General features: G+C 48.0%; 14 protein-coding genes, 1 long non-coding RNA gene and 1 other non-coding gene across 32 annotated transcripts; 7 read left to right on the top strand and 9 right to left on the bottom strand.

The window, feature by feature from the left end:
* Positions 1-19419: 19419 nt before the first annotated feature.
* LOC114798423 (uncharacterized) lies at positions 19420-22134 on the bottom strand. Its single transcript, XR_003751063.1, has 3 exons — positions 22070-22134; positions 20663-20772; positions 19420-20082 (listed from the first exon to the last, which is right to left on the bottom strand). It is a non-coding gene; the product is annotated as an uncharacterized LOC114798423 (long non-coding RNA).
* A 5468-nt stretch (positions 22135-27602) lies between these two features.
* fignl2 (fidgetin like 2) lies at positions 27603-40990 on the top strand. Of its 2 annotated transcripts, none has more exons than XM_028993971.1 (3): positions 27603-27727; positions 29199-29340; positions 36404-40990. In XM_028993971.1, the coding sequence occupies exons 2-3, from the start codon at positions 29316-29318 to the stop codon at positions 38527-38529; spliced, it is 2151 nt and encodes a 716-aa protein (XP_028849804.1). In that variant the 5' UTR covers positions 27603-27727; positions 29199-29315; the 3' UTR covers positions 38530-40990. The 2 variants fall into 2 exon arrangements, with proteins under 2 accessions (XP_028849804.1, XP_028849805.1); XM_028993972.1 differs by lacking the exon at positions 27603-27727 and adding an exon at positions 27765-27879.
* Positions 40991-47557: 6567 nt separating this feature from the next.
* stat6 (signal transducer and activator of transcription 6, interleukin-4 induced) lies at positions 47558-71684 on the top strand. 11 transcript variants are annotated; one of them, XM_028993499.1, is made up of 25 exons: positions 47558-48064; positions 50420-50530; positions 50795-50933; positions 54517-54597; positions 54681-54815; positions 54896-55045; positions 55126-55263; positions 55357-55506; positions 55601-55798; positions 55877-56025; positions 56622-56756; positions 56840-57016; positions 57456-57543; positions 58430-58552; positions 58694-58786; positions 59404-59607; positions 59728-59822; positions 60132-60265; positions 61583-61732; positions 61842-61911; positions 64442-64528; positions 66347-66433; positions 67964-68050; positions 69532-69621; positions 69895-71684. In XM_028993499.1, the coding sequence occupies exons 2-25, from the start codon at positions 50427-50429 to the stop codon at positions 69974-69976; spliced, it is 2946 nt and encodes a 981-aa protein (XP_028849332.1). In that variant the 5' UTR covers positions 47558-48064; positions 50420-50426; the 3' UTR covers positions 69977-71684. The 11 variants fall into 11 exon arrangements, with proteins under 11 accessions (XP_028849332.1, XP_028849336.1, XP_028849333.1 ...); XM_028993503.1 differs by having other exon boundaries at positions 50415-50530; positions 54899-55045; XM_028993500.1 differs by having other exon boundaries at positions 50415-50530; positions 55129-55263.
* A 771-nt stretch (positions 71685-72455) lies between these two features.
* On the bottom strand, positions 72456-75765 carry mipa (major intrinsic protein of lens fiber a). The gene is made up of 4 exons (XM_028994279.1): positions 75001-75765; positions 74766-74930; positions 74598-74678; positions 72456-74514 (listed from the first exon to the last, which is right to left on the bottom strand). Exons 1-4 carry the CDS (start codon positions 75358-75360, stop codon positions 74329-74331), a joined length of 792 nt encoding a protein of 263 aa, XP_028850112.1. The 5' UTR covers positions 75361-75765; the 3' UTR covers positions 72456-74328.
* Positions 75766-78244: 2479 nt separating this feature from the next.
* Positions 78245-81283, bottom strand: ptges3a (prostaglandin E synthase 3a (cytosolic)). Of its 2 annotated transcripts, XM_028993796.1 has the most exons (8): positions 80970-81283; positions 80177-80290; positions 80016-80085; positions 79654-79752; positions 79462-79551; positions 79330-79386; positions 79191-79218; positions 78245-79083 (listed from the first exon to the last, which is right to left on the bottom strand). In XM_028993796.1, coding segments are annotated over exons 1-8 (480 nt in total). In that variant the 5' UTR covers positions 80972-81283; the 3' UTR covers positions 78245-79063. The 2 variants fall into 2 exon arrangements, with proteins under 2 accessions (XP_028849629.1, XP_028849628.1); XM_028993795.1 differs by having other exon boundaries at positions 79330-79551.
* A 2123-nt stretch (positions 81284-83406) lies between these two features.
* On the top strand, positions 83407-88953 carry dtx3 (deltex E3 ubiquitin ligase 3). 3 transcript variants are annotated; one of them, XM_028993792.1, is made up of 4 exons: positions 83407-83616; positions 85699-86549; positions 86811-87028; positions 87540-88953. In XM_028993792.1, exons 1-4 carry the CDS (start codon positions 83604-83606, stop codon positions 87613-87615), a joined length of 1158 nt encoding a protein of 385 aa, XP_028849625.1. In that variant the 5' UTR covers positions 83407-83603; the 3' UTR covers positions 87616-88953. The 3 variants fall into 3 exon arrangements, with proteins under 3 accessions (XP_028849625.1, XP_028849627.1, XP_028849626.1); XM_028993794.1 differs by lacking the exon at positions 83407-83616 and adding an exon at positions 83623-84051; XM_028993793.1 differs by lacking the exon at positions 83407-83616 and adding an exon at positions 83748-83860.
* Positions 88954-101512: 12559 nt separating this feature from the next.
* On the bottom strand, positions 101513-101584 carry trnaa-cgc (transfer RNA alanine (anticodon CGC)). Its single transcript has one exon. It is a non-coding gene; the product is annotated as a tRNA-Ala (tRNA).
* A 176-nt stretch (positions 101585-101760) lies between these two features.
* On the bottom strand, positions 101761-110378 carry rnd1b (Rho family GTPase 1b). The gene is made up of 5 exons (XM_028994802.1): positions 110105-110378; positions 109917-110004; positions 105338-105447; positions 104513-104647; positions 101761-103707 (listed from the first exon to the last, which is right to left on the bottom strand). Exons 1-5 carry the CDS (start codon positions 110222-110224, stop codon positions 103459-103461), a joined length of 702 nt encoding a protein of 233 aa, XP_028850635.1. The 5' UTR covers positions 110225-110378; the 3' UTR covers positions 101761-103458.
* Positions 110379-114657: 4279 nt separating this feature from the next.
* Positions 114658-129424, bottom strand: cacnb3b (calcium channel, voltage-dependent, beta 3b). Of its 2 annotated transcripts, none has more exons than XM_028992848.1 (13): positions 129160-129424; positions 121347-121466; positions 120294-120416; positions 120096-120228; positions 119985-120004; positions 119793-119873; positions 118385-118443; positions 118203-118303; positions 117122-117273; positions 116946-117041; positions 116629-116799; positions 115962-116009; positions 114658-115759 (listed from the first exon to the last, which is right to left on the bottom strand). In XM_028992848.1, exons 1-12 carry the CDS (start codon positions 129196-129198, stop codon positions 115980-115982), a joined length of 1125 nt encoding a protein of 374 aa, XP_028848681.1. In that variant the 5' UTR covers positions 129199-129424; the 3' UTR covers positions 114658-115759; positions 115962-115979. The 2 variants fall into 2 exon arrangements, with proteins under 2 accessions (XP_028848681.1, XP_028848680.1); XM_028992847.1 differs by lacking the exon at positions 129160-129424 and adding an exon at positions 123086-123375.
* Positions 129425-132142: 2718 nt separating this feature from the next.
* adcy6b (adenylate cyclase 6b) lies at positions 132143-164956 on the top strand. The gene is made up of 23 exons (XM_028994722.1): positions 132143-132515; positions 133400-133546; positions 134267-135155; positions 151540-151689; positions 151855-151976; positions 152642-152753; positions 153008-153135; positions 153222-153380; positions 154306-154447; positions 154542-154670; positions 156094-156122; positions 156215-156362; positions 156454-156551; positions 156691-156778; positions 157280-157396; positions 158193-158351; positions 160033-160208; positions 160311-160343; positions 160702-160834; positions 161541-161804; positions 161926-162130; positions 162808-162932; positions 163759-164956. The coding sequence occupies exons 3-23, from the start codon at positions 134268-134270 to the stop codon at positions 163885-163887; spliced, it is 3534 nt and encodes a 1177-aa protein (XP_028850555.1). The 5' UTR covers positions 132143-132515; positions 133400-133546; position 134267; the 3' UTR covers positions 163888-164956.
* Positions 164957-167582: 2626 nt separating this feature from the next.
* On the top strand, positions 167583-176436 carry galnt6 (UDP-N-acetyl-alpha-D-galactosamine:polypeptide N-acetylgalactosaminyltransferase 6 (GalNAc-T6)). Its single transcript, XM_028994723.1, has 11 exons — positions 167583-167741; positions 168674-169180; positions 169399-169571; positions 171425-171574; positions 172865-173099; positions 173706-173823; positions 173919-174119; positions 174204-174335; positions 175228-175329; positions 175429-175587; positions 175960-176436. Exons 2-11 carry the CDS (start codon positions 168690-168692, stop codon positions 176071-176073), a joined length of 1875 nt encoding a protein of 624 aa, XP_028850556.1. The 5' UTR covers positions 167583-167741; positions 168674-168689; the 3' UTR covers positions 176074-176436.
* A 4800-nt stretch (positions 176437-181236) lies between these two features.
* LOC114798205 (ceramide kinase) lies at positions 181237-189224 on the bottom strand. The gene is given in 15 exon segments (XM_074933649.1): positions 181237-181390; positions 182734-182954; positions 182956-183024; positions 183731-183927; positions 184008-184108; positions 185200-185305; positions 186242-186394; positions 186534-186608; positions 186695-186840; positions 186915-186978; positions 187704-187773; positions 187775-187833; positions 188027-188164; positions 188261-188356; positions 188456-189224. Coding segments are annotated over 15 exon segments (1740 nt in total). The 5' UTR covers positions 188583-189224; the 3' UTR covers positions 181237-181272.
* A 3518-nt stretch (positions 189225-192742) lies between these two features.
* LOC114798635 (rho GTPase-activating protein 4-like) lies at positions 192743-204427 on the top strand. The gene is made up of 23 exons (XM_028994501.1): positions 192743-192851; positions 193859-193948; positions 194972-195143; positions 195221-195383; positions 196069-196131; positions 196210-196326; positions 196419-196547; positions 197943-198164; positions 198256-198357; positions 198610-198768; positions 198910-198994; positions 199066-199093; positions 199222-199315; positions 200498-200558; positions 200643-200720; positions 200797-200925; positions 201006-201111; positions 201936-202160; positions 202593-202748; positions 203017-203109; positions 203203-203331; positions 203772-203844; positions 203939-204427. The coding sequence occupies exons 2-23, from the start codon at positions 193882-193884 to the stop codon at positions 204098-204100; spliced, it is 2613 nt and encodes an 870-aa protein (XP_028850334.1). The 5' UTR covers positions 192743-192851; positions 193859-193881; the 3' UTR covers positions 204101-204427.
* Positions 204428-205377: 950 nt separating this feature from the next.
* Positions 205378-208423, top strand: LOC114798827 (translocon-associated protein subunit delta-like). The gene is made up of 6 exons (XM_028994829.1): positions 205378-205551; positions 205997-206115; positions 207382-207456; positions 207541-207630; positions 207935-208000; positions 208094-208423. The coding sequence occupies exons 1-6, from the start codon at positions 205500-205502 to the stop codon at positions 208196-208198; spliced, it is 507 nt and encodes a 168-aa protein (XP_028850662.1). The 5' UTR covers positions 205378-205499; the 3' UTR covers positions 208199-208423.
* A 3015-nt stretch (positions 208424-211438) lies between these two features.
* avpr2aa (arginine vasopressin receptor 2a, duplicate a) lies at positions 211439-227522 on the bottom strand. 2 transcript variants are annotated; one of them, XM_028994828.1, is made up of 8 exons: positions 226685-226775; positions 226046-226092; positions 218399-218463; positions 217916-218260; positions 217595-217840; positions 215504-215650; positions 214070-214601; positions 211439-212981 (listed from the first exon to the last, which is right to left on the bottom strand). In XM_028994828.1, exons 4-8 carry the CDS (start codon positions 218255-218257, stop codon positions 212782-212784), a joined length of 1467 nt encoding a protein of 488 aa, XP_028850661.1. In that variant the 5' UTR covers positions 218258-218260; positions 218399-218463; positions 226046-226092; positions 226685-226775; the 3' UTR covers positions 211439-212781. The 2 variants fall into 2 exon arrangements, with proteins under 2 accessions (XP_028850661.1, XP_028850659.1); XM_028994826.1 differs by lacking the exon at positions 218399-218463 and having other exon boundaries at positions 226685-227522.
* An 11034-nt stretch (positions 227523-238556) lies between these two features.
* idh3g (isocitrate dehydrogenase (NAD(+)) 3 non-catalytic subunit gamma) lies at positions 238557-245854 on the bottom strand. The gene is made up of 13 exons (XM_028994653.1): positions 245747-245854; positions 245521-245568; positions 245021-245032; positions 244852-244949; positions 241576-241691; positions 241414-241474; positions 241118-241250; positions 240908-241041; positions 240010-240112; positions 239769-239915; positions 239592-239686; positions 239445-239505; positions 238557-239367 (listed from the first exon to the last, which is right to left on the bottom strand). Exons 1-13 carry the CDS (start codon positions 245828-245830, stop codon positions 239263-239265), a joined length of 1197 nt encoding a protein of 398 aa, XP_028850486.1. The 5' UTR covers positions 245831-245854; the 3' UTR covers positions 238557-239262.
* Positions 245855-246609: the final 755 nt, after the last annotated feature.

Below are 246609 nucleotides of genomic sequence, written 5' to 3'. Positions count from 1 at the left end.
AGTTCCTTTCACCAGAAAGATGAACAGCATCGAAAAGCGTACCTGGACCATGTAGTGTGGTCTTCCAGCAGCATTCATCTTCTCCATGCTCCCTGAACCCGGTAACATGAGGAACATGGCCAGCATCACACAGTATACCCGAGAAGACCCAGGACCCACATCAGATGTAATAGCATATATTATCTATACTTTAAAAACCTGCTAGGCAGAATCCACCACAGTGCTGGACCAGACAACTGCAGGAGAGCGATGGTGAGATCCCTCTGATTGCAAGCCCACCTCCATGGTCACTTGAACTTTTTGGCTTCCCTTCATCACCATATTTTATTCTGTTCAATTTAAACCTGACCCCTCTAGTGGTCGGAGCAGCACTACACACCAAACATGAAGAAAACATGATGGCAGTCATATCAGCAGCAATCGAAAGTGAAGCGAATGTCACTGTGATGCACTTCAGCACAGCCCACACAATGAAACATGTCCTCTGTGGGCAGGCGTCCTGGGTAAGGAATCAGATTTGCGGCAAAACTTTCCCAATATGACGTTGGAACGTAAAACAAGAGGTTGGAATTTGGACAACATGTGTTTTCGCTTACATCTCGCTCTTTTTCACCTCAGTGGCACCTTGGCGGTGTGGGATTTGAACCCACAACCTTCCGATTGTGAGTCTGTTTCCTGACTCTTGTCTGTAGTTTTATAATGTAGTTTTAAAATAATTCAGCCCATTTTAGTAATGTTTAGTCCCAATGTCCTTAGATAGATAGTTCAGGGTGTGTCCCACCTCTGATGAGGTTCTTCAAACAAGTCTTCAAGCAAGGTAGTTGAGCCTTCTTCAGTGTCCTCAGGAAACAGAGCCTCTGAAGGCCCTTCTTGACAACTGTAGCTGAATTGATGGTCTGTGTCAGATCCTGGCTAATGTGGACACCTATGAGATTTTGAAGCTCTAACTCTACCATCCCCCTCTAATTCTGATGGGTCGGTGGCCACCATGACTCTTCCTAAAATCTAGGATTAGTTCCTTAGAGTTCAGGATGAAGTTGTCGTCATGGCTCCAGCACTCCAGGTTCCCCACCTCGCCCCTCTTAGTCGTCTCTTTGTTGTTGGAGAGGAGGCTGATCACAGTTGTATCATCTGCAAACTTAAGAATGATGTTGGAATCATACATGGGTTTGCAGTCATGTGTGAAGAGGGAGTCGAGGAAAGGGCTGAGCACGCATCCCTGCGGCACACCAGAGCTGAGGGTTATGGGTTTAGAGGAGTGGTCACCCATGCACCGTCTGTGGTCTGCTGCTGAGGAAGTCATTTGCATAGGTGAGTGTCCAGTCCCAGGTTGTTCTACAGCCAGTTTGAGTAGGGTGGTGGTGTTAAAGGCGGAACTCTAACCAATGAAGACCGTCCACTCATTGGGGACCGTGACCTGTTCCAGAGAGATGTTAAACAGGCCGGTGAAGACTGCAGTCAGTTTCCCCGTACAGTGGTTCAGAACACGTCCAGGAATACTGTCCGGTCCAGGTGCCTTGTGGGGATTGATGTAGCTGAGAACTTTCCTCACCTCATGTGCACTAAAAACTAGCAGTGTGATCATGATGGAGAGTAGCGTCTGCTAAGCTGGACAGACAGTTGTGGTTGCTTTTTGTAGGCCATGGTTGATTTAAGGCCTTGCCACATGTGTCCAGGGTCAGAGTTATCCAAGTGCACCTCGATCTTTACCTTGTAGGAGCGCCTTGCTTCTCTGATGGCTCTTTTCAGGTTAGCCCTGGCTGTTGTCCACCGAATAGCATAGTCATGCAGGTCTGTCAGATCGTCCTGAGTGGAGTTCCTTTTAACCAGATCCCAGTCTGTGTTCTTAAACCAGTCCTGAAGACCAGACCCACGAACGGGATCCAGTGTGTTATTTCCTCTGGTTGAGAAGCCTTTACACACCTAAGTCCCGATGTCCTTATTAAAGGACATAATTTTTTGAGAATACTACAAATACTTTAATTTTTTGTTTAACTGTTTGGGATTTATGAATCCGAGCCAGCTAAGGGAAATTAAAACTACACTCGGAACGAGAGCTCGGGTCTGCGGAGGTTAACCAGGATCTTGTTTTCTCATTAGGGTCTTCGCGAGCCGGAGCGGAATGCAGACGGAAGCCGTGCGGAGCTGCCGCGGCGGAGCCACTCACCGGCAGGGTTTTAATGCTGGTGCCATCTGTGGGTGACAAAGCAGCTGTCTGTGAGCGAGGGGCCGAACCAACAAACATTTGGCCACTAAAAATGGAATTCCAAGGACCGTTTTAACAGGGTTGCGGCGTTTTAAACTGTGCATATCTGCATTTTCATAAAGTATCTGCATTTCATAAAGACTCAAGCTCTGGCTTTTGGAGTAGATATAAGGAGAATTCCCTGAGATACGCTCTTCCCAGAGTTTTTACTTCCTGACCAGGCATGGCTGTGTTATGCCATGTGATGCAGCCTCAAAAACTGCATGCTAATAATCGACATTTCGCTTGTTCATGTCGCCTCTAGTTGTTAGATTTGCTGTTGGGTTTACGTGTGGCGGCTATGACGTGTCCCGTGTCCTTGTCCCTCATTATCTGTCTCGTGCCAGGTGGGCGCAAGGCCAGAAGGCACCAAGGTGGTTTCAGATGGACTTTTCTTCACCAGGTGCAGGCTGTGGGCCTGTTCTTCATATGATGTCACAAAGCTAGAAAAGGGAAGTGAGCTGCACCATTACCTCTCACAGTGTCAACTGGCTTTTATGTAGAGAGTGTGTGTGTGTGTGTGAGCGAGTCCCAGGATTTCTGCCATTAGCAAAGACACAAAGACGCATTCCATGGCAGAAGGAATGGGATGTCCAGAGTGAGTAGTGTTTCTGTTTCTGAGATATGGTTGACTTGGTTGGCTTAATCTAGAAATGCACATCCAATGCACATTCAGTACTTTTGTGTGCTTAATTCTCACATTTTGCGAATAATAAATGTGCCTAATTGTATTTATTAAAACCAATGGGCCTTGACCGAAAATAGTTTCAGTTGCACATTGTGCAAGACAACAAATGTTTAGGCTTAATGAAGGAAAGTCTAACCAATCCTTCACCCTACTGAAAATATTTAGTACCGTAGCAGCCAGATATTCCTCTGGTGAGCATGTCAGGTCTCCACTAGAGGGCAGACGTTTGGTGTTTATTGGACAGAGTCCCTTTCCCCCTGACCACCGAGTGTCAGTACTGTTCTTCTCTCCACCCGCTCAACGCTGCCTTACACAACAGACAACAAAGTTTTGGTTATACGAAACAGGAAAAAAGGTTGCACTATTGCACCGCCTTTCAGGTTTTAATGCACAAAATGAACCTCCCGCTTAGCACTATTATTGATAGTGTTTTGGGGTTTAATCATCGCTCCCATGTCCACTTGTAATGCGAGAAGTGTGCATGCATGTGGCAGTGTGGCCCTCACTGTGTGTGCGGTGGCTCGTCCTCGGCTGGACTGTAATATGTACGCGACGTGTATTATTCAGGCCGCTTGGACGGGTTTCTCTTCCCCGTGTGCTCTCACCTCCCGGCCACACGCTCCCCCTGTCGCGCTCGGGACCTCAGAACCCACCACTTGGGAGTGAAGGATGCCGCGCCCCCCCCCCCTTTGTTTGGGGGCCATCTGCACGTTTGCTCGAGGTCCGTGTGTGGGCGTGGCTGCAGGTCCCCGCCCAGTTGTCATTTCTGTCCTTGAGAATGAAACTGAAACACGACTTTCTGGCTGGGAGCCTTTTCCACTCGTTTCCAGACGCGCTTACACCTCCGCTGCTTACACCTCCGCTGCTAACGCTCTCCGCTAGTAAACCTCGTAACTGAGGTCAATAGTTTAGCCGGCCGCTTTTTTCCCCGCATTTATTTGGCCTGTTAATGATGGGCTATCAGATTCCTATCTCCCTTTCCTGTGGTGGCCCCGCCCCTCGCCTGGAGGACCGAGGCTCACCGGGCAGCATCTGGAGGCAGGCTGCTGAAAGGAGGCCATTCTTCGCGCGGCCTGCGCTCCAGCGAGCGCCCTCGGACCCAAACGCCAGGCGACGGCCCTCCCGGCTCTCCCCTCCTCCGCTCTTCCTCTTCTTTCTTCTTCCCCCCTCCCCACACACACCCTGCCGTCTCCTGTTCCTCTCCTCCCTCCTCTCCCAACCTGAAACCGTGGGCACGGGTCACGTCGTGAAAAGGAGACGGGGCAGATGCTCGAATTGCACCGGGGTCCGGGGTCCTGAGGGCCAGCCAGAGAATGAGAAAATGTCCGAGGCGCCTTGTTACGAGATCGTAAAGTGGGAACAAACATCGGGGCCTTTAGCTGAGGGTGTTGGGCTGGAGATGGGGGTCAGGTCGTACAAGTCGTGATGATGGAGCGGCTTAACTTGGACTGAGGAGCCCGGGTCCACTCAAAACCGTGTCCTTTTCCACGCAGGAGACAATTTACTAAATCGTTTACATTTTTTTAAAATGATGTAAAATGTGTTGATGACAGTAAAAATATGAACATCATTTCTATTCATTTCCCTCAAAAAAAAAATCCAGGAGGTGCCTCATGGTTAGTAATTGCCTCTGCCTATGCTCACATGAGCCCGGCCTGCGAGGGTGCACCCTCCCAAAGCAGAAATCCTGTTAACCCAGTGACCTATCACTTGACCCAGTGAAGTGTTGGTGGGGACTGGAATAAAAAGCCACAATAAAACGCGGAGCGTCTGAAAAGCCGCGCGGAGCGGAGATGCAGCAGCCCCTCTTTGAGGGCCAAGTCGCGGAGTTAAACAAATCTGGGAGACCGAGAGCGGCATGTTACTGAGCCGGGGCTTCTCAAAGCGCCTCAAAAGGGCAACTTAACACAAATACACAATTTTCCAGACATTTTGTAAATTTCAGACATTCAAACTGCTTATTAAATAATTTTGCATCAAGTATGACCCTTTTGTTGGTGTGTAACTACTTCTGACACCCAGAAGATGAACTTTAAAGATGTTTAAAAAAGGGGGAGGAGACAGCTGGACAATTCTAGACGATTTCCAGTCCTAATACCCATAGTCTTTTTTTAAAAAACATTTTTGAACATCTTTAGATTCTAAACTGTCCCTCTGAGCCCAAAGGAAATACACCCGGAGATTCAAATGCGACCAAAGAACTACCAAGGAACATCTCCGGACTCCAGCATTGAGACACCAAAATATTCTATGGACAAAGAAAAAGTGAAAGTGTAGTTATTGTCATTGTGATGCACAGCAAGCACAGCACATGGTGACACACATTAAAATGTGTCCTCTGTATTTAACCCATCACTTTGGTGAGCAGTGGGCAGCCATGACAGTGTGTGGGGACGGTGCTTTCATCAAGGGGACCCCAGTGGCACCTTGGCAGTTCGGGACTTAAACCCACAACCCTTCCTTACCCGCTAGGCCCCCACTGCCCCAAAGGTCAGATAATGGAGGAGCATTATGGTCAGATGAGACATGGAGAGAAGTGCTTGGGCTCAGTGACCGAAGGAGGATGGAACACCAAGAATTCTTCAAAACCTCAAGCCATCCGGCACAACCGCTTCACATCATATCTGATTTGTCAGTGGCTTTATCAGGCTCATGTTCACGGTATTTGGAAGTTCTGACCTCCACCCTACTTAAACCACGTGGGCGGACCTTAAAGGTCAGGTCCATGCCAGGAAACCAGCAAATTAGCAACCGATTCTAATGTTGAGATTGAGGTGGAATGTGACTAATTTTAATTGTGTCACCCCAACTGGTGGTCCCTCGGACTTAAAAAACACAAACACACACACACACACACACACACACACACACACACAGAGTCCTCAGGCAGAGCACATATGCACCCCATGCATAGTGATTTGATTTTAGAGATCACAGATTAGGGCTAAATCCTTCCAAGTAGATTATCCGCACATGTCAGGAGCTCCTGCATTGAAGAGCCCCCCCCCCCGCCTCATAATTGCGTCCGAGCGGTGGAAGCCGCAGCGGAGAGAAAAAGGCCGACTCTGCCGTAACAATGCAGGACAGGCTGTGTATTAAACGCGCCGCTGGCCGTGGCTTTTCCCCCGTGCGCCTCATCCCATTGTACGCCGCTGATTGAAGTTGACTTGGGGGGGTCACCTAAGCCCATGCAGGCGGGCATTGTGCAGCACGCGCGGCGGCATAAACGCTACCATGCATTTCATTTCACATGCACACGCACACGTCCTGCATGGTACGCTGCAAACAATATATCTGCCTGGATGGTTATAGCCCGTCCATCTGGGCTAAACACATGCACGGCGCGCACTAATATTGCACGAGCGTTTGCTAATCGTGCGCGGCCCATAATCCTGTGCAGCCTCGCTGCTCTGCTGGCTGCGGCAAGTGAGCACCGGCCTCTTCCGGACAATTAGAGATGCGCGTGGTCCGACGATGGCTCCTTCTTATTGATCTATTGAGCTGGAATCTATAAACGAGGAAATAGCTGGAAAGTCAGATGCTTCACAGTCAGAGCCAAGTGTGTAACGAAAGGAAATGTGTCGTTCTGTCCATCTCGGGCCATGCTTTACTGTGTAAGACATGGAGCGTAGGACATCTTCACACAGGCTCCTCCCCTTTTAAACTTTGTCCGTAAAACCCTCATTAAAGTTCATCTTGTGTGTGTCAGAAATAATTACACACCAACAAAAAGGTAGTTCGTCCTCTACAACAGACACACTTCATTTAATTACATTTACGGCATTTACCAGACAGCCTTATCCAGAGCGACTTGTAGTAACAGGGACAGTCCCCCCCTGGAGACACTCAGGGTTAAGTGTCCTGCTCAGGGACACGATAGTAGTAAGTGGGGTCTTCTGGTTCGTTGGTGAGTGTGTTACCCCACTAGGCTACTACAAACCTACTTTCAGTACCCTCCCACCCCTACAGTCTGTAGTGACAGGGACTGTCCCCCCTGGAGACACTCAGGGTTAAGTGTCTTGCTCAGGGACATGATGGTAGTAAGTGGGGTTCGAACCTGGGTCTTCTGGTTCGTAGGCGAGTGTGTTACCTGCTAGGCTACTACCACTCACACTTCCTTCTATCTTGTTATTTATGTTAAATCCAGTAGAAATAAATGAGCTTAGTGACCACTCCCCACGTGCCATTAAGAGGGACAAAGCTGTAGGTGTCCCCTCCATTAGTCTCTGCAGCAGCCAATCAGAGCCTGGCCCCTGTGAGGCCCGTAGCACCCCGGCAGTGTCAGTGCACCCGTGTTCTGCTGAGCGGAGCTCTTGTCCACCTCTGCCACACATCCCCACTGGCAGTCGGCCCCGGTGACTGACAGCCTGCCACATGGTGAGCGGCCAGCAGGGGAACGCGCCGGCTGGCTGCCTCGGCTGATGGATCTGGAACCATCCCGGCATGTTCTGTTTCCAGGTCCGTTATTAGATCTAACAGGGAAAGGTTCTTCGTGGTTCCATGCGGGCTGTACACTTGGTTTTTTTCCGGCATTATTGCAACACTATTGCATTTTTGCCCTCATTTCAGCCAATAAAAATGGTCAAAATCTTGATACAAATTAATTCGCGTATTGAAAAATGAGTTCTGTTGGTGTTGAACATCTGAACATCTGAGAGCTGCTCCTTTTTTTATTTTTTTTTAGACGAGCTTATGTATAATATGCACGGGTCAGTCGTTGGCCCGGCAACAAACAGTCCCGGTGGGTCTGGAACTGTTTAGTTCCTCGAGCACCCCCTCTTTTTGTGCATTCTTCCTACGGTATAGAATTTAAGTGACGCTGGTTGAATGCTTAGTTCCAAGGTTCCAAGGTAGAGGTACGGCAAAAGAAAGAACCTTTTACCAAACATTCCAGCCCATAATTATCACATTGCATGCCTTAATTAAATATGATGTGGATTTTCTATATATATATATATATGTAGGTTCTCATGATGAAGTGGTTGGATGAGATGTGTAGAGCTGATGTGGATGAACACAGATAACAGATGGTGGTTGTTATCTGCGTGTGTGTGTGTGTGTTTGTGTGTGTGTTTATTTTCAGTACGTGTGTGTGCATTCGCACACTCATGTGTGGATAAGAGTGTGCGCGCGTGTTCCTGCATTTGAGTGACGGGCCAGAGGGAGCGGCGCAGCTTTGGTAACTTTTGCCCCCCCCCCCCACTCTTAAAAGAAAAACAAAAACCCCGCTTCATTCACACCGCGCCGGGCCCTTCCCCCGCCGCACCGCTGGGAGCGTGGCGGCCGGCCGGCAGGGCGCTGCCTCTCACGCGGCGACGGCGTCTCGCGGCATTCCAGTGGAGTGGGAGGCCGGCGGGGAACAATGGAGCGGGAACATCTGTCATGCGTGGCCGCACCGCGCTCGCCGCACAATAGGGCCGAGGGGTCCGGCGAGTGGGCCCTTCTTTTTTTCTTGTTCTCCGCGGAGACTCCTGCGCCGGCCACAATGGCCCCTTTGTCCCCCTCGCCGCTTTGCCAACGTTTAACCCTTCTAGCCGGCTCCTGTCTCAAACTTATTTTCTCCTTGGTCCTTCAATGCTGACGTGTTGCGCGCTTCCGTTTTCTGGCCGGAAGTGATTGCCGACTCGGCATTAAAAAACAAGAATAAAATGCAGCGTGTGGGTTGTGTGTTCACTACTGTCACACCGGTTCCCCCATCAGAAGCCCTGAACTAAAGCGCCTGATAACCTGCACGTTGGTGTTGTGATACACAGCAGCACAGCACACGGTGACACAGTGAAATTTGTCCTCTGTATTTAACCGTCACCCTTGGTGAGCAGTGGGCAGCCATGACAGGCGCCCGGGGAGCAGCGTGTGGGGACGGTACCTTCATCGAGGGGACCTCAGTGGCACCTTGGCGGCTCGGGATTCGAACCGGTAACCTTCGGATTCTACGGGGCCGCTTCCTTAACCGCTCAGCCACCACTGCCCCTAGTGTAGGGAACGGAGGGAAGCGGAGGAGAAAGAGAGGAGATGGTCGCTGCGCTACATCTGGGCGTGTCACGAATTGACAGGAGGGGGAGTAAATCGTCCGGGATGTGGGAGCTGTCAGTCATTCTCACATGCTCCTCCCCCTTTTTTCTTCTTCAGCACCTCCTTACATTTTCATTTACAGCATTTACCAGACGCCCTTATCCAGAGCGACTTACAGTCAGTAGTTACAGGGACAGTCCCCCCCCTGGAGACACTCAGGGTTAAGTGTCCTGCTCAGGGACACGATGGTAGTAAGTGGGGTTTGAACCTGGGTCTTCTGGTTCACAGGCGAGTGTGTTACCCGCTAGGCTACTACCACCCTTCATTCCGTCCCTCACGCCGCCAATGGCCGCCTGCCACCATCCAACTCCTCCTCGCCGTGACGGCCTGTCAGTGTATTGACCGGTGTGTGTCTGTGAACGACATGCTGGCGGATTGCGTGGGGGGAGGGGGGGGGGGGGGGTCCTGAGCGCCATTGATCGCTCCATCCGGTGATGTTTACAGTTGACGTGGTCGTCAGGCCGCGGCGGACCGCGCTCCTTCCTCCCTCTCTCGCCCGCTCTGGTTTTACCTTGTGCGCCTTTTCCAGCTGCCGCTGCCGATGTAAATTGCGAATTGATTTTTTTTTTTGCTTCTCGTTCTTAAGGACTTACGGGGTTTGAGCTGACGGGCGATTGACTGAAGTCTGATTGCAAATTATTTTTCCTGTCAGCAAATACACTTTTCACGAGGAGAGAAGTCTTGTTTTTCTATCTAATTTACAGTGTTAACACACACAAACTCACACGCTCACACACACACACACTCACTCACACACTCACATGAACTCACACACTCACACACTCACACACGCTCACACAAACTCACACACACTCACACACTCTCACACACGCTCACACACACTCACACACGCTCACACGAACTCACACACACTCACACACTCTCACACACGCTCACACGCTCACACGAACTCACACACACTCTCACACGAACTCACACACACTCTCACACACTCTCACACACTCACGCGAACTCACACACACACACTCTCACACGCTCTCACACACACACACTCACATGCTCACACGCACTCACACAAACTCCCACACACCCTCACACAAACTTACACGCACTCACACACACTCACACGCTCACACACACTCACACAAACTCACACACACTCACACGCTCACACACACTCACACGAACTCACACGCTCTCACACACACTCACCGTCAAACGCCAAAGACAGGAAAACTGCAGTCAATGCTTTGATCGTAGCTGAAGCAAGATCTATGTGTGTCTGTGTGTGTTTTTGTTAAAGTGTGTGTGTGATCTCCACTGGGTGTCAGGTCGTGAGACGTCGTCCAGGCCAGAACGGCGGAGCCGTGGCCGCGCGGAGCTGGCGTAATTTACGACTCCCGCGGTGGAAGCCCGCGCTCCCGCGCGCGGCCAGGCACCGCGACGCCGCGGACGGCGGCTAATTGTTCCCAGCTGCCCCGGGTCGGGGAACAAAGGCACTTTTGAAAAGGTGATCGGCTGATTGGGGCAGCAGGCTGCAGGCCTGTAATGGGATGTGGGTCACAGGAGAGGTTATGTCTCCTCACGGTGCTCACATGCACTGTAAAAACCAACCTGTGTGTGTGTGTGTGTGTGTGTGTGTGTGTGTACTTGAGTGTAATGTAGAGCTAGGTGGTGCAATGGGATCTCTTTTACAGTGGTCTTAATTAGGGCCGCACAGGTAATTGATCGCAATTACACCCGTCTAACCGGCACGTAGAACTAGGCAGCACCCCGTTGCTCCCCGCTTGATCCAACCAATCGTCACCGCAGTGGGCGTGTCTTTCCTGCACCGTTGTGAAATAACCACGTTGGTGGGGTGACCAGCCCCTTCTAACCGCCCACATTTCTTCTCTGCCTGCCAATACGGTGAATAATGTGCGAACACAAATCTTGGAAACGTACATTTGAAACTTGTTTGTCCTTCAATTATGGCCATAAGGAGTAAAATGTGTCCTTTTAAACCATCGTGGCTCAGGGGTGTGAATTAGTGGGTCCGTTGGGATGACGATGGTAGATGCCAAATGGTCAATAATGAAAAAATTCATTAAAAGTGAAATAATTGTCCGAGCGAATGTAAGATCTGCACGAAAGCTTCGCAGTAGCTTACCATAATTACACCGTATAATATAGAGCAGGGCGTCTCTGAACATTGATTTTGTCAAATAATTGATGGATTATTGAAAGGTTTGATGAAACATTATGAATGACAGAATAAGTAATCGTGTGCGAACTAACAGCGGAGAAGAAGATGGCGAACATCGATTATTACTGATATCGAGCCATCCCAGCTATCGCCTCGGAAAAGGGCCGAGCCGCGATCTGGAATATAAAATATGAAGTAATCCCGGTTCGTCCCGGCACATGTTCGGCAGATTTACGCGCCGCCTCTCGCGTTACGCCTCCGAGACGCCGCGGCCTTTAATGGATCCGCCAGGTTCCTGGGCCGGAGGGGGGAGGGCCCGCTCGTGCCACGCCGCGAGCGTCGGGTGACTCAGCTCCGGGCCGGGGGACGCTGAGCGGCGCGCAGACAGCGATACGGCAACGTGCTCGCGCACAGATAACATTCCTCCCCTCTCCTTGTCGGCATAAATATTTAAGCGAAGCTGCCAGCGGGGCCGCACTCTGCCTTATCTCTCCGAGGGACGGGGGGGGCGGGAGGCGCCTTCTCCGCCCAAACCCCCCCACTCCCCAGACGGCCCGGCGCGGCCCGGCGCGGTCCCGCCGGTGCACCGTGTGAATGGTAAACACCGGTTGGAAACAGTGCGTGTGTGCGACGCTCGTTTAAACACGGCGAGCAGGCCGCAGGGACACCGGACACCGAAATCAGAGAAAGTAAGGCAACACCGGCAGCCCTGGCCAGGCTTGGGTGTCCCCCGTCCTGTATAATGTTTGTGTAACTAGGAACCAGATCCCGGCCGAGGGCGGCGAGCGAAACTGAAGAGCCCGGGCTAACTTTCGTCCGCTTCGGCGGCGGCGGCGCGCGGGCCCGTCCTTGGCGGTGGCCGTTACCGCCGCATGCGCCCCCATCTGCCACAGGCCCCCGGATAGCAATTATCCGCCATAACATTGACACCGCGGGCCGGTAATAAAACCCGCCCTCGGCACCTGAGATTAACCCCGGCAACGGACCTCTACTTCCCATAATCCCCTGTTTCCCCCGCGCGGCCGCAGCGGGGATCTTTTTATTTTGTACACGGCCTCAGTAGGGGCGGGGCAACAAATTGATGATAAATTGATTGATCTTTGCGTTTACAGTACAGACCGTTTTACATAAATCACTACGACCTTTTTTTTTTTAAAAATTCTGATGAAATTATGATTATGATTAATAACCTAAATGAACATTACTGAATTAATGCTATTGTTGTGGGGCAGTGGCGGCCTAGCGGTTAAGGACGCGACCCCGTAATCAGAAGGTTGCCGGTTCGAATCCCGATCCGCCACGGATCTACTGAGGTCCCCTTGATGAAGGTCCCGTCCCCACACACTGCTCCCCGGGTGCCTGTCATGGCTGCCCACTGTGATGGTTAAATACAGAGGACACATTTCACCGTGTGCACCGTGTGGTAGTAGCCTAGTGGGTAACACACTCGCCTATGAACCAGAAGACCCGGGTTCGAATCCCACTTAATACCATTGTGTCCCTGAGCAAGACACTTAACCCTGAGTGTCTCCAGGGGGGGACTGTCCCTGTAACTACTGACTGTAAGTCGCTCTGGATAAGGGCGTCTGGTAAATGCTGTAAATGTAAATGTAAATGTGTGCTGTGCTGCAGTGTATCACAAGTGACAATCACTTCACTTTATTTATTTTATCCCTGGCTCACCACGTTCACCATGACGGTTGTGTAAGTGCTGTGAACCTTTTCAAACCCTCGCGCGCCATTTGCATATTCACAACAATCTCCGTATTTTCCGCCGCCACCGGACCCGGTGTTCCGTCTGCAGTTGTTTAGGGAGAGAGAACATCGGGTCGGAGTGCCGACACTCCCCAGACGCGGCGGTGGAGCCTGCTTTCTCTCTCCGGCCTTTCGCGCCACGTGCAGTAAACAGAGCGAGGGAGCCGGCGCCACTTCGTCTCTCTTTCTCTCGCCTTTCGCTTCTGTTCCGTGCGCGTCCCACTTTTTAAAACTGGGGACGGGGACGCTTGGACCGCTGTCGTTTCGCCTGACGCTGTCCTCCGCGGAGTATAACTTCGTCGGACTCCCCGCCCCCTGTCCCGTTCCCCGGCGTGTCTCCTCATGCCGAGGGCCATTAAGCTATCATGGAACACTGTCCAGAGCCCGCGGATTCCTGCAGGCTGTAGGAGGAACGGGCTGGACGAGGTTGGGGGTGGGTGGGGGAACCCGTGATGAGGGACAGACGTGTGGTGGGGTTGGGGGATTGGTGGTGGTCTCACTTTCAAAGCTGCAGGAATGTGGAGGTGGCGACCAGCACCGGGGTCTGGAGTGGCGTGGCGTCGTCTGAAATCACCTAATTACGGCCCGTCCGTCCCCGATGGGGGACAGGCGGGGAGAGCGACGCCGCTGTTAACTGCTACGATTCAGCTGTGGAGTAGAGGAATAGAGCTGCACTTATACACGACCACAAGCATGCATCTTCTCTCTACAGGAATTGCAACGTAGGCCTGCAGTTCCCCACTGCTACATGAGACACAGCGTGTGGGGCATTTTTTATAATGTCAGAACGCTTGAATTTGTGTATGAGGGGTTTTAGGAGTGTAGGGAAGGCAGGGAAACGGAGGAGACGGACGCCGCGCCGCACCTGGGTGTGTCATGTAGTGACAGGAGGGGGGTTAAATCATCCAGAACGAGGAAGTCATGCATACAGGCTTCTCCCCCTTTTAAACATTAAAGTTCACCTGCTGGTTGTCAGAAATCATCACACCAACACTACGGGCTCCAAGAAGCACTTTTTTGATTCGGCCTCTTTTTTTGGGGTAAATCCTATAAATAATGTGATATAAGTGAACATGCCCCAAATACAACCATCCAAGCATCTGATGTACGGAATAGACATGGAAATTTTCTATTGGACACATGATTGCACTACAGACGCTACAGACTCATGTCATTTCCCAGGCTTGCTTGCACCCATCGACAGCCCTGTCCTGAGTCGGGTGGGGCTCGGCCAGCGGCCCCGCTGCTTAATATGTATGCGGCAATAAGACGGCGCTGCGGCGTGATTACCCGGGGCCGTGCTCCCTCACTGCCAGGCTCTCCAGCTTCAATAGGCCCCATTGGGCTGGAGACACGTTCCTCTCCTCCATGTTAACACCCTCTCAGGGCCGACCTGCTCTCCGTCACCGGGGAGTGACCTCTCGTTCACCCTGCGACCCGGACAGGCGCTTGCCATACAGCGATTCATCCTCACCACAGTTTATCAGTTTCTTCTGGACGTGCCATTTTTTTTTTTCACGCCAAGGTTTCTCTTTCGCTCCGCGAACGCAGGCATTCCCGCGCGCAATTATTACCCTGCCGGAAATTTCAGCTTTGTTATCCTTTTTCTTTTTCTCCCGGCAATAGAGAGAGGAGATTCAATAATTATTGATCAGCGGACATACAACTTTTACTGGAGCCCCCATTTAATCACAAAAGCTGATTTATTGTTGCCTGGCTGACAATCCCATTAAATTGCTGTCCGGCTAATCAAGTCTATTCACTCTCGCGGCAAGCTAATCTTTTACAGGGCCGGCAGAACAAATCCCTCCGGTAACAGGATTGCGAGAGAGGCGCCGGGTATCATTCCGCTGCTTTTGCCACAACAAGAGCGAGAGAAAAAAAAAAAAAACTTTACAAGAGTTGGTGATCCATAAGGCAATTTATCTCAACAGCATGCATTTAATAACGTTACATCATTGCTCTTGGCCGGGAGCGGCTTTTTTTTGTTTTCTTGCTTCCATTTCCAAGTCAGCGGAACAAAATTCCACATTTTTAGGCCTAGAATAGGCATACGCAGCTGGATTGTGAATAATAATACCCTCAAACCCTCAACCACGCATGAAACTAGGGGGAAGTCAACGGGAACTGTAAAGTAATGATGTTTATTCCAAAATTCCTGTTTGAAAAACATTTTATTTGCATATTTCTCCCGTCTTTTATCACATTGCCCACAGTTCTGATATCCCCATTGCCGTTATGTACCCATATCTGATTGTTGTACATTCTTACATTTATTCATACAGCACATACTGGACAGAGGAATAAAGGATGACGTTTTAGTTAAATGATTTAAGAGATAAAGGAGGTCCACAATCCCCTTTCATGCGGATTTTTCTTCCATTACCGATACGTTGCTGCTCGATGACCTGAGCAATCGGACTGAATGGGCTTAGGTGAGAGATCACGGAGGACTTTGTAGATCCATAATAAAATATGACACGATTGCCACTCATTTGTAAACAGATGTGTCCTCTGCAGCCGGAACTGAAAGGCATCTTTATTTAAGGCTTCGGCCTTGGTCCGTTATGCAGTGGAGATGTCGCCGACGCTCTGTTCTGAAGGCATTCTTGGCTTTGTTCCGTCTCTGACCTCCGATATAGTGCATTTACCCTCTGATAAGGAGGCACGTGAGGGGATTGTGTGAGGAATGGCAAACATGCATGTAGTGGGGTCGCATCCATACATAAATTCCCTCACTGCGACATTTAACTAAAGCAGCCTGACGTGGTCCGTCTTCCCCATTCTCCAGCATCCACATGTCCGGTTCGAGAAATGTGTGTGTGAAGGTGTATTCTGGAGCGAACCATTGGGTAATGGAATTGTACTATTAACCGTGTGTGTGTCTGTGTGTGTGTGTGTTTTAAACAACTCTGTGGGCTCATGCCAGCAGAATCCTGAGGTTTATGACTCTTTTATTGTCCGTGACTCCATCCACTAAATGGAAGTGGAAGCCCAATAGCCCCGATAAGAGAATCCTGGTAGTGCTTCATTGAGTTTATGACTCCCGACCCACAATGCACTTCTTCACACTCTTCATGGAGAATAAATACATTTTTTTTGTCATAAAACAGAAACATGATGTTTAGCATGTTGGTGTCAGAGGAAGGGAATGTGAGGAATTGTTGGTGAAGGAGTCTGCAGCCTCATAAATGCCAGAGGATTATAGTCGCCATAGATCTCAGCCCAGGCTTGTTCATGCAGAGCCCCTGTCCATGACCCATTACAGCGTCCATCCATGGTCCTCCTCAGCTTCTCACATCCTGTTGGAGACCTCTGCGTGTGTCTGTTTTCCTGTAAGATTTCCTTTAACCCACAGGCTGCGATGAGGTGCAAGGGGTGGTGCCAGTGCAATGAGATCAATGCTTATTATAGGGAGAGCTATTGAGTTCCTGCCCATTGGCATCAGATAGGGAAGTGATCGTTCTAATTCTCCACCCTGATGTAAAAGCCATCTCAGGTTAAAGCCTCAGAGAAGCGTGATGGAGCGAGCAAACGGCCACAGCCTTCACCAAATTCTTATTTTCCTATATTTCGTCACATTAAAATGAAAGGGGCTGCTTTGCGATTGCCGGTCAGACCAACAACTGGATGAATCATCATCCTTTAAAACCTTAATGACTGGCTGCCAGATTCCTGGCCTGTTGGAGGCCTTAACTAGCCAGATGCAGATCCCCGTGCTTGGAAATGTTTAGTTACGCTTGGTTTACGGCTTGGGGCCCACAAGTCGCTTGATGGTACCCGGCGGATGCGTGATGCAGGGAATGCAGGCCGGTTCGAGTGGGTAAAACAAAGGTAGATTCTATCTGCATTGTTAAATCCCTTGAATTGACTAGAATAATGTGTTGGTAACAGTGTTTATGTGTCAAGCGATTATTTACGTACATCCAACAATGCCATTTACAAATTATTTTATACAAATGTACACTTACTGGTTCGACAGAGCATTTGGAATTGCAGTAGTTCAGAATGAAGGCTTGTTACAGTAAGTGCTCAGTTCTGTTCAACGTCACATGGCGATAAAGAGCATTAATGCACAGTATGCAACACGGTAACTGCTGGTAAAATGCATTAAGTGCGGCAGCAATGTACACTTAAAAACAAACCAAAAAAAAAACACATGAGCTTGGTCTCCCATGTTGCTTTGTGAGCTTGGAGACCAGCCTGCAAATCTTCTATCGATCCAGGTGCCAGGTAGTCGGCATTGGAGCGCATCTCAGCTCCCCTCTCGCTCCATTAGGCGTCCGGAGTCTCGTCTTCATTAAGGCGTATCATCCCCACTGTGTAATAGGGTTCCCACAGACAGCCGGCCGGGGTCTGACCGGGACACTGAGCCTGGCGCGGCTCTCCTTCAGGGTGCAATTAGAGTAGGCCGCTGTCTTCAGTGCTCCTTTCAGCCCTGCATTGATTAGGCGTCGCTGCTTTTAGGTCGACTACCTGTAGCGATGCCTCGCTGAAAACCTTCAGAGCCGTGGGGAGTTTCAGACAGACGCTCCGCAAGGAGATCCCTCGTTGATGTGTTCCACAGTTGAGCGTGCAGTTCAGTGCATGTGATAACCTCACAGAGTGAGAAGAACAATGAGGAACCCTTCACTGGACATGTTACTGCAAAGCACTTCTCTCTTAAATGCCTTGCACTAAAAAGATTGTCAATCTGGGAATGGCAGGAGTTGTGTTGCCGGTAAGGTCCCGTCGATTCCATTAAAAGTGGGGACAGATGTTTGTCATTACCTTTATTGATAACTGCCTGGTCAATACTGTGATTTATTCAAGAGGGACAAGCTAGGCTTGAGCACAAGTTTTGTCGGGATGAAATCAATAGCACACAATGGACAAGTACAGCAGCAGCACACATATGAGGCGAGTTCATGGCCCCGTACGGTGCTAGAAGATCTTCTCTCAGGCTGGACACATCACCTCAGCTATTGTTTTAATATCAGCATGGTGTATGTGGTTGAAACAAAGTCACATCACCACCAACCTAAGTGAAAGTGAAACACACGAGTCCCCTGCATTTAACCATCACCCTTGGTGAGCAGTGGGCAGCCATGACAGGCGCCCGGGGAGCAGTGTGTGGGGACGGTGTTTTGCTCACTGTATTATAAGTGTTGTGTGATAATTGCTACAAATAATTTCAAATATTTAAATGACATTTTGAAAGTACCACCAATATTTTTTTTTTCAGGTTATGTGAATTGATCAAACAAATGATGTGCTGAAAATTATGTACCTGGCATGCATGTTTGGTATGATTTGTTTTGAAGTTTTTGATTAGCATGCACCACACGTTTGATTTGATCAGTTTTGATGTTTTTGTCTTGCATGTCCCATGCAAGTTTTGTATGATTTCTTTTTAATGTTTTAATTGGAATTCACTTTGCATATTTGATTTGATTAGTTTTTAAGTCTTTGATTGGCATGAACCACACATGTTTGATTTGATCAGTTTTGATGTTTTTTATTGGCATGCCCCATGCAAGGTTTGTATGATTTCTTTTTGATGTTGTAATTGGAATGCACCATGCATATTTGATTTGATTCGTTTCTATGTTTTTGATTGGCATGCACCATACGTGTTTGATTTGATCTGTTTTGATGTTTTTGATTGGCATGCACCATGCAGGTTTGTTATGATCTGTTTTGATGTTGTGATTGAGATGCGCAATGCATGTTCAGGGTACATAACACCTGGTTCGATTTCTCCACAAGAGCAATAATGCATCAGCACATGACACAACTGTGGATCATTTACACCAAAAATAAACAAACTTGAGTTACAGGGACGTCACACTGCTGCAGAGGACTGATCTGATACACTACACTGGTGACAGTGTTAATTGCACTGTTACCCCATTGCCTGTCAGGGCCTGTAGAACCACTAAAAATAGATAACATCTGACCAACAATCTAGGCCATATTTTCAGGTCACACTCTATTTTAATAATTTGATTTATATTTAGCCTATTGCTGTGGCACGTGTTAAATCGTAAAGATTTTCCAACTTTTCATTAAAACGTATAACACAGGTCCTTCACATTAAATGATTCACATTTACATGTTTCATTGAAATGTTGAGTTGATTGATAAAAATCACCAACAGTTTCAAATGTGCAATTTCGCTAGTGTTTCAAGTTTCTGAGAAAACAGGTCATTTCACAAGCTGTCACCGTGTCACTTTGTCCTTGTTTACGTTATCCGAAACCAATGGAGGAGCTCAGCTCAGAGTGCCAGAACAGGTCTTCTCTCGCGCCTGTAGACCAGTTTGACCAGTGGAGGACATTCTTCTTCTTAATGTACGGCTCTGCCCACTCACGCATTCTCTCTGTCAGAACACGCGGTGAGATGGCCCAAACAAATGCGTTCACCTCACGCCAGATGGGGAATTGACAGCACCTACGTGACACAGTGGCATGGAGACCGAATTAGCCTGCGGCCTGGAGGGCGTGGCCGCATCATTCCACTGTGGCTGCCGTTTTTAAGACGATAACGTGCTGTCAGGCCATTTCAGATAATGCAGAGTTTACTTTTAAACGCAGTTCGGCGTCCCTCAATCTGAATGCAGCCTTAACATGTCTTTTTTTCAGTTTAATGTTAGTTATACGTGCAGAAAGAGACGTGAATGGTGATGTGCAAGTCTTAGAAGAAAAAGTCGCTTAACCCTGATTCTTTAACAATTGTGCCGAGTCACCTTTTGACAGGAGCGAGCCATTTAACCTGTCATGTAATGGAGGTCTCCAATGGGCTGTTAATTCAACTCGTCCAAGGACAAAAGGGACAGTGTGAAATGACTGGGCTGGTGTCACGTGACCTGAGCAGTGAGGACAAGGCGAGGCTCAGATGGGAGCCAGCTCCTGAATGGAGGAGTGTGCAGTAAAGTGCACTCTTATTGATGGTGAAGAAAGTCACCTTTAAGAGGTGGCCTGACTTAATAGGAATCTTTTGAAGCATGGCTACTGTGACATATGTATGAAGGCAACTTTTTTATTCTACAGAAAAGCGAAGACCTCTTATTTCACCTGATGGTTTGTATAGAATCAATATTGTGATCCACCCTGTATACAGCATGCGTGACACTGACCTGTGGAAGGCGCTGATGGTGGTGGAATTCAAGGGGAGACTGTTGTTCAGATGGACGCACTGTGATTTAGCAGAAAAAGAGATGACACTACAATTTAACCTTGGAACAGTGCGAGGAACCTGGGGTTGAGGGAAGAATGTAGATTGTGGGAGTGTGTCTGTGTGTGTGTTTTTGTGTGTGTTGTGGTTGCCACAAGAATTTGCAAAAATTCTAAATATATTAAGAAGGTTAAACGGTAAAAATTTGAATAACAATATTAAACAGTATGAGCAAAACAATATTCAAAAGGGTTCGAACAATACTACCAATAAGAAAACAGAATGGCAAAAAGAACAGTGCAAACTTTGAAGTGAAGATATTTAAATATTTTAACATTACTATATGCAGTGCAAAAGACACAAACAAGTGAGAAGTTTGCTGCCGGGCTCCCACGTTAATGTTAACCACTTTAAGATTAGCCAGAGCCACTAAAATAACGGCTATCGGCTGATTAGCGATCATCTGTGTTGGCCTAATAGGAAAGTGTGAGAACACTAGTTCAAGATGCCAAACAAACATCCTTTTGGTGAGTTGTGTGTACGCTGTAATGTGTGTATTTGTATTGGGGATTACACAACGGGTTCCGGCGACAGTCCTTACCTCCTTTCTTTCTCGTCCCTACTTCCCCCTGTAGCTTTTCATTAGGAACAAGGTGAGCTTTTTGCCATTGTGTGCTTCTGTCCAAGGCCTCCCACTTGCTCCAGAAGCGCCTTTGAAAATAGCAACCTTAAGCCTCTCAGAGCATAGCCTTGTGCTTTCCATTAGTCATAAGCTTCCACAGAGTCATATTTTAGCCATTCTCCTCCTCAGCCATTGTACATTCAGTCATTCAGGGTGGAGAACGAATCAAAAGGCTAAAGGTAAAGGGGGTGTGGGGGAGCGAGGCTCTCGAGGCCGCCGTGGTCGGAGAGGAAGTGAATGGGAGCGGCTGCTGTGGCGTTTGAAAGGGACGAGTACCCGGACGGTCTGTTTGTTTTTTAGTAAAATGAATGGGAGTGACACAAAGGAGCACAACCCACGGCGATAAGATTTGTGTGTGTGTGTGTGGGAGGAGGAGCAGAACGGATCCAGAATATCGCCAAAATGGATCCCCTCTGCAGGGCTCAGACTGACATGTTGTCATTTTATTGGTGCGCGGGCCGAGTAATTGACGGATGGCTGATTGAGAACTCAATTACGGGGAGATTAGTGCGAGCTGCAGGCTCTGGCCGATTGAATTAAGCGAGGAAGTGGACCCTCGCCGCCCTAATCTTTCCCCCCTGTCCAGGACCACCTGAGGATCCCCGAACACTGCGAACACTGTAGCCCCGCCGACGTCTCATTAAAAGCCGGCTGCCTGCAGAGGAGCCTTCATGGCTCCCGGTGAACAGGAAATGCTCTTTTGTAAGGGGACCACGTCCAGATCATGTTTTTAAGGATGCACCATGTCCACCATATCCTCCCATCCCCTCCAACTGATATAGGTGGAGTACTGACAAAAAGGGGGTTACAGGCTGGAAATATATGCACATAACTATTGGCATTTAGAGAAATGTAATTCATATCATGAGTCTGGCGGAATCAGATCTGTGCCTTGCAGCGAGGGAAGCTACTACAGCTTTAATATGGGATTTTTTTTGCCGAGGATGGAAGCGCAGAGAACTAATCAGATGAATTGGAGGCATTCATCTTTTTCCCCGGGTGGTCAGCAACTTGCAGCCTCCAAAAAAAAGCAGATGGAAAAGAAAGGTTGCTGCACTGGAGCAACACCATTTTCGAACAAATCCGTTTCAGGCAATCAGAAGACCCATCACCCTCGCCTCGTCATCTCCCAAAAAAGGTCCTTACTCATTATTAAGTAAACAGCAGTGGTTCTCAATCCTTTTCTTGTTTGGTGAGATTTGGTTGATGCGATCGTCTAATCAGCAGATCCTGGTTTTGGTGTGTTGGTGATGATGATACGGAATGACGGCTATTATCATTATTAATTCTGAGGTGCATCTTTCCTTTTTTCTTGCAGTAAATTACCTGGTGACTCACTGCGGTGCTTTCCTCGCTTCGTAGGGCTGTGTTCGTGCCTTGTGGAACATGCCGGAGGCTCCCAGTGCCCTATAATGGAGAATTAAAGATTGTATAATAGACAGAAAAAAACAAAGCAAAACTTCATAGATGCCATGGAGGGAAATGGGCTGATGTCAGCTGAACCCAGACGCCTCAGGCACCAGTCAGATGGACGCCCGTGCTGCGGATGTGTTGGTTTTTTCTGGCTCTGTATTGCCATTGTGTTTCAGACTGGAGTTTGGTGCTACTCTGCCTTGCATATTTATTACAGCTTCTGGCATTTTTCTTTATTTTATCACCCGGCACCTGCACTGGACATTATTATAGCCCGTTGTTCCGTCTCAAACCTAATAACCATTCCCCTGCATATTCAAAAGAAGCCCCCAAAAGGCATTGATTTCCCCTCAGCCCACTGTTATTTATCTGATAGACTCCTGATGCATGAGTTCTCTTTTTGAAAATAAAATCAATGGGATCAATATCTCCACTCGGCAAATATCAATCAGCCATACCTGTTATGATTCTCCATTTCACCTTGGACCTGTCCTTTAAAGTTATTGAGCGAAAAACAAATAAAAACATATGAGCTTCTATCAGAGTAGCAGTGGGACTATGATGAGCTCTAGAACGGGGTGGTCAACCCCATTCACCCCAAAATGTCCGCAGAAGTCAGGTCTCAGTGAGTGACATCATGGGTGCTGTTCCACTATGGAAATGGTGGAATGCGGAGTGCATTGTGTCACTATAGAACATTACATTACATAGCATGTAATTACATTTCGTCTAATTGTTTTTATTGAAAGACCAGTAAGAAAAAAAAAAACAGTTCTTGTTCTACTGACTTGGATAGTTTCTCCTCATAACCTGGACCAGAGAGCAGGCTCCACCACCACCTGTTCCTGGCTGTTCCTGACTAGGATGGGGGTCCAAAATGTACATTCTGTACGCTTCACTGTTATTATTAGGTGGAATGGTGAAGGACTTCTATTCCCTCGACTGGAAAACGATCAGGTTTACAAGGTAGACCATCAATAGATTGTCCCTAAACCTAGCAGAACGGATTCGGTCACGTGAGTGCCTTGTGCTTCATACTTTACATTGGATCATCACAACAGAGCCCCATGTGAGTTCTGCAATGGCTGAGCCCAAAACCTGCAGAACCTCGAGCGCTTCTCTCTATTGCACCATTGTTTGCTTATCTGATGAAAAACGGCCAGCGTTCCACACCACAACCCCCCACCCCCCCTCTCACCACGCTCGTGTTCATGGCAGCTGCTATTTTTAGAACTCCTGACATCAGCGGCCACGGGGATGGGCAGAGCAACGCTGTCTACAATTACAGCCTTGGAAAAGTCATTGTTACCACCTTTAAACCATGAGGCTGCATTTTAGCCTCAGCACGATTATTAATAAATGACCATAATTAAGGTGAAAGGAGCCTCGGCCTGAAAGGGGGCTGTTTTTAACAATTACTGTCAATGACTTAACAACTTAATGCTCTAGAAATGGACTGTTGCAATTGGGCCATGCAATTAAAAAAGCAAAGTAGCTGGTTTAAGGTCATCGTGGCCATGTTTCGCCCCTGCGTCCGGCGGATTGACTCTCCTCTGCGTTTAATTAGGGCTTTAGCCCTCGCCCATCTGATCCCCCTTTCAGTTTCTGCACTCGCCCTAATTAGAGTGCATTAGTGGCCACACCAACCGCTGGGCTTTCGCATTCTTGTGCCGTCTGCTGCGCGCAACTTATGCTCAGTATAGCACAGTTCCTCGCCAGTGTCCAGGTTTGCGTTCTAGGCCATTTTGGGAGACGGAGGACCAGATGGAACGCACTCCGCCTGTCACACGCTCTCGGAAAGGGTTTGTTTTTGGAAGGACGCTAAGCCCCAAACTCACCACCCGTGTCTTGTGTGGGTTCTCCTGCCTTGAATGACATGCTAGCATGACACAGAGAGGTCATGTTTCACAGCTGGGTGTGTCACGTCCCAGGCCAGATTAGCGGCTCTCATGGACGTGACTGGATGGGCCTCTAAGCGGTGGGTGTGGATGATGGGTTGAGCAGCGCCACTCACAACCCGCCGGATCAATTCCAACTTCGCTGACGACAGTCTGTCTCAGGTGCTAGAACTGCTGAGAAAAAAGGTGGCAAAATCACCAGGCTCCATTAATGCTGTACTAAACCAGGGTGGCCACAGGGTCCACAAGTTACTGTGAACTTGCTCCTGTAGCTTCGGAGCCCAGTTTAACCTTCCCCGGCCGGCTCCTTAATTCTCCAATTTTCAGCTGTTAGAGATAGAATTGGAATAATAAACAGCTGAACCTCCCGGTAATAATCCCTGTGACCCCTCCGAACACCCCCATTCCAGCCACCCAGTCTTCTCCAGGGCAACTGGGGCTCAGGGGTTGGGTTTCTGCCCTCCCTAATCTCCCCCAAAGCCTGAGCATTCGGCCCAGCACTTTAATGAAATCATATCAGCCAAAAACCTGGAGAGCCTGGAACTGATTAACAGCACGCACACACAAATACACAGCCTGCAGGCAGTCTTAGATCACCCTGGATGCATTTTACACGTTTATCATTTTAGATTGCATTGTGCAGTTGGGCAAGGATTGATTTATAGGTTGCTGAGATTTTTAATGTTTCACTAATGTGAAATTTCCCATGAAATTCCATTTACTGGCATAAATTAGGAGAATTGCATTAGGAATCAAGGGCTGGTGAATTTACAGATTTTTTGTACTGTTATTTTCCATCAGTTTTCATATGCCAGTGTTTAAGATCAATTCCAATTCGTGCAGCCTCTTTTTCAAAATGCTTTAATAAATACCAAGCACAAGTACAATCTTGGGGGTTATACTACTACTATACTACTATAAAGAATAGGTTCAGTTTTGCAGTCCTAGTTACATGCTACAAGGCTGTAATCAAAATAAATATGAGAATAAAAATGAAATGCATGTGGATGACAATCAATAAAAAAATGCACGTTTTTCAATTTAGCATTCAGACATATATTTTGTTTAAAATTGAAAAATGAAGTTTCAAAGACTTTTGCCCAACCTAGATGCATCATGCGGGTGTACAAATAGCATACTCGAAGTTGCATATATGTATGCATTTTCAGACTCTCTAGGCACTTGGACGCATGCTGGAGGGACATTTGCTGCACAATGCTGCGGTGGGGGCCTAATAATAGGCAGGAGGCTTTAATTTTAGGATGGTGTTGGCAGGGGGAAAAAGTACTTTTTTCTTCCGGGAGGCCTACAGCTGTCATGTGCCGGACCCTCTCACTCCATTAAATAGCCAAGCGGCGTGCTGTAGATCAAGAGAAAGACTCTCGGCGAATGCCAGATATGTGGCGTGGCCCGTGTCTGTGTGTGTGGCTAATCAGTCACTGTATCTGCGAGCTGCGGTGCTGGCAGGCTTTCATTCATCAAGTTACTTATTAGCCTGATTCATCCGAAATCTCCAGCTGAAGCGCCGTTCTGACGCGGTGCGAGGAGAACCGGGGGAACCTGCAGAACAACAGTGGGGTGATGAGGTCAGACGGTTCCACTGTGTCGGTTCAGCGATCTCGCGCTAACGGCTAATGGCAGCGAATGTTAGAATTATGAGGTTATATAGCTGCATGCGTTGAAGTGGCTGTCAGACTCACATTGTCTCTCTCTCTCTCTCTCTCTCTCCGGGAAGTGAGGGACTTCATTGTGCGCCGGGAGTGCTGTCCTCAGCATGCTGCATGTGTCCAGACTGCTTGGCTCAGCACTAATAACTGATGTGCCCGGTGAGGCTGTGGAGTGATGGGCCAACAGGCCTCCATATAACTACACACACACACACACACACACACACACACACACACACACACACACCAGGCAGGCATTTAAAACCCAGCCCAAGCCCTGACACTCCTTATCATCCACAGCGCCTGCGTTACCGGGGTTAATTAAGAGACGCATGATCAGATGAATTTAAATATGAGGAGCTGAGTGACGTTCAGAAATACCTGTGATGGGTATCTTTCTGTTGCTGAATGGAGGTAGTGTTCAGCAGCACGGCGAGAATAAAGGGGGTTTGTTGGACAAAAGGAGACTTTTATAGATGCTGATGGAGCAGGTTGCAGCGCAGAATCCTCCTGGCAACGCGCGGCCCTGACGATTGTGGCCGGCGGGGGTCCCAATCCCGACCCGGACATTGATCATGCACAGATATATACAAAACAACACCATGGGTGATGCTGTGTGTGTGTGTGTGTGTGTGTGTGTGTGTGGGAGAATGTTTGGCATTGCTCAGTTGGGGGCAGATGCCGGCAGGGCTGCGTGGAGAGTCCGGGAAGTGGTGTAACGGGAGCAGCCTGAAGAGGTGTTTGGTGCTAGTGCTCTAAAAACAGACTCACAGCTGTGCTTTACACACACACACACACACACACACACACACACGGCACAGTGTCATCATGCATCCCTGAAGTGTTTTAAAAATACCACTCACCACACCTGTGCAGATGGACAGGAAGTGGCGGTAATCAGACACTGGGAGAGAAACCTGCTGAAAAACGCTGACGCGCTGAAGCGCTGCCATGTTTCAGAATTCAATGCTGGAGCAGGAACACTGATACTGCAAAGGAAAGTCTTCAGGATGTTTTATGTCATTCTCAGCCATAAAACACCCTAAATCCATTATATGCCATCAGTAGCGCATCTCAAACAATAGGAATATGGGGAGAAAGCACATTTGCATTCCAAAAGGTGAACCTTCAAACCTTCCACTTCAACCAAGTACTGACGTTATAAAAGAAGTTGGGCATTTCTATATTGTAAACCCTTTTTTTGACTGATCGTAAGTAATATTCTATTTATTCCAGATACAATTCCAGATATTAGCTATGTGCCACTGCCATCAACATTTAGAGCCACGGATATTTAAATTTAGACCATTTTCTATTTGTAATGAATATACCATGTATGAAAGTTTTCATTTTTGAATGAAATTATAAGAACGATAGGTTTGAGATGCACTAGTAGATGTTTAGAACAAGATCTTGTCATTGCTAATTGCACCCACCAGACCGGTCATAAATAAGACAGAAATTTCTCTGTGCCCTTATTGATTGAGCGCAATTGCATTCTCTCCTGCTGTAAAAATGTTCGTAAGTGGTGTGGAATTCGGACCGAATTGCCAAAGCGAGGACAGAAACATCAGGTCCCCCCCCCTCAGCGTCCGTCCAGGTTCCCCCGAGGCCGGACTCCACCGGCGCATTTCTCTCTCTCTCCCTCGCTCTCTCTGGATGTGACCAGGCAAGAGAATTCCAGCCTCGCCAGGTTTGATTGGTCAGCTTCCCCCACCCCTCCTGCCCTCCTCTCATTCTCTCTCTTTCCCTGCTTAAATAGTTTCAACAACAAAAAAAAAAAAAAGGGAGGGAGAGGGGGATGGGAGTGCTGGGGGAGGGGAGCTGCTGTGTTGTCACTGGTAGAGAGAGAGAGAGAGAGAGAGAGGGAGGGAGGGAGCAGTGGGAGAGTTGAGTCCAGTCCCATATGTGGAAAAAAAAAGCCTGGCGCTGCACACGCGAGCCGGACTGCTGCAGGGATTATCCAACTGCTGGAGGAGCAGACGAAGAAATGCAGGCATGAGAGGGTAAGCAGCTCCTCTTCCTCTCTCCTCTCTCCTCGCTGGAGTTGCAGGGGCGACCGGGGAGTCGTAGAGCCGGACCCTGCGCCCCGGACTCATCTCCGGATCCATCCCCCCTCTTAACAGGATCCAGGCTGCACGGCTCTCCTTTCATGCAGGTGTCTCTTTTCGAACCTTCAACTCGGCAAAGGCTGAAGTTGTGGCCGATGTCAGAGAAAGTGTGTGGTTTTGCGTTCTGACTGGACGCTGGAGTCCTGATGGGCTCCTGTGGCTTGTGAACTGCTGTAATTAGGAAAGCCACATAACCAGGGTCAATTTTGGACACCAGCTATAGTCATGTGATCATGGTTGTGTTGGTCAGTTAGAATGTCCTTACAGGCTGAAATGTCTTTACTTTTTATGTAATAATTCTAATAAATATTAAATTATTATTTAGTTTTGGCTTTGACATTAGAAGGTGACAAGGGGATAATTTTATATTTGTGTGTGTGTGTATATATATACATTTTGTTAACATTTATTTATTGTATATTTATAAATTGAATAAAAAGTGGCAATGCATTTTAAAATGACTGCAAAAAGAGACTGAACGGAAACACACTGCAGAAATTACCCAAGAATTTACAACAAAACTAGTTTTTGTGCAGCAGTAATGAATTCAAGCTGGGGTTCTTTTTCTGGTAATCACCCTGCAGGGATTTTTTTTTCTTTGCCGCTGCTGCTGCTTTGAAAAATGCCCCCCCTTTCCTCTCCGTCTCTTTCTGTGTGTTTTTGATCATATAAGTCGGTTGGAAGTATAATATAAGTAACCAATTTTGGCTTCTGGGTTAAATATTATCAATTTTGTGCCGAACGTGGGTGAGTTTAAAAGCCCCGTGTTTGAGCAGCAGGATTATGTAAGGTTTTCCAGTCACCTTACGGGCCAATTTCAGGCGCCCCAAAACGTGGTCCAGTTTTAAAGGGAAAAACACCGTTTTTTATCATCTGATGAACTTTTGTAAAATGCTTGACACTTTATGCATGTCGTTGTATAGGCGAAGTGCATCGTGCGCTGCAGCGTACGCATGTTGGGGAGCTTCTCCGGATCGGCGCTGCGAGACCGTGCGGCTTTTTATTGCCGCTGCGAGCGGTGCGCTGGTATGCGTGAGGCTTTTTGTGTGGCAGGCAGATTTAGAAAGCCCTCTTTAGAGCCGGGGGGACGCACGCAGCCTCACAATCAGCTTAAGGCCTGTGTGTGCACGCCGGCCGGTGCTGAATACCCCAGTGTGTGTCGGGTCCAGAGAATGCCCCTGTTTATGTTTCACCACTGCACTGGGCCGCCATTGTCAGGGCCTTTTTTTTAAAAAATTATTTATTGCAGCGTTTAGGGGCTTAAAGGTGACGCTTGATGAACAATTTAATGGAAGCTTGTGACCGTGCATGTGGTGCATTTACTTATAAGTTTTTTTTTGTTTCTTTCTTTCTTTTTCTCTCCTAGTTTTGGGTTCTGTAGAGTCCCAGTACAAGCACAGGCCAGCTATGGACTATATCCGGACAGACGCTAACCTGGGTTTCTGTGCACGGCTGTCAACTTAAACAAGACCCAGTCCGCAGAATGCTGAGTCCCATTGTCCCATATAGTAAGTAAAATCTCTTTTTCTCTCGCATGACGTCTCCCACAAAGTTGGACTTAACATGTGCCAGGCATGGTGTGTGTGTGTGTGTGTTACAGTCAACACGACTGCAGACCCCTTGCATGGTGTGTGTTTGGTTTATGTCATGCCTGATACCGGCATGGTTCTGGCTGTCATTTCCCAGTTCTTCTCTCAGTAACCACTTTTACCATCTTTACTTCTCTCTTTCCTTCTCCTCCTCCCGCTTAATTCTGACCTAATAACTGACGTGTCCAGTTTTAGGCCCCCCTGATTCCAGACCCCCCTGCCAAGTCTCATTTAAGCCCAGCGTTCAGCGGCTCCACAGCTGCATTGTTTTCCCGGCCAGCATGGGGCTTCAGCCGCTGCCTATTCTCCACTCTTCTTTACCTCCCTTCAACACAGCTCTGTGGGCATGACAGTCACAAGAAAGGAGGGAGGATCCCGCCGGGCGACCACATCAGATCCATTTAAAGTGTAGTTCCCAAAAGAGTCCTTTCCTCGTCCCCAGAAAATTCACTTTGACTGGTTTTGTGTTCATCACTTCCCTTTCCCCGGTTGTGGGGTATTGGTGAGCTCCTGCGCGATAGCTGATGATCTCTCTCTTTTTTTTTTCCTCTCCAATTTCCTTGATGTCGTCATACAGGTCTTCAGATATTTGTAGATGAATGTAGTCTTAATTTAAATCTGACCTGACTTAGGGTTAGGGTTAGCTGTTAGCTGTCCTTTGCTGCGCTGGACCATTTTGAAGAAGGTCACACGGCCCAGATGGAATATGTGACATTTCTTGAAACTGTGCACCAGAGCCTGATTTTCAGGTATTTCGGAAAAACTGGTCCTTCTCTCTCTCTTTTTTTTTCCTTTTTTAAACCTGTGCTGGTCAGGCGATGAGCATGGACGGCTTTCTGAATATTTTCGTTTACCCAAACTGATCTCGGAGCCTGCAGGTATTTCAACAGGAGAGAAACGGACTAATGTTTCCCTCCTCTATTTAATTCTGTTTATGGGGTTATTGTTTAAATAATTAATTTGTACTATAGTGGGTTATTATGATTAATTGTGATTTTAATGCCGATTGGAGGAGGTCAGGGCAGGGAGGGGATAAATGTGTGTGTGTGTAGGCATGCCGTATGAGATGAGTAAGACTGCACACATGGGTGTTAGATATCTGCCATGTTTGCTCTCAGCCCAGTCAGACGCTGGAGAACTAAACTGGTTCTTTCTCTGCTTTCCGACCCGCTCTGAGGTCTGCATGTGAATAACGCCAAGTCCATGTCAGAATTCTGCCTCTCCACGGCACGTCTTAAAACAGACAACAGGCGTCCACTGTCCGGCAAGCCCTGCGGACGTCCACCCCGCTGTCCGCTCCCCGGGTTCTGTCCCTGTGTGGTGGGACCTCACGCTGGGCCGCGGACAGAGCTGGACCTGAAGGAAATCCGAGAGAGGTTCCTGGAGCCATGGATACTCCGGGAGGGATTTGGCGCAAAGAGTCTGTAATCTGCACTTCAAACGTTGCCCCTAAATCAGTCCCAGGCCGCGAGCGCCCTAACTCCTCTTTCTGGAGGAGGGTACGCCCCTTCACTCCCTTTTCGGAAGAGGACCGAAGCGCACGCACTCGAGCCAGAACGAGCGGCCGTGCTGCGAGAATGGCCGCTGGTTTCCCCCTGTTGGGTCATTAAGGAGTTTGAATGAAGAACGCTGAGGGCCTGGCAGGGGTGGGGGGGGGGTTTCAGCGGGGAGGTGCCCACAAGTGCGAGTTAAGCGCCGCTAGGATGCCCCCTTCCAACACGTACGCTCTAATGAGAGCGGCCGTATGAATGCTGTGGCGGAGAGGCTGAGGGAGGCCGTTGAGTAAACAGTGATCACGCTGAAGGGCCTGTGAATGAGGGGGCTAGGGTCATTAGTCCTGCGTGTGAATGGGCTTTAATTAGCCCGCAGCATGCTGTGTGAGTGAGCGAGTGTGTGTGTTCGTGTGCGTTATTAGCGTAGCGAGGGGAGCGGCCAACTTCAGTTCGGAACCTGTTCCTTGAGGTCCTTAGAGCTCAGGATGTCACTCACACTTTCCCATCAGCTCATCCTCATGGAGGACAGCTCATTAAGCCCAGGCCTCCATGCAATTAAGCTTCCAGTTAAAGCAAAGGGGGAGGTGAGCCTAATCAGGGTGCAAACTCCCAGCAGCTCCTCGGTGCGTAAAAGCGCCACATTCTCACACATGGACTCTAAAGGGGAGAGACGGAAAACAGAATAAGAAATAAGCAATGTAGAAGTGTACGGGGAGGGCGGGAGAGATTGGAAAAATGGAGGAAGAGAGGGGGAGAGGAAGGAGAGATTGGGCGAGGGAGACAGATGGGTGGTGGTGATTGGTCATCACAGAGCCTAGGGACAGCTGTTCTTTGATATATTAGTGGACACAATGACCTAAAGCCAGCCTGCAGCCACACAAAATAGGGTCCCTGTTTTTCTTGAAGGGAGGGGACGGGGGGATTGCAGGCCTTTTGGCCATTTGTGGGCATGAATTAGCAGGCAGAGGGGGGAGGTGGGCCAGCTTGTTTCTAAAATTATGAAAGTGACACATCTAGCCATTCTTTGTGCTGGGTTTAGGTTCGGCTTCATTACAAAACAGCCATGAATCAAGCGCGGTAACACACAGGCCGGTTATCGATAGAGGAGTTACAGATGAGGCATTAACCAACGAGCGAGGTGATTTGCGCCGTCGTTCATTTTATTTATCTGTCCGCATGCGCGGCCTGTAATGTGGTGATTTTTGCATCGATCGTGTAAGGATACAGTGGAGAGACTAGGAGGCCGTTATAAGATCAGCGATTAGACAGATGGAGACGCTCAGGAGGGTGAAGAGGGGAAGACGCAGGGAGTAGAGCGGGACAGGGCTCTCTCTGGGGAGGGCCGCGGTGGACATTTAAAAAGAGCCGCAGTGTCTGGAAGTGCCCAGGGCAGCAGGTGTGAAAACTCGTAAGAGCCCCACCAGACTCCTCAGTTATTACATCGTTTTAGGGCCATGAAAGAGGGAGCAGATGAGTGCCAGGGAGAGGGAGACTGAGAGACGGATTGGGTTACCTTTGATTGATCACGTCCCTGTGACTAATGCACAGATTTATAATAACTTTCTCAGCAATGGCCAATTCTGCATGGCATATAAACTGGTTTTCTGATGTTGTCCAGCTCTACTGGCAGTATTGGGCATTTTATATTCTGCGCTGCTTTTTGTGTTCCGTCTGTTTATTAGAAAAGTACCGTGTTGAACAGACCACCGCACGGACAACCAGGCCACTTTCATGTCAAGATAAGATACTGGGTGGGCTTTTTATGACCAAAACCGCAGATATCGGCCGCAGCGGACTGAAGACAGGTTTGATATTGCCGCAGTAAATCAGGTGGCCGTCGATGCAGCGCCACATGCACGGGATGAGGCGCAGAGGACACCTGCCTCTGTCACGTATATGAGGTATCAGCGTCCAGAGATGCGTTTTGAATTATTCCTTCATTCATGCATCGCCAGATGTCCTTGTAGACCCTGTTTAGCTGTGTGTTTATACCAGATACCAAAGTCAGAGGAGGAGCCCCTCCCCTCCTCACACACACGTCCTTGTCTGTTTGGATGAGACGGACTGAGCTGAAGGAAAGGACATAACTCGTATTCCCTTCTAGGCCTCCTGCCAGATCCCACCTCTCAGCAGCACAGATTATCCAATGCTTGGGTTGAATACAAATGAGCAACTTCATTTGAACACGGCTCCTTATCTATGGGAGGCGGAGGTGGAGCAATCTGAGCAAGCATGTGCACTCTGGCCAGAGCGTGTGTTCTGTGTCACTCGACACACGCCTAAAATTCTCTAAACACACTGGCAGACGTAGCTGCTCCCAGCATTCTCAAATAACACAACTGGACATACATGCATGAAATGGAGACCTTTATCCTGCAGCTTGAATGTTTAACACAACTGGTTTGGGTTCTTTGCACGGTGAAATGTATTCTCGAGGCTACTCGATTCATCCATGTGTGTGGACGGGGGATCTGGTCAATATGGTGCTGGACTGACGCTTGTTTACAAGCGGCCTGCCTCTCTTCCTCCAGCAATCCCTCCCTTTTAATAGGTGCTCGTTCCAGTTGGCTTGTTGGATTTATGTAGGTTTTGTTCTTGTGGCTGGGGGAAACAAAAGTGTGGGCAGCAGGGGCATGGTGGACAACCCCAGGGAGCGTTGAGCCACTTCCTGCAGCTCTAATGTTACAGCAGTCCCAGTTGTCTCTAAACCTGCCTCGTGATGGAGGCCGGCTCTGGAACCGGGCCCCGTATTGCCAACTCAGCATCTTCTCATCCCTATCGTGCCAGATGATGGTCCCTGTTGTCAGAGCCAGAAGGACAGGAAGACGCCCACAGGCAACACTTGTCTTAATCACACACTCTTCTGAAACACACAAGCAAGATCTCCTCCATAAATCCCAGGGCCACACAAAAGCTGTCAGTGGACGGCTGCTGAATAGATTAATACGATTTCCATAATTAGGCAGCCCTGTTGACAATAGGATCCCACTGCCTTTGTCTCACGGACCAACAGGATTGTCAAGGAGAAAGGGGTGCGTCTGCTGGACGAGGGGCCGTCCAACAATGGTCCCAGAGACAGTAAGGCTGGTCAGTGGGAAACATCTGTCCCCCTACAGAGCTGGGGACTCATGCCCTCACTCTGAACGCATGCACTCAGCTGCCCACCCGCTACGCAAAAATGCACACAAAAAAGTGAGGGCCACATGATCGTCCGTGCAAACAAAGGACGAAGCAAGGGAGCCCTCACTTTCGTAATTGAAAAAGGTCCCGCCTCCTTTTCTCTTAACAAGGCTCACATGTTGATCACATTGGCAGCTGAATGTGAGGGCGACTGGTCACATGGCTGTCTCTGGAGCCCAGGCCAGCATATGTCACTTCTTGATGTCGCAGATCAAACAGCATGGTTAGTCTGGATATCTGCTTCCTAATCTACTCACTGTTCCCCGAGCTTCACGATTAATCCATCAAGAAGTGAGGAGCTGATTAAAATCAGCTCAGATTACTCAGTGTCTTCCTCTGGTGTTCTCCAAAGATCCCTCTTAAGAAGATATCCTGATCAGGGGTCTGTGTGTCATGGCATTGCGTCACACACCACAGCAGTCTGGCAGTCATCTGATGAGGGGGTCTGTGTCCAGGTACACTTATCCTTTCTAGACAGGGGGCTCTGTGAATTGCATAACCGATTTATGCCCTTGTTTTAGCAAACGGCGGAAAGCACACCTAGCCATTTTCAAGGTCCCCTGAATGCAAACGGCTTTCTGCATAACCGTGGAAGTTTGCTGTTCATCTGCCGTGTGTTTTGATCGAGTGGACAGCAGTTTGCTTGGTCCAACTGTGCTCCCAAATGTCCCTTCTGTGCAGAAAAAAAGGGAGAAATGGAGTACGCACTGTCCACTCCCTCTCTCCTCCTCCTCCTCTGCTCTCTCCATTGCAGGTTTTATGAGTTCCCCTGGGCTGCCATCCATCTCTGTCACACACTGGCCCCATTATTGGACTTCGGACAAACCCTTGCAAACCAGAAGCACAGATGGGAATGTCCTGCAGGACATATACTGTTTCTGCAGCTTGGACAATGACCTCCAAGTCAAAAGCACAAAAAAAATGCCCCTACACTATACGCTGCTGATTTTAAAGAATATTTGAGGATATATGCGGTATTGAAAATTGTCTGGAGCATAAACTGCGGAAACCAATTTTTGCACATCAGAGATCCAGAGAGCCCTGGATTTGAATATGAAGGACATGGTAATCCAATGACCATCTGCTGGTCTGATTTTATTGAATAAATAGCAGGCGTAATCTGAAGACACACATGGGAAGGGGTTTTGCCCAAGAGAGAAAGAGAGAGAGAATGAGAGAGGGAGAAGTGGGGGGAGGTGGAACAGAATATTAGGTTCAGATGGAGCACGGCACAGGTTATGAAGGTTTGATTTAAATGGCAATAGAGCCCAAGCGCTATCCCTGCAGACGGAGAAGGGATGATGAATTATGAATCGTTCTTTACTGAGGGAAGGTGAGGGCCGTGGAAGCTGAAGTTCCAATTAGGCTTCTTTTGGTCATAATCTTCTACCGCTCCCCTTTTGCAGTTGCAGCCCTCACCCCAGGCTGAATCGTGACAGTCCAATAATGCCAAGCTATGCATGGAATGTCAGTCTGAAGCCTCTGCAAGGAATAGTCAGAGGGCCTTCATAAAATGGATGAGTTCAAAATGAGATATATAACATAAAATCGCCCTCTCACAGATTCTAATCTGGGCTGCAGGCAAAAGCCCAAAAAGGGTTTGGTTTGTTTGAGTAACCTGTAAACTAATACGTGAGTGAAGAGGAACAAATTTATAGGACAGGAGATTATAGAACGTTGCATTTATTTATTTTCAGCGTTGTGCTTTTTTTTTTTTTTTTTTTGCTTTCGCTCCTTTCTCTGCCTTGAGCATGGAGCCAACATGAATCACAGGATTTGCAGGGCTGAAGATAGCCAGAGGAAAAGGCATTCCACTCTCCCAGTGTTCCATGGGAATCTGACCAATGAATAGCACACTATTCTGTTCCTGAGCTTCCAGACCCCAACCCCCTTCTCCACACCACTGTCCCTCTCTTTCCCTCCACCTTCCTTCCCCCATCCAGCCGGCCACACAGGGCTTTTGGGGAATTGCTTTGCGGATGGTGGGTTGGGGGAGTGGACAGGGGAGGGAGAGGCATTCAGTGAAATGCACGGGGTGATAACAATAGCTCCTCAGGGAGAGCTGCAGATGTAGCACAGCGACGGCTATATGGGCCTTATCATCAACAAATGCACCGGCTGGCCTCTTTCCCTCTCTGGTTGGGGTTATGGCCACTAAAACTGACAGAACTCAACAATGTTCAAGGATTCTGTCTATTTTCCTTCACTGTAAGCTGGAAAAAAATGGAACCGTACCTGAGTGATTTGGTTAAAGACAATATCCATTGTCCAGTATAATGACCTGAGTGTTCTGTCTGTTTTGTCCACAGGTCTGTTGAAGATGCACTGGAATCCGGAGCATGCCCAGCCCCTTAGCCAGTGGCCTGAGCAGCATTTGGATGTGTCCTCCACTACCTCTTCCCCAGCACACAAATCAGAGCTCTATCCAAGTCGCAACCACGGGCGCAGCTCCTACAGCTATGCCTGGGCCAACGACGACATCTCTGCCCTCACTGCCTCCAACCTGCTGAAGCGTTATGCTGAGAAGTACTCTGGCGTTTTGGACTCTCCTTATGACCGGCCCACTGTGGGCACTTACGTCGAGCCTCCTGCTGCATCGGCATTTGGGAGCATAAATGGCCAGAAGAGTGATTTGGAGCCTTGGCCACTCACACATGGCTCTGAGGGCTCGTACCCTCTGGTACCGCCTTCCTCCCACGAGGGCCTTACAGCACCCAAGGTGGTCACAGCTTCCACAACAGGGCCACCTGGAGGCTCGGCAGTCAACAGCAGCCTGTCAGACTCGGCCTACAGTGGCAGCAGCTCCTGCAGCGGCCCACACTCAAGCGACTACCCCCCGACCTACAATGGCACATATCTTTCATCTAGCTACTGCCCCCAGCCCAGCGCAGCACTTCCCCCACCCACCTCCCTACATGCTCTGCAACCCACACCCACCCTGGTGCCCAGCTACACACCCTCCACCACTGTCTACAACTACCCACCCACCACATACCCTCACCAAACTGGCCTGGCACCCAGCTATACCCACCCTACCACCCCCTACCTCCCCTCTGGTCTGGCTGCTCCCACACCTCTCCCTTCACGCCCTACTGTGGTCGGAGGAAGTTATGGCTACCAGAACCCTGGCCTTGGTGGCCCAGAACCTGCAGGGAGCTCTCTGAAGAGGAAGGCTTTTGAGATGAGTCTGAATGAAGAAGATGGGGGGGACACAGCGTCCCGGTACAGGAAATACAGTTATGAGTCCATGAAGTCTGGCACTGATCCACCATATGGAATTGGTGACAAAACTGAGTGCCACAGTAATGGTTTTGGTACATCTGCTGACCAACAGCAGGCGTTTAAGCCCAGCAAGCAGTCGTCGCAGGGTGGCCTGGGCCCAGCTGGGGACGAAGTGGCAAAGTACAGTGGACTGAAACCCCTGGTGTCACCTCCATATGGAGCTGCTGGGGGTGACTACAGCCCACCAGCAGCCATGACTGGCGAGAATGGCAATGGTGATCAGGGCTTCTCCCACCACCGATCAGGCTCCATGAAACGGCCAGTCCCCTGCCCTCAGTCTGGGGATCTCTTGAAGAGCGTGGACCCCAGGCTACTGGAGCTGGTCACGGGCGAGCTGCAGGACTGTGGCCCTGTGCTGCTGTGGGGTGAGCTTACAGGACACATGCACCTCAAGGCTACCCTGGAGGAGGAGGTGCTTTGGCCTGTGCTGCGGCCCAACCCGGCTGTCCGGCTCCCCCGGACCATGCTGCTCTTTGGGCCACAGGGGGGCGGGAAGACCACCCTGGCCCGTTCACTAGCCTCACAGTTGGGCGCCACCTTGTATCGTCTGAGTGGTGCAGCACTGGTGTCCAAGTGGAAGACCGAGGCAGAGCAGATCCTGGCCACCCTTGTGGCCGTGGCGGCAGCAAGAGCACCATCGCTTGTGTTCATCAGTGAGGCAGAGGCTTTGGAGGAGGTGGACGGCGGCCTGCGGCAGCACCTTTTCTCGGCACTAGAGAATGTCCAGAATGGTTTGCAGCAGCTCCTACTGGTGGTGTGTGCCACCCGTCGGCCCGACCTGCTTAAAGAGTCCGTGCTGCGCTGCTTCTCCAAGCGCTACCACGTGGGGCTGCCCGATACCAGCATACGCAGAGAGGTACTGCTGCAGGCGTTGGCAGCGCAGGGCTGCAGCCTGAGTGAGCGCGAGCTGGGCGCCATCCTCCAGCGCTCAGAGGGCTTCACCGTCTGGGAGCTCCTGCAGCTGTGCCAAAAGGCCATGGCCTCTGCCGCTTCGTCCTCCGGTGGCTCCGCAGGGACCCTGCACAGCCTTGCCCCGCCCATTAGCACTCTCACCTTCAAAGACTTTGAGAACGCCTTCTGCAAGGTACGCCCTCATAGCACCCCCAAAGAACTGGACACTTGTATGGAGTGGAGCAAAATGTATAGCCACTGAGAAAGAGAGGCCGGTTGTCTGCTGTTAAGACTGCTTCAGAGGACTGCTAATCCGATCTTCTTTATTCTTTTTCCACATGCAAAAGCCTTGCAGATTTTTTTGTAACTACTTATTTGCAGCCAAAAGAACGGGGTTATATTGGAAGACCATGTTGGGTGAGGAGCCATATAGATCGAAAGCATTTGGTAACATGCCACAGTGTGTGTTTCCCCCTATAAATATACATATACTTTATTTTTTTCCCAAAGAAAGATTAGCCCTTTTCTTGTATGGGGCAGTTTTATTAGTCTATAGGAGCTCTTGATTTATATTTGGGGCATTACCCTAGATTCCGATTAGCCTTGATCCTGGACTAAACCTGGAGATTTAGCCTTGAGATTATGGATAATCAAATTTCGAAGAAGAAAAATCTGATTACGACTCTCAGGATTATATTTATTGCCACCCTCTGCTCCAGTGGCACTGTATTTTTTATTTCATTGTTTTACTTTAATCGATCATTTGGTATTAAAGGGCTTAGGATATATTAGAGCAACTATATTGTTTTTGACCAAAAAGCTTCTAAAGTACATCAGTTTTACAACCTGGCCTTGCCGCAGCAAAATGGCACCATTTTTTTTTTTTTTAACAATGATCAGATATAAACACTGTAAACACAAATGACTGCGGTCTGGATTTGTGCACTTTTGTTTTAAAGCACGGACGGCCTCAACGCATAATTTGCTTAACTGTCCAGGGATCAGCATATGCTCAGTCATCACGTATGAACAAGGGGAGAGCGAGCTCACATTCCGCACCCTCAGTGCAGATTGGCTGAGACCACCGGTCATGGCTCCGCACCTCACACTCGTCGAGGTCTGCTTTTTTTTTTTTTTTTTTTTGCTTTTACTTTTCCCTTTTTTTATTTTCTCTTAGTATGTGTAGACTTGTTTGAAATACTCAGGAAGAATTTCTTTACCTCAGATTTTATGAACAAAGAAGAATGTATGTAACCATAGGGTCTTAGTAGTACGGCGAAGGAGGGACAGGCCTGGCGCAGTGCTGCGCACACACAAAAATACACAGTGGCGCTGTGCTTTTACCTCGGAGGAGAAACTTGAAAATGCTACAAAGACTAACAATGAATGTAATTCAGGTATTTCAGAAGATATCTGATGCCATAAAAAAAAAAAAGACTTTTTGAGTTCTAAATAAATACCTTGTTTCTTCATACTTTATTTCTGATGTAGATTTTGATGGAGTGATGATTGTCTTCATAAAAGTGTTAAGTAGATGGCAGACCCAGTGCCATTTTTTTGTTGGACAAACTGTGTTTTTTTTTGGTTTTGTTTTTTTGGACCACTTTGTCTGAATCACCCACACCAGTCATAATATAAAGAGCACCCAAAGATTAATCAGAAGGAAACTAGTATGCAATTGGCAGCTAATCATGTCTAATCAATGATTGTACATACAACGTGTACGCAGTGTGGATACACTCAACACGCAGACAATCCAGAAAGCGCAGCATCTACCAATGTGTAAAAAAAATCTACTCTGTTTGACTTTGTATGAAATGAAGATCAGATGAGGCTTCGAATGTCTATTTTTGTCATTATTCTGGAGAGCTCCATTCTCTCTACTGACATAACGTTGTGTCCCTCCCCCACCTCCGAGAGAGAGCAGAGCTTTTAGCCGGGCTGCAGACCCCCGTGACCATGTGGGTGGGGACGGGGGGACTGACCACTGCCCCACCCGCCCGTCCCCATCCTAACGCGCAGCCTTTTGGAGTGGCCATGTTCTGATTGATGTCCAGTAACCTTAGATCACCCGCCCGACCCTTACAAGTACAGCTGGTGGCTTCAGTCATGCCGTAGAGCCAGGTCAGTCGGAATGACCCCCGCAGTGTGCATATTGATCTCTGTCTAAGGAACAGCGAATGCATCCCTACACCACGTAGTCCAGAAGAGGCCAACAATCACCAGCCGTGCACAGACAAGCCTCGGATTGATCCAAAATTCTGATGCATTTTAATTCGATCGTTTTTTTTCCCATGGTAAAAATCCAGATATGAGAAATCATGCTGCTACATACAAACACTTTTTCATTCATTCTTTGTGAAGGGATTCTCTTTTGGCGAATGGCCATCGGAGATGTCCTTGTTTTCAGGAAAGAGCTTGCAGTATTAACAAAATGAATGTAGCGTTATCGTGAACCCAAAGGGAGGCTTGAGAGCTTCGTTTTCATCTTCGCAATTCTGACATTCACATTCCTGACTGCTCAGACTACTGACTACTATATTTATGCACCTCGAAATATCTCCTCAAAAAAAAAGGTACAAAAAAGAACAAAAAAAAAAAAACAGTTTGTCCGACAAAACTGGCATGTATTAGCTATTTTAATCTTAGTCCAGTAACTTTGTTCTCAGATCTTGTACATTTTCTGTAACCATTTCTACCTCATTTTTGCGACATATTGTACATGAAAGTATTTATTTCATGTCATTTTTTTGATGTCTGTTTTAAAAATGATATTGTTCTTGAACTGTAATGGTCTACCTCAGAAAGACTGTATTTTAAGAGAAAAGTATCACAATATTAAAGAGAATATGTCAACTTTGGACTCTTTTTCATTGAATGATTTTTGCCATCCATCCCTTCAGCCCTGATTAGTGTCATGGTGGCCACACCCCTCACAAGTCATAACCACAGGTGACCCCAGGACTGACCTTAAAAGATGCCAACACTGTCCAGCAACACAGAATTTACAATTCCTGCTCCATGACTGTCATGCCACGGAGGGGAGAAGACATGCACGCTTCTCAAAAGGACAGAATCCAGGGTGCACCAAGAATGCAAAGAACACGCTGGTGACCTTGGCAAGAATGTTCTTGCAACGTTACTTCACAAGAGCGAACTTGCAAAGACGGGCGGCGCATCGAGTGTTCGACACCTGCACACGGTCAGGTCGTTTGGACCGGGAACCGGCAAAGATCTGAGCTGACTGAAGGGATCTGGTCCTCCCGTTTACATTTACAGCGTTTACCAGACGCCCTTATCCAGAGCGACTTACAACAAGTAGTTACAGGGACAGTCCCCCCCCGGAGACACTCGGGGTTAAGTGTCTTGCTCGGGGACACGATGGTAGTAAGTGGGGTCTGAACCTGGGTGTTCTGGTTCATAGTGTGTTAGGCTACTACCACATTAAGCTGAATAATTTTTTAGCAGCAAACAGACAAAAAAAGAAAACGATGACGGACTTAATGAGCGGTTATGGGCCTGAATTGGTGCATTAAGTGTCTCCGAGAACCACGAACGTCCAAGTGTCTTTTGCCATCCTTTGTGTTTCTGTCCAGTTTTTACTGGGGGACAAGAATATGTATTAATAGACGCCCAGTCGTAAGTCTTTGAAGGCCACAAAATGAGAGAATGCACAGTCTTGTCCCTCAAAGCAGAATGTACGTGACGGTGTTGCGGTGTTAGCAATGTTAGCACTGGTACGTTTTCACGGGAAGCGAAGCACTTTAATGAGGCGCTTTTAAACGTGAAAAAGGCGTGTTTGTGCTCGAACTAGAGCAGCTATTTTGTACGAGAGCCTGTTCGAAGCGCGGCGCCATATTTTCGCCGATCGTGAGGAAATTCCGGTCATTTTTCCACAGGGCTTTGACCCGAGCGAACCGGGCGCTACCGCCGATTTAATTACGTCGGCGAGACGACGTCACGTCGAGAGATAAAATTTTTATGCACAGATGTGTTTCGCGATGAAGGACATGAAAGGGCTTTTTCTTAAAAAAAAAAAAAAAAACTATTTCAAGTATTTAAAGTGAGGGGAAAGTTGCGCTCACCGGTCACTCTGAACGCGATGACGTCACGCCGAAGCGCCAGTGCGTCGCTTCGCGCTAGAAAGTTTATCCGAACATTTACATTTAGAGCATTTATCAGACGCCCTTATCCAGAGCGACGTACAATCAGTATTTACAGGGACAGTCCCCCCGTGGAGCAACTTAGTGTCTTGCTCAAGGACACAATGGTAGTAAGTGGGATTAGAACCTGGGTCTTCTGGTTCATAGGCAAGTGTGTTACCCACTAGGCTACTACCACCCACACTGGTATACAGTGTTTAACGTATAATATCGTAACAATACTATGTCTCCATTTCAACCCCTACTTTTGGTATAGTAATGAGAAAAATATATTCCAAATATACCCGGTCAATAAAGTAATAAAGTGATAAAGTGAAGTGATTGTCACTTGTGATACACAGCAGCACAGCACACGGTGCACACAGTGAAATTTGTCCTCTGCACTTAACCATCACCCTGAGTGAGCAGTGTGCAGCCATGACAGGCGCCCGGGGAGCAGTGTGTGGGGACGGTGCTCAGTGGCACTTTGGCCGATCGGGATTCGAACTGGCAACCTTCTGATTACAAGGGCCGCTTCCTTAACCACCTGGATAAGAGCCCAGGAACTGTAGGAATGTCCAGACGATTGTGCATACTGGTGCACATTTCACCTTCCCACACTGTTCTCTCGAAAAAACGACTAAATGCTGAGTGTCAGCAGACTGGAAGGATACACAAGGTGAAAAGCCTCGCCTCATTCTGTGCCCAGTGCCTTTATTGACCCAGGTCAATAGCCTATTTGAAAATTAACTAATTCATCTTGTTATATTATTAATCCTGTATTTGCGCTGGGTCTGTGCAGATCAAATTCTAATTCAAATTTTTTATTTGTCACATACATAGTCATACACGGTATGATATGTTGTGAAATGCTTCTTGCGACTGCTACAGACCACAGTATTCACAAAAAGCATTTCACTGCATGTCATACCACGTATCATTGATATCCTGTATCATTGATACGTGTATCATTGATACCCTTAAGGAAGTGGCCCCGTAATCAGAAGGTTGCCGGTTCGAATCCCGATCCGCCAAGGTGCCACTGAGGTGCCACTGAGCAAAGCAACGTCCCCACACACTGCTCCCTGGGCGCCTGTCATGGCTGCCCACTGCTCACCAAGGGTGATGGGTTAAATGCAGAGGACAAATTTCACTGTGTGCAGTGTGTGCTGTGCTGCTGTGTATCACATGTGACAATCACTTCACTTTTTTTTTTTTTTTTACAGAACGTGCCACAGAAACTACTGTGTGTTTTCAAGGCAGTAAAAGTTTAGCCTCTCCCTGTAAATTAGAAAGGTTTCTAATTGACTAACGACGGAGGCTAATGAGCGCATCGCGTCTGATCATTTGCCTACAGGCGAATGTGGAAGGAGTTAAGGATTTACCAGAGGCGGTAAAATCTAAAACCCAGATGTCCCCTCCACTGTGCTTGCTGCTGCAGTTAGAATGTGAATGAGCCTGGAAAGCATGTTTCATGTTCTTGTTGCACACCATTCTATTGTGAAGGATTCCGTGAATTCATTTGAAGACTCGGTACTAGTTACATGATTTATGAGTGATTGTGCGTGATTGTTTTTGATGTTGTGCCACACTGTGGGCTTTATTTTTGTTCTGTGACAAGCATGTGAAATAGATATAGGAACTATTTTTCATCAAATCAACAGGAGTGTGTTATTCTATCCTCCAGTGATTAACGTGTATTAGAACCAAACATTACTATCGATGATAACGCATATTCTACCGTTGCATCTTCCTTCATGGACGCCAGCCCCTCATACGTAGCCGCTGAGTAGGTCTCAGCGAATGTGAAGGTCATTGCGAATGCATAACAACCGGCGTAAATATGAAGGTGCGAATATCTGTCGGCCTTCGTGGAAGTGGACGCGGCAGGGCCTCGTGGGATTGTTGATTGCGGCGGACTGTCACTAATGGCGTGATGACATTGTCCGCCTACCTATGCCTTTCTCCCAACCTTTCCATTGTCCGGTCCAGCCTTGAAGCTGACAAGGCTGACATCAGAGGGGAGGCCTGACACTGGGTGAGTTAGGGCTGCCAGCTGTTAGCAATCAAGTCTATTTTGAAGTCAGGGACACACGGACCCCCGGGGCCAGAGCAGTAACTTGCACAGCCCTTTCAGCCCCCGCTGCCCCCGGCCCCAGCGCCATCCAGCACAACTGTATTGATTCCATATGTTGGGCCCCCACAGTGAAGGGGCTTTTTACCTAAGAGGACCCCGAAATAATTACAACCTCACACACGTCCGCGTAAAGCCACAAACCCTAGATTACTACATTCCCCTTCTGATGAAAAATGTAATTCTGCTGTTTTTTTCAAATCAAAGAACCATCAGAAATCCACAATCAGCTATTTATCAGTATGTGCATAAGTAGTATTTTTTGTATTATTGCAAACAACAGATTTCATAATTTTTGGGGGGTTTGTAACAAATGAATACTGTATAAATGTGTTAATTAAATGTGTTACCTTTTTTTATATAAACTATTTAAAGTAGTCCATCGGCGAGGTGCGAACACCGTGCGCCTGGTACCTCGCCGGCTGCAGGCTTTCGGGGCGGCCTGCTGTTTCGCATCACGGGAAATGAATTTTGATTTGAGGAATGCCTTTTACGCTGACTCCTCGACCTCCTGTGGCTGTGTGTTTATTTAATTTGCTGTGGGAGAGAAGAAATGACTCCTGTAACCTGGTTTGATTCGACCAGGCATTGGAATGAGTTGCAAATGCTTTAACGATTTGTGACAATTCTGTCATTCCATCACAGTTCCAAGGAATCACAAAAATTGGCTTTAGTAAAAACACTAGTCTTTGCCTCAGTGTAATTGCACATTAATTTACCTTTAAATATATATTGAACCCAGAAAGCGAGGTTGATGAGAGTGCAGAAGATGAGGAGCCGGTTCCTCTGTCCAATCCTGCGCAGCTCGTTGGCTCCCCCCCGCGGTGAGGTCAGGTATGAACTAGAATAATAATATTCGTCTCATTTTTTATTGTGCGTGCGGAGACACTGTATTTCATGTGTTTATTTACCATTTGAACAATTCTTTGAGTAACAAACACAAGTTTAAAAATGAATAGTAACACATTTAAAGAGTGAAAGTGAAGTGTGATCGTGCAATAGCCTGTAGGTTACAGGCCTCTTCCCCAGATTAATATCTGTCCGAACTATTAGCTTAGTATGAAGGTGAAGGGTCTTTTTAAAAACCTTGCGAGGGAACCGCTTCTGTCTGTCAGGAAGTTCCAGGCTCTGAAAGCAGCAACTTCCCATGAGGGCAAAAGAGAAGTGAAAGTGGGTGGACAAAAAAAAAAAAGGTCCAAATTGCCCTTTGGGTGATCAGTTAGACATAGTGTCAAACAAATATTTTCATTGTATTTCATTGTTTACCTGTCTTGTCAGACATGACTGGCATTTTCACTACGTTACATAATAAGATAAACCATGCTACATTTTTTTAAATTGTGTGTATGCATGAGAGAGAGTCGGGAGCTGTATGTGTGTAGGAAGGAGTAAACAAAAAAAACTCGTTCATTTGCATCTGGCATTTACGATGCGCACTAGTGAAAAGAACGGTAGAGTGCAGTTATTTCACTAAATAAAAGCGACGCAATTTGCGTCGTTTTTTTCAGCCTCCGAGATCAAGCATCAGTGCGACGGTGGAAGTGCCGCGTAAATGTCGTATACCGGGAATAAAAAAACGTGTTAAAGTACAAAGAAAAAAAGGTTTCGAAACGCTTTACTGGAAATGACACACACAAACAATCCGAAATGACGTCAGACTGGCCACGCCCACTTTTAAAAGTCGGTCGGCACGTTCAACAAGTCTCGCCGACGCGCCGGTTGCCAGGTTCGCTTTTTATAAGCCACGCAGGCACGACGCCTGTCAACATTTGACGCATTGCAACTTTTTTCCTGCTTTCCTGTAAACGTTTATGTCTGTAAATACTGAACTACTGGACCCAAAGCATGATGAAGAGATCCTTCATCATTAAAGGTTCAGTTTAAAGACTTCGTTGTCATTGCACAATCATACTTAGTACAACAGCACGACGAAAATTGTGTCACGCCCCAGTGCAAAATGCCATAAAAGTATAGTAACATAACGCAAAATAAATACAAATCTGTACAGGAGTGTGCAAAACAAGTGGAATTAGTGTGGTAGCGTACTGGAATGAATCGTAGTATGATGTCATGTAGTAGCAGAGGAGCAGATGCAGCGTGTAATGTCGCAGGTTATGTGTTTGAGTTGCCAGGTACTAAAAGCTCTCCTTCATTCTATTCGTTCTTGACCTCAGCGCCCCCCGGATCTCTTGCCGGAGGGCAGCGTCTGAAACACCCCACGTCCCGGGTGTGTGCAGTCTCACCAAAAACAACATTTATTTCTTATTTAGCCCATAATCACCTACAGTGTGTCTCAGTGGGCTTTGACGGGCCCTGCAGTTCACACCCTCCACACTTGACCCATCTGCACAGGAGGAAAAACTCCACTAACTCCTGGAGAGAGAAAAAAGAAAGGAAGAACCCTTGGGAAGGAGTGAGACAGAGAGGGACGCCCTTCCAGGGTAGGGTGGGCAGGGTCGGTGATGGTTTTAATGGCACTGGTCCATATGAAGATCCCAGGGGTTGGTGGCTGTTGTGACTCTCTGGTACATCGCATGCTGGGTGGTCTTGTTCAGAAGCTCGTTACCAAAAAACAGGATCACGTCGAGGGCAACTATCTAGGACAGACTAGACGTGAGATGAGCGTCGTATCGTTGCTGACTTTTAACTGTTATGGAACGCATTTGGCCTTCTTATTCGCATTTCCGGTCCACCTTCAAAAAAAAAAAAAAAAAAAAACTACTGCGCCGCTTCTCTCTCCGTTGCGCGTATTTTAAAACGGAACAGTGAAATATTCAATTTCATCTCGTACGTTCTGACCAGATGCAAAAAAAAAAAGTTTATTATTTTTATGCCCAAACTGTGAATCGAGGTTTCTAGAGAAACTGACAGTAAAACGGGTTGCCAGAATTATTAGGAGCCCTGGAATATGCGCAAAGAGTAAATAAATGCGCGTTTCCTCCATGTTTCCTTACGGTCCAGACTGTTTATTTCATAACGTCTAGAGAATCTGAAAGCAGGAGCTGAGTTTGATTTAGACAACGCGCCAGAGTACCGATTTTTGGTGGAATATTACTGCGGCATTATTTTTATTATGAGCCCTGGAATATGGCCTGACAATAAATTTTAAAAAAAAATTCCTGCCTTTCATCACCGCAAATGCATAATAATAACAATAATCAGTTTTCAGAATAGGCCCCTGTTGTTGTAAATGCGTAATAAAGGAGTAATGGAGGAAACGAGCCTTTTACCCACTGCTGCCATCATTTAAAAACGCCACTACAATGTCCCACCAAACCCCCTTTTGGAAATAAAACGTCCGTCGCGGGTATTTGAATCCACAGCAGCCTCTACTGGCAGTTTCTCTCTGTCTCTCTCTCTCGCTTTCTCTCTTTTTTTAAAGGTGGACCGGAAAAAAGACGCGGGTCCGTTTCACCGCGACCTGGCAACGCGCTGGCGTCGACCGGAGCCGCGCTGCGCGCCACTCGGACCGCGCACCGTGGGCTGTCGGGTGGAGTCGGGTCGCCTTCTCGGACACGCGGGTACGTGTTTTGGCGGCACGTTTCCTCCTCGGTCACCGGGCCTGTAATTATTGTTACGTGAACCCCGTTGCGTGACTTTTCTCCGCTGATAACTGAGCGGTAAAAACATCTGCCAGAAGCGCAGGGAGGGTCGCCGCCGGGTGCGAGAGCGACGTTTTCACACCGACTTCCTCCTCCCGTGGACAAGAACGGACTAGGAATAAAAAAAAAATGCTCAGTTTGTCGCCAGGACGCGCAGGAAAGTGAAAGCGGCGCAGAGCGGGGGCGCGCACACGGGGACGCGCACACGGAAGCGCGTCTCGGAACTTCTGCGGGCGTGGACGCCGCGACGCGGGCCGACGCGGGCTTATCTGCAGCTCCTGGGCCTCGGCCCCGCGGACGCAGGTATTTATAGGGAGGTGATATAAGGAAAGTAATAAAAGGGAAGTGAAGAGGACGGAGGGACAGAGAATTGTCGGTAATTCCAACGCGTCCCCATGTGCGTGTCGAAACCTCGTGACAGTGACCTGGAACCCCGTGGGTGTCAGTATTCGGCAGGTTTAGAATTTTTTGGGGGGACAGGACGTGCGTGATGAGGATGGCGAGTCGACGGCACCCCGGGTTCCTCCGGAAGCTGTGCAGGTGGAAGTGTAGTGGCGTTGGGGGGTCATGTGACCTTCCGGCCTTGAACGGCGTTACATGGTGGAATGACGTTGATGTTGAGTGATGTTTTAAAAAGTATTTATTATGAAAGGTGAACATCCATTTGCTTATTTGGAAAAAAATAACTATAGACATGGCTGGTCTGTATACAGAGGCATTTTGTATGACAATGTAGACAAAGAAGTGCAATATAAAGAGGCGTCGGTACAGTAACCCACCAACAACCTGCTTGTTGTATAACTTCAGAAAAAAGGTCTATGGACAAGGAACCAACGATTCGATGTATACAGGGGATGGGAGAGAAGTGAAAGTGAAAGTGGAGCGATAGTGGCGAACAGCAGTGGGCAGCCACGATAGGCACCCGGGCAGCAGTGTGTGGCACCATGGCGGTCCGGGATCCGAACCGGCAGCCTTCCGACGATTACGGGTCCGCTTCCTTACCCGCCAGGCCACCACTGACCGATGCTCCGGTCTGTAACATGGTGCAAATTTCATAACATACAAGACGATAAATTAAAATCGTACTTGGAAACGTGTGGCATCTTCGCTTGTGCCGCCAGAGAAGCGTGGTTGAATCAGACTTGGGCCTACGGTGCGTCAGGTGAAACGTTTGGGACAATGGTCAGTGGCTGAACTTTGGTGACATTGCGGACATTGTAACGCTAAACGTAAACAGTGGTCACGGGACGGGGCTTCAATGCACCGGGCGAAATTTGCCGCTGTTTGAGGCGCGTTGATGTCAGAACCGTGCGAATCGACCCCATTTACTCATTCAGGGTGTGTCCGACCCATCATCCAAAATTTGGCAGGTTTTGGTTGAACCGTGCGCAAGCAGGACGAAGGACCAGGATCAGTCGCGAAAAAGAGGGATGACAGGAGAGTGGAAAAATGAACATGGCAGGTCCCAAACAGAAGTCTGAACAGGTCTGGGGTGTCCCCCGGCGGCAAGATCCGGCGAGCGGGGGGGTGGGGGTGCATTCCATAGGCACGATTGCATAATGAAATTGGCTCAGTAAAGCGAACGAAACGGATGGCAGGGGGCCGAAACATAAACAGAACTCTAGCGTGGTCTCTATACTGTACGAAAAGCAGGAAGAGGAGAGGAAAGAGTGCAGGAGGTCATGACAGGCACAGACAGGACCAGAATAACCGGGCCCAGAAAAAGATGAGGTATTTGGGGGTATTTATTTGGCGGTACGGATAGAATGTGCCCTCGCGTGCACGTCGGCTCTGCATCTGGCCGAGGCGGGAAATAAAAGACCACGTGATGCGCCGGTGACAGTCGGCCTGGCCAAGGGTCGCCTGGCACGCCCACATGTCCCCGAGGACCTGTAGACTGTGGGAAGTTGGCTGCTGTTGACTGACTCTGCAGATTGTTGGCAGCGCATGCCGTGTTTTGCGGATGTTGACCTGCTTGTGTTGCTTCATTTGCAGCTGCTAAACATAAATATGTCACCAAATCTGCCGTTACAAAAAAATATGGTCTTTAATGTCGTTTATTTTATGGATCCTCCAATTCTATATTAATATCATTATATCTTCTAGTGAAGATCACAAAGGTCACGGATATTTCAGATTGGGTTTGGTCTTACATGTACGTGTATAATAATGAAATGACAGCATCGATCACAATCTGTTTTTCACATATTGCAGCCAGTGGGTGGCAGATGATGATGATGATGATGATGATGTATATTTCATCTTTCAGCGCAGCCTCGCCATGGCACAGTGGGAACAGATGCAGCCTCAGCTCTCGTTGATGCACCCCAAGGACATCAATGAAATCAGACTTTACCTGGCCGACTGGATAGAACGGCAAAACTGGTGCGCTTCTTGTTTTTTAAAGTGATTGTCAATGTGAAACAATCAAAGCACAACACGGTGACACGGTGAAATGTGTCCTCTGTATATAACTTGGTGAGCAGTGGGGACGGTGCTTTGCTCAGTGGCACCTTGGCGGACCGGGATTCGAACCGGCAACCTTCCGATAACCTTACGGCCACCACTGCCCCAGCCCCCCGTCTGCTGATGAAGCTTCCGCCGCCGTTTTATTTCTCCTGACTCCTGCCTGTGTGGTCTGTTCTTCAGGGAGGACGTGGAAAGTCTGGAGCAGGAAGGTCAGGCGCAGATGCTAGTGGACCAGATGGCGTCGCTTCTCCTACAGCAGTCCGAGCTCGTCTCTGACGGGGTGATAAAGACGAGACTTCAGCAGTACAGCATGAACATGGTACACGCCCACCTACTCACATCTACAACGTCTACATCTACTGCAGAGAGTTCGATTTCAGCCACGTTTGATTTACGTACATACGGTGACACAGTGAAATTTGTCCTCTGCATTTAACCCATCACCCTGAGTGAGTAGTGGGCAGCCATGACAGGCACCTGGGGAGCAGTGTGTGGGGACGGTGCTTTGCTCAGTGGCACCTCAGTGGCACCTTGGCGTATCGGGATTCGAACCAGCAAACTTCTGATTACGGGGCCGCTTCCTTAACTGCTAGGCCACCGCTGCCCCAAACAATTGTGGCCTGTACGGGGGTCGAACCCACGACCTTGGCGTTATTAGCAAGTGTTCAGCATAAATATTCAGGACTGAGGGAAGACCTTTTATCCTTGTTTGGTTGGATATCCTTGTTTGGTTTATTACATAACCTGACATGTTATTACATAGTCCCGTGTCTTCAGTTTTGTTGTATAATGCAAGAAATACAATAACCATAAATTAATAAGTGTGTCCAAACATTTGACTTGTAGTTTACATATATACACGTACTGAACATGTGTATTTTTCTGGACGTGCAGCTTCCATATGTGCTCTCTGTCTGTCTGTTTTCTTTGGAAAGCCGAATTGACTGACAATGTGTGTGCGTCTGTGTGCGTACGTGCGTGTGTGCACACACCCATGCAGCCTGTCCATTTTTCTCTTTTAGTCCAACTTTGCATGTTTGTTTAGATCAGTTAGTTAATTACACATTGAAGTGGAATTAAAATTGGGCCTTTTTCAGCATTAAGAAAGACTCACGACTGCGTTGTCAGTACACATTTGGGGATCCTTGTTGTAAAGTTGTGCTTCCCAATCCTAGTAACATTCCAGTCCAGGGAGGACACCAGGATGATTATCATGACGAAGATGCCACTACTGTCATGATCCGGTCCGAAAGGGGTTACTCACGTTTGTCCTGTGTAATGTTCCCTAATCGTTTTCACCTGTGTCGAATGTATAAAGCCGCCCTGCTCGTTTCTGTTCACCGTCGGGTCTTTGTTGTGATACACGTTCACATGTTGTCCCGTTCTTCACCCATTAAAACTTGTGACGTCACAAGTGACGTCATGCAAATGCGTCCTTCTTCCTCGTCATCTATTCTCATCGTCTCCGTTCACCTGCATCGTCATGCCATCAAGGTTATGGCAACTACAGGATTCACGTTGTAAGTTGCTCTGTAAGTCGCTCTGCCAAATGCCATACATGTAAATTCAAAGTTCCCATGTGTCAGGGAATTTCTGGAATATCAGGGAATTTCAGTAAAGGCATTTCCAGACAGGGAAAATCAAGGAATGATCAGGGAATTTTGTTAATACCATAACCTGGTGTGACAAGGCTTTGTTCCCATTTTTAGAGTCAAAACTCTAAAAATGTGCAATGTTGTAGAATGCAAAATCTGTATCGACATAGAGGGTTTCATCAATCTATCAATCAATCAATCAATCAATCAATCAATCAATCAATATGTCCTTACACTTGCTAACTCATTTGTTAATGCCCTTTTCTGCTCAACACCCAAACATCATATTGGACATTTCTTTCTACGGGAGGGCATTGAAATTCTGCTTTTCGGTGAGGCAAAGTCATGGAAAAGTCAGAATTTGAGTATTTTGTCAGATTTTTCACTGCTGAAGCATGAAAACACAAGGTCCCATGACATGATTTTTTTTTTTGGCTTTTATATACAGTCATGGCCGAAAAATATTGGCACAAAAAATGTTAAATTGTTGCAATTACAAATGTTTGTTTCCTTTATACGCACTGGAACAACACAAAGAACAGAGAAAGAAAGCCATATCTGACATGATGTCATGATCACGGGATGAACAGGAAAGGAAGAGCAGGAAAAGGACATTGTGGCACAAAAAATGGATTCATTGAACAGGAACAAAGGAAACAGCACAAGGGCCAAGAAAAGTGAAAGTGAAGTGATTGTGAAACACTGCAGCACAGCACACGGTGCACATAACCAAATGTGTCCTCTGCTTTTAGCCCATGTAACCAAGTGGGCAGCCATGACAGACGCCCGGGGAGCAATGTGTGGGGACGGTGCTTTGCTCAGTGGCACCCCAGTGGCACCTTGGCAGACCGGGATTCGAACCTTGTGATTATGAGGCCGCTTCCCTTTGGAGAAAGCAACGGAAATCAAGTGCTTCCTGTATCCATCAACAAGCATGTTGCACCTGTCACTTGGAATTTCCGACCACTCTTCATTTGCAAACTGCTCAAGGAGTGTCAGATTTGAAGGGCGCCTTCTCCCACCAACAATTTTGAAATCTCTCCATAAGTGTTCAGTTGGATTTAGATCCAGGTTCATTGCTGGCCACTTCTGGACCCTCCAGCGCTTTGTCCTCAACCATTTCTGAGTGCTTTTAGAGGTATGTTCTGCTGGAACACCCATGACCTCTGACACTGCTTTCTGACACTGGGCCCTACATTGTGCCCCAATATCTTTTAGTTCTCCCCAAAACGTATTAGAACCTCCACCATGCTTGACTGCATGTTAGCGATTAAGCGCGGCGACACCATCGCCAACGCAACAATGTACGCAATTGCAACAATTTTCTGGGAGAATTGATGCATTTTCTGGGAATATTCCAGTGGTGCTGAATTCTCAAGGGAGGGGAAATCGTGAGAAAGGGGAGGTAACCTTTCCCCTTATGATGTCGTATTAATGTTAAATAAGCTCACAAACTGAAACTCTCATGTCAGGTGACCTTTCAAGTATTTCATGTTGATGATTCCGTAAATCAGAAATCTAGTATCTCAATTCATACCACCAGTATTTGGCTGGGCCACTTGTATGAAGATCACGAAACCAAGGACCCGGGTGCAGGTGCTTGAACAGAAATTCAATTTGCAGGACAAACCAACATATAGGGCTCTACTTTGGGGTGGGAAGTGGAAACAGGGAGAGGAACGGATCACTCTCACAGGGACACTCCACACTTGCACCACATCTGAAAAATACAATACAGCAACACCATTTACACACACCAAAACCCAGACTGGACCAGTTGGACCGGATCGCACTGAGTCTGACAAACTCACACCTTACACACACTCAATGGCAAAACCCAGAACACTGGTGCAATGGTGGTGGGGTGCAGGGTGGTAGTAGCCTACATTTACATTTACGGCATTTATCAGACGCCCTTATCCAGAGCGACTTACAGTCAGAAATTACAGGGACAGTCCCCCCCTGGAGCAACTTAGGGTTAAGTGTCTTGCTCAGGGACACAATGGTAGTAGCCTAGTGGGTAACACACTCGCCTATGAACCAGAAGACCCAGGTTCAAACCCCACTTACTACCATTGTGTCCCTGAGCAGGACACTTAACCCTGAGTGTCTCCAGGGGGGACTGTCCCTGTAAATGTAAATGTTAATGCAAGTGTAGGGAATCGGGATGGGGCGGGGCCTGCACTCACTGGCCCGAGACCGGCAATCTCGCCAATCTGACGGTGGTAAAAAGTAAATAATTTTTTCATTTATTTGTTCAGCATCAGAATTTCTTAGGTGTACACCACCCCTCTGTGTCTTCTCCAGAACAGCTACCAGTCGCAGCCTATGGAGCTGGTGCGGACTGTGAGGGATATACTGCGGTCGGAGAAACAGTGGATCAGCCAGGTGAGCGGGATCAGCCCCCAACACACTGCTCCACAAGGCGTGGTCTGTCTGATGGCGGCTCTCTTGTTCCTCCATCTCCCCAGAATCGTGCTCCACTCATGACTCTGCCTGCAACGGTGGCCCAATTAAACTCAATGCCGCAGCCCATCCCTGCTGACAACCACATTCAAGACGTGGACCACCTGGTCCAGTGGACGGAGAAGCGGTGGATCAGCCAGGTGAGCGGGATCAGCACCCAACACACTGCTCTGCAAGGTGTGGTCTGTCTGATGGCGGCTCTCTTGCTCTCCACCTCCAGCAGAATCCTGCTCCCCTCCTGCCTCTGCCTGCAACGGTGGGACAATTCATCTCATTGCCATCCAACGGGATGCAGCCCAACCCTGCTGACGACCACATTCAAGACATGGACCACCTGGTCCAGCGGACGGAGACGCGGTGGATCAGCCAGGTGAGCGGGATCAGCACCCAACACACTGCTCTGCAAGGCGTGGTCTGTCTGATGGCGGCTCTCTTGCTCTCCACCTCCAGCAGAATCCTGCTCCCCTCCTGCCTCCGCCTCCAATGGTGGCCCAATTAAACTCAATGCCGCAGCCCATCCCTGCTGACAACCACATTCAAGACATGGACCACCTGGTCCAGCGGACAGAGACGCGGTGGATCAGCCAGGTAAGCAGGATCGGCCGCTCTGCCCCGCCCCCAGCACACTGCCCCGCAAGGTGTGGTCTGTCTGATGGCGGCTCTCTTGCTCTCCACCTCCAGCAGAATCCTGCTCCCCTCCTGCCTCCGCCTCCAACGGTGGGACAATTCATCTCAATGCCGTCCAACGGGATGCAGCCCAACCCTGCTGACGACCACATTCAAGACATGGACCACCTGGTCCAGCAGACGGAGACGCGGTGGATCAGCCAGGTAGGCATGGTTAAGCCGTTCTGCCCCGCCCCCAGCACACTGTTCCTCAAGGCGTGGTCTGTCTGATGGCGGCTCCCTTGTTCTCCATCTCCAGCAGAATCCTGCTCCCCTCCTGCCTCCGCCTGCTACCCTGCCTTCAGCAACGGCCCAATTCAACAAGCCGCCGCCCACCTCTGCTGACGACCACATTCAAGACGTGGACAACCTGGTCCTGAAGGTCCTGGATATCCGGCAGTACCAGAATACCATATGTCAGGGGCTCAGCTGGGAGGCACAAAAGGATTGTGCTCAGGTAACCCGGCACGTGTTCACTGTGTCATCGTCTGAGTGACGGGGACCCGTAAGCCACGTTCTGGTCCTGTGGTTGCAGAAGTGCATGCAGCTGCTGAATGGCGCCGTGCTCAGCCTGGAGAGCTGCCAAGCCAAACTCATCGAGCGCATTGACACCTGGAGGTGGGAGCAGCACCAGGCCACCATTGGCGGCCCTTTCGATGACAACCTGGGCCCCCTGCAGACGCGGTAACTTGCGGTGGTCATATCTGGCGTATCTGACTCAGCCCATGCAACACAGGCCTGCATGCAAATGAGCTGCTGACAGTTTAGCTCCATTGAGGAGAAATAAGATATTCTTTATGCATCAGGAATAGATCAGATAAGGAAATTTTTACTGGGTCCAAAACTTAAATTGGGAGGGAGGGTGTCATTCTTGACGTGCTTTTCAAGATTCACTGCCTATAGAAAGTTTAAAATATCAAATTGTGACTATTTAAAATAAATGTGAGCCTGTTAGAAATGTTAGAAAACCACCTGGAGGAATGCGGCCACTGGAATGGATGTATTCTTGAGACTATTAGGTTACAATAATAGGGTTAGGGTTATGGACTGTGTTAAATAGAATTACATTACAAAAAAAGACTTTCATTGACTAAAACTAGACTAAAATAGCCATGGATAATTTTGACTGTTACTCATTTGAAACTTGACTAGACTAAAATGAGTCTGGACATGACTAATAAAAACTAAAATGACAGTTTGACGCAACGACTAGACTGAAACTAAAATTAAGACAGGCCGCAAAAACAGCTTTATTGAGTAATTTGTGATATTTTTGATAGCTGCGAGCAGCTGCTTGGGGTGAACGAGCAGCTCACACAGGAATTAGATTTGCTGAAGAAGTACCTCGGCACCTCCACGTCCTTCACAAAGATGCAGGGGCAGCTTGTCAAGTTGCTGAAGGCCCTTATCCAAAGGTTCCCCGCCCCATCCATTCACCCATTTTAGCTTGTGTGTGGATATTCGAGACCAGTGAGCTTCATTCTTTATCTGCACACAGCTCCCTGGTGGTGGAGAAGCAGCCTCCGCAGGTCATCAAGACCCAGTCCAAGTTCTCCACCACGGTGTGCTACCTGCTGGGCGAGAAGGTGGCTCCAGGGAAGCCCATTGTGCTAAAGGCCCAGATCATTACAGAAAACCAGGCCAGGAACCTGGTCCAGACAGGGACCATGGGCTTGTAAGTATTTTCCAAACACAGAGAACTCAACATGCCTGGAGCCAGCTCTCCACCTTCTTCTGACTTATTAATATGCAGATATTAGTACTGATGTAGGTAAAGCAGAGCAACACAGTCCCTAATTATGCTGTTACCATGGCGATATAAGTGTTGGTTTACAAGCTGACTTTACTGGAATAAACTCTTCCCATTTTTAATTGGCAGAAGAGCTTGCACCGCAGGTGAATTTTTATTCTACTGATGCCTTGTAATATCATTTCCTGGCTTTGTGTTTATCATGTCTTTGTGTGTTGGGCAATGTGATGACAAATTTACAGCAAATACAATGTGAAATTGAAGTAAAGTAAAATGTTTGTTTTTTGGCGAAGCGAAATCATTGCATATAATAACAGTGTCGAAGTCATCTTTACCAGTTCGATCTGTTTGTGTGCCTGTGCAGTGACAGTGTTGGTGAGCTGATCAACAGCACGGCCGTATTGGAGCATAATTTATCAAGCAAGACCATGTGTGCCAACTTCAGGAACATGGTGAGGCCGCAGTCCTTTTATACAGACCATGTCATCCACAGAGACCTCATGGGACCAGACATCCTGCTGGAAGTTTAATGCCATCTGATATCTAGTATCCACACACACAGCCACCAGATTGGTCACGTTCTGCAATGTTTTATGCAGTAAATCTGTAGAAAAACCACGAGCTCATTTATGACCTGGACTCTTGTTGTATTTCTATAAAAATGTAACTCTGGAACTGGGGTAAAAATATTTCAGATATTTCAGATGGACACCGTGGCTCTGTGCCGTAGAAATTAAACAGAAACAGGCCCACTGCTTGGGTAAAATTCTTATTAAATGATCTCACAATCCAAGAGTGTTGCTCCTTTATCAGCTTTGCAAGGGTGGCGGGGTCGGAGGAACCAAGCAGAGTACAAAAATGCCTCCACGCTGTTTCCAGTACAATTCTCTTCCACTCCCCACCTGCGCAGCTTCTCTTTGTTTGCCTCAGTGCATGTTGCGCAATACAATTTATGACCCATCCAAGAGAGGGAAATATACATAAAAGGAATAGTATTGGTATGAAGAGGGAACCGGAGAGGGTCAAGTACTGAGCCGTGAGGGACACCAGTTGGAGCAGAAGAGCAGATGTGGTCCCATTTCATGTCACCTAATAAGATTGGTCTTCCAGATACGGCACTGTCTATTGCCACGTCGAGCCACTTATTCCAAAGCTCATAACACACCTTCCTTTGATATAGTAGAATGACATTTCACATCATTGTATTGAAGAATTGTTTGAATTCGACAGTGTAGATTAAATGAAAAAGGATGAAAAGGAATCTTGAACATCATTTTTGCAAGATGTGGTGTTATGTTTTGTTCAAAAGTATCAGGACCTTCTCTTTCTTTCCCTCAGTCCATCAAGAAAATCAAGAGAGCTGACCGGAAAGGCTCTGAGTCGGTGACCGAGGAGAAGTTTGCCATCCTGTTCTCTGCAGACATCGCCATGTGTGGCTGTAAGGCGGTGTGCAGCATACAGGTCTGCGTTCTACACTGTGGAAGACCTATGAAATTAAATACATGCTTGCCTGGAACTGTGATTTATGTCTGTTTATGAATTAAAGTTACAATCCAGTTTTAGAAGGAGGAAGTAACGTTTTGTCTTTCTGCCCACTCTTAGATGATTTCTTTTCCTGTAGTTGTGATTGTGCATGGCAGTCAGGACAACAATGCCATGGCAACCATCATCTGGGACTGTGCCTTCTCCGAGCCGGTAAATTTCACACACATAGACGTGAATCGCTCAGATAAACATCGCATCCTGTTCTCTGTTTGTTCTGTGTAGCACCTCCTGGTGTGTCATGGACCAGAGACACACTCACTGCAGCAACGCATTCCTTCCATGCCTAGGCCTTCAATCTGTTTATTAAGCTATTATTATCCAAACAAAGATTTTTTTTTGCTCTCAAAAGTAAATGTTTTCATGAAGTCCTGATATTCATGCTCAGCCTGTACCGCCTGTACTGTTTGATCGGATAATCATCATGTTAATCATGACTCCAGATGTCAGTGTTTCAGTTCACGGCACAAAAGTAAATTGCATAGTTTATGTTTGATGTACAATTATACGAAAGGCACGTAATCTGATCATAATGTTGGCGACATTCTGTTTACTCTTCAGTTTAAAGCCGTCTGCAGTAATCGCTGTCTGAGTTTACTAGGGGGCGAAAGTCTTTATATGATGCTGAACACCGATAAACCATGTCAATTTAGAATTGTATTAATTGTGTAAATGTGCGTGTTGGTGTTTATTAGGATGCACGAGACCCAGACTGCATGTTCTACAGACAATTTTCAGTTTTATTGGTTTTACTGTGTATGTGCCTCCAGAACAGAATCCCGTTCGTGGTGCCCGAGCGGGTCCCTTGGATGCAGATGTGCATGACCCTGAGCAGGAAGTTCATGTTTGAGGTTGGGACACAGCGTTGCCTGGACAATTACAACCAGCACTTCCTTGCACAAAAGATCTTTGACAAGCATGATATCACTGAGGACTTCTCCAACATGAAGGTGTCCTGGTCGCAGTTTAATAAGGTAGCCTTCCATTCAATTCTTTATTCTGCCATTATTAACTGGAGGGAATTAAACTGGGATTTGCAGTGCAGTATGCGAGTCCAGCACCACTCCCTCACACTCTCATCTCGGTTGTTTCAGGAGGTGCTGCCTGGACGGACGTTCACTTTCTGGCAGTGGTTTGATGGTGTGATGGAGCTCACCAAGAAGCACCTGAAGAAATACTGGAGCGACCAGTACGTTGGCCTTCATCTCAGCACACCAAACATAAAACAGATTTTATTTCCTAGTAAATTCCATGCCTGTAAAATGCAAAAGTGCATTTCACTTGGTTGAGAGAAAATGCAGCAGAATGTTCACCAAATATGAAACGTCAAAAAAGGAATCCATATAAGTGAAAGTGGTTGGTTTGTTTTTGACATTGTGAAACACTGCAGCACAGCACACGGTCACACAGTGAAATGTATTAAACCGTCACCCTTAGTGAGCAGTGGGCAGCCATGACAGGTGCACGGGATATGAAAACTTTTTTTTTTTGCCTCCAGACTCATATTTGGCTTCATTGGGAAGCAGCATATCCACGTCATCCTGCAGAACAAGCCCAACGGCACATTCCTCCTGCGCTTCAGCGACTCCGAGATGGGTGGCATCACCATCGCCTATATAGCACCCAATGAAAGTGAGTATGCGTGAGTAAGATAAGCTACTGACGTGTGTACTTTCAGGGGCATATTCATTTAGAAAGTTCGCCACTCTTAAATTCATGAAATCCTCTGTCAGTGCGTTCAGACTAAACACCCTGCGGGCTCCCGCTTTGCCTACTGCTTCTAACAAAAGAAGAACTGTTTGCTTTTCCAAATGATTCTATATAATGATTCATTACCATTTTTATTATTCATATTGGCATCTGAATACATTTAAAATTTCCATTAACATATATGTGTGAGTTAGTATGTGTGTATACTAGGGCTGGCTGATTGTATGATCTCGATTGATGATTAAAATTCAACTCGGTCTCTTTTTTTATGATCACTATTAAAATGACAGAAATTTGATTATTTTGTGTATTCGTATTAGTGTGTATTAGTATCCCAGGAGTTCTGGAAGTCTCACGCATATTGATAGAGGCTCCCTGATGCCTGCAAATTAAATCAAATTTCCTGGAAACCCACGGAGAGCAAGAGAGTTCCATGTACATTGTTCACTTGAGAGAAGGGATGGGATGAGAGAGAGAGAATGTGTGTATTAAAGTGAAGTTATTGTCACTTGTGATGTGTCCTCTGCATTTAACCCATCACCCTGATTGAGCAGTGGGCAGCCATGACAGGCTCCCGGGTAGCAGTGTGTGGGGACGGTGCTTTGCTCAGTGGCACCTCAGTGGTACCTTGGCAGATCGGGATTCGAACCGGCAACCTTCTGATTACGGGGCCGCTTCCTTAACCGCTAGGCCACCATCATCATAACTTTGGTCCTGAAGAAGCCTGCTGCACTGGAACCTGTTGTTCCTCCAGCTTTAGTCTGTATGTGTGGGTTACTCCGTGTGTACATAGGAAAACAAGCCAATCAGGTTCCAGTGCAGCTGGCAAAGTTATGATGATTTTGAAAACTGATAACTGTGATCGGTTCAGTGGAGCATCATGGCAGAGGGGGTGTGGCCCAAAAAAGGAAAATATAAAATGCAGAGACACTCGAATATGCAACCAGCACCACGTGGCATGGTTCATTGAGCGAAAGTGAAGTGATTGTCATTGTGAAACACGTAAGTGTTACAGCTAGCCAAACCAAACCTAAATCACTAGCCACCTCCTTTTTTTTGTTTTGCATTTTATTTGTGTAAAATTAATTGTATATCGTTTTGTATGCATATATCTTTTTTTTGGTCTGTGGAAGAATGAAAATAAAAATAAAATATATAAAAAAAATATTTGTTCAATATGGGAATGTATCCATTTTTTTTTGCAATATCGCCTAGCCCTAGTGCTTCATTTTGTTCCAGATGGACATCGAAAAATCCACAACATTCAGCCCTTCAGCAAAAAGGACTTGGAGATTCGTTGCCTTGGCGACCGCATCAGGGACATTGAGTCACTCATTTACTTGTATCCTGAAATACCGAAGAAAAAGGCATTTGGTCAGTACTACACAGGTAGGAAGTTGTCCCGAGTGGTCAGTACTCCCAACGTTTAGTCCCTGTCAAGATATTACTTGAATTGAACCAAAAATAAACTTTCTGTGCTTCTGTTTTCTCGTTTTAGAACACCAGTCAACACCCACCTTGCCCCAAACTGCCGGCTACATTAAAGCATCTCTAAAAACAGTGACAGGGTACGTCCCCCCTGACACTAAGTGTGCAAGACACTTAACCCTGAGTGTCACAATGGTAGTAAGTGGGGTTTAAAGTTAATCGTATAATCGATGCATTGCAATGCAGATGTGGACGATATTGCATTGATGCAGTGCAGAACATAATCGATATCATCATAATGACGTTGCTTGGTGTACTGCAGGTGGTGGCTGTGGCGGCCTGATCTGAGTACAGTGCCACTCCAGGTCAGAGTTTCACGCTGAGTTGCGCGCAGAGGTGGACAGAGTTTACTGAAAAAATTGAATTAAGTAAAAGTATCTACTCAAGTAAAAGTACCCATCTAAATATCTACTTGAGTAAAAGTTAAAATTTGCTTAATTAAAAATTTACTTTGAGAAAAAGTTACTTAGTTACTGTCAATTACTTGATGTAAAAAGAGGTCTAGTCATAAATCCAATACAGCACTAGTTGTATTTGTTCAATTTTTAGGCGGTATAATGTACAAACTATGTTCAGACCACCCCATAAAACCTTTTTAAACATAAGCACAGTTGGCCACAAAAGTAATGCACTCATTTGCATTATCCAACTCAAACATTACAATAAAAAAGGGAAAATAACGCCAAAATCAAATTATCCAAAACTGTGAAAATATTCAACAATTCCTTATTAACAAATAAATTTTAAAATTGTAATTAACAAATTTGTTCTTTCTATAGCAAAAAAAACCTGATATATATATATACACACACACACACACACACACACACACACACACCTGTATCTCAGTTGCATTTACTGCAAGACCAGCTCACTGACTGCAGATATAAGAAATAAAGCGTCCTGCCCTACAGAATACTACAGTATTTGTACACTTTCATATGAAATTTTCAGATACAAGAGTTAAGGTCTTGTACACCTGTGTGGACACTTTGATTTACTACAATAAGCTGAAAAACTTTAGTCCGTTTAGTCCGTGCTCACCTTGTAACAGTTGTATATACTGCTAGTTCTCCTTTAAATGAACATCTTTCTCTCCATGCTTCACCAGAGTTTCCTCCAGTACATGAATCAAACCCATTACAACCTGAAGCCACAAACGGCAGAAAAACGTCAGACGTCTGTGGCATCAGGTGAGCGCGGACTGAACACAACCGTTTTTCTGAAATCTAAAGCCGCTTTCAGACCGAATGCAGCTCTGCACCAAAAATATGCGTGGTTTTCTAAATATGCGTGGTTTTCTAAGACAATAACATCTTACAATAATGTTGTAGATCTCTGGACACTCAGGGACTGTTAGGATCAGCTTTTCCTCCATTTCTGCTTCGTGTGTGTGTGTTTTGAAGTGGCAGAAAGAACACTAGCACACTTTAATTCTATTGGTCGTGCAAGAAAACATCATGGCAACATCAGTGGTCAAAGATCAACACATTTCAATGTGAGAACAAGGTCGCTGAAGAGCCGTGCAGCATGAAACTCCTACCCGGAGTGGTGCTGCACTCAGGTCCAGAGCCAGAATCACTACCAGCATTTTTATGCCACTCCTAGAAACTCGTCAAGCAACATCATTATGATGTAATCGATGAGGCAGTGGCAGCCTAGCGGTTAAGGAAGCAGCCCCGTAATCAGAAGGTCGCCGGTACAAATCCCGATCCGCCAAGGTGCCACTGAGGTGTCACTGAGCAAAGCACCATCCCCACACACTGCCCACTGCTCACTCGGGGTGATGGGTTAAATGCAGAGGACAAATTTAGATGTGCACCGTGTGCTATCGCAAGTGACAATCACTTCACTTCACTTTGATAATGTTCTGCATTGAATTGTCCACATCTGCCTCGCAATGCATGGATTATACAATTAATTTCTACACCCCTATTGCTGTCATTTTAGTTGTTAGTAATTTAAGTCTCATTCATACTCATTTTAGTTTCAGTCAATTAAAACGCTGAGCATTTTACTCTTATTTTAGTCAGAATTATCCATGACCTTTTAGTCTAGTTTTAGTCAACGAAAATAGAGGCTATTTCAGTCTAATTTTAGTCTTAATTTTAGTCAATAGAAATTTAATTTTTAATCTTTTTTTTAAATTAATTTAAATCTCTTTTTTTACCCATTTTCTAACAGCAGTCAAGATGTCATTGTTTGTTTCAAACAAGTTGTGAATATGTTGTAATATTGAAGATGACTTCTAAAAAAAAAATAAAAGCAGTGGTGGCCTAGCGGTTAAGGAAGCGGCTCCATAATCAGAAGGTTGCTGGTTCGAATCCCGATCTGCCAAGGTGCCACTGAGGTACCCCTGAGCAAAGCAATGTCCCCACACACTGCTCCCCGGGTGCCTGTCATGGCTGCCCACTCAGGGTGATGGGTTAAATGCAGAGGACACATTTCACTGTGTGCACTTCATATTCTTTATTAAGAATTTTATACATTTAATGTTTACAAATATAGTTCTGGTAACCTCAATGCATACACAATCTCTAGTGCCCGTAGGTTGCGAACCAGGCCACTACTGTCCCCAAATGAACTATGAGCCCTTTTTTGTGTGTGTAGGGATCAGAGGGACACAGCTCCAAGTTTACCGCCTCCCAGTGATATTAATTCTGCCTTCAATGCAGGGAACCAGTTCCCACCGATGATGTGAGTTCTGGCTTCTTTCTCTCACACACACATGTACATATGCAGTGCCAAAGCATTTACAGCCTTTGCCCAAAATTGAGCTCAGGTGCATCCTGATCACCCTCGAGATGTTTCTGCAGCTTAGTTGTAGTCCACCAGTGGAAAAAACAGTTGATTGGACGTGATTTGGAAAGACACACACTTGTCTATATAAGGTCCCACAGTTCACAGTTGATGTCAAAGCACAAACCAAGCATGAAGTCAAAGGACTTGCCTGTAGACCTCTCAGACATGTTTGTCTCCAGGCACAAATCTGGGGAAGGTTACAGAAAAATGTCTGCTGCTTTAAAGGTCCTAATGAGCACAGTGGCCTCCATCATCTGTAAGTGGAAGAAGGTCAAAACCACAATGACTCTTCCTAGAGCTGGCCGGCCACCTAAACTGAGCGATCTAAGGAGAAGGACCTTAGTCAGAGAGGTGACCAAGAACCCAATGGTCAGAGGAGAACCTTCTAGAAGCACAACCATCTCTGCAGCAATCCATCTATCAGGCCTGTGTGGTAAAGTGGCCAGTCTCTTTTCGAAATTCAGCCTTGTGCAGAATTACAGCCATTTTTATCCAGTTACACGATCAGATTTCCCAGAATGCGCCATGTCGGTGTGTGTGTGTGCATAAAATGCAAATGAGGAGGAGAGAGGCAGGACGAGGATGAGAGCAGCCAATCGAAGTGATCAGGACCAGGTGCAACCAGGAAGTAGTGTTTTTCCAGAAAAAAATATTAATTAAGGCACTGGTTCTTTATAGTCTTGCATGATGGAACATTTGTACTAATTTTTACACCCAATCACTGAGCAACTGCAATGCAACTTTGCACGTTTGGAAGCCATGACAGTGGGTGGAGATAATGCTCTAGGGGAGTGTTGGGAAATTCTCTGGGTGGACAAAGCATGAGAAAGGGGAGGTAACCTTAACCCTTATGATGTCATAAGGTGACAAATTCCAGATCCAAGGATTGTTGTGCCAAGCTTGTTGAATCATATTCAAAAAGACTTGAGTCTGTAATTGCTGCCAAAGGTACATCAACAAAGTATTGAGCAAAGGCTGTGAATATTTATATACATGTTATTTCTCTCTTTTTCAAATTTACCAAAACCTCAAGTAAATGTTTTTCATGTTGTCATTATGGGGTGTTGTGGGTAGAATTCTGAGAAAAAAATGTTTTTAATCCATTTTGGAATAAAGCTGTAACATAACAAAATGTGGAAAAAGTGGTTCACTGTGAATAGTTTTTGGATGCACTGTATAGGCTGTTGACCACATGCTTTCATGCTGCAGGCTGTTTACAGAAACTCACCATTGGAAAACTTTTATTTAAATTTTTTTATCTAAATCTCTTTTAAATCTCTTTTAACAGCAGTCAATATGTCATTATTTGTTTCAAACAAGTTGTGAATATGTTGTAATATTGAAGATGACTTCTAAAAAAAAGCACCTATGTCAACTAAATTTTCAGAAGATTTCGTTACAAGTAGCAGAATAACGTGAATAATTCCAGGGTGCTTTTTCATTGGTGGTTGTGTTGCATTTTACCCAGATACAGTATAGCAATTTTCTGATTGTCCCCACACGCTGCTCACCGGGCACCTGTCATGGCTGCCCACTGCTTGTGCTGTGCTGCTCTGTATCACAATGACAATCACTTCAAGAATTTTACAAATATAATTCTGGTAACCTCAATGTATACACAATCTCTGGCGCCCCTCCCCCAGGTTGGGAACCAGTGCACTCGGCCACTACTGTCCCCAAATGAACTATGAGCCCTTTTTTGTGTGTGTGTAGGGATCAGAGGGACACAGCTCCAAGTTTACCACCTCCCAGTGATATTAATTCTGCCTTCAATGCGGGGAACCAATTTCCACAGATGATGTGAGTTCTGGCTTCTCTCTCACACACACACAAGTACATATGCTGTGCCAAAGCATTTAAAAAATAATGAATGAGTGGTAGTAGCCTAGTGGGTAACACACTTGCCTATAAACCTATAGACCCAGGTTCAAATCCCCCTTACTACCATTGATTCCCTGAGCAAAAAACTTAACGCTAAGTTGCAGATTGTAACTACTGATTGTAAGTCACTCTGGATGAGGGCGTCTGATAAATGTTGTAAATGTAATGAAGTAAACGTTACCTCAGATCTCAGGTGTATCAGGGTGTCTATGCTTTGGTAGGGTGTCCCTTCCCTTTTTTGAGGGCCTAATTTAATTTTTAGTCTAGTCTTTGCTTCAAGCTGACATTTTAGTCTTTATTAGTCTTAGTCACGTCCAGACTAATTTTAGTCAAGTAAAGTTTCAGTCGACAAAAAGTCTGAGCGTTTTTGTCTTGCTTTAGTCAGAACTATCCATGGAACAATTTGAGTCTAGTTTAAGTCAGCAAAAACTGATGGCCTTTTAGTGTTGGTAGTAGCCTAGTTTTAGTCAACAAAAACTGATTACATTTTAGTCTAATTTTAGTCAATAAAAATTTGTATTTTAATCTCTTTTTTTCTAACCCAGTCAATATAGTACAAAGACAAAAACAACATTTTCTTTTAGTCAATCCATTTCATAATTGAAACAGGATATCTTTTTATTATATTATTCATGGCTGGAGCCCTAGGCAAGATTTGAAGTGGCACTCCCTTCTATTAGAGTAAATTCCTCTGCTTGTGTAGATTTACTCCCAAGCAACTGAACAGCTTCGTCTCAGGCACCCTTTTGTTTAAATAAACCAATTGCAAATGTAAAATACTTAGAAAGAAATACAACAAAATCTGAACTTGAGCTTGTTGACACATCAAAATATTACCATCCCCCAAGTAGCAGGTGAAGGATAATTAACCGGAGGGCTCTCAAGTCAGAACCCTACCACCACCATCGCAACCCTGCCGCTTTCCACACCCCCTTTGACCCCCTTGACAATGGACCTCAGGAATGGGGGTGGTTCATTAATAATTTTATTAGTGTTGTTGTTGTTGTTTATTAATTGCTCAGACTTGTGGAAGAAAATATTTGATACATGATGCAGACAATTCAATAAAATCATTATAGTATGAGAATTTGTCAGTCATTCTGTGATAACAAAATATGACTGAGACTACTTTTTTTGAGCAGGTGTTGTCAATGTACAGACACTCAACATTGAAAAACTGATGCTTATTATCTTACGAACTAGCAGAATAACGTGAATCATTCCACGGTGCTTTTTCATTGGTGGTTGTGTTGCATTTTACCCAGATACAGTACAGCTATTTTCTGATTGGATATTGTCTAGGCCCTTTCGTTTTTGATTGGCTGGTAAGTAACGGGCAATAGGCACGGAACCCAGGTTGGGAACCAGTACACTAGGCTACTACTGCCACCAAATGAACTATGAGCCCTTTTTGTGTGTGTGTGTGTGTGTGTGTGTGTGTGTGTGTAGGGACCAGAGGGACCCACCTCCAAGTGCACCGTCTCCCAGAGATATTATCCCAGCCTTCAACCCAGTGAACCAGTTCCCACCGATGATGTGAGTGCTGGTTTCTCTCTCTCTCACACACACATGTACATACGCAGTGCCATAGGAACGTAGATCTCTGGTGTATCGGGGCGTCCATGCTCTGGCAGGGTGTACCAAACAAAAGCAACAAAGAAATCACACACTCACTATCCACAACTGCCCAATTCCTAAGTGGATTTGCCCAGGGCGCACACACCACTCACACACCATCCTATCTGAGGTTCAGGTGAAGACAGTCAGAGATGAGGCTGGGTCAATCTTTACCCAAGCAGTGTTTGTTGAGACAAGTGAAGTTGTTTGGCCGGTCAGTGTCTCTCTCACACTCCTCACTAAGCAGCACCACACACACATATATACCTTCATATATACTGTGTGGGTCTGAAGGCCAAAAGGCTGGAGCAGCACTTCGTTTTTTTGGAATCATATTTGTGCCAAAAAGGTGAAACAAATCTTTCCTAATATCAAGCAAAAACAAGACGTTGAAATGTAATGTACGAGGTTGGAATTTTAAAAACCTGTGTTTTTGTTTAATCTTGCTTTCTTTTCACTTTTGTCTATAGAACTTTCAATTTCAATTTCATTTGTTATCAGAATCAGAAAACTTTATTGATCCCGAAGGAAATTGCTTATGCTACAGCAACACATACAATAAGAGCACAGAGAGACCGAGAGAAAGACATACATTTATGAGTATAAATAAAATTTAAATAAAAATTAGTATGCAGTAATGGCTAAAGCAGCATTGCACATTATGTTAAAAGATAAGAGTCAATAAGTGAGTTATTGCACAGTAAAAAAACGCAATAGGAGACAGTTGCACAGAAGAACAGCAGCAGAAGGATCATGTTGCACAGGTAGAGAGAGAGAGAGAGAGAGAGGGCCACTTATTGTGTGAGTGTGTGGCAGAGGGGCGAGTTAAAAAGTCTGATAGCTGTGGGAAGGAAGGATTTCCTGTGGCGTTCAGTGGAGCATTTCAAACTTGTTAGTCTATTGCTGAAAAGAACTCCTCTGCCCCTCCACAGCACTGGGCAGTGGGCGATCAGCATTTTCAATAATAGACTGCAGCTTTCCCAGCATCCTCTGCAGCAGGTATTTGAGTGACAGCTCTGTTCCCTGGAACTCTACCAGTGATCTCGCAGTGATGGGGGAATGGAGCTCTCACTCAGATCTATGTTTTTTTTTTCTGTTTTTTTACTGTCTTTGTACATTTTATGCGATGATGCATTGCTTGGAACAGGTGAAATTTGGTGCTGGCATATGTATTTCCAGGCACAATTTGTACTAGTTTGTGTGGATGTGCAAAAAAAAAAAAAGTGTTGAAGCCGTCAGAAGTGCAAATCTGTGTCCTGCAGCACTGGCACGCAGTGAGGACCAAATGCAAATCCACTGTCTTCTGCCTTCAGACCAGCTGATATTCCAACTGTTTGAAATTGAATTGAATGATGAATTGATCATTTTGTGACTGCTGTGTATGTGTTTGATTAAATCAGGCCTCCGTATCCATCCTACAGTCCCGGCCCTTCAGGCCACGTTTCCATCCCTCCATTCAGCAACGCTCCCAACTTGCAGACTCTTTCCCCGTGAGTTGTTTCAAAGCCATGTCTAGAAAACCTGCATCCATGAGCTGTAATATGTCCTTGCTTTACATTTAATGGCCTTATCCAGAGCACCTTGAAAGGAGTGGTGTCTATAGAAATCGAACGAGAATTGCTGGTGTTTTCCTCCTGTAAGTCGCTTTGGATAAAAGCATCTGCTAAATAAAGTAAAGTAAAGTAAAGTAAAGTAAAGTAGAACGTAGCACGTCTTCCGGACTGGATTGTCTCTGAACGTTTTTCTTGATCTGCTTTTTTCAGGCTGCCTGAGTCAGTGCAGTCTGACATGGAGCTGGGCGAACTGATCAATGACCCCATATACAGCAGCATGGACTGCCTGTAAATACGCGATGCGGACGAGACAGATTATGGACTACGAGGGCATGCGGACCCTTCCTCTTTTCCCCCACGCAGGGATCACGCGTGGACAGACCGCGCCGTCCATGCAGCTCCTGGCGTGATTTGCGGCCGGCGCGCTGCCTGCCGGAGCTGCTCCGCCCGTTAAGTGTCTCCAGCGTGGCCACGCCTCTCGCCGGCCGCCTTGTTAATATTCCATCGTAATTACATTGCAGACGCAGACACAACAGCCTGGCAAACCCAGACGCAACGTTTGTGCAGCTTTCAGGTATTCTTCTCCTCCTCTTCCTGTGCTGTGTTTGTTTTCGGCGCGTCGTAGTCATGCACAGTCATGTCCCCTGTCACACCATATCAGACTTTTTTTGTTACCAAGGAGATTTTGGTGTGGGCGTGGCCACAGTTCCAGCTTGCAAAGTTTAACCAGGTGTCGATGTGCAAGGTGCACTTTCATGCAACCCAGTTGTTCAGAAGTGGTTGTGACCCAAGACACTCCAGAACCAGCATGACCTGTTTTTATATGTTTAGAGTAGATGACAGTGGCCATGACAGTTGTACACCTTTCATCTTTTCATGAAGTGTTGAAAGTAATTATATTTTATTCCTAAATGAAAATGTACTTGGTGGCTTGAGAAGCAGTTCATTGCCTGGTCATCTGTCAGATTATTGATATATTGAACTTATTGATATAACAAATAGCAATACTAGTGTGCTTTCCTACACACTTATATGGCTATCTAATGATGACTCTAATATATATATATATATATATATATATAGTCATCATTAGATAGCCATGTAAGTGTGTAGGAAAGCACTCTAGTATTGCTATATATATATATATATATATATATAAATGAGCATCTCCATGTTTCATATATCATGTCTCTTGGCCGTGATTTGTCTGTAATTGTAATTTTGTGTGTTAAATATATAAAGTGCAGGTTTTTTCAGCCTCTCCAGGATTTTGCGATAAACGTTTTCAAGTTAAGACTTTCGTTTGTGTTACACCACAACGTTGCATGCAGTACAAAATCGGAAGGGAAGAGCGAGAGTGACGTTGGCGAACATTAAGTATAGTACCGTGTAGTACAGCATGGCCTAGTGGTTAAGGAAACTGACCCGTAATCGGAAGGTTGCCGGTTCGAATCCCACAGAGCAAAGCACACACTGCACCCCCCGCTCACCAAGGGTGATGGTTGAAAGCACTTTCAGTACAGTACAGAAAAGTATTAGTATAAATAGTTCCTGAGAAGAAACTTGAGTTCAGAAGCTGCAGCCAGACCATCCATGTTCTGCACCATGCGATTTGCCAGTAAAGCCTAATTCCTGTCGTGTGGTCCCTTCCACTTTTGTGGAGAACACTTGGAGACTGTTGTGCACGATCCTTTGGCAGAAATCTTTGAGGGTAAATGGGCAGCATCGCATCGCACATGTCTGCATGTTTGGTAACACGACACAAAATGTGAGAAGTTCTGCAATAGGTCAAAATTGCAAAAAAAAAGTTGTGGTGATTCGAAAAAGGTGCAGCACGCAAATAATTTGCACTGGTTGCCTGAATTTGCATTAAACATCGCAAATTCCTGGAGGGACCTTTTTGTTGTTAATCTGCTTGTAAATGCCTGACTCTCCCTTCCCTACATCTGCCTATCCTTCATACAAATCAATGTGTACACATTAAAAGGATTTCATTAATAGAACGTTGTGAAAGTCTTTCATGTGCTGCTCCCGTTCGAGTGTTCTCTACAAAAACAAATTGCAGCAAGTCTTTGTCTGAATGAAATCCCTGTGTTGGTGGAATTCAAAGCCACAAAAGACTAAGGTTTATTCCACAACCATTGCCCCGCCCAATATTGCCACAATCTGGGGGGGGGGTGCCGGATCATTTGGCTCCTCCCCTAACAACTTCTATCGGGGCAGAAACAGTTCCATTGGATGCTGAAATTAGAATTTTCTTTTTCTGTATTGAATAACCTGCACAGTGAATCATGGGATACAACGGAGCATCTGAATCATTCGGCTCCTCCCCTAACGACGTCTATTGGGGCAGTCTCATTGGATGCTGAAATTAGAATGTTTTTTTTTCTTTATTGAAAAACCTGCACAGTGAATCATGGGATACAACGGAGCATCTGAATGGCGCGGCTGTGTTTTTACACCTTTATGTCTGCATTTTCCCCCAATGTGTGGCAATAGGTTCCTCAGAACTGGCCAATCCGGTCAGCCGATTCCCTGGAAGCATGAGGTGTACTGAAGGTGAGGCGGTTTCATGCAGTCGTGTCTTTCGTTTGTGAGAGAAGGAAAGACCCTGAAATGATGCCCAGTGTGGCTGGATTTTAATGTAAAAATATTCATTTATAATGTTATTCCTCCGGAGAAGTTCAAGCAGGTGAAGCAATTTAGACAAAAACTATATATTAGCAAATATGAATTCACCGAATGTTAAGCAGATGAACTATAAACTTGAGTTTAGTACCAGCAGCAAGGCTGTAGAGTGGTTTAATCAGATTAGAGACACCGGCATCAAAAGCACACAAAAATGGAAACCCTCCAGTGTTAAAATTGCCCCGTACATTTATGGCAAATGACCAAATAACACACACATATCTGGAACGTGATACAACATGCCGTAAAAGCGGAGTAGCACATTTGTTCACCCTCTCCGTGAAGAAAGGGAACGTGACAGGAAGTGAGACGTGAAGAGAAAGCTATAGTTAGATAATGGCTGAAAATTAAATTTGGGTCAAAGAAGAGAAAAGGGAAAAATTTCCATGTTCAAAACCTTTAAAAAGAACAAAAAAATGGATATAATTTTACACTGTACATAGTAGATCCCTTTACTGTCACCTCCACGTTTAACGGGGTGCAGGAAGGAATGGCAGCATCTCCACCCAGTGATGCAGGGACTGTAATGTGGAGGAGGTGAGGAAAGGGGTGGAGCCGAGAGGAGAACCAAAGCAGAGCCACTCCTTCAAGTTTCCTTTCTTCAAGTTGGATAAAATGCTTTGGAGAAGAGGACACGGCGGCATCCCCCAGAACAGGACCACGGGTCAGAAGAGCTGGCCGACGCCCAGTGTGGTCTGTATGGAGCCTCAGGCTGATCTTTGGGTTTTTTTTTTTTTTTTTTTTTTGGGAAGCTGAGGCAAGAAGACCTTCACAATGGAGGAGATAAAAAACCCCAAAAAACAATAAATGCATTAATGAATAATAACCCCAAACCCACCTGCCTCCAGCGACACTAGAAAAAATCCATCACAGCACCAGGTAAAAAATTTTTGAACTTTTTTTTGTGGCATTAACAGTATAAACAAATCTGACTACTGCACCGTGTGTACAGCTTCCATTCAAAAATAGAATTAATAAAAAACAGCAGCTTTGTACATCCTAGAAACCTAAAGTTCAAATAAAAACAACACTTTGAAAGGAAGGTGACAATAAAAAAAAAGTTGTAAAGCAAAGACCAGTTTTTTTCTGGTTATTTTATTGGCTTTATATACTTTTTTGTTTTATTTCATGTAGTCGTGAAGGAACACGGACCGGGCTTGGCGCCTTGAAACGGAACAATTCCCAAAACAGACTTAACCAGGATGCGTCATGTTAAATGCAGTCGCCAAAATAGTGAAACAACTTTTTCAAAGAAGGAAATAAAAAAAATAAAAACCACAGAGCAATGATACAAACGTTTGTTGGCGATGGAGAAAAAAAAAGAGTGATCCAAACAAATTAGCAGAAAACACACACACACACACACACACCCATGCACACATCTGGAAAAAAGAAATGAAACCGAAGTGGAATCGTCCAAAACAAATTCTATGGGTATAATACACGAAGGTGAAGGGGGCGAGGGGGGTGAAAAAATGGTGAAAAAGCGTGTTAAGGCGTGCAGAAGTCCGCTGCTCTACAGTAGCTCACTCAAAGCCGTCTACATCTGAGGAAGATGCCCCCGTCCTGAGCGTGTAGCATCGCCCCGTCAGCCGGACTGCCCCGCCCCCCCCGCGCCAGCTGCCACTGAGCTCCGCCTCCAGGGGCGGGTCCTCCACCGGCCCTCCACCTCGGCCCTGCGGTCCACGGGGAGGATGTGGGTGTGGTGGCTCGTGGTGGTGGAGGCAGGAAGTGATGGGTGAGTTGTGAGGGGCGGGGGGGATCATGCCTGGTTCAGGACGTCCAGTGGAGTGGTGAGGTGGTTGTGAAGATGTGTGTGTGTGTGTGTGTGTGTGTGTGTCTGTGTTGTGACTCTGGGGAAGTTTCTGGGTGAGGTTACGTGGGCTGATGTTTGGTCGAGGTGCAAGGTGTGTGTCTTGAGTGCGTGTCGAGGGTCAGGACTCCAACCTTCTCCTTTTAAAGGGCCTGCGTCTTGAGCTCGATAGGCTCGCCCCGGGTGTCCTGCTGACCTTCGACCTCAGCCGGCCGGTTGCCCTTGAGCACTGCCAGCCGCTCGTTCAGGCCGCGCATGCGGGGAAACAGAATGAAGTCGTACAGCAGAGCACCCATTGCCCCGCCGATCATGGGACCCACCCAGTACACCTGGAGAAGAAAGACCACGGCAGACACTTCAGATCTACTGGCGTTCCTCTGCAGCTTCTCCACAATGCCTGTCGGCTTCTTACCCAGTGGTTGATAAAGTTCCTGAACAGCACGGCTGGTGCAAAGGACCTGGCAGGGTTCATCCCGGCACCGGTGTAGTACATCTGCAACACGGAGCGCCGTCCACAGACATTTTACCACAGTTCAGACCACACCCGGAGCGCGTGAGAGGAGGAGGAGGAGTCTCTTACCCCCAGCAGGTGACCCACGAGCACGGAGAAGCCGATGGCCAGTGCAGCCGAGCCCAGGTGGCCGTTGCGCCTCTCGTCGGTCACGGCGAAGACGCAGACCACCAGCTGCAGCGTGAGGAACACCTCCATGGTGGTGGCCATGCCCAGGCTGATGCCGGGCTGCAGCTGGAACGGACAGTCAGGGCGGAGTCAGCGCGTGCGAGGTAGCTCGGCAAACCCAGCAGGCGGGACTTACCGTGTTGAGGGCCAGGTTCCCCCTCATGTTACTCGGGGTGACCCCGTACAGCACGGCAGCACCGGCCAGCGCCCCCAGGCATTGGGCACAGATGTAGAAGAAAGCGCGGAAGAGGGACATCTGCGAGCCAATCAGGTAGGCGAAGGTGACGGCGGGGTTGATGTGGCCGCCGCTGATGTGGCCGATAGACTGGATGAGCGTGGCGGCGGCCAGGCCGAAGCAGAAGGCGATGTGGAGAACGTTGTAGGGCCCGGTGGTCCAGCGCAGGGCCGCCCCCAGGCCGAAGAACACAAAGAACATGGTACCGTAGAACTCGGCGAACACCGCCCGCCAGAACGACATGGACCGGAACTCCCACATGGTTGCGGCGATTCAAAAAGCGCTACGATGCTCAGTCAAGAGGGGCGACGGCGTATAAAAGCAGGATGGGGGGGGGGCGGGACTCTTCTGGATGCAGCGTCCAATAAGAAAGGAGGGGCAAAAAAAGTCAGCTAAGAAAGATGGAGGCAGGCGGGGCAGAGGCGGAACCTCTCTACTGGTCCCGGGTCAGCCGCGGCGCGCTGGATCTGTGCCGGTGGCCCCAGGAGCTGTGGCGTTGCTCATAGAGCCTCAGGGTCTGCGCGGGGCCGCCCGTCCGTCTCTGGCCATCTACGGGGGGGACGCGAGCCGCTGCAGGTCCCGGTTCAGGATGAGAACGACGACAGACCAGGGTCGAGCATGTCCCGCAGACGTTCAGCCTCTGTGAGCGAGCTGGGGGAGGACCAGGGGGTATTTATAACGGCCCTCGGGCCACGCTGACGCCACCGTCCCCACCGCCGGCGGGGTGGGGCCGGGGCACGGGGACAAAAAAACCCCAATCAAAACAAAAATACTTAACCCCTCCACCACCTCCACCGAGCCCAGGGGCCGACCATCTAAAGCCCTCCAACGTTGACATGGTGAAGGTTGGGCTTGGTTGGCCAATGAGACCAATCAGAACTCAAACCTTAAATGATCACCTCCTCAACCGAGAGGCTCATTCTTTCGAAATTGTACGAGAGCAGGGAGGACGCCGGTAGATTATGGATCTGGAGACGCGCTGGCTGGGACTGATGCAGACCTTCTCGTGAGGGCCGGTGTAGAGGAGCCGTGCTTTTACGGCAGCTCCACACCATGAAACGACAAGCACTTTGAAGCTGTTCTCAAAGATTGCGATTAAGGAGGTGGTGGGTGGGTGGTGGTTCACTGGCGGTTCGTGCACCGGCCTTTGGGGGGGGGGGGTCACGCACGTCCTTAGCGCGCGACTGTCACCAGTTCCACTCAGGGCAGGGCGAGTTGTTTCTGCGTACGACTGATTAGGCACTTTTTTGCATTGTGTGCGCCGTCGGCGCAGGCCGGCAGTGGCCAGATAAGCTCTGGAAAATCCACCATTTGGACGCGAGTGTCGCACGGGGCCGGCGGCGCCCTGAAAAGATAGTGCTGCGCCCACGCTTTTTTTTGCCCGATGGGACGTCAGAATGCTGCCAGCGACACTTTCCACTTGTGTGAGAGGAGGCTGCTGCCGCGCACATTAACCGGGATCGATGATCAATAATATCCAATATCACACCTGGGTGGTAGTAGCCTAGCGGGCTAACACACTCGCCTACGAACCAGAAGAACCAGGTTCAAATCCCACTTATTACCATCATGTCCCTGAGCAGGACACTTAACCCCGAGTGTCTCCAGGGGGGGACTGTCCCTGTAACTACTGACTGTAAGACGCTCTGGATAAGGGCGTCTGGTAAATGCTGTAAATGTAAATGCAATATCTACGTAGACGAGAGTTACCACGGAGAAACACATGGTCATGTTGCTTCCACCTACACTGAGCCAAGAGAACGTCCTCTAGTTCACAGTCATGGACCAAATAAGTACCTCTAACATTGACATTGTGAAAGGTTTGGGTTGGACAGTCAATGGGGCCTTAATCAACCAATCAGAACTCCCATTTTACTCATATGAAGACGAATAAAAACATCACTTCTACAACCAAGGGGCTCATTCCAGCCTTTATTGGCTTTGGATTCATTTCTCCATCTGGTTACATTAAAAAAATATATCAATTGCTTGTCAAACTTCTCATTCTTGGTTCATCCTTGTTGCTGGAACAGTCTAATGAAAAAAAATCTGCATTTGATGATTAGACAAACAGTCCTGCAAATAAAAAAAAAGTTCTGAACCCCCATGAGATGAGAACCCCAATTTCTTTTCTCGATCTGTGGTGCAGAACATCGGCAACCGCGGTTCACCAGGCCCAGAACGGACTAGTCGGGCGGTTTTTGCATGGAGGGCCCATTGTTGTGTGGATTACAACCCACTCCTGGCCACCCCGGGGCTGGTAAGCCCCCTTTTGTGGCGAAAGCCCAGCACACAGCGGTGGCTCTGCAAACCCGCTTGCGTGTGGACTTTTTCCCATGACTTCCACCAGAGACTGCTGACACCAACAGCACCATCCACCACCCAGAGCCTAAACAGCCCTTCCAAGGGCCACGCCGGAGCCCAGCCTGGCAGCGCTGTCAAGAACCAGGAATAGGTGAGCAATTCCATTTTCCCCCTCCCATCATAAAGGCCCTTATCACAACCAGACGAAGAAACATGGCAGAAGGTTTGTTTCCTGGAAGCCACGTTAACAGACCAGTTGATTAAGCTTCTTTAGTGGAGCTCAAGAGGTCATCTGGGAGAGAAGGCTGAAGATAAAGGAACTTGTGCCATGTCAGCCAGTCAAAAACCCTTCAAACCCACGCTGCTCTATGATGGCCAACCTACATTATTACGTCATGAAGAAGCTCCTCAGCTTAATGAGGTCAGACGGGACTGAAAACGTTCTGGTCGTTACCTCTCTGGAGGTCTGTGGTGCCCCCTGGTGGTGGCTGCAATTAAAATAGCACTAAAATGTTCAAAAACGTGGACACTTCATAATATCTTATTTTAATTATTTTACAAACAGGTAGACACAAAAAAACACTTGTACGATACGAGCTTAGTCCAAACCAGTTTATTAGAAATACGTAGACAAAAAAAAAAAAAAACTGCCTCAACATACAACTAAAATCGCTTAACCTGCCTTTCCCACAGGTCATCACAAGATACAGTAATAAGTGTACTCATACTTTACTCAAACTTGCAAATGATAGAGTGCAAATACGATTTGGTCATCTATTAGTAGCTTTTCTTTTTTCTTTTTTCCTCTTCCATCCCTCCTTTTGTTCAGTTTTTTTTTTTAAAACACATTTTTCATTATTTCCATCTCTGTTGAATAATGGAAGCAGCTTGAGTTTGAATACCCGCTGTGCTGTTTTAAGTGCGTAGATAATTATTGAACCACTTCAACAAAATTCACTCGAAGACACGAACATGTGTCACGTGGGCGGGAAGAGCAGTCTCTCTGACCCACGATTGCGGAGGTAAACAGAACCGGACCGGCAAACAAGATCAGTGTCCTTAATTTCAGATTAAACCCTGAATGTTATTGGGTAATATTTCAATATTCTGAGAACCTTAGACAGAAAAAAAGAAAGTCAGCTAACACTCAAAAAGTCCGTTTCATAAATTAACAACATCTAAAAGAAAATGTACACTCCTAAACAAAAACGGGGGGAAAAGCATTTTCCAAACGTGTATTTTCTGTAATTAAAAATGTCAACGGCAAGCGCACTGAATACGTAACCCCTCCTGATGTTCGGTGGCGGGGGAAGGAAAGAGGTGGACATCCGCACGTGTCCCCAACTGCAGCCGCCGTCGCGTTAAATGGACATGAACAGTCGGCCTACGACACACCATGAGAACTAAACTGTCCATGCAGAACTGAGCACGTAAGCGCCAGGGAGTGCCAATGCCGAGCGACAAAATGTCACCTCCTGTTAAGAGCACGAGGGAGAGAGAGAGAGGAGTCTGGAAAACTGATTTTTCTTTTATAAAAAAAAAAAAAAAAAAGAAAAAGAAAAGATTTTAAATGGCTGCCATCGGATACCCTAGCCTTTTTGCCTTCCCCATGTAGTCATGTGACAGTCCTTGCTTCAGGCGTTGAACATTCCAACTTGTTTCACTCAAGGTCAGGCATTTCTGAGGGTTTTAAGGAAAGAAAGAAAAAACATTATTAAGCGAGCTTCCACACTGTTGTTCACTGGTTTCATCGTTTCTGTAAAGCTAAACCTCTACGAGGCACTTACTCTCATCGTCGCTATCTGCAGACTCGTCCTGCGAAGGTGGATTCAGAAAAGATCACACGGGCGATATTCACAACGCGCTTCGCACCGCTGAATTATTCAGGGCCGAACGCGTGAATCATTTAGAGGAAACAAAACTTACGTCGTCTGCACCGTCGACATCTGGTAGGTCGTCTTCGCCGCCCATGTTGTTCATCATCTGCAGAGAGCACGTCGGCGTTAACAGTGCGTCCGTTTTCTGGGAACCACTGGACGGGCATTTATGGCTTTTTACCTCTGAGAAGCGGTCAAAACTGGACAAGTCCTCGTCGGAATCATCTTCCCAGTCTTTCCAATTATTGAAGTCCACACTTAGCCAGTTGAGCTGAACAAATAAAAAGTTATCTGATTAATGTAGTAGGAGCGATTGTCTGGACTGATAAGTGGAGGAGGAACAGTTTTGTCGGGAAATATCAACAGTGCCGACCTTTGTCTTTTCTTTCGTCAGCCTTGGCCACGACTTCCCAGCTTCCGCTTTTCTTAAACAACAAAACACAGACCTGTCTGTGCGTTTGTGCTTGGACTCCTACACACACACACACACACAAACACACAGATTATTCCAAAAATTCTCACAAAAGATAACACACCAATTTGAAAAACTACAGCCTGATATAAGGGCAAATTATACGTATTCATCACAATGATTCGTGTATTTCCCGGCATGACATCTACAGCGAAGAAACACCAACGTGACTTTAGAAACCCTCAACCGAAGGCCGTCGAATGTAATAACAACTAAATATTCTTTTTAAGCACAATTTCGTGTTTAGAAAACTGCATACTTACGTTTGGGTCGATAGCATCAAAGAGGTCGACTTCATTTTGGTGTTTAGCGTTATCAGTCCCACCAACACAACTGGAGAAGAAAAGGAGGGTGGAAAAGGTTCTACATACATATACACACGAGGTTATTGTAAATAATACAGAACACGCTTACGAATTTATACCTGAAATTAAGCTTCAACTTTTCAAATTTCACTTGGACCTCTTTGCTGTCTTCTACACAGAACTCAACAAAGACGGCGTCCCGCCGGTCGTACCATTTAGTCGCTGCGGACTGCCTGATGGGAGGACAGTGGGAAGGTGGGAAATAATCAGGGAATCAGACATCACACCCCGCACACGTGGAGAACAGAGGATGCTTCTGGGGCCTAAACGTTGTGTCTGGTGGTTGGGGGGGGGTTTCGTATGGCTCTCGGTTACGATACCGGTGCGTCCTATGCTTAAAAGGGCCGTTTTCCAATCTGCGGAGCACGGAAATTCAACTTTTCCCGACAACGTTATCTAACCCGTCGTGCTGAGCCCGGCCGGGCATTAAATTAATACATCAATATTCATTAATATCACAAAACCACCCCGACACGCGTGCCGGAAGTGCCCACGCTTCAAGGTCGAACGTGGTCCGGCGGCTAGCGCCGCGAATCGGCTAAGATCGGAGCAATTAGTAGCCGCCGTTTCTTAAATAATCCCGCTAGCCGGCTCGGAGGTGCTCGGCCGGCAGAAGGGAAACGGGCGGCCCGGCCGTGCTCCACGGAACCTCCGGGGACGGAACACCTGCGAGCCGCTGCCCGAGTGAGAATGAAAGAGAAGAGGAGGAGGAGGAGCGCGGCGGGCAGCCCGGACCGCACACCGCGGCTAAGCTCACGCTAGCCGCCCGCCGCGCTCCCGGAGCCCCGAGGAGCGGACAGGCCCGAAGGCCCGGCGACGGAGAGCCGCGCTCCTGCCGACGTCCCGACTTACATCTCCGTGTCTACTCTCGGCGCGCCCGGCTCTCCCTCTTAACGTCGTCGTCGTCGCGGCACTTTAACCAATATTGCAAAATAAAACGAAAGCGTAACTGCGCTTATATAGATATTAAAAATAGTACATATATCATAGATATATATGTAGCTGCCGCTTGCTTGCTTGCTTTCTTTTCTTTCTTTCTTTCTTTCTTTCTTTCTTTCTTTCTTTCTTTCTTTCTTTCTTTTTGAACACAGTGACGCAGCTAATCCTGCCCGCCGCCGGTCTCGCGCTCGACGTTTCTAGAACTTTTGGTCCCGCCGTCGCCAGATCTCGCGAGAAGCGAGTCGCCGGTGACGGGACTTCCGGCTCCTTCAAGAGAGCCGGCTCGCTTAAAAAAGGAGCCGACTCTTTCGGCTCCCAAGTGGCCGTTCAGATTGAAAATAATAAGTGACATCACTGAGGGGTTCCCTTAAGACACTTAAAAAAGATTTGGGGTCCTTGTCTCGATCTGGTCAAGAATTTCCCTTCTGTTCCTGGGTGATATAGTTCATGTCTGGGTGGAGCGCTGCAGTGATGGTTTTCATTTTTATTTATTTTTTATATAGGTTGATTGTGGGGGCGATTGTAGGCAGTTTTTAAGTGTATGTATATGTATGTATATATATTTTTCTTTTCCTTTTGTTTTGTTTGTTTATTGGAGTCTAGATTGGTGGATTGTTTGGGGTGGTAGTAGCCTAGTGGGTAACACACTTGCCTATGAACCAGAAGACCCAGGTTCAAATCCTGCTTACTACCATCCCTGAGCAAGACACTTAACCCTAAATTGCAGAGATTGTGTGTCGTCGGCATAGGCAAATTCCAAGTCTCTTCAAGATGGACAGGAGAGTGGTTAACTGTATCAAATGCTGCAGAGAGGTCGAGGAGAATAAGAACAGATGAGAGTTTCGCTGATCTGTCTGCATATAGGTCCGTGGCAGTGGTGGCCTAGCGGTTAAGAAAGCGGCCCCGTAATCAGAAGGTTGCCGGTTCAAATCCTGATCCGCCAAGGTGCCACTGAGGTGCCACTGCTCCAAGGGCGCCTGTCATGGCCGCCCACTGCTCACTCAGGGTGATGGATTAAATGCAGAGGACAAATTTCACTGTGTTCACCGTGTGCTGTGCTGCTGTGTATCAGTGGTAGTAGCCTAGGGGTAACTCGCCTATGAACCAGAGGACCTGGGTTCAAGTCCCGCTTACTACCATTGTGTCCCTGAGCAAGACACTTAACCCTAAATTGCTCCAGGGCAAGGACTGGCAGGACTGTCCCTGTAACTACTGATTGTAAGTTGCTCTGGATAAATGCTGTAAATGTTAATGTAAATGTATCACATGTGACAATCACTTCACACTGTCTTAGACTGGTTGGGATCTTGAAGCGATAGATGATTGTAGACACAGCGCTCAAGGACTTTAGAAAGAAATGAGAGAAGAGACACTGGTCAGTAGTTGTTGATGTCTGCCGGTTGAGCGGTGGGTTTCTCGCGCATTGGAAGAACCTGTTTTGCACAGATGACCAGATGTAATTGAACCATTTATGATGAGAGAAATGAAGGGGATAAGGTCAGGAGAGACTGTTTGGAGCATTGTGGAGGGGATTGGATCCAATGGTCAGGTGGGTGGATTGTCTGTAGGTATGATCTGGATTATTTCATCTGATGTGAAAATAGTTCTAGGGCAGTGTGTGAGTATTCAGAGGGTAGAATAGGGATGAATGTCTGGCAGATTTGCTCAGTCTTCCCTGTGAAGAAGTTGGTGAAATCTTCAGCTGTTATGGAGATGAGAAGCTGTTGTGAGGAGTTTTTGAGGGTTGTGGGCAGAGGTTTCCAGAAACCTTTCTAGAAAAATCGATTCAGCAGAGGTGAGGTTAGTAGGAGTTTCTGATAATGCAGCAGGTCAGAGTCAAGTTGTGATTTCTTATATTTCCTCTCCGCTGCTTTGAAAATCATTCTATTTGATGTACTACTATTTTACAGTTATTATTATTGGTGGTAAATAAAATATTGTTCATGTATTTGCCCAGTAATCGCCACTTTCTTGTCCCCCCTGGAGACACAGAAGGGCGGAGTTGCGTTTGTTGTTACATTTACAGCATTTACCAGACGCCCTTATCCAGAGCGACTTACAATCAGTAGTGACAGGGACAGTCCCCCCTGGAGACACTCAGGGTTAAGTGTCCTGCTAAGGGACACGATGGTAGTAAGTGGGATTTGAACCTGGGTCTTCTGGTTCACAGGCGAGTGTGTTACCCGCTAGGCTACTACCACCCATATATACCGCAGCAACAGCAACAAAGACATTAATTCCTCCACATTAATTCATGTATTTGTCCAGTAACCGCCACAGAAAGACGAATCGGGCGAGGGGTTGCGTTTGTTGTGATCACGTGGCGGAAGTTCCCGCTCACGCCTGCGCCGATTGGACGTCTGACGTCACCGCGTTGCCAGCCTCGGATACATTGTAACGCGGCGCTGGCGCCAAACAGGGGCGTCGCGGAGATGAGCAGAAGGCGGACGCGGCTGTGACCCCCCCCCCCTTATCTCTATCTCTCTCTCTCTCTCTCTCTCTCTCTCTCTCTCTCTCCCCCTCCGAACTCGAGCGAAGGGGGAATTTATGGGCTCGCAAGGTAACTTTTTCCCGGGGCCCGAAGTTGCGGCCGCGGAGCGCGCGCTCCCGGGCGCGCTCCCGCCAGCCGGATCGCGCGCGCGCGCCGCCTTTTGTGCTCAGCGGGGTCGCGCGCGCGCCGCGTCTCCGCCGAACGACCAGAAGCAGAAACTCGATGCGAGAAATTCGAGACGAGAATACCGATCGTCTCTCGCCGATGAGATCCGGCTGACGGTCCGGGGCCCAGCGCGGCGCGCAACAGGAAGGTTGTTCAGCAAACGTCCCCAGCAGCGTCGTGTTGTCCGGGCTGCGCGTCATATTTCACCCATTTCGGAGTTATTGTCGTCGTCATCATCATCATCATCGTCGTCGTCAATCTGTACAGTACCTGCTTCCTGCCTTCTCACGGTCGCAGGCCAACCAGCTGCATGTCCTAACTGTCTGTACTGCACAACAAGTAGGCCTGTTAAAGTGTTCCTGGCATGTGCATGTCTGGTGAAATTATTAACAGATACGCCCGATAAAATTATTATAAGTGTTTAAAAAAAAAGCAAACAAAAGATATTTATAATATTTGCAGATCGGAACTTGCACCACCGCGTTTGTAGGGCTTGCTGACAGGTGGTTCGCTGTGCAAGACTGTTTAATGGACTCGAAATATACATTCAAATATACATCTAAAAGTAAATATTTTGTCATTCCGTTGATGCTACAAATACTGCAAGTACTTTTAGACCTCAGTATGGTGTTTTTTTTTTGTTTTGGTTAATTCATTAATCCAAGTGAAGTGATCGTCATTGTGATACACAGCAGCACAACACACGGTGACACATCGAAATGTGTCCTCTGTATGTAACCATCACCCTTGGTGAGCAATGGGCAGCCATGGGTGCTTTGCTCAGTGGCACCTTGGCGGGTTGGGATTCGAACCGGCAGCCTTCTGATTACGGGGCCTTTTCCATAACCGCTAGGCTGTACACTTGTAATATTTAAATATATATACACACGCAAAAAAAAATGTAATGCTGAAAATGTGTGTATGACTATCGTTTTTTAATGAATAGGTATCTGCATGGATTTCCCACCATTGAGGACCATTAATCGTGATCAAATCTCTGGCTCCATTTGCAGAAATGCCACCTTGAACTTGCATGGAACCTCCAGCATGCTTCACTGTAGCCTGCAGACACTGGACAGGCCTTTGGCGAACAATCCTTGGCCTTCAGCTAAAGTCTAATGTCTCCGATTTTGAGCACCTGCTGCGATTTGAAGGCGAAGGCTAGTAATACCAAATAATGGTTTGATTTAGAGCACGTGTCAAACTCGGCCACATCCCGTGAGAACGCTTTATATAGATCAGTTATTATGACCCAGCAATATGAAGCGCTGATAACACACAAACTACAGATCCCATAATGCAGTGTGCTTTGGTGACTGAAAAAATGTCGTCAATGTGGGAACTGCTCCTGTGCAGGTTCATCTGTGGTTTAAAGATCATGTTTGGCAAGGAAACTGAAGCACTGCATTGTGGGATCTGTAGTTTGTCTGTCATCAGCACTTCATAGGGCCCTAGCGGTTAAGGAAGGGGACTCGTAGTCAGAAGGTTGCCAAGCCACTGAGGTGCCCCCACACGCTGCTCCCTGGGCGCCTGTCATGGCCGCCCACTGCTCACCAAGGGTGATGGTTAAATAAAGTGAAGTGATTGTCACATGTGATACACAGCAGCATAGCACACGATGCACACAGTGAAATTTGCCCTCTGCATTTAACCATCACCCTGAGTGAGCAGTGGGCAGCCATGACAGGTGCCCGGGGAGCAGTGTGTGGGGACGGTGCTTTGCTCAGTGGCACCTCAGTGGTACCTCAGTGGCACCTTGGCGGATCGGGATTCGAACCGGCAACCGTCTGATTATGGGGCCGCTTCCTTAACCGCTAGGCCACCGCTGCCCCAGAGGACACGTGTCACTGTGCTGCAGCATTTCGCAATAACATTCACTTCAATTTCGAAAGTTTCGAAAGCTGGATGTTATAAGTGTGGCCCCGAGTGGGGCCCCGGGTTTCTCTGCGCGTGCATGTGGTAACGTTGTGCCGCTTGTCCCCGCAGCTTCTTCAGACAAAATGAGCGTGTGTGCCGGGCAGGGTGGGGACGAGGTGCTGGTGTCGCAGGCCGTGTGGGACTACCTGGCCACCGCCGGGCGTCCCTGGCTGCTGGACTTTGAGGAGAGGCAGGAGCTGAGCGTGGGCATCGCGCGGCGCGGCGAGCGCGGAGGCTGCTGCACCGTCCGGCTGCAGCCGGTCGAGGGGCGCAGCGGAGCCGGAGGCGAGCTCATGGGGCAGCTGGTGTCCCCCGCCACGCGGAGAGCTTTCATGGACCTGTGCCGCTGCGCTCGCAAGGAAATGTCCAAGCAGGACGGCGCCCCCAAGCGCAAGCGGTCGCTGCTGCCCTGTGTTGGGGGCATGGAGGCTGACGGGGAGGGCAGCCTTTTACCCCCGGCCCCGCCCCAGCCACGCCGCTCCCAGAGGCAGCAGCAGCAGCAGCAGCGGCATCGGCACGGGAGTGACGTGGTGACCTGCGTGGTGCTGCCCATGGCCCTGACGCAGCCCAGGGGCGGTCTGGAGGTCGGGGGGCCCGCCGTGGCCACCAGCGGCGCCGCAGCGACGGCGGCCGCCCCGAGCGAGGAGGAGAACAGAAGCTGCTCCATCTGCATGGGAGAGATGGTGGAGAAGACGATGCTGGACAAGTGTGGCCACGCCTTCTGTCGGTCCTGCCTGGATCAGGCCTTCCGGGTGAAGCGGGCGTGCCCTGTGTGCCGCCGGGTGTACGGCCAGCTCATCGGCAATCAGCCCGCCAACGGGACCATGATGGTGGAGAGGGACCTGGACCTGGAGCTCCAGGGGCACGAGGGCTATGGGTGCATATGCATCATCTATAGCTTCCCTCCTGGTCTGCAAGCGGTTAGTAGCTCACAAAAACCCAGAAGAAGCTCCAGAGGAGCTACATGCTGCCAATTATAGTTCAGGTTCTTCGGCTGTTCAACACCAGTTTCTACCCAGTCTGGAACACAGAAAAGCTTTAGATGTTACATCTAGATGTTTCTCCCAGTTAGCTGATGTCACAACAAGTTGCTGTCAGGATGGTGGCTGATCATGTGAAGCACCTATTTTCATAAAAAACATAAAGCTTGTAATTTTTACGTGTATGTCCCATCCTCACAGCAGGAGCACCCCAACCCGGGGGTGAGGTACCCTGGGACGAACCGCATCGCCTACCTTCCAGACAGCCCCGAGGGAAACCGAGTCCTGGGTCTGTTGAGGCGGGCCTTCGAGCAGCGCCTCACCTTCACCATCGGCACCTCCATGACCACAGGCATGCAGAATGTCATTACCTGGAATGACATCCACCACAAAACCTCCATATGGGGGGGGCCGCGCTGGTGAGCTGCACTTTCTTTCTTTTTAATGGGACCGCACTAGAAATATTGTTGTATCCAAATGCTTATTTGTAGGAACTGAATGAGGAAATAGGGGGTGTGAAGGCTGTCAATCATGCCTATAAGCTCCTTTTTACAAAAAAAGCCATGACAGGTACCCAGGGGCAGTGGTGACCTAGCGGTTAAGGAAGCGGGCCCGTAATCAGAAGGTCAGAAGGTTGCCGGTTCGAATCCCGATCCACCAAGGTGCCACTGAGCAAAGCACCGTCCCCACACACTGCTCCCCGGACGCCTGTCATGGCTGCCCACTGCTCACTCAGGGTGATGGTTAAATGCAGAGGACAAATTTCACTGTGTGCACCGTGTGCTGTGCTGCTGTGTATCACAAGTGACAAATCACTTCACTCTTTCTTCGTTTTCCTCCCCTTTTAATGCGTATGAAAACATTATTAAAGTTCACCTTCTGGATGAAATAATTTCACTTATTTTTGTAAAATGTTAATATCACTTGCAGCTTCGGGTATCCCGACCCAACGTATCTGGTACGGGTGACGGAGGAGCTCCGAGAGAAAGGGATAACGGCCGACTGACCGCCCGGGAGTGGCCGCGCCGCTCCTCCAAGGCCTCCCGGCCGCCAGCGACGTGACGGGAGGGGGGATCGGCCTCAGTCGGTGGGCGCCACGCGTTTCTGTTATCGGCTTCGTATGATTACCCTGTGCAATCCGCACGCATCGTTCACTTTCTTCTGCAAAACGACGAGCACTTTCACGGGCGCGGTATCTCACGCCTGATGCACTGGCAGGCTCTTCATGGACGTTCATACCCAGTGTGTCTACGATGTTACAGTAATACTGTTCTTTTGTGCTTATGAATGGGTTTGCTTCGTTTTGAGCACAGTTTTCTATTCTGAATCAATTTAATGGTTTGATTAAAGTTATTGGCCAGGGGACAAAAAAATAAAAATATGAAGGGAAAAGTCAAATCTGCTCGAGAAGTATTGCAATCAGCACTACTTTGGCCTTGTAGAATTGGGGGTGGGGGTGGGGGGTGGACTGGTGCAGCATCAGTTCTTCCAGCCCTCCCGCTTTCTGACCGTCCTCCTCACGTTCCGAAAGAATGTTCTCAGTGTGCTACCACTGCGCCGCATTCGTACTGTAATTCTTACGGCGGGCCTGTCCCAGACACGTTCCTCGGTCGTTCTCCCCGTCGTTTCACTCTTCTCTGGAGATTTCAGTCTCAGATTTATATAATGATGTCAATGTCTAAAGAAACAACAAGGAGAGGGATGGCACTGAATAGGAAATTTATGGACATTTAGCGTTTTTTTTTATTTTATTTTTTAATGCCTCTGTCAGGCTGGTTTAATTAAAATGGGGGGGAAACAGCTTCCATCTAAAAATTGAATTGTGCCTTCAATTTGGAGCATGAAACTCATTTTCTCTGTAGATGGTACCATTCAGCAGTTTAAAACATGTCCACGTAACACTGAAATTGAGGTTATTAACTAATACGAGCCATGTCATTGAGTGAAAGGACACGCGGAGTCGGGACGTTCCTTTGTCTGCTTGTTTAATTTATTTCTGTATTAATGTCCATGCGGAGATCATGAGTGCACTTTCTGTCAATACTGAAATCTTCCTACGTTAAATGTCACATTTTCCTTTTTTCCCCTTTGTGTTTAGGGACCAATTCTTTGTTGTGGGTGGTCGCTGGGTCTCACAGTACACCTGTGCAAAAAAAACATAATTCTATGCAGTACGATTGTGGTGGATGAGCCCAAAATGTCAGAATGATTGTTAGTTTAAACAGCTAAGAAGAATTTGCTTTTCTAGTTATTACTGTTTGAATTTCACAATTGAATTGTCTTAATATTAAAAATATGTGCTTTACATTTTCATACTTGAATAAAGAGAAGTTCTGTTCTGCGCCTCCTTGGTGGTGTGTGCACTTTTTTTAACGGACTAAAGCAAGAGAGAACCAGCACCGAGCCATTCTGAAGTTCTCCCATCTGATTGGCTGAGACCTTGAAAATCCACGCACCATTGACACAAAACCAATTAAATCCTATTTTAATGAGCCCAGAGGCACTTTATGTTGCTCGGAAACTTTGACTGTTAATGAACCATGGTGGTGTTTGGGTGTTTAATGGTGTCGCTATAACAACTGGTTTATAAAAGGTAAAAATAACCAGAGGCTGAATTGTATGGTTTCAAATTGTTGAAATTTTACTCTGTACTCCCTGTACTTCATCCGTCCACCAGGTGTCGCCACCTCCTTCCAAATGACAGGAGCTCGACAGCGCCGCCGTGTCCCGCTGGCTGTGGACGGTGATGCATGATGCCATCTGGCCAGTTCTGATGGTGCCGTCAACATGTTGGTCTGGTTACTGGTTTCACCACCTACCAACCGATAAGGAGGCTTGGGAAATGGTGGTGAACGGTGCGTGTGTAAATGCTGCAGATTTCAAGTACATCAGTGCCTGAAAGAACAGAAATGAATAAATCAAGGTTTTCTGATGGCCCTGGTACCAATATACAACATGCATGGTTGTGTTCAAGTCTCCCCGTCATTCACTGAGCTTTCCCTCGACTAATGAGAGCTTCTGGTACGTTACTAGAAGTAATAAAATCGTGAGGATGCGTCCCCTGCATACTCCGAGCCCAGAAGTAACCACCCAACGGCGTGTTCCTGTGGCGGTGCAGCCTTCTCTCCTCGTTCCCGACTCCACCGCGGCGCGGCTGACAGCCTGTCGGAAGGCATCATGACTTCCCGGCAGTGCGTGCGCGGCTCGGCCACGCATGTGTGAATCTGCAGGCTACGCTGCTCATCTTCCAACCCGTCTCAGTTTTGAGTTCTAATGCAAATCTACTGCGTCCTCTGCAGGGCTGTTAAACTGATCACGTTCAACAACTCTTAACAAACAAACGGGGACTCGGGGGGCCTGTGGGGACATCTGCTGATCCCTCTCTGAGAAAGCGGCTCGGCGTCTGGTCCTCCCTCCCGCCCTTTACCAGGCGAGTGCATCGTCCTGACCCATGCGTCCATGTCCAACCTTAAAACAATATTAAAAGTGACGATAAAAACCTGACGACAGGACAAAAATAAGCTGATTATCAAGAAGTGGTGGCCTAGTGGTTAAGGAAGCGGCCCCGTAATCAGAAGGCTGCCGGTTCGAATAGGGATCCGCCGAGGTGCCACAGAGCAAAAAAAAACGTCCCCACACACTGCTCCCCGGGCACCTGTCCTGGCTGCCCACTGCTCACTCAGGGTGATGGTTAAATGCAGAGGACACATTTCACTGTGTGCACCGTGTGCTGTGCTGCTATGTATCACAATGACGATCACTTCACTTTACTTTAAGCAGAAATGGATTTGTCACTGTAGCGCCATTCATGTTAATACCAAAGTGACATTAACAAACATGCATGTCAACAATGCAACCGCCATCGCCCTTCATTTGCAAAAAAGAGGCTCGGCGAGCTGTTCAGATCTCAGAGTTCTAAGATGGGATCTGTGCTTTATTCGTCATATATTGATACAGGTTGCTAATCACCAAATTGGTCAAATGGGACAAAACAAAGTTTTCGCTGCTAAACTGCTGCAACAGCGCAATTGAACACATTGTCTTAAAAAGGCTTCTCCTCCTTTGGCGTTAAGTCCACGCAGGAATTGCTCCACTGTCTGTAACATCTGTAATCCGTATGACTGTAGAGACCGTATTACTGTAAAATCATTCTGAGGTGACGGTGGCCGGTTCATCAGCTGAGCGTCAGCTGAGCGTCTCTCTCTCCCCTGTGAAATTGCCCTGTGTGTTTTTTTTACGAGACAGGGACAGTGACATTTGTCCTCCTTGTTTTGCACAGAGGGCGGGATCCCTCAGGAGGAGGAGGCGACGGCACTTGCCCGAGGTGCAAAAGTGAATCCCCTGCCGCGTCACCGGAAAAAAAAACCCACGAAAACGTGTCCCCTCCGAGACTCTGTCCCCCGAGGACGGGTTGACAGCAGTGCCAACAGACCCTGTCAGCTACAGACAGACCTCGCGGGATCCTTGCCGGCGGCCCCCACCACACAGACTGAAAGGGCCCGACTCAAGCTGCTCTAAGGCCCCGCCGGGGTGCTGAAGTCCATGGGATGGTGACAATGACCGCGACCGTACGTACGGCGGCATCCCATCACACTTGTGCACACGGCCCAGAAACAACATGAATTTCGGCCATTAGCCGTGACCCCAGAAGCAGAGCGCCGCGACCCAGGAGGGGTGAATACAGTCGGCTGGAAGAGCTGCAAATGCCTGTGACCTTTAGAACCCCCTTTTATCCACGGGGGGGGACCTTGGCACCCAGTGGGCTAATTGTTATCGTTCTACTGTTGGCCGTTTCTCTTTACAACACGATTTTGGCAAAATTAATTTGTTTCACCAATAGAAAACCTTGTTATTGAATGAGCACATTTTGTCATGTATCCCATATCTTCTGTTTTATTCTCAGTTGAATCCTGGGTTTTAAATACATTTTCACGAATCCGAATGAAATTTCTCTGGAGCGTCATATGCTGAAATGAAATGATTTCCTTTTCGTGTTTTTGCAGATATTTGATTACATGCAAAGGAAATGCAAATGTGACCATAAAAAAAACGAGAAAAAAAAAAAAAACCCATCAAACCGTTGTCCTTCCCCCTAGCAGCGGTGTTGCATGGTAACCGGGGCTTTATTGCCACAGGGCCGGCTCTGCCGCTGATTAAAAAAGCTCTTTTTATCGGCAGGTGCCGTGCCATTTGCTGGGAGGAGATTCTGGGCTGGATGAGTCTCCCTTATTTATGACTCCAATTATCGAGCGTCCGCTCGGCCGGGTCTCCGTTCTAATGAGCGGTAGAGGGCGGCCGGAGGATAAACGCCCGAGCAACGAGAAATACGGCTAACAGCGATCCCACGAAGCGTTCCCATTGGATGGATTTTCACACGATAGCTGAGGTGTTATGGGCACGGTTTTATGAGCAGCCCAGCTCTCCAGCCTCCGTGCCTTGTGTGTCTGGGTCACGCCACATGGTGGGCTTGTCCAGAAGGGACACAGGTTGGTCATGTTGAGCTTCAAATGCCACGACCTATGCACCGAGCGCCAGGGAGAGGGGCTGTATAAATGTCACCCACTTGTGTGTCCGCTGGAAAGGGCCAGACCGGAGGTCATCTGGATCTGGTTCACGGGCACCATTCCCCTGAAAGCAGGTGCCTGCTCTTCTCACCCAGTCCTGAGAAGTTGCTCCTCTGGAGGACTGTGGATGAAGATGTTCCTCCTGGGTGTTTGGGGAGCTTGTTATGAACAATGCCACCAGTCCCCTCTTACTCACTCCTCTCTTGTCTGTGTCTGTGCAAATGGACGTAATTTAACGTAACGCAAAGTTGGAAATTTAAACGAGACGTAGCTCAAAAACGCTAAACGTCAGTTCACGTGGTCTTTCTGCAGCAGTTCCTCATGTCTTCAAGGTATAAGGATCTTCAGAGGCTGCAGATCGTGGTCCTTCCAGCTCATTCTAAATAACAGCGGTGGGTCCTGTGTGATATCGAGATATAATAATGATGTTGTTCTTTTAAATAATTTAAAAAAAAAAATCTGGATGTGTGGACCACGTTGCCATGACAACTGGCTCACCGCAGTAAAACAAATGTACAAGTCCTTTACCGTGCTAAAGCAGCCAGTGTCAGGACGTGTTCCTTGGCCCTGTTTTTGTGCAGAAACGTGGTAGATGGCGCACGGCAGCCGGGCACGTCCGGCAGCTGCGACGCTGGCCAGGAAAAGGACAGCGTGTTCCAGAGCCGCCATGCTTACGTAACATTGTCCCTCTCAGACCGCTGTGTCCGTGGCGTCTTGTGGAGCCTTGCGGAGATGCTCCACGGGCAGCTGCCGTCCCAAACGGGCGCCCTGTCACCGGGTGTCAATGTCAGAGATGGCTGTCGCGCTGCAGGTCACTAGTCCCACCGCGCAGAATGACGAGTTAATAAGGCATCTCAACAAATTCAAGGATTCAAAGCATTTTGTGCCACATGTACAGAAGAAATGACATTTTCCTTTCTTTCCTGTCCACATACAAATGCTGAGTTAGGCTAGGAATAGTATAATATAAATGTATAATATGAATTTGAACAAATTATGGAGACTATAATTACAGTCAGGTCCATAAATATTGGGACATCGACACAATGTTAACATTTTTGGCTCTATACACCACCACAATGGATATCAAATGAAATGATGTGCTTTAACTGCAGACTGTCAGCTTTTATTTGAGGGTATTTACATCCAAATCAGGTGAACGGTGTAGGAATTACAACCGTTTGTATATGTGCCTCCCACTTGTTAAGGGACCAAAAGTAATGGGTGGTAGTAGCCTAGTGGGTGGTAGTAACCTAGCGGGTAACACACACGCCTATGAACCAGAAGACCCGGGTTCGAATCCCTCTTACTACCATTGTGTCCCTGAGCAAGACACTTAACCCTAAGTTGCTCCAGGGAGACTGTCCCTGTAACTACTGATTGTAAGTCGCTCTGGATGAGGGCGTCTGATAAATGCTGTAAATGTAAATGTAAATGTAATGGGACAATTGGCTTCTCAGCTGTTCCATGGCCAGGTGTGTGTTATTCCCTCATTATCCCAATTACAATGAGCAGATAAAAGGTCCAGAGTTCATTTCAAGTGTGCTATTTGCATTCGGAATCTGTTGCTGTCAACTGTCAAGATGAGATCCAAAGATCTGTCACTATCAGTGAAGCAAGCCATCATTAGGCTGAAAAAACAAAAGAAACATATCAGAGAGAGATTTCAAAAACGTTAGGCGTGGCCAAAACAACAGTTTGGAACATTCTCAAAAAGAAGGAAAGCACCGGTGAGCTCAGCAACACTAAAAGACCACGGAAAACAACTGTGGTGGATGACCGAAGAATCCTTTCCTTGGTGAAGAAAACACCCTTCACAACAGTTGGACAGATCAAGAACACTCTCCAGGAGGTAGGCGTATCTGGGTCAAAGTCAACAATCAAGAGAAGACTCCACCAGTGTGAATACAGGGGGTTCACCACAAGATGTAAACCGTTGGTGAGCCCCAAAAACAGGAAGGCCAGATTAGAGTTCTTCACAGTTCTGGAACAACATCCTATGGACAGATGAGACCAAGATCAGCTTGTACCAGAGTGATGGGAAGAGAAGAGTATGGAGACGGAAAGGAACTGCTCATGATCCTAAGCATACCACCTCATCAGTGAAGCACGGTGCTGGAAGTGTCATGGCGTGGGCATGTATGGCTGCCAGAGGAACTAGTTCTCTTGTATTTATTGATGATGTGACTTGACAAAAGCAGCACGATGAATTCTGAAGTGTTTCGGGCAATGTTATCTGCTCACATTCAGCCAAATGCCTCAGAAATCATTGGACGGCGCTTCACAGATTGACATCGACCCAAAGCATACTGCAAAAGCAACCAAAGAGTTTTTGAAGGGAAAGAAGTGGACTGTTTTGCAATGGTCAAGTCAATCACCTGACCTGAATCCGATTGAGCATGCATTTCACTTGCTGAAGACAAAACTGAAGGGGAAATGCCCCAGGAACAAGCAGGAACTGAAGACTGTTGCAGTAGAGGCGTGGCAGAGCATCACCAGGGATGAAACCCAACGTCTGGTGATGTCTATGTGTTCCAGACTTCAGGCTGTTATTGACTGCAAAGGATTTGCAACCAAGTATTGAAATGTATAAGTTTGACTTATGGTTCTTATTCTGTCCCATTACTTTTGGTCCCTTAACAAGTGGGAGGCACATATGCAAACTGTTGTAATTCCTGCACCGTTCACCTGGTTTGGATGTAAATACCCTCAGATAAAATCTGACAGTCTGCAGTTAAAGCACATCTTGTTCGTTTCATTTGATATCCATTGTGGTGGTGTATAGAGCCAAAAATGTTAACATTGTGTCGATGTCCCAATTTTTATGGACCTGACTGTAGAAGAGGTAAACCTTCACAGAACACATGTAAAGGTGATTCAGGACACAAACATGTTAAAAGTGAGTGTTTAGGTTACAGTTACTACGAGGAGAATACCTCTTAAAAAATGAAATATGTTCAGATGCAGCTTCCCACCCAAAACTACTAGACAAATAATTATGGCAACGCATCCACTATTCAGTCGCCACAGCCCTGCATGGAAGATAGATTCATTACATGTAAAGTGCAATAGATTTACTGTCACGTGGCTGTTGAAAATCCAGTATCTCAAATGATTAAAATGGCTCCTGTCACCGTGCAGGTGTCTGCACTACGTTGGACGTCCTGAGGCGGGACTCGCCCGGCCTCTGAACAACGTCTTTATTCACACAGTCAGTACTTGGTTGAAGTAAATCTCAGAAAGAAAAAAAAACGTTTCTGGTCCTCAGTAAGATTGGAGAGAAGATACAGAAGAGATAAGAATTCAGTTGACACGAGAAAGATCTACTTTTGCTTACTGTGGATTGGGGTTTCTGGGTACAGGTGTATGCTGTTTATTAGTGTATTTGACACTCTGTGTGTGTGTGTGTGTGTTGTGTGTGTTTTGTCCTCCACTGCTCACTTAACAGTGCATGGCTGCACCCCAGGCCCAGATAAACGGAGCGGAGGGCGGATCTCACGCTCTCCTTCACCACAAAGGCCCAGCGTTCTCCACGGGCCACACGCGACCTGGCAGAGAGTGGCCCTCGTGGCGTCCTGTCCCCTTTTCGTGTCCCTCCTCCCCTCGCTGTGCCCTTAGGCCGTGTGCAGCGCGTTGCTGGTTTGGGGGCTTTGAACTCGCATGAAGCTGATTGCCGGGCCTGACATGCGCGCTCCAGTATCGTCAGCGGGCCGCGGCGCTGGAGGGAAGGCGACACCTCGCCGAAAAGGCGGAGTTTCCCTTCGCGACGCGTGACTCACCCGTCACGCAGCCACGCGCGACACTTCGCGCTGGCCGCCGCGCGGTAATGAGCAGGGGGGCCGAGGCGAATGGGCTTTAATAAGCGCCGAGTGTGTGTGGGTGTGTGTGGAGACGAGGCCGAGGACCCCGGGACCCCGGGACCCCGGGACCCCTGTGAGGTTTGGCAGCTTGCAGGTACACAGGACGTGGATTACGGCCAAAGTGCAGCACAGTGTGCTCGTCACCTTCATGCTGACAACATATCGGTGTGTTAGTGTGTGTGTGTGTAGCTCTCAGACACTGTCACACTCCAGGCACATCACACTGCGCCGCGGCCCTTTGTGTGCCGTTGCCTGGTGATAGGAAAGCCGGAGGGAGGGCGGGGGCGTCTGAGCGAGAGAGGCGTCTGTCAGAGTGAATGTATGTGTGTGTGTGTGTGTGTGTTTGTGTGTGCGTGTGTGTGTAAACAGACTGGAACATGCCGGCTCAGAAGTGCATAGGTTGCATGTGTGTGTGTGTTGTTTGCACACAGCCCCCCTGTGCACGTAGATAGCGGGGACCTTACAATTCACCATAAATACGAACGCACGCACAAACACACACATTCAGCAAAACAGACCCTAACACACACACACACACCATCAGCAGTAAGAGGCTTTGCCTGAAAGCCATGATTACTCATCCAGGTCATCCATGACCCAGGAACGCTGCATTTGCCTCCTTTTTGTTCCATACGCGTCCTAGAAACACAGAAGTGATTTTTCCCCCGTGTCATCCTCTCGTCTAAAACCACTCGGATTGTGGACCGGCGGAGGGACGGGGCAGATTAAACAGTTGCTCACGTCTCCGCTGGGTGCGGGCTGGGTCACCAACTCAAGGGGTCGAAATCCGACCGGGAGAGGAGAGATCAGGCCGCTGGCTCTGGGATTTAATAAACCCCGCTCACTGTTTACTCCCTATTTCAAATGTGATTTATATGGCGTGTGGAATGTTAATATAAAAATGTATACATTACACAGAGAAATACACTGGACCATCAAACACACACACACACATATATACACACACACTGCGATGATCTGTATGAGCTGAAACTCCAAACCCAGTTATGATGTCATTCCACCGCAAAATACCCTAATATCAGGTCATCCCAACATCACCTGCTCATCAAATACTGTTTCTTGTCACGTCCGTTTCACGCACACATCAACATTTTAGACAGTTTTTTTGGTCAAGTGAAATTGAAGTGATTGTCATTGTGAAACACACAGTGACACAACGAAATGTGTCCTGTGTATTTGACCATGACCATTGGTGAGCAGTGGGGACGTGCGTGTGGGGACGGTGCCTTCATCAAGGGGACCTCAGTTGCACCTTGGCTGTTCGGGATTTGAACCGGCAACCTTCCGATTATGAGTCCGCTTCCTTACATTTTCTCTATCACCGGAAATTCATTCTATTAGCAGGCAATTGTGGACGAAAAAAGAGTTCGTATTAGCTCTCTGGATGCTGCAAAATGCAATTTTCTCATTAACCAGCTTTCAAAGAACAAGCAACTGTTAAAATAAGATGCTAGTAGCCCAGGTTCCCACATCTGGCAAGACTAGAGTGTTGTCAGCGTGTTGTTACTCCACTACTATTACTAGAGGAAAGTCATAGCACGAATGTTCAGCCAGCAGGTCTGCATGCTTCATTAGTCTGCCCTCAGCTCGGCCCTACACGCACGGGCAGGAATGGACACATAGGCGCCCTGAGGTGTGTCACGCTCAGAACTGGGACAGGCGTGAATACAGATCTAAAAAAAAAAAGTACTGATAATAATCGTAAACTCTTTCACTAAAGAGGAAGTTTCCACTCCCACGTTTCCCGTGCTGCCCACACACACGTGCACACAAATGCACCTGAGCCCGAGCAGTCACCCTGTCACACGGACCCTGTCTGAGAGAGTCTGGGCCAGGAGGATGCACTGCAGCGAAGCGTGTGTGTGTGTGTGTGTGTGTGTGTGTAGAGCCAGACGGCTCATCAGTAATCAAAGAGCGCTGCTCACTCTGTCTCCACAGGCTGAAACACACACAAACACACCTGACCAGCATCTCAACAGCTTTCCAGGGGGGCTTTTCATTGAAATGTTCCGTTGTGACAGAAGTGGGTCAAAACCGCAACGTTTCAGCCAATTAGACCCGAAATTACTTCACGTGTGAGCACCTCACACGTCATCATATACGGTTCAGAAACTGACAGTTTCATGGATGTGCGGGGTTTTTTTTCTTTTTTACATTGATGCAATAGGAGAAATTATTCATTTTCAATTATGCTGTATACCTAGAGTGCATATGAATGGGATCGTGTCCCCATGTGCCAAGATACTTTGCATATTCTGCTATTGTCGTTAGATGCACTGATATATCAGCTGTAAATCATTCATCTCTAATTTAACATACACATTTTGTCTCCTTTTGTCGAATTTCCTAATCAGAATCTCTATTTATGTTTGTGCGCTTGAAAACTTGACTGAATTATTGTTCACATTGTTAAAGAATTTTGTAGGTTAAGTTCGAGCGATTGAACTCTTTATTGTGAGAGTGTGAACAGATGAATGAAGCTCGTATCAGTACTGGTCTGTATCTGTACCGGTCCAACATTTCCCAATGGGTGCATCCCACTAATGAAGGCGTGTCGTTAATACACTGACTCATCACATCAGATGCATCCCAGAATTTTTAACACAGTACTACCGTATTTTCATTTAACGCTGTGTCTATCATATTTCAGACATGCATTTGAAAGTGAAAGTGAAAGTGAAGTGATTGTCACACGTGATACATAGCAGCACAGCACACAGTGCACACAGTGAAATTTGTCCTCTGCATTTAACCATCACCCTGAGTGAGCAGTGGGCAGCCATGACAGGCGCCCGGGGGGCAGTGTGTGGGGACGGTGCTTTGCTCAGTGGCAGATCGGGATTCGAACCAGCAACCTTCTGATTACGGGGCCGCTTCCTTAACCACTAGGCCCCGACAGCCTGAGACCCATTGCATTACCATGACACAGAAACTCTGCATAAAACCCTTTTGTATGCTATCTTATGCTTGTCTTCTGTCCCCTGTTGAATACCTTCTGCACTACAACAATTCTCACAAAGAGAGAATCCCTCAATCAGTCATCTGGATGTGACTTATACCTGTCTTCCATAGTCCACAATACAGTGCTTTGATGAATCAATTACACAATTCACAGATTGAACTGTGATATTTACAACAAATAATTAGTTTTCTTTACTTTCATGACCATTTATGTTGGTAGATTCTCACTGAAGGCATCAAAACTATGAATGAACACATGTGGAGTTCTGTACTTAACAAAAAAAGGTGAAATAAGTGAAAACATGTTTTTATTCTAGTTTCTTTGCTCTGGTTACTGCTTTACACACTCTTTGCATTCTCTCGATGAGCTTCAAGAGGTCGTCACCTGAAATGCTTCTCCAACAGTCTTGAAGGAGTTCCCAGAGGTGTTTAGCACTTGTTGGTCCAGCTCACCCCAAACCATCTGGATTGGGTTCAGGTCCGGTGACTGTGGAGGCCAGGTCTCCACTTTTTGTTAAGTACAGAACTCCACATGTGTTCATTCATAGTTTTGATGCCTTCAGTGAGAATCTACCAACGTAAATGGTCATGAAAATAAAGAAAACACGTTGAATGAGAAGGTGTCCAAACTTTTGGCCTGTACTGTATGATGCCCAAAGTATCAAATACAATGCAAAAAAAAAACAATACTTTCAAATTATTTTTGATATTTCTTTCTTTACGTTTTGTTAAAGGGTTCATGCATTTAAGAGTTAATTCAGGTACAATTGATAGAAACATACAATTCATGTTATGAACAGTCTATATGCTGGTGAGTTTGTGAGCTTGGTTTCTTCTCCTACACCTAATTCAAGGTTAAAGACCTCGACCTCATGGAGGGGTGAACAAAGCAGGGAAAAGTGATTTATGGGTCAGCCGGCACAGGAACGCTCACCCCGCCCCCACCCCGCCGCAATCCCCGGGCGCCGGAGCCGATCCTGAATGTTCGCTGGACTGTGCCGTGATGCCCATTCCCCCCAACTCCCCCCTCACCGTACCCCGGAGGTGTCGTCCACGGCTGGCTGGGCAATCCCGCGCCCTGTGCCCGGACAGATGTTGGCCTAATTTGCGGCGACGGGCGGCATATGGGCTCCGCTGGCGAGTCCCTCTCGCGGCGTGAAGCTCGTTTACGTCGAGGGACGCCAGGGGAGGGGCCATGAGATTTGCTGATGAGTCGGGTTTCTTTATTCAGCGCCAGCACCGTGTTTTGAAGCTGGGCAGGATGATCTTCCTGGCACCTGCTAAGCGGAGAGGAGGAAGCAACTTGTCACTGCTGCCACCTGTCCCCCTGGCACCAAGGATTTCTTAGCAGCCTAGAACATCTGGAGACATGCATCACACCAGATGTTGGGTCTTGATGCAGGTCTGGTGTCACCGATAAGCACCATTAAGAGTGTGTGAACCTGAGAAATGACACTTTGGCTGGACGCAGGCCTTGGGTACAGGTGTATGCTATCTGGGCCTGGGGTGCAGCCATGCACTGTTAAGTGAGCAGTGGAGGACAAAACACACACAACACACACACACACACACAGAGTGTCAAATACACTAATAAACACGCATTATTGCCTCAGCGGCAAACATAACTGATGGCCGGCACCGGTCCCCAGGCCTAATGCTGGACAATCTTTCTGACGGCTCTAATTCAATCGATGGGCCATAATAAAAACGTCTTGGTGGGAACAGCAATTTGGCTGAGGAGAACTCACTCAACGGATCGACAACACATGGTGGTCAGAGTGCTGGAGAGGGTGAGAGGTCATCCCGTACCGCCTGCAGCATCTTCAAGAGGGACAAAGGAAGTCCCGTGGGAGACTTGGCTAGTTTAACAGGGATTTTTAACATTTTATGGATTTCAACAAACAAACGGGAACCTGAACTTTTACCGCATTTCTTTTAATTAAACGGGAGGAAAATACAGAAAACCTTTGAACTTTCACATACACCTGGTATTGGCCTAGCGGGTAAGGAAGTGGACCCGTTATCAGAAGGTTGCCACTGAGGTCCCCTTGATGAAGGTCCCGTCCCCACACACTGCTCCCCAGGCCCCTGTCAGGGTGCCCACTGCTCACCAAGGGTGATGGTTAAATACAGAGGACACATTTCACTGCGTAACTGTGTCACTGTGCTGCAGTGTTTCACAATGACAATCACTTCACTTTCACTTTCACACACTAAAGCTCCTTCAGTCTTGCTGATTATGATCACATAAATCAACTCAACAAAAAACATCTAAATATGTTTCCAGAATAGCCTCTATAGGGTGTCCAGGGTGTGTAAAGGGAAGTGATTGTCTCTTGTGATACACAGCAGCACAGCACATGGTGGGGAGCAGTGTGTGGGGACGGTGCTTTGCTCAGTGGCACCTTGGCGGATCGGGATTCGAACCAGCAACCTTCTGATTACGGGGCCGCTTCCTTAACCGCTAGGAGAAAACTGCATTAAAGGGAAGTCACCATGGAGATGATGGGGATTGAACCCAGGACCTGATACATGCGAAGCATGCGCTCTCCCACTGAGCTACATCCCCACATAGTGTTCTAGCCATGTCCTGTCCTCATTTGGCCTTTTGTCTTTTTTCATCTTTGTTCACGTGTAGCATCTGTGTGAAGGTCCTGGTACCCTGTTTGTGTTATTACATCCCAGTGTTAGTGAGTTGTGTGTTTGCGTCCTTCCTACTTTCATCCCGGATTAAAAAGACTCACATTCATTATAACGCGTGCCATACAAGGCCAGGTTTATTAACTGGGCAAAAGACAAAGGAAGAGCGTCCAAACGAAAGCATATCAAAATAACAAAAACACAAGAAAACACATTATACTGATATCATTACATCACTCACAATATCTGGACAAATATTTTCACCCAACATTCTTTTCCAACGTCTTACAAATATTATACAAAACAGCGATAAAAGATAGAAGACATGCTCGAGTGTGTGTGTGTGTGTGTGTGTGTTTTCAAGGCCAGCTTCATATCAGAAAAGGAACATCTCTGCTTCCCTAAACTTCTCCAGACATGAGATCCAGAACGCGCCCCTCCCCTCCAGAGCCCCTCCCCCCAACCGGAATGCCGACCTCACTTCCTCCACTTGAACTGTTGCTAGGCAATGCGGAGGAATTTCAGCGTATGACCAAACAAATAGAATCGGTGAAGCCCCACCTCAATCAGCACAGCGCGGGGTGGAGTCGGATCCACACACACGTTCCGAAAATCAGAACCTCACAAAAATAGCTTTATTTATGCAGGACCAGCCTGGTACTTTAAACCCTTGTAGTTTTTCCCCTTCACACACACACATATACACCCCCTCACCAGCCTCAAATGAAAACGAAATAAATCTTTTTGGTGCATTCACATTCCCGTCCAGGTTCGTCCTCCTCCCCACGACACAGAAACGTGGGCTCCGCCCTGACCTTCCCGCCCCCTGCTCGGAGGTCGGCACACGACAGCGAGAGCAAATGATGGAGATGTCGCCCTACAGCAGGCCACAAAGCCGTGGAATTGGGATCCTTTTTTCATAATTTTTGTTTTTTTATTGCAACTCCATAACTGTTCCACAAGCACTGAAGAATGTTATTGCCTCGTGGTTACGAGCAAAGAGGTTGACCTTTTCAAAGTTAAGTACGAAGCTACGGACTTCACATCATGGATCAGCCACCACAATGAACGGGTGCAGAGCAGAAGATAAAAAACACCGTCCTGCACGCTACATCAGATCAGTATGAAATGATCGAATAAATAAGGATAAATCGATCCTCGGTGTATGGGTTCGAGGTATATACATGTTTGGAACTGCATTGATCTCTCATCAACACAACACAGTGCTACAACCGCTCATCGAGGCCCAATAAATATAATAGAATTCCCCTCTGCTGGGAGCCACGATCGTCGCCACCGCGATGGAGGAGAGGCCTCCTCCCGCAAGAACCTTCGGACAACGCGGAACCTGCAGAAGGGGGCGGGGCAGATGAGCGTTGGCGTTGGCCGCGCCTCCAGCACGTCACTCGTGCGGTGCTGCTTCCTGCGAGAGGGCGCGAGCGCGTTCGCGTCTCCTCTCCGCCACAAGCCAACAACGCCCGGTCTATGATGCCACCTCCAAATCAAATTCCGTACAACGCCCCAAATACGCGTGCCCACTCGTTCTGACATCCCCCACCGCCCCCCATTTTGTAAAATCTTTTTTTTTTGGGGTGGGGGGTGAGGAAGGAGTCAACAGGGTTCCCTCCGTGTGCTTTTGGAAGGTCCCATCATAAACCACCCACCTCCCCCTTCCCCGGACCCAATTAGCGAGGGGAGGCCGGTACTTTGCGGGGTCTTTTTCTGACTTTTTTTTTTTTGGTGTGCGTTTTTTTTTTTTTTTTTTGGTTTGACGATGAAGACTCCGCGCTGCTTTCCTCCTCATCACATGACGGAGCAGCTCTTGGCCTTCTCCTTCTTGAACGTGCTGGTGGTGAGAAGCTCGGACTTGCTGGGCAGGTGGAGGAGGCGTTTGGAGAGGCGGCGGGTGGGGCTGGGCTTGGGCAGCGGCTGCAGCTTGTTGATGCAGGCCAGCGCGGCGGTGCGGAACACGCTGTGGATGCTCTTCTCTGAGGTGAAGGCCGAGCACTCCAGGTACGTCTCCGCCCCCAGCTGCTTGGCCAACGCCGATCCCTGGTGAGGGAGATCAGACAAGCGGTTGGCATTCATAGTACATTTCCTGCCAATAGAATTCCTATTCTGATATTAATATTTAAGCCACTTATCAGATGCCTTTATTCAGGGACAGTTCCCCCCTGGAGACACTCAGGGTTAAGTGTCCTGCTCAGGGACACGATGGTATTAAATGGGGTTTGAACCTGGGACTTGTCCAGAAAGGGCATTATGTAACATTATAAACATTTACGGCATTTACCAGACGCCCTTGTCCAGAGCGACTTACAGTCAGTAGTTACAGGGACAGTCCCCCCCTGGAGACACTCAGGGTTAAGTGTCTTGCTCAGGGACACAATGGTAGTAAGTGGGGTTTGAATTTGTGTTTTATTTCTCCCAGCATCCTCCATCTGAAATAATTATGTGTATCATCTGCACTAATCATTGCCTGAAGTCTACAGTCATCCCCCCAGTTGGACCCACTTCCTTGTTTAAGTGAAGCTCTGATCCTCCAATTAAAGCAGGGGTGGTGGCCTAGTGGGTAAGGAAGTGGACCCATAATTGGAAGGTCGTGGTTTCGAATCCCGACCCGCCAAGGTGCCACTGAGGTGCCACTGAGCAAAGTACCGTCCCCACACACTGCCAACACTGTGCGCCGCAGTGTTTCACAATTACTTCACTTTTAAAATAAACTTGCTATAACCCTTCGTACATATTCTCTGAAAATGTATAGGGAGCCTCACGCACATAAGAACATCTATCACGAAATTATTCCCGTTCTTGAACCAGAACACTGCACCTCATTAGCCAATGCGTCCGACTGTACCTGTTCATACGTGATGGGCGTCTGCTTCTGATTGGAAAGCTCCATCAGCGTACACACATCCGTGCGTAGGTCTGTCTTGCAACCAACCAGGAGGATGCGTGGGCTGGGGCAGAAGTCCAGGATCTCGGTTCTCCACTAAACAGGTTAAAAAGAACAGGTGCAGTCAGGACCATTTCCATTTCAGCCGAACACTTGCTGGCTTCTGTACTGGCATAACCAGAACACAGAAAACACTGGAAATATGGTGAGTTTCATATTAAATTCGTACGGAGATACTTTTATGTCAAAATTAATCATGGATATTAAATGTCTATAAAAAGAAGTCTAGAACTTGCTTGTAGATTGTAGGTTTAGGGCTTTTAAACTGATATGTGTAATTTTTAGACAGTTCGTATTCAGGAAAAGTTGGGACTGTTATTTTGTATTTTGATTAAAGGTTCTTTCTGTTTCTAGACCCTCCTTAACTGTTGTGATCTATCCAATACCTTAACTTGACTTTATGCATAACCGTAAAACATAATCATAATCTGGAAACCATGAAGGAATTTGTATTTCCAAGACAAAGGCCCAAGCACATAAAATGAAAATGCCATTGTGATTTGAGTATGATTAATTTTCGACATAAATGTCTCTCCACAATGTAGATGCAATGTTTTTTTTTTTAAATATAAATTCTTAATGGTCAAAGCAGTGTTTGCTCTTCTCTTGCACCAAATGTGGGGAAATTAGGCCTGGGTTGGCGCAAGTTAAACGTCAGAGGAGAAGAACTCCAGGGCAAGGACATGGCTGCCAGGAATGTATGAAGAGGATTTATTTGATCCCTACCTTCTTCAGTCCGCTGTCGAATGTGTCTGGGCGGGCGATGTCAAAGCACAGAAGCACTGCGTCCGAATCGCTGTAGCAGAGCGGCCTAACGTTGTCGTAATATGGTGATCCTGCAATGCATATTACACATCATTACCTTAGAGCAAAATGGCCATGCTGTCACAGGGCTATATATAAGACATAATTCACCAATGTCACAGCAGTGAAAAGTACACAAGGGCTGTTGATCAATTTGAACAAATGAATATCACATTTTGACAAAAACTAATCATGATTGATTGCTTACTATAATATCTAAAACTATTATAAAGAAATATCATTCCAGCCGATTAAATTAATTGGTGCTATCTTTCCAAGTGCACTGGCCAGTTAATCGGGTTTATTGTGGGCTAGGCGGCCATGATTGGTTGCCGCACGTGAGCTCCCAGCAGAGCCGAACGCTGATGTGAAGTTTTTTTTACGTGTGGACAGCACCATAAACAGCAGTGAACCGCAGCAATTAACACTTTGGTCTTGTCAGGTCTAAAATAAACCAATCAGAACAAGAAGTGTCTGCTGCCTAGTTCTCTGGAGGAGGAACTAACTCCCCACCCTTTTCTTGGTGTGTAATTATTTCTGACACCCAGAAGATGAACTTTAATGACGAGGTTAAAAAGGGGAGGAGCCTGTATGCATGATGCACAGCTCTCACAACGCCCGCTTCCTAATTCTGTCAACAGGTCGCACGCCCATGTGTGGCACAGCATCCATATCCTCCCTTTCCCCTCCGTTCTGCACGCTCATAATACCCCCTGTACACCAACATGACCACGCCCACTACCAACACCAACATGCAGGTTGTCAGAATGTGGGAAAGCGTGGCCCACAGAAGCCATTAAGGGGTCTGCACTGCAGTGGTCTTGACGTGACGTCTTTTCGGTGGACTGAGACGTAATGGCTGCAGTGAGTCAACTATCCTAAGTGGCCTTTTGATGGGCGAGTGAGGGAGAGAGTGAGCGAGATGGCATTATCTCCCCCAAGGGACGTCTGTCCTCTCGCTGAAGAGCTCCACCGCCACAAACGCATCCACGGGGGCGGGACGTTCTGCGCTCTGTTGGCATTTTGAAAGGAGCCGAGGACGACAATCCGGCCCTCAACCGGCATTGATCGCTCCTCTTCTCCCCGGCGGCAAATTACACAACCGACGGGGCCAGAGAACCCCCACTGCCGTCCTCCGAATCTTTAAGCAAACCAACCACCACCTCGGCGAAGCAATACCTCCGGTCCCCGGCACAGTTACCACAGCAACGGCCTTGGAATCCGCCGCCTGCAAGTGCAAGTTCCTCCACCACCCACCCCTGCACACCGAGGCTCTTCCTTCACATGCCAATCAATCGCGCTCCCCTCCCCACACGCCCGCCCACTTGCCGCAACAGGAGAGAAGTCTGCGGCGCGAGATAGCGAGCGGGAGTGCTCGGGTTAAAGGGAATCGCCGCCATCGCCCCCGGGAAGGCCCCAGATACACCTGCGGTTGCTCAGTCCTGGCGAGGGGCTTTCGTCATCCTGAAAAGCCACCGCCGCTCCTCCTCCTCCAAAAAAGAAAGGAGCAGAAGGCAGCAGACCGCGGCGAGGTTTAATGCGATTAAGGGCCGAGGAGTGAGCGGAGACTCGTATCTCGTCCACGGTGTGACTGTGCATTAAACGCCGACTTTATCGAGGCGCGGCGATCAATGGCCAATCAGCGTGGTGAACTAGCCAGGAGAGGAGGGCTGTGAGCTGGAGAGGGAAGCGATGGCGGGGAGGGAGGGGCTCTCTCCCATCACTAATCCCCCGGGAGAAGTGCGGGATCAGAGAGCGGTGGCATCAAAAGCTTCCCGGGGCGACACAGACGCACCTCGCCAGGGCGCGTGCCACATGTTCCCGTGCCCCTCCTCGGCAGATGGAGGGTCTTGCCGTGCATATAAAAAAGTCGGGAGGGAACGCTGAGAAGCTGGACAGAGTCGCTGGTGTGATTGACATTAGAGACTCGGCATGTCGGGGACGGGAAGGGTCCTGCGCTGGGAAGCAGATGGGGGTGTGGGCCGGTCCGCCTCCTAGAAATGAGCCCCTCCCCCTTGTATGTTAATGCTGCTTTAAAAAGTTCATTTTCTATTAACTATAAATGAACTAATACATATTTGTGCCACTCATGCCAGAGCTGCATTTATTCTGAACACAGTGAAACAGTGAAGTATTGGAATAATTACAATATATGAAATGCGAAACAGGACTCCGTCTTACTTATGAACTGAAATGCATTTTCAGAATATACTGGCGCATTGAAAATGTATTATTATTCATTTCTTTTTTATTTAATTCAAAAAGGTAAACCTTCATATATGATACATTCATTGCATTTTGCAATTGGAATAGTATGTTCGTAAGTCGTTATTATTAAGGCCTTTTATTATTTATACATTTTCCTCAGCCTCTTTCCACGTGGTCACATGTTCAAAGTTCAGCTGCAGGTATCACTTGTGACATGACCTACAATTCATGCATTTTGCTGCACAGGCTCCTCGAACGCCACCCTCGACCTCACAGAAAGGTGACATCTCTATGGCAATGAATCACGGCCGCCTGAATGCCAGCTCAAAAGCTGGGAGGGGTCAGAGGTCGGCGAGGAGGCGGATTGTCCGGGGAGGGGGAGCAGCAGGCGGAGATGGGCCGCACCCCTCCCCTCCCCGCCGGGGGTCTCTGGGAACGGGTTCCGCCGCATTCTCCCCGCGCGCCCGGCGTGCACGGTGCGGCGGGGTTCCCATCACGCACCCCTGCTGGAGCGGAACAAAGGGCTGAGCGCTGTGATCCCTGTCCGGGGGAAGCCTGCTCCGGCGGGGCTTTAGATCCCCCCCTCCACATGAACACAATTATTCAGAAGTGTCCCATTCTCTCTCGACGGGCGATCGATTTTCGAGTGGCCAGCTCGAGCGGCCTTTTGACGGAAGCTTAGGTCGGATTTTCGCTGTGCCAGAGCAGGAAATCCTCCGCCGGGCTCTGGACTGTCCGGTGGGCCGCCCTGATTAAAAGTCCAAATTGATTTCGGCTCGTAAATCCAAAGCAAAACCCTTGTCAGGAGCCAGATCCCCCGCCCGTGATGAGGCTTGTCCCAATCGATGAAGGGAAGTCGCTTGGGGGTGAAGACAAAGGGACAGAGGGGGAATTTATAGCCTCGGTGGCAGGAGCAGCCCTGTCCCCGTGTCACATAGCCAGCACGGGAGGGGGGTGGAGCTAAACGAGCTCGACAGGCGAGTGCATCCAGGCTCATTTCTCCCTTTCACTGTCTCTTCAACAAGTGTTAACACTGGCCCCAGCTTAATGTGCATTAAAACGAATTCATTTATTTACGCTAGAAAAATACACTTTCCCATATCGAACGATTAGATTAACCGAACGATTTTTATCAGGAAAAAAAAATTCATGACTATCGCTGCTCTTTGTCTGTTAAATCAAATTTGTGGCAAAATTATTGAACAAAAAAATTAACCTCTCATGTGGGCGGGGCTTCCCGTCATTGGCCAGAAAGCATCTGACATTATGAACCAAAGAGTTCAAACCCATTTCAGATGCCTTCACAGCATACAACTGTGGAGACCCGAAATACCATTACAGGAATCAGCGTGACATTGTACCCAGATTCGCAGAGTCAGACTACTTTCGTTAATCCGAGGAGGGAATCTGTGGAACCGTTTGTCTTGCAACGATCAAGGGGGACCGCCAAGGTGCCACTGAGGTCCCCTTGATGAAGGTACCGTCCCCACACACTGCTCCCCGGGCGCCTGTCATGGCCGCCCACTGCTCACTTCACTTCGCATATTCAAAAGTGAAGTGATTGTCACATATTGCATAGATCGGGATTGAATAAACCTAAAGGATAAATTGTGGCCCCATCATCTGCTGTGGCCACAGCCAGGATGCCCATGTGCTCCCTGCCAACATGACTGGACGTTAAAAAAAGGCACTGACATCCATACTAGGAGGCGCCTGGTCTCCCGACAGTGACCGAAAAAGTAACTTTCCTCATGCAGCATGCAAAAACCCCACAAATGTGTGTTATTCTAAATTTTACTTTTACCGCAAGTGTGCCTGAAAATCCTGAAACCCCATAAATGAATAAACAGCATGCGTTATCAGAGAAAAAATCCTGCTTTCATCCGCATCCATAGCAAAATAATATAATAAGAAGAATAATAATTTACATTTTCATTTACATGCTTTCATGTTACCATGGATTAAGTGATCAGTTCTAGTTCACTAGGACCCCCAAACTATGAATACAATCTTTTTATTCACTCTGTTGTAGTTTCTATACAGAAGTCAGACAAGAAGAAGGTTACAAGATCATCTAAATATTCTCTAAAGAGGAAGGTCTTGAGTGCTCAGTAATAATAATAGTAATAATAATAATAATAATAGCATACATAAAATACTAATGCTAGTTGATTGTGCATTTGTCTGCAGGGGTCTGCATCTCACAAGGGGTCACTCGGGGCCACAGGCAGCTCGGTGCACCTTCCACGCCTGCTGACTGGGTGCAGAACAAGGCACCAGGCGGCCGCCCTACCTGACGTGTCCCACAGGCTGAGCTCCACACGCTGCTCCTCCAGCTCCAGACAGGCGGTGTAGTTCTCGAACACGGTCGGCACGTAGGTCTGCATGGAGACAGGACCGAGAATCATCATCATCATCATCATCATCTACCTCACCGTCGTCACCGCCACCCGCGGCAGAATTAGAGAGTAACGGTCCCACCTCCGGGTAACAGTCCTTGGCCAGGACCTGCAGCATCGCCGTCTTGCCGCACTGCACGTCCCCGACCAGCACCAGCTTGCACCGGACCACCGCCGGCTGCGCGGCGCGCCGCTCCTTCATCGCGGTGCAGGAGGAGGAGGAGGAGGAGGAGAGCCGGGTCGCTGCGCCGGTGGCCGCGGCCGATGTGACCGCGTTACTGCCGCAGCGTCCGACGCGCTGCCGCGGCAGCCAATCAGCGGGCGGCTCCGCGCCGCCCTGTTCCGCCTGGCAGAAGGACGAGTTCCACAAATGCCAGAGGACGGTTGCATTTTCAGACGTGACGCCACGTGGTCCAATAAGTAGACCCCACTGAAATATTACAATTTAATCAAATTGAATTTTACAGACCGTGAATGTGTTAATTAGCCACTCTGCATTTTATTGTCTTCAAATTCAACTACGCCTCATGCGTGTAATTGGTGTACCAGGGGCTGCTTTAAGTTGCAGTGGCTTTCATTAGTAGTAGCCTAGCGGGTAACACACTCGTCTGTGAACCAGAAGACCCGGGTTCAAATCCCACTTATTACCATTGTGTCCCTGAGCAAGACACTTAACCCTGATTGTCTCCAGGGGGACTGTCCCTGTAACTACTGATTGTAAGTTGCTCTGGATAAGGGCGTCTGGTTAATGCTGTAAATGTAGATGTAAATTACGGCCTTTAATGTTCAGGGAGCTGTGGAGTAGGGTGTGAGAGACAGTTCAGACATTCCGCTCGACCCGGACGTCATTCCTGTAAATTCCCACATTGCAGCGCCCAACGCTGAACACCACGCATGGTTCGAAGTGCCCTCCCCGTCGCATCCCAGGCGAAAGTGGAAGTGCTGCTGTGCTCCAGTGGGTTTTTCCCAAACTCACCGTCGGGACGTTCCGGCCCAGGGGGTTTCTGATGATGCGTGATTGGCCCCTGTGGCCCTACTCCATATGCTAAACATCTCCCCCACCCCTGTCCCACACATCGAGGTGCCTGGAGACAGATGCAGCTTTCAGGGCTGCCTTTGTGTGTGAGGGACCTTCAACCATTCCCTCCTCGTCCAGAGTCCCACGGAAAGGTCTAATGCGGCTATCTGGCCATCGTCCTGTCATGTGCACCATGTCACAGCAGCGCCTTCTGCCGCAGCACAGATATTTGTGACTCTGCGGGTGACCTGTGTCATGGCCGGCAAATGAAATGAAGTGACACCGGGTCCTGGTGTCATTCCATCCTTCCCACATCCTGCTTCCCTTTATCTCGCGAGTAAACAGGCATGTAATCCAGCGGCAGATTGAAGTCCCCCGAGAGGCAAAAAATCTGATTGCAGAGCCTCGGCCGAATTTGTCATCTAATCCCCGCTTGACAGCTGTCTGTAGGCTGCTGGATTGTTTAATGCCAGGCGGAGATCAGAATCGTGGTCATCTGTAAGCGGTACGAACACGCAGGAGGCAGGTGGCTCTGAATAAACAGCAGGGACCAGGTGACACTTCCCAATCTGGCCTGGAGAAGGACACTAGGGGACTCACTGTGAACGTGATCCCTGTAGGACGATCCGGTTTTTCCTTCACTTAGAATGACAAGGCACGCCCACACGCTACACGCAACAACAAAAGACGTGTTACACGAGGGGGTCGAATTTACTCCGTGTCCGTACCGCAGGAGAGTTGCCAAACTGCGGGAATTCTGCTGGCCGAGGAAATTCCATCACAAATCCGCCATGCCGGGAACAGACGATCACATGGGAACCACCTCCGTGCCGTCAGAGCTGAGCTCCTAGGTTCTAGTGGGTGTGTGTGTGGGTACTAACCCAGTGTCTGGAGGCATGTGTTCGAGATAAAGAAGCTACAGTGACCGTGTCACTGGGGAAATGCTGCAGGGCCTGCTCTCGGCACGTGACAGATGGCATGGTGTCATTTGGAAAACGAAGGGGACACCTTGCGATCGGCAAAGGGGGGAAATGGGGCAGCACATGTAAACGCAGTCTGGACAGGAAAAGGCAACATTCCTCACATCCTCCCTGGTTCTCTCATCTCATTCCATCCTTCCAATCCGTTCAGGTCCAACCACCAACTTGTAATCATGAGGGCCCAGTGGTGATGGCGTAGTGGTGAGGATCCACATTATATGTCTGTTTTTGTCTGATAAAATGCCTAGGGTTAGGGTTAAAAAGTCCAAAAACTTTGGACACCCCTACTCATTCATGGGCCTTGCATTTTTTTACACAATATAATGAAGACATGGGACTATGAAATATCAACCATGAAATATCAACATTCTTCACTTTCTCCCGATACAACAAACACTGAATATGTTTCTTGCGCTGGAGTCTTCAAAATGGCCTCCGCACCTCCAAGAGTTGAGAGTTCGAATCCCAGCCTGGATCTTGCGTTTGCATGCTCTCCTCGTGTTGGCTCCAGGCTGTCAGGTTTCCACCAGGTGGACTGGCGACTCTGAGATGTCTGTAGGTGTGAGTGAGTGTGTGTGTGTGTGTGTGTGTGTGTGTGCGCTCCCTGCACATGACCCTGAGTTGAACTAAGTGGTTATGAAAAGCGAGTCAGTGAGTGAGTTTCTTGACAAGTTGGGCCTTATCCAGGCTCTTAGTTTTTTTACTCACAATCTATGAAAACCGAATGAGAATGGCTGGTGTCTTCTCCTTGTAAGTCGCTTTGGATAAAAGCGTCTGCCAAGTAAAGTAAAGTAAAGTAAAGTAAAGTAAAGTAAAGTGAGTTAGCCCGGTCAGCCAACACCAACTTCCACTCTGTAGTAACGTTCCTTTCCGTTTGAATCGCTGCTTGTAAATTTGATTGCTAAGTGTTCCGCATGTTGTAAACTAGTTTTATTAGATGTTAATTTTTAAATGAAATGCTAATTTGATTTACAATTCTCGTCCACCGTTTATTCATCGCGAGAGCGATGCGGAAGTGGATGCTGAGCAGGAGAAACGGAGGTTAGCCTCTGACGATTATGTTTTAAACCAGATCAGTACTCCGCACATATTAACAAAAATAAACGAGGATTGCAACATTATGATCTCATGACATTGTCCCCGACATCCAGCCCACAGCCTACTCATCCCCTTAAGATGTTGGCCCACATGGGTGGGGCGGGCGGGGCTAAAGCTCTGACCACCCTCTGACCCCACTTTATCCCTGGAGCTTTACAGATGTGCCCAGATCTTATTCGCGTTTATACCCAATAAAATGATCCATTCAGACTATAAAGAAAACATCCAACAATCAAACGTTACATGAAACGTTACATGGAGCACTTGTGCTAAAATTAGCCTGTAACTGCAGCATGCTTGCCATAAGAATATTTGATATAGTGAATAATAAGATTTACTATAAATATATAGAAGCAGCGAGACACTGGAGACACAGTTGAGAGGATTTGAATCTTTGTCTGGTGCTGTGCAATATGAAAGTTCGGGCAACACCGCCCCCTGTCGGCGGCTTTCTGCTCCTACTGGTGCATCGTGAAAAGGGAAATCATTTGTCTGGATAACATTTGAACGGATTGAACTTTATTTGTTTCTTTTAAAGCCGAACAGAGAGGCATTCTCCAAGGAATCGAATATAACATTTCTGTTGTTCACATTTTATTGACCTGGCAGTTGGGAGTACTGTCAGAACACCATGTTAGGTTCCAGAAGTGGCCGCATTGTGCATTTACTGCGTTATAAAGCAGAAATAGAAATAAAAATAGTGCAACTGTATTGAGATGACCCTCCTTCGCGATGGACGGGGCCACCTTGATAGTCTAAGCTACGGTCTTTCGCTTCGTATTGCATACAGAATTTAGGTACAGTACATCCAGCAACAAAGACACAACCGCGGTTCCACACTGTGCTTGGGCTTCCCGAAGTATGCCTTGGATGGAAATAACCTGAAAAGTCTTGATTATGCTGAGTATGGGTTACTGTAGGCTGCACTGCAAAGCAAATCCTACGCTCCATCTTAATTCCTACATGGATAAGCATGTCATCCACTTCTTCTTCACTTGCTTCTTGCTTCTGCAGCGTACGCTTTCTGGGCAGCGAATGCAACATGGTGCAAATGCAGCGTGCTGGACTTTGTCAGGTTTCTGGAGAGGCACAGGGACTCTTCAGGAATGTAGGACTGCACTCTCTTTACATCTGTTCATTATCGTTTTCTCCCGTCTCGTAAATCCTGCTTTCAGTGGGGAGATATTTTTACAGCAGTCTTCTCAGAGATATTACATAATCTGACATCGGCTCAAAATGATACAACTGAGCAAAAAGTGAGACGGTCGGTTCGAGTTCCCTTTTTGCAGGAAAAACGCAGGCTTTGGTGGTCAATTCCCAAGTAGCTTTGATGATTAAAATGTAGCATGATTACACAATTGCATATAAAATATGATGTAAATATGGCGTCCATGATGATTGTTTTATGTAAATGGACTCGATGCAAAACGATTCTACATATCTCGCTAAATATCTCGGTCCATAATGCTCTAGGCAGTCTATTTTTTGGTCACAATTTTGGTAAATGTTCTCATTTGCGGTTTATAATGCGGCATGTCGTTGCTGTGGAACATGTTCTAACTGATAATTCCTTTTTTTTTTTTAAAGAGCTAGAACTGTTGATCCACTAGATGGGGCTAAGATCACATATTGCCATTAAATTAATCGAGCCATGTAGAGTTAAACTCTGAAGATGGGGTTCATTCAGAAATACTCATTCGGAAATAAGGGTTACACCTCCTAACATAAGAGCCATAAATAAACGAACGGACAAAATTGAATGGTGCTACAACACATGCAAATATATTTTCTGGAGCAAACATTTGGTTTGTGGGTGTGTCTGGGTGTGTGCGTCTGTCCAACATGTCCAAACCAAAAAACGAAATGGCGTAAACCCCCCCCCCCCCGTCTATCATTTAAACACAGGAACACGTGGCTGTGCAGCACGACTCGCCTGCATGCATCACGAGAAACGCTGAGTCTCGGGTCACGACTGACTACATTTCTAATTGAAAGTAGTGGGAATAACGCTGGCAGCATTTCTAAGGTTGTTTTTTTTTTAACGTGCTGGGGCTTGGGGACTATTTACACTCGGAAAAGAGGTCTTGTGCATCTTTTTTGGAGCAGCATAGAGCGTTGCGCAGAGTGTTCACTGATTCCTTTTGTCTGTGAAATCAAGCTTTTAAAAAAATTGAAAATATTAAAGGGCTCTCATAATGAAGACCAAAGCCTTTGGTTATTGCTGATTTAAATTCCTGCTTTCATGCTGATTCCTAATAAATCTCACTGCCGGAAATGCAAATGACACCATTAACCCTGCGAGGGAGAAGGTACTGGGTGGAAAAAACGAAGTGGTAAAGTGGTAAAGCATTCAGATTGTAGGTTCTAGAGACTGGACCTCTGTCTGGTGGGGAGGAGGCTGCAGTGAGCTTCTAGCCGGGTGTGTGTGGAAATCTTAGTGGTGTGTTTATCCGCCAGTCCTGAGAAGTGTGGTGTAGGGGTCGGGTCGGACCGGGCGGTTGCTCGGCCGCCGATGTGCTCTCAACTCTCAGCCCCCAGCTCTCCATCCGGTTCCTCCGGAGGGACCCACGCTGACCTCCCCCAGGGCCTGGAGAACCAGAGGCTCTAGTGAGCGAGGGTCTCCCTGACCCACCGACAGCAGCTACACAGAGAGAGAGAATCTTAACGGCCACGCCTTTTTACTACATTCTGGTTGCAGGCTGTGACAGCGGGGAAAAAATCATTAAAAAATCGTTTTGAATGGTTAAAAATTGCCTCAGATCACAAAAAAAGGCAAGCAGACTGTGGTGGTATTTTATGTAGTTGAGTTTACTCGATGAAAGGGACTTTCTGGAAACACTTACCCAGATCCGCCGAGGTGCTCATTCAATTAACTCTTGTGTTTCTGAAAACTGAATGAGAAAAAAACAAAGATAAGACATTGCTAGATGGTACGGAGGGTGTTTTTCTACAGGACGTCTAATGTAATGCAGGAAGTCTAATGCTGCTAATGGACATCACAACATCCATTAGTAAAATGTTAACACTATTTATAGCTGGTCAGAGTAGCAAATTTCAGAATTACTGCCCACAACCCTTAAGTGCATGGCAGGGGTATTAGGAGTGTGGAGAACGGAGAGAAAAGCTGCGCTACACCTGCGATGATCAGTGAGGAAGAGCTGTCAATCATGCCTACAGGCTCCTCCCCCTTTAAAAGCTTGTGCATACAAGCATAATTTAACCTCTTCAAGGTATCAAGAATATTTTTTTTTAAGCTGGTGCTGAACGTCCATGTGGACACTATAATTTCCCCCAAACAGCAGAAAAAAACGTTTGGCTTTCAGTCCGGCTCGCCTGACGGCACGAACGAAATTGTGGCCTAACACATTCGCCTATGAAAATAGTCCAGGTTCGAACCCCACCTACTACCATTGTGTCCCTAGGTAAGACACTTAACCCTGATTGTCTCCAAGGGGACTGCCCCTGTCACTGCTGAGAGTACATTGCTCTGGATAAGGGCGTATCAGGAACCTGTTGGCTGGAGTTAGCTGAGGGCGGGGTGGCAGCATTTTGGTCCAACAGGGGGTTTACAGGGGCGGAGACCGGGAGGTGAGTGGCGCGCCAGTAGTAATCCAGATATTCCGCCAAGTGCTCGCAGGCGTCTTCTAGCTGGTTCTCATCCAGGATGACATCAAACATTTCCTGCCAGGGAGGTTACGGCAGAGTTTAAAAAATAAAACACACACTTTATATATATCTCACTAACGTGTTATTACAGTGATTTAGACCGAACTTGACCCAAAAGCAGGCCGTGTGCAGGACGGTCCAGGGCAGGAGACGTTGCTCACCGGTGGACACTGGGCCAGTTTATCTCCGGCCATCATCTGCACGTTCAGGTGTTTGGTTTGAGATTTCCCCCGAGACTTAATCAGCCGCTGCAGGACCTGGCAAAAAACAGCAAGAGACGTGAAGAAGACGGCAGCATAAATCTGGTGGCACTGGCCTGGTTGCTCCACCACATCACCTTTGGGGAGGACACCTTGACGTAGACTATGATGGGGGCCAGAGACGTCTTGAGGAGCTGAGCGGGGTGGTTAATGGTGTCAGCGTCCAGCACCACCAGCTGCAGACTCTTCGCCAGTTCGAAAATTCTCTCGATCTCGCTCTGGACCTCCGCTGGGGTAACACACATTCAGAGGAACATGATGAGACAAGAATATATTCTTCCACCATATATTTTCGACAGATCATCAATTTTCTGCAATAGCATAGGAACAGATAGTAAAGTGGACAATGTGCTGAATCCCAGGTGAGACAGTGTAGGGCAGTGGTAGCCTATCGGAAAGGAAATGGACATGTAACTAAAGGGTTGCTGGTTCAAATCGTGAACCGCCAAGGTCCTCCTGAGGTCCCCTTGATCAAGGTACCGTCCCCACACACTGCTCCCTGGATGCCTTACATGGCTGCTCACTGTTCACTAAGGGTGATGGTTAAATGCAGAGGAAAAAAACTATCTTCCGGTTGGTTGAATGCCTTCTGCACATAGAAATACTAACATCTGTCGCTGTAAGGTAAAAAAAGCAATGACCTGACACATTTATACTCAACATGACAGGTGCACATAGTCGGGGAATCAGGAACTCACACAATAAACATGAAACTCTGAACTGGAATGTGGAGCCGGAGCACCCAGATGAGTCAGGAGTTCACACTGATCTCTCATCATAGCTTCCACCCCAACATCCATGAAGGACTATGAACATCTTGATGAGTCCACATGGGGGCAGTGGAGGCCTAGCAGTTAAGGAAGCGGCCCCGTAATAAGAAGGTTCGAATCCCGATCCGCCAAGGTGCCACTGAGGTGCCACTGAGCAAAGCACCGTCCCCACACGCTGTTCCCCGGGCGCCTGTCATGGTGCCCACTGCTCACCAAAGGTGATGGTTAAAAGCAGAGGACACATTTCACCGTGTGCTGTGCTGCTGTGTATCACAATGACAATCACTTCACTTTATCTTTACATCATGGGATTGAATTGCTTAAAAAAATAAAATAAAGGTAAAAAAATTGCAATGATTTAAATAAGATGCTCTGATTTTCCACTCACCCAGACTGGAACGTGTGTTTGAACGTTCCATGATGGCTTTTTTGTTGAGAACCGACCTCTTGGCCAGTGACAGATCAGCGGTCACCCTCGTGATGGAGATCCTGACAAAGACGAGAAGGAATAAGGAAACACTTGGGAGAATTTGAAGGACCAAATAGCCAAACATGTGTGACATTACTTACCTTCCATCAAATCTGTGCTTCAGGAAGTCGAAAAGTGCTTTTTGCATCATGTCTGTCACCTTGGAGTAAAAACTCAAGGTCAAGTTTGACATTTTGTCATATGTACAAATGTTCAGAAACAACTGAACTTGAGTAACATTCAAAATAGAGATGTAAATCTTGGCCAATTTCTATCCATTTCTATCATTTCAGTCGAGTCGGGTCGAGCTTGCACGCTAAATGATCGTTCAGCAAACACAAACTTCCGGTCTATTGTACCTATCCTTTGAGTATGATTTGTATCCGGCCATAGGTAAAAGTGTTTTGCATGTTGTAAATTTGTTTTATTAAACGGTAATTTTTTTATAAAATGTTAAGTTGATTAGCGATTCTCGGCCGCCGTTGTCAGTTGATGTGTTTTCAGAGGAACACATTCAGAGGAACATGATGAGACAAGAATATATTCTTACACCATATATTTTCGACAGATCATCAATTTTCTGCAATAGCATAGGAACAGATAGTAAAGTGGACAATGCGCTGAATCCCAGGTGAGACAGTGGTAGCCTATCGGAAAGGAAATGGACATGTAACAAAAGGGTTGCTGGTTCAAATCGTGAACCGCCAAGGTCCTCCTGAGGTCCCCCTGATCAAGGTACCGTCCCCACACACTGCTCCCTGGATGCCTTTCATGGCTGCCCACTGTTCACTAAGGGTGATGGTTAAATGCAGGGGAAAAAAACTAGAAACACATAGAAACGTAGTAATTTTTTAATAAAATGTTAAGTTGATTAGCGATTCTCGGCCGCCGTCGTCAGTCGTTTTAATCATCGCGGGAGAGAAGCGAAAATGGACGCTGAGGCTAGCCTCTGGCGGTTATTTTAGAACCGTGCATTGCCCCACACATTTCCTTTCCGTCTAGTGTTCGTAGCATTGAAAGCCAGGCTTTTAAATTACTGTACTTGTCAGGTTGGGCACCAAACAAAATATACCCTATAAGTCATGACATATGCAAATAAAGAGAGGAAAAATATGTAAAATATGTATATCATCTATGATGTGCCATTGTCAAATGTGACAGGCAATTTCAAGCCAAAACCAGTACCTTCAAATATAACTAAAAATGGATTGAACAATGACATGCAGTGGAGTCGAACATCTGACACTCGTGACGTGATGCAGCATGGCCCGCCGGGCGCTCGGCGGGGACATCTGTGAAAGTTTAATGCGGCCTGCATGAGGTGATGTGGTGTAATTTTAGATTGCCGGCTGAAAAATGGATGTCTCCCGAAATAGGGTGGAGAATTCAGCAGACCCTCTGCAGCGTTCCCAGAGCATGAATTTTTCACGCCGGTGCCCACCCCGAACGGCAAGTTTGCACGCGGGCGTGTCACGGCACTAAAAACAAGACGGGCTCTTATATAATCACCTCATAGCCTTTAAGGGAGGGGCCAACCAACACCACAGGTCTCATCGATGGTACCACATCATAGGGAGGAAGGTTCTCTGTCTGTACACACAAACACACATTTATGTGTGTGTGTGTGTGTGTGTGTGTGTGTCTATATATATATATCTATATATAAAACATAAAAAAGAAGAAACCACAACAGAATCCTACCTGCTTTGGCTTCGGTTTAGCTTTTAAAAAAAAGAGAATATACAACGTGAACGGAACATTCGCTGGATCAAGTTCTATACGTTCTCTAATAAGCAGCGGGCCACAACTTACAAGTGTTCCCACCAGGCACGGGTCTGGGCTTCTGCTTCAGCTTCATGGCCTCCAGTTTGACCGGACTGGGGATGAAGGTGATGTCCGCCCCCTCCTTCACTAGCCGGCCGATCCACCAGTCATTGTTGTATTTCTGGAAAATGCCACAGATTCCGTTCAAAGGATTGTGATGAAAAGAATGGGTGATCAGTTCCTCACCTCTATGATATGCAGGAAGTCTTTGGTCTCAAAGTTGATGGCGGCACCTTGCACTGGACAGGTGTCATCTAGGGCGCCACAGTAGCTCACGTTCGTTTTCACAGCGAAAGCCACTGGTTTCGTCTGCGCAGGACAAAAAGAGAGTGAATCTCGTCCTAGAGAACTGGCCATAGGCAACCTAGAGATCGATGAGTAGAGGTCAACAGTAATATGAGCTCCAAAGTGCATCACAGTCACAGTTGGCCATTCTACACATCTCAATAACAGATGTACTCTCAGCACTAATACCCTGAAAAACCAAGCGGCATTTCTCCAGGTATCAAAGAATCGGAGCTTACGCACTAAAACTGTCCAGCTCAAACCAAAATGAACGTAAGAGCACAGGAGACATTCCATGACCTTTACATGACCTTGAACTGTTTGCAATAGGGACACTGCAGTCTGGGTGAAAATGAAGCACATATATACATATGTGTGTGTGTATATATATCTCACTGTTGTAATAGATGTGCTTCATTTAAATTAAATTTAATTAATTATTTATTTTTATATACAAGACAGGCCACAACACCACAAGTGTTCATTCATAGTTTTGATGCCTTCAGTGAGAATCTACCAACGTAAATGGTCATGAAAATAAAGAAAACACATTGAATGAGAAGGTGTGTCCAAATCGTTTGGCCTGTAGTGTGTGTGTGTGTGTGTGTGTGTGTATATATAAATATATGAAAATTAAATATATTACATATATGTATGTGTATATATATTATATATATATATACACATACATACATACATACATATACATATACACACACACACACACACACACACATATATATATATATATACATATACATATACATATACATATATACACACACACACACACACACACACACATATATATATATTGACCGGTGAGAAGAATCCAAAGAGTGACCACTTCTCTTTGACATGGTCACATGACCAGCCGCTGCATGATGAATGCTTTCATTCTGGAAGATAAAGTGAACATTTTGTGATTTGCTTCTCGGCTGGGCCGACACTCACCTTGGCCCTCTCCAGCTGCAGCTGCGCCTGGCGCTCGGCTTCGCGCCGAGGCGCGTCCTGGTCCTCCTCCAGGGACAGGTCGGAATCCGAGGGTCTACTCGTGTAGGAATCGGCCGAGCCCTGTTTAGACCAGAGAGGGGGAGACATGCACGAATCAGAGACCTTCAGTCCAGGACAACCAGAAGGACAGACCTGGAAACCCCCACGCAAGCATTTCAAAAAGTGCCTTAACCTGCAGCCAGAAGTGCTTACTGCACAACAGCGGGCACGTTCTGACCCGCCTGTAACAGATGGCCGGCACCACACACACCACACTGCATCATCCGCACTACAGGCGAATGCAGAAAAGGGAAGTTACCTTGATAAGTTCAATTCATCATAATAATTTGAAATAGTTATCATATTGATTACAGCCACCTTAATACTGCTCTCAATGTCATGACACAGAAGGGGGAGGAGGAGGACCCCGGCGCGTATTTTTTCCAACTTTTATTTCAAATCAAAACACACACCAACACACAGGAATCAGGTTTTGGAAACGGATAAAGGGAAGGTCATCACTCGCATACTCCACGTACCACCAAATCTGAAAAACAAAAACCAAGATCGTAAACCAAAACCTCCAGAATGATTGCACTCTGAGCAAGACCATGAACACAATTCGGAGACCAAGACAGGGTGCATCTCACTTCGTCCTGGAAAACCCAGACCAATGATGCAGGCAAGCCTGCAAGCCTGCATCAGGACAGGCGGGGGCTGACATCAGCACTACGGCAACTCTCTTCAGGTCAAACACCCAAGGTCAAGGTCAGAGTTAAAACTGCATCAGTATCATTGTGGGCTGCAGTGATTCCCACCCGTACTACAGCGCCGGTGACATATGATTGTAAAGCTGAGATGAGCCTCCTGCTTTTTATCCAGAGTTGCTGCCAGCCACAGAGCGGCAGCCGCGAGAACCCTGGGCTGGGAGAAGAACCGCCCGTTTACATCTATTACTGATGGTACACATGATGCAGCAGATTTTCAGCATGCTAGGTGCATGCAGGTGCGAAAAATGCACAGGCACATTAAACACCAACTTTCATGTTGAGCTCATCAAGGAAGAAGTGGTACGTTTCCAAACCAAAAAATTTAATCAAAATACATCTTAAAAAGAGCATGCATAAAAAAGGGGGAGTGGTCCCTTTTTAAATTAACTTGGATTCAACTTAATTGAATAGTTTCCAACAAAACACATCAAGGTTAAAAGAAATGTATTCGATCCAGTAAGAAAAACTTAATTAATCTGGATTCAATGGCAAATTACATTTGATCAACTTAATAAAATCATGACTTAAAATCAAGCTGAAGTAACTTAACATGTAGGGTTTAAAATAATGCAAAGGAATTAGAACAGTGTGAATCAAATTAATCATCTGGAACCAATGTCCATTATTCAATTAAGTAAATCCAAAGAATCCAGTGTGAAATAAGTTTTTTTTTGCTTTAACAATTTAATAGCAATAGCGTGTTCTTTACAGGTAAAGTGAAATATTACTGAAATATTACTTAAAAATGACCTATTATTGATTAATCAAAAAATTAATTAATAATAATGCTTTGTCCAACTTATGAAATATTTAAAGAGTCAGTACTCACATCAGATAGATTAGGCTTAAAACAGTAGCTGTAATAAAACCGAATCTGGCAGCCGTGCTCGATATAAAAAAAAAAAAAGAAAGACCGGGCGCTAAACTCACCAGGAGCTCGTGCGAAAGTAAAACCAGTGCCCAGATGTGGACACGGGAAGGTTCCTCGTTCTCCTGACCGGAACGCCCACGCGCAGCCCCAAAAATAGCAGCGCCGCTTCTTCTCCACCTGCCTCCACCCCCTCGCTCTTCCTGTCCCAAAAAAATCCAGCGCATCGGTGTGGATTTCATTTGAATATCAAAAGCTGGCCTGGGGGGGGAGGGGCTCTGAAGATACCACCACGGCGGGAGACTGGAGCATAATTAACAAGACGCGGCCTTGACTAAGAGCACCATGCGAGGCCGCTGCGAATAATTAAAGGCGTCCTCGCTGATGCCGGATACGTTCGTGCACGAGGCCCGGGACGCCACGTCTGTTGGTGCCAGAGCCGCGGCTGATGGAGCCCATGTATCTGCTCCAAACGCCGGCTGACAGGTGAAGAGTCAAGTCCTGATTCTGTCATGGAGGCTTTGCTCACCGGCATGGAGGTACGTGAGGACAACGTATTCATGACAATGACCTTCAGGTTCATTGTAGATCCTAATTTTGAGCCCTGAGTGCCGTGGCTTTTGGCATGATGTAAAACCGTTATAAATCTCGGGGAAAATAAAGTCAGGTAAACAATTCGTCGTACCTCTCAGGAGATCATTGGAAACAGGAACAGTCCAGAGACGGAGACACAGTGTGATTGGACCACCACCGCCGGCCAGCGTCCGCCATTGTCCACATGATACCGAGTTCAATACAGTAATGCAAGGCTGCAAGAGGCACCCTATCCAGTAGCTGCCGGGGGGGTTAATGTGTTTTCGGCCACGCCCCCTGCCCCTCCCTGTAATATTCCCGTTGGAGATCCCGCATTGTCCTCCTACTGAACCCCCTCCCAGCATGAAGCCTTCCCGGGTTTTATATTTCAGCATGCAGAGTTCCCTCTGCATTTAATCATGTGTAATGTGGTAAAAATCCATCGCGGATCACCGCGGCAACGCTCTGCAGCCTCTGGGTCTCGGATGTGTTAGATAACAGGCGTCCTCGGGCCTCCAAAGTGTTTCAAACCGTCCCCTGGCCTGGTTACGACTTGAGACGTGTACATCGCATATTCCAGTGTATTTCAGCCCCTGCAGACTGGTTTATTTTTCACCATGATCATTACGAGCTTCCATGTCGGACGACTGGTGGCACAACCATCAGAACGGTCACAGCAGATGAAGAGGAGAATTCCAGACCTCCACAGCTACGCGGCAAAAGTGGGACTGCGCAGATAAAGTGGTGGAGAGATGAGCGGATTGAGCCTCGAGGGGCAGATGGGAAGCCAGACGGGGCCGACGGGACCCGAGCTCCCGCAAAAGGCCGCCGCGGGCCCGGGGGGGACGCCGGGCGGAGTCGCACGGGTCTGGGATCAGCCGCTCGGTGACAGCCGGGGTGGGACAGCGAGTCGCGGGACCCCTGCACATCAGAGTCGCCTGTTTGGCAGCGGAACAAGAGCGCCTATACAATATTGATGCTCTGGCTTCAGCAGCAGCTGTGTGTGTGCATGTGTGTGTGTGTGTGTGCTTGTTAGACCTGCCTCTGGATCCATCCGGCACGAGAGCGAGAACCATTTTCTCACGATATTTTACAAAGCGTGCGCGTCCATTAGGGAGAGAGAGAGAGAGAGAAAGAGAGTTATTTTCTGCAGAATTCAATTTGATGAGGAAATTAGAGACGGGGGAGGGGCATGATAATGTGGATGATTTCGGACCCGCGACCATCCCGCCGCTCGATCGTTGTTCCGTGCCCTGGTGCACCTATCAGGGCCCTACTTTGGAATCCATTATCCCGGCAGCACGCGCTTCTGCCCCCGGCCTGCGGCGGCTGGAGAATTAAGTGCACTTCGCCGCAGCTTTTAGCACGAATGTCTTACGGCAGCGGGACAAAGTTTCAAAAGACGGAATGCCCTGCTGGGTCTAAATATGAATTTCATACACGGCTGGGTGATCAGGCGACCCACAGTAACCATGAGGTCTGCCAATACCGGCCAGAGGAGCACCAAAGAGAACAGAGAGGACGGGGTGGACAGAAAGAGGAAGGAAAAAAGGGCGAAGGGGCTCCTCTCCGTCCCCGAGGTGCCACTCGCATCGGTCGCCGGCGAGTGAACACGAGACGCCTGGAGACAGGAGTCACCGTTCAAGGACGGGGGGGGGGGGGGGGACTGAAGAAGCATCATCTGCTCGACCCCCAGCCGATCGATGTGCCCGGCGCACAGATTGATACCCTGTCCGCATCAGCTCGTCTAAAGTTACCTCTCCGGCCTTAAAATAATCCACCGCGTTCCTCCACTGCAAGGACGATGGCAGCGGTGACCATGCGGTGCAAGTACCTCATAGATCTGCTCACTCTGGACGTCTCTGAAGCTCTTCTTCTACGACTGTGCCTTGAAGAAGAGGATTTAGGTTTGGATTTTGTGTGTTCATCTGAACAGCGCTAAATAATGAAGACTTCTTACGGTCCCCTGTACTCAACACAGGGCCAAGGCGGATAAATTAAACATCCGAGGGGAAGGGCGAGGTGGGGAAACGAATACTTCACCATCTGCGACCTCGCGCTTGAGCGAGACGCCGAGATCCACGCGGTCCAAGACAGGCCATCTTATTAACAGCCACTCTACTGAACAAAACGAATCTGAATCTGGAATTTACACGTCCTTGAATTAGTGAACATTACAAAATGTGAAATTTAACCAGTGCAACTGTATCCGGCTCTACGCACTTCCGTCGTTCCACTGGAGCTGAAGAGCGATTGTTGCTGATAATGGACCTTTCCACATTTATCCAAATATTCCGTTCATTAACATTAACATAGAAAAAATGCTTTCTATCAATAACTAGGACATTTCTAAATGGCCCTAAAACATTGGGTTTTTTTTCCTGCTGTGCTGCAATTTCATGTATTCTCACTGATCATATCGGTTCCTACAAAAAAGGCCAAAACTAAGACTCAACTAACGAAATAAGAGTTTTGAGGCAAGATGGAAAGATGAAGAGAGAGACGAGAATCAAGTGCCTCCACGTCTCTGTATTCTGCTGGTTCATCAAATTTAATCAAAGCATTACACAGTGATGCTCACACACACACACACACACACACACACACAGAGAGAGAGAAGCTTTTAGTGCTCTGTCTCATGCAGTATTTAACTGACCCTACTCAGGAAGCCCTGTGGTTCCAAATGCACTTCTCCCTCCACGCAGAGGAAAAGCCACGAGTGCCTGCAATACGCGGCCGCTGCAGCCCAGGCGCCCTCGTCGGCACGGCGACACGGGGACTCACCAAAGTTCCCGAACCCAGAGATGCTCAAATGGCAGAGAAAAAGTTCCAGAGCACGTGCATGCGTAGGAACATGCGCGGGAGTGCAGGGTGCGAGTACTTACTCGGCTCGAGGTCGGAGAGGCGGACACTTCCTCACCGCATCAGCTACTCTCTCATGGCTGCACTCTTCCTGCTGGGCGGCAGCGGAGTGAACTGTGGCGTGTTTGTGGGCTTCGTCTTTCTCTTTCCCGTCCCACCCTCCCACCTCTCTCTCTCTCTCTCTCTCTCTCGCTCTCTCTCCCTCGCTCTCCACCCAGAGGTACTTCATTAAAGCTCCTGCTCCATCTGACTGACAAGTCCAACCATATATGTGTGTGTGTGTGTGTGTGTATATATAAAATATAACATGCAACATAATTTGCTGTTAAATGTACGTAAATACACCAGAATGATAACCAGTCAATATCTGTCCAGCAGATCAACACACTTTTACACACACACCTTTTCTCACACCTTTTCTTCCAGATTAAATATGATTATTACTGTTATGCACACTGTATGAATTTCAGAAAGTATGGAGAATAAATCTGGGAACAGACAAGCCATAACTAAGTTGCCCTGGCACGACCAGGTGAACGATATACACATATATACATATATACACACACACACACACACACACACACACACATATATATATATATATATATTTCTCAAAGGATTAATCATGATTATTAGCAATTCATTCTTAAGCCTAAAGCTTTCTGTAATGTTAAAAGTGTTAACCATTTAAATGTGGGAAAGAGGCATGAAGATGTCAGCAGAGGGTCCGTGGCATCGTGCCGCTTGTGGCGGAAAGTTTAAATGTGTTAAGCTTTGGCTGCCGCTCCTGTCCCTGTAGTGCAGACTCCTGTGTTGATACGACGCATACCCGCTGCATTAACGGCTGTTTTATTAATATTTAAATTTTATCGCAGACAATTACATGTTAATTTTGCAGGCCTACTTAATACACACATACACTAAGAGTCAAATGTTTGGACACACCTACTCATTTAAGGATCTTGTATTTTTATGTAATAGAACCAATCTGATGAGACAAGACTATGAAATACATTTACATTTACGGCATTTACCAGATGCCACTTATCCAGAGCGACTTACAGTCAGTAGTTACAGGGGACGGTCCCCCCCTGGAGACACTCAGGGTTAAGTGTCTTGCTCAGGGACACGATGGTAGTAAGTGGGGTTTGAACCTGGGTCTTCTGGTTCATTGCCGAGTGTCTTACTCACTAGGCTACTAGCACCCTACCACTATCATGTGAGGTTATGTAATTAACAAACAAAAATAGCAAATAAGGCAAAAAATGTAAGATTTGTGATATACAGAATTTCACACTCTTGTCTTCTCTCCACCACCTTAAACCATCCTGAATCTTTTTGCTGAACACTTTCTTATCAGTGGACAAGCGTTGAAGCCGGAGCCATAGAGGTGCGGGCTGTCTCCCTTTTGCCCTGTTCGTCAGATATGTGGATGCGTCCCCAGTGAGGACACGTTGGCCTGGCTGCCCGACACGCCTGAGTTTACACACTGACAGGCCGTACGATGCATGCTGGAGAGCGTACGTGCGCACACACACAACTTTTAACACAAACTGCCCTAAGTAATGCCGTTATGACCTGCTGCGGGTGGGTCCGGGTCAGGGTTCAAACAAAAGAACTTCTTACTTCCCTCCAATTCCTCCAGTATTCAAAGTATTAATGCCAGTTTACACATCTTTGAACAGATTATGGGCGAGGTAACGCACACCTTCCGGATTGTTGAGGTCACTGGGGAGTCACTAGTAACCCCACTTAGTGTCTCCAGGACAACTGTCCCTGTCACTACTGATTGTAAGCGTGTCTGATAAATGGTGTAAACGTATCTAAACCACGCCTCATTTCGATTAATATAAACTGACACATCATAGGGGTGGTAGTAGCCTGGTGGGTAACACCCTCGTCTATGAGTGTGTTACCTTAGCAAGACACTTAACCCTGAGTGTCTCCAGGGGGGGACTGTCCCTGTAACTACTGACTGTAAGTCGCTCTGGATAAGGGCGTCTGGTAAATGCCGTAAATGTAAATGTAAATGTAGTGTTCTGTCCCACGTCGCTGACCGGCGAGATGGAGAGTGGAGGAGGAGTGGTGGTTGGGGGGGGGGGCGTCTACTCGAAATTCTCGGCGAGTTCACTATTTCAGGAGCGCGGCGAAGGCCGGTGACACCTGGACACTTTTGCCCACCAGTGGGCCAGAACGTGGACAAGCTGTCTGTCTGAACGTGGCACATGCTGATACTGGAGGGGGCGTGTGGGGGGGGGGGGGGTTTCCAGAGCAGAACTTCTATTCAGGTCACGGCGAAAGATTGAGTCAACTCCAGTGTAACGTGTGTCTTTTTCAATTACCTCTCAGGGACACACACACACTCTTCATCTGCAAGAAAAACACACGTCAGCCTGCCCTGGTTCTCGCCGCAGTCACCGGGAACAGTGGGCAAGAGCTTCTGACAGCAGGACATGGGGAATCATCAGTCCCCTGTCCCAGGTCTGAGCAACAGATGAAAGATCTCAGGGTCACGAAACATCAAGCGTCCCTGGAGACATGATTCTTTCCTGATTTCTGTAGATAACGTCGTCAGGACAGATAAATAGAATCCGATCAAGCCTTGATCAAGCACCGCCACCGATGCAGCAAACCCACCCACAAAATAAAATGTAAAAAAAAAAAACATAAAGACAAACACGTGCGAACACAAACTGACCTCTTTAAGCAGGAAGACGCCTGAGTTGGACAGGGACATCCGCAGTTCACGGCAACTTCGCGACGCGGGCTCCCCTCGGTGCGAGGTGCGAGCGCGGCCGGATCGATCCCGCTGCTAATAAACGACGCGTCCGCACTTTTCACACCGTCCCTAAGGGCCCGGCTTCGGACACGACGGACTAGGGACCGTCTACAAAGAGCCGCGCTCCGCCAGCAGCGGACGGAGCGGCGGTGGCCGTTCGAATGGAGCGTTGTTCTCCTTTCGTTCTTTTTTTATTATTTTCGTCCTCTGTGCGACTGTCTGCGGCGGTGAGTCACGGGAACCCCTCCCACGGAGCAAACGACCCACGACGCGCCGCAGCGCAACAGCTGTCCACGGAGCCACGGAGCCCGGGTCATGTAGCTCCATTCTGGGGGGCTTCATTCATAAAACGACACGCTTGCCATCCACGAATCACGTGAACACAGAAGAACTAACCAGTGTGTGTGTGTGTGTGTGGACCCATATTCCAAGAATGTCTATATTCTAGTGCCATAACAAGCATACTGAATTATATCCATAAAATGCCTAGATATTAATATATTTACCACTGTTTTCCTTTGGCTCACATATATGTGTGAACGGTGTGTTTTTTTCCGCTGATTTGCCTTTTTTGACTGAATCCTGCTGCGGGATCAGTTTATACATGGACTGCCACACCAGCCTCTCTCTCTCTCTCTCTCTCTCTCTCTCTGTCCTTCAGTCTTCAATGTCATCAGCAATCGCAACAGTGGAACATTACACAGTTTATTAGGCTATGTAGAAAATATGCAGAACATCGATATTCGCCCATCGAACCTTGCACAACATTTACATTTATGGCACTTATCCAGAGCGACTTGTAAGTAGTTACGGGGACAGTCCCCCTTCTCACTCACGTGTCTCAATGACTACTGTCCCGTTGCACTTACACCCGTCATGATAAAGTGCTTTGAGATTATCGCCCAGCCGCTCCACAGACGATGTCGTGAACCTCACCCACCTTGACAAGATCAGCATTCAACTGTATGTATTCAGACTACTTAAGAAATGCACTTCATGGAGCCATTATGTAACTTTGTCTAAATGTACATTTACATTGGTGCCATTTGGCCGACGGCCTTGTCCAGAGCGACTTATACCATGCTTTCCTGCTGCCATCATTGAAGTAATCAGTTCATCTATGAATACAAATCATTTTGTTCGCTCTGTTGCAGTTTTTCTTGCATAATTCAGACTATAAGAAAGTTACAAGTTAGTCTAAGTATTCTCTGAAGAGGAAGGTGTTAAGATGCCGTTTGAAAATACTCAGTGACTGAGCTGTTCTGACCTCAAGGGGAAGTTCATTCCACCACCGAGGGGCCAAGACAGAGAAGAGTCTAGACTAACATTTTCCTGGTCACAGGTTACATGCAGCACCCGGATCACTATGTACCGTGTAACAGTCTCCAAATTATAATAAAGCTAAACTTGAACTTGAACTTGAGACTTGAGACAATCAGGGTTAAGTGTCTTGGTCAGGGACACACAGTGTTGGGAAGGTTACTTTTAAAATGTATTCCATTACAGATTACAGAATACATGCCCCAAAATGTAGTTTGTAACATATTCCGTTAAGTTACTCAATGTGAGTAACGTATTCTGAATACTTTGGATTACTTAATATATTGTCATGCTTTTTACAACTACATGAAAGTAGCAATCACAGATAATTAAAAAAACTTGTTTATCGATAACCATTTCTTTATTTATAAAGCTGAAAAGTGGAAGAGTATTAGACAAACAGAAAATATGCCATTGAAAAGTATTTACTGTTATGGTCATTAACATATTCCATCCATCAGAGAAAAAAATCTGCATTTTCAATGACCCTCTTCCTGATTAGGACAAAAAACAATAAATAAAACAATTCTCAAAAATTAAAAATATACTTTTTTGGCATTTACTGTCAATATTATTCTTGATGTGACAATGACAAAATGCACTTTAAACCTTGCCACCAGATATAAACACAAGACAATATATGTTTTAATGCAACCCAGCAACATTACTTCATGGCCATTTAACAAAGGCAACAAGAAAAGGTGCCAGTGCTGAACTGTTTGGTTGAAAAACTTAAATCCCCCCCCAAAATCCAATAATTGGCTAACAATTTCCATAAACATATGAGGTGCTACTTTTCTAATGCTTGCAAAAAATCAAACACTAAGTTTACAAAAGATTGAGATTACAAGCCTTATCAGAGATTATAAAAATGCATGAATTAATTATTCCTCGCATTCATACCGTGTGTACTTGGAGAAAATTGAACATTTTGCGGAAATGTTTGGCACTATTACGCGCAGTATTACGCGCACTATTACGCGCACTATTACGCACACTATTACGCGCACTTGTGCTTGCTCTGGAACGGGCAGGTCGTCCTGGTGGCAGCGATTTATTTCAACAAACTAATTTCCATTTATTTCAACAAACTAACTGTATTCTGATTATCACACATATAAACGGTAACTGTAACGAAATACAGTTACTCATATTTTGTATTCTAAATACGTAACGTCTGTACATGTATTCCGTTACTCCCCAACACTGGGGACACAATGGTAGTAAGTGGGGTTTGAACCTGGGACCACTACAACCCCACCCCACCCCACCAAATCTCAATAGTTCCCATATTTTCACGTCTAAAACCCAAATAGAACTCACTTCTATATTCGACAAAGGAAAAACAAGCAAAGACAAAATATGACAAAAGCTCATGTGGAATATTATAATCAATATGGAATAAATCAAGTGCGTTGTTTTTTTTTAAACCGGGGCGTGGCGCCCCCTGCTGGTCATCAGCCACGTGTGCCGGTTGCAGGACGACGCTAGGTGGCGCTGGCTCACCTCTCCAGAGTGAAAGTGACCCCCACGACATAAAAGTCATTCCCTTGCGATCACGGCTTCAGATCATCTCGTTCGGGGACACAGTGGAAGCGAGGCAGGTTCGAACCCTGCGGGGGGAATAAAAGAAGACGTTACGTCCCTGATCATAATACTGATTATTGTTATTATTATAATGATTTTTATGCGGCGGAGAGGGGAATTGCACCGCGGGTGAATGCTGGGAGGGAATATTCCGAGGGTCGAGGACCGGGCCGCCTGTAGGGGGACTCTCGGCTCCACCAGACGCGCGGAATGCGGCGGTGGAGGGGGGTCGGGCTGGAGGCATCACCGCACAACGCAGGACGGAGCCGGACGGAGCGGAAGCCGTCGTCTCGCTCCTCGATGCGCACCAGCCGGAACCGGACCCGGTACCCGCGGCGGCTCTGGGGGATGAAGTAGCCCGACCCCTGGTGAGTGACCCGGGGACAGGAGCGGAAAGTTTATTTAATTATTCCCCCCCCCCCCCCCCCCCTCTCGATGTCGCGGTCGAAGCGGCGGGAAGTTGGGGGTCCCCGGGAGGGTCGCGTGCGCGCGACGTGCCCCGTTACGTAACCCGGGTGTCCCCTCGGCGTGACACCTCGCGGCGGCGCGACCTGGCACCACGTGTCCCCGGGTGTGGGGTGGAATGAAGTGAACGCGGGACGTTCAACCTGCTCTGCTCGGACCTTTATTGGACCTTTAACGGTGCGCGTCCATTTACATTTACAGCATTTACCAGACGCCCTTATCCAGAGCGACTTACAGTCAGTAGTTACAGGGACAGTCCCCCCCCTGGAGACACTCAGGGTTAAGTGTCCTGCTCAGTGACAGGATGGTAGTAAGTGGGATTTGAACCTGGGTCTTCTGGTCCATAGGCGAGTGTGTTACCCACTAGGCCACCGCCACCCCGTCCCCCTCCGCGGATGTTGACCGCTGGCCGCGTGTTGACTGTCGCCGGAGGTTAATGGCCTCGCCAATCTGCAGATCAGTGACTCATTGCGGCCAATCGCGGGAAACGTGGACCGTTTCTGTTTCGTGGGCTCGTTTTTGGCCTTGTGTTTGTGTACCTTTTGTGTCCGGGTGCAATAAGAAGTTTAACGAAGACTTGTAAATTATGAATGATGAATTATCGTGTTTTTATTCCTCTGCGGTTCCGTTACTCTGCCTTGATCGGAATAAAACTGAAGGCAGAGAGAGAGAGACGCGTCCAGGTTCCGTTTCCGCTTCTGGCCTCGGTTTAGGAATGTTCTGTGTTCATGGGAGCAAAGTGTGCAGTTGTCTGTCAGCACAGTGACTTCTCCTGCCACGCCGACAGATACAGGTGGCCGAGCCGAGGGTGGCCGTCCGGAGGACCCGGTGGGCTGTAAGTGGGCGGCCCCGTGTTCCCGTCAAGCCCAGCGGCGCTCCCTCAGCCTTCCGGGATAAATGAGGTGCCAGGCGGAGACATACAGAAGCCACACAGGTGAGGGCCGTCTTCGTCGCCGCTCCCACGATCTTGTATATGGAAAGGTCCTGATGTGACCTTGGAATGTTTTGGCCACATTTTGAGAAATTAGGTGCAAATTTGGAAACGTATATGAGAAATATGAGAGGGAATTCCTGACGTGACCTTGGAAGGATGACGCTGCATTTTAGAAACTAAATTTCAGAGACAGTACAGGCCAAAAGTTTGGACACCTTCTCATTCAACATATTTTCTTTATTTTCATGAGCATTTACGTTGGTAGATTCTCACTGAAGGCATCAAAACTATGAATGAACACATGTGGAGTTCTGTACTTAACAAAAAAAGGTGAAATAAGTGAAAACATGTTTTATATTCTAGTTTCTTTGCTCTGATTACTGCTTTACACACTCCTGGCATTCTCTCGATGAGCTTCAAGAGGTCGTCACCTGAAATGCTTCTCCAACAGTCTTGAAGGAGTTCCCAGCGGTGTTTAGCACTTGTTGGGGTCCAGCTCACCCCAAACCATCTGGACTGGGTTCAGGTCCGGTGACTGTGGAGGTCAGGTCTCCACTTTTTGTTAAGTACAGAACTCCACATGTGTTCATTCATAGTTCTGATGCCTTCAGTGAGAATCTACCAGCGTAAATGGTCATGAAAATAAAGAAAACGCGTTGAATGAGACGGTGTCCAGACTTTTAAGAATTCTGATGAATAGTCTCGTTTCTTTTACTCCAGGATGTCTTGGTTCAGCGGCTTCCTAGTCGCCAGGGTGGACGATCGCAAGGCGGCGTGGGGCGAGCGCAATGGCAACAAGAAGGCCCGGCGTAAGGGCGGCTCCTCCCTGTGCGGCCCGCGCTACATGAGCTGCCTGCGGGACGCCGAGGCGCCGGAGGCCACGCCCTCCGCCCAGCCCCTGCAGCCGCCGGCGGGGGGCAGCAACTTCAGCACGCGCTGCGTCTGGCAGGAGGACCACTACAGCCGGAAGGGCGGAGTCAAGCTGCAGGGGGTGGACCTCGGCTTTGACGGCTCCAAGCGAGGCCGGGCGGGGGAGGGGGCGGAGGGGGACGAAGAGGACGGCGGGCGCCGGCGCTCGGCGGGCGCGCTGGCGTGCTGGCTGGGCGTGGCCAGCGTCTTCCGGTCCAAGCAGTTCCGCTCGGCCAAGCTGGAGCGGCTGTACCAGCGGTACTTCTTCCGGCTCAACCAGAGCTCGCTCACCATGCTGATGGGCGTGTTGGTGCTGGCGTGCGCCGTGATGCTGACCTTCCACTGCGTCCAGACCCGCCCGCCGGACCCGGGCTACGTCTCCGCCCACTGCCTGGCCGTGGGCCTCTTCCTGTCCATGATGGTGGTGTGCAACCGCAACGGCTTCCACCAGGACTACATGTGGATGGCCAGCTACCTGGTGATCGCGGCGCTGGTGGGGCTGCAGGCGTTCAGCGTGCACGCCATCGGCGCCGGCGCCGCCTCCGAGGGGGTGTGGTGGTCGGTCTTCTTCATCCACATCATCTACACGCTGCTGCCGGTGCGCATGCGGGCGGCCGTGGTCAGCGGGGCCCTGCTGTCCGCCGCGCACCTCGCCGCCACGTCCCGCAGCAGCCTGAAGGAGCGGCTCCTCTGGAAGCAGGTGAAGGGCGGAGGGCGGCGGCGCGGGTTCCGCGCTCGTTCCGCTCCGGGGGAGGCGGGATTTAGCGGGAATTTGCCTCACGAGGAGGAATGAAGTAATACCGGCGCCGCCGTTTTTCTTACCTCCATCGAGGGGAACGTGACGTTCTGCTGACAGATCCCGGGCTGATACAGTGATAAAGTGAAGTGATTGTATGTGATACACAGCAGCACAGCACACGGTGCACACAGTGAAATTTGTCCTCTGCATTTAACCCACCACCCTGAGTGAGCAGTGGGCAGCCAGGCGCCCGGGGAGCAGTGTGTGGGGACGGTGCTTTTGCTCAGTGGCACCTTGGCAGATCGGGATTTGAACCGGCGACCTTCTGATTACCGCTAGGCCACCACTGACTAGATTAGTGCATATCGTTTCTTATAATTATTATACAATAATAAAATAGGCCAAAAAAAGAGACCCTTGACCTCTATAGGAGGCAGCTAGAACACATACGCTCTCTTTAAATGAAGATACTTGCGAACCATTTCTCAGTTTTTTGATATTCTTATATCACTTTTTGTGATCCATCAGCCTCAAATATGGGGCCTTAACACGTTCCTGCGTATGGCGTTACAGTCTGATTTTATGACGTGAAGGCAGGTGTCCCCCACTGGTCGCCGGTCACACTGGCACCGTACAAAACGAAGGCCCAAGTTGTGTGGAACTGGGGAGAAGAACAACTGAAGAACCGTGGCCGCAGAACGTTATGCAGCCCCAAACATGCATCCATTCTTCCAGACAAGGGCCGCATTGTGGAAGATGCCGAGAGGAACGCGCCCGAATGACCGGCCCTCGGGTCAGCCCCGCCGCGGCCACGATCGCCGCCGCGTAGGCGTCTCGTTAAGTCCCGTCGGGGGTCCTCAATCGACCCTCAGTCTTCCCGGCGGAGCACAGAGGGCCGATTTGATGCGAGGCGGCGTTGACTCTGCGTGGGTTCTGCATTGAGCGGGGATCCTGCTGCGTTCCCTCGTTAGACCGGGCCGTGGGCAGCGTTGCCGGAGCGGACCGTGGTAATAGCCCCGCGATTGGCTGTTGCCGCGCCCTCGGGGCACGTAATTGGCAGCTCTCCGCTGCTGAGTCAATGGTTGAATGTTAAAGTCTTGACGTTCTTTGTCATTGTCAGATATGTTCACAATGATCAATGCGCCTCAGCATTATAATCACGGAGCGGATCATTAAGACCTCATCCAGATTCGCTGGAGACGCGAACAGCGTCGGCATCTGGGTGAGAGGTTCTCGACTGACATCAGGCCTGAAATGGGTTGGAACTCAGACATAAGTCCGATACAGGCTTTCAAAGACGCCATTTTAACACATGACCAGCTGTAATCATCATGTAATGAATATAGCATACATTACTGGATGTATATTTAGTATATCTTTCTGTCTTTGGGGTGTTTTAGGCCTATGGACCAGAAGACCCAGGTTCAAACCCCACTTACTACCATCGTGTCCCTGAGCAGGACACTTAACCCTCCAGGGGGGGACAGTCCCTGTAACTACTGATTATAAGTCGCTGTGGATAACGGCGTCTGGTGAATGCCGTAAATGCTGTAAATGTCTTTCCCCCGGAACCACCCAACCTGGCAACACTGCTCCAATAGGACCGCAACGTACCGCGGTGGGCCTGGCGAGAGACCGTTTACGGTCGGGGCGCCTTCCCCGTCCTCTTCAAACACTGCGAGTGAGCGGATTAAAATAGTTTTGGCGTGAAATGTGTTCCGTGAGTGTGAGATTGATGAGATTGAAGTCTAGGTCATGTCTCGTGGAAATAAATGCCGTATAAGGAGTCAGATCGTGTGTGCTTTGGGATCATGTGGGTTTTGATGACGTGGAAAAGATTTGTGTTCAACCAAACTAACGTTTTTTGGTAACGTAATTGTGTTTGGTAACATAGTTTGTGTGGAAATTCATGTGAAATTCTGGGTTCTTCTGATTTTTATTTATTTATTTATTTATTTTTATGGAGACGTGTTACCGCTCTTCAGTTACCGCTCAGTTTTAATGAGATGTGGTCCATGATGCATCAGTCTCTGCCTGGTTCAAACCACCGGGCTCATTGTGTTCATGTCACCAGAAGGGACAATGATTTGTTTTAATTGATCCCGCCAGGTCCCGTGATGCTCATATTTTGTGACGTCTGCGCTTGAAGGATCAATCCATGATGTGAATCTGCATAATTGAAATGATTGGCAGCCCTCGCGCGGGCCACGGTCGATGGGCGGCCCATTTTGCGCCGTTTTGTTCCACCATCTGCTGGTGGAACAGCGACCCTTTCCACTCCCAGGTCATGTAATGCCGGTATGTGGAGCCAAAAAAAATGAGCAGCCGATGAAAGCGGACCGTTCCTGCCTCCTCAGCCTGCTCCAGAGAAGTTACTGCGCTCACCGACCTTTTTACCCACAATGCAGTTCATCACAGGCTTACTTTCAGCACTTGCTCGTTATTCAGGTGCCGGATGTGGATGGAGGAGCTATGCATGTAGCTAAAGGTGTGAGTGTGTGTGATAAATCTTCTACAGGATGCTCTGGAAAGTCTCCATTGTTGTTCTCGATGGCCCATTCAGTTGAGGTGAATATCAAGTAAGCCGTGTGTGTGTGTGTCTCCATTTCTTCCTCCCACCCTTTCAGTTGTTCTGCGCCGCGTTTTCCCGCCCGAGAGTGCCGGGCGGCCGGAGGGGACAATAGTTGCCTTTGTGCGTTAAGGTGGCCATGGGGACGGTGCTGGTGGCAGAAACCAGGGACAGGGAGGGTCTGATGTCTGCTGCTGAGAAAGGGCCACGTCCCACTTGCTGTGAGTCACAAGTCCCCCCCCTTCTGGCTCCTTTTATATACAATACAACAGCATGTGCTCGGCCTTTAACAGCGTTCGCTCGCTTCTCCCCTCTCAACCTTTGGCATTTCAAGTAGCAGAGCCTGAACAGAACTGATTAAAATGAAAATAAGTTACTTTTTATGAACTTATAGACTACATAAGATGTATTAAATCTGATTATACGGGCTCAATTATACAGTTTACACTTCAGAGTGATTTATAAGTATACAAATATAAGCTATAAATCCATGGCCGAAACATGGCCGATACGCGGCCGGTACGCCGTCACCTGGAACCAGCCTGGTGCAGCCCGTCAGTCGGTCACCAAGCGGCAGAAACGTGGCTGATACGCGGCCGGTACACCGTCACCTTGAACCAGCCTGGTGCAGCCCGTCAGTCGGTCACCAAGCGGTGGAGACGTGGCCGATACGCGGCCGGTACACCGTCACCTTGAACCAGCCTGGTGCAGCCCGTCAGTCGGTCACCAAGCGGTGGAGATGTGGCCGGTACACCGTCACCTTGAACCAGCCTGGTGCAGCCCGTCAGTCGGTCACCAAGCGGCGGAGACGTGGCCGATACGCGGCCGGTACGGTGTCACCTTGAAACAGCCTGGTGCAGCCCGTCAGTCGGTCACCAAGCGGTGGAGATGTGGCCGGTACGCCGTCACCTTGAACCAGCCTGGTGCAGCCCGTCAGTCGGTCACCAAGCGGCGGAGACGTGGCCGATACGCGGCCGGTACGGCGTCACCTTGAAACAGCCTGGTGCAGCCCGTCAGTCGGTCACCAAGCAGCAGAAACGTGGCCGATACGCGGCCGGTACGCCGTCACCTGGAAACAGCCTGGTGCAGCCCGTCAGTCGGTCACCAAGCGGCGGAGACGTGGCCGATACGCGGCCGGTACACCGTCACCTGGAACCAGCCTGGTGCAGCCCGTCAGTCGGTCACCAAGCGGCGGAGACGTGGCCGATACGCGGCCGGTACACCGTCACCTGGAACCAGCCTGGTGCAGCCCGTCAGTCGGTCACCAAGCGGCAGAAACGTGGCCGATATGCGGCCGGTACGGCGTCACCTTGAAACAGCCTGGTGCAGCCCGTCAGTCGGTCACCAAGCGGTGGAGACGTGGCCGATACGCGGCCGGTACACCGTCACCTTGAAACAGCCTGGTGCAGCCCGTCAGTCGGTCACCAAGCGGTGGAGACGTGGCCGGTACGCCGTCACCTTGAACCAGCCTGGTGCAGCCCGTCAGTCGGTCACCAAGCGGCAGAAACGTGGCCGATACGCGGCCGGTACGCCGTCACCTTGAACCAGACTGGTGCAGCCCGTCAGTCGGTCACCAAGCGGCAGAAACGTGGCCGATATGCGGCCGGTACACCGTCACCTTGAACCAGCCTGGTGCAGCCCGTCAGTTGGTCACCAAGCGGCGGAGACGTGGCCGATATGCGGCCGGTACACCGTCACCTTGAACCAGCCTGGTGCAGCCCGTCAGTCGGTCACCAAGCGGTGGAGACGTGGCCGGTACACCGTCACCTTGAACCAGCCTGGTGCAGCCCGTCAGTTGGTCACCAAGCGGCGGAGACGTGGCCGATACGCAGCCGGTACACCGTCACCTTGAACCAGCCTGGTGCAGCCCGTCAGTCGGTCACCAAGCGGCGGAGACGTGGTCCGATACGCGGCCGGTACACCATCACCTTGAATTAGCCTGGTGCAGCCCGTCAGTCGGTCACCAAGCGGCAGAAACGTGGCCGATATGCGGCCGGTACGGCGTCACCTTGAACCAGCCTGGTGCAGCCCGTCAGTCGGTCACCAGTACGCCGTCACCTGGAACCAGTGAAGGCCCCGTCCTACGTGGCCATTTTTAGACTTTTGATGTGTTGTTGTGACGTTTTTGAGGCTTTTTTTGTCCAGGCTCTCATGTTTTCTGGCGCCGACGACTCAGCCCGGCGATCTGTGGCGTCTTTTATGTGGTGCAGCAGGAGTCGTTCAGGAAAACGTGTAACAGTGGGCACATAACCTTTGACCTCTGACCCAAGCTGCAAAGCTATGAAGTGTGTGCACAGCTTATTTTTGCTCTCCGCAGGCATCAGATGTTAGGGACAATTTTAAAATGCGGTAAGATGAGCAGAAGTACGCGGTTTGAGTTGTAATTAAAGCTAAAAATAAAAGTGTGTGGCGGCCCGTGTTTGGGAGCGGCAGAACCGGTTCCTGGAGTTTGTTTTGACCCCGCGTGATCCGGGTCAGCGGCGGCGTGTACATCTGACGCCTGCGGACGCAGATCAAATCTAAAACTCGGTGGTGGAGCCGGTGACGGGACACATGATGTCTGCGGCAAGGGGCACGCCGGCGGACGCTCACACGCGCGTTTTGCACGCTCACATGACACAGGGAGCGGAATTACTATCCTTGCCAATCGATACGACTCTCCGTCCCTCACAAGCGCAGGGCCGAGCGGAATGGGGCTGGACAGGCGTGTGAAGGAGAACGGTCTGATGTCGGCCAATTAACGCCCCCGTCCCGTCCCGGGACTTCCAACGCGATTTCACGGCCAGTGGACACGAGACGGAGGAGTGAGGACCTCCCGCGCTCCTCTCACCGGGGCTCTTTTCTGGATTAACGATGGGCGAGATGTTCCGCTTAAAATAACCCCGCTGGTGATAAAGAGTGAAAAATGGCCGGGATAATAATAGTAAATCAGCGAGTCCGGCGCTGAAGCCTCTAATAACAGTGGGGTTACAGCGGGGTCTGCTAATGACCAGGGTTCCTCTCTTTCCCTCCCCGCTGCCGGCCCAGCGCCCCAGGGAACTGTGGGGAGTCTCTCGTCTCGCCATCAGCACCTCCATAAAAGCTGGGTTCTGCGTGGGAGCGTGGGGTTGGGGGGGCGGGGCCAGAATTTGCCTGGCGGCCCATGCCGGGGCAGGGGTGTGTTCAAAACCTCACTTTATCATTTTCTGTCATACATCTAAAGCATACGGGAAAAACGTGTAAAATGTACAGAATGCAGTGCATTTAAAACCATTTTTTTAAATAATTCTACATGATTGCGTGGAAGAGAATTACAGTAATGAGGTTGCATGGCAAGCTTAGTAATAAAAATAGAGATTTTATGCAAGTTTGTCATCATGAAGGTGGGACATGAGGACAGTGACAGTTTAGGTTGTCCTCTAGAGCTTGGTATTTTAAATTATGTTCTGGAACAACTTATTTTTCAAGAATTAAATTTAGAGTTTGTTTTGGAATTCTGAGCATAGAAAATTCTGGACCGTGACACGATGAGTCGGAAAACTGTCATTTTTATTTGTCACCTTCAATCACAAAAATGAATGGTCACGTGCCAGATCAGGTGACAAGGCTGTCACAAATTCTTTGCTCATCTGGGAGGAAATTGTAATTCATAGTCAACGAGGAACATGTCATGATGGGTTGATGCCACGTTGCTTATCTCCAACAAAACCCAACACTCGTTCCAGTTTGAACCAATGTAGACCATGACAAATTGGGTGAAAATAGGACATTAATGCTGTGCTGTAGCGAACACAGTCATGTCTTCAGAAGACCAGCTCAACAGGTCTTTCGTCCTGTTATCAGCTCACTGACAACATCTGGTCCGGCATTCCGCCGCAGATCTGATGTAAAAAAAAAAAAAAAAAAAAACACTCCAACGGAGCAGAATGTGAAGAACCAAAATAGATAAAGAGGAAGAACACGAGGCGGGGCAGAGGACGGGCTGGAGGCACGAAGCCTCGGAAGACCTCGGCGAGATGGTGTTGTGCTGGGGTAATTAGAGCCTTTTGTAAAAGGCCGGGAAACGAGTTAGTTCTCCCCCCATCGCGCGGTGCCTCGGACTCTTTTATAGGCTGGAATCAGATGACTTGTCTCCGCCGCCGATTTATTCATTTCCCGCTTTGCTCTCATGACACGGCCATTCATCACGAAGCCTCGGGAACTTGTTTTGCCTGCATGTTTTTTGCCTGCATGTTTTTTTTTTTGCTTCAGGGCCCAAAAACTTGTCGTGAATCATAGAAGAAATGAAAATGGCGATATTAATGAAAACGTTACGGAGATGAAATGAGCCGGGAAAGCGGGCTGCCGGGAGATTGTTCTTCAGCGGGGCCTGCGCTGAGCTCTTATTGAGTGTAAATATTCCGCCAGTCCTGTCGGCATTCCTGCGTTGCCAGGGATTAGCGCTGGTCGGTGACCTCGTCACGGCGGAGTTGAGGATCGAAGCGCAAGTTCTTCCAGAACAGACCTGAGGGGGACAGTGATGAAAGTGAGACTTTGGGCGAATCTGACGGATTCATCTGATGAATCCTGTGATTTCTATCGCCCGAAACCCTCCGTCAGACCCACATCCAAACAAAACCGCACCATTAACTCCCGCTTGACACGACTCGGCGTCCCGGTGCAGATGTCATGGCGCGTGACCTGCCCTTCCCACGATGAAGGTTGCTAAGGATGCCACCAATTTAATTACGCCGAGACTAAAGTCACTTTTAAATAAGTAAGAAATAATCATTGTTATCATTGTGATATCTGGCCTTTAATCCACGGTGACCTCTTTGCCACCATGAGGAAATTGTAAAACACTTGGCATTGCGTACCAGACCTCGATGAAGCCCAATTTAATCCAGTTTGAGGCTTTCGGGGCGAACTCTAGGCATCCATGTGACGAGTGCTTTATAATATTATTTTCATCATTATGGGAAAACCCCGCCCTGTGTTTTAGTAGCTTGTCTGGGGCTTCTGACACGTCTGATGACGGTGACCGGCTGGATGTGGATGTAAGCGCTTGAGGTGAGGAAGGTGGGTTATGTAAGATGGCCGTGTAACCGGACCTCTCTCCCTCCGCCCGCCTCTTCCCAGAACCTGCCGCTCTGCCCTACTTATCTATCGATCTGCTTCAGACGCCTCCTCTCGCCCGTTCCACCTTTCCTCTTGCTCGCGTCGTTCGCCCGGCGCTCGGGGGGAAAAGGGACGCCCATTTACACTCATCAGACTGAAAAGGGTCCCGAACAAAAGCTCTGATGAGCGCGCTGGAGGGACCGAGCAGGCCACGGATAAATGAATTTGTCTGTTCTGAATTTGTAGGGACATAAAAACACGGCAAAACAGACCACCGTGACATTCTATTAAAGCATCTCTAGTTGTTCAGTGGCCGTAGTGTCGCCGAGTGCGTAAGTAGTTTATAACGACACGTTAGTCGATATCTAGCAGTTAGTTAACTGTTAGTTACAGTTAAAATGAAGTCCTATGGGAAAAGGGAACTGGATATTAGTAAATTGGTTTTTAGAAGTGACACATTATCCCCAGATTGTGACATTCTGTGATCCAGAAAACATACGAATTCAGTGACTCGCCACAAACCCCAAGCCATGAAGCTCCTGCTGGCTCTGCAGCCAGTTCAAACCACCACATTTCTAAAATCCCACTCACGTTTCCTATAGACTTTTTGTTCATGAGAGAACCAGAGGTATAAAAAAAAAAAATGCTAACAAAGTGCTTGCTCCTTGGTCAAGGCACAACATTTCCTTTTATGGCTATAAAAAGAAACTGTAGAACTGTAGAACAAGGGTTTTCGGCCCGTGCTGCCAGATAAAGCTGAATTGAGGTTCAAAGGTCACCAACTGAACTGTTTAATTTAAGCGGTAAAATCATTTGTGCATTTCAAAATGAATGGCAGCCAATCAGATCAGATTTTCCTGATGTAATAAATAATATAATAAAGTGAAGTGATTGTCACTTGTGATACACAGCAGCACAGCACACGGTGCACACAGTGAAATTTGTCCTCTGCTTTTAACCATCACCCTGAGTGTACAGTGGGCAGCCATGACAGGCGCCCGGGGAGCAGTGTGTGGGGACGGTGACTTTGCTCGGTGGCACCTCGGTGGCCGATTCCTTAACCGCTAGGCCACCACTGTACATTTTCCTTGCCCTGGTCCTGGATGGAAGGCAGGGGACACCGATGATCTTTTCATTGGTTGCCACTCCTGTGCTCCCTGCCATAATTAGCTTATATTCCTGCAGTAGGCAACGTGGTATTCAAATCAAATCAGTTTAAGAAAGTGGGTGGAATTAAAGGAGGTGCTTTACTAATGATGCCGGCAGTTAATAGTTGTTGTGGGAGGGGCGAAGGAGGCAATGGGCAGCCAATCAGAGCCGACGACATGGGCGATTCGTGTCTACACTGGAGAGGATGAGCCCTGACCTCATAAAGCTTTTGATTTGGTGTTGTTTAGTAATTGGATTTGTGACAAGTTTGAGCCTTTGTCCAGTAGACCTCGGAAAGCGGCCCATTCCCTGTTATCCGTGACAAATCGGAGCTTCTCCGGCCAAACGTCTTCCAGGGAAGAAGTGATTGCATCTCTATGAAGTCCCCTGCACCTCCAGGCCAGGCTCTGGCGGAGGCATGTAGCGAAGAGAAGAAAGGCGGTGTTGTCTTGGACGCATCCGTCCACCCCTGGGAGTTGGCCTGGGATTACAGGGAAATAAAAGGCCCCGTCGGGGCCGGGATGAGCGCTCGATGGGATGTCTGCGCCTCTCGGACCACATGCCTTTCTCCCTCTGCGCCCCGAGGAGAGCAGCTCTGGCGCAGCAGGGAACGCTGGGAATTGGCCGCAATAAAAAAAAAACCCGGAGCAGGGGGCATTTTGTAATCCCCGGTGATTCTAAAGAAATTTCTGAGATCATTTCAGCGTGAGATGGGAGATCGGCCATGTGTTTTCCATTCGCCTATTTGCCTTCGCCGTACGAGCATTCGCGAGTATTCTTTTGCGTCTCCGGCAACAGATGCGAGGCCATTGTCCAAGTTTATTGAGACCACGGAATCTGCTTCAATTTTTCCCAAAGCCTTGCTTCACGGCCTCACAGGTCGACTGAGACCAATTTGGGGTTTGGCCCAAGCAATAACAGAGTCTTACTTCCAGATGGACTCAGCCCAAAATGTCCCCGTCTCTCCCGTCTCTTCCCTCTTGCCTGGTCCTGCGTGTTGGGAATGTGCGAACAGCGCTCTGTTTCCTCCTCTCCCCGTTGAACCCCCTTCACTTCTTTATTTTTAAACTTCACAACAACTTTAAATCACTCGCAGGCACCTTCGAGGCGCAACGCGCCGCTGGAACGGAGACGCTGGTTCCTTAGAAAGGCCTCTTTGTTTGAGTGTCTGGTCCACACAATGCTGTCCAACTTCAATTACGTTAAGGAAATGCTCTCCCCCCAAAACAAGCTGAAGTCACGGGGGGACAAGGGAACGGGCAAGCGCCTTGAGAGCGGGCCAGCCCTCCACTGGCCGCGCCTCCTCGGGCAGAGTTTAGAAGTGACACTGATCGTCCCTTGATTCATCGCGTGGGTCGTAAACGAAAGCATGTGTCTTCTCTCCTTTCCAGTTGTCCCCGGGGCGAGGGCAATGCTTTCAATAAAAAAGAAATAATATCAATAACAAACTGCTCTTGGGACCAGCGTGCCCTATTTTGCAATATTGCATGCAAATGAGATGAAAATATGGGTTTGCAACAAAACACCGTGATTCGTGATTTTAACAGAATGCGCTTTATTTAAATGCACATGTGTGTGTGTGTGTGTGTGTGTGTGTATATATATGGTTTTAACCAGATCATGATGCCTCATTCATCCCTATAAAGCAGAATTACTTGCTTCTGTGTCTGAACATTATGGTTATTATCATTACCATAGTAACGTTACAACACCTGTTCGTAGAGACAGGCCCCGCCCCCCCTCTCGTATGAACTGAAATGAAGAGTTCTTGTGATGGTCAGTTACAGGAAGGTCAAGCTTGCTTTCTTTTCCCGGCTGCTTGTTACCGGAGTGAGAAGCTCAGGAAATTGTCGTCCATCTTGGATTTGTTATGCCGGTGTTGGGGGGGGGGTCATGGGTGAGGTATATGAGTCTTGAAGCCCCCCTCCCACAGTGTGAGAAGCACCAGGAATGCGGGGCCATGCTGCGCAGCGTCCGTGGAGGTGACCCGAGGCGCTCGGATAAGCGTCCTTACGGCCGCACACAATATGGCGCCCTAAAAAGTTCCAGATGCCGCACGCAGACGCCCCAACGTGTAACGTATCGCGTTGCGCGGCGAGGGGCTGCGTGGCGTCGACGGTTCTGAAGAACCCTGCACGACAGGCCTCGGGCTCGGCGCTCGCTTCCGGAGGAATTTCGGTTCTCCGGTCCCCACATGAACGCGCGGCCGGGGCCCCCCGAGAAAAGGGGCCGCACTCCGACCCCGAACTTTAATAAGAGCGCGTAATTCCTCTTCCTGGAGCGCCGCTATCGCAGAAAGATTGTAATCCCGAGCTTAACCACTCCGGCTTTGTTTACTCTTCCTTGGAAAAATCTCCCATCACCACCCCCCTCCCCCACCCCCCCGCCCTTTTCCTTCTGTTTTCAGTCTCACTTGACTGTCTCACTTCACCTTATAAGACGATGTTTAGGTCGCATGGTCGCCTCGGCGCTCGACCTATAGGGTTATTCTTTTACCGGCTGGGGGTGTAGTAGCCAAGTGTGTAACACACTCGCCTGTGAACCAGAAGACCCAGGTTCAAACCCCACTTACTACCATCGTGTCCCTGAGCCGGACACTTAACCCTGAGTGTCTCCAGGGGGGGACTGTCCCTGTCACTACTGATTTTAAGTCGCTCTGGATAAGGGCGTCTGATAAATCCTGTAAATGTAAATGTCTTCCACCTCAAGCCTCACACTGTAGTGTGTGTGTGTGTGTGTGTGTGTGTGTGTGTCTGTGGTCATCTCGCGACTTCAGAACCTCCGAGAACCGAGGCCAGGGCCCCAGAACTATTTATATCGAGGCGGCCGGGTGCCAGCGGAGGTGTGGTCTGAGTCGCCGTTTCCACGGCGATGCCCCGGCGAAGCGGCCCAGAGGCAAAATCTTGCCTGGGGTCAGGACGCCCGCAGGCGGGGTGGTGCGAGCTCGGGCACGTTGGCCGGGCCTGAGATCAGATAACGGCTCGAGACGCCGCGACAGCATTGGGGTCCGGCGACGAGACGCCCCCGTCCGGCGGCTGCCGGTGCTGCGCGCGTGACACGACACGGATGTCCAGCAGCTGGACCATGATGGATCGGCCCCGCCCAGGTGTGTGTTCACTCCGGCTTTAAGTATCCCTTCTTGCCGCAGAAGAACCCGCCACTTGTAATGGCACCGGCCTCCCCGCCGCGTTCCTCGGATGGAACACAGGAACCGAGCCGGCAGATCCGGCCCCATGGTGGAATGCCTCCTGTTATGGAAACACTCTCTCTCTCTCCCTTCAAAGGGCCGAGCGCGTCGGCCCCCGCCACAGCGACACGGGGCTCGGCGGATTCCCGTAAACGGCCTTTATTGTCCCCGTGGCCACAGTCCACCGGCTCGGACGCACGCCACCCTTGCGCCTGACGCCGCTGCCGCGGCTGAGATAAGGTTGGAGGGGGGGGGGGGGGGGGGCGAGAAAGGCCAAATTCAAATTCCCCATCTGCCCGCGGCAGCCGCAGGGGTCGGCCGCCCCAAGGTCTCCGTGCAGGGACGAGTGGACTGACCTCAGCAAGCTGCTATGCTCTTCAGTGCCAGGCCGGGTGTTTCTGCCCCCCCGCCCTCATTCTGGACCGGCTGCACTTAACACTGACGTGGGAGAAGCCTGCAAAGCGAAGTAAACAGGTGATACATTCAGGCCGCCACACTCTCACCTACCTGCTGATGTACTAATACATCTGGAAATATTTTATTCTGAGAGGTAGCACCCTTCAGCCCAAACTTATCAGGGTGGTAGTAGCCTAGAGGGTAACACACTCGCCTATGAACCAGAGCAGGACACTTAACCCTGAGTGTCTCCAGGGGGGGGACTGTCCCTGTAACTACTGACTGTATGTCGCTCTGGATAAGGGCGTCTGGTAAATTCTGTAAATGTTAATGTAAATGTTATCATTGAATTCCACTAGACGCTAGATATCAGCCATAATCACCCACATGCAATAATTGTAGAAAACAATTCAGGATGCAAATGCACCACTCACAAACACAGGGAATTAATAATGAAGCGATCTTGGGGACTTGCACACAGGAAAAAAACTAAAAGAGGCCAGGACATGGCTAGGGACATTTATACATGTGACAAATACATATACAAGACAGGCCAAAAGTTTGGACACCTTCTCATTCAATGTGTTTTCTTTATTTTCACGACCATTTACGTTGGTAGATTCTCACTGAAGGCATCAAAACTATGAATGAACACATATGGAGTTCTGTACTTAACAAAAAGTGGAGACCTGACCTCCACAGTCACCGGACCTGAACCCAATCCAGATGGTTTGGGGTGAGCTGGACCCCAACAAGTGCTAAACACCTCTGGGAACTCCTTCAAGACTGTTGGAGAAGCATTTCAGGTGACGACCTCTTGAAGCTAATCGAGAGAATGCCAAGAGTGTGCAAAGCAGTAATCAGAGCAAAGAAACTAGAATATAAAACATATATTCATATGTCATTCATATGATACATATATCACTTATTTCACCTTTTTTTGTTAAGTACGAAACACGTTGAATGAGAAGGTGTCCAAAAGTGATTGTGATTGTCACATGTGATACACAGCAGCACACGGTGCACACAGTGAAATTTGTCCTCTGCATTTAACCATCACCCTGAGTGAGCAGTGGGCACCATGACAGGCGCCCGGGTAGCAGTGTGTGGGGACGGTGCTTTGCTCAGTGGTTCCTCAGTGGTACCTTCCGGATCGGGATTCTAACTGGCAACTTTCTGATTACGGGGCCGCTTCCTTAACCGCTAGGCCACCACTGCCCCACTGCTGTATATTTACCTTTGAAATAAATTATGAAAAAAAATGACATTAAGACCTTCCTCTTTAGACAATACTTTAAGACTAACTTAAAAAACTACAACAGAATGAACAAATGGATTGTGTTCATAGTTGGGGTCCTAGTGAACCAGGACAGACTATTTCACTGGTGGAAATCTGAAATCATGTTCATGGCACCTCTTCACAGCATGTTTCAATGCTTTCAAGTGTTCACTTGCACTCAAAGTTGAGCAGATTACAACTGAGGTCAAAGGTCAAGATCTCCAGCAACCTCACGGTCACATCTGACGCTTAGGTCAACTTGGTCTAATGAAAGATCTGAGGTTGGTGCTCAAAGGTCATGGTCACCGATGGTTGTCAACAGTAATGGGGAGGTAGGGTGGCTTTTCCCAGAAGTTTTACAACGCATTTAAAAATAATCAGGGTGCTTCTAACATCCCAAAAAAGCACAATATTTCACCACGGGTAGTTTAATGTGTCTGACATTTAAACACTCTCCTTCTCCTTCATATCACACCTCCCCATCCATGGCTCTCCACCAAACTGGCGTCTGAATCCGTTCCAGGGTTCATTCAGGCGTCATCATATATCACAGATTTATCAGCGTAAACAAAGAACAAATTCCACATCTTCTCTGTGTGTGAAGCCGTGATTTTTGTTGAACATTTGTTATCTGTAGCAGTTCGCGTGTTTTCCAGAACTTACGTTTCTAGGTTATGAAAACGTTTTTCGAAGCCGCAGCCGCTGTCGGGAAGTGCGCTCCCGTGGGAACTTGTACGGAACGTTATACGCTGTCCTGAAGTTTATACAGCGTGTCTGCGATGCTGGAATAACGGGCGGAGGCCACGGGCCCCTGTACGTTTCTGTAAATTTACATGTACCAGCACGTACCAGACGCCCTTATCCAGAGTAGTGACAGGGACAGTCCCCCCCCCCACTGGAGACACTCAGGGTTAAGTGTCTTGCTCAGGGACACGATGGTAGTAAGCGGGATTTGAACCTGGGTCTTCTGGTTCACAGGCGAGTGTGTTACCCGCTAGGCCACTAGAGAGGAAAAGGCACTTTTTATTAAAGGCCCACGCCTGCGTTCACCGCTGGAATATTTGGACGGTTTTATATTCGCGTCAGGGCTCCCTTTGATCACAACTATTTCCATTCCTTCGCCTTGTCCCCCCTCCCTCCACTTCGCGGGTTTTCATCGCCTCCACCCGCCACGCGCGGTTAATTCCGGCCCCGGTTATTTATCGCCGCCGAGGAACGCCACGCCAGCGTGGCTGGCCGCGTCCTCACAGGAAATGGCTGTGGGTCTGCGCGGGTCGGGGGTCAAGAGACTTTCCCAGGCTGTGGTGAGAGTGGGGACAGGGGACGGGAGAAGCTGCTGTTTATAGGGCAGACGTTTCCAAGTTGATGTGGAACATGAACGCCGGGCGGGAAAATGCTTCCACGATGTCCGCTCAGGCCCGAGAGTTAATGGCGTTTGCACTAGATAGTCCTGAAAATAGAAGTGTGAGAACAAAAAAACAACGCTGACCCCGTTTTATTAATACCTGGGCAACTATCAGCCACTCGAACGTGTTGATGGGCGTGTCACTGCTTTCAAAGACGAAACTGAATCAACATGGGACCGCGAAGTGCCGCAATTCAAGCTGGCACAGTGGCAGAATTAGTCTGAACTCCCAGTTTTATATTGACATGCTGTGAAATGCTTGGCCCGCCCCCAAAGCCCTCTGATTGGCCCATTCTTTTATAACTTTTAAACAGAACATCCAGTTCTGCCCACAGCCGCCATTAAATTACGAATCGCTACACAACTTCGACCAAATAAAACTTTTATATAAATGTTAAGGTGGTTTTTATGGTGATTTGTACATTTTCCACTTGTGGGACTAATAACGGATCATCTTATTTGTATCACAATGTCCAGCTAATGTCCAGTCGTAAAAAAGCATTTATTAAAATCACAGTTATTATGCTTAATGGGTTTTGCTCTCGCCAAGCGAATCCACAGCTAATTGTTTGATTGATTTAATTGACGCACTGGACAATCGAAGCCGAGAAAATGACGAGGTGTAATGTAGCGAGAGAGAGAAAAAAATCAAAGCATTTTACCTGCATGACCAGTGACAAGCAGATTAAAAATTACAGGCAGAACGTTGGACTCGGTGAAATTGATTTCTGGATTCTGGCTTTTCTTTGAAATTCTTTACGTGAACTGTGCCCCTCCGCAAAAGGCCCCTCGCCTGTGTGTTTAATTGATCGGATCCCATGTATTATGGATGCCTTTCGGCCCGGACTTTCACGTTCATAACACCATCGTAGGCAAAGAAAACTGGAGAAACTGGACAACTAGAAGCCGCTATGAAGTGTGTTGCGCAGTTCCCGCATTTTTCAGTATCTAGTGACGTATATAATACGTCATAATGTATAATGTATATATTACAACTGAATGAGCTGCAGACAAATTATGAATTTAAAAATGTCTAAACACAATTTGTTTGCACCAAAAGTGCAACAAAAAAAAATTACGTTTAAAAAAATTTATTGGCTAATAAAATAAAAGTTGCCCGATGCCATTTTTTCCTGCGAGAGGTCAGTTTTTTTTACTGATGGTAGATTCAATGTAAAAAAAAAAAAAGATGTTAAGGAATTCAGGTCAGATTATTAGGCAATTTGCTCTCCGTGTCCCTTATCGTCCCTTATTGTCCTTGTTAAATGTCCACGTGTGTCTCAGTTAAGTGCCAACGCCCTGATCTTCCTCTGCACCAACATCATCGGCATCTGCACTCACTACCCGGCGGAGGTGTCCCAGAGGCAGGCCTTCAAAGAGACGCGGGGGTACATCCAGGCCCGGCTTCACCTGCAGAGAGAGAACCAGCAGCAGGTATCGAAACACACACACACACACACACACTTAAAGTCGGTATGGCAATGCGTGTTGACGGGTTGTCTGGATGTGAACGAGTTCTTCATTTGGCCCGAAACAACAGGAAATTGATCCTGGTCTATCAATCTCTCTCTCTCTCTCTCTCACACACACACTTTTCAGGAACGCCTGCTGCTGTCGGTGTTGCCAAGGCACGTTGCCATGGAGATGAAGGCAGATATCAATGTCAAGAAAGAGGACATGATGTTTCACAAGATCTACATCCAGAAGCATGACAACGTCAGGTAAACACACACACACACACACACACACACACTCGTGGCCAGGCCCGTTTTGGGGTTGCCAGGTCCCGGAGCTAAAAATGTCCACCGGGTCTGGGTCAGCGCGATGTTTACCGCTGTCCTCGAACACGGGAGCGTGCGTAAACAGAAGGCGAGGAGCGGAGGGTCACGCACTGGAATCCATCCCGCGGGAGCGGGCTTCCTGTCCCGTCAACGTCCCTCTCCGCCCGGACACGGGTGACGTGTGGCAGCTGCGAGCATCAGGCGACCGCTGTCCCTCCCGGACCGTTTTACATCAACGCCCGCGACGCTCCGACCAATCGGCGCGCAGCGTTTCGCTTGTAAACACGCTTCGCATGGAGCAAGAAGCGCCACCTGCTGTCCCTCAGTAGCCAGTTCATCCTCAACCCGGCCCGACAGCCGTACAGATTGCCCGCGAATCTGGGGCACTTTTAATCAATACAGGTGCGGTGATCATTAACGGGCGCCGCGCCTTTAATGGCGGTCCGGCCAGATGCCGTTCCTCCTAATCTACCAGGGCCCGCCCGCAGTCAATCACCGCGGACAGAATCAGGGCCGCGCCGTTATGTTTGCAGGATATATTGATCTCCCTTTTTCTTTCTTTTTTTTTTTATCTCCCTCCCTCCCTCCCTCCCTCCCCGCTCCAGTATCCTGTTCGCCGACATCGAGGGCTTCACCAGCCTGGCGTCGCAGTGCACCGCGCAGGAGCTGGTCATGACCCTCAACGAGCTCTTCGCGCGCTTCGACAAGCTGGCCTGGGTAAGGCGGAACGCCCGGGTCCGGTAGCCAGCACGGAGCTTATGGGACCGGGTCGTCCACCGGCAGACCGTTGCCATGCGTGGCGAGGCTGCATGCAGCAGGGAACAATTTACAACACGCCAGGGCTCCTAAAAGAGTGACAGATACTGTTTCTCTTTAACCTCATGGATCCGTGGCCATGTTTTAACCAGGTTGACCTTCTAACGTCCCTGCTGCCCGAGCCTCATTGTGTGTGTGTGTGTGTTTCTGTTCAGGAGAACCACTGCCTGAGGATCAAGATCCTCGGCGACTGTTATTACTGTGTGTCCGGGCTTCCAGAGCCCCGGGCCGACCACGCCCACTGCTGCGTGGAGATGGGCGTGGACATGATTGAGGCCATTTCGTGAGTCCCGCGCTGCTCGTTCATTTTCAAAGTGAGCTCCGCCCCTTCGGATGGACAGAACGGTCCACTGCTGTGTGTGTCTGCAGGCTGGTGAGAGAGGTGACGGGGGTCAACGTCAACATGCGGGTGGGCATCCACAGTGGCCGCGTGCACTGTGGCGTGCTGGGCCTGCGCAAGTGGCAGTTTGATGTCTGGTCCAACGATGTCACGCTGGCCAACCAAATGGAGGCGGGAGGAAAGGCGGGGTGAGGGGACGTCCTGCTTCTGTAATTGTGTTCACGGTAAACACACCATGTTGCTGCAGGGTGATCTGCCCTGCGACTCGTCGCTAGTAATGAAGAAGCTGGAGAACCCGTCAGCTCAGGTCTGATGCTCACATAGGAGACTGAGTTACAGCGGTAATAAGGATATAATAAGGTCCCCTATCACGAAAGATGATTTAACACTAATAAGAGTTCCCAGAGTCTTTCTATGGTCCTGCCGTGGCTAGAAATGGCGATCGGTGAAAAGAGGGCTTTGGCCGTTCTGCTTCACCGTTCAGAGAGCAGCAGCTCAGACAGTCGGATCTGGAATTTATCCCCTTATGACACCGAAACGGCGCATCCTGGGGAAATCTCATTTCTGCACCAAGGCTGAATTTTGAGATTTTAGTTTTAGGGGGATCACTAAGGCCTTCATAAAAGCAAAACAATCCACGTCAGGGGATCCTTAAGAAATATTGTCCGAGTTCCATGAGGCCTGGTAGATATATGTAGCAAGGATCACACGAGAGTCCATAACATTTTACCCATGATCCTCGGCACGGTGCAGATCCATGAATTTAGTTTCACCTCTGTTAGCCGCGAACTGGCCGGAGAGTTTCGTTATCACAGCCACTGCCACTCGCCAGCAACACGTGTCACATGATCAAGAGGCGCGTTTCTGTCGCTGCGTTTTTAGAATCCTTCGAATTTTAATCGCACCGGTGCTTAATGGGGCAGATTTTTTAAGGTTATGTGTGAATATCCCTCCTGCGAGTGTAGAATTTGACAGTTAAACGCTACTGGCGGACGACTTCTGGATTTGCCATCGTTAAAAAGCGTCATAATGATTCTGTCCCTTCAAATTAATGCTGCCGAGAGGGATGTTTACGCACATGAAGTATGACTTTATTCTCATAAATCCCTATAGACGCATTCACATCACTAAAGCGACCCTCCAGTACCTGAACGGAGACTACGAGGTGGAACCAGGATTCGGAGGGGAGAGGAACGCGTACCTCAAAGAGAACAACATTGAAACCTTCCTGGTCCTGGGCTGCAGCCAGAAAAGGGTTGGCCACACGAGCACCTCGGCCGTTCACATCCACCCCGGCGGCGGGGGGGCGCCGCAGATCTCATCTCCGTGTGTCTGCTCGTGCCCTGCAGAAAGAAGAGAAGGCCATAATGCAGAAGATGCAGAGGGCCAGAGCCAACTCGGGCGAGGGGCTGATGCCGCGGTGGGTCCCTGACCGCTCCTTCTCCAGACCCAAGGAATCCAAAGTCTACAGGCAGATGGTGAGACGCTCGAAGTATCTCTAAATCAACCGAGATTTTGATTTGCATGGCGATTAGTTATAGCAGTACAACACTGCCCTGTGTTGGCGCCGCATATTTAAAGAGTAAAATTCTAAGAATAAATAAAAATAGAATAAACGGGGAAAAATAAAATGTTCGGGGAGAACACAAGACACAGACATGACTTGCCGGAGGTTAGGAAGTGCATACTACTGTGCATAATTACTGCTAATAATGTTAGATCATGGGCAGATGGTATGAAACAGAACCTCGAAGAGAGACTGAATTCATTTCGCCCAAAACATGTTAAACCGACCTCTTTTTAACGCCAGCGATAGTCGACCCTTCAGTAATAACGGTCATTTCCAAAGTTCACCTTACAGGTTGATGTCTGAGACCTCAGATCTGCTCAAAGAACAGAATTGGTGCAGTAAAAGCGTGTCGTGGAGCATTTCTGTGGAAAACGAGGAAGTGAATCTCGATTCTGGAAAATTTGGCCTTGCAGTCATGTGTAATAATGAAATGCACGGATTGCATAATCGGACACATTTTCCTTAATCAGTTTTACCGACAGGCCGAGTAAGACCTGGTTGCGCAACAGGCCCGCTGCAGATGAAGTCATTCTAACGGCATTTCTAACGGCCACTGCTGTCCTTGCGCGCGCCAAGTCTGCTTATTAGAAGCGAGTTTTTGTCTGTGTAAAGTTGCCTGGAAATATTTTTAGTTGCGGGTCCCCAGAATATTCTAGTTTGCTCCGTTCCCACCACCCCTCCCTCTGCCCAAAACTCAAACCATGGTTGGCATATCTGCTTCTAATTTGCTACTCCCAACTGCGTTTTCTCATAATCTCCCTCGTAAAGACTGGCCGTAAAGACGTTTCTTGGCCGGCAGATCAGATTTTGAGTGTGTAAACAATCACTTTTTATGTCAGAATATTATGCGTGGACATTTGTGTAAAGTCCAACTTAAGCGACTCATAATGATTTTCCTCAACCGTTATATGTGAGTCCTGCCAAACAGGGAAAATTGCCTTATGACTTGCTTATTTTGGCAGAAGAGTACAGCGGTGACGGCATCTACACCGTGTCAGCAAACTTTACAAATGCAATATGGTGGAATGCCATGGGACATAATCAAGGACCAACATATATAATATTAATTATTGTGTAAGAAGAGGACTTTCTGAAAGCTTTGCTGATATTGATGTTACCGCTGTCAATGACTTGCTTATTGGGGGGTCATATGGCTTATTCTGGTAAACTATTAAACTATTATCAGATTCTCATCCTTTCATCGTAGGGGTTTACTGCCAGTTTGGGACAATGGAATGTAAAAATCAGTTTATCTCTGGGGGGCTTAGAGTTCACCTGGTCCCCCTTCTCGACCACCAATCTCATCCCATCCTGTGGCCTTTCTTTCCCAGGGCATCGATGAAGCCTCCAGCAAGGACAGGTGAGAGTTGGTACCGCCCGCCGCGTCTCGGATCCAGGCCTCCGCCGTCGCCTGGAAATAACGCTCTGTCCTGCCCCCATCCCGCCCGCCAGCCGCGGCGCCCAGGAGGCCTTGAACCCCGACGACGAGGTGGACGAGTTTCTGGGCCGCGCGATCGACGCCCGCTCCATCGACCAGCTGCGCAGGGACCACGTCAAGAAGTTCGTCCTGACTTTTCAGACGCCTGCCCTGGAGAAGAAGGTATTGTGGGGGTCCTGTGTGTGTGTGTGTGTATGTGTGTGTGTGTTGGTGTTGGTGTGTGACATCCGTGTGTCTTCTCTCCCGTTGCCAGTATGCCAAAAAAGTGGACGATCGATTTGGAGGGTACGTGGCCTGCACCCTACTGGTCTTCTGTTTCATCTGCACCATCCAGATCATCATCTTTCCTCAGTGAGTATCTGATACCACACAAACACACACTCAGACCTCCTAGTAGTGGATATGAATAATTCACATGCTGACTTCCTTTTATTCAAGTTTTATATTGAAAATATCCACCAAAAGATATAAACTGTTTTTTTTTTTTTAGCACATGGCTCATGTTGGGATTCTTCATCAGTATCTTCATCATCCTCACCCCGATCCTCTTCATCTGTGCCATCTACTCCTGTGTTAAGGTAATACTGTCGCCGTTCAGTGTGGCCTGGCAAAGATGAGATTAGCGGGTGAACAAGGGAAAGCAGGCCGAGAGACGGGGGACATCTGCCGCCGCTAAGCCCTCAGAGCTACACTGGTTGTTTTAATTAAGGCTCTGAAGCTTCAAATTACACCCCCGCCCCGCCCGACTGAGAGAGCTGGGGGCAGATTAAAGGCTAATGCATGCCTATTAAGGCTAATAGCATACACTGTTGCATGTCATTTGTAGCATGTGACTCAGTTGTGTGACTGAAGGGTCATACGAATGCACGTTTCTCCACGAATCAGCTCAGCTCTTCTGTATTTCCATATTTTTATATATATGCACAGTAAAACTATACAATAACACATGCAACATGCAATAAGTAGTGAAGACACAGAGCAAAAGGAGCAACAAATATGGCTGCCTTATCGCTGTTTCCCAGGCGGTTCTGCATGGATCTGGGTCTCATCTCTCATCTGTCTTCCGCTTCATGCTGCAGCTCTTCCCGGGTGCCTTGCAGACTTTCTCCACGAAGATTGTCCAGTCTCGCACCAACAGCACGCTGGTGGGGGTCGTCACCGTTGTCCTGGTGTTCAACGCTGCCTTTGTGAACATGGTGGGAGGATCTTTCTGTCTCGTTCAACCTGTAGTCTGTAGTCAAGGTTCAGTCGACTAAAAGTCTGAGCTTTTTAGTCTTATTTTAGTCAGATTTATCCATGAATATTTTAGACTCGTTGTAGTCAATGAAAATTATATCGTAGTCTCTTTATTTTTTGCAATGCAATTCTATTTAACCCAGTCCATATAGTACACTATATCTGCTAAATAAAGTAAAGTAAAGTAAAGTACACGTACCTGGTAGAACAGACACATTCCAAACATATTTCACAATTAAAACAAGGTTATCTTATTATTACATTATTATTACACTCTACATTTATTCCAGCGGACGCATTTCTCCCTGTGCTTTTTTGACATACGGTCTTTTTTTTTTTCCACTTCATTGTAAAGAAAGTGTCCAAAGCGGCCGCGCTGTTTTATTCTAAAATAATAATAATAATAATAATAATAGTCTGATTAAACGAGAGAAAATAACGTCTTGGCTGGTTACCATCAGCAAAAGTCTAGTTTCTGTTTTGTGAGAAACATGACATGATATATTTCATCACATTCGTCAAAAATGAAATTGATGAGAACGACCTCTGTGTACGAGGATGAATGAATCCTTTTTGGAATCTTCATATTTATATGTATTGATGGGAGACAGTGGTCATGTTCAGTTCCCCCCAAAATGTGTGGATTTTGTCACACTTGATCTGAAATGACACGAGCACAGTGCGGGTGACATTGCTCTGTTTCTGGACTCTGCTGGGCGTGGCGGGCGTGGTGATTATTTCTCCCGGGTTTTGCAGTTCACCTGCGCCAGAGAGAGCGTGGCCGGCTGCTTCGGCGATCGGCTCAATGTGTCCGGTGGCGAGGTGACACCGTGCCTGCTGTACAACCTCTCCCTGGCGGCGAAGGATGAGCTGAGTCTGTGTCTCGAGCGGGGCTACCACTGCCCCTTCCCCGAGGTGAGCTGTGTACCTTTGTGTGTGTGCTCCTGATGCTGGCGGATGGTCCCCTGAGGGATCTCCTCCCAGACCTGGACTGTCTGTGGTGCAACGTGCCGTTGGTGGATGGAGCATCAATACCTTTGTCACATGAGGTCTAGAAATGTCTTGCTTAGGAGGAACCCAGGGTCAACCACACCAGCATATAGACCATACGCTGGTGTGGTTGACCCTGGGTTCCACAAGGTGTCTGAGGATCTCATCTTGATCTGAGGATCTCATCTTGGTAACTAATGGCAGTCAGGCTGCCTCTGACGGGCACATGGAGGGCTGTGCGGCCCACTAAAAAGAAATGACACCCGGCACCATTACTGACCCTCTGACAAACCGGTCATGCTGGAGGATGTTGCAGGCAGCAGAACGTTCTCCAGACCCTGTCACACCTATTTCACATGTGCTCAGTGTGAATCTGCTTTCATCTGTGTAGAGCACAGGACGCCAGTGGCGAATTTGCCAATCTTGGTGTTCTCTGGCAAATGACAAACATGCTCTACGGTGTTGGGTTGTAAGCACAACCCCCACCTGTGGATGTCGGACCTTCACACCACCATCATGGAGTCTGTTTCTGACCGTTTCAGTAGACACATGCATACTTGTGGCCTGCTGGAGGTAATTTTTCAGTGCTCATCCTGTTCTTACTCGCCCAAAGGCGGGTTTTTGCCCTCCTACGACCTCCTCCACATCTCCTGATCTACTGGCCTGTCTCCTGGTGGCGCCTCCATGCTCTGGACACTATGCTGACAGACACAGCAAACCATCTTGCCCCAGCTCGCATTGATGTGCCATCCTGGATCAGCTGCACTACCCGAACCACTTGTGTGGTTTGTGAAAGTGAAGTGATTGTCATTGTGAGACACCGCAGCACAGCACATGGTGACACAATGAAATGTCTCCTCTGTATTTAACCATCACCCTTGGTGAGCAGTGGGCAGCCATGACAGGCGCCCGGGGAGCAGTGTGTGGGGACGACGCTTTGCTCGGTGCCACCTCAGTGCCTCCTTTGCAGTTTGGGATTCGAACCGGCAACCTTCTGAACCGCTAGGCATGTAGACTCTGTCCCATGCTACCACATTTGCACAGCAGCATGTGAAATTGAAGTGGACAGTTTGATTTCACAGAAGTGTGACTGACTGGGAGTTGCATTGTGATTTTTTGAGCAGTGTGTGTGTGTGTGTGTGTGTGTGTGTGTGTAAATCAGTAGTCAGACGAGGGCTGTACATGCAGGGCTATGCTTACTATGCCGTTTGACCTCCATCACAGTCTCTTGTGGTATTAATATTGTCCGTGCTCATACTCCTCAGCACTGTGTGTGTGTGTGTGTGCGCGTGTGTGCATACATTGTTAAGTAAGGGAATTTGACGGAATGTTCTGAAGTGCTCGCTGTAGGCAGCTGTAAATATTTAACAACCCCAACGTTTGTGTGTGTGTGTGTGTGTGTCAGAGTCTAGTATCTGAATTAATATCTCCCTCGCTCAGTTAGGCTGAATGTTGATGTAAATCATGCTTTAAATGCGTTTTTTGTTCTTGCATGTCTTTGGCCGTGTGAAGACAATATGAACTGACTGCACGCTGTGATGCAACACAGAGCAAAGTGTGGATTTGTGGAATCGTCACTCTCTCCTCCCGCCCTTGTCTTCTGCAGTACTTCACCTACAGCGTGCTGCTGACGCTCCTTGTCTGCTCCGTGTTCCTGCACGTCAGCAGCATCGGGAAGCTGGCCCTCATGCTCTTCATCCAGCTCGTCTTCCTGCTGGTGGTGGAGTGGCCACAGGTGGCGCTGTTCGACAACGCCGACCTCCTGCTCTCCGCCAACATCCTGTGAGTGGCCGCTTATCTTCCCTGGCACGCAGCCACATCACCAGACCCCGAGTCTTTTAGAGGAGCTGGAACCGATTTTGTCTGCTTTTCCCCCTTCTTTAGTTCGCTGGGACCCCTGAACAACACCGACGTGTGGTGAGCTATTACATAACATGGAGCTCTGGGCCTGGTTCACGTTCAGGAGCCCAGAGGCGAAATGAAACAAAGACCTGGAGGAAAGCAACAGACAAACCCACATTCTATGCGTCTATATTTTGTGCTCGACCATCATCATTTTACCTGAACTTGAACTATTCTAGAGCCAGATCTTTCATTTAGTTTCATTTTATGTACCTCTGTCAGGGCCTGGTCGGCATCTTATCTAACCGTTTATCGGAATGTAGCTTAAAGATGAAGTGGTTCACAGTCAGGGATGTGCCGATGGTTTCTGGTAATGACTCGCCGAGGACAGCAACACCCCCTCACTAAGCGGCTCGTCCTGTTTTTATCGCAGCGATAAGACCATGACCAAGGTGTCCCTGAAGGTGATGACCCCGGTCATCATGACCGTCTTCGTCCTGGCGCTGTATCTACACGCGCAGCAGGTGGAGTCCACCGCGCGCCTCGACTTCCTGTGGAAGCTTCAGGTACTTCCTGTCTCAGCCTCCTCTCGGTGATCCACCGTCCCAGGCGGCATCGGTGGGGTCACGTGTTGCTACTCACCACCATGGTGTTCGAACCGTTGGTTCGGGCCGGTTGCGTTTTAGAGAAAGGGGCTGGGAGGGTAAAATAAAAAAAAAAAAAGAGAAAGAATCCAAGTGAGATGTGGCCGTCTGCCCAGAAGCAGCATTCCACTGCGGTCAGAGCGTGATGGATGGTTGTCCGTACGGCCGTCGGCCAAGAGCTATCACCCCGAACAGATCGGGCTGGAAGACCAACAGTTCCACGTTTCATCAGCTTCGCTGGTGGGGATATAAACACTGTAGATCTCCAAGGGCCGTTTATGTTACCGACCATCAAGTAAGAGGGCTTTGAATAGACGTCCTCGTGGCTTTGGAGGTGCGCTACATGCACTGCTGGAGAATTAGAGGGAGCAGAACTTGTACATTAGCATGATGTGACCTACAAACATGAGAAAGTCCATATTTGGTTGACGGCAGAAAAAAGGGCCATCAACACTGCCCCCTGCAGTTCGCATTCATGCTGCATGGCCATTTCCGGCATTTATCAGATGCCTACCCACTAGGCTGGGGAGGAGTCATAGCTCCTTACAATAAATGTCTAAAGAAACGTAAGATTAAAGCACAAAGGGGCGGTTTCAGCTGCGGCGTCTGCTATTTGCCTCACCTCCAGGCTACCGAGGAGAAGGAAGAGATGGAGGAGCTCCAGGCCTACAACCGCGGCCTGCTGCACAACATCCTGCCCAAGGACGTGGCCGCCCACTTCCTGGCCCGGGAGCGGCGCAACGACGAGCTCTACTACCAGTCCTGCGAGTGCGTGGCCGTCATGTTTGCCTCCATCAGCAACTTCTCCGAGTTCTACGTGGAGCTGGAGGCGAACAATGAGGGCGTGGAGTGCCTGAGGCTGTTGAATGAGATTATCGCCGACTTTGACGAGGTGAGAACCTCCGGGATGGAGATTTCCTTCAGGCTGATCCGGGGCTCATCCTGGATTGGTGCCGCCGTGGCTACGCGTTGATCCTGTTAACCCTGACTGCGTCCTCGCTGTCCTGTCGCAGATCATCAGCGAGACGAAGTTCAGGCAGCTGGAGAAGATCAAGACCATCGGCAGCACGTACATGGCGGCGTCTGGGCTGAACGACTCCACCTACGACCGGGAAGGCCGCTCGCACATCCTGGCCCTGGCCGACTATGCCATGCGGCTCCGGGAGCAGATGAAGTACATCAACGAGCACTCGTTCAACAACTTCCAGATGAAGATAGGTCCGCGCGATTTCCCGTCTCAATCTTCTCCCGTTTTAAACGCCATTAAAGATCGTGTTCTGACCGACGGAAATGATTCGTATTCTTGTTTCGGTTAGTGATGAACGCCTCTCACCTTATCCTGCTGAACAGTAGGGGTGTTGAAATGAAGTTCATAATCGATTCTGCATCGGTGCAGTGCAGAAGATAATCGATTATGGGGCAGTGGCGGTTCAGGAAGCTCCCTGTAATCAGAAGGTTGCCGGTTCGAATCCCGATCTGCCAAGGTGCCACTGAACAAAGCACCGTCCCCACACACTGCTCCCCGGGCGCCTGTCATGGCCGCCCAACTGCTCACCAAGGGTGACGGGTTAAATACAGAGGACAAATTTCACTGTGTGCACCGTGTGCTGTGCCGCTGTGTATCACATGTGACAATCACTTCACTTTATTACTTTATATTCGAATCGAACGGCCTCTGAACGGCGTTCACGTTGGTCGGCATTCAGTCTGCAAATTGATAATCGAGGCAATGATAATTGTAAAGGAATCTAATTGTGAGTAGAGTGACGGTTCCGCGATGGTGCACGTTTTTTTTCCTGTTCGATCCCACCACGACCTCCACGTCAGCACCAGGCGTTGGTGGGTTTAAACCAGCTGAGATGGTCACTGCTGACTCTCCCTGCCCACCCGCCCAGGTCTGAACATCGGGCCGGTGGTGGCTGGAGTGATCGGCGCCCGCAAGCCTCAGTACGACATCTGGGGAAACACGGTGAACGTGGCCAGTCGCATGGACAGCACCGGGGTCCCGGACCACATCCAGGTACGAAGGACACTGTCTCAATCACAATAATAATTAAAACCATGAAGTTGAATTAAGTTGAATGAAGGGATTTGTATTATGCCCCCCTGTCCTCAGATAATAGAGATTTTTTTAGCATTTACCAGACGCCCTTATCCAGAGCGACTTAAAATCAGTAGTTACAGGGACAGTCCCCCCCGGAGACACTCAGGGACACGATGGTAGTAAGTGGGGTTTGAACCTGGGTCTTCTGGTTCACAGGCAAGTGTGTTACCCGCTATGCTACTACCAGCCTTTTTGTATTCTCAAAAATCAAAGAGGGGCGTGTCCACCCCACCTGGCCACCCCCACCAGAGCCATTAATTAATTTGTTCAATAATCAGTCGCCTCTTGGGCAATATTTCGCGCTTAATGGTTTTCATACGTGGGTTGTAAGTTGTGCGGCCAGGTTTTTTACACTTGTCCGGGTGATTAAACATTTGTCACGTCATCAGCTTCTACGCGCATATTCGTGCGCTGTAAAACACCTCTGTGCCCTTGGCCGCAAAAGTCTAGACACGCCCCCTGAAATCAACAGAGTTTCTGAGTAAACGATTGGCACTGAGAAATACTGGCGGTAGTTTGAAACCATTAAACTTTCCTTCACGACCCCACGTTCGCCATGAAAGTAGAAATGATCACGGGTGCACGGTGAAGGCTGGTTGAGAATTAAAATATCTCGGCCTGGGGGGGGGGGGTTGATTTCTGGAAAACTCAGAGCAGTTCTGCCACCTGCTGGTGCAGGCTGGCCACTGCAGGTTCCTTCCTTCAGAAATTTCAGAAAAAGTCACCCGCCGTCTTTCCACAGGTGACCACGGACATGCACAACGTCCTGGTGAGCAAAGGCTACCAGCTGGAGTGCCGCGGCCTGGTCAAAGTGAAGGGCAAGGGGGAGATGACCACCTACTTCCTGAACAGCAGCCCACCTGACAGTTAGCGGCTCTGGGAACAGACGGAACCGGCTGGGCTGAAAGTCTCGCGCGTGTGTGTGTGTGTGTGTGTGTGTGTGTGTGTGTGTTGACCACAGAGGCCACAGAGTTCGTCTACCATTGGGGCCAATTGAAGGATTAACGGCTCAGTGACCAGTTGCCTTAGAGAGAAAAGACTTTTCAACATTTCCGTGGTGTTTCTTTTCCTCCTCCTTCTCCTTCCGCCGCCGCCGCTCTGGATCCATGTTTTAAATTATTTATTTTCTTCATGAACACAACAATTAATATTAATATATGCAAGGACTGCGAGGGCGAAAAATCGACCAAAGAAGATTAGAAACACAACACTTAAAAAAAACGCCAGGCACGTCAGAGCAGCTCAGAACAAACGTCGCACTTTCCTCTTTATCTCGCCAACAAAGGCCACGTTCTCCGATAGGCACTAAAAACGTTCCTTTGTTTTGTTCCTTACCAGCTATGAAGGCAAACAAAGAACCAGTATTTGGTTTTTACACACTTGAGGCGAGTGGGCCGCCCCGGAGACGAGTTTTTCTTATTTCAATTCGAACACCTTGACTCCGCCGGGGAGGCTTTTTCATTTTCAATCGTTTTTTTCAGTGAAGAAAGTCAGATGAAGGACACGTTCCACGGGACTGAGCTGAATTATGTTATTAAAACTGTTTTTATAACTGTGTGTGTGTGTGTGTGTGTGTGTGTGTGCGAGGAGGATATATAGTGAATAACTTCGCGGTAAACGGTTGAACTTTTCCACTGTGAGGTTTGTACCTTCCTGCCAAACGAAGCGCTGCGCTGTTCTACTGCGACCTGGGCCGCGCCGCGCCACACAAGTCGGAACAGGGACTGGAGCGATTGTCCCCCAGCTGAAAAACTACTGGCACGCGCGGGGTCACCGCGTCCCCATGCACCGGACGAGGCGTCAAGCGTCTCCTCTTTGTCAATCACGTGAATGTACAAACGTTGGTGTCCGAGTTCTTTTGCTACAGGTGATGCCACTACACGTTTTTTTCTAGAGTCCAGCCCTTGCTTTAATAGAATAAAGTCTCATTTAGAACCATTTACAGTTTGTGCTTTTTTTTTTTTTAAAACATATGTTTACAGAGAAAGATACAAGACACAAGGAAAATAAATCCTGGTATAAGAAATATTAAAGACATTTTTTTGCAGCTCAGCTTTCGTGGAATTTTTGAGGGGATCGGTGTTCACCAGAGGTTGGGCTCCAGGGGGCGCCTCAAGAATTCCAGAAATCTCTGGCGGCAAAAATCCATGAGTTTAAACGTTGATGTTGTCATCTTGGAATATTCCCGTCATGGAATGATGGAATATTCTGCTCATTCAGTAGATTCAGGTAGTCAGCTGACCTCTGATCTTTGGGGACGCAACGCTGCTGAACCCCCAGCTCATAGCGCCGCCCCCACAGGCTTGTACAGTAGGAACTGGGCGTGACCACTTCTTACCCTGATGCACCATCACTCTGGAACAGGTTCAATCTGGACTTATCACACCACATGACCTTCAGAATGACTTTCGTACAGTGTGATGTTGCAGGTAGCAGAACGTTCTCCACGGTGTCTCCAGACTCTGTCACGTGTGCTCAGTTTGAACCTGTTTTCATCCATGAACAGGGCGCCAGTGGCGAATTTGCTGGTCTCTGTTTTCTCCGGCAAACGTGCTGCACGGTGTTGGGCTGCAAGCACAACCTCCACCTGTGGACGTCGGAGCCTCACATACCCTCATGAGCAGAAACATGCACATTTGTGGCCTGCTGGAGGTCATTTTACAGGGCTCTGGCAGTGCTCCTCCTGTTCTTACTCGCACAGAGGCGGGTTTTTGCCCTCCTACGGCCTCCTCCACGTCTCCTGATCTACTGGCCTGTCTCCTGGTGGCGCCTCCATGCTCTGGACACTACGCTGACAGACACAGCAAACCTTCTGGCCACAGCTCACGTTGATGTGCCATCCTGGATGAGCTGCACTACCTGAGCCCACCAGAGTGAAAGCACCACCAGCATTCGAAAGTGACCAAAACATCAGTCAGAAAGCATAGGACCTGAGAAGAGGTCTGTGGTCACCACCTGCAGGACCACGCCTTTCAAATGGCCTATAATTTCCACCTGTTGTCTATTCCATTTGCACAACAGCATGTGGAATTGTTTGTCAATCAGTGTTATGGACAGTTTGGTTGATTTGGAGTTACATTGTGTTGTTTCCCTTTATTTTTTTAGCAGTATTAAAAATGCCAACATCATTCACTGGCAGTGGTGGCCCTAAAGAAGCGACCCCATAATCAGAAGTTTGCCGGTTCGAATCCCGATTGGCCAAGGTGCCACTGAGCAAAGCGCCGTCCCCACACACTGTCATGGTGCCCACTGCTCACCAAGGGTGATGGTTAAATGCAGAGGACACATTTCACCGTGTCACTGTGTGCTGTGCTGCAGTGTCTCACAATGACAATCACTTCACTTTCACCCTGTACAGCACTTAAGCTGCGATCCTGGGGTGGGAAGGTTTAGTTAGTCAGCGCAAACCAAAAATAAAACTTAAAATAAAATCAAATAAAATTGTTCCTCCAATTGTTCCTGAAAAGGAAAAAAAAAAACGAGTAAACCAACAACCAGTTCCGAAAAAGACACCAACGATGATTATAAATGACCAAACTAGGTGGTAGCCTAGCGGGTAACACACTCGCCTATGGACCAGAAGACCCTGGTTCAAATCTCACTTACTACCATTGTGCCCCTGAGCAGGACACTTAACCCTGAGTGTCTCCAGGGGTGGGACTGTCCCTGTAACTACTGATTGTAAGTCGCTCTGGACAAGGGTGTGAATAAAAGATGTGAATAAAAGTATATAAATAACCCGTATGTCCATTTAGGATCAAGAAAGTTGCAAATTATCGTGAGGCTTTAAAAGTCATCTACTGTACTGCCATCTGTGGGGGGGATTCGTGATGGAAAAGCTTGTTATCTGCTGGCGTAACATGCGTTACACATCCTGCATGTATTAATCAGTCTGAATGGGAGATTATTAATTATGAATTCAATAATTTTCCCCCGTGGGCCTCGTCCTCCACTGTTCTGGAAGGAAGGAGGCCCCAGAAGCGCAGGGCCACACGGCCTTCCAGTAGTGTAATCTTGCAAGGACTGGGGTCTGCCAGTGTTCACCCGGGTAACGCAACACCGGCCATACGGTACCCGGTCCCGGGCCCGGCGCGTGGCCGGGATCGTGTGTCGTAACGGGTCACGTTTTCCTCGGTGGCCCGCCTTACGCCGCCGCCGGGACGTCTCCCCTTGGCTTCGCCGCCACTTTCCTGCATGAATTCGGATTGGGTTGCGTTGGGCCACCCGAGCCGCTGCTTAATTGCGTTTCCATGAATGATTGATGCCCCTTTGGGGTAACGCCAGTGTTAACTTAATGCGTCCCTGTCTGAGCTTTAATTAAGCTTGTCTCAGAACAGGCCCGTTATGAATATTCAAATTTAAACCGATTTATTTTATTTTTTTACATTTTCTGTTGAGCGGGATGTAAGAATCCGAGACGTGTCGCCGGCACCGTATACCGTTTCAGTCGTGAAACCCAGTCCGTTGACCTCTGACCTGCACGGAAGGGCCGAGCCCTGAAGCCGGCGCGGCGCTGACCCCGTGACCCCGGCGCGTTAGGACCCGGGGGAGTGTCGTGCGCCTCGGGGACGGATGGCACCTGTTGTGTTCAAAGGGACGCCGGGCGGGCAGCGCCGCTCAGCCGCTCGCCGCGCATCCAGCCGGGCGGACGATCCAGCGCGACCCTCTCGGAAACCTGCAGCACCGTGACGGATAAATCCGGAACCCCGAACCCGCGCAGTGGAGGTGAGGAGTGTTGAGATTAGAAGTTTTTTTTTGTTGTTTTTCTCCATCTTGTTCATCGCCGTCGTGAAACTTTGTATCCGGACGATCCGGGACTTCGTATCTCTGGCGGCGGCGCGGATCCGGTTCCGGGCTCGGATCCGAGCTCTGAGGATGGTTCCTGAGAGCGTATAAGATGGTGATGATGATGGTGGTGGTGGTGGTGGTGGTGATGAAGCAGAGGTTTCCTCTTCCTGAGTCTGAGGAAGTCGCGCCGAAACTCCGAAATCCTTCACTAAATCCGCCAAATAATCTCCAGTTTTAACCCCCGGGCCGCTTCGTTAATCCGGGAGCCGCTTTGTGATCGATAATTCTGAGTCGACTCTTTTACTTCGAACGGTTCACTGGCGGATACTGCGCTTGTTCTAATTAAATGAAAAGGTTCTTTAATTAATCAGGCCAGCTTGGTGGGTCACGTTTCTTCTAATTCTTTTAAGATTTCAGGGCTTCGTTTGTGCTTAATTTAGTCACGTGAGTGGTATTGGCCTATAGAGAAGGAAGTGTGTGTGTGTGTGTGTGTGTGTGGTGTGTGTGTGTGTTTGACAGGTTGGAGTCGCTGCTGTCCTCCGCACCTTCACACCTCTTAATACAGGAATTGAGGAAGGTAGAACCGGTTTTAATAGCGCGGTTGTGAAAGGGGTTTGTTTCTGTTGTCGTGTGTGTGTCTGTGTGTGTGTGTGTGTGTGAGATCTCTGTGGGATTTCTCGCCGCTCTGCGATTCACCTGCTGCCACGTGTGCGAAGGTGAGCCGGGAGGGAGGGAGGGTGTTGGCCATCAGCTGTTGACTCTGAGGAGTGCCGTGTTTGCTCTGCCGTGTGTGTGTGTGTGTGTGTGTGTGTGTGTGTGTGTGTGCGTGGGGGGTCGGGTTCTGACATTCGGGCTTCTCTCTCTGGCAGGTGCCGTCGGAGTAGCATGCGCGTGTTTTTCTTCCGGCGACGCCTCTCCCCGCTGAAGCTGGTGGTGCTGGGCGGCGCCCTGTTCCTGGGGGTCCTGGTGGTGCTTCAGAGGGACGTGGCCGGCGGCGAAGGCGCCTCGCCGGACCCCTGGTTCCAGGATCTTGTCGAGCGCAAGGAGCGCATGGTGGGCATGGTCATGGGCGCCGTCAACAACCTGGGCTTCCAGATCGGCGCGCCGCAGCGCCCCCCCGCCGACCCGGAGCCCAGCCACGACCAGAACTGCCCCCCCGGCTTCTACACCCAGGCCCAACTCAAGCCCGTGCTGGAGAGGCCCCCGCAGTCGGCCCAGGACCCCGGTGCCGACGGCAAGGCCTTCCCCACCGACCAGCTGAGCCCCCAGGAGCAGAAGGAGAAGGAGGAGGGCATGGCCCGGCACTGCTTCAACCAGTACGCCAGCGACCGCGTCTCGCTGCACCGCAGCCTGGGCGAGGACACGCGGCCCCCCGAGTAAGGACGAGGCCGCATCGTTTATCCAATTAAACGCCGATAGCGGCGGCTCCTTCCAGATGAAATCCCTCTGAAGTCGGAGCGGGGTTTGTTGACTCAAGGGCCACAAACACTCGAGCCGATCCGGGAGATTGCGGCCCCGCCGCGCTCCACGACTTTCGGTTAATGGTTAATCCGACTTCTGAACGTTCCCGTCTGTCCCGTTTTTGTCTCGCAAGGTGCGTGGAGCGCAAGTTCCGGCGCTGCCCGCCCCTCCCCGGCACCAGCGTCATCATCGTCTTCCACAACGAGGCCTGGTCCACGCTGCTGCGCACCGTCTACAGCGTGCTGCACGCCACGCCCGCCGCCCTGCTGACCGAGATCATCCTGGTGGACGACGCCAGCACGGCAGGTACCCGCTGCGGTGACCTTTGATAGAAACGAGATGTGACGGTGGCACCATAAATCCCCGTCGCGCACACACACACACACACACACACACACACACACATTCCGCGCTGGGTGCTGATAGCCGTTTTTGTTTGTTTTTTTTTATCCCCTTTATGGCTGTAGGGGCGTGTCGCCGTGTAAGAGACACCGTATTTCTACGTTTTATTAAACTATTAAAAGCCTGAGATCATGTCAGTTTTATTAAACTGACTTTCGCTTTTCTGCTTCCAAAGTCTCTGTGGTTCAAATTTTTATTGAATCTCGTACGTGAAACGGTAAATAGGGTGGTAGTAGCCTAGTGGGTAACACACTCGCCTGTGAACCAGAAGACCCAGGTTCAAACCCCACTTACTACCATCGTGTCCCTGAGCAAGACACTTAACCCTGAGTGTCTCCAGGGGGGACTGTCCCTGTCACTACTGACTGTAAGTCGCTCTGGATAAGGGCTTCTGGTAATCGCTGTAAAATGTAAAAATTATTTGGTAATAACGTTCTAAAAAAACGCTTCAGGACATGAATATTAACCCAGAGCCTCTAGGTCTCATGCAGCTCGTTTCTGCCGTTGCTGGAGGCATCTGTGGGGGGGGGGAATGCACTTTGTCACCACAGGAACTCGAGTTGCCTCGCGAGGGTGACGCCGCGCCCTCTGGTTCTGTTTCCGCTGAAGTTTCCGTCTGCCGTTTGAACGCGAGACTTTTTTTTTTTTTGGGGGGGGCGCTGCGCTCTCCACTTGCACGTCGGGTGTATAAATAGTTAACCGCTTCCACCTGAAGACGTCCTGGTGAGCCGGGCCGGCTCTGCGGAACGTGACACTCGTTGAAATGAGAACAGACGCGCCACTCATTAGTGTGATTTTGTTATCCAATAGCTTTATTAGTCTTATTCAGTCCAACTTGTCCCTCACGTGTCCCGGGTGCGCCGTTTTTGTATGGGTGCTAATGTTCTCTCGCCATCCTGCCTTTATCTGGCTCCCTGGAGCATCTCAGCCGACACGTTTCTAATATTTATAAAAGCAACATGTAATATTCGCTTTATTCCCATAGTTGGCCCGTAGAATGAAAGGTTCCATGAACGGAGTGTGATTGAGGACGCTGTAGTTCCAGAAGTTTTGTATCTTCTCGATTTGTTCCTGATCGGTTGGAGGAATGGCTCAGGTACCAGGTCTAACGTCCCCAGATGCACTTTTTCATTAAAATGCTCTTGTCTGGGGTTTTATTTGGCTGCCGTCCGATTTCTGAGCACTACAGTATTATTTCTATCTTACATTTACGCCCTTATCCAGACCGACTTAGTCAGTAGTGACAGGGACAGTCCCCCCCTGGAGACACTCGGGGTTAAGTGTCTTGCTCAGGGACACAATGGCAGTAAGTGGGATTTGAACCCGGGTCTTCTGGTTCACAGGTGAGTGTGTTACCCCACTAGGATACTACCATCCTACTTTCAGTACCCTACCACCCTTACAGTCAGTAGTGACAGGGACAGTCCCCCCCTGGAGACACTCAGGGTTAAGTGTCTTGCTCAGGGACACGATGGTAGTAAGTGGGGTTTGAACCTGGGTCTTCTGGTTCACAGGCGAGTGTGTTACCCACTAGGCTACTACCACCCTACTTTCAGTACCCTACCACCCTTACAGTCTGTAGTGATAGGGACAGTCCCCCCCTGGAGACACTCAGGGTTAAGTGTCTTGCTCAGGGACACGATGGTAGTAAGTGGGGTTCTGGTCCATAGGTCCACCCACAGCCAGTGCCCCCGCCGAGAAGGTTAATGATTTGGAGCGGACCGCCGTAAAGTCCGGGCGTTTGTGTCTCGCCGCAGATCACCTGCAGGCGCGTCTGGACGACTACGTGAAGCCGCTGGAGCTGGTGCGCGTGCTGCGGCAGCCGGAGAGGAAGGGCCTCATCACCGCCAGGCTCCTGGGGGCCAGCCATGCTCGCGGGGAGATCCTCACCTTCCTGGACGCCCACTGTACGTATCCCAGCGCGAGGGTACGGGGTTCGCCACACGTTTATTTCCATGTCCGACTTTTATAGCGCGTTTATTTGCATGCGCACGTCTGTGACTTTTGCTCCGGTTTTTTGCCCATCTGCTGCGTAAAGGAAGGCAGTGCAGGACCAGCGCGGGGACGATTTTACGCCGGTCGCACCGTTGTAAAGCATAATGAACTGTAATGCGTCTTCAGCAGCACGTCATAAAATGATATTTGATCAGGCATCTTTCAGGCTCGATCCTGACGTGTTTAATGTGTTTATCCGCGTTTTATAACGCATAAGTCAGTCATTAATGGTTTATTCTCTGCCTCTTAGTTAAGGTTTATGAACCTGGTGCTTCCTGTGGTGCTTCCAGCCAACCTCAATTTATCCTTTTATCGGAAAAAGACAAAACTCTGTGGTCTCCACGGTCACGGCAGATAGAACGTTGCCTAAAAACCATGGCTTGGTTTGATCCTGTCAACTGCTGAGACACCGTCTCAGGTTCTGTGTATTGTGGGACTGTCAGGAGTAGTTTTTAGTCTGAGTTAATCTGTCGCGGTGAAGCGCGAGCGGAGTGTGAAAGCGAGTTTTTTTTTTTTTTTTTTTTACGTCGGGATTTGAACCGGCAACCTTCCAATTACGGGGCTTCTTCCTTACTTCCCCCCCACTGGGTAATGTCCACAAGAACCAGGGACGTTGCTGGGTCGAGACCAAGTGGAAGGAGATTATACCTCCCGTTTGTCTTGGTGAAGTGAAAGTGATGTGATCGTCACTCGTGATGCACAGCACACGGTGCACACAGTGAAATGTGTCCTCTGCATTTAACCCATCACCCTTGGTGAGCAGTGGGCAGCCATGACAGGCGCCCGGGGAGCAGTGTGTGGGGACGGGGCTTTGCTCAGTGGCACCTCAGTGGCACCTTGGCGGATCGGGATTTGAACCGGCAACCTTCTGATTATCCTTATCATTAGCCACTTCCTTAACAGCTAGGCCACCACTGCCCCCTACTGCCCCCTAAAGGATTGTCTGGTCTCCTCCAAGCGGGGTTATGCGTTTGGTTGTCACCCGTGTTTCACAACAGGAAGCGTGACGATGGAAGAAATAGGCGCGTTATGTGCGTGCCAGATGGCACGGCGCTCTGTGGTTAGTGTGAATAGACCAGTTCTTATCTGCGGGGCTAACCGGTGAGCAACTGGTTTTTCAAGCCTTACAATAACCGCGGTGCGTCAGCCGGTTGCACAAGGCCTTGTTGTTCATTGCGTGTGGCGTCCGGTCCTCCGCCCAGGCGAGTGTTTCCACGGCTGGCTGGAGCCCCTTCTGGCCCGCATCGTGGAGGAGCCCACGGCGGTGGTCAGCCCCGAGATCACCACCATCGACCTCAACACCTTCCAGTTCCACAAGCCCGTGGCCTCGGCCCGCGCCCACAACCGCGGCAACTTCGACTGGAGGCTGACCTTCGGCTGGGAGGCCATCCCGGAATACGAGAAGCAGAAGCGCAAGGATGAGACCTACCCGGTCAAGTAAGGCCGCTGACCTTTCACCTCACCTCCATTGTTGAAACTCCTAGAGAAGAGAAAAAGCGCTGGGAGCCGCACGTTCCTTTTGACATTCTTCATGTAAAATGAAGATAATGCTGCAGAAATGTTTGTACTTTTATGTCCTGTATAAAAAAAACTAAGCTGGGTTGTTGCTTTGAACATTTAGAACCATAATTCTGGGTTGAAGGTCTCTTTCAAATGAAAAAAAAAGCCAAACTTAGTCACCCAGACAGCTGGTCGCTATGCTAACTCTACACAACTAACGTATCAACTTAGAAAAACCATTAAACGCTAAATGTTGTTTTAAACAACTGTTTTCTCGCCACAAGAGGCTTCAGATTTTAAAAACGCGACTAGTTGAACGAACGGATTCACGTTTCTGGTGATGGTGCTGGCCATATACACACATATATAATTCCATATTTGGCATTTGTGCATTTGTGACTCATATATGGAGCGCCAAAACATTAAACCCATTGCATTTGAATGTGACAAGATCAGAATAATCTTAAAAGTAAGTACAATAATAAAAATATATAGAATATAATGCCCCAGTGTAAGGATGAAAGAGGTGACTTGTCCCCCCAGAACTCCAACGTTCGCCGGCGGCCTGTTCTCCATCTCCAAGGAGTACTTTGAAAAAATCGGCACTTATGATGACAAGATGGAGATCTGGGGTGGCGAGAACGTGGAGATGTCCTTCAGGGTTGGTCTCTTTGTTTTCCCAGCGGCCTTTGGAGAATTTTGAGGGCGCCGCCGTGACATTTGGCTTTAACCCAGCATGCTTTTCCCCGAGTGCAGGTGTGGCAGTGCGGCGGTCAGCTGGAGATCATCCCCTGCTCGGTGGTGGGCCACGTCTTCCGCACCAAGAGTCCCCACACCTTCCCCAAGGGGACCGAAGTGATCACTCGCAACCAGGTGCGGCTGGCTGAGGTCTGGATGGACGATTACAAGGAGATCTACTACCGGCGCAACCAGCACGCTGCCAAAATGGCGCGAGAGGTGAGCGTTCCTCTGGCCACGTGGTGACACGCCAGTCCACCGGCCGCCAGGCGTCTGTTCATTCCGCGTGTCTTAACCCTGCAGAAGCAGTACGGGGACATATCGGCCCGACTGGAGCTCAGAGAGACTCTGCACTGCAAGAACTTCTCCTGGTACCTCAACAACATTTACCCAGAGGTCTTCATACCGGACCTTAAACCTGTGAAATATGGATCGGTAAGTCAACCACTTCAGGAGATTGATATAATGAAGATTTCTGCTCATTAATAAATAGAATTTTAATTAGAGCTAAAACTAAACTGCAACAGGAACCTCTATACATCTAATTCTGAGTAGGTTCTTGCCAAAAACCCTCCTGGACCCGAGGTGATGACAACAAGGTTGGACTTGTTGTTCCAGCACGTCCCACAAATGCTCGATTCGATTAAGTTCTGAAGAGTTTGGAGGACAAATCAACACCTCCAGCTCATTGTGGTGTTCCTCAAACCATTCTTGAACCATTTCTGCAGTGTGGCAGAGTGAATCATCTTGCCGAGACCCTGTTTCCACAAAGGGGTGCACTTTGTCAGTAACAATATTTAGGTAGAATGACGTGAATGCAGGGCCCAAGGGTTCCCAGCGGAACTCTGAATAAAACACGTAATGTCTCCACAGTCCAGTTCTCATGTGTTTTTGGTGGCCGACATGGGTCTGTATGGGCATCCTTGGCCAGTCCGCTGCTACGTAGCCCCAGACACCTCAAACTGTGGTGGACTGTGTGTTCTGAGAACCTTCTACAACCACCAGCATGGACTCTGACCACATGGTCCATCCTGTGGCTGCCCATGTTTCCTTGCTTGGACCAGGAACATACCACAGGAGCTGCAGATTTGGAGATGATGCAGCTCCACTTTCTACCCATCACAACTTATTCACTTCCTGCCTCGTAAATCTCAAATCCTGCCAGGTGCCAGTTCCACAGGGAAGCCGGAGTAATTTATATATACAGGAAACCGGTAAAAGGGGTCACTGCTGAACCCTACTGCCATCTGGAGGACTGTCAAGATTTTTGAAAGTAAAATCTGATCGAATCAGAAGAGTTTTTAATACTGCGCACGCTTTGATCCAGATCAGAAACTCCGGATCGATGACCTGTCTAGATGTGGGAGAGAACAACTCTGGAGGGAAGCCCCTCATCATGTACGTTTGCCACAACATGGGCGGAAACCAGGTACTGAAGTTTGTTTCTTCCTCACTTGTCCCAGCTGTGTAGTAAATATGATTTTTAATTTTAATTTTTTTTTTTAACTGCGGCCCTTTTGGTTTGCAGTACTTCGAATACTCGTCACACCAAGAGCTTCGGCACAACATCGGCAAGCAGCTGTGCCTCCGTGCTGGCCCGGAGAACGAGGCTGTGCAGATGCAGCTGTGCCAGCTGAAGGGCAGGGGCACCAGCGTGGCACCAGAGGAGCAGTGGGTGATCACGGAGGTAAGTGCCGGGAGAGCTCCAAATGAAAACTGCCTACCGTACCAGCCCGGATTGGTTGATGGGCTTTACCGACAGTGTGGCAATGTGAGTGGAGAATCATGGGTAATTCCTTTTGCAAAGCACTGCTGTGTGTGCATTTTTAAGCCAAATGTGAAAATGCTGAGCTGGGATCAGTTTCATCGCTTTTTTTCATCGCAGTTTAACGCTTTTCTCTGTTAAATGGTTTTGTATATTTATAGATTTACTTTTATTGGCTACTTCAGTCGGTTTTTGCGAGGAAAAGAGAACTGACTTTGTGTCCTCAGGTATCACAAGTGTGTGGAGCTCTGGGTACATTGAAGTGTGTGTGTGTGTTTGTCCTTTCGTGTCCAGGATCAGCTCCTGATGAACCCGTCCTCGGGAAAGTGCCTTCGTCTCAAAGGAGGCCAGGTGGTGATGAGCTCCTGCAACCGGGCTGACCGGCACCAGCAGTGGGCCTTCAGCTGACCCCCTCCGACCTCCACACCCAACCGGAAGGAGGCGCTGCAAAAAAAGGAGGCTCACCTTCCAAGGTCCCCCGGGGTGGGTGGCAGCACCACTTCCGGCCAACAGACTGCAGAGAAATGCCCAACTGACCAGCTAGGTTGGGTGGTGGTCTGGACTGAAGCAGCTTCATACGGAGAAGGGAAAATGAAGGGAATTTCTCAGGAATTTCAGGGAAGGGAAAAGTAGGCAGTGGATGTCCTGTGTGTGTGTGTGTGTGTGTGTGTGTGTGTGTGTGTGTACACTGCAAGAATCAGCCGCTTGTCCTCATTTCGGGAGGATTCCAGGGTACCTTCCATTTCCTGCTGCTGACACTCCTTTTTTTTTTTTTTTAAATCATTGTTCTCTTATGATTTTGAGTAACATTTTTTTTAAATTATGTCCTTTTGTCTCTTGCCAAAAATAAACCTTTTTTTTTTTTTTTTTTTTTTTTATTGTTGTTAAATACAGATGATTCTGCAGAAAGCGGGTGGTTTAAGGGTGTAGTCTGGTGGTGTCCGGTTTCATTTGTTTTCTCCATCGGGTAGATCTGCTGATTTAAAATGTGTTTTTTGTTTCTTCTGCTTTCATATCCCTGATGTATTTATTAATGTGACCGTGGGCTTTGGCCCCACAGTGAGTTTGTTTGAGTTCACGTGACCTCCATTACAGATAAGTGGGGGCCGCGCTGGTGACGTGGCTGGAATAGAAAAATCACGTTTAACCCTGGTTTACTGTATTTTTTTTTCTTTGTTTATTGTAGAATCTGATGTCAATGGAAACCTTTAGAGAGCATATGAAATAAAGTCTTCATAAAGTGAATATTCTAGACACTGGAGCCACGGATAATATTTATCGGATGTTGGTTATAGACTGGGGGGGGGGGGTTAATTAACTGAATTAATTACTTCACTGTGAGTGATAAAGTTCTGATTCTTTTGTTGTTTATGCTTTGATCACAATATTGATTGTTGATCTTGGTATGTCAGTCGATACTAGAAGGATCGTCCCGCCTTATCTGAGTGAGCTGTGGTGGGTTGAGCTCCACAATCAGCATAATTCTTTTTTTTATTTTTTGGAAATGTGGTTATTAAACCTTTATGTGATGTGAGCCAGCATGGGTTACGACTGGGATGATTTATTCTGCTTTTGCTCTGTTTACCGGCACGTTCTAGAAACTCTGCGTAAACTGGACAATTCCCGCAGCATGAGTGCAATAATTCATCTCCAGTATTTTATTATTTTTTTAAAAACTGTTTAAGGGCTGGAGGTCAATGCCAATTCATATGGTTTACGCGCATTCAAATGAGAACGCAAATAAAACTCCCTATTTTTTGTATTTGAACTTTTGTATGAGTTATTTATACATGCAACACATCACCATATCTTAGCAAAGAATAAAGCGAGTCTTCAGAGTGCAGGAGCATTAGTAGTATTCCCATTAATAATCATCAAGATGATTATTAATTGTCTCCTTTTCTGCCCAATGTTTCTTTGTGGAACTGAATTGCTTTGTTACCCAAACTGCACCTTAAAATGACAGAATCTGCACAGCATGCAGGAGTGTGAAATGAACACAGCTCACATGCAACAGGGAACGTGCAGTACATTCTTACTGATTTTATGTTTATGTAGACATATTGTCTGACAAATATTTTATCTCTAGATATGGCAGCCTTGAAGCATGCTGTCATTTAAAAACCACGCACATAGAAAAAGCAGAACAAAACAAAGATGCATGCAAGAACATACGAACAGTCTGGATCGCCTTGTTTTTCAGATGTTTCTATTTGCACATGCACACAGTGGTGTGAAAATGGCTTTCTCTCTGATTTCTTACTTTTGTTAGTCACATATAAATGTTTTAGTTCATCAAAAAAGATAAAAAATTTTAGTTAAAGACACAACTTAACACCAAAAGTGCCGACATGGGGAGAGCATGCAAAATCCATGAAATAATATGTTGTTTTGTACTGTCATCTTTGCAATAAAACTCGCCTGCTTAAATAGCAAATGTAATGCAGGTTATAAATTGAGGACATTATTACTACATGAGCAATGCTTTTATCATTTACACTTCAGTCAGAGAGTGACGTTCAACGTTCTAATGAATATTAAAGACAAACAATATGAACACTCAAAATGGTTTAATATAAATAGGTTCAAACCCCACTTACTGCCACTGTGTCCCCGAGTGTCTCCGGAGGGACAGTCCCTGTAACTACTGATTGTTAGTCAATCTGGATAAATGCTGTAAATGTCGAAGTAGAAACTTCCAAGAATACATGGAAGGGCTCGAATACAGCATAGAAAATAACTAAAACTTGAGAGTCCTGCAATATTTTGTATTAAATACAAATTGGCTCAGATAATATTTGGTAATAATGTAGTTAGTGTCCTTGTGGGACTGGAGGAGTTTTACTCCTGCTGCACCAGGCCTCGTTGCCATTGGTCACATGGGTTTTCTTCAGCTTGATGCACATCTCAAAACTGGGCGTCATTTGGAACAGCACCTAATACGCGACCAGTGAACCCACTGAGTCCTGCCACTGGGTTTTGAGGAGCACAGCAACGAGCTTGGCCTCCAAATTCTCCAGATAGTAATCTGATCGAGCATTTGTGAGCTGTGCCTGATCAACAAGTCCCATCCGTGAAGGCACCACCTCACAATTCACAGTATACTGACTGCTTGGTACCAGTAGCCACAGAACAAATCAGTTGAAATAAAACGTAAAACAATAAAGCCTGAACAAATATTGATTTACCTAAACAGTTTATTGCAGAATTTCTTTTTTTTTTATGAAACAATGAGATGAAACTCTGAGCAGCAACAACAACAACATCATATATTTCTTATATAGCCCATAATCACACACAGTATGTCTCAATGGGCTTTGACAGGTCCTACAGTTGTTTATAGTTGTGTGATAAAGTGGACTTTATAATTGACACTGTGTCTAGGCCTTTAACAGAAGGCCAGAGAAAACAGATGGGTTTTCAGTTTAGATTTAAACACTGAGACTGAGTCTGTGTCCCGGACACTGACCGGCAAGCCGTTCCACAACTGCAGAGCTCTATATGGGAAGGAGCAGCAGCGGTATTTCTCCATCTTTGCTTGTTGGAGATCCTTCATTCATGTGACTGTTGTCACTTTTCCTCTGACACCTGGGTGTGACCGAAGTGCCTCATCTACATTATCAGGATTCCTTGACAGTGACACGGTGGTGGACGGTTTTATTACGTCACCTTGCGTTGCGTTTGGCCCTCACCTCTATGGCTTGGTTTGAGTTCAGGCTCCGGAAGGGGAGGCTGGCCAGGAAAACAGTTGAATAACCCCACTTACTATCATCGTGTCCCTGAGCAGGACACGTGACCCTGAGTGTCTCCAGGGGGACTGTCCCTGTCACTACTGATTGTAAGGCGCTCTGGATAAGGGTGTCTGATAAATGTCACTGTCACTGTGGGAAGGACATGTGGCAATATGATAATAATTAGTCTAAATTAAACCTAAAGGAATAGAATATCCTGTCAATGGTTTGCACATATCTGCCACTCTGATAGTCACGTCAAGGAACTATATGTGCAATTCGGATAGTTTCATATCAAGGCTTTCTGTTATGTGTGATACAAAGGTTTTAACCCCGCCCCCACGCCCACATCAGCAAATGCAGGGTGAGAAGCAGGTGCAACCAGGAAACCTTCCATGTCTGCTTTCACTCAGGGAGAGGAGTCCGAAGGCTGATCTCAGGCTCTTGTCCAAAAGCGATCAATAAAATATTTATTGAAAAACCTGACAGGATCCGCTCTGGCTTTCTCTGCAGGACGTGAAGATGCAGTCAGACGCACCAGAAGTGAAATATTTTCACGAGGCCGAGCAGACAACATGCAGTTTTAACATTCACGCCTCATTTATTTATTGTGTACTTTCATTCATTTTCTAGCTTGGTGTGTTGGTTGGTGGAGCAGGTTTAGGCGCTGATGATGAAGCATGTTCTCCCATGACACTGACCACGCCTGTGTGGAAATACCGGCATCAAACTGAACCTGTATTGCCACCAAAAGCAAAGAATTGTCCACACTATAGCTTGTCTATAGACAGATGGAGGTGTGGACAAGCACAGACGTCTGCATGCTGAACAAACGTTGCTCAGTGCTGAGCTGAGGGAAGCTGGGAGGATCTTCACTCCTCTCCTGGAAAGGAAAGTGAAAGTCAAGCGATTGTCATTATGATGCACAGCAAGCACTGCACACAACAAAAAACACGTCCTGTGTATTGAACCCATCACCTTGTTGAGCAGTGGGTAGCAATGACAGGCGCCCGGGGACCTTCGTCAAGGGGACCTCAGAGGTACCTTGGTTGGTTTCAAACCTTTTGGTCATGAGACCTGCTCCTTACCTGCTAGGACACTGGAGTTGCTCCAGAGGGACTGTCCCTCTTTGAAGGTAGCTCTGGCTCTGGCATTTACAGCTAAATTCCATATATGCACATAGAATAAATGTATTAGGAGCAATAGGAGCATGTCGTGAGAAACGGGCTGGAGTTCTTTTGTCCTCTCCCAGTCGCGTCTGATAAATGCCGTAAATGTAAATGATGATTGAGCTGGGCTCCTCATTATTGTCCATTATTGGTGTCCAACGTTGATGTGCGTTTATCAGGAGAGCGCTCTGTCCTGTGCCTGTAAACGAATGGACAATGTGCCTGAGAGCCTGTTTAAATAAAGTGCAGGGCGAGCCCGGAACGAGTCAACCAATGAAAATCCCTCAACACACCAGCACCAGGTTCCACCCACTCCCGACTCCAGCTGGTCGAAGAACATTCCGGACATGTCCCTGGAACGTAGTCACCTCCTCATGCAGGCATGCAGCAGAGTCTTCACAGCCTCCCTCACCTGGTATGGTGCTTATCAGGGCGTGGCCTGATCGTGCAACCCCGCCCACTAGATGCCCTGGCCTGTGTGTGTGTTACAAGCAGCAGAAGCTCCGCTGAAGATAATCTCAAAAATGGAAATGTTTGCAATAGATTTTTTAATAATAGATTTATTTTAAACATTAAATACACAATACCAACAAAAGTACAGTAGTCAGTGTGACTATGGCTACATGATACGGCATCATTAAATAAGTGGATAAATTCAACAACATGCCTCGCCTTCAAAAAAAAATAAAAAAGCCAGCAGTGTGTGCTCAGTGGCTGTGCTGCCCCCATCTTCCTCTGAACAACCTCACGCCCTCGCGGCCCGTCCGGGCCCCCGCCTCGTCCTCGATGCCCCTGGCGAAGAGCCGCACCAGCTGCCCGTGGACCCTGAGGGAGAGGATAGACCCACATCGGTGAATAATCCTGGTCTTAAAAAAAAAAAAAAAAAAAACATTTTACCCCTAATTCCAGTGGAAAAATATTTTAACAAGTGAAAGTGAAGTGATCGTCATTGTGATACACAGCACAGCACACAGTGCACACAACGAAATGTGTCCTCTGTATTTAACCGTCACCATTAGTGTTGACAGGCGCCCGGGGAGCAGTGTGTGGGGACGGCGCTTTGCTCAGTGGCACCTTGGCAGATCGAGATTCGAACCGGCAACCTTCTGATTGCGGGGCCTCTTCCTTAACCGCTAGGCCACCACTGTGCCGAAATGGTTGGTGTGGAAAATGGTGTGGTGTGCACCCTCGCTGGTCCTCCTGAACAAAACCAGTGGTTTAGAGGCTTGTAAGCAGGTTATTAACGTTCCCACAGCGTTCAATTATCCCAGTCTGTGTGGACTGCAGTGACAGAACACAGATCATAATGAGACCCGGTGGGTCAGTTGTCCCACCTGCATTTTACACACCCAAAGGAGGAACAGACGAGGACAGGATGGAAATGATGATGGTTTTAATTTCTCCTCATCATTTTCTGACAACACAAAGCCAACAACTTGCTGCTGCTGGAGCCTGAGTGCTCTAGTCAGGTGGTCGAAAATTTGAAAATATAGATGGAACACAAATATTATTATTGAAATCGGCAGTAAAAAAAAAAAAATCATTTTATTTGATGACATTACATTACATTACATTTAAAGCATTTATCAGATGCCCTTATCCAGAGCGACTTACAATCAGTATTACAGGGACAGTCTCCCTGGAGCAATTTAGGGTTAAGTGTCTTGCTCAGGGACACAATGGTAGTAAGTGGGATTCGAACCCAGGTCTTCTGGTTCATATGGCGAGTGTGTTACCAACTAGGCTACTACTACCCTTTTGATAATTTGATAATTTAACGTGTAAATGAAGATAGTTTTCAGAAACGGGACACATCTGTACCATAATTTATTAGAATATTAATCTATGATCAAACAAGATTTTCCATCTGGTAGCCGGTGTTGATGAAACAGAATGGTGTAATTTTTTTAATAAAGTGAAGTGATTGTCACAGCAGCACAGCACACGGTGCACACAGTGAAATGTGTCCTCTGTATTTAACCATCACCCTGAGTGAGCAGTGGGCACCATGACAGGCGCCCGGGGAGCAGCGTGTGGGGACGGTGCTTTGATCATAGATTCGATCGGGATTTGACCCGGCCACCTTCTGATTACGGGGCCTCTTCCGTAACCGCTAGGCCACCGCTGGCCCATTTTCCCGCTTCTATAACACGACGGATCTGTAGTACCTGCAGGAGATCTGGGTGTAGGGCAGGATCTCCCCATCGCAGTTCCACACCGACACGGCGGGATGGCGGCGGCAGCACAGTCCGCACCAGAGGCCCCCCTTCCTGCCGGCCTGCGGCCGCCGCCTCCTCTCTGGTTCGCGCTCAGGCTCGCCGTCCTCCAGCGCCGCCCTCTCCACCGGCCCCGCCTTCCTCTCGTCCTCCTCCTCGCCTTCCTCAGACCGTCTCTCTTCTCGTCAGGAGAGAGAACCTCGCCGCCTTGACCCGGTGAACCTCCACAAACGGCAGGTCGAACTAGCATGGAGAGAAATGTAACGATCTGAGTCGCCAACATCCAACAAAAACAACAATAATAAATACTAACTATAGTAACGAATTTAAATATCATGTGTAATGTGATAAAGTCTGAACATGATTGATGTCATAAAATGCTGAATTTAATGTAGTCTGGAAAAATGCTTTCTGAGACCATTAAGGGGACTATATAAAACCCAACGGCCATCTATATCTTGATCACCTGAGCATTGAAATGCTCATATTTTTCTGTGCATCAATAGGAGATTTAAAATCTTCTCTAAAATTTATGGTTATAAATAAAAAGGGAACAAAAAAAAAAAAAAAAAAAAAAAAAAAAAAAAAAAAGACAAGCAAGCCAGAAATGCCCAAAGAGAACATACATATTTACTTATCAACGTAAAGTAAAATGGAGTAAAATCGCGAGTGGCAGTGTAACAGTGACGAGATGAACATTCAGATGGTCGGGGTGTGGTGATCCTGGTCCTGGTTCCTGGTTCAGCTCTCTCAGTTCTGGACATGATGCTGAACTTATATGTTGGAACCTGTATAACTTCATGAGTTTTGGGGTTTCTGTTCATTTCAAATGCCATACGAGTGTGTCGTATGGTTATGTCAGGAAAGCAAAGGTTCGAGAACCACACCCTCCTATTCCCTTCCTTAGAAAGAAATGCAGGTGGCTATTCAGTGTGAAAACGTCGCTGACCTGGTCCTGTGAGCTGGTGTGCCTGTGCAGGAAGGTGAGGAAGCCCAGCGGGTGGGTGTCCCTCACCAGGATGAGGTCGGCCGTGCCGTCGGCGAGGTGGGCCGACGGGGAGAGGCCCAGGGGGCTCCGGGGGCAGGAGCTGGACATGCAGGTGAGGGACACGCACCTGAACCTGCCCGACACGCTCATCCACTCGTCTGGGCCGAGGAGAGACGGGCATGAAATTAGCCAATAGAGGAGAACGTTTCACCAGAATAAAGTTGGTTTTCATCCCCACCTTCGGACGACTCGCTGTACTGACTCAGCTGGCCACTGTAGAGGGAGCCCGTCTCCGATCTGGGGAAGAGTCTCTCTGTGCTCTCAGAACAGACACGGCACCTGAAACCCCAAATCCGCACAACTAGTGGTTGTAGCCTAGTGTGCAACACACCCGTCTACAAACCAGAATACCGCAGAGTCCCAGGTTCAAACCCCACTTACTACCATCGTGTCCCTGAGCAGGACACTAAACACTGAGTGTCTCCGGGGGGGGGGGGGGACTGTCCCTGTAACTACTGACTATAAGGCGCTCTGGATAAGGCCGTAAATATATTTGTAAAGGAAACCCAACGCCATGCGGTTTTGCCGTCAGGCAAATCGGCACAAGCGTTATGCAAAGTGAAACTGCGCGGGGCGCAACGGACGCCGCAGCGGCGAGCCTCGGCTGTAACCGATCGAGTCCACTCCACTTACACTGACAGCGCGCGCCGCGCCGCTCTCCTTTCCGCCGTGTCGGGTGGCGTCGCCGGGGACCATGGCAACGGCCCTCCTTAAGGAACGCGGTGGCGCGGGCCGAGCGGAGAGCGATACCAGTCCGGGGAGGATTCATTCCACCGCACCTGTCAGACTAATGAACTGACGAGAGAGAACTTTCTCCCTGGACACGACCCTGCACAAGCTTCAGATCTTCAGACCGCTTTCCAAAAAAAATCATTTTTCCACAACATAACCTGAAATCGTACGTTGTTTTAATAGCTGGAAACATCCTCCAAACGTCCAGTTCAACGTGATCAATATTACGACTGAGGTAGGCAACATCCAACACCGATTATACTGTATCTACGGGCATTGTGAACACCTGGGGGGCAAATTGGGCAAATATTGGGGCAGTGGTGGCCTAGCGGTTAAGGAAGCGGCCCCGTAGTCATAAGGTCGCCGGTTCGAATCCCGGTCCGCCAAGGTGCCACTGAGCAAAGCACCGTCCCCACACACTGCTCCCCGGCCACCTGTCATGGTGCCCACTGCTCACTCAGGGTGATGGGTTAAATGCAGAGGACAAATTTCACTGTGTGCACCGTGTGCTGTGCTGCTGTGTATCACAAGTGACAATCACCTGGTTTATGCTGCTGACTGGGTGAACAACGACTAGAATACAAGAATGAAGAGAATGTCGAAGTGAAAAGGCAGACGCGTGTGGGTGTGGCCTGTACCCTGAAAGGCAGCGGGTGTTGTCTCGCGGGCTGGACAGGCCGGCATCGGCGGGCAGGAAGTGCACGACTCCCTCGTAGCTTCGGTTACACAGGTACACCACGCAGCCTGAGTGACGGGCGGGACACAAGCGGTGATCATTTTCCACCAGTGCGACTTGGCCAACACGCTGCTGTACAGTCACTTGCATTGTTTGGTCAACGCAGAGGACAAAGGGCAAGGTTTTATTAGTTGCTTAATGTCCTTACACGTTCTTACAGATACATTTCCATGACTTCTCCATGACTCTAAGGCAAACGTTCATGACCATGTGTTCTCTAAAATTTCTGTGCAAATGTGAAAAAAAAAAGTTAAATTTACCAAAATATCCAAAGTTAAACTGAAAGCTGAACTTAAACGACAGCGTTTTATCCTCCCAAGCTCGCGCTTTGCCAGAGCAAAACAGTCTGCATCACGTTACAGGCGAAGATTAGTTCTACAGGGAGGGCCATTTCTATGGATCCACCTTAATAAAATGGGAATGGTTGGTGATATTAACGTCCTGTTTGTGGCACATTAGTATATGTGAGGGGGCAAACTTTTCAAGATGGGTGGTGACCATAGTGGCCATTTTGAAGTCGGCCATCTTGGATCCAACTTTCGTTTTTCAATAGGAAGAGGGTCATGTGACGTCAAATTTATTGCTAATTTCACAAGAAAAACAATGGTGTGCTTGGTTTTAACGTTCTTTCATGAGTTAAGTTTCTGACCACTTACAAAATGTGTTCAATGTGCTGCCCATTGTGTTGGATTGTCAAGGTGTATCCATATAAATGGCCCACCCTGTACATTCATGTATCGATCCAATTTCAATGACTTTTCCAGAACTTTCTATGTTTATTTTGTATTCCAAAACATTTCGAGGCCTGGAAAATACTCTTCTCGCACTGAATGGCTTTTCCGGGTCAGGAGGCCTGTAGGTAGTCAGGGCATTTAATGGATTACAGATTGGAGTTGTGGTGAAGTTCTAACTGGCGCGGGTACTTCACAGGCCTGGGGACGTACCGGAATAGTCGTATCGGAGCGGCCCCATCCAGCGGTGGCGCTCGCTCTCAGCCAGCACGTCTCCGTAAAAGCCGTAGCCCACCAGGGACACGGAGTAGCGCACCATGGAGGCCTGGTGGTGCACGGCGCACACGTCCAGCGGCTGCGAGTCTCCTGCGGCCCACGAAAAGACACGTCAAGATATATACTTCCTTAGCTGGTGCCAAGAAGGCGCAATTTTTCTAAATTTCAATATTTTTGCTTTTGCTCCCCTGTGACGTTGACAAAATCCATGACATTTCCAGTCATTTACCAATAATGATGTGGAGAGCAGAGGTGACCGGGTCATTCACACCCATCGTGGCAAAACACACGCAGTCTGTGGAGCCTGTGGAGGACCGACACACACAGGTTCATTTATCACCATGAACGAGGACACGTCAACAGACGAGACACGCGCCCAGACGCGCCGACCTGCCGGGATGATCCCGATGTGAAGCTCACACGGCTGCAGCGCCCCCGCGGGGTCGTGTTCGGAGAGCCCCGCCTCCTGCTGCGTCCGCCCAATCACGCCATGCAGCAGTTCGCTGAACATTCCGTCCCCGCCCACGCACACCACACTGAGGGGGAAAGGAAAGCTCCTTCAAGCAGGCGCGGCCGTCACGGAACACGCCCAACACACACCGTCACTCACCCGTCGAAGCCGGTCAGGTCTTTCTTCAGGATGTGGTCTCTCGCCTGGTTAGCGCGTTCTGTAACTGTTCATTATATTTTGTTGTTAGAATTCACCGCATTAGTGGTTCAGTAAAGATGATGTTGCGTTGTGATTATGAATATTCATCATGAGGATTTGGGCTTCCTTCCACAGGCCATCCGATACCTGAACACTCGAACACTGGACTGACACACACACACACACTACCTCTTCTATGATTAGAATACATTATCTGTTGTTGCACTGTTATTTTTGCACAATTTGTACTTGGCACTTTACATTATTCATTTCACTGGTTAAGCAGAATGACCGAGGCACTCTTTACACCTATCGCCATTTTTCTAGCCACTACAGGACCATAGACAGGCTGGGGGAACTCGTATTAATGTTAAATCACATTTTCACGTCATGGGACCTTGAAGATTTACTCCTGCACTGCCTGCATCCCATGTTTGTACTTTATGTAGCCGGTTTGTCTGTCGCACACGGTCACTTTATGTCAGTATGTCACTTAATTTAAAATGTTCCCTGTAGCACCAGGTTCCGTCAGTTCGTCTCACTATTCCCTGGTCGACGTGTATATAGCTGAAATGACAATAAAGCCAACTTGAAGTCTACGTCGCATGATCTAGAACAATCGATAAGGTCAGTTCTCTACATGAACATCTTCTGCACGACCCACCGTGCGCTGATATGAAACGAGGGGCGAGGACCGTGCGAGGGCGAGTTGGTAAGATGATGACGAAGACGACTGATCTGGAGACTCACCTACGACATGAGAGCCGATGCCAGCCAGCTCGAACAGTGGAGCCACCAGAGAATGGTAGATCTGTTTCCCCTCGCTTCTTTCCTCCATATGGATTGATGAAGACCAACAGCCTGTGCGGTCGAGACGGGCCTTGGAGACGGAAAAGAACAACAGAACCGTCCTTCTGTGCCGATTTAATGCACATTTAATGTTTTAAATCACCGGTCATTGACACGAGCAGCTTCTGCTGAGCGACAAACTGTTTCATCGCAATAAGGCCCTCTACAATAAAGAAATACAGATACACACAGTCTTGTGAATTATTGCACCGTTCCCAACTTACTGTGGGTTTTGAGGGCGGTCCTGAGCTGCGTCACCCACCGGTCTCTGAGGTCGCGGCTGGGACACCCACACTGGATCCTGCCCAGGCTCCACAGCAGACCCCGACCACCGCCCCGCGAGCTGCGCTTCACGTAAAACACTGGCAGGAGCAAGAGGGCGGGAGGTCAAAGCCGGGGACCATCTCCCCGTCCAATATGCACACCCGGCGGGCTGCTTTCAAACAGGCCGTGCTCACAAGTGAAGTCTCTGTCGGTGTCCTCCTGCTTCTTCTGAGGCTGGACCTCCACTCGACCCTCCTCGACCCCAATCACCTCCGATATGGGCACTGAAACTGAGCACGAGTGACATGAGCGTCCTGAAAGGTCCAGGTGCCCTCACAAGAGTGTGCCAGTCCTACAACATGCGGATTTGACGTTATTATTGTGCTCACCGGTCTTTTTCTCCCGGTTCTTCTTGTCCAGCTCCGTCCAGCTGAAGTACCAGCCGCTGAGGGCCGCTCGGAACCGCTTATTACCCACCCACAGACTGGACTCGACTCGCACTGTATCGATATCCATATCGCAGCCTACGTCATCGTCGCCGAAGCCTTTTCAGGACAACTAAAGCGCGCAAACGTCGCCGATAAGATCACCAAGTGGCGTCCCGTCGGGTCCCAGCGGACCGGTTCCGCCACCCCGTTACCTTCCCGCAGGTGCGCCGCTCGGGTTTCCTACCTGTGCGCGAATTAGCATTCTGCGAGCCGATTGGCTGCGCGGGATTTGCATAAACAAGGGCGTGTCGAGACATATTACGCATGCGCATTCGCGAGTGGGTTTTTTTTGTTTTTTGTTTTTTTCCCCGGTCGTCTGGGTGTCACCTCTGTCACCTTCCTGGTTATTAATGTCGTGTTCTAATCCCTTTCTCCAGGTGGCGCAGTTTCATGGGACTATTTCCTCCTTCTTGCTTGGTTTGCTTTGCTGGTTTCCTGGGCCAAAGCCCAAAACTCTGCAAGAACGAGGCGAAAGAAACAAACATGGTGCAAATGTGTGAAACATGGTGCAAATATGTGAAGGTTGCACCAACGAAGCAGCATTTACATCAACGGCCTTCAGCAGAGCGACGTACATCATGTCTGATCTTCAGAAACCAACACCTGCTGTTCAACGTACCACGCCACACCATCACAAGTCCTTTTACGACGCAAAGCACCTCACACTGGAAAAATGGACACACATTTAGCCCTGTTGAGGAGGTGGGAAGGGACAGACTCAACGAGTTCTTCCAGAGTTCCATGAGCAATCAGCAATCACGCATTGAATGGATTTTTACTATTTTGACTGTGCCAAAAGCCCCCTTTAATGTATCTGAATACCCTGATTTATTGTCTTTTTTAGTTGCATAATGATTTTAGTATGAATTAAATCTACACATTTGGTGCGACAATCAAGCTTTGTCGCACCAACATCCACTGGATCCTTAAAAAGCATCTACTACAAAAACAGTCACCCATTAAGATAAATGTTCGAAACTGGGATTGGAACTTTTTGGTTAGGGTTAGTGAAGTAAAGTTAAGGGTCCTTTGGGAATCTGTGGAACTGCAATATTCTGAAACACCCACCGGGCGGCGCTGTAGGATCAAGAAACTTTCATCACTGGTCTGTTTTTAATGGTCCCTATGATGTAGTTTAATGTAGTTTTGGGAATGAAGTGTGAATAAAAGCAACTGTAACTGTACATTTGTGCACTAAACGCTTTAGTTTAACATTTTCTGTTCAACATGTGCCTTCCTCGTAATCTGTAATAACCAGATCTTACCATATACACGTAAAAGTGATTTAACTGTGTTACCAGGCTGCAGTCATATTTTCTATTTGTGAGGTGGAGCAAGGCCGGGAAAGGGGGGTGTGGGGGTGGGGTCTTACTTCTAACTTTCGATCCTTTTTCTGTGCTGTTGTTAAAGTTCTGAAAAGCAATAAATGTATTTGCTGAAACTGGAGACGCTGTCTATCCTCACTGTCTGGTTTGTTCTGCATGGAAGGAACTTTTTTTCGAGACGCCAGCGCAGCATGCAGCAACAGGCTGGTTCCGCGGAGGGCCTGCTCGTGCAGGTATGTGTGCGACGCGTCTGCACCTCTTGTGTGGTTTGCATGCCTCCCTGATGATCAGTGATAATTTCAGCGGTCGCAAAATTACCTTCTCCCGAGGGGAAATAAGGCGGTAGACTCATCGATGTGCATTAAAACCAAGGGCCCGACGTAGGCGGAGCGTTGCTTGCAAGGAGGCAGGAAGGGGGGCTGAGAATGCGGCTGTCTGCACTTCCCCGGTGGAGCAACAGAAGCGACGCAGACCTCGGCGGTCTCAATGCTGGACTCTGTCGCGGCGTGCAGCCTGCAGAAGAACGCGCCGCTTCCTGTGCATCTCACACTGCTGACACCTTTCTTGTGCACTCTGTTGCCGTGCACCCGCCTCGTGACTGCGCCCAGTCTGTCATGGAAAGTGGTCCAGTGATTACTGCTTAGAACACCATTTACGGCATTTACCAGACGCCCTTATCCAGAGCGACTTACAGTCAGTAGTTACAGGGACAGTCCCCCCCTGGAGACACTGAGGGTTAAGTGTCTTGCTCAGGGACACGATGGTAGTAAGTGGGGTTTGAACCTGGGTCTTCTGGTCCATAGGCGAGTGTGTTACCCTGGTAGTGGTAGTGGTGGCCTAGCGGTTAAGGAAGCGGCCCCGTAATCAGAAGGTTGCTGGTTCGAATCCTGATCCTCCAAGGTGCCACTGAGGTGCCACTGAGCAAAGTACTGTCCCCACACACTGCTCCCCGGGCGCCTGTCATGGTGCCCACTGCTCACTCAGGGTGATGGTTAAATACAGAGGACACATTTCACTGTGTGAACTGTGTGCTGTGCTGCAGTGTATAACGTGTCAATCACTTCACTTTTACATTTACAGCATTTGCCAGATGTAAGCGACTTACAACGTGCTTCAGTTACCATCAATGAAGAGATCAATTCGGGTTCACCAGGACCCCCAACTATGAATACAATCTTTTTATTCACTCTGTTGTAGATTCTGTACAGAAGTCAGACAAGAAGAAAGTTACAATTTAATCTAAATCTTCTCTAAAGAGGAAGGTGTTGAGCTGCCGTGTGAAGGTGCTCAGTGACTGAGCTGGAAGTTCATTCCACCACCGAGGGGCCAAGACGGAGAAGAGTCTAGATGAGTATCTTCCTTTTACCTTCAGAGATGGAGGGACCAGGCGACCAGGACTGGAGGCTTTTTACCCACTAATTACTACTACAACCCACAACACCGTGTCCATGGCAACAGCGGAACACAAAGGTGGAGCCTTATGTCAAGGGTCCCTAACAAAGTGTCCAGGTGAATCTGTGTAAAGGTCACGCGGGAAACGTGTTAAAAGTCTGTTCGCGTAATGAGCTGAAAAGGGAAGCTTCTCGTTGTCACGGCCGTTTTAATTGACGCGCCGCCACTTCTGCTTCCTACTGGCGCGCGGCACAGCGCTCTCGAGCGACGCGTGTACCGGCAGAGCAGCTGGCTGCAGGCCGTCCACAGCCGGCACTCGCGCAGACGTGTCTCACGCGAACTTGCAGTTGGGTTCCGACGGCCTACATCAAGGTTTCAGCCAATCAGACGAGGTCCCCCGGTAATAAACTTGCAGCGCGTCCCGCTTCAGAAGCTCAGCAGCCGTTTAAAGCTCTTCTCTCCAAAAGAAGGAGGCGGTTTCGGTGGCCTGGATGGTCCCCAGTCTTCTAAATGACCTTCAGTGTTGGAACCCCTGCGTGGTGAACGGCTACGACGCGCAGGTCAAAGGTGAGACTCGCCGGGGGCCCACTCGTGTGTTTCAGCGCGTGTCTCTCTTTGTGTCTGTCTCTCTGTTTGTCTGTCTCTCTGTCCGTCTGTCTCTCTGTCCGTCTGTCTCTGTCTCTCTGTCCGTCTGTCTCTCTGCCCGTCTGTCTCTCTGCCCGTCTGTCCGTCTGTCTCTGTCTCTCTGTCCGTCTGTCTCTGTCTCTCTGTCCGTCTGTCTCTCTGTCCGTCCGTCTCTCTGTGTATCTGTCCGTCTGTCTCTCTGTCCGTCTGTCTGTCTCTCTGTGTGTCTGTCTCTCTGTCCGTCTGTCTCTCTGTCCGTCTGTATCTCTGTCCGTCTGTATCTCTGTCCGTCCGTCTCTCTGTGTATCTGTCCGTCTGTCTCTGTCTCTCTGTCCGTCTGTATCTCTGTGTGTCTGTCCGTCTGTCTCTGTCTCTCTGTCCGTCTGTCTCTCTCTGTGTGTCTGTCTCTCTCTGTCCGTCTGTCTCTCTCTGTGTGTCTGTCTCTGTCTCTCTGTCCGTCTGTCTCTCTCTGTGTGTCTGTCTCTGTCTCTCTGTCCGTCTGTCTCTGTCCGTCTGTATCTCTGTGTGTCTGTCCGTCTGTCTCTGTCTCTCTGTCCGTCTGTCTCTCTCTGTGTGTCTGTCTCTCTCTGTGTGTCTGTCTCTCTCTGTCCGTCTGTCTCTCTCTGTCCGTCTGTCTCTCTCTGTCCGTCTGTCTCTCTCTGTGTGTCTGTCTCTGTCTCTCTGCCCGTCTGTCTCTGTCTGTGTGGTTGCGCGGTGTTCCGGCAGCGAGCGTGAAAGACCAGCGTTCCTCACGTCGGCGGTTGAAGGTGCGAGAAGGGACGCGCAGACCGTGTTGAGTCACGCAGGCGTCTGAAGACGCACGGGCGGAGCTGTTCCTGCTGCGTGCCAGCTGTGGCGGAGGAGGCGTGGCCTCACTCTCGCTGGTCTCGTGGTGTGTGTGTGTGTGTGCGATGAGGAGCGTGCAGGCTGGTGTTCGTTGACGGGCTGATCATCAGGTACGTACTTTTTTTCACCTCCGTGATGGCGGGAAATAAAACGTAGAACAGTGAAGCGGACTGAGACTGAGCCGCGTCAATCACGACTAGACGTGATGGCAGACAGGGAGGCCATCTGAAGAAACCAGGCTCTCGACCCCGAGAGTCATACCAAGCAGAATCTGCACCTTTCTTTCTTTCTTTACCATGAAAACGTACGGCCGTCAACATGATCCTCTCCAAACGAGTGTTAATTTGCCTCTTCTGCTTCGGCTGTGAAAGGGGAAGTGGCGCGCAGACGAGATAATGCAAAAAAAAAAAAAAAAAAAAAAAACGAGTCACGATGACAGCGTATGGAGCTTCGTTCTGATTTGCTTCTCCAGGGGCTTCCACCTTCTTCAGGCTATCACGCCTTCACTTCCAGGTGAAGTTGACCTCGAGTCTCTTCTTTCTGCCCTGCATGCTGCTGTCGGTTCCTCTCAGGTTGGAGGAACGTCTGGCAACAACAGTTACTGCCAAGCTGAATGAGGAGGACCAGGGGGGTCCGGTTGGCGGACGACTACACCAACATCAGAATTTTCGCTCAATGGCCGTAGGCCTATAATCAGCCCTGCTGACTGGAAATGACCTTTTCTGGAACCGGTCAAAAGGTCACTCATAGGACAAGTGACCAACCAGGACCCCACCCACCTCCACGGTCACCCGTCCGCCGGGCTGCTGCCAAATCTCGCGAGAGAAAAGGCCGGGGTCAGGTCGTCGGGGTCAAATCAAACTGCGTTTATAGTTTCCGTTTTTTACTCGCTGGCGAAAGAGTGAAAAAGACCATTTGTCGCTTAAAATAAGCGCAGCTGGCAACACGTCACCTGCGAATCATCCAGGTGAATTTGGGGTGAAAAACCGCGCTGATTTAGAAGAAACGTGGTTAAAAAAAAAAAAAAAAGGAGCGACAACCCAGCAGCGACGCGCAGGCAGGCAGGCAGCCGCCATGGTGGAGTGCGTCTCTTTATACTGTCACCTCTTCCGGCCAGATTTGGACCCTGCGGGCTGGACGATGGCCTCGCACGTCAAGCTGTGGCGGGACCGGGTGAACGTCGCCGACTACGACGCGCAGGTCAAAGGTGAGACTCGCCGGGGCCGCGCTTGTGGGTTTCAGGGAGCACTTTCATCTGAAAGCTGTCCGTCTGTGTTTTGTCTGTCTGTGTGTGTGTGTGTGTGTGTGTGTGTGTGTGTGTCTGTCTGTTTTTCTCTGTGTGTGTCTCTCTGTCCGTCTGTGTTTTGTGTGTGTGTGTGTATGTGTGTGTCTGTTTTTCTCTGTGTGTGTCTCTCTGTTCTTGTCTGTGTGGTTGTTGTGTCTGTTTGTGTCTCTGTGTTTGTCTGTGTGTGTCTGTTTTTGTCTGTCTGTCTTTTTGTCTGTTCTTGTCTGTGTGGTTGTGTGTGTGTCGTACCTTTTTGTGTTTCTGTTTTTGTCTGTCTGTCTTTTTGTCTGTTCTTGTCTGTGTGGTTGTGTGTGTGTCGTACCTTTTTGTGTTTCTGTTTTTGTCTGTGTGGTTGGTGTTTGTGTGTGTGTCGTACCTTTTTGCCTGTGTGTGCGTGTGGGTCGTACCTTTTTGTCTGTGTGTGTTGTGTGTGTGTATGTGTGTATGTGTGTGTATGCGTGTGGGTCGTACCTTTTTGTCTGTGTGTGTGTGTGTGTGTATGCGTGTGGGTCGTACCTTTTTGTGTGTATGCGTGTGGGTCGTACCTTTTTGTCTGTGTTGTGTGTGTGTGTGTGTGTGTGTGTGTGTGTGTGGGTCGTACCTTTTTGTCTGTGTGTGTGTGTGTGTGTATGCGTGTGGGTCGTACCTTTTTGTCTGTGTGTGTGTGTGTGTATGCGTGTGGGTCGTACCTTTTTGTGTGTATGCGTGTGGGTCGTACCTTTTTGTGTGTATGCGTGTGGGTCGTACCTTTTTGTCTGTGTTGTGTGTGTGTGTGTGTGGGTCGTACCTTTTTGTCTGTGTTGTGTGTGTGTGTGTGTGTGTGTGTGTGGGTCGTACCTTTTTGTCTGTGTTGTGTGTGTGTGTGTGTGTGTGTATGCGTGTGGGTCGTACCTTTTTGTCTGTGTTGTGTGTGTGTGTGTGTGTGTGTGTGTGTGTGTGTGATAGAGGTGCGCTCTCAGCTGGTGGAGCAGCTGAAGCTGTTTGACCAGCAGCTGGAGCAGAAGATGCAGCTGCTGCAGGATTTTGGCGAGTACCTGCGGCGGCGCGGCGAGATCGAGGCCGAGTACGCGCGTTTACTGGACAAGCTGGCGGAGCGCTTCAGCTCCAGGATCAGGAGGTACGAGGAACGGACGCGCCGCTCGGCGTCTCCCGCTTGCTTTGCTCTCCCGCTCACGCGCTGCGCCGCTGCTGCAGGAAGGAGCCGAGCGGTCAGTCGGTGGTCCGGTGCTGGCTGGAGGTGCTGAGCCAGACGCGGGAAGAGAGTCGGGACCACAGCGCGCTGGCCGAGATGTGCAGCACCGCCCTGCCACAGGACCTCAGCCTCTGCCTGGACCAGACCCAGCGTCTCGCCAAACGGGTACAGACCCCTCCCACGTGCCCCGCCCACGTCCCAACACATCGTCAGGGAAGATGAGGGTGTCGCCCATAAACCCGACACACGATTAAAGAATGTAAACAAATAAGTGAAAAAGTGAAAGTGACATTGTTGTTATACACAGTAGCACAGCACACGGTGCACACAGTGAAACGTGTCCTCTGCATTTAACCCATCACCCTGAGTGAGCAGTGGGCAGCCATGACAGGCGCCCGGGGAGCAGTGTGTGGGGACGGTGCTTTTGCTCAGTGGCACCTCAGTGGCACCTTGACAGATCGGGATTCGAACCAGCAACCTTCTGATTACGGGGCCGCTTCCTTAACCGCTAGGCCACCACTGGCCCCGGTGCAAATCTCTCCAATAACCAATATGGATCCGTGAAATGTCACTTTGTCACATTATATATAGTGGCGGCCAAGTGGGTAAGGAAGCAGACTCGTAATCAGAAGGTTGCTGGTTCGAACCCCGAACCTCCTGAGGTCCTCTTGATCAAGGTACCGTCCCCACACACCGCTCCCCGGGTGGCTTTTTGGTGATGGAGGACACAGTACGTATAGCGTATATATTTTATATATATACACAGGGGAATTTTCGTTTATAAAGTTGGCCGTTTTGGCGGTGTTGAGTCGGAGCTGATCACCGCGCCGCTTTATTTTCTGCCCCGCAGTGTAAAGAGGCATGCGCCCTGGTGCAGGACGAGCTGCTGAAAGCCACCACAGAGCTGCAGAACGTGAGTTGGGTGACGTCCCCCTGAGCGCGCTCCGCGCACCCTACGTATGCCTGTCTCTGCTTTCGTCCCCGAACGTAGACGCTGAGGACCTACCGCCAGTACCACAGCGACTGCGCCGCTGCGGAGGGCAAGCTGCGAGAGGCGGAGAAGCAGAAGCAAAGTGCAGCCAAGAAAGTGGAGAGGACGATTGAGAAAGTAACCAGTCCCCGTCTCTGTGTGGCTGTGGCTTTGCGAGTTGTGTGGGCGTGTGGAAGTGTCACCACTTCCTGGACACTGTGTGTCTGCAGAGGCAGCAGAAGGTCCAGGAGATCCAGTTCAAGTGCACCAAGGCCCGCAACGACTACCTGCTCACCCTGGCCGCCACCAATGCCAGCTTCAACAAGTACTACCTGGAGGACATCTCGGCGCTCATTGACGTGGGTGCCTTGGCTGCTCTGAACTTTGACCTTTACAGTCTGATGTTGTTAAGACCGTAAACGAGTGAGAGAAGAACAAAATCTTCGTTCATCGCTATCTGTTTGAAGCCCTCCACAGCCTTCGGATGTTTACTGTGGATTCCAATGGTCAAATTTTCACTCGTGAAGCGATTGTCCTTGCGAAACACTGCAGCACAGCACACGGTGACACAACGGAACGTGTCCTCTGCTTTTAACCGTCGCCCTTGGCGAGCAGTGGGCAGCCCTGGCAGGCGCCGGGGGAGCAGTGTGTGTGGGGACGGTGCTTTGCTCATCGGGATTCGAACCGGCAACTTTCTGAATACAGGGCCACTTCCTTAACCGCTAGCCGAGGGGTTTTGATTTGCACGTTTCTTCGTGATGAGAACTTAGACCAGATTTGAAAAGAGGCCGTCTCAGGGGGGGCGGCCTTTATTGATTAAAACAGTGCGAAGGTGTTGTGCATGGGAAATACGGTGTTGTAGAACAGTGGCGACTTCTTCTTTTTTTGTTTGTTTGTTTGATTTTGTCTGTTCTTTTTTTTTCGTCTTTTTGACTTTTACACAATTGCAAAATCGTGATACAACCGGGGGGGGGGGGACTGACTTCACCCGTCAGAACGCTTGAATTAAAGCGCCTGATAACCTGTGTGGGCGTGGTCACGTCTGTGTTCAAGGGGTATCACATCGGAGGAGGAAGGGAGGAGACGGACGCTGCGCTACACCTGGGCGTGTCACATATTGACAGGAGGCAAGAGCTGTCACTCGTGCCTACAAGCTCCTCCCCCTGGATAAATACAGTACAGCGTTGTGAGATTTTGATCTGCATGTGAAAGTGGCTCAATGCGCTGCATTGTCTCTAAAACCTCCTTTCACCGCCAGACCATATACGTTTTCTGTGCGCGTGGCACACTCTTGAAATTCATTTTGAAAGCGTGAATAAAAATTAGATCCTTGTAACTTTTTTTTGCTTGTTCAGATGAACGTAAATGGGTTTCGGACAGACAGTTGATGAGGGGACAGTGTCTCATCACTGCACAACATTGGCAGGGGTGGCTTTACTTTACATTTACAGCATTTACCAGGTGCCCTTATCCAGAGTGACTTACAGTCAGTAGTTACAGGGACTGTCCCCCCCCTGGAGACACTCAGGGTTAAGTGACTTGCTCAGGGACACGATGGTAGTAAGTGGGGTTTGAACCTGGGTCTTCTGGTTCATAGGCGAGTGTGTTACCCCACTAGGCTACTAGCACCACTACTACGCTTTTATCCAAAGAGGATGACACCAGTGATTTCATAGATTTTGAGTTAGGAAACTTTTTAAACATAATGCGGATTTGCATACGAGGTGTGTGTGTCTCTGTCCGCGTGTTTCCAGCACACGGACCTGAGCTACCACCCCTGGGTGTCGCGGGTGCTGCGGAGCTTCGTGTCGGGCCAGTCGCGGCTGCAGCAGGGCCTGAGCGGCCGGCTGGAGCAGCTGGGCGGCCGCGTGGCCCAAGTGGACCAGACCCGGGACAAGGAGGCGTTCCTGCAGGCCCACGACAGCGCGTACTGCCCGCCGCTGCAGTTCAGCCTCCTGCCCCACGAGGGGGACGAGGTACCTGCCCCGCCCACTCCTATCCCTGCGGCCGGGGTTTCTGGACCGGCTGCAGCGTGTTGACCTCAGCGTGTGTGTGTGCATGCCACAGGTCGGCGAGGTCAGCGCCAAACATGAACTCCGTGGTGAGCTGATGATGAGATTCCAGCAGCTTCAGTCCCGACTCACGGCCGTTATTAAGGAAACGGACGAGGTAACTGCGCGTACTAACTTTTTATACTTTTTATTAATCATTGCTTTGCAAGTCTGTCTCAGATAAACTAAAAGTGGCTGCAAATTTTCTGTATGTTCAGTCCTTTTTGTTGGCACCCAGAATGTGAACTTTAATTATGTTCTATGACCAAATGTTTTTTTTTTAAAAGGGGAGGAGCCTGTAGGCATGATCGACAGCTCTCACACGCCTTACTTCTTTATTCTGGACTATTGTTCCCACTTCACCCAACAGGCCAGCAAGACCCTCCAGGGGGCTCGGACTTCCCTGCTAGAACTGATTGGCGATCAAGTCGGCAGCTCCACGCTCGAGAGCCCAGCCGGCCAATCACAGGAGACCAGCTTCAGTAAACGCCGGGCCAGCCTACAGGACGCAGAGGCAGTGTACTGCATGGTGAGGGTTGTTTTTTTTTTTTTTTTTTTGTAGGTATGGATGTAGGAACTTCACTCCGCTACTTCCCCAAAACTCCGATGTGCTTTAGAGGAGCAGAACTTACTTACGAGTTTCCACAAATCCTTGTTCATCGCATTTCAGAAAATGAAAGATCAACTCTGCGGAGGCTCTTTGATCTCCAAACTCCAAGCCAAGCATGACCTCCTGCAGGTGGCCATACAGAAAGGTAAACGTAGATCATTTTATATTATACCGTTTATTTAGTTTAGCTTCACAAGTTCTTTTTCTTGTCCACAGCTAATACCAGTGACGAGAATGAATCCAGGTAAGATCAAATAAAAACAGCTCTGTTTTCTTGCATTTGGTGACATTTGTCAAGTAGGGTTCTGATTGTTAAAAACGTCCATGGAGTAAAACTGTACCAGTGACATTTGGACTTTTGTTGGTCTCCAGGCCCTTTGGCAGAAGGTCGCAGAAGCGCCGGAATAACACCAGTACTCCCATCAGCCAGAAGCTCTTCTCTGGGAACCTGCTCACCTACATTGAGGTGGGGCTGGACGGAGCAGCTGTGGAGTATCAGCCTTACAAAATCAATATTTATTGGTGCTGGGTTTGAATAAAATAATTAACTTTTAAATAATAGCCTTCGGAGACCACAAGGGGGCAATAATTCTGTAGAATGTACATTTGGACGTACATTTCCAGGCAGAACACCATAAAGAGATGGTGTTCTGAAGTCGGGTAAATGATCATTCTTCTGTTGTCACGGGACCAACATATTTACTCATCAAAAACCAGCTTCAGACTTTACTATATATGGAAATGCGGTGGCTGTTCAATCATCTTCATCCAAGCAGTAGAAACTTTATCTTGAAAACTGCTATATATATGTGTATGTGTGTGAGAGAGTTTGTGAAGCTTATCTATCAGATTTCCATCACCTTGATCACAATCGGGCAAGTCCATCTAGTGACGTTTTTGCAGTGCAACCCTAACAGAAAAGCCTTCGTAATGGAGAGTTACACTGACGTTTCTCAATAATCCATTTATTATATAATCCCATTATGTAAATTAATATTAGGTATTTTGAAAAAAATACCTGACATTTGTATGTTCTGGTGGTACATTGCTTTATCACCCACTTGTCCGAATAATGCACTATTCAGCGGTTAAGGAAGCGGCCCCGTAATCAGATGGTTGCCGGTTCGAATCCCGGTCCGCCAAGGTACCGCTGAGCAAAAGAACCGTCCCCACACACTGCTCCCTGGGCGCCTGACATGGCTGCCCACTGCTCACCAAGGGTAACGGTTAAATACAGAGGACACCGTTGTGTCACCGTGTGCTGTGCTGCAGTGTTTCACAATGAAAATCCCTTCACTTTCACTTTCTAATGCTCTCAATGCACTGCCATCACCAAAACACTGTTACACTCAAGAACAGTACGCTTCCAGCCTTATGCACCTAACATCCTGCCCATTTGGCACATGTCTGTCTTGTGTGTCCTGTTTGAAATATCCAACATATCCAGTTACAAGCGTCCTACATTATGTTGTCCTGTTTGTCCTGTTCATTGTACAGAAAGGTTTTACTTTTCTTTTATAGAGATCTGTACAGTATTGAAGTTTTAGGGGGTCTGCATGAAACGGTATTTCAATATACGGTATACTGTGTATAATGTTGTACTGACAAACCTCTTTTGAATTTAATTGAGACCAGTCTTCCCTTGCAGGCTTCAAAACAGCCAATCCCTGTGGTGGTGGAGAGCTGCGTTCGCTTCATCAACCTAAACGGCAAGTTCTATAAAATACCCCCCCTCTCCCCCCTCACCACACTGGATCCTTCATTCAAGACTTTCTGTCCTGAAACCAGTGCAGGTTTGCACCATGAGGGAATATTCCGGGTGCCTGGGCTTCAGGTGGAGATCATGTCTCTGAGGGATGCTTTTGAGAGAGGTAGGTTTTGTTTTTTTTTTTTCGTCCAGAATGTCATAACCCGCAGCCGCGGCTTATTTGTCACCTCCTTGTTTAGGTGAAGACCCCCTGGCTGGTGGCATGTCTGATATCGACTCGGTGGCCTGTGTGTTGAAGCTGTACTTCAGAGGCCTGGAGAAGCCCCTGTTCCCCGAGGAGAGCTTCACGCCGCTGATGGAGTGTGTCTGTATGTCGCCTCGAAAAGTTCATAACTCGGGGCCACCCCCTCTGAAATAACGTCACCTGTCATCCTCCCCTGTTGCTCAGCTGTGGAGAAGGAGATGGAGAAGGTGGGTCAGATCCGGGCGGTGGTCTCCACGTACCCAGAGCCCCTCGTCGTCGTCATGAGATACCTCTTCGCATTTTTAAACCAGTGAGTCCACGCGCACACATTGTGTAATTTACTTCTTTTTTTTTTGAGCGCAGTTTAACTTTCACGGGTTGACTTCTGCTGTTTTATTTTCATTTCCCTTTCTGCCATTCAGATAAAGATAGCAGATGAAAGATGAAAGGCCTTGTTCATTGTTGGTTTCTGGTCGAAGGGCAATGCGAGTCAGTGAACAGATCAAATCTGAAACCAAAACGAGTCTGACCGATTCACTTTTGATTTGCTTTCTCACATTGAATGCATGCATGTTGCATTTTTTTAGGTAACTGCAGATTTTTTTAGCATTTTAACAGTAAAACCCTTCTTTTTTTTAACATATCTGTTGTACCAGTGCATTTTAAAAAAAGTAGAATGTATCCCCCCCAGTCATTATGACTGTTTGATCATGAAACTCAGTAATAATTCTTGTTAGAATATTATAATGTCCAACTTCTGAAAAATATCTTGACTCTGTTGGGACAGAAGAAATGACTTTTTTTGAAGTTTTAAAGTGAAGTGATTGTCACTTGTGATGCACAGCACACGGTGCACACAGTGAAATTTGTGCTCTGCATTTAACCCATCACCCTGAGTGAGCAGTGGGCACCCATGACAGGCGCCCAGGGAGCAGTGTGTGCGGACGATGCTTAACTCAGTGGCACCTCGGCGGATAGGGACTCGAACCGGCAACCCTCTGATTACGGGGTCGCTTCCTTAACCGCTAGGCCACCACTGGCCCTTTTTTTTTTTTTTGGTTAAAAAAAGTATGCTGTCTAGTATGATGTTACTCTTTATAACACCTTCAGTAATAATTCCCTCCCAAACCGCAGCGTCTCACAGTACAGTGACGAGAACATGATGCAGCCGTACAACCTGGCCGTGTGCTTCGGGCCCAGCCTGGTCCGAGGGCCGGAGGACGCGGGCGCCGCCGGCCTGCAGCTGATCATCGCGCTGGTGAAGAGCATCATCCTCCAGCACGAGAACATCTTCCCCGGCCAGGATGAGCTGCCGGGTCCGGCCTACGAGACCTGCATGGCCCTGGAGCAGGATGACTGGTGAGAGTCCCAGGCACGCCATACGTTTTAAAGCATGCGTGGTTCTAATGCGCAACAACGACATTTATTTCTTATTTAGCCCCAAATCACATACAGTATGTCTCAATGGGCTTTGACGGGCCCTACAGTTGACACCCAACATACTTGACCCTCTGCACACAAGGATAAACTCCACACACACAAAAAAGCTCTAGGAGAGACAAAAAAGAAAGGAAGAAACGTTGGGAAGGAGTGATACAGAGAGGGACGCCCTTCCAGGGTACAGTGAGCCTGCAGGTGGTGTCAGTGCAGGGTTTGTGATTGTCCAATTATTGTCCACTATGATGCTACTAGTACAACCACCATCGCAGTAAGTCAGGTGGCAACTAGATATTCCGCCGGTCAGTTTCAATATGCTGAAAGAGGAGCTTTTAAAACCAGGATCTTCTGCAGTGAACCGATAGCCGACGATGGTGATGGGGAGCTGGAGAGTCCCGCTGCTGACAAAGAGGGCCCATCGCTGGAAGGCCCGGTCCTGAGTGGCAGCGCCACGCGGCCCGCGTCCGCACCGAAGCCACCCCCCCGTCCAAAACGACCCAGCCTTCCGAGGTGAGTCCGGTCCTCGCCGCATGCCCAGTTTCCATCAGCACGCTCTCAAAAGCCTCTTCTGCATTTCTGTACTTTTTGCTCAGCTGATTTGCACACAGCATGAGGAAGTTGCATAAGAATCCCGCTAGCATGGCAGTTTTACGCTCTCCGAACCGCTCACTCTTCACCAGCATCGGCAGAGGCGGTGACCTCCTCGTAGCCCGCCAGTCTAGCCCTGTTCGGGTTGGAAGACCGGCTTCATTTTGCGCGTGATTGTGTTTTGTTTTAGTGCGGACGGCTCTCAGGAAACGGGGAAAGCGCAGGCCGAGGGGCCGAGCGGCGCGAGAAACGCGCCCGAGGCGAAGCCGGACCAGAGCTCTCGGTACCAGGCCCCTCCCGCTGTTTCACATCACGCGCCTTTCCTGTCCCGGCGCAAACGCGTCTAACTGGCCGTTCATTTCCACTTGTGTTCTAGACTCAAGATGGACAGAACAGGGTGCGCTGTGGTCCCTAATGTCCAGGGTGGGAAGGCATCCTTACCGCTGCCCAAGAGCGCCATCAATCCGCTGGCGCTCTCCCCGGATGTTCTACGCAGGCAGCTACAGTGGGTCCAATCACAGACATTATTAATGTTGTTATTATTACTATACGCATTTTATAAGTGGTCAGAAACTTGTAAATAACTCATGAAAGAATAAAGTTACGCACACCATTGTTTTTCTTGTGAAATTACCAATAAATTTGATGTCACATGACCCTCTTCCTATTAAAAAAAAAAAAAACAAAAGTTGGATCCAAGATGGCCGACTTCAAAATGGCCACTATGGTCACCACCCATCTTGAAAAGTTTGCTCCCTCACATATACTAATGTGCCACAAACAGGACGTTAATATCACCAACCATTCCCATTTTATTATGGTGGATCCATATAAATGGCCCTCCCTGTACATTAAACTGAGTCTCCAGTAGAACGTACACTAGCACAACTACTTTGGCTAAAAAGAACCGCTTGTGTATTATGCTGGTGTTGCTCTGATTTTTAGGCATCATGGCAAGAGGGGGAACGTGGATGGTGTTCTGCAGTCGTACGGCGAGGACCGAATACCGGTGGACAAGGCAAGTGTTTTAATCTGCGAAAATTTCTATTTGATTTTTATTCCAATGTGTATTTGCTCCCTTCATTGTTATGTTGTCGCTTTTAACCATGCAGGAAGTGTGTCAACAGATGAACATCGTCTTCCAAGAGCTCCTCTCCCATCCTCTCATCGACCCGTCCCTGCTCTCCAGCTCGGCATCTCTCGCTCAGAACCCTGTTAGTGGTGGGAAGGCGGCCCGTAAAAGGGCCCTGTTTAAGTCTGCAGAGTTAACGTGAGCGAGGAAGTGTGCCCATGGAGCACAAGCGGAACATGATGCATGGTGGCAGAGTGAAGTGGAGAAAAAGGAGATCGCATTTTCTGCAGTGCACCACATGCCGTTGCCACAACACTCAAAACGGACCCCGTTCTGCAGGAACTAAAGGAGAGGAACATAAAGGAAGACTTTACAAAAATCTGACCCATTATGCAGGAACCTGCTCTGTCAGTGCCTCAATTCTCACTTTTCATTGAAAACAGTCTGGAAACCTGTTTTTGTTTTATTGTATTTATTGTCAACTTATTTGGATTTAAAGTTTAAATAAAGTTTTTGTATTTGTAAAGTGTACTGGATGTCTGTCAGAGGTGTTAGATGATGTGTTAAACCATTTTCTTGATATGAGATTTATTTCAACTAGTAAAAAATAACTAGCCAATAACTACAGGGTTCCTGAATTTCAGCTGTATTGCAGTGATTGTCATACTCATGATGTCGGTCAACTAGATACCGTTTGCTAAAGTAATTGAGTCAAATTAAAGCAGACTAATGTGCAATTAAAACGAATGATTGAAATTAAGACGTATTGTTCATTCTTTAAATGAATGATTTGAGTCGGGTTCAACTACACAAGGAAAATAATAATAAATCTGACTGCCATATTTTGATTTCAAGTGTGCTTTAAAAATTAATTACAAGTAAATAACTACTCTTGTTTGACGTACAGTACAGGCCAAAAGTCTGGACACCGTCTCATTCAACGTGTTTTCTTTATTTTCACGACCATTTACGTTGGTAGAATCTCACTGAAGGCACCAAAACTATGAATGAACACATGTGGAGTTCTGTACTTAACAAAAAGTGGAGATCTGACCTCCACAGTCACCGGACCTGAACCCAATCCAGATGGTTTGGGGTGAGCTGGACCAACAAGTGCTAAACACCTCTGGGAACTCCTTCAAGACTGTTGGAGAAGCATTTCAGGTGACGACCTCTTGAAGCTCATCGAGAGAATGCAAACAGTGCAAAGCAGTAATCAGAGCAAAGAAACTAGAATATAAAACATGTTTTCACTTATTTCACCTTTTTTTGTTAAGTACAGAACTCCACATGTGTTCATTCATAGTTTTGATGCCTTCAGTGAGAATCTACCAACGTAAATGGTCATGAAAATTAAGAACACACATTGAATGAGAAGCTGTGTCCAAACCTTTGGCCTGTACTGTATAGTAAAAGAGTGACTGCATAACCCGTTAAATAACTTCGAGGTTCCGACTCCAAATCCCAGGATTCCTGGCGACCCTGTGTTACGTCATCTTGTTGCGTCTCCAGCGCTAACGGCGCCTTTATAGAAACAGTGCTAGCGGCTTTCAAATTAATTACTTTTACTGCACAAGGAGAGTCTACGCAGATTTCGCGAAATGCTGCGACTCGCCCTGTTTTTCGCGTTGTATTTTTATACAACATGTTCGGGTAAGTAGCGTAATGTAATAAAATGAATGACGAGCCTTGCATGTGCGCATGATAGGTAGGCTAATGCTAAGGATCTTGCAGTTAAAGTTGAAGATGATGTTTACGCGGATACATTTACAGCATTTACCAGACGCCCTTATCCAGAGCGACTTACAGTCAGTAGTTACAGGGACAGTCCCCCTCTGGAGACACCCAGGGTTAAGTGTCTTGCTCAGGGACACGATGGTAGTAAGTGGGGTTCGAACCTGGGTCTTCTGGTTCACAGGCGAGTGTGTTACCCACCAGGCCACTACCACCTATTATAAGGTTAGACTCGCTTTGATCCTACGCATTTAGGCTTGCCATTAATGTCCAGGCCACAGGGAAATCTGCATCAATGTCCGGTCGTTCCAGGAGGAATTCAGTGTGTGTCCCCTCACCGAGCCCCGGGCTGTCTGTGTTGCAGGAGAGAGCTGCAAAGATCCGGCCATCACGCCATCGTACTACACCACCAGCGACGCGGTCATCGCTTCCGAGTCGGTCTTCATCGTGGAGCTGAGTTTGGCCTGCGCCAATGGAGCTCAGGCATGTAGTCTTCCTAGACCAGTGGTCCCCAACCCCAGTTCCTTCCCGGGTACACGCATTAAAAGAATTAAATGGCCAAAAAAATTACAGCAGTTGTAGGTTTTTATCTTTCTCATTGTTCTACATTCAAGATTCAAGATTGCTTTATTGCCAGTACAACAGTATACATGGTATACTGTGTATTGAAATAATGTTTTACACAGACCCCCCCCCCATTGTGCAATCAGAAAAGAAAAAAATATATATGTATATACACACTAACTAAAACCTAAATACTCTACAGGTTATCTCTACAGGAGAAAAGTAGAACTGTTCTGTACAATGAACAGGTCAAACAGGAAAACAACATGTAGGACGCTTGTAACTGGATATGTTCGTGAGGAAGTGTAGACGTTGCTGGAATTTCTTGGTGGTGGAGGTGGTGTTGAGGCTCCAGGAGAGGTCGTCTGTCATGTACACACCCAGGAACTTCACGCTGCTGACTATCAACAGCAGATCCATCGATGTGCAGTGGGTTGGGACAGTCGGTTTCTTCCTGAAGTTGACAACCATCCCTTTGGTCTTGGTGACATTGAGAGTCGGGTTGTTGCTACGGCACCAGTCCACCAGATGTTTTATCTCCTCTCCGTAAGCAGACTCATCGTTGTTGGTGACGAGCCCCACTTCTGCTGTGTCATCTGCAAACTGATGTGGTTGAAACTGTACTGTGCAGCACAGTCGTGTTTCAGCAGAGTTAACCGCAGTGGGGAACCGGTGCTCAGTCTGAGGACCTTGGAGGTGACCTCTGAGGACAGAGGACACAGAGACTGAGGCCTGTCTGTTAGGAAGTCCAAGATCCAGCCGCAGTGTGGAGAGCTTATTCCCAGCAGGTCCATCTTCATTACAAGCTTCTGAGGGCTGACAGTGTTGAATAATTGCATTATGCATTTAAATAAATGGCACACATGAACAAATTTACAAGCAGAAAAACCATACAGTACTACAGGCAGGAAGTACGTGCTTGCTGACCAATCCCAAGCTCGACTACAATCGAGTACAGACCCGACCCGGCTAGCATACTGGAGTATTGGAGTATTATTCTATGGGGTGTGTTATTGGGATTTTATACATGTAATGCTTCCGAATATGACCTCAACGCAGATACAATTCTGCACCCTTTGCGCTGTGGGACCCCAGGTTGGGAACCGCTGCCCTAAAGGATCTCATCACACTCAGCAGTTATTGCCCATTTTCAGAAGTTGTTGAAAATGTTGCTGTCCCCACCAGAGCGTGGCCTTGTACGCGGATGTCAGTGGACGGCAGTTTCCGGTGACCAGAGGCCAGGACGTTGGGAAGTACCAGGTATGGTGTGTCGTAGCTGGAGGTGTGATCAGTGTCTGGTGGGTTCCATGCCGGTGATCTTTATTATTCTTCATCATTGTCCAGGTATCCTGGAGTCTCCCCCATAAGCAGGCCGGCTCTGGGATTTACCAGGTCAAGTTTTTTGATGAGGAGTCCTACAGTGCGCTGCGAAAGGTCGGCACATTTATCCCGTCAGAATTTCATAGCAAATATATTTTATATGGAAAACAAAGTAGGCAAAATAAATTCAAATTAAAATTGTCACGTACACAGTCATACACAGTATGATATGCAGTGAAATGCAATATTGCAAGTATTCAAGTAAATCCTATATGCAAACATAACCAAATATTACAAATTTATGTTTTTAAACAGGTAGGGCGCATGGAAAATGCTATATTTGCAGCCTGTTTTTGGGAAAATACATTATGTATTTTGCATTGTGCCTTAAATCACACGGTTTGTCTTTGTTATTCAGGCCCAGAGGAACAATGAGGATGTGGACTTGATCCAACCTCTGTTCACAGTCAACGTGGATCACCGGGTGAGCAGGGCGGACCTTACTTGTAATTTAAAATGAGCCGTCGTACCCTGTACAACACAGATTCATTCTGCTATGTGTGTCTCACGCCTGTAGGGGGCGTGGAACGGTCCTTGGGTGTCAACCGAAGTCCTGGCTGCTGCCGTCGGCATCCTCATCTACTACTTGGCGTTCAGCGCCAAGAGCATCATCCAGGCCTGAGGGTGGCACCGAACCCCGCCCGCAACCTGCTGTGTGGATGTCAAACCCATTTTTTATTTTTTATTTTTGGTTACTACTTATGTGCGTTGTGTACACTGGTTCACTTTTGGTCAGGTAATAATTATTTATGATTTTTTTTTTTTTTTTATGCCTGGGTTAGGCTGTTGGGATACCGTTCTGTTTATAAAAAAATTATAATAAAATTTCACTTTTTTTTTTTTTTTTTTAACTGTGTTTCACTGTGTCTCTGATATCAAACACCAGCAATTCATTGAGTTCACACTGGACGCGTGATACTGATCTCACGAAATCAAATCTATGGTCTATTATCAACACAGTGGGATTATTGCTTCAGATGAATCCACCTTTTCAGTCGACTGTCCAAAGTTTTTTTTAACTTTTTTATATTACTGTTTTTGGTGCCCTGGTCTATTTGCCAGTCTGTGTGCTCCGCCTTGTGTGGCGTCCTGCTGTTTTCTTCGCGGTGGAGTTTAGCTGCAGTACTCCTACCTGAACACATGGGGCAGCACCGCCTCTGTTTTCAATGTTACTCCTGCAGGCTGCATGAAGGCGGTTCTTGGTCACCAGATGTGCGGAAAACGTTCGTTCGATTTACTCCGAGCCCTGACAACATCTTTTCAAATGTTATTTTAAAGATAAGAACCACGAAGAGGTTTTAAAGGATGCTGACGCAACGTCAGCATTATTTACGTCATAAAAGAGGAGCATTTGTGTCAGTCCCCGAGTGTCCAGTTGTCTGGTTGCCTGTGGGATGAAGCTGTTGCGGAGTCTGGCCACGAGGGCCCGAGTGCCACGGCACCTTTTTCCAGATGCCAAGAGGGTGACGAGTGCATGCGAGGGCCGTGTGGAGTCCTTCTCAATGCTGGTGGCTTTCCGGATGCAAACCCTTTTTAAAATGAAATGCAGATTCCTATCGTTGTTGAGGACCTTAATTCCAGTGAAGCGGTTCTGCCCAGGTCACCCGGGGTCATCCGCCAAGCCGAAGGTGTTCGTGATTATCCGGTTATTGCAAAATAACACGTACAGCTCAGGCAGAGGAGGGAAAATAAGCAGAGCGAGGCGGGCGGAACCCATGTGGGATGAGGGCTAATCCTCTCTTTGTTCTGCAAGGTTTGGCTCCACGGGTCTCCCCGTGAGGAGGCCACCTCCCACCTGATCACAACGTGAAAACACGTACTGCAGAATCGCAACTGGTACCGACACCTCCTCGTCTTCAAAGAGGCCCGCGCCGCATGGCGAGTACGGAGAAGAGAAGAGTCACATTCTGCTGACTTCTTACTCCTCGCAGCCGGGGCGGGGCACTCGGCTTTCTGCAGCCGAGAACTTATGAAATGAGAGACAAACGAACCCCCCTTGTGAATTACAGTCACAGGCCATTTACTAGCAAAATCCAGGGTCGTCAGCTCACCTAGTGCACATGCCTCTCAAAGGCGGGAGGAAACCGGAGAGCCCGGAGGAAACCCGCACCGACATGTGGAGCGCTTGTAAACTCCACCCACACAAGGTCCAAGTTGGGATTCTGTGACGCCATGTCACTTCCTGCCATCCCCAAACCAGTAGTAACCACATAAAAAAAAAAAGATGATAACGGAATTGTCAGAGGGGTCGCGACCTGTGACCATCAGCCCCAAATAAATTAACACATGACTACCGGCCACTTTTGCTCAGAAATAAGATAAATGTGTTCAGTGCCCATTTTATTAGAGTCGCTCCATCTATTTTGGCCCTTCAGCGGTGGTCACGGGTCGGCCACTACCTGAATTTGTACGTGTCACTCTCTGTCCAGCGGTGACAACACAACATCCTCCGTCCATCACCACCGCTCATCTGTTAAAGTTAAAGTGAAGTGATTGTCACATGTGATACACAGCAGCACAGCACACGGTGCACACAGTGAAATTTGTCCTCTGCATTTATCCCATCACCCTTGGTGAGCAGTGGGCAGCCATGACAGGCGCCCGGGGAGCAGTGTGTGGGGACGGTGCTTTGCTCAGTGGCACCTCAGTGGAACCTTGGCAGATCGGGATTCAAACCGGCAACCTTCTGATTACGGGGCCACTTCCTTAACCGCTAGGCCACCACCGCCCCCCCAATTGCACTTTGGACAGGAGTAAAAAAATTCCCTCAGCAGTGACAGTTCCAGCGACTCCATCCCTCTGAAAGGGTTTCATTTCGCTCGCCTTCGTCCAGCTTCACACAGTCAAGGTGAAAAGAATATTTCACACGGCTGCATCCATTACCTGATCTGTATATGTGAGTGTGAGTGTGCATTTTTCAGCTGGATGCAAATCTCCAAGAAGCGAGTTATATAAGTTTTAACTTTTCGTCTTTGTGATCAGATTTATCTCGGCTTCTGGACTCGGTCGCAGTATCACAGCATCATTAAATTTCATATGGAATAATGAAGATTTGATATATTAATGTCCGGAGGGGGCATTCCAGCTCCGCAATCCAGGCCGGAGCTTCCTTGTGTTTTATTCGTTGTCATCCTGATTGTGTGCGGCTGTTGTGTGTTTAAATGTCGCCTCTTGTATTGCTTCCCTGTCGGGTCCTTGATCTGCAAGTCCTGTTCTGACGCATGTGTACAACGGGTTACACATGTACCTGTTTTGCATAATAAACCCCCCTGTTTATGAAGCACCATGCCGCCGCGCCCGTCCGGATCCGGGTTCGGACCGGGGTTTCGTGTTGGTCCTGTGTTATGATGTTTCCTGGATCTTGTCGCCTGTGTCTGCCTGTATAAAGCTGCCCTGTTTGTGTCTGTTTGCCGTCAGGTCGTTGTTTGGTGACGTGTCCCCTGTCTCGTTTGCGTCCTCCTTCCTCGCCATGTACAGCCACCTTGATAGAATCTAGTAATTCAGTTTGACTTTTGGACTGACGCAATTGAAATGTTTTGGCTGTCAGGAGAAATGTGGCCGCGCACCAGAGGTCTGATTGGCGTTGAGTTGGCTCCCACGCCGGCGCGTTACGAAACGGCAGCTGCTCGGGTTGCGTAACGTCTGCTCCTGTTCTCGGAGATAACCCCGGCAACATGTGCGCGATTACAGGCCCTCACGCACACGTTGAAACGTGCGCCATCTTCATCACTCCTTCTCAGAGCCCGTGACCTCTGAACCCGGGCTGCTCACCCGGGTGGCGATTAAAATGTGCACAGCTGAGGCTGTGGAGCCCCACAGACGCAATAATCCAATAGCGAGAAAAAAAAGACAATCAATCTGCCACACAGACGATGGATTTATAGGAATATAATCTCGTCATAAAGAGATTCCACATGATGCCCGGACAAGGCTGTGAACGGAATCGTCCATGAATAAATAAATGATCGGTGTCCATCAGTGTCCATTAATGACTGCTATTATTGCGGTACAAAGAATAGTTATTTTCAGAGCTCTGAGTGGATTACGATGCTGTTTAATTGTGTCGTGGAGGCACTTGATTTGTAGGGAGATATTCGTTCCGCTATTTCTCGGCCCGCGTACCCATTCCTACGCTCGGGAGCTGTTGCTCATTTACTGTGGAATGCAGCAGAGTGTGGGGTGTCTGCACGTCTTACAGCAATACGGGGCTATGCACAGTTCAGAGGTCACCGGAACCGACTGTGACTTATTATTGGATTCAGGCACAACGGATGCCTTCTCCATGCAATTCGTGGTGGACACCTACTGTTACAACGGATGCACTGAAGAAGTAAAAAAAAAAGTGAAATGCACAGTTGATTTAGGAGATCTCAGCCAATCAGAAACAATGATCACGTCCACTCAGCGGCCAGCGATGGTGCCGCGGCTCTCTGGAAAATCCCGTAAAGCAGAGGGTTAGGCCGGAGATCGCAGACCTGACTGCTGTGAAGTTTGCATGAATATGAATATGAATAGCGTTTTGGGATCATCGCGTTCCGAACAGTAATTCCTGCGTTTGACGCTTACTGTAGGACTCTTAAAACAAATTTAAACGATGTCATAAAAAACGTCAAGATTGTTCTGTTACAAGTCGGTGATGTCAAAGTAGAGGATATTAAAGGGTCCCAGCACAGCTGAGTAAGAAACAAACAACTTGTCACTAATACTCATAATTACCATTGAGAGTTTCATCCGATTCATCACATTTGATGGCTTTCATGGTCTTGGCAACCCTGCACCCCGGGTACGGATTTGGGCGCCGGGCCTCCTGCCAGGATAAGTGGGAGGGAATTCTCTCAGGCCCCCACCTGATAGAATTCAGGACATGGGGACTGTAAACTCTGTTGAGCACAGAAGGCGCAGGGCGAATCAAATCTGACTGGATTTAACTGGGTTGTTAAAAAAAACAAACAACCATAAACATTTATGGACAAGCGTCCTTTCCAGAACTGACATCGGCAAATCTTTTCTGGCGGTCCGGGCCAGGAGAAGATCCTTCTAAAGCGTCAACTTTGGAATCTATGGGGTCAAAGGTGACCCACCACTGACTTCCACCTCATGACATCATTCAAGTATCAGTCGCCAAGCGTATATAATATATTACATCATTGCACTGTACTTATTTACAAGATGAAACCTGTGCGGTTCTAAAGGGTCCCCGCCGCGTCAGTACAGGCACTCCTTGGTGGTGGAGGTGTGTGTGGCGGTGGAGTCGTCGTGCGTGGAGCTCCGCCTGGAGGGGCGTGGCCCGCAGCGCAGCAGGGCCTGCAGCTCGCGCGACACGCTGCTGGAGAAGGCGGTGTAGATCCACGGGTTGGTGCAGGAGTTCAGGCTCGCCAGCAGCATCAGGATGGTGAAGGCCACACCTGCGGACCGGGACATACGCATCGATCAATACTCGCACCTCTCTAAAACCAGGGCGCTTGGGCAACAATACAGATTTGAAGCCTTTTCCACATCTGTTTGGTTTTACAGTTTGCTTATTTACAGTGTTGGCATGAAATCTTCAATTCCATTTCAATTCCAGGGGAACTGACAACACTGCTGGTTTAGAATCCAGGGCATGAATCTTCGTTATGGGTTCCATCTGGTACCCATTTTCTGAATTAACACCAAAGGGACAGACAGTTTTGGACGAATCTGGATCTCCTGACAGGGCAGGGGATGAAGGTTCTACCAGCTAAAGCTCCGCCTATGAAGCTTCTGTGTGGCAGAGCAGCTGGGAGTCGTCACGGAACACCTGCGTGTCCCAAACGGGAGGAACTGGAAGTTCGTGTGCGTGTGTGTTGAAACAGCATATAAGCCAGAATGCTGAATATTTCCTGGCTTCCCAACTCCTCTTCAGGAAGGAGAGAGAGCAGGAGGAATGACGAGTGCTGAAGATGGTGATGATGATGATGATGAGTGCTGCCAGAAACATTAATGCATGATGGCCACAAAGGAATATTAGAAATGATCGTTATTTGGATGACACCTTCGCTATTTTTAAATTCATTTCTCAAATTCATTAATTCATCTTAGTGAATATCACAGTGAATGGAATAGGGTTGTACCAAGAGACGCACTGGTGGTGGTAAATTATATTGTGACTCATACTTAATATTAGTATCAATAGCCATAAAGACTAAACTTAATAAAAAACTCTTCGTTTTCAAACTCCACTCGTTGTGTAATTGGCATTAATGGTCACTTTATATCAAAACTGGCCAGAATTTCAACCCTCCTCCTCCTCAGGAGTGTACTTTTACCTACTCTGCATCTGATTGGCTCACATCCTGCATGTTTTACTCCAGTCACGCTTTCATGCAAATTGTGGGCGGGATGATGCTGCGTTTAAATCAGAAATACAGGGCCAACCCCGCACTGTCTTGATTAAAAACCGGGACGACTCATATTTAAAGTGACATGTGGCAACACCAGAGTGGACTGGTGACATGATCTGATGGCTTCTAACCTTGACTCGGGGGACTGGGGTCCCAGGCTGCCCACAGCTGGACGATGAAGAACGGGGACCAGCAGATGGTGTAAACCAGCACGATGACCAGCGTCATCCTCACCGTCTTGGACATGGCTCTGGACACGCTGGGGGGCGGTGGGCTCAGGGGAAGCTGGGCGGAGCAGTGGGAGGAGCTTCTTCCATTGAAATCGGAATAGTCATGGTCGCTGATGGTTCTGGAGCTGCTGTGATTGGTCAGCAAGAGGTCGGGTGCGCTGGTGGTCTGCAGGGTGACGTTGCTCAAGCACCGGCTGCGCTCACAGCAGTCCTCGGTGTGTGTTGCATGCTGGGAAGGGTAGCTGTCACAGTCCATTCTTGGTAGGTGACTGTCGGTGGTTTTATGGGCTCTCCCCTCCCGTGGTCCGAACCCCACCCTTCCTCGCTCGCCCGTCTGAAGGCCAAAGAAGACAGTGTTCTTCTTCAGGTCCGCTGAAACCACCCTCTCCGATTTAAGGTAGATGTTGTCATGGATTTCTCTGAATATTCGCACCTGGGAACGAGATGCGGCTGATGAAGCAAACAACAACCAGCAGCCACAACGGCCACATCATGACAAGCCGGTCCTGAAATAGCCCCGATGACTGCGCTAATCCTGCGACGCATGTGAAAATGTCATCTGAGACATTTCAACGCCATCTGTTACACGGATACGGGGGCAGAAACGGGTGCTGAAGGACGCTCCGCTTCCTCCGGTCACGTTCTGGTCTAAAGGCCAAGAACCTATTAGTAACACACATTACTTCACTATTATTTGGAAAGATTGCATATTTAAATGGACTTATTAATGGGACCATTGTTGCGCAGTCCCAGACTGTGTGTTTTGGAGTGGAGCCTTATGTATCAAGAAGGAAAATGGGGACAAGGTCCATGTGGTTACGTCTGGAAATTGCATTGTGTAAAAATGTCCAGCGGACAAGTTTACATTTTGTCAACAGTAAGCGTTGGGCAGCTCTGCATTCTCGTAGTGACCAACTAAGCCCTAGCAGTGTGCACAGCTCATTTAGTCCAAATGTCCTGTGTCCCACACGCCCCGTGTTTATTAGAACGGTTCTTTTCACACCCTACGGCCCAAAACGTGAGCGCAGGGGAATTAAATCTCCACCGGGATCAATATGAATCATCTGCAGGATGGAGGGCGGAAGAGCTGAACATCTTTCTGTAAACAGAAGCGTCCACCTGGCCCTCACTGTAGAAAAGCCCTGTGCTGAGTAACAACTCTGCTGCTTCACTCGTGGCTGGACCGTGCACAGAGAAAACAATTCCGTAAACCTCCGATTCCGCGACGAATCCAAAATATCCCGTCCGTCCTTACGAGGGCCGCCGCCGTGCGGTCTCTTTTTCCACCGAGCGTACGGTTGAAAGGAGAAGCGAAATTCGAGCCTGCGGCCTCACCTGGCAGACGCTGATGATGAGCGCGGGCAGCACGAACACCGCCAGGGTCATCCAGGTCACGTACGCCTTGAGCCCCCAGGGCTCGATGAAGTGGCCCCAGCACTCGAACTCCCCCGGCGCCACCTCTGACCTGGAGAAAATGAAGACCTGCGGAGGGGCGGGCGGAGAAGAAAACAGCAGCTCAGCAGCCCGGCGGAAACACTTTCAGATGGTCAGCAGTATAGTTGTCTTAATTTTAGTCGGGCCTTTGTGTCCAGCTATTATTTTAGATTTTTCTTACTCTTAGTCATGTCCAAACTCATTTTAATCACGTCAAGTTTCAGTCGACTGAGTATTTTAGTTAGAATTATCCATGATTATTTTAATCTGGTTGTACAATGAAAATTGTATTTAGTCTCTTTTTTTTTTTGTCAAAACCATTTGATAATTAAAACAAGGTTTTGTTATTATTAAATTATTGTCACCTTATAGACTCAAGAATACTCGTCATCTATTCCAGTGGCCGCATTTCTCCTAGTTTTTCGACACACGTTCTGTGTTCTTTTCCACTTCATTGTAAAGAAAGTGTCCAAACATCTCTTAGTCTTTTTCTCCAAAGACATCTGATTACCCGCCACCATGTATATATATAATCCTCCACGAGCATTCTGAAATGTAAATAATGCATGAAGCGAAATAGAGGAAGTGAAGTAATCTGTGCAAACGGATGGGAGACAGGAAACAGAAATACTGCATAATAATAATGATGCAATTAAATGATGTGTTGATGAAGATATTTAATCCAAAATTTTGCTTTTGGGTCTTATTCTTCAGAATGAGAGTCCATTAATGTGTACAATTTGAATACTTTTATCACCGTTGATGCATTTTCTAATATTGACCCTTTTTTATCCTTCCATACTTCCATTACTACACTCTCCCAGATCTCCTATATATATATCAGTGATAAACACATTTAGTAAAACCAACACATTCATTTAAATCTGTAGGCACTCATTTAATTTGTAAATTTATTTTAGCTCTAGTTTGTATGCCTTGTCTCAAATCATGTACTTCCACATGAACACTAGTCTTGTTTTCTAAATTTAAAAGTAAAATATCATTGTAAACAAACCCATTTTGACATGGTGGAAACGACGGAGACGCAACGTAGAGGCTGGTCATGTGACGATAACTATAATTAAATATATCATGTAATATTGTTGACGAATAAAAATATACTAAAATGTCTCTTAATTTTTGTTGATGGATAATGATGCAAGATAATATTTCCTCTGATTTAGTTTTTATTACTATGCAGTATTTCTGTTCTTGCATTTAATCGCACAGATGTCACCTCCTCAATACACATTTGATGCATTATTTAGCTTTTAGAATGCTTGTGATGGGTGAGCAGATGGCTGGAGAAAAGGATGAGTGATTTTTGGACGCACAGAATGTGTGTCAAAAACAACGAAACAAATGTGTGTCTGGAATATTGAGGCTATAAAGTAACAACAATATAATATAAGATAACCTTGCTTTAATTATGAAATGGGTTTGACTACTATACTGATTGGGTTAAACAGAATTGCATTACTAAAAAAGACACTAAAATACAATTTCATTGACTAAAACTAGACTAAAATGTCATCAGATTTCATTGACTAAAACTAAATTAAAACAGTATTGTATAATTCTGACTAAAATAAGAGTAAAATGCTCAGAGTTTTAGTCGACTGAAACTTGACTAGACTAAAATGAGTCTGGACGTGACTAAGACTAATAAACACAGCTTCACAAAAAGATTAGATTAAGACTAAAATTAAAACAGGGCACCAAAACCAACTATACAGTACGCCTCAGTTTCATACCCACTGTGTTCATCTTTGATTTAGATTGTGTTGTGTTAGATGGTAAACGGCATTTGACCTCAAATATCATCCATCCAAACAGCGTGGAAATAAATGGTCTCAGCCTTGTGTCCTGACCACTGTTAACGAAAACGTCTTGACGTAACCGCAAGAGCAATTAAAAGAAATCTGAACAGGGAAGAGACGACCATGTTTGTTGTGGGTGGTCTGACATCATTAACCTCCCTGATCCACGTACCTGTGGGATGCTGAGCACCAGGGCCAGAAGCCAAGCCACCATGACCGCCGTGCTGCAGCAGGACACCGTTCCTCCTCGATAGGCCTGCAGCGGACTGCAGATAGCCTGATGCCGGTCCACCGTCATGGCCACGATCATGTAGGAGGAGGCGAACATGCCCACTATCTGCAGGTACTTGACCAGCCGACACAGTGCGTCGGGCCCCTGAAAGCGTTCGGTGACGTCCCACACCAGCTGGGGAAGCACCTGGAGACCAGAGCAGTCAGACCTTAACATTTTCCAACAGGGTTTGAACTCCCCAGGAGAAGGTTGGGATCCTACCTGAAAGAAAGCCACCACCAGGTCGGCCAGGCAGAGATTGACCATGAAGACGTGCATGGGGGCGTTATGCTTGCGCCTCCGGAGCAGCACCCACAGCACAAAGCCGTTGCTCAGCGTGGTGAGCGCCAGCACCAGGCCGAGCACGCCGATCTCCGCCCGCGCCAGGGCCAGGTCGCGCAGCTGGGGCGGAGCCGCCGTGCCGCTCTCGTGCGTGCCATTCGGGCCACTGAACCCGGAGAAGAAGGTGGAGGTGAAGTTGGTCCCGGTCAGTACCTCTGCTGCAGAAGGAAGGGAGGACAGGGTGGGCCCGAGGAAGCCTTCATGCCCAGAAATGGCCTCCATTGCCTGGGATGGAGACAACCATGCTTGTTAAAACAGAGCTGCCATTGTAACTGCACACTGTCACAAGCTTTTTTTTCCCCCTTAAACCCATTTTCACGGCAGAAATTTTGGTTTAATAATGAGATGGAATGTCGTCCTCACTCATTCTCCCTCGTAATGTTGGGCTCCGTCCAGCTGTCGATCCCAGGGGACTCTCTCTCTGGCATCTATAGCATCTCACAGAGCAGGGACACATAAACAAACTGTCCTCACAGGTCAACACGAGGTGGAACAAAGAGCAAAATATGAGATGGGAAACTGACAAATTGGAACAAGTATCCGGGTTCATTTCTGCTGCATTCCTTTCCCTTATTAATTGTTGGAAATGAAAACATCAACTCAAAATCACGGTTTGTCCAATGGCTTCATCATAGGTTGGTTTCTCATGAAGGCCTAGGTCCACTAGCCCTGCGCAAACCAGTTCCTTCTCTGATCAACCTGCTGAATAGGATGTCTTAAATGGGGTAGAAACCAAAGATGTCACGCTAGAAAATGTTCCTCCAGCTGATCCTACCTCAGATCTCCCATCACTCCTCGCGCTGCACCTTGATCTCTCAAGGTACTATGAAAGCATTCGTCAAGGCTCTTCTCTGTCTTGGAGACTAGGATGTGGAATGAACTTCCACTAGATGTTTGAACAGCAGAGTTAAAGAACATTTAATAGATTTAAAAGGGCTCTTAATTAAAAGCGTTTAGATCGGGTCCAAGTGAACCAAAAGAGGGATTACAAGGATGGACACCTGAAAGCACTTATGCAAGTGCCTCTGAACAAGAACATCTGCCAAATGCTGTAAATGTAAACTGTAAATCCAGACTGCAGAGGTCCAGATGTAGACAGTAGGGGACACTTTTCAGAGGATCACCTTCAGGCACGGGGATAACATGAAGCCGGGACTCGCTGCTTGTCATCACCGTGAGATTGAGGTCCTCGCAGTTCATATCAGCCCAGACATACACACACACACACACACACACACACACACACACACACTGCTTATATTATTAACTCCACCCCCCCTTCAAGAGCAATCATTTATTTATTTACACCCATCCTCGTAAAATGCAATATCCCTCCAACTACTGGGTTCTCTCCCTCCCAGGGCTTTTATCCTGGGCACATTTTTTAGCCATTCTCACCATATACAATATAAGCATCGGTAACATAAGTTAGAATGTAAATATTACATGCAGTAGAACGTTACTCTGTCACGATTGGCACCAATCTGCTTGACATCAGGGTTCCAGCCATGGAACGGGCGTGGTTAATTTGGTAGACATGATTGGACCTGGGTTATACGGACTTGTTGAGCAGCCCATCGAGGCTGCGACGTTTTATGTGGACCTTGCGACTTTTGAGTTTAGTTGTTTTGCTGTTCTGGCAATAGCCAGTTTTTCTTTGCCCGGTTTCTGGTCCCTTGCGGCAGTTTGGTTTTTGTTTCGCTATGTTAATAAAATCCCTTTCCCAGTATGTCCCGCCTGTGCGCTTCCTTCCCCCGTCAGCTCGCGGACGTGACACACTCCTAAAAACGAAAACTTTAAACAGTCAAAGGTGAAAGTTGTGAATTGATGGTTGACTCCTCGTAGGTTTTATTCTACATGTTTTGTTTGCTCAGATTTGCTCATATTTTTTTTGGTGTAAAGTGTATAGTTTGTTCTGTAATACAGTAATAATGCCGTCTTTGTGTTTTCTTTATGAGACATAAATTTTGCAGCGCTAGAGGGCATGGCATGGCACCAAACATTAGGATAACCGATGGCATGTCAGGCGTTATTAATAGTTGTGCAGCATTACAAGCACAATTAATGTAGCTCTTTAATTAACTTAAACTACATACTCCAACTAATCTGAATGTACAGTACTGAATTATGACCGGATGTTGTGAGATTACAGGGATATTACATCGCAGGCCAGCCAGAAAGTGTACTGAATGGAACCCAGCGCATCACAATCCGCATGATGTAGGATAACAGCCCTGGGCTGCAGCATTCATCGTTACAAAAGCCATGGTTAAACGGAGGAAGAGAAATGTAACGCATTACGCGGCATTAAACCCCCCGTCCGGTGCCATCTCAGTAGTGACAGGTTCAGTCTTTCTCAGGTTGGAGGCGGAGCTTGAACCTGCTCGTCTGTTGCGTTTGTTGCTTTAAGATCTCGCCTGATCCGGCACCTAAACCCGAGTTTTGCTACGCTGTGCCGCGATCATCCATCAATAACGTTGGTTATGGAGCAGCTTAGTGTTAATGCGAAATAAACTGAAAACAGAAGGGGTCAAAGGTCAGGAAGTGAGCGAGCAGAACAGCAGGGTGGCGAGAGCGCTTGTGTGTGTGTGTGTGTGTGTGTGTGTGTGCCACGCCGATGTGAAACCCCACGTCCGGCATTGTTTGTGTAACCAGGAGGTCATCCCGTCTCTCGCTCACTCGCCGTCCCACGCCGCTTGTTTGTCTTTTCCGTGCTTTTCCCCACGCCGTTTTTTTACTCTACCTCCTCCTGTCCCGTTCCTTCACCTCCCCTGTCCCATAATCTCTCACGCATCACTCCGCCCCTTCACCCGCCCTCCTCCCGGTGCCAATAAAAGCCCGTTTGTTTTCTTTGCCGCACAAATAAACATGGGGCGAGTCGGCGCGAGTGGACTTAATGAAACTGACAAGTTGAGAAACAGAGTCGTGGGACGGGGGGGACCGACTGGGGAACTGAGCAGCGAGAGGCTGGGCCCGACGTCCTGAGAAGTAGAGTGATGGAGGGCCCGGGGGTTCCCGGCAGTGACGGGTCCGGAGAGAAGGCGCTGGAATCGGCGTCGGCCAGAGGAATGCTTTTACGCCGCTTCCACACTTCCACCGAGGCGGCCTTTCCAACGGCTGCTGATAAGCGGCCTGTTTATTTAGGATATTTTTAAAATGCTTTAAGTGCCACTTAAGGTTCTGGCGGCGGCGGCGGAGCCGTCACAAAAGAGAGAGGGAAGGGGGGGGGGGCGTTCGGTCTCCGTCACTCCGTCTTCAGTCAATCAGAAGCAGTGAAATTGCTCTGAATTGTGATCAATTACAATTAAGGCTAAAAGTAAACAGAAATGGATAAAAATGACAAATGACATCTGACACACACAACTTACTAAAAACCCTATCTTTGTAATAATAAAATAAGAAGAAATCCTGATGCATGTATGGCAGCGCATGGGCCAAAGTCACATTCTGGGCTCCGCTCGCGCACAGCGGGTGTATAAAGATGCGCTCTGTACTTCCCGACCTTCTGGCGGGGCGTAAATATGACTTTTATTGCCCCACCATATCCGAGAGCGTTTAATCCACACAGAGCTGGCCTCAGATCTGCAGAGCGGCGGTAATAAACGAGCAATGTTTTCTCTGCGGGGACGAATGCGTTTAAATGACAAGGAGCGAGAAGCAGACTGGACTGGGACGAACGCGCTGGATGTTCCTGCACATTTACATAATGCACATGACAATAAAACCTGAAACCATGCAGGGACCGGCCGCTGCATTCCAGCGCAGCTCCTGCATTCATGCCACAGCTTTACGATCAGCTCTGATACCTGACGCCAAATATGGACACGCTTCAGGCCTGTTAACAAAGACTAACAGGAAAATTTGCTGTGAAATGATCCAAATGGACAGACTGATTTCACACATTCCTCCGTTTCCTCATAATGTCTTACAGCCAGGAAGTCTGAAACAATAAAGTATTTTTTTTATCAATAAACAGAAATAACAACGCGGCCGTCCACTCCAGTCCCTTTTGTTCGGGTGTCTTTAACCTTGAGCACATATTTACTTGTCTAAACGGAAAATAATTAAACTGCAGATGGGAACCTGACCCCAGTGCCGTAAGATTTAGAGTTGAGAAGCGCGGTTCAGGCTGACGCCTTTACGGTTCTGCTGAGGCTTTGGGTGTCTCGGGTCCCTCAGATGCTGGAGCTGCCAGGTCCTTCCTGCTGCTTTGTCTAGCAACGTCCTCAAACGTGCTTCTTATGGAAATGAATCATTTTACTAGACCAGGGGGAAATTTTCATCACACCGTCCCTCGTTTCTCAGAACGAGTCCCGAAATGGCCTGGCTCAAACACCAAAGCCTGCTTGACATTTATAAAACAGCTGAAGGACTAATGGTCCCTTTTCTCACACTCTGGGCACAAGACAACCAAGCGTTTGTATTTGAGAGATTAACAATATGACCCAGAGACATCAGTTAATTACAGTTCATAAACTGCGTCACATGGAAAACCTGGAGCGGCAGCGGACCGCAGTTAACCTCATGACCGCCATCCCGAAACACAACATGTGACGCCTTTCCTCACTTTCCTGGACTTCGTTTCAAAAGAGAAGGAAAATGACGACTTTTTATAAAATCATCGAACTGCATAAACTGCACTGATACAGCAGCAGCAACATTATCTGTGATATTTTAAAATGTTCATTACCGATCAAACAAATCAGCAACCAAACGCCCGAACACCAAAAGCCTCTGTCGTGCTGAAAGGGTTTAAATAAAGTTAAGTGATGTTGGAGAGGACTGAGCCACTCACTATCCGCCAACCTTATGAAAAAAAAACAACATTACATTTTTCACCAGAATTTACCAGACGCCCTTTTCCAGAGCGGGTTCTTCAGAATGATCTAGGCCCGTGTGTGCAATTATGCAATTTTCCCAACACGTTGGCCAATCAGTCCAGGTTCTAGCGGGTTAAGCGTCTGTGCTGCTGCGGCTGAGGAACAATGATTGGCCGCCTCTTCGATGCAGCACGTACGCGTGCGCATACAGTAAACAAAACGCAGCTTTCATTATCAACGTTCATTTATTTTAACACGTTAAATATTTATTGCCTAAATTAACATGTGAAAGAGCATATTAAGTCCTGCAGGTCCTCGACGGTCTTCATCCAGATCTTGCCTCCCCATGTTAATGACCTTATTAATCGAATGGTCTCTGTCATGACGACAGTAACGTGTGTTACTACAATGTTACAAAGCTTTCAGGCCTCAAAAGTCGCCGCTTTTCTTATCTCAGCATGGAAACAAAGTGAACAAAGTGAAGTGAGTCACATGTGATACACAGCAGCACAGCACACGGTGCACACAGTGAAATTTGTCCTCTGCATTTAACCATCACCCTGAGTGAGCAGTGGGCGGCCATGACAGGCGCCCGGGGAGCAGTGTGTGGGGACGGTGCTTTGCTCAGTGGAACCTTGGCAGATCGGGATTCGAACCGGCAACCTTCTGATTACGGGGCCGCTTCCTTAACCGCTAGGGCCACCGCTGCCCCTCATCGCCACATGAGAATGTTTTGGCCCGGTTCTCCTTCTGCTGCATGTTTATTCGCTCTCGTTTCTCCGTTCAGTCCTCGGCGATCCATCTCGATTTCAGCGGATGAATACGTGGCGGGGAGGAGGAGGGAAGAACATCGGCGTGTCCTGTTTTTTTTCCGGCGTCCACCTGTTCGGCGCGTTCTGTCCTCTCCAACCGAGACAAACAAGCATGCCGCTGATTACATGTTTCATGGATCCGACGTGGATCACGCGGCTGTCCGCACAGTGCTGGTGGGGAGAGCCCATTTCCCCTCGTATCATCCTGCTCCTCACATTCTCACTGCCAACAACAACAGGAAAGCGCGTGACTGGCGCGCCAAATCGGGCCTCGGGGCGCCCTCGTTTCACGCGGGAACCGCTTCGTCCTGCGGTGATCGACAGGGTCCGGTGCCACTCATTCTCGGCGATTCTGGGCTCCGAGCAGCTGCTGGTGCTCCACCACTCACCACGCCGACGTCCGGAGACCGCGGCCCAGCTTTATTCCTCTCCTCGCCTCTCTCCACCGGCTCCCGGTAGTTACTCGCGTCGAGTTTAAATCCTCGATGCTGCCTACAGGGCTGTAAATGGAGGTACACAACATACTACCAGCCAGCTACACGCCTGTTCTCCTTCGTTGTCCCTGCCCGGCTCCATTCCAGACTACTAACACCAATAAGAAACAGTTGAAAACTCACTTGTTTAAAAAGTATTTCAATGGACTCTAACACTGACACACAGGGCTCTTAGTTTTGTAACTCAAAATCTATGGAAACCGAATGAGAATTGCTGGTGTCGTCCTCTTTGGATAAAAATGTCTGTCAAGTAAAGTAAAGTAAAGTATTCGGTTGGATAGGAAATTATGAATAATTTTAATTCTGGTGTGAATATAGTTCTGTTTAGTTCCGGGTGAGGAATAGTATGCGGGGACGAATTCCTCCGCGCTCTGAATGACGTCCTCTGAACGTTCACGCCCCGTCCCAGCCGGCACGTGACCGACCTTCAGCGTTGAAATAAGGTTAAAAGAACATTTAATGCAATTGGATGGCAAAAAGGTTAACAGTATAAATGAATCAATTTAGCATTTTGGTGTTCATGATGTCCTCAATAATACTGAAAAACCTGACCCTAATTTAAAATACATACACTTAACTTCGTCGCTAACTTTGCCGTTTCAAACAAAAATGAAATCCCTGATACGACTGAATTATACAATTTCGGCAGCTGCAGTTTGTTCACTTCCTGTGTGGGTCTGACCCATGACCAGGATGCCAGAGGCAGTCCCTGCATCAAGATGGACACGGACAGTGGAGGACTTTTAGGGGATCACTTTAGGGGATTTAGGTGGAAACTGAAAAACAAAAATTTGCCTGACTGAACTATTGAGAGAGCCAAAGAAATTTGTTAAGTCATTTTAATCTGCAGGGTGTTTTATTAAACAAATGACCGAATAATGTGCCTGGCAAAGGCTCATACATTCAATTATAATAAAATGCATTATATTTAGTCCGAAGAAGAAATTTTGATAATCAATAAACAGAATAGTAATTGTAATTTTTTCACGAATTGACAGCTCTAGTTTCAAACACGTTTAAATCTCAATAATAATAATATTACTGGCAACAAAACAAAAATCAGATATACTGGCACCTTTATCCTGCGATTGGTTTTAGGATATTGGAATGTAAAACAGTTAATAAGGTTAAATTTAAGGTTAAAACGTCAAATCAACATGCGTGATTGCACGAGCCGTTTTTTGTTCTATTTTTGTGGAAGGACACGACATATGAAGCCATCCATTGAAGTCAGTTCTCACATTTTTTTTTTCTATGGTTTCTGAAATCATCCGGTTTGTATAAATGAAATAAAAATACGTGAAGTTCTTCCTTCTGGACGTGGACGTGAACTTGCTGCTGGCGGCGAGCACTTACATCCATCCCCACATGGCGAAGGTAAACTCGGGTGATGGATTACGCCACGCCACGCTTAAAACCGCACTTTCCAGAACAATCGTTGCAGGGGTAATGACAGCAGACACGCCCCATTACACGTCCTGATTACACGCTGCCCCTGACCTTTAATCCGGAGGGAAACTCGACCAGTCCAGAAGCATGAGAACACACGCAGCGTGTGGACAGTCCCGTTTCTGGTCCCACACCTTTACATGTCCACCGTGCCGGGAGGAAACGGATGGAGGCCTCATCCCCGGCCTTCTCCGTCGAAGGGCCTCGAAATCAAATGGTTTTTCTCCACTCGGCTTTTTGTGCATAAACGATGCAATCTGGCTCTTCCTCGGCAGCGTGAGCCGTGTGAATAATGAACACATCATTAGTGTGTCCGGCGTGAGATCTGCTCAGATGCAGCTAAGTGACGAACGCCATGCAGGAGCACACACACGAACAGGGGGGGGGGGGGGCGAGCACACTGCGGCTTTCAGAACACGGGCGCTTCCCTCTTACCTGACCCTCAGTGCATGGTCCCGGTCCACGCAGAGTCCACCGCTTCCCTGCGAGAGAATTAAACACACTGCAACTGGACTCCTCGAAATACGCGCCAGCGGCAGGACTGTGACAGGGGACTCTGACGGTGTCGCGGTGACAACCCAGGCTCACGACAGATAACCTCTTCACTACATGAACCAATGAGTCCAGAAGAGTCAAAAGATCCAAAAGATTCATTTCGTTTCATAATGTTAGAATTTGGGATATAACAATTACATGTAAACTGAAAGAGATTACTTTTTTAATGTTGATAAAAAATCTGAAATCTGAAATCAATTAAATCATATCTCACATTATCAGATCATTCCCTATGATCAATAAAAAAGATTTTTTAATACAGAAATGCACAAAATATTTTCATTTATACTCTGTCCAATCTTTTTATTAAGTTATGAATATAACTTATATAGAAATATCAACCACACAGCTGTAGGCAGAATATACATGCAATAACTTTTATATTTTAATGCATATCAATTTAATAATGTGGAATTTTGCAATGCTCAGACAAAATGAAAATGTTGGTTTTGGCCGACAATATCATGTCCATGTTGTTATTGTTGTTAATATTATTAATAATAAATTGAAGGAACTTACTTGTCGTTTGCGATGTGATAATCCACCGTCTTACATCTCTGTTATCTGTGACTCTGTTAGTTGGTGAAGGGGCGGCGTGAATTCCCTGAAGTTCTGAAGGGAGTCCTCCCTGGATGAATAATGGAGGAACATCTAGACCTTCCCAGGAGAACCGAGCAGCTGCCTGCTCCCTCCGCGCCGCAGCTACGCCTGTGAGCGGATCAGAGTTGAGCTCCGCCTGCCCCTCGCTCTCTCCACCTCCATCGCCGGTACCCCTCCTTCGCAGGTCGGGGAGCCCGGGGGGAGGAGCCAGGGGAGGGAAAGGCAGAGGTGCCCTCATCTGCCCACACTCTTTATACCTGACGTGTTGGGGGTGGAGTCCGAGCTTCAAAGGTCAAACGTGTTCCGAGCGCAGCTGGAGGTCACAGGATAGAGGGCCGAGTCCCGGACGTGGACATCGATCTGTGTAGATAGTCTGAGCAACTCAACCTATACGTCCCATCCTACAAATTCTATTCAACTCTACAACGTTCCGCCGAAGGTGGAACCACACTGTTTACACTACATTTACATTCCATTTACTGCATTTATCAGACGCCCATATCCAGAGCGACTTACAATCAGTATTTACAGATAACCGTACTAAAGCCAATACGTTCCCTTTCCACCCCATTTACGTTCCAGACTTTCTATAACTGTACTGAGTGCCGGTTGTGTGCAGTCTGTAGAACGTAGCGATGGACTCTGCGGGTGTCTGAGCTGGAAGCGTCGTTGTTGCTGCCCTGAAAACAATAAGGGCCCGGCGAGACAGAGCGTGATTTATGGATCTTTGATCTCGGGGAGCTTTATCGTACCCTGTGTGTGTGTGTGTGTGTGTGTGTGTGTGTGTGTGTGTGTATAATATAATGCTGCCCTTGCCCAGGGGAGAGAGAGGGTAGCAGGAGAGAAGAGTAACTGCAGAGAGCTGCAACCGAAGGGGTCACTTTTTTTTTGGGGGGTGGGGTGGGGTGGGGGGGTGTTCTGAAAATAACTCCCCACATCGACGGCCCGGGTTTTATCTGACGTGGGTCCGTGCCGAAAGCTGCTCGCCGGGGGGGATGAGCACATTTGCACTTTACGCCACTTGCACCGGTTCGTTTTTCATGTAATTGCAGGCCGGCAGAATTCGCACTGGCACCACCGCTAACCCATCTCAGGGACCCGCCGTGGGATTCTGTCCTCACTCCAGCAGTCTGGGCCACGCCCACCGCTTTACATTCACTTCCACGGCCTTTGTTTTGTAGACCAGAAATAAATCCAGCAGCTGTTTTCCTTAGGGAAACACTGAGTAAGTGTGTGTGTGTGTGTGTGTGTGTGTGTGTGTGTATGAATATCCTACTCTAATAGGAGAGGTGCTGAAAGTTGAGACCACATGCCTTGAGTCCCAGATCTACAGAAATAAGACCCACAGAACCACCACCACAACCTTCTCCACCTTCTCCACCACCAACCTTTGTTTACTTCTCCAGGAATTTATGCTTCATTGAGAAACATTAACCATTTAACCATATTTGGTTGCAATAATGGTAAATATCGTATTCTTCATTATTGCATAACTACTGCATGACTCCTGAAGAACGAACACATGAATTCATATATGATCTGCACGACAAGAACTAATGATGAAGGCTCTGTGGATCTCTGTGATTGCTTCATTCCTGCCAGGCCATCAGTTCAGGAAAGTTAATTCCCAACTTGTACAGAGAACTGCAGAGAATGTGAATAAACCCTCCTTAACTGAAGACCAAGTAAGTATTCATTCATGCTGCGCAAAACAACTATTCATGTTAGATCATACAAGAATTCATATATTAAACCACTGGGAGATATGTACTGGTCAGGCATTTATTAATACACAATTGTTTAATTCTCTGAGCTTCTGAAGTGTCATGGTGGGCATCTGGTGATGCTGTGGGGAGGTCGTCACAATAAAGCACTCAGTCATAAGAGTAAGATGACACCAATATGGCCGGTGGACCTTGAGCTGCAAGACGAATGGAGCAAAGAAACGATCGGCTGGAGCTGAACAAGCAGAGCAGCTCCTCGCGGGCTCGTAAATAGCACCGATGCATGAGGAATTCAAGGACTGGAGTGTGTGTGGAGAACCTAAGGAAGACATCATCCAAAAGCAGTCAGATAACCGCTAGGCCACCACTGCCCACCTTTCCCTTTGGAAGCAAGTGGCAGAAACTCTGTTGCCCCTTGACCCTCCAAACCTGTAGATGGCAGGAATGTTCAATTGAAACGGCTACGTACTGTATATAGTCCCTCTAGTTAAAATGTGCATATCACAGGACTCGCGTCTTTGGCGGAGATATGCAATCTGGAAGTGACCTTGTAGTAAAAAAGTGAAAAGTTGGGTCCTTCCATCAGGCTCGTGGCACCAAGTTTGCATGATAGAAAACAGCATTTTGACCAGAAAGACGCTGAACAAGCTGCAACTGTTTTGCTCACGCCCTGCAGCTTTATTTCTGCACTCTTCATGTCTTCCACTGGAGCAGAAAGTGTTGAATGGTGTGTTGTTTGCTCAAGAAAAAGGAATAAAGGGGACATCATCACAGAAACTGAGACAATAGTGAAATAAAATAGCATGAGATGAACAGGGACGAGAACAAAAAAACAGAACAAACGCTGGTCATGATCCACCAACGATCTCTTTTGTCATGTGCCTGCTCTTTATTCTCCTGTACACAGTAAAGCAGGAAGAACTGGTGAGGCAGTAAATCAAGTGCGACCAAAATAACCAAATATAACAATCTATAACATGATATATGGAAATTAATGAAAGGTGCAGGAATACAAGAGGGACAGAGGGACTTCTGCTTTATTAGCTAGTTCAGAAATAGAGCCTAGTATTATTATATTGGTCTGTGTGTGTGATGGACTGTCCAGGGTTGTACCTACCCTGCGTCTGATGATTGCTGGGATAGACTCCAAATTCCACGTGACCCTGACCTTGATTCTTGGCTACGTTTAACCTGCAATAAACCTGAATGAATGGCATAAATAAATGAATTTGCATAAACGGATTTGATTGGCTGGCGTTCGCTCTGCGCTTGAAAAGTTGAACATGATTTAATTTTCTGCCACAAACCAAGTGACGTCACCCCATTCCTAGTGACTGACAGCGCATACGCGTGTAACCACATGATATTAAATATAATATCCTTTGGAAAATGTGTAATTAATTTGCTGACAGTTTGGAATTTCTTCGTTTATTTTTGGAGATGGCTGTGGAACAGTTACTGTATTAGACATGAAATGTTGTGGATGAAGCTCTCTGAATGTTGTGTTCATGTTTCAATATTATATGAAATTTCTCTGTTCAGAAATGGATAACTAAATTGCATGATATATATTTCACACTCTCCACACACTGTAATGTAAATACTGAGATTAATTTTTGTTTTCATGCAGAACCTAGCACATGAATTTTGAATTTTGTGATTTTTCTGATTGAAGCTGATTAATTTTATCGTTTATCGTCCGAAAACTCTTAATCTGAACACGATGATTACAACAGAATGGAAACGATATTTCCATCAAATGAATACATGTCTAGAGTTACATGTCATATTAAGGCATGCTAATGCAGCCATTTCACATTGTGTGTGTGTGTGTGTGTGTGCGTGTGTGTGTGTGTGTGAGGTAATAGAGAAACACATGTCTATATTGCTCTTATTCCAGGAGGAGATGGGGGGAAGAGAGGGAGCCGGAATGAATGAGGGAGGAAAATCCTTCTAGTTCAGTCTTTGAACTGAGCTCTATTACCTGAAATGAAAAGACAGACACACTCACACACTAAACTGCAGATGGAAATAATGAAGTCTCTGTTTTTTGGTGTGCTGAAAGCTGGGGGAGATAGAGGGGATGCTATAGAGGTGCATTACAAACAAATTACATCCAGTGCTCTTCAGCTATAGGGACATCTAAATACATGCTATTAAAGCTCAGTTTCATGGTTGGAATTTCATTTTACATTTACTGATTGTAAGCGACTCACAGTCAGTAGTTACAAGGACAGTCCCCCCTGGACACCCAGGGTTAAGTGTCTTGCCCAGGGACACGCTGGTATAAAGTGGGGTTTATAAATATATACTGGTATAAATAAGGAGCCATGACATTAGAACATAATGGATTTTTAACTACTAGTGAAAGTGAAGTGATTGTGAAGCGCAGCAAACAGCACACTGTGACACAAGGAAATGTGCATTTAACCCATCACCCTGAGTGAGCAGTGGGCAGCCATGACAGGCGCCCAGGGAGCAGTGTGTGCGGACGGTATTTTGCTCAGTGGCACCTCAGTGGCACCTTCGGACCGGCAACCTTCCAACCTTCCGTACCCGCTGGGCCATCACTGCCCCAACAGCTCAGTTGTGTTGGTCGATTGCTGAGTTTGAACGGCACCTGGTGTCCTACAAAACATGGTCGTCTGAGTGGGTGTGGAAAGCAATTTGCTGTCTTAATTTAATTATGGCCACAGCGATGGATCTGTTTGTTCCAGGGTTGGCACTGGAGGTGCAGTGAGGAAAGAGTGAAGGAGAGGATGGGACCGCCTCTGTCTGAGAGACAGACTGTATCTGCCTGGAAGATTAAAAAAATGCCTCAGTGCCCAAACGAGATTATCCAAGAGTTAAGGGTTAAGGGTTAATGTCTCATGCTCTGATTAGAGGCTGTTGACCTGGAGTTGTCAACACTCCCCTCACTAGTAGTAATGCTGCAGTAGTTGGTGCCACCAGAAATGTCAAGTCCTCTGTTCAGTTCCTGTCATTTCTGGCAACTCATCACTCACTCACTCACTTTTCACTCAACCCTACTTCCTGCAGAGGCTGAGGTACGCCCATCCTCACCACCTTCTAGAGGGACTATTGAGAGCATTCTGACCAGCTGTATCACTGTCTGGTTTGGGAACCGCACTGCGTCGGACCACAAATCCCTACACCACAGGACAGGTGAGAAGATCATCGGCGTCTCTCTTCCCTCCATAATTGACATTTACCAAACATGCTGCATCATTGCAATTTATGTAACTTTGTTTAAATGTTACATGTACCACCAGGTTCTGGTGAAGCATTGTTTTCTTTCACTTGCCTGGCAACTTTCTGATTATGGGGCCGCTTCCTTGACCGCATCATTCTGTCACTCTAGAACCGGGTCATTCTGGACCTGTCAGACCACATGACTCAGAGTCCAGTCTTTGCACTGTTTAGGTCCAAAGGTTTGGTTGCAGGCATTGGCCGATTCTTAATGCATTTGTATCGTTTCAGCAACCTCCTTAGTTCTTTTATTTGCTTGATGTAGGCCGATAATTTGACGCTTCTGAAACACAGGCGAGATGATTTAAAAATGCATCAGTGAAGATCTGAAACATACTGATCATAGTAATTGGGCTCCTTGCTATTTGTTCGTTTCAATCCACTGTCTGCAGGGCAGTGCATGCACTGTTGTGCAGCTACAACTGGGGACTACAGCACACATCAGCATTTAAATATCAACACTTACGCTTATTTTATTGTCCAAAATCTCCTCAAATGTACCGAGTGAGATGCATAGTGGATTCTACTGTTCCTTCTGTCAGAAGAAAAGAAAGAAATAAGAACACTATCCCTCCTGGATTACAGTTACTAAAATATTTATGTGAGGATTAACCCCGGCTGTGTTTACAGTGTCACATCAAGACCACACTGGTAATGTAAGTCTGGCAACATGTTGATCAGAAAACAAATCTCACCCTCAACTCTTCATAGAGTAAAATAACATCTCAGAATAGACTTGTGGTAGAACAGATCACCAAAACGGAACATGCGCGAAGGGTCTGAGAACCTCTCGAGAGTGACCAACTTCTCACAGAACAGGAGAGCCTTCAGATGGTCACCAACGGGTCATGAGCTCCAACCAAGAGCTCTACTCAGCTCTTCTACTCAGCTCATCTTATGCTGTGCAGCACACTGAAACACCACCCCACCATGGACACCATCAGTTTGATCATGAGCCCCATCTGGAAAAGTGGATGGAAATGGCCCGATGGCCATCAGTTTGTTTTTGTTCTTTTAAACCCAATGGTGCTGGTGTGAAACCAGAAAAAGTCAAAAAACACCATTTGTTTTTGACAGCAACTGCTTTGGGACTTGATGGAATATTTCAACACAAATTTGATAAAGTGTAACATCTCTGTTTTGTAGAACCCCGCAAATAAATCAAGTGGACTAATTGCTCTGTTGTCGTCCATTACCATGATCTCTGAATGGTTATGTGAATGGTCGGTCAAGCAATCATCATCAATGTGAAGCTAAAAGCAGAAAAAATATATTGCAGCAGGTGTACTCTAAAAGTATTCTCTTTTTAAGGAAAGTAACTGTATTCTAAATACTGTAATCTGGACAGAATACATTTATACATCAATACGTAATACATTTCATGTATGTACCAACCTTGTTTATATAGGATCTATAGGACTTTAAATGTCAACAAAACAAATGACTAAACCCTTATCACCTTTTACTGGAATTGCTACTCAGTGACACCCTGAACCTCCACGTTACATTTCTTTAGTTTGCAAACAGTATGCAGTTTCATTGTTGACTTTGTTACTGTAGTGTGTTTCTTCTGACAGTTCCTTCAGACATATTCTTCTGAGGAACACTGGTTGCACCTCTGTGGACAGTATGTGATTGTGACAGGGACATGTCACCTCACCAAGGCCTGTTTTGGTGCACAACACCATTGGTTTCCCCGTTCTTGTTTATGGGGACGTCCTGCAGTGGCGCATTTTTGCAGCATGCGCAGCATGTTCTGGCCTTGAGGGGTTCAGAATTTGCTCAACGTTTAGATTATTTCGGGGCCCTTGGCACACACAGGCCTAGTCCGAATTAAACAAGCTGAAAGCCTCGAACTTGGTCCATCGCAGGTTTTTCAATAGTGGATGCCGCAATCCAGCTGTGTTTGAGCTCTGCTATCTAAACAGCGCGTGTAGTGTTACGCTGGCAACGTCCGCGCCAGCAGCAGAAAGAACACATCGTGGAAGGCAAACTTCAGCATTTTCAGAAGAGTGCACTACTCAGGCCGATGGCGGGACATTAGGCTTTAATGATGTGTACTGCAGAGTCCCAGCAGAGTATTAAATGTGCTTAAATAATGGAGAATCATGGGGGGTGGAGACAAAGGAGACGCTTTGGGGGGGCAGTAAAATTAGCCGTGGGTCTTTGAGCTAATGCCATTTTTGTGCTCTCCCACGGAACCGAGGATGAATTATTGTCTTGGGTTTCTGAGGATGTGGGCGTGGTCTTGGCAAGGGAGATCAGATGAAGCGTTTTTCTACAAGAGCCTCATTATGACCGTCAGGCCTCCCCCTGCAGGGGATCAATAATTGAAAGGGGGGGGGGGGGGGGGGGGGGGTGTTGCAGAATCACAAGACAGACATGTTACCACACCAAGCAGCAGGATGTCCTGCCCATTAATGCCCCCGAGTCAAATCGTGAAAACAACAAGCAGTTCCACATCATCAGGCCATCACTTTTCATGCGGCGATGTGCAGCACTGTGCAGTCATTGATAAAAAAAAAAAGTTGTGATTAATATTTAATTTAACTGGGTGCATTTACTCTGCACTCTGCCAAGTTCTGGCCTGAGAATAAGATGACTAGGTTTAGGCCAGTCGCACAAAGTGACACAGAGGGGCACAACCATGGCATTTCTTGGAATAAAAGATTAATTTTACTCTCCCTCTCCCTGCTTCCTCAATTTGAAAGCACACAAGCGTTTCATGAAAACGTTTATTCAGAAAAACGTAATTTCACTCTGAGCATGTACCCATCGGCCTGAGGGTAAGACAGCTGGGCTTTAGTCGCCTACACTTGGCGCCAGTCGCACAACCACGTCCCAAAGTGGCACTGATGATGAACAGAGCGGCGCTCATTCTGCAGTCAGAATACAACTGTGGCGTTTCTTGGAATATTCTTATGTTTCTTCAACATAAAGAGCATAGGGAGAGGAAAGGAGACCAGGAGGTGGCTTGAAACTTCACGCGAAAAGTCACTTAATGAGAGGTCAAGGAGCAGATAACACCACCTGGAGCTACAAAATGTGTTGGAGCTCAACAAATGCAGTACTAGGTGACGACGAAGTCTACGTTGCAGGCATGAAATCAACCTGCACGATTGGTCTGGTCTGTCTTCTATACCCACCATGCACTGTGCTGTGCAAGACTTTAGAAGGACAGAACAAATGGAGCATGAAACACGTATGCTGCTCCTGAAGACTGAGAGGTCAGGGGGTGGGCCTGGCTCTCATCCACGCCGCTCAGCTCTGAGCTGGGGAGTGGTGACCTCACTGCTGTGTTATGTAGGTTGTCCTGCTTGACGTAAGGCAGCTTTGGTCTGTGGATGGAAAGTCGGAGCAGGAGAAAGTGTCACCGTTTGTCATCTTCTCAGCACGGGCCTGCTATCGTGCCTGAAACAGACGGCAGACCAACAACGGCCGCAAGATGTCGTTTGGTCCGGGCAGCCCACCACCAAGATTATCGCCCCAGCCTGAGAGATGTACATGCGGGACCAATCACACAGTGACACCGGCTGCCGGGCTCCAGGGGGCCCGTCCCTCAGGGGAAAGATGGAAACATGCTCTTATAAGGCAAACCCCCCATCAGAGCCTTTAAACGGCACGCTGAGAACGATGAGATACGTGGCCGGGACTCCGAAACCGCTGGCAGAGATGCATAGAGATGCACACAGAGATGCGACAGGGCTCCAGGCTCAGGCCAGTTGGGGGCGGAGTCGGGGTGACAGGGGAACAGTCGTTTATTAAATTACGCTAAACGATGGCCCGGCAAGTCTGGAAAGGAAATGACCCTTTGGAAGTGTAGACAGTTTAAAAAAGAAGGAAATGAGCCGTGAAGGAGTGAAGACGGGCTGCTGCTTCTGCTGCTGGTGTGTGTGTGTGTGTGTGTGTGTGTGTGATCCAACTCCTGCCATAAATATCAGCTCACCTCGTGTGTCAAAAGGCTGAAAACTCAAACCACTCTGCAGAGCTCCCATATTTCAGGAGAGAAAAAAAGAAGCTCGGGATAAGCAGCCTCTTACCATCGTTTTTTTTTTTTTAAAGAGACCACAACGTTTCTTCTTGTTATTTTGTGTATAAAGGGTTATTTTTATGATTTAATTTACGAGCGGGTTTTATTTGCCATTGGGCCTAAAGTAAAATGTCCTTATAAAACCTGTGTCGCACATGCGCAGCTTTACGAGGAAAGAACTACAGACAGAAATGACCACGCCATTTTAATTTCAACCGGAGGTCGACAGGAGATGTCTAGTACCTGGAATTCACCAATGCAGTTTTGCCTAAACCAGGCATGATCAGGCTTCCTGCAGCCATATATAACATAGCAGTTCATATATTTAACCAAACAGAACTCTTTATACTGTGTATAATTATATATACTTAGAAAGTAAATCACTGTACTATTGTGATTGAATCCCTCTGTAGCTGAAGAACGTCCTCGATGTCTCATAAAGATCTGCAAGAGCTGCCCGCAGATCATCTGTCCTTATCCTACTTGATCTATCTGCTGCCTTCGGCCTTCAACACAGTTAATCATGAAATTCTTCTCACCACACTCTCAGATTTAGGAGATACAGGAACCGTACTAAATTGGTTCACGTCTTATCTTCACGACAGGTCTTTCAAGGTATCATGGGGAGGTGAGACATCTGTCCTCTCTAGGGTAACCACAGGGGTTCCACAAGGCTCTGTCCTTGGCCCCCTTGTATTCTCAATATACACTCGCTCAATTGGTCACATCATCCAATCACATGGCTTCTCTTATCACTCTTACGCTGATGACACCCAGCTCTATTTGTCTTTCCCACCAGAAGATGCCACTATAGCAACATATCGGCATGGAGGTCTGAGCGACACCTCCAACTCAACCTATCCAAAACGGGCTGAGTTCAAATCCTTGATGCTGCACCCTCCTATATCAATACAATACTACCTAGCTACACTCCTGCAAATGAAATGAGACTGAAAATTCCCTCTTCACGGGGTCTCCAATTCCAATCAACTCTATTCTCCTTTGTTGTCCCTGGCCGGTGGAAACACCTGCCCGGACTAGCCGAGACTACTACCACCTTTAAGAAGCAGGTGAAAACCCACTTGTTCAAAAAGTATTTCAGACGAATCTAACACACACACATACACACACACTGCACAAAATAATATATATATATATATATATATAAAATAAAATTTTCTTTTGTCTAGCACTTAACAATCCCCGAGCATGCTTTTTTCTGACAAGTTCAGCCTTATCAGGGCTCTTAGTTTTTGTAAACTCAAAATCTATAGAAATCGAACGAGAATTGCTGGTGTCTTCCTCCTGTAAGTCGCTTTGGATAAAAGCATCTGCAAAATAAAGTAAAGTAAAGATCAGTGGCAAGCAGCATCTGAACTTGAAGTCTCTCTGGATCCATTCTCTGACAAATACAGATCCAGACACAGGGCTGAACGTGAAGTAAACACATTAATAAACACAGTAATACTGCGGGGCTTCATCACCGCTGGACTGGACGTTCCAGGTTCCCTCCTTCTGGAAGATTCCCATTCTGTTTACCCAACATGCAAATACATTCATAGGAGGACAGAACTCACATCTGAAGCTTTTCTCACCATCTTGCCTCAGACACAAGATGTTAATGCAGCTCATCTGCTGCTCAGGAGCTTTCGTTTAGTTTGATCATCACAAATTGACACTTTTGTCCAAATGCGTTTGGGGGCATGTTCCATTGCTCTCATCAGAACAAGACTTTCAATTAAAACTATACACTTTCTCTATTTTTGGGGTCCCCCTCCAGATAGAATTCTTACGATATCTCAAGCCAAGGTGGTAGCTTTCGCCTCATTAATGGCCAGAAGACTTATTCTTCTGCTGTGGAAATCAGACAAGCCCCCCTCTTTCAATGGTTGGATTAAGGAAATGCTCTCCATGTTGCAGTTGGAAAAACTGCGTGCAGTCAAGCTAATCGTCAGGAAAAGTTCAAGGAGATATGGTCACCATTTATTGATCATGTTAAATCATCAAAGTAAAATACTATTGCACTGAGAGGAGAGGAGACTGCTCCCCCCCCTCCCTTTTTTTTAATTTTATTTTTCTTCTATTTGCTGTTTGACGGGTGGGGCTGAAGGTGGTGGGTGCTGTTATTTGTTTGTTGTTGACAAATCACAAATAAAACATTAAAAAAAAAAAAAAAAACAACTATGCACTTTTCTTTGCAACAGACACAGGTTCAAGCCAACCATACACTGAATTACCTTCTTACAGAGGAAATGGACAGATTCAGATTAAATGTGTGCCTCATACATTGACTTGTATATTCGAGTTTTGATCTACGTGCTGTGCTCAGCGCTGCTGATAACGGGGTGAAAGGTTATAAAAATTTCAGGGGCCCACAGCTGGACAGAAGCTTTTATTAGGAAGTAGGCTAAAGGGGCGTCCCTGGCTGCACGTATTAAAAAAAAAAAAAAAAAAAAAAAAAAAAAAAAAGAACCACATTAAAAGTTAATGCGTTCAAGCGACCCCACTGAGCAGCTGTGATCAGAGATTTTCGGCTCTTATCAGACGTTTTCAGGCCCATTTGCTGAAGGTTACGTGCTCTTAGCTGCATTAATGTATAATCTGACATCTGGTGAGAACACGAGGAGACCCGAGTAGCCGGAACGCGGCGCTCTCATTACAGCCCGGCACACGTTAGAAGTTCTTATCTCGGGGAACCGTTACAGCAGAGCGGCCTGTGTGGCATGACTGATGTTCCCGCATCGGCCGGGGGCTCTGACGCCATCTAGTGAGGAACTCTTGGAAAAGATTAATCATGAAACTTTGTTTAATTTTTACATCTCCCTCGCACCAAAGCATCAGATAACAGGACATTTCAACATTGAAATGTTAGAAAATGTTCCATAAAGGCTTGTGAAAAAAGGAAATGGTCTAAAGGCAGAAAACATGTGGAGGCCAAACAGCAAAGAAACCCTCCTTCACCTTTTAATGATGAACAACTACAGAATCTCAAGCACCTCGTATAATGGGCTTCACTACCATTTACTGTGAAGTGAAATTCATCATCATGTACTGCAAAAACATGCCGGAAGGAGAAAATAAGAGGAAATGTACAGTTATTATAGCATCTTTCTGTATGCGTCCAACTCTGTCTTACACTCTACAACAACAAAGAGTCATAATTTTGGATTTCTTTTAATAGTCAGGGTGCCGCATGAGAATAAATAGAATTTATAGAACCAGAGTAACAGAGACAGACCCCTTTTCCCCCCCGAACATGTGACTTGAAATGCATGGTTAAAATAAAGGTATAATAAGCCTTTTAATATATTATTTTAATATAACCACCACATATAAAACAACGCTGTGCTTCTTTCGAGCGCTGGAATGTCAAGGTGTCAGAAACCACGCAGAGGATCGGCGGCGGGAGGGGAGGAGGGAAACCGACGTCTTCTGTCTGTAGAACGTGGACTGTCGGCTGTGTGAGGGGTACCGTGAAGCTACCTGTGCAGCGGTCAGATCTGCTCAGTGGTGAGGGGGCCGCCGCTCTGGATGTTCTTCATGACCGACTGGACCACCTCCGAAGTGGTGCCCTGCCCCCCGATGTCAGCGGTGTGCAACTACACCAGAGAGAAACGGGCAGAAATGACAACAGCTCAACTGCACGGCAATCTTCAATAGAAATAAGGACTCTTACTCTCGTCTCATTCATGGTGGTCAGGACCGCGCCTCGGATCATGTTTGCATAATCATGGAGCCTGGAAGAAGGAAATGACAACACAAGGTTAAAAAAAAAAGCTACTATTAGTAGTGTAATAATTGGGATAAGGACCTCTGTGGTCACCTGAGATGGTCCAGCATGAGGCAGCTGGCGAGCAGCATGGCTGTGGGGTTGGCGATGTTCTTATCAGCAATGCTCTTCCCGGTGTTCCTGGTAGCCTGGGAAAAGGAGGAGTAGTAGTTCTCACACTCGGTAGCATCTCCAAGACGAGTCCAGGACGGGCACTATTGCTGTACTCACCGTCTCAAACACGGCATAGTTGGTGCCGTAGTTCGCCCCAGGGACTAAACCGGGTCCACCAACCAGTCCAGCGCAGACATTGCTCACCACATTCCCATACAGGTTGGGCATCACCATAACATCAAACTGGTGTGGCTTCGAAACAAGCTTTTTTTTTTTTTTTTTTTTTTTTAAAAACAGGACAGTTTTAAAGGCTGTTCTCTCTATGTCTAGTAACCATGAACGGTCTCGGCTCGGGTACCTGCATAGTCGTGTTGTCGACGATCATGCTGTCGAACTGGATATCAGGATATCCGGAGGCCACTTCTTTACAGCACTGCAGGAACAGGCCGTCTGCCAGCTTCCTGTAGGTCCGGGAAAACACCATCAGCAACTGAAGCAACCAGTTTTACTATAAACAGAAGATGGTATTTAGCTGATGTTTTATTCAGCCATGTATTGGAATTCAACTAATGGTCCCCTGATATGAAAATGTGAGATGATTTAACATTAATACGAGTTCCCTTAGCCTGTCTATGGTCCTACAGTGGCTAGAAATGGCGATATGTATAAAGAGCTTCACCGTTCAGAGAGTGGCAGCTCAGACGGTTGGATCTGGAATTTGTCGCCTTATATCATCGTGAAGGGATTTATTTTTTCTGGAAAAACGCCGACACGACTTCCTATCTGCATCAAACGTTGTGGTTGGTGAATGGTGTTGATGATCAACTTCTATAGGCCGCTCTCCTCCTCATTAGCATTTAAAGCTACAGACGGTGAAACTACGCGTCCTGGGAAATCTCATTGTGGGACCGGATCAAAGTGGCTGAATTTCAGAAAGAGACTTCCGATACAGTATTAGAAGACCAACAGTAAAAGCAAAAAATGGGCCGTTAAAAAATACATATATATACTTTTTACTTTTTTATTGTAAAACATCAGTTTTTCGGTTATGAGGTCAGTCATTTCATGAAATTTCACACTTTATGCTGCAGTATGTGAAAGTGTGTCGTCCTGCACCAAACCAAGTACACGAGGGGAAAACAGGCTTGGACGAGTAAGCGGAAATACGGGAAATGCACCTAACTGCGCGCAGCCGGGGCTCCGGGAACAGGCTTGTCGTACAGGAGACGGGTCTCGGCGGTTTCAGCAGGACTCACATGATGTTGGCCTTGTGGACGGCCGTGACCCTGCGGCGGCCCTTCTCCCGCGCCAGCCTGAAGGCGTAGTCAGCGATTCGGAGGGAGTTGTACCTCGTTATGATCTTCAGGCTCTCCACCACTCCGGAGACACTCTGACAAGAGGGAGGGCAGGAGGTTAGAGGGGACCGGGGACGGGCAGGCGAGGCGGACAGCGAGCGCGGCGCCAACCTCGTGTTCCAGACTGCTGTACTCGCCCTCGGTGTTCTCTCGGATGATGATGATGTCGATGTTCTTGTGGCGCGTCTGCACGCCGGGGAGGGACTGACAGTGCATCATGTTGGCAAAGAGGTCCAGACTTGTGCTGAAACAGAGGAAGTCCACGTCACCTTCCATTTTCGTGCCTCGGTTGTGCAGCCACAGAGGTATAAAAAGCACATTTTCTTGGGATCTCATTTTTGGAAACACCTGCAGCTGGGAGAATTACATCAGAATGCGGAGACGACTGCCAGATTCAGAAATCTTACCGTAAAAGGTTGTTCCTGGATTTATGAGATGGCGGCATATTATGGTTGGTCTCTATGTTGCCTGCAGACAGCGCAGAGTAAACGCTGCATTAAAGAGCATGAACCGGGGCCGTACCCACAGGCAGCGTAGCACGCGCCGTCACCATTCTAAAATGGACTGACCTTTTAGCGCGACCCCGTTGCGGCGGATGGCGGTGATGGCGTTGTGGATGTCATCCTCGGTGGCCACAGAGGAGTTCACGTTCACCACTTCAAAGTCAACAGGGACACAGCTGAACCTTCAGAGTGGAAAAGACAGAAATGAGGAGCTGCTTGTGGCCATGGTTCCGAATATGAGACGCAGTCACCAACAGAACAAACCAAGCACTTCACCAAGGAGCTTACTTTCAGCTAACTGAAGTAAGACATTACATTTGCAGCATTTATCAGACACCCTTATCCAGAGCGACTTACAATCAGTAGTTACAGGGACAGTCCCCCTCCTGGAGACACTCAGGGTTAAGTGTCTTGTTCAGGGACACAATGGTATTAAGTGGGATTTGAACCTGGGTCTCCTGGTTCATAGGCGAGTGCGTTACCCGCTAGGCTACTACCACCCCAGAACTGAGTGAAATACTCCTTGATATCAATAGACACTTCTCAGTTATGGATATTGTTATTTACTATTTTCCTTTTTGCTCATAATTTTAATGAAATAAGTAATAGTCCCCTTTTGATATTACTAATAATGTATGAGAAAAAAAAAAAAAAAAAAAAAAAACACCATTTTCATTAGTTTAATATTTATTACCCCAAAATTTAGACAATAACAGGGATAGTCAGTACTGACAATGTCAGTAGTGGGCGTTTCCACCATTTTTCACAATGACCGCTTGACAGCGACGTCTCGCGCTCCTCACCAGCCTCAAGATGTTGTTCCACTCTTCCACAAGAGCTACACGCAGTTCAGCCAGGTCACGTGGGGGTGGGGTACGATCATCCAGTCTCTGCTTCAACTGGTCCCAGGCAAGCTCTATGGGGTTCAGGTCAGGGGACATTGATGGCACTCCAACTTGCTGAAGTTGAGTTGTGACAATCCTGCCACGATGTGGTGGAGCATTATCATCCATGAACAGAAAGTTGGGGGTGTACTGCTGGAATGGGGGGATGAAGATGGGTTCTATGATGTCTCTGAGGTAAGAACATGCAGTGACTGAGCCATGTACAATAACCAAATCTGTTTTGCGCTGACTGGTGCCCAGACTGTAGCACCTCCTCCACCAAAGCAAACTCTGGGGACCACGCTGACCTCAGTGTATCGGTCACCTCACCTTCTTCAGCATCATTGATGTGATGTTCATGGTGGTGTCTTGGTGTCAGTTGAGTTACCTGCAACAGTCGTCTGGCATTCAAGCCAAAGCAGTGGAGTCGGTTGCGAACGGTTTGTCTGGAAACCCTGGTACCCCTCGCATCTCGTAATCGGGCCTGTAGCTGTGTGGGAGTTGCATAACGATGTCTAAGTGCGTAGGTCCTTAGGTTCTGGTCACCATTGCGGTCGGTCACTCGTGGGGCTCCACTCCTGGGTCTGTCATGAACTTTGCCAGTAGTTCTGTGTCTTGATGCAAGTCAGCTGATGACACTGAGACCATCAAATTCACGAGCAACATCTGACTTCCTGCCACCGACCCGAAGTTGAGTTAGACTACTGCACTAAATCAACCATTTATCAAAATCTTCAAGGAGAGAGGTTCAAGTGTTGTGGAGAAGGCTTTGAGGTTCCCACGAAAGCGCCAGGACCTTCTCCTAAAGATGATCGGGGTGCCACCAGTGCAGAGCTTGCTCAGGAATGGCAGCAGGCAGGTGTGAGGGCGTCTTCATGCAAAGTGAGGTGAAGACTTTTGAAGGATGGCCTGGTGTTAAAAAGGGCAGCAAAGAAGCCACTTTTACTCCAAGAAAAACATCAAGGACAGACTGATATTCTGCAAAAAGTACAGGGACGTGACTGCTGAGGTCTGAGGTAGAGCAATTTTCTCTGTTGAAGCCCCTTTCCGATTGTTTGGGGCATCTGGAAAAATGACTGTCCGGAGAAGAAAAGGTGACAGCTACCATCGGTCCTGTCTCGTGCCAACACAACACAGCCATGAACAAAGAATAGTACCAAAACATCCTCCAACAGCAATTCCTCCCAACCGTCCAAGAACAGTTTGGTGAAAAGTGATGCCTTTTCCCGCATGATGGAGCACCGTGCCATAGGGCCAAAGCAAGAACTAAGTGGCTCTGGGAACAAAACCTTGAAATTTTGGGTCCATGACCTGGAAACTCCCTGGAACTTAATCCAATTGAGAATTTGTGGTCAATCCGCAAAAGGCGGGTGGACAAACAAAAACCCACAAATTTGCAGAGATCTTGGGGAAAAAAAAACAAAAAACAAAAAAATGGCCAACACGGCAAATATTGACTCTTTTCATAAACTTGATGTAATTGTGAAAAAAAGCCTTTATAAAACCTATAAAAACCTACACCACAGAAACAACTGACGATTTAAAATTTTTTTAAATTATTTTAATAAACTGATCTGTCGATTGTTTTTGATTAATCGGAGAATTGGATTTAAAAAATAAAAGCATTCAATTCCAACCCTTTTCTCAAAAAAACATGTTGCTCCTTGAGCTGTTTTAACACCAAATATACTTTTTTTTTTTTAAAACAGCCACCTGAGTTGCCAGAACAATAAATAATAAAACATAAAAAAAAGAGAAAATTTAACATGATTTGTTTGAATGTCAGAATTGTTCTCTACACTGCAGATGCACACATTCACAAACTCTCACACTTACTCTCTCTCACTCCCTTTGTTCAGACATGTTGCATTGCAGGCCAGACGTCTGCTAAAACAGACCCCGCGTGATGCCTGCGCCACAGCCCACGTACCGAGTGTTGTGTTGATCACAGGTAACAGGCGTTAGAAATGCTTCTTTTTATAAAAAAACATATTTAGCGTAAAACCACGCCTTAAAACAATGGCCCATATGGCCTTGTATCTTTTCTCTACCTCCGCTCTTTTTTTTTTTTTTTTTATTTTGTATTTTTGCTCCGCCCTGTCAATAAGGCGCTGAACTCTGCAGGCATCAGTGCACGAGAGAGACCGAGTATGTTCGCCGCACTCAACAAAACTTTTTTTTTTAATATATAATCAATGTCTCCGCGTCGCACAACACAACGAACCGATTATGAAATTCGTTGCCGACTCTTTTAGCAATCAATTTAATCGATGCGTTGTTGCAGCCATACAACTGACAAAAAGAGCTAAAAACACTGAAAAAGCAAACTTTGTGAAAACCAGTATTTGGGTAAATTCTCAAACCTTTTTTCTATCAAGGAAAATGTAATAATAATCGTTATCATTTTATCACCCAAGCAGAGGATCTAACACACCGGTTAACATACAGGTTAACATACCTGAAGAGCTCCCGCACGTGATTGAGCAGCTCGGGTCCAATCCCATCTCCCGGGATCAGTGTGACCGTGTGTCTGCCGCCGTATTTGGCAGGGGGAGGCTGTGGAGAGGAATTCTGCTTATGAAGGACAGGCGAGGACTCTGTATGTGCGGGTTCGGTGCGGTACTTACGATGATTCGCCCCTGGTTTTTTTTTCCGTTGTTGCAGGATCACAGATGGAAGGAGAGAAGCAAAATCAGCCGTTGAGAAAGAGAGCAATGACGGATCAGGCCACAGTCACTACTCCCGTCCCGTCCCCCCCGCAGACTCTACAAAGGGACTGATTGGAGGCGGAAAACTGTGGACATGGGTGGAAGTCTGGAATTCCTAATGGTGCTCAAACAAGATCTTGGCACCGGATTGATCCAGCTTACTTTCACCCATGGACAGGAGCTATCCGTTTAAACCCGACCCGCACCACCAGTACAGAACAGCACCGAAGACGTCCCACCAAGGCTAGAACACACACTTATTTTTGTCCCGTCACACTGGCCGCAGTTCTCTTGGCAGGTTCGTGACGTGGCTGTTTAAAGGTTTCTATAAAAATGTCTTAAGTGATCTGCAAGCCTGTGAGTCTGGACCCCTCGGATCCGGTTATCATTTCTCCAGCCACATTCATTCTCGCACTTACGACAAAGGTAGATTTCTCTCTGCGGCAGCTGGCAGCAGCAGCCCAAACCTGGGAGGGACACGGCACAAACATAATTTTAAAAAGAGGCAGCTGACTGTTAGCCGACGTTAGCCACCGGCTAACTGACCTTGAGCTAAACATTGCATAAACCATCTAGACTGGTATCGTATTAAAGCTACACGGTTACTAATATAACAGTAGCATGAAGCATCGAGCCGCCGGTTACTTTGGCCGGATTTCCCGAACGCCCGAGGCCCAGGACGGGCCTGAAGACCTTGGGGAGAGAAAGCGCCGCGCTGGAGGCCGCCATCTTGGTACGGGGGTTCTACTTCCGGCCAGAGCTGACGACGCAGCTCGCTGCTGCACGGTTTAAAAATCTAACAAACGCACTCACAACAGCTACTTTTTCACGCCTAAAGGGGGAAATGCTCCGTGTTTCTGCTTTCACTTTAATTCCAGTGCGCTTCAGAGTCGAACGTTTTGCGATTGAATCTGTTGCAGGGAAAAGATGTGGGGGGAAAAAATAGAAATATGACTGGAAAGGATAAGATTTTCACTTAGGGGTTCCCTTAAGACATTTAAAAAGATTTGGGGTCCTTTTCTCGATCTGGTCAAGAGTAAGAGTTTCCCTTCTGTTCCTGGGTGATACAGTTCATGTCTGGGTGGAGGTTTTCATTTTTATTTAGTTGATTGTGGGGGCGATTATATGCTGTCGTGTGTGTGTGTGTGTGTGTATATATATATATATATTTTTGGGGGGGGGGTCTAGATTGGGGGATTGTTTGAGCTGTTTTCTTTTGTAACCTCTTGAGAATATTGTTATTGCTCATGCTCTAATTCAAATAAACAAAGTTTTTAAAAAAACTATATAGAAATATGTACACGCATGCAAACACCAGTTTCTGTCTATCCACGTTGTGTTGGGGCTCACAGATGCAGGATTTTAAAACCCGTTTGTGAACCTGCGTGCAATCTACGTTTTTATCGAAGACATTTTTTGTTCCGTTCTGACGTTAGAGTCTGTTCACTCCGATGACTTAAAATGATAATACTTTTACTTCTGATACGCGGGCATGTTTGAATGAACTT

The sequence above is a fragment of the Denticeps clupeoides genome, chromosome 10 (genome assembly GCF_900700375.1).
Source record: "Denticeps clupeoides chromosome 10, fDenClu1.1, whole genome shotgun sequence".
Lineage (NCBI taxonomy): Eukaryota > Metazoa > Chordata > Actinopteri > Clupeiformes > Denticipitidae > Denticeps > Denticeps clupeoides.
The sequence above is the reverse complement of the archived record's forward strand: the minus strand, read 5'-3'. Positions and strand labels throughout refer to the sequence as shown.

Coding starts and splice junctions, on each gene's coding strand:
- fignl2 (XM_028993971.1), top strand. CDS start 29,316: ATGCTGAGTCCCATTGTCCCATATA. Junction 29,341..36,403: donor GAGTCCCATTGTCCCATATA/GTAAGTAAAATC, acceptor TTTTGTCCACAG/GTCTGTTGAAGATGCACTGG.
- stat6 (XM_028993499.1), top strand. CDS start 50,427: ATGGCACAGTGGGAACAGATGCAGCCTCAGCTCTCGTTGATGCACCCC. Junction 59,608..59,727: donor CCTGGTCGCAGTTTAATAAG/GTAGCCTTCCAT, acceptor CGGTTGTTTCAG/GAGGTGCTGCCTGGACGGAC. Junction 61,733..61,841: donor ATTTGGTCAGTACTACACAG/GTAGGAAGTTGT, acceptor TTCTCGTTTTAG/AACACCAGTCAACACCCACC.
- mipa (XM_028994279.1), bottom strand. CDS start 75,360: ATGTGGGAGTTCCGGTCCATGTCGTTCTGGCGGGCGGTGTTCGCCGAG. Junction 74,931..75,000: donor GGAACCTGGCCCTCAACACG/GTAAGTCCCGCC, acceptor TGTCCGTTCCAG/CTGCAGCCCGGCATCAGCCT. Junction 74,679..74,765: donor TCGTGGGTCACCTGCTGGGG/GTAAGAGACTCC, acceptor TCCGTGTTGCAG/ATGTACTACACCGGTGCCGG.
- ptges3a (XM_028993795.1), bottom strand. Junction 80,086..80,176: donor AAGTTGAAGCTTAATTTCAG/GTATAAATTCGT, acceptor TTTCTTCTCCAG/TTGTGTTGGTGGGACTGATA. Junction 79,753..80,015: donor TTGATGCTATCGACCCAAAC/GTAAGTATGCAG, acceptor GTGTGTGTGTAG/GAGTCCAAGCACAAACGCAC.
- dtx3 (XM_028993792.1), top strand. Junction 86,550..86,810: donor TCCCTCCTGGTCTGCAAGCG/GTTAGTAGCTCA, acceptor CCATCCTCACAG/CAGGAGCACCCCAACCCGGG. Junction 87,029..87,539: donor ATATGGGGGGGGCCGCGCTG/GTGAGCTGCACT, acceptor TATCACTTGCAG/CTTCGGGTATCCCGACCCAA.
- rnd1b (XM_028994802.1), bottom strand. CDS start 110,224: ATGAAGGAGCGGCGCGCCGCGCAGCCGGCGGTGGTCCGGTGCAAGCTG. Junction 105,448..109,916: donor CAGCCTGTGGGACACGTCAG/GTAGGGCGGCCG, acceptor TATGCATTGCAG/GATCACCATATTACGACAAC. Junction 103,708..104,512: donor CGCCCATCACGTATGAACAG/GTACAGTCGGAC, acceptor CTCCCTCACCAG/GGATCGGCGTTGGCCAAGCA.
- cacnb3b (XM_028992847.1), bottom strand. CDS start 123,265: ATGAAATCCACACCGATGCGCTGGATTTTTTTGGGACAGGAAGAGCGA. Junction 118,444..119,792: donor CCTCCCTTAAAGGCTATGAG/GTGATTATATAA, acceptor TTTTACTCCAAG/GTGACAGACATGATGCAAAA. Junction 118,304..118,384: donor AAGCACAGATTTGATGGAAG/GTAAGTAATGTC, acceptor CGTCTTTGTCAG/GATCTCCATCACGAGGGTGA.
- adcy6b (XM_028994722.1), top strand. CDS start 134,268: ATGTCTTGGTTCAGCGGCTTCCTAGTCGCCAGGGTGGACGATCGCAAG. Junction 151,690..151,854: donor AGAGAGAGAACCAGCAGCAG/GTATCGAAACAC, acceptor CACACTTTTCAG/GAACGCCTGCTGCTGTCGGT. Junction 156,779..157,279: donor CCATCTACTCCTGTGTTAAG/GTAATACTGTCG, acceptor TTCATGCTGCAG/CTCTTCCCGGGTGCCTTGCA.
- galnt6 (XM_028994723.1), top strand. CDS start 168,690: ATGCGCGTGTTTTTCTTCCGGCGACGCCTCTCCCCGCTGAAGCTGGTG. Junction 175,330..175,428: donor ACAACATGGGCGGAAACCAG/GTACTGAAGTTT, acceptor TTTGGTTTGCAG/TACTTCGAATACTCGTCACA. Junction 175,588..175,959: donor AGCAGTGGGTGATCACGGAG/GTAAGTGCCGGG, acceptor TTTCGTGTCCAG/GATCAGCTCCTGATGAACCC.
- LOC114798635 (XM_028994501.1), top strand. CDS start 193,882: ATGGCCTCGCACGTCAAGCTGTGGCGGGACCGGGTGAACGTCGCCGAC. Junction 195,384..196,068: donor CCCAGCGTCTCGCCAAACGG/GTACAGACCCCT, acceptor TCTGCCCCGCAG/TGTAAAGAGGCATGCGCCCT. Junction 196,327..196,418: donor TGGAGAGGACGATTGAGAAA/GTAACCAGTCCC, acceptor GTGTGTCTGCAG/AGGCAGCAGAAGGTCCAGGA.
- LOC114798827 (XM_028994829.1), top strand. CDS start 205,500: ATGCTGCGACTCGCCCTGTTTTTCGCGTTGTATTTTTATACAACATGT. Junction 205,552..205,996: donor TTTTTATACAACATGTTCGG/GTAAGTAGCGTA, acceptor TCTGTGTTGCAG/GAGAGAGCTGCAAAGATCCG. Junction 207,457..207,540: donor AGGACGTTGGGAAGTACCAG/GTATGGTGTGTC, acceptor ATCATTGTCCAG/GTATCCTGGAGTCTCCCCCA.
- avpr2aa (XM_028994826.1), bottom strand. CDS start 227,003: ATGAGGGCACCTCTGCCTTTCCCTCCCCTGGCTCCTCCCCCCGGGCTC. Junction 215,651..217,594: donor TGGTGCTCAGCATCCCACAG/GTACGTGGATCA, acceptor GCCCCTCCGCAG/GTCTTCATTTTCTCCAGGTC. Junction 214,602..215,503: donor TCATCATCAGCGTCTGCCAG/GTGAGGCCGCAG, acceptor TCTCGTTCCCAG/GTGCGAATATTCAGAGAAAT.
- idh3g (XM_028994653.1), bottom strand. CDS start 245,830: ATGGCGGCCTCCAGCGCGGCGCTTTCTCTCCCCAAGGTCTTCAGGCCC. Junction 241,251..241,413: donor TCCAGGAACAACCTTTTACG/GTAAGATTTCTG, acceptor CCTCTGTTTCAG/CACAAGTCTGGACCTCTTTG. Junction 240,113..240,907: donor GTCCACAAGGCCAACATCAT/GTGAGTCCTGCT, acceptor CCGGACCTACAG/GAAGCTGGCAGACGGCCTGT.